The sequence below is a fragment of the Cervus elaphus genome, chromosome 26 (assembly GCF_910594005.1).
Source record: "Cervus elaphus chromosome 26, mCerEla1.1, whole genome shotgun sequence".
In the NCBI taxonomy this organism is placed as follows: domain Eukaryota; kingdom Metazoa; phylum Chordata; class Mammalia; order Artiodactyla; family Cervidae; genus Cervus; species Cervus elaphus.
In genome coordinates, this window is record NC_057840.1 from 15,681,028 (window position 1) to 15,965,900 (window position 284,873).

Genomic DNA, 284,873 nt, shown 5'->3' on the forward strand with positions numbered 1-284,873 from the left:
AGCTTCAGATTCAGCATCAGCCCACCCAATGAATATTCAGGTTGATTTCCTTTAGGACTGATTGGTTTGATCTCCTTGCTGTCCAAAGGACTCTCGGAAGTCTTCTCCAGCACCAGTTTGAAAGCATCAGTTCTTCGGTGCTCAGGCTTCTTTATGGTCCAACTCTCACATGCATATAAGACTACTGGAAAAACCATATGGAGCTTTGACTAGACAGATCTTTGTCAGCAAAATGATGTCTCTGCTTTTTATATGCCGTCTAGGTTTGTCATAGCTTTCCTCCCTTCAAAGGACCAAGAGTCTTAATTTCAGGGCTGCAGTCACTGTCCACAGTGATTTGGAGCCCAAGAAAATATAATCTGTCACTGACTCCACTTTTCCCCCATCTATTTGGCATGAAGTGATGGGACTGGATGCCATGATCTTAGTTTTAATGAAGAGTTTCAAGCTGTTGATTCTTGACCCGCACACAGGATTCTCAGGAGACAGGTAAGGTGGTCTGGTATTCCTATCTCTAGGAATTTTCCACAGTTTGTTGTGATCCACACAAAGGCTTTCACATAGTCAATGAAGCAGAAATAGATGCTTTTCTGAAATCTCCTTGCTTTCTCTATGATTCAATGAATGTTGGCAATTTGATCTCTGGTTCCTCTGACCTTTCTAAATCCAGCTTGTACACTGGGAAGTTCTCAGTTCATGTACTGCTGAAGCCTAGCTTGAAGGATTTTGAACATAATCTTGCTAGCATGTGAAATGAGCACAATAGTACAGTAGTTTGAACATTCTCTGGCATTGTCCTTCTTTGGGATTAGAGTGAAAACTGACTTTTCCAGTCCTGTGGCCACTGCTGAATTTTCCAAAGTTGCTGACATATTGAGTAAAGCACTTTAAGAACATCATCTTTTAGGATTTTAAATAGCTCAGCTGGAATTCCATCTCCTCCGCTAACTTTGTTCCTAATAATGCTTCCTAAGGCCTACTTGACTTCACACTCCAGGATGTCTGGCTCTAGATGAATGATCACATCATCGTGGTTATCTTTTTTGTATAGATCTTCTGTGTATTCTTCCCACCTCTTCTTAATCTCTTCTGCTTCTGTTAGGTCATTACTTTCTGTCCTTTATCATGTCCATCCTTGCATGAAATATTCCCTTGATAGCTCCAGTTTTCTGAAGAGATCTCTAGTTTTTCCCATTCCATTGTTTTCCTCTATTTCTTTGCACTGTTCATTTTAGAAGGCCTTCTTATTTCTCTTTGCTGCTCTCTGGAACTCTGTATTCAGTTGGGTACATCTTTCTCCCTTGCCTTTTGCTTCTCTCCTTTCCTCAGCTATTTGTAAACCCTCCTCAGACAACCACTTTTCCTTCTTGCATTTCTTTTTCTTGGGGATGGTTTTACTGCTTCCTATACAATGTTATATCCATAGTTCTTCAGGTAGTCTGTCTACCAGATCTAATCCCTTGAATCTATTCATCGGCTACACTGTATAATCATGTGGGATTTGATTTAGGTCATACCTGAATGGCTTATTGGTTTTCCCTCATCTTCAACTTAAGCCTGAATTTTGCAATAAGGAGCTCATGATCTGAGCCACAGCTCCCGGTCTTGTTTTTGCTGGCTGTATAGTTTCTCCATCTTTGGCTTCAAAAAATATAATCAATCTGATTTCAGTATTGACTATCTGGTGATGTCCATGTGTAGAATCATCTCTTGGGTTGTTGGAAAAGCATATTTGGTATGACCAGCATGTTCTCTTGAAAAAACTCTGTTAGCCATTGCCCTGCTTCATTTTGTACTCCAGGGCCAAACTTTCCTGTTATTCCAGCTATCTCTTGACTTCCTACTTTGCATTCCAGTTCCCTACAATGAAAAGGACATCTCCATAGAACTGGTCAACTTCAGTTTCTGCAGCATCAGTTGTTGGGGCATAGACTTGGATTACTGTGATGAATGGTTTACCTTGGAAATGAACCAAGATCATTCTTTCATTATTGAGGTTGTACGCAAATACTGCATTTTGGACTCTTTTGTTGGCTATGAGGGCTATTCCATTTCTTCTAAGGGATTCTTGTTTACGGTAGTTAATATAATGGGCATCTGAATTAAATTTGTCCATTCTCATACATTTTAGCTCACTGATTCCTAAGATGTTGATATTCAATCTTGCCATCTCCTGCTTGATGACATCCAATTTGCCTTGACTAATGGACCTAACTTTCCAGGTTTCTATGCAATATTGTTATTTAGAGTATCAGACTTTACTTTCACCACCAGACTCATCCACAACTGACTATTGTTTCTGCTTTGGCCCAGCTGCTTCATTCTTTCTGGAGTTATTAGTAATTGTCCTCTCAATTTTATATGTTAAGTTGTGGTCAGGTGAGTATAACAGAGTTGAATGGTATATACCTCCATACATATATGTAAATTACATGTTTGAGAGCAAAAATTGACTTTAAAAAATAACAATTAAGAAAGATGCAAAATCTGTTGTAATATATAAGGTAAAAATTGTAGATTTTCCATAAATGTTTGTATCATGGATGCAATTTTGGAGAAGTTGCAAGTTTTGCCATTTGGTCTGTAGTTGAAATGTTTAGTTCTTTTGCTGGAGGCCCGGAAGCAGCTGGCACTGACCGCACCGATGCACACAAGGTCCCAGCATTTGTAAATTCCAAGTTCATAGTGGCCAGTGAAGGAGACAGCGCTTGTCTTTGCAGAAGCATGATTTCAGAGCCTAGTGGAGATGAATTCCAAGCAAAGACTGTTGCAGAGAAGCAAGATCAGTTCTTGAGTTCTTCACTAGCCATTACAGGTAAATGTAATGTGGGCTCATAGGTGTGGGCTGGTAAGTGATATAATGAAGTATCTTTGTGTAGGAGGATGGTATTTTAAAAAATATTTGAAATTTTTTTCTTTTTCTTTTTAAAAATTTAATTGGAGGAAAATTGCTTTACAGTGTGATGTTGATTTCTGCCATATATCAACGCGAATCAGTCATAGGTATACATACGTCCCCTCCTTCTTGAATCTCCTTCCCACTCCCACCCCATCCCACCCCTCAGCTTGTCACAGAGCAGGATTTTTTTTTAAATCTTAACATTCTCAAGTAAATTTAAAGAAATGAAAGTCCTTAGTTACCTCCTTCATGTCTCCAAATAAGCTTCACAATTTTTTTCATACTTATTGATCAAATTTTGCTCATTATATGGTGCCCCATATCTCCCATTTTATCTTCACATATCGACTTAAATACCATCTTTTCCAGAAAGCCTCACAAGTTTCCCTTAAACTCAACCAAATTATTTTCCTTCCTATTCCCATAGCATTTTGTACTTTTTCTACCATATTTATTTTTGTACTTTTACCACCAATATTTTTCTAGTATACATTATGATGCAATATTATAATTACCCATTTACTGATAATATCCCCACTATATTTTACATCTTAAGGAACGTGATGATATGTATTTTATTCAGTGTGTTTTATTCTCAGACAGATATATAACCTAGTATACTGCCTGGCATGTATTAGATACTCGATATATATTTGTTGAAAAAATAGGACAAATTTAGCTGAAATATGGGCTCTGGGTATCTGGAAATTTTAATTGAAAAGTCCACAGGGTCCTAGCAACTATTTTAAGCAGCCCTATTTTCACATCACTTGTTTTACTGTTTCACATAAAATTTCTAGCAAGACAAATATACATAAGTATTTCTGGTATAGATATACTAGTGGTTTGATATAATTTAGAATGCTATTTTCTCTGCTGTTTTCTGTATTTTCCCTAGTGATATTAGTGCTATTTGCCTTATTGACCATCAATGACACCTTGGGCCTAAGAGGAAAAAAATGAATTTTCCAAGAAATAACAGGATAAATCATGTAAGAAAAGTACAGTCAGTACGCTGGTATAATACACACATCAATAGGCCAGTGAAAGCATGCTTTAGATGATGCTAAAATGAAATTATTTTTCTATCTTTTGATCAAAATGGATTTATTTTCCTTGGTTTCTAAACTACCATAGGTCAACCAAAGGAAGCGGAATCTCAAGAGGTGGGGTACCATCAGCATCTTTTAAATCTGAAAAGGCTTCTTGTGTGTCAACTTCCAAGAGGAAGGATCAAGGGAGGAGGAACACACGAGAGGCTGGAGCTCCAGGAAGCTTCTTCCCCTGCCACCTCCTCACTTTCCTGTAAGGCAAGGTCCTGTTCATTTTCCTTGAGAAAACTTCTCTAATCCTTTCATTCCAGTTAGAAGTTATTATTCCCTCTTCTGTGCACTCCTTTACTATCTTCTCACCTATATACATGCATTTTTGACTGATCTTGTGTATCTTCCGATAGAAAACGGGTTTCTTGGGGGTCCACCTTGGGTTGTCTCATGTCATCTACCATGATGATTCACATATGATGATGCTCTAAAGCTGTCAAATGCCTTAGTATCTCTGCAGTGACTTGCCCCTCTTGTCTATACAGACATGTGATGTAGAGAACAGGAGTATTCAGAAAAGACGGGAAAAAGAAGCTAGACTAACTCTTAAAAATATAGAAAAGTTTCTACAAGTATAAGAGGATTTAGATGAAGGAAATAAAAAAATCATTTCAAGAATACCATGACTTAGCTTAAACACTGGCCATAGGCCTAGTTCAAATCTTGATATTAACATTTAGAAGTGTGTCATCTTGACCAATGACTTACCTCTATAAACCATAGTTTATTCATCTCTCAAATGGGGATAAAGAGTAGCTATCTGTGTTAGCTGGCCCCCAAGGTTCCTCCGGGCTGGTGTGTACTGTTTAATCATCTCCCCTTGACTGAGGGATGAATGTGATGGGATTCTACTGTACTGATTAGATTATGTTATGTGACAAAAGAGAAGGGATTTTTTTTTAGATGTAATTAAGGTTTTAATCATCTGACTTTGAGTTAATCAAAAGGGTGATTATCCTGGGTCGACCTGAGTTAATCAGGTAAACCTTTTAAAGGAGGGTCCAGGGCCTCCCTAAAGGAGATGTTTCAAGTGAGAGAGACTTTTCTGCCGGGAATGAAGAAGCAAACTGTCATTTGTGAGAGGCCCATGGATGTGGCAGGAACTGTAGGGCCGTGTATGAGCTGCCAACTGGCAGACAATCTGCAAGAAAAAAGGGACTTCAATCCTGTGACCACAAGGAGCAGAGCTCTGCTAACAACGCACGCGCTCAGAAGAGACCTCCAAACCTCAGGTGAGACACTGGTCCTGGCTGACACCTTGACTCCACCTTGTGAGTCTCTGGGCCAAGGACCCAGTTTAGCTGGGCCTGGAGCCCTGACCTCTAGACAATGTGAGATCATAAATGTGTGTGGTTTTCAGCAGCTACATGTGTGGTAATTTGTTACACAGTAATAGAAACAAATATACTACCTTATAGGGAAGATTTGCAGGTTACCAACAACTGATTCTGGCTAAAATTAGACTGATTTCTTTTTTTAAAGCAGAAGTTATTGGAACAAAATTTAGTATGTCAAAAAGCTGAAGGAAAAGCTAAGTGACTAGGTCTTGGGGTAACAGACACCAGGGCTACTGTGAAGATATTATTTAGAAACTTGGGATGTTGTGAAGTAATTAGCCTCCAACTAATAAAAATAAATTAAAAAAAAAAAAAAGAAACTTGGGGAGTACACTCTGAAATAACCTATCTACAATCTTTCAAGTCACTCAGCCTATGAATCAGTTGATACTCCTGACAGTCAAAATGGCCTCACTTTCATCACCCACCCATTCCTTGATGATAGGAAACTGTGGACTTGGCAAGCCCCTAAGGCCACATGGAATGAGTCTGCAAGCTCCCTAAAGAGAAAATTGGTGCTATCAGTGAAAGAAGAGGAAAAGAATCTAGGGTAGTCACACACACACACACACACACACACACACACACACACACAAATCCACCTTGCTGTTTCATAGGATTGTCAAGAAGACATGAGATAATATAAGCAAAGTGCCTTGCACATTTCTTGGCACTCTGTAATCAGTTGTAAACTATTAGGCATAATTATTAAGCACCAGGTTGCCTAAGTCTCATCTAGAAAGCAAAAGAGAGGATTCTGCCCCTGAAGATGAAAAGAGAAATCCCATCTTGATGAAAGAAAGATTTTCCTAGCATTCAAGAAAATAGCCTTCAGTGTCCGAGGCTACCTGGATGACTTATAATTAAAAGCTTATCAGAAGATAGAACACTGTCGGTTCCTCAGTGCTCTTTGTCCTAATTATCACCATGTGCTCAAAAGAAACCAGCTGTCATTTGGACTCCACCAAACTCCAGTGGGTCAGGAAGGGAAACCAACAGTTAACGGCTATACATTTTCTCATAAAACTCTTTAACGGTTGGCTCACATTTCTGACAGTAAATATACCGGACGGTGCCTAAGCTCATCCATCTATGTTTGAATCATGGCTTTACATTTGAAATTTTAGAAAATCCATTCAGATGTGAGATGACAGCCCACTTACTGAGGATCACAAATGGAATCTAGAACAGCTATAAGTACCCAGTACTGAGTGATGCCGTTGTGTTAGAGAGGCAGGCTCTCCTTTGATCTTTGTGTTAGAGTATGTTACTGGCCTGTACGCCTCTCCTGAGGAAGGCCTGTCTATGAGGTGGTGTCATTTTTGGCCTGAAACATCACTGATGGCTGAATTTAACTTCCATTATGTTCTGTTCTACTCCACAAGTATTTATCGAGCCCCCCATTATGTGCAATGAACTGTATTAAGTGCTATGATAGATTAAAAAAATGAATAGATAAGATAGAGCTCCTGACCTCAGGGAATTTTATTATCTCAGAAGAGAGACAAACGTTTATGGGGACCAGATACAACAGAGAGCAGGATGTGACCAGCACGAAAACAGATGCAGAGACAGAAGAAAGCTTTCAATTTCAAGTGTAATGACCTGGAGTTTTTCGTGGTGGAGGTAGAGTTTGAGGCCTTCTCAATTATATGGCGCTCTGGGACAGGTGGCACTTTTATTCATCAGCTTGTTCATTGTATTCCCAGGGTCTAGCATAGTCCCTGGTATTTAATATATGTAAGTCGAATTAGGAAAAAAAATTTAATTGCAGTAAAATATACATACACAGTGGGACCTAATGTCCAAGTGAATGGGTGAATGAATGAGTAAAAGACACTTAACCTACTGTATAAAAGACTTTTTTTGCATCTAGATTTTGTCTTTGGTTCTAGTCATTAGTGGTGGTCTTGGGGTTATATACTCTGTTGGAATTTAATATGTGGAAGCACAAACTTTTAGGCCCCAAATTAGGATTAGGATAAAATTTTAACTTCCCATTAAAATTTACTGATATAAAGGTCAGAGTAGGATATACTGGAGGGCTCTAAGATGCCTTGGAGAAGGAAATGGCAACCCACTCCAGTATTCTTGCCCAGAGAATCCCATAAGCAGAGGAACCTGGCTAGCTAAAGTCCATGGGGTTGCAAGAGTTGGACATGACTTAATGACTAAACCACCACCATACATACATAAAATTGCCTATTTCAACCATTTTTTAAATGTTTGGTTATGTGGCATTAAGTATGTTTGCATTGTTGCCCAAAAACTATCACCACTGTCCAACTCCAAAACTTTTCCTTCTTACAAAACTGAAGCTCTGTACCCATTAAATGATGACTCCCAATTCCACGCCCCCCCCACCCCCCTACCCCAGATAAGTGTAATCCTAAAAGATCTGTCCTTTCATGACTGGTTAATTTCACTTAGCATAATGTTTTCAAGGTTCACTTAAAGCATGAGTCAGAATTTCCTTCCTTTTATAAGGCTAAATAATATTCCATGGTATGTATATACCACATTTTGTTTATTTACTCATCTGCTGATGGCTATTTGTGCTGTTTCCACCTTTGGGCTCCTGAGAATATACAGCCATACACATGGGTGTACAAATAACTCTGAGAGAGACAGAAATTTTGATAGGTCAGTGGGGGCAGAGAGAGGGTATTTCAAGCTTAGGAAATGGCAAGAACAAAAGCACAGACAGGTGGCGATGTGCTGGTTTACTTGGCATTGCTCACTCCTTGGTTTCTCTGGGTGTGCTGGCTGAAGATAGAAAGGTCCATGTGTTTCAGTGTTTGAAAGGCACTAAATACTAGACCAAGAAGATATATTTTTTCTAAAGCTTTGAGGAACTATTTAGGGATTTGGAGCAGGGGAGTAACATTACCAACTCTACACTCTGAAAGAGTGAATGTGATGGCAAAGATGTAGTTAGAAATGAAGGGTAATAAGCCTGGCAGGAGACCAGGCTGTTGAGTGGCAGATGAAACAGTAAAATGGAGGGAGGGATTATAAGACAGATATTACAGAGGAACAATCAATAGGATCTGGATGTGGGTAGCAGCAAGAGGAAGCTGGAGTTAAATCTGTGACTGAACGCCCTGGGACATTATAAACTGAGATGGAGAATGCAGAAGGAAGAAGTAGCAGACAGAAACAATAGTTAGTATTCATTAAACTCTTATGTGTTAGGCAACTTACACGAATTATCTCCTTTAATCTTGATAATGGCCAGTACAGGAGATATTATTAGACACTGGAGGAAATTCAGTTTAGGTAGATTAAGTTACTAATACCTAGTTAAGTAGTGGAAATGGGACTCCAACACAGGTTTAACCCTAAAGTTTTTGTTTCTTTTAAACCATCACATCATTCACAGTCTTCTAACACATAGAATATCCACATCGATTTATGGCTCAAGAAATTGGAAGTATAAGTCTGAAGCTCTGCAGAAAGAGAGAATATAAAACCAGAAGACCAGAACTTAACTCCAGAAGCAATCATATTTATCAGGTGGGAGGAGAAAGAAGGACTAGGTCTGGACCACAAGAGAACAACCAGGAAAGTAAATTGACAAAGACATTACGTGAGAAGACAGTTTCGAAGAAGGGATTAGTCAACACCATCAAATGCTTCTAGAATCTTAAATAGGAAGTGGACTGTAGCCACTAGATTTGACATTTAGGAAGTCACTGGAGACTTTAAAAGAAGAAAGCATATTCAGTTAAGTCCGTGGATTGAAGGATGAACCAGATGTATGGAAACGAAGAACATTGAGTGCAAACTACTTGTTCAAGAAGTTTGGCAACACAGGAGAAACTATGGCACAGTATTTGAAGGGACGTAGAACTGACAAAAAAAGGTTTTCTTTTCTAGGACTGGGAAGATATGAGCATATTTGGGGGCTGTAGAAAAGCCAGTGGAGAATAGCAAACTGTAAATATCAGGAGAATAATGAAAATTTATGGAGGAAGAGTGAGAGGGTGTGATCAAGAACACATTTAGAGAGACAGCCTGTGAAGAAGTAGGAATATTTCTCCCTGGAGATGGGAGAGAAAAAGAGAGAGATTTGGAAGTTGAAGGGAAGAAGGAGCTTACACTGGGACAGGAGAAAACTGGGGTGGAATTTGACCTTGAAATCAGTACACAGCTGGTTAGGTTATGTAGAAGAGGAAGTCAACTAAAGTCAAAGAAATAGATCATCCAGCTTTATTGAGAGCTCCTCTGAGTTAGGATTATTTTAATCTTTAGTGGAGCCAATCAGCTAGAATGGTAACCAAAACTCAGTCTCTCTTTTCGGTCCAATACATTTTCAGACTTTCCTGAAACTCCACAGAGACACCTGATTGCATTTGGGCATTTCCCAAGTCTCCTTAAACTAGATTACTCTTGACTGATTTCATCAACAGTGTACTGATTTTTACCCTTTCATTCTTCACTGTCTACAAATTCTAAGGGCAAACATATAGAAAACCTCTAAACAGTGACAGGAGGCAAGAACTACTTTCTTGGAGAGGTTTTCACAGAAAAAATTGGGAAATTATTAAGATATGGTGAAGTGTTTCAATACTGAATTTCAAAATTTTATTCCTTAAAGTCTTCAAACCCATTGAGAAACCTCAGTTTAAAAACCTTTCTATTGATTCTAGTTCCTGAAATAGAACCAAGTGAAAGGCAGAGCTAGTATAATTTAAAGTAACAGATTGTCTTCTTCTTGAACACTGACATTCCATTCGGCATTCTACATGAACAAAGTAATGTTCCAGATTTTTTTTAATATACAGTTACACTTACTGTATTTATGTGATGAATTTTCTTCCAGTTATAGGTATTAATGATTGGAACCATGCCTCAGTTACCTCCCTTATGAAAGATAACATAGGAATGTTATAACAAATATTTAGTTAAAAAACTGAAAAGGGCTTTGAAAATGTAAAAGTGTAATATAAATGCTAAATAAAGATAATATATTCTGAACAGCAGGCTCCTTTGAAATAGGGCCTATGAATTCCATTAGCACTCTCTGTTTACATGCTTTTAGGAACTTTTTGGAGGATGTTGTCCATGGGCATGCCTGTGACGTGACACCTCTGGCCTGGTCACCACCAAGAAAAGAGGCAAATAAAAGAGTGGCCATAATAATTCACATAATAATGTTTTCTTAAGTCATTCAATAAATATTTATCACATTTTTAACTGTGCAGGTACAAGTCTGGGTGCTAAGAATACTACCGGGAGCAACTCAAGCAAAAACCCTGACTCATAAAGCTAACATTTATTGATTAGCAACTACACACCAAGGTTTAGTCTTACATTATTCCATTAAATCCTCATATCAGGGACTTCCCTGGTGGACCTGTGGCTAAGACTCTGGGTTTCCAGTGCAGGGGGCCAGGGTTTGATCCCTGGTCAGGGAACTAGATCTGATATGCTGCAACTAAAGATTGAAGATCTGTGTGCTGTAACTAAGAGCTGGCACAGCCAAGTAAATAAATAACTAAAAAAAAAAAATCCTCATAGCAGCCTCGTGAGCTAGGTACTGTAAACATTCCCATTTTACAGATGTAGAATCTGAGGTAAGAGAGGTTCAGTAACTTGCCCAAGTGGTGAACTTGGGATTTGCTCCTCACCATCTGGCCCACATGTTCCAGTAACAGGCAGAAGGTTATCGGGTGTTGGGCTGACTCAACTGACTTTCAGAGTTGGTCCCCTTTAAATCTATAAAGATAAAAAGAACAGGCCATACAAATTGTTGGTGTTAGGGGTCTTTGGCTTATCTACTCAATTCAAAAAACGACTCAATTTTCCATAAGGGATGGGGATCCCTCGTGGTGATACTAGTGAAGATAGAAATTCTGGCCATGCAGGTGGTTTGCATGAGGCCCCAGAGTGGCCAGGCCTCTCTAAGACTAGAAGGACATTTGGGGAGTCAGGCGGCACCCTGGGCAGCTCTGGCCTTTATTTGTCTGGCTAGCTTTTGCTCCGCTGTATCTCATGACTTCTGTTAACACTCATACATAGTTCCAATGCCTAACAACTGAGGGATCTGCACTCTACTTGCTTCTCTCTGTGAATCATTTAGTTTTTGTAATGCCTATCAACTAATTTTATCTCCAGTACTTCCAGTTCATATGGGGAAGCCTAAGTATAGATGAGTCCATTTCATCACTTTTATTCATTTGGGGCAGCACTCCCTGCTGACTCACAGGCTACCCCTTACTTGATTTAGTCCTTGGATTAAATGCCCACTCCTGGACCAATCAGTTGTGGCCAGGAGTCATGTCATATGGAAAGAACATTCTAGAACCAGACTCCAAAGTTATCAGGGGATACAATCACAGATATGTTGTGAAGTCTGGCTTGTTCCTCTAATACTGTTTAGTTATAAGGCTTTGGATTTAGGCTTTAAGCAAGTAAATATGTTCTGGAAAGTTATTAACTTTTTAAATTTATAAGTCACTTTATAGTTCTATATTATTCCACTGTTTTAAATATGTCTGTCATATTTCCATCTTTACTTTTGCATCTAAATAAGATTATAATAAATAAGATGTTCTTTTATATTAATTTCCTTAACATGTTGAGAATTTAAGATTTACACCATAATCCTTTCCTTAAATACTAACAGATACTTCTTCTCTCATCCTTAGCGTATCAATCACATTTCACCATCACAAGCTCTGTGCTAAGAATGTATACAGCTGTGTCACAAGAAAAATAAGCAGGACTCAAATTAGAGTACCACATGAACATTTCAGTGTTATCTAGAATGCTAACAAGAAAATCAAACTCTGCTTGTATAAATAATTATCAATAATAAGAATCTTGGCCAAATCAATGTTAATGTCATTTTTATACTTGGAAAAACATGGAGCACACAATTATATAGACTAAAAAAAATCAATAACTTGACTCACACTTAAAAGTAAGATAATACATTGAAAGAATAACTTCAAGTATTGTTCATTTTAGAAAATTTCTATGGAAAGATTCAATTTTATCTGAAGACTTACAACCAATAGCACACATTACAACATGGGAAATGGGTTAGGAAAGCAGTTTGTGGCTATGAAACAGATCAAAACTAACTAGCCATTAGGGAATGGAACCCATGACCTTCATCTCATTAGTAACAGGCTTAAACCAACTGAGTGAGCTATAAACTGGTAACATTCTGATACCTAGCAGATGGATGGATTTTTCACTCCTTACTTAAAATTCATTTCTTGGTTCCATATTATTTGTACTAAAATGTGACAATGCTGCTGTTATGTGGAAGGATGGAAAGGGACGTGGCTTTCAATGAGATCTCAGAAATCAATTATTACTCTTTGTGTAACTAGTGAGAGAATTCAAACCCTGAAAGATGAGGTGACCTGCCTAACGGGTTCCCAGTGGGTGGTGGCAGGACTGTATTACAATAAAAATCTCTTGGACTTCACTCCTGGTCACTTTCAATTTGTGAGGGGCTGGCTGGTGGAGCAGGTTGTCCTTGAATTGTTCAAGAAAGGGGGAGTATGTCCTTTCAACCCAGAACAAACTTAGAGCTAGGAAAAGGGAGTGTAGGTTTCTAAATTGAATTCATGCCGAATGGAGGATACAGGATGGAATATAGTGAGAAAGGTTTTGAACGACCTTCATCTGGGAGGGGATGAGAAGCCTCAGAAAGTCTCCAGAGAGTGAGTACAGTGATGGAAAACATTTTCCATGTAAGATGGCTTTAGCTTCAGTCCATGGGGTCGCAAAGAGTCAGACACAACGGAGCACACACATACACACCAGGATATTTAGGAATAGTGTAACCTGAGTCACGGGGCTGGGGGCACAAGTTTGGGAATAAATGAATAAACATAAAGAAAAGTAAAGTAGTGGCTAATAATTTCACTTGGGAGGTCAGGGAAGTTACAGATCTGGTCTGAGGATGGGTTAGGTATGTAGGTGTGATAGAGTGGGGTAGAGTGGGGTGGAATGGGAACCGGGGAGAGTGGTGGAGACTGATGCCATGAAGGGATGCTGGAAAGAAGGGATTCATCATGGATTATTAACCAGTGACTGAACAGTGGAAGGGTGAAGGAGCAACAAAAAGCTTCTACTAGTATATTATCATTTCGGGAACAGGTGGAGACAGGTTCTGTAAATACTACCGATTTATATAAAGGTCCAGTGTTATTTAGATTCTGATATCGTAAACTGCCTCTGTCTCAGGGGGTCACACCAGTGGATTCTTTGTAGCAGTATCTTTAGATGTGAGTACCTTCAAAATATTTCCCATCAGGAACCACACCTTGGGAACAACTTACGTTAAGCCTTTGAGCTTTTACTGATGACCTCTGAAGGAGATTGACCATGTATTGGAGAGAGCCTCAACTCATCCTTATTTTTGTTATTGTACCTCAGTATGTGCACAGGTCCCAGGCAAGCCTTTCTCTCCTGACCCTTGGACCTTTACTCAGGCTTTCTCTGATTGGATCATCTTCCCACATACCCTGGACACTTGTCCTTCAAGAATCAGTTGTCACCTTTTCTAGAAAGCCTTTCCTTATTGCCACAGTAGCTCCTCAATTATAACTGCTCTGCATACTCCTAGTACAACATCTTTCACACCGTGGAGCATTGCCCAGTGCACTAGACTGTCTTTACAGACTGAATTCCTTGGGGTCTAGTTTTAATCATTTGTTTATCCCCAACATCTTGTAGTGTGATTTGCACAAGGTAGATCTTTAACATAAGTTTAAAGACTATGGAAATCTCTGAAAAAGCTTGTGAAATAGAAATATAGTCTAGAAATTATCTAGAGAGAACAAGTCTAGAATGGATTTTTAGAAAGAGGAATCTAAAATTAATGTTATTAGTTTCCTTGGGCATAAAGCCTTAGTTTTGCACATAGCTCTTGGCCTTGCTTCCCTTCTCCTCTTGTAGTCTGCCTTTGGCCATTTCACTGCTTATTATTCAAGGGCTAGGGAGAAAAGGAGAGAAGCTGAAATTCAGATCAGTTAATTAGGCTGTTTGGGAACAGCTCAGAAAAAGGCTGGATATTGTGGGTGAAATCAATATTATCTATAGCCTTCTCTAACCCAGGCTTCCTCATTTCACACTCCTAAACCAATGGTTGCCCGACACAGGAAGCATATTTTATAAACTCTTTTCACCTTCACAGAGTTTGTTCCCTTGTCTTCAGTACATGTCAAGCTGTAGGTCCTAGGTTTTGGTTTGGAGAATTCGGTCACTACACCAGCAGAAGACACTGTGGGATAGTCTGCCTCTCTAGGGTAATTTCATGGTCCTAAGGAAAGAATTTAGCAGTTTATTTTTCTGAAACTGGTTCAAGGAACATTCCCGAAGTGAAAAAATTCAATCGAGAATATTATTACTTACATTTTGGGGAAAGACTTTTAATACAGAATGTCCATCTGTGATATATTTAAATTCTAGGCCTCAGGCAGCAATTTCAGAAAAGGGTCTTCTTGACCATTTATTAGATGCAAACTAGTCCACTCTGAGGGGTAGGGGGCCTTACTTTATCTCCCCACCCCAGCAAAATGTGAAGACTTGCTTCCACTATTCCTGAAATTACCAGCGCTCCTTTTTTTTTTTTTCCTTGCACGGTGAACTCCGTTATTGACCTAAAAGTGTTGATCACAACTTCAATTTCTTGAATTCTTTTCTAAGTACTTGTATCCAGTAGAAAAGGAGAGTGGTAAGCTGCCCAAAAGGAGGCCTAACAGTCCATCAGTGGAAAGCGGTCAATACGGAAATGCAATACTCTCGCTTGCTCCGGTTTTGATGCCCTAACAAAGACAGGTTTCGCTGTTGAGGACCGCTCAGCCATCTTGACTGAGTACATTCAGAAGGTAGTCCTCGACCTGCTTACTGCCAGAGGACTTTAACACTGATTTCTAAGTTGACATATGTATCCCAACAGATTTCACAACAGAGGCCTAACACATTGAAGCTGTCAATAAAGACCAACACTTAAGAAACGCGAGGCACGCGGACACTTTACACACACACTTTATAATGCATTCTTCCAGTCCTCTAAGAGAGAGAGGTTGAGTGTGTGTGGGGGTGGGGGTGGGGGGCGGGGGGAGCTTAAAACTTTCTCCTTTTTCCTGACCTGTAGCATGCATTTAGCCTTCAGGGTGTGTTTTTGCAAGCCCAAGGCCCACTCTTTAATGGCTGAAAGCATACGTTTAACAGTACATGGTGGATCAGCTGCTCTGAGAAATGCCTTTTTTAAAAAAGTAAAGTGGAAAATAGACAAAGAAATCTATCACCTTAGCAGTCTTTCATATTTGTTTTGATTGTTCTGGAAGCAGCGCTGAGCTGGTGACAAGGGTATTGAAAAGATGCACCTGAAGCAGGATCTGCGGGCTGCTGCATTTGCCAGCCGGCTTTAGAGCTGCTTTCCAGCGGCGAAGGCGCAGCAGCGTGAACAGGGAAGCCGGCGCGAGCCTCCCCGGCAGCGGCGGCGGCGCCGCGGCACCGGCACCAGCGCAGTTTCCCCTCTCCCCAGCCCTGACTCCACGCGCACATGCGCACTGCGCCCGCAGCCCTGGACCATTTGTCAGGACTACTCGTGAGACGGAGAAAAAAAAAAAGAGAAAATTTGGGGGTAAGAAGCGGTTGATCGGATCTAATCTCTAATTAATCTGCAGATTTGTCCGTGCCAAAGCCCATTCATTTATTTTCCTAGGTGAGGATGAAAGTTAAGAGACCTCTACAGAGAAGGAAGCGCACCCTCGTCTTGTGAAACAGATCAGGGGAGGGGAAAGGACAGAAGGGGTTTCTCCCCCACTTCTCTGCGCCTCTGGGAAAGAGAAGAAAACTTAATCCTGGGGGAAAAAAGTGGGCAAGTGACTCGGAAACGGCTGGAGGGGGAGTCTCTGGGCATCTCACTCTGAAGTAGTGAGTGCGAGTGCGAAAGAGGAACAAAAGAGAGAGAAAAGAGAAAGGAAAAAATGGGGGGAGGAGAGACTTGTATTTTTTTCTTTGCGCGCACACGGGGAAGGGTGTGGGGGGCCGTGCGGAAGGCAGCCGGGGCGAGGCGGCCGCGTCGGGCTCTCGCCGGCGCGCAGGCGGCGGGATGCGTGTGGGCCCCCTCCCCCGCGCCCCCCGAGCTTGTCACTTTGGTCGCTTTCATGACACCGGGCGCGGGGTGGGGAGCGCGGCGGCGCCGGGCTCCGCCGGGGTGCGTGCCCGAGTGGGCGCCGCGGAGCCGCAGCCCGGGCGGCGAGCGCGGCGGCCGAGGCGGGGGGCGCCGGCGGCGGGGGCCGGGGGGGGCGCGCGGGGGTGGCCGGGGCCGCGTCTCGGTGCGGCGGGAGGCGCGAGCCCCGCGCGCCGCCCCTGCGGCCCCCTCCGCCCGTGTGGCCTTTGTGCCGGGCGCGCACCGGAGAGCGAGCGAGCGAGCGCGAGAAGAACTAGTACGGGAGACCGAGGCAGTGGGAAAAGAGGCCGGGCCACTTTCTCCCCGCTCGGGCTGCGGAGAATGGACTGGTTGAATGTGCAGGCGCGTCTCCCCGGCGTGTGCTGTGTGTGTGTGCGCGGCGGAAAGGCCTGCCCGACTCCCACCGCGCACACGCACACTCACACGCACGCACACACTCACGGACCCGCGGCGGGCTCGGCGGCCGAGAGTTTGCGTTTTCTTCCTCGCCGCCTCCCACTTCCCGACCGACTGTGTGAGAATTTCATATAGATCAGCTCCAATTTCCGCCATTTTGGGAAAGTTGCACAAAAATAAACCCTCCGGTTTATTTCTGCCCGAGGCAGGAAAGTGCTTCGGGAAGCGAGGCGGCGCGGGCCCGCGGCGGCCGTCCGCGCGGGGGAGGGCGCAGGGCGCGGGCCGGGCCGGGAGCCCGCGCCGTCGCGGCGTTCGCCCCGCGCCGTGCCGCGCCGCGCCGGGCCGGGTGCGGGCGCGGGCGTGTGTCGGGAGGCGGCGGCGGCGGCCGCGCCGGGGCGGCGGGCGCGGGTGGGGGGGCCGGGGGGGGGGCGGCGCGGGGCTGCTTTTCCTGCAACTTGTTTACGCCGTCCTTATATTGGGGAGGCAGAGAGGGTCCGAGGCGGGGCCGCCGCCCGCCTCGCGCGGCATGCGTGTGCTATTCCGGAATAATGGGTTTTGCACACTAGCGTCCTGGGCCCGGCCGGCCGTCCTCGCGCCGCGGCGGCCCGGCGGGGGGAAGTAGAGGCCGGCGGGGGTGGAGATCGGGGAAGCGCAGAAGCCGAGGCATCCGCCGCGCGCCCCGCGAGCTGGTGGCGGGGGCGGGGGGGGGGGAGAGGGAGGAAAACTTGGGAGCCCTGGAGGCGGGGGAGGGGGGCACGGTGGCACGGGCCGAGGGAGGGCGCAACTTTCGTGCTGGTGGTAAAACTTTAATTACCTTGGAAGAAAAAGGCCCTCCGGTCTCCCCCACCCTCTCTGGGCGAAGCCCGGCCCCAGCGCGACCGTGAGAGAAAGTTTAAAAGCGGGCACTTTGCTCCCCGCCTTCCCCGCGGACGGGTAGGGGTATCTGTTTGTCCGTCTGCGCTCGGAGAGACGTGGGGGTAACGAGCCGCCCTCCGGGGTCGCGAAGATCGCGGCTCTCACCCCACCCTTCCACGGGGAGACGAAGGTAAACGTCGCTTCAGTTTCCCTCCTGCCTCCTCCCCCCGCCCCCCCCGCTTCCTTTTCCTCCCCCTCCCCGCCGATTTTTTGAGGGGACCCAAAAAACGGAGTCTCTTTCCTTATGCAACTTCCTCGGGCGCTGCGAGCACGGCCCTTCCCCCCTCCCTGCATCCCTCGGCCGGCTCCTTGACCACCTCGGGTCTACCGCCCGAAAAAAAATGCGTTAGAGATCTTTCACAGTGCACCGAAGCAAAAATAGATTTTTGATTGTTCTAAGTTTAAGTTAAGGGAAACTGAGCTGAGAAATAAGAAGGGGGGTGGGGGGGGGGAGCGGCTGGAGCGAGTGCGTCGAATTTTAATTTTCCTAGAATGTTGTTTGTGATAGCTTTATTGCTGTGGGGAGCCCGAGAGTCTCGGTACTGGCTAGCTCGGTCGCGTGGATTTTTGCGCAAGTTTTTAGAAAAACACTGACTCGAGTAGAGCATTTCTCCGGAAAGTTTCAAGTGCAGCAAAATAGCGAACGTGCAAAACTGGCCAAGGGGAGACCTCTAGTGGTTAGACGCGTCTTTAAGTTCGGAAGGCCGAGAGCAAACTTTGGCCTTTACTTTTTAGCTACGTAGTCCGTTCAGACGTGGAAGTGATTAGACGACCTGAGCCAGGGGCCAGATGTTGTAGAGAGGATGCTGATCAGAAATAGAAAGTTTAGTAAATCGGAGAGCAAATGAAATCTAAGGACCCAGCCTTCCAATTGGGGTACTTCTATGGGAAAGTAGCACCTTCCAATCTTCAAGACTTCTATGGGAAAAACACTTTGCTTTTATTCTGGGATTTGAGATCGGTCACTCTTTGGATTAGAGGCAGTTGTTTGATTTTTTTAAAAAAAATATTTGTCATTGTCTATACATTTGATCAACCTTTAATCAGTAATAACAGTGGATAATATCATTTGAATGTTAATAAAAATACGAAGTGCAATACATGTTTAAAACTTTGAAAAATTGAAAAACACTTGTATTTGAAAAGGCTCATATAAAATGATTTTATATGAGCTAATTATTTTATTCTCTAGTAAATATAATTTAAGGCCTTATTTCATTTCTTAAACACATAGTCATATATAGTTTTAAAATAAATGACCCCATTTAGCTCTAAGAGTGTAATTTTGTTTCACTGGTTAAGACATTTCCGAATACTTTGTATAATTTTGGATTTAAACACTTAAATATATGGACAAAACTTGCTTACATAGTATCTATTCTTCTGCCGGTGTGTGTTTTGTATGGTAAATTTAAATGAGAAGCAGTGAGAGAAATTAAAATTGTATCAAATGATCCTGGTAACTTTCATTTGCTTGTCATACAATGGAAGAGACTTTAAGAGGGGAATTTAGGGTAGGGCAGTGATATAAATGTAAAATCAATTTCCTCTCATCCAAAGCTAGTTTATTTTTTGTGTGTGTGGTGTGTGTTGTAGCATATTAAGTGGTAGTGTACAAAATTATGCAATGTCAGTAATTCAGAATTTGAACTTGTTATTTATGAGTTTCAGGGCTTCTTTTTTTTTAATGACAATACTTTGATTTTATTTCTCTTCTCTTTAAATCGAAGCTAGACCTCCAGGAGAAGTCTTGAGGGTGAACCACAGTCTTAAAGACCATCAGATAATTATTTCTTCACTGCTACTAGGTAAGAGTTGTGTGTAGAAACAAATTGCTTGATACACTTGCAGATATTAAAAGCTGCATTTGGGGGTAAGGAAGGACATTGTGGAACAGGATTGGCAGAAAAACACCATTTTGAAAGGGATGCTTTGAATTCATGAAAGTCTTGACGCCAAAAAAAAAAAAAAAAAAGTAAGTCTTGACGCTGAATGTGACTGAAGCTCCAATTAAAGCATTATGAAAAATTAAGAGATTGTTCTGGATAATATTTGGACTGGCTTTTTACTGGATTCTTAGTTCACACTTCAGTTGTACCTGTTCTTTACTGAAAGTAAATAGTTTTATTCTTTGGAATTGAGAAAGTGGGAAATCTAGAACAAAGCAATTGTGAATTAATATAGCTGTTGTATAAGTACACTGTGATGTGGAAAGTTCTGGAACTTGGTAAAATTTTGTAGGTGATATTTCCAATAAGATGTTTGGGTACGTTTAAGTAACTTATCTTCTATGGCTCAAATCCTACGGTGGGCTGACATGTGCCAAATATCGTGTCATAGAGTTATAGTGAATTTCCAGTGTGTTAGCATAAACTTGTCAACTTTTAAGCGTATCACCACAAGCAATACAGCTGCTGCCCAATAAAGACCTCTTTGGTAATTCTGGAGGGTGCTGGTTAGTCTCTAATAATCCAGGGCCTACTCTCAGAACGAAGGCCATTCTCAGGCAAAAGGGAACCCTGTCTGGGCGGAACATGAAAGTACATCTGTGCGACCATAGTGCTTTTCTGCTGTTGATAATGATGATGTTTAGTCGATAAGTCATGTCTGACTCTCTTGTGACCTCAAGGACTGTAGCCCACCAGGCTCCTCTGTCCCTGGGATTTCCCAGGCAAGAATATTGGAGTGGAAGCCATTTCCTTCTCCAGGGGATATTCCCAAGCCAGGGATGGAACCCGAGTCACCTGCATTGGCAGGCAGATCCTTTACCACTGAGCCGCTAGGGAAGGAAGCCTCTTCTACTTTTTAAAACTATTTTTTTTTTAATCGTTTCTTTTCTTTTTCTGCTTCATTTCATTTTCCTTCTCTGTCTCAAGTATTAAAGGAGTTGCTAATTCTTGTTTGGCAAAACAGAACAAAAATTAGCAGGACTAATAATCCTTTTTAAAAAAAATTTTGAATTTTGTATGGGAGTGTAGTCGATTAACAATGTGAATAGTTTCAGTTTCACAGTCAGCGACTCAGCCATGCATATATATGTATCCATCCTCTCCCAGTGTCCGCTTCCATCCAGGCTGCTACATAATATCGAGCAGAGTTCCCTGTGCTATATAGTAGGCCCCTGTTGGTTATCCATTTTAAATATAGCAGTGTGTACATGTCCATCCCAAACTCCTTAACTATTATTTCCCACCACTCTTCCCCGCTGATAACATAAATTTGTGTAAGTTTGTTCTGTTAAGTCTATGAGGACTAACAGTTCTTACTGAGCCACGTTATAACCATCGTAGATGTGGTCTAGATGTCAAAACTGAATAAATACCACTATAAAAATGATTGTCAATAAGGAATTTATTGTCATTTTCTGCTAGTGGATCACCTTGAAAAGTATAAATAGCAAAATAAATAGATGTCCATGTAGGTGATGCAGCAGAAACCAGGGGGCAAGAACGGCTGACAAGATCACGCAGATGGAAGTAGAGTTCAGACAGAGTGAGTGTGTTTCCTAGGATGGTTAGTTTCATGTTTAGATATGCTGAGTGGAAGACTGATTATTTTTCTTCATTTGGGGAATCATTGTGATTGTAAGTAGAGTGCGAGAATAGGAATCAGAGGACAGTTTAGCCACTAATATACCACTTTGTGTAAATCACTTTAACTCTTTTAGCTTAGATTTCCCCTTCTGGAAAATGGGCGCGACAGTGCTTGCCTTGGTCTCTGTTGAAGGGATCAAAGAAGGTTTTGAGAACTATGAAGAATTATTCAAATGTTTGGTAGTCATATTATCATTTTACCTTAGCCAGGTTTTGTGAAAAGGGCAGAAGAGAAGGTAGGTTTTTTAAAGCTGAACAGAGTGATTTAATTCTTGGCTAAAATAATTGGTTTAGTTTTTGGTATACATATTATATGGACTTGCCACAATGCTTTCAGGGGATATTTCATTTCTTTAGGAAAATAGTAGTTTCTCTTTTATGGCTTTCTTGAGGGAAGAGACCATGTTTTAAAATGGTGCTGAATACGAATTGTGTTTTGTTTATCTCAAGGTAGTCATTTAATAGGTAGGAGTTGGTGAAATAAATACTTGAATATAAAATAATTCCAAATTGTGGAAATGGTAGGGTGGTGAAAGTAGAGGGGTTGGTGTGAGGGGAATTTATGTACCGTAATTAATACTTTAGTTGCAGGAGTCTGTTGGGAAATGAAGATAACAGAATAGGTAACTGGAGTAGTAAGAATTTAAACTATAGGGACCAGGAACTGGGTCCTGCAAATGACTGTGAATTTCAGGGGTGCTCCCTGTAGAGCTTTTTGCTCCCTACATTTTCTAGAACTCTTGGCTACTTTATTCTAATCCTAATCAACTACGTATTATCTAGATAGAAAAAAGAAAATCATAAATCATTGCTTTCAGTTTGATAATACTGAATTTGCCAAACTCTGACAAGTTTTAGCCTATCTCTTTTATCTTGTAAATTATCCAATCACTATTCTAAGAACCTAGAAACCCAGTAGTGGAGGAAAGAAGAAATATAGGTCCTGTTTAATTAGTCCCTGCATAATTGAAGGTTGGTTCTTGAATAATTCCATTGTTTTGTTTTGTTTGATAGTTTATTTCTAAGAAATATATATATCAACCAAGGCTATTTATACTAGATGCAGTTAGGACAGGAAATTTACAAAAGAAATTGTTGGGTTGGCCAAAAAGTTCTTTCAGATTTTTCCATAGGATGGTACAGAAAAGCCCGAATGGACTTTTTGGCCAACCCAATATTTTAGGCAGCGTGGACAAGGGTACCCTTGGTGTCCCAAAGTTGGGTAACCTGAATAATTCCTCTAGTGATATTTCTACTAGTTAACTGATTTCTATTGAACTCTTACAGTGCTGAACACGGAAAGACTAGGTCTTTGCTCTTGAGGAGTTCCCTACACCCTTGCCCTGGGAGTTTGGTTTCTGAAGTCAAACTGAAAAGCCTTTAAGTCCTTTTTTAGGAGACAGGGTGGTTTGCAGGAAAGAATAAGGACTTTTGAGAGGCACTTGTGTAAAGCTGACTGATTCTGGATGCACCTCCAGTTTCTTCCTGAGAAGTGGACTTACAGTTAATGACTTGGGTAGTGATTGAAAGAATTACATGTGTATTAGATTGAGTTGGCCAAAAAGTTCATTTGGGTTTTTCTGTACCGTCTTACGGATAAATTTGAATGAACTTTTTGGCCAACCCAATAATAAAGCTTCATTATTATTATTTACTATTCTTTCTGCAAGTCAGTGTTTTATGTCAGTCCATAGATATTTATCTATTGTGACTCGTTACAGTATCTTTGTAACTCTGTTAGCAGGTGCTTTACTTAATTAATGCGTAGGATAGGGTGAAATAAATGACTCTGTTGGGACTATGAAGAAAGCAACAATCTTTGGCCTCGGTGTGTTGAGGAGACAACCCATACACATACAATGATAATTACCAGAACAAAGCTGTGGTTCGGTGCCAGTAGTGAAAGGTAAAGGTAAATGCAGGGGGTACTATGGGGGTACTGCTGGCGGTGACGCTGTGTGTGTCCCTAAGTAGGCACCTGGAACATGGGGCGCCCTTTGCAAAATACTGTGAAGTGTAATGTAGTCAATGTAATTGTGTATTGAGTGCCTTCTGAATGTCAAGCATTAAGCTGGATATTTTTCATTCATTCATTCACTCATTCATCTAACAGAAACTTACTGAGTGCATTCTGTATGCCCAGGTACTGTTTTAACAGTAATACTTTCAGTAACCTTGAGTGTTTTGGTATTATTAATTCTCTTTTAGAGGAAACTGGTGCTCAGAGATACTTAGTAACTTGTGTAAGTTCCTATCATGCAGTTTGGAAGGGCTGGGACAAGGGAAAATGACACTGGCTTTTGTTTTGTTATGTCTTTAACTTTCTAATTTTTCAAAATAGTAATTCTTACAATATTTCCAAGAAAACACATTTCCAGATTTTGAGGAATATATTTGCTTTTATACATTGGTTCACTAAGATGAGCAATAGCACACAGCTGTAAGAAAAAAATGATGGGAAGAAAACAGTATTTATTCACTGTCCTCTTTCTTCCTCCCTTTTTAAAAGTTGGGAAAAGACTTAGTTGTACTGAAAAGAGCACCTTGGTCTAGTTCATGGCCTTGAAATGGTCACTAGCTGTTAACAGAACATTACTGAGATTAGGTTTGGTGTTACTGGGCTTATTTATAAAAAGGTTTCATCTGTTCTTTGTAGGAAGAGACCTGATAAGGCAGTAGGGTTTGTTATCAATTAATTTAAATTAACTGATAAATTAAGTTTAAATCAATTAATCATCAATCAAAAGAATGGGACCTAAACTTACCATTTTGTGAATTCAAAACATGATGGAATTTATTGATTATAAAAAAGGAAAATTAAAATGAGGGCTAGAGATAATAATGGTGAGAAGCTGGAGACAGGGAGGAATGTAGAGTGTGAGAATCGAAGTTTAAAAAAAGATACCAGGGAATGTGACTAAGAATATATTCACCAAAATGTGATAATTACTGATATTATGCTCTAACCAGAAGAGTAGGCCCATTTATAAAATAAAGTGAAGAGTCTTTGATTCATTAGGTGGTTCTGGTTTATAGTGGGAGTCATATGACATTTCTGTTATCTGAGTCATGGTCCATCAAGCAGAGCTTTAGTCTTAACTTCAAAGGATGCTGTTGCAGGCGTTGGTTGTAGGGTGATGGACTGTTTCTCCTTTGTTGAAGCTCTATCATCCAACAACATTTTTTAAGCACCTGCTGTATGTTGGAGCCTTTCAAGATTGGACCATGGCTTTATGTTACGTGTGCTTTTATAGTTAAACTAGTTCAGTTACTGGAACGCTTTGAGTAGGATGGTTGAGGCACCAAAATCAGTTGATTACTTTTCCCCCATCTGTTAAATGGACTGAACACTGAACTGTGAGTTGAAGTCGCTGGTCTGGTTGTTAAATGATCTAAATAATTTCACCCCATTGCTTTGTGGTCTTATTTGGAAGATTTGAGGCCTAGCTGTTCAATCTGTTGATAAGGAGTTTAGCTGCAAAGGGTTATCAAGATAAGCCTGTAGACATGACTTCTGTGACAGAAATAAAATCTGAACAAATCTAATTTATTATAGGCAAAAGAAATCAAGTGTAAATCTTTTAATTTTAGCTCTGTGTTCTACAAAAATATGAAGCAGAATAAGAAAAAAGAATGTACTACTTTTAGCATTTAAAAATTATGAAGTGAAGTAAGAAAAAAGAACAAGATACTACTTTTAGTTTTCTTTTAAAATTTAAACTCGTGCATATTTTGCATAAGCATGGAAATATCTCTGTGAGACGGGTTCTTGCTCTTTTCATGCCCTTGAATCCCTCTAATGGGTGTAAAATTTCTATTATTACCCTACTAGTGTAGTGTATGGATGACATTATAGCCCTTTTCAGGATATTTCTGCCTCAAATTGAGTATCTCATAGTCTGTACATTGAACATGAACTTCAAATAAAAGCATTCGAAGAGAGTGTGTTGAATATGCCACAAGACTGTTAATGTCAGTTTGTGATTTCATTTTCTATATACATTTTTTTTTTCTTGAAAGGCATTTTTCATTTTCTGTTCCTCCTTCAGAGGAAGTAAGTAGGTTAAGGCCACAGACTCTCAAACAATTCATCCTCCTTACAGTAACAAACGGAAGGGCAGGAAGTTGAGATTCTGTAAAGGTTGCCTTTGGTGACTACCCCTTTGCATGTAATCGTCATAGCAGAAAAGGTAGGAAATCAGATAAGCCATCGATATGTTATAAATAGAGTCATTTTCATTAAAACATGACTAGTGGTAGATTCAGGGGCGGGAGTTGTTTCTTGAAAAAATATCAACAAGAAGGAACCGTCCTAATAATCGATTTCATATATAAAGGAAACCTAGGTTAGCTGCCACTCAGGCATCTACTATATGAACATAGATAGGGATAGAAAACCCAGATTCTCAAGAATTTGTTCTTGATGCTATTGAGATTTCAGTTTTCACATTGAAGTCATCTATAGTTCTACCTGCCTAAAAAAATCTATGAACTTGCGCCCTCAGGGCAGAATTCACATCTCTCCACAACAGATCTCAATTCCAGTATGTGTGCGATTCAAGAGTTCTTATCAGTCAGGGTTACTGGAATATCAAAGCTGGTATCTGTCATGCTTGATTTGAAAGGAAAATTTTTCTTTGTAGCAAAATATTTGTTGAGAGATGCTTCAAGGGTGAGTTTAGATTTTTCTCTTATCCTTATTGAATAAGCCTGTTTAAGAGGCTTGAATTTAACTTCTTTTGATGTGTTCTTCACTGACACTTAAATAAGGAGGGTTTCTTGGAGCTAGAGAGTTATCCTCTTGCCAAAGAGGTAAATAAATACTTAGCAGCCTCCTTGTTAGAATTTTCGCTGGAGAACATGAGATAGATGGACAAGTGAAGATCTGTTTCTGATTTTCCCTCTCCCCAGTCCTTGCCCACAGCTAGTCTGTTACGTTTTCCTCTTCTCTTTTGTTCATTCATGTGATAAATTTTTATTGATGCCTACTGTGGATATTCACATGAGGGTAATGAAATGAATAAATCAAAGTCTTTTTCCTCCAAAACCTCCTGTAAGAAAGGATCATGATATGATGTATCGTAAGTACGATTATTGGGGTACAGAGTCTCCCTTCAGCCCCTGTTCTCCTGGCATCTTACACACCCACGTTCCAGTACTTGTGCAGAGAAAGACTCGCTGTAGTAGTCATTTGAGCCCCTTTGGAGAGGATCCATAGCTTTCATCTCTCCTTTCTCTGTAGGCCTCTTGCTGTGATCTCTCAACGGTGCTTTCTTTTTGCCTCTGTGTTAGCTCTCTTGAAAGCATGTCCTGGAACCAGAGTTGATACGTGAGGATGCTTTTATGCCTTCAAAGCAAAAACGTCACAGTAAGGTTGCCAATGGCTTAGTCTTAGGTCGTTGTTCAGAGATTCTGTCCCTCATACTTTTCTCATTGTTAGAATGTTCTTTTCTTTATAAGAGCTTGGAAAAACCAATACTTACTGACTTCTCATCAGTTTCCTAAATTCATTTTGAAATTGTACTTGTTTGTGAAATCCCAGAGTCCTACCATCGTTCTTAACTCCCACTTTTCTCCACCTTCACCTCTGGACTCTGGAGGAATCTATAGGACTTTGTGGTGCAAAGATATTAGCTTTTGTATAGTTATCATTCCACTGCCCTGAGATATTCAGACAGCTGGTAAACCCATGCTTGAAGGGAATGTGGACAGTGGAGAGTAACTTGTTTCTTTTCTTCAAAGTAACTGTAGCGGTTGTGGACTGAGTGGCCACAAAGTACAAAGCATGTTAACATACATAATTTTAAAAAGTTTAAATCCCTATGAAATAGATATTCCTATTCATTTTTTAGATGAAGGAGTTAATGCTCAAGAGAGGTTGGGTACCGTGCCCAAGATTATTCAGCTGGTAAGTCGTGAATTCAGCCCAGGCGCTCTGACTGTCATGCTCTTCATCTTTACGTTAGATTGGCTTCTTTATTGACTGAAATACATTGTGTTGGGCACTGTGGTATAGTCTGAGGGTCCCTGTTTTGGGAGGTAAAAGTCTGTTTATTGGTTTGGTGATCTTTTCTTATCTGTAAAATGAGGCCAGCAATTCTTGGCCCGCTTAAAAGGTAGCTGTCAGGGTCGAATAGGCTAGTATTGGTGAGATCCTTTAAAATGATAAAGTGTAGAAGAAACGCTCCAGTTCCACGATGTCTGTATCTCTGGCGTGGGTTAGACTTACTGACTTTGTCCGACTCCCCCTACGTGGCCGTGTATTTGTAAATATGTGAGTGCCCCCATTACAGCGGGTGTACCTCTCAGGTGTCATGAAAGTGCATAGGAAGGCATCAGAGAATAAATCAGAAAACCGTAGATAGACCTTAAGAGGCGGGACCGTGTCTTTCTCAGGATCACTTTCTTGGGCCTGGACTCAAGGTCCCCAGGACTTTCCCCCAGTGTTAGATCCTACAGGTTTCAACACATGGGTGCAGACTGGGAGCCCAACCAGAACATAGCATCTCTGTGGTTGATTTTCTAACCTGGAGATGAATGCATTCTATCCTGTAAAATACTGCCTGTTCTCATGTTATTTCTTGAATTTATTTTCCATAGCTCAGCATTTTCTGAAAAGGGGTTCCATGAGACTTGCTAGGCTATGATAACAGAGCTACAGGGCTAAGTGACCGTGGGAAACTTGGATTCAGCGCTTCACAGATAGTTGCCTTGTTGCTGATGCGTGCCATCCATCTCCCAAAGACCCAGAGGTCACATTTCTCCATCACCACAAAACTTGTGTCACAGGACACCCAGAAATGGTCTCCTGTAAGTTCTGAGGAGCGGGCTTCGGGACAGTGTGCCCTAGCCTTTCATCTTAGCCTTGTTTACCTGCTTCAGCCTGGCCCCCAGTGTGCTACCAGCCCGGCGTGATGGTGAAGAGAGCCCTGCCCTCGGGTCCAGCTCCCTCCCAATGTGGCAGATCCTCCTCCATTACTTCAGAGGAATTGTTCCGTGAAGAAAGCTAGTCATTTCTAGAGCCTTGTTAATATGAGGGATTATTGTTATTAACAACACAACATCTACTTCTACGTTGTAATGTTGACATCTTCTAATGGAGCTTTGAACACAGGTGGCTTAACCATAAGAGACACCACTGAAATAAAATGAAGGGAAAGGCGGGGGGAAATGCCAGTGACTAATTTTTTAAGGTCACTGAGCAATTTTCATGAACTCAAATAATTGTTAAACCAGGTAACTATAATAGTTAAGATTTTATTGACTGCCTAACTTTGGGGTAGGCACTTTGTTGAACTGTTACCTGACTCATCTCATTCAATCCTCACCATGCGCAATGAAGAAAAGTTCTGTTATCACCGACATTTTATAGATGGGGAAATTGAGGCTTCAAGGGGTTAGTTGGTCTGAAGTCACAGAACAGAGCATTGTCAAGCCTTGGAAAGTGAATTGAAGAGGAGGAAAGGAACGTCATGGCTTATTTAGGGAAGGGCAGAGGATGGAGCGAGGAACTTGAGAGCACGGCAAGTTTTGAGGATGATGCATGAAGTGTTTGAGTTGTGTCTGTGAAAGGATGACAGGAGCAGGGTGGGTGGGGAGCGGGAGGCTCAGCAGTTTTATTCACTGTTTTAATACGGGTTTACAGTGCGCAGAGGCCCTTTCGACGATATTACTGAAGGTGATGCTTAAGACTGACTTTTTGAGAGTGTCACGATGTGCCAGAGACCGCTTCTGGTGAGTGCGTGATGGTTTCTGCAAAGTGAAGCAGAAGCGGCTTCAGTCGATGGTACTCAGGCGAGCATCGGAGCAGCAGAGCCTTGACTCCCCGCCGTGGATGTTGGCTTCTCTTCTTATTGTCTCACTCTTCTGCAGAGCTGTCATTTTTATTTCTTCTCATGGTCATGATTTAAGGGTTAGCATTCCTGACTTACTCTTCACAAAAGACACATTGCCCTCTTGAACCAAAAACTGATGTGTTTGTTCATTGACACCAGGCACTGAGATCTAAGTCAGTCCCCTTATCTCTCTGAGTGATAGAATTAAATCTGATTCTCAGATGCTGCTTCTGGGGTAATGCCTACCCCCATTTTCCAGCTACTCCCAGCTCTCGGCCTTGTTATCTCTGTAACTTACTTTTGAAAAACTGTGCCTGTTAATGGTGTAAAATGGAATTCTAAAGAAAATAACTATTTTAAAATGTTAAAACTGTTTAACTGGCATTAGTGAACATTAGCTGTTCTTGTAAATACTCTGCTGTTTTGAAAACAATGGTTTGAGCAGGAATGGCCAGGCTGCAGTTCTACCCTTTCTTAGTAATCTTTAGTTCAGACCTTATCTGCAGATCCAGACTTTTGGTTTCTAGGCAAGGCCCACCCTCTCACTTTGTGTGGCAGCTACCAGACTGGGTTGCTTATCTTCCCAGGGACTGTTATCTTCTCTTCATCTCAGCCCCAGGCAGCCTCTTCACCTTGAATATGCTATACAAGTGCAGGCCTGGGGAGTCTCTGCCCCCACCTCTGAGCCACCATTTTATCCTCTCCTGGCAGATGTGAGCAAAGGCGTCATAAAGAGAGGATTATGAAGGACTCTGTTTATCTCTAGTCAAAATAAGATACAGTAGAGTCTTGACATTTATGATGGATATAGCCCACAACCATCACCAGTCCACAACCTGAAAAAAAATCATTGTACCACATAATTCCTCCCTTCAGATTGCCAAAGTATAACTGAGTAATGTAAACGATCTCTCTAGACCTTAACTACTTATCTTACTTGATGAGCAGTTTTTGTACTGTCTGGAGCACTTATTGAAACAGATTCACACACCTTCTCTGCTTGTTTCCTTTTGGAGCGTTCGGTAGTTTTGTTCACACAATGTGTCTGAGTCATCATTGCATTTGACATTTCAGCCTTTAATTTACCTGAAACTTCTGTTTTGTGGCTGGGACCTATCACTTTAATAAACATTTCCATGTTCTCCTTGTTCTGTCATCCACACTAGACTCCACTAGCAGCTCATGTTGTTTGTTTCATTTCTTCACCAGGAGCAGGGTTGTCACCGCTTTATTTCCAGTGGCTGTAGCGCTCAGACAAAGCAGGGTGACTCAGAGCACACCTGGACCTTGGCCGGGTCCCTCCGCGTATGGTGTGTGTGATTCAGAATCCTGTCTCTGCAAAATGGCAAATCACTAAATGTCATGGGCGCTTCAGCTGTCACTCAGGAACGGTAGAAATCAAGATCGTCTGCGAATGCCAGGGATCTACTGTGTGTTTGTGATACCCGAGTTGTGGAGAAGTGAACCCTCAATCAACCCTTTCTCTTTCCATCCATCTGTGGAGCTGACACGTTTGTGTATGCAGTTAAATACCTACTAGTTCAATTACACAAGAGCTTTGGGGAAGTCAGTTTTCCTTAGTGTCTTCCAGGCTATGGCTTCAATTGTTGGCATCAATAAGAAGCTAAATATTTTTGTAAGGAGAAGCACCTTTCATAACATAGCATATTTTAAAGAAATATGAAATAGAATTTTGAAATATATTTTTATGTAATTTTTTTCTTAAAAAAAAAACACACTTAAATTTTCAGCAGGTGCTAAAGTGGCCACAGAGAGTAGGTTCCCATCCTTTAGCTGGCTTTCAATTTACCATTGCCCCTTCCTGGAGGCAGGCAGTGTTAACCAGCTTTTGACAAATCCTTGTAAAGATAGTCTATGCATATATAAGCAATACTCATACTGATATACGCCCCATTTGTTTTACACGAATTGTGTCATACTGTTTCTGTAACTTATGTAAAATTAGTAGTACTGATTGTATCTGGGAGCTTCATCTGTATCAGAATGTGCAGTTTCCTCCTGATTCTCTGCAGTGGCGTTTTATACTGTTGTGTCGATGAACTCCAGTTTGCCTTTCCTGATGGACAGTCGGGTTGTTTTCAGTTTTTTGACCTTAACAAGTGGTGCTATAGTCCGTGAATCACCTTTTACATTTTTTATACATATGTGCAAGTATCTATGGGATAAATTTCTAGAGGTAGAAGGGCTGAATTGGAGGATATATTCTTGAAAATTGGTCTCTATAGAGTGGAGGTTGTTTCAATCAATGATGCCACCATAGTGTATGAGAGGGCCTGCATCTCCATATTCTTATAGGATTTTTTTAATACAAGATAATTAATTTCATGACCACGTAATGTTTCTAGATTCCTGGTGGTACATGGTAAGCCAGGGCTTCCAGGAATTTCTTTGCATGAGAGATTGGGGAAGTGTATCCCTTTGATACATGATTCCAAGGGAGAGTCAAGTTGCACAGCTTTGGTTTAGAGGCAGGGGTGGGGCAGGAGAGAAAGAGGAGGTAATTTTTTAAAAATTTATTTATTTATTTTAGTTGGAGGATAATTTCTTTGCAGTATTGTGGTGGTTTTTTTTGCCATACATTGACATGAATCACCCATGGGTGCACCTTGTCCCCTTGTACTGAAACCCCCTCCCACCTCCCTCCCCACCCCATCCCTCTGGGTTTCCCCAGAGCCGTGGCTTTGAGCACCCTGCTTCATGCATCAGACTAGCACTGGTCATCTGTTTTACATATGGCACTATACATGTTTCAGTGCCGTTCGGAGGAGGTAATTATAAGTGTCATTTAGTCTGTCAGCCAGCTCTTTTGTAGATTTTAATGCAAGGAAATTATCATAAAAAGAGTAAGAACTAAAGTGAACTGTCGCACACAGGAGGGACTTTGAGAGTATCATACATTTGCATCGGTGGCAGCAGTAACGGTCTCCACCAACAGCTTTGATGAGACATCCACTGTAGGCATTAGGGAACACACGGGGTGTCAGTACCCTTGACATCAGCCATCGTCAGGTAGGGTATGGGTGAGTGGAAATCAGAAGCTGCATTGGTGCCTTTCCTGGATATCTGATCTCCAAAGCTGTCCCTTTGAATATCAGCAATGGCTGGAATGGTAAAGAACCCACCTGCCAATGTGGGAAATGCAAGAGACATGGGTTTGATCCCTGGGTTGGGAAGATCCCCTGGAGGAGGGCATGGCAACCCACTCCAGTATCCTTGCCTGGGGAATCCTACGGACAGAGGGGTCTGGTGGGCTACAGTCCGTAGGATCGCAGAGAGTAGGATATGACTGAAGCGGCTTAACATGCATGCACTGGAGAAAAACGGTAGATCTTGGCTAATAGCACAGAGGACCCATCATGGTACACATTTAAGGTGCGGCCTTAGGAAATCTCAGCAGACTTAACGAGATTTGGAGTGTGCTTCTGCACAATGAGAAATACTGCTTGTGACTTATGTGGTGAGTGACTTAACCTACCTGATTTTTAGGCCTGTGGAATACAGGTTACACATGAGATGATGGGATAGTGCCAGATGATAATTAAAGAAAATATAAAGGATAGCATTTCTAGGTAAAAAAAATGTGCTTAACTCTTAGAAGCATAATTTGTTGGTGTGAAAAGACTGTGTATGTTTGTATACAAGATCACACACTTACAGAAGACAGAAAAAGAGGAAAAAGGTGTCGTAAAAACAGCTTCTGTTAAAATAATATTGGTTTCTGGTTATTCTTCCTGATTAGGAGATGGTGGAAAAAATGCCTAATCTATACTAGCTGTTCATAATTTATGTGATAGTGAAAGTAGCCAGTGACTTCAAAATTAGATAAAGGAAAGGAAGGTAGTGAATATTTTTATGCTATAATATTTTATACAAAATGTCCATAAACCTTAGAATGAGACAGTGGATGAAAACAATTTTTATAAATGTTAGATATGTGCTTATAGGCAGAATATACTATGTAACATTACCAGTATTTTGTATGCTATTTCCTAAAATATATAATAAACATTTAATGCAGCCTTTGTACAGTGATAGCTTTTAGATTTCTCTTATTTTTCTCTTCCTCCTCCTAGTCACAGACAGGATTTTGCTGGTGTAAATTTCATACATTTATGGTTTTTAGGTAGGAAAAGACCAGAAATCTGTGTGGATATGTGTCTCAGTGACATTTTGTTAATAAGCATATATTTGATGGCATTTTATTAAAAGGATACATGTACTAATCTATATACATCGAGAACTTCGGACCTAGTAAGCTGGTTTCTGGATTTTCTTGTTCCAGAAAGTAAAATAAGGAAAAATAGCCTTAGCCAGATTCTCAGAGGGGATAAGACTTTGAGACAGGAAAAGACAATGGTTGAAGAAAAACACCAGGGTTGGAAGCAGGATGATCTGGGTTCAATCCTGACTGTGTCACCAAATATGGTTCTGGGTAAATTACTGAACTCTGCAACTCCCTTTCTCCAACATCAACTAGAGGGACAATAGAACCCATCTTTCTGTGAGAAAGAAAGAAATGAAATAATTTTTGTAAATTATCTAATGCTTTTAATCCTTTTTTGGAAAAAGGTGAGATTGCATTAATAAATTTAAAATGTTTCTTTTTGAAAAATCAGGTTTTACCTCGTTTATCCACCAGGGGGAAAATTACACTATCACTCTATCAGGAAAAGGTTGCCACTCCTACATTATTTAATGGGGAAGTCAGGTTCATTGCTGTTGTTTATTTAGTGAGGTAGGAGTCATAGAGAACATCAGTATGAGTCTTAATTTATTTCTTATTTTTACTGCTTTTTAGATGGATTTTTCTCAGGCCTTTACAACTTGCATACGTGAATGCTAAGCCTTTATAGCTCACATTATAACTCAGAGAAATACAGGGTTTTTTCCTGTTGAGTGTTTAAGACGTATAGGATGAAGCACAGTAACTGCTCTGGACCCTTCACTCCTCTTGGCAGTTTCCCAGCATGCTGCCAGTCTTGTTTCACCACTTTACCGCTTAATTAATTTGTAGCAACTTCCTCACCTTGTGGCATTTCATCTCACAATTCTGATTTGTATCTCTAAAAATATATGGAAGCCCTCCTCTCTTTAAAGTATGTGTCATCGTCTCTCTAAAAAAAGCAACTGTATTTCCCTAATATCATCAAATAGTTGCTATTCATATTTCCCCTCCTACCTAATAATCTTTTTTAAAAAATAATTTAAATCAGGGTTGAAACCAGATCTCTGAAATGCAGAATATGGTTGGTTAATATGTCTCAATCTAAATTTCAAATTTCCTCTTTTGTTTGCTTATTTATCATTCCTTAAAAAATTTTTTGTGTGTATGTGCAGAAAACTCTTTAATCTTGTCTAGCAGTGGCTTTCAAACTTTTGGGTCTCAAGGCTTCTTTATGCTCTAAACATGAAAAACCCAAAGACCTATTGTTTGTTTGTGTTACACTTATCAATATTTACTGCATTAGAAATTAAAATATATTGGTTATTTATTACTTATAACAATGGTAAATTGATTACCTAAGTATATACAAGCGCACTTTTTATGAAATATAATGATAATTTCCAAAATTTAAAAGGCAAGAAAAGCAGCGCTGTATTCCGTTTTTGCAAATCTCTGTAATGTCTGCTTCATAGAAGACAGCTGAATCCTCCCATCAGTTTCTGCGTTGTCAGTTGCAATATATTGTTTTGATTGAAGCATGTGAAGAAAGTCTCCTTCACACTGGTATGGAATTGGAAAAGGGAGGAATATTTTAAGTTTTTCGTTTAATGATGGATATTCTTTAATATTATACCAAAACTTGACATGTGGTAGTTTCTTAAAGGTTAGTTGCAGCGTGCGATTTGAAATCTTATCCATGAGTTTTCTGTACTCTGTTACAGTAAAATCACATTGGGCTGTCCTACATTCTGAATGGACCCTTTAACCATGCATAATTTTGTAACTTTAAGCATTGGTTGTTTGGAAAATACTGCCTGAGTTATGCCATACTTCATTATTAAGTATCTTTAAAGGTCATATTCATGAATATCACCATCCATCTTCTTGGAAGAGTCTATAGCTCTTGGGAAGCTGTCAGGCTCATGGTGGTGCATACAGGTTTTCCGAAATGCTCAAATTGTATCATTAGTGACATGCTGTCAGTATTTTCCTTCACATGACAAACCCTTTTCATTTGTTTTTGACACTGTGTTTTCCAGATATCCAAACTTGACTAAACATAATTTTTAAAGTAAAAGTGGGATTCAAAAAACAAAAACACCAAAACCAGCTTGTTCAGCGTACATCTCCTCTCCCTGGAGATATTATAGCCACGGTACTCTGGCATGCCTAAGCTCTCTGTGCGTCCTCCTCTTCCATCAGACAGAATATTAAAAAGATGTATGTATCCAAATATCAAGACTTTATACAGTTTATTATTTTCCTCATCAGAGATGGTCTTTAGTGAGTCTTGCATGTGTTGACTGTGGGTGTGTGGTGGTGAAGAATGAAATGACTTCTGCTGCAGCAGGTTTATCCACTGTTGCTGTGGCCCATCAGCGTAAATATCCGCATAGTGAAAAAGGCAAATAATGTGCTAGTATTTTTATGAAAATAATTTTGACTTCCTGGACCTCTTGGAGTCCCCAGAACAACGCGTATCTTGCTTCTTATATCTCTTTGGTGTGATTTCACATGTTCTTTTGTCTATGGTATTTTCTGTGAATAGACTTGATCACATCAGATTTGATGTAATTTTTTTCCTGGCAAGACTGCTTCATAGATGGTGTTGGCTTGGTAGGTATTCTTAGAAGGCATTGATGGTCATTGTCTAGAGCCAGTATTTTAAAAGTTGCAAATGGTTATGTTTCAGTTTCATCATTCCCTCTTATTACCAAGAATTTTTTTCTAAAAGGAAGCTTTCTTTCACCAATGATTTGGTTTCATTGAGATATAGTTCTTACTGATCTCACGTGATAATAGGATAAATCCTTGTTTCTTTTTCCCAATAATGAATTAGTGGTTCCCTTTTATTCTGAAAAGGAGATCAATGGGGAGTTCTTGATTGGTAGGTTTTGAATATCGTTGTGAACTCATAATAATGATTTAAACTTACTTGATGTATTTCAAGTCACTGTAGCTAACATCCTTACTTCGGCTAACAGAAGCCTTTTCAGATTGGTCTCTGAGTCCTTTTGGTGTGAACTCTGCTGTCTTTGATAGCTTCCTTGCTTTTTAATTTGATAAGATGTTCCTGATTCATCTTGCACACTTCCGGCTGCCAGCTAGCTCCTCCTCTGGGAAGACCTGGAAGAAATGGCATTTAGAGACTACAGTCTGAACACTAGGCGATTGTCTGGGCAAAGCGAGAAAATATGCATGCTTCTGAAACAAAGTGCATCATGAAATCATAATAATACTTCCATTCAGATTTAGGACCCGTTGATCTTTGACCACTTGTCCGTGACACCAATGTAATTACTTACTTGTTTTATCTCATACCACACAGACCACAGCCTCAGAATCAATACTACTGATACAGAATCAATACTATTGATACTCAGTATCAATACTGCCACCAGTGGCCATATGATTATGGAAAAGTTTGTTCTTGAATTTTTTTAAAAAATGAAAGTTAAAAGTATTATCCCAGTGTAGCTACCCAAACTGGTTATCTTAACACAGTCCTGTTATGTTTGCTTTACATTTTGAGACTGTTTTCCTATTTCTAAGAACATCAGTTTGGCAGCTGTTTCAACTAAATTAAATAAATAAGTTTATTGAATCAATCATACTGTGTATTCGTTGTGTTGATAGAACAGACTTAATTGACAAATTTAGTGTAGATGGCATTCAATAATGGATTGAATTTTCTTGTTCTTTTCATCTTCTTTTTTTTAAATCTAAATGGCCTCTCTTTTCTTTTTCAACATTTTATATTGGGTACTCTCCTTTATGCACACCTACTCTCTTTTCAAAGTCTTAGAGGGGGAAGAAAAAACTTAAAGGGTGAAGAGTTCTATCCTTATGTGATCAAGATTTTTTGTTTTAAGTGAGTATGCTATGAAACAGTGAATTCCTTTTGTAGCAATTGCAAAGGTTTACCATGGTACTTTTTGTTTAAACTAGAACTTATTTTCTCCTGTAATATACTTTAGATTGCACTCAAAAAAATGTTTCTGAAGCAGTTATTTCTAAATCTCTGGATGTGGAACATTGTGACCAAGAAAATTATGTAGTTAAGGGAAACTGAAGAATGACCACTGAAATAAGAACTGATTTGTATGTAGACTATGTGGTACTATGCCCTTTTTTCCTTTTCCAGGTTAAAAAATAAATAATGACTGAATCTGCCTCTAGCACAAGTGGTCAAGAATTTGATGTATTCAGCGTTATGGATTGGAAGGATGGAGTAGGTACATTACCAGGAAGTGACTTAAAGGTAAGCTGTCTGTATTGCATACAGTTGTATATGTGTGTATATCTGTTTGTGTTTTTTATTAAAATGAATTTGAGCACATATGTGACATAAGGATTAAAAGCCTTAAGCATAGGTGTGTGTAGATTGCTCAGTTGCTTCACTGGTGCCTGAGTCTTTGTGACCCTATGGACCGTAGCCTTCTGGACTCCTCTGTCCATGGGATTTTCCCAGCAAGATTACTGGAGTGTCTTGCCTTCCTTTAGGGGATCTTCCTGACCCAGGGATTGAATCTGCATCTCTGATGTCTCCTGCATTGCAGGCGAATTCTTTACTGAAGCACAGTGGCTATGGTTTTATATATTTGTTCCTCTGCCTCTCAAGATGATACACTGCTGGTGGATTGGCAGACGCCTTTGTCATTTGGGGTGGGGGACTAAGACATCCTTCTGCAATCTGCACTCATTTTGTAGAAATTAATGTATAGTTTCAAGGAAGATCGTTTCAGGATTTCTATGGCTAATAAACTTGAAGAGTGGTAGAAGGCCTAGCTTGGTGTATGTTTTGTAGTGATGGGCTTTGTAACTGAAGTGAAAAGCTACACTCCTTGTGTCCTAGTTTTTTTATGTAAAAACTGGATAAAGCTAAAACACTGAATAAACAGGACTGTTCGCCTCCCTTAAATTATTTCTACTGTAAACTGTGAATATGGATTTTTGTATAATCACTTGTTCGGAAGCTGGTGCTTCCTGTAAAGGAGACTGCTTTTGTGAAAATGAGAACTCTGTTCAGAGAGCAGTGCTTCAGTCTGCTCCTTTGCTAGTTGTTCACCCTGCCCCCTCTCCCCAGCACCCCCTGCCCCCCCTGAGCCACTCCAGGACCACACCTGCTGCCCCATGGAACATGGTTGTGCAAGCACCCACCTCTCATTTCTAATTTGCTTTTGCTCTGATCCTATCTCTGGGACCTTGAACCTGTCTGTGGCCCTTTAGACTTTGCGTTTGTACTTGGTCACTTAGGTGTTTGAACTTCTGATCTCCCTGACTGTCTCTTGGCTTGCCTTGCTAATGCTTGTCTTTCTTGCCTGTCTTGACTAGAAATTCTTGCACCCTAATATTGACTTCTTGGAATCTGCTCCCTTTTAGTGGCTACTTGACAAGTATCTGAGCCAAAACTTTTCTAGTTGATCCTCAGTGGTGAGATTTGGACAGTCTGCTTGTTGTTGGAAAAATACTTAGATTTTAGTTGGTTTAGGTTTAATTAAGTGCTGTGTGCCAACATATCTATCTGAGTTTAGTTTAACAAAAATATTGCAGTGAGGCTTAGTGAAATCTGGAAAGAAGATCTGGTTTTTAGTGTTAGTTTTCTGTGACCTTGAACAAGTCAGTTAATCTCTTTGGGGCCAATTTCCTCTTTGGTAAAATAAGGACTTAAATGAATACCAAGGATTTTATCTGCCCTAACATTCTCCAAATGTTCATCTGGATTAGATATGGTGGAAAGAGAGTGCTGAAATTTTTTAGAAAGAACAACTGTTTGAGATTCTGATAGTGTCAACCACATATTAGCTAAATGTGCTTTGTTTAAATTGAACTTTAGAATCTTTATCTGTAAAATGGGGATGTAGGATATATGTCATAAGCTGGTTATAAGGATTTAAAAAAAAATACGTGTAAAAAAATTAACAAATTCTATCTTTTCTTGCTTTATGGTGTATTATGTCAACTACCTTTTTTATTGTTTCAGAGTCTTATTTTTCTTGTACATTTTTATCCTTTTTCTTCTGAATGGCTTTTTGTATGTGTGTGTCAGGTGGATGATGAAATTTATAATTTTTTTTTTTCAGTTAGATTTTGATAATAGAGTGACATCTCCATCCCTGAGAAATTTAGTTTGCCTGAAGGTTTTTTTAAGCAATGGATTTTAGGAATTAACCTATTACTTTTATAAAGGTAATCAGGTAATTAAGCCACTTAGTGGGTATTATAAACTAGGTTATTTGATTTGACTTTTAGACTCATCTAATTATCTGGGTAATTGCCATGTACCCAGTTTACTTTATGTGCTGTTGACAGTTTGATACCCCACTTAAAAAAAATAATTTAAAGAACATTTTCTACTTTAGAACTCCTTTTATCCAAAGAGAGTCAAAGACTCACCAGTTGGTTATATTGCTTAGGACTCACTTGCTCTTCATATTAAAGTTTGAGTTGCTTAGGAGATCTGATTGAGAAATTTATTTTTCACAATTAAGTTATTGGAAAGAACTTTAAATAAATCACGAAATTTACTCTCCCACATCATACTTTGCCTATTTGACCCTAGAAGCTTCCCTTTTTTTTAATGGACAAAGGCGTGTGGCTTTCCTAATGCACAATCACTAAGACAACCAGCTGAAGTTAATTCAGGAAATACATAGAAGTCGGTTTCTTTTCATGGGAACAGGTTTTTATATGCTTCAGTTTATTGCCGTTTTGAAAGAACTTTTCTCTGTAAAAGCCTCACGATTGCTGGCCAATCAAGTTACATCACTCTTCTGCTTAAAATCCTTAGCAGTTTCCTGTATCTTTCGTGATAAAGTTCAAACCCCTTAGGTTCACCACGAAGGTTTTTGGTGGCCTGACCATTGCTTCTCTCTCCAGCTGCATCTCATTTCACATCTCCATGCCACCCGGTTCCTTTCCAGCCCAGTCAACTCGTTCACACCTCGCTCCCTTTTTACTGGTCCCTGCTGCTGAAGTCCCCACTCCCCACTTCCCACTGGGCTAACCAACCCTTCTAGGAAGCAGAGTGCAAAAGCTCCTTTTTTGGGTGCAGTAGCAGAAAGAACAGAGAACTTATTCTCTGGGGAGCTCTTCATTTCTTGTGCGTAGTTGCTCCGTTGTGTCCGACTCTGTGACCCCATTGGCTGTGTAGCCTACTAGGCTCCTCTGTCCATGGGATTTTCCAGGCAAGAATACTGGACCGGGTTGCCCTTTCCTTCTCCAGAGGATCTTCCCGACCCAGAGGTGGAACCTGTGTCTCTTGTGTTTCCTGAATTGCAGGTGGATTCTTTACCCACTGAGCCATCGGGGATTGGCCCTCCGGCTTTTACTTTAAGTCACTTATTTAACCCGTTTGAGGCAGTTTCTGTCACTGATGTTAGTTTACAGGTGAGGTAAACAGAGGCCTGGGGTGGTTAATGTCACTTGCTCAAGGTCAAACAGGTAGTTATTAGTGGAACTGGGTCTTAAAACCAGGCTTTTCTGATTTTAAAATGGATTCTCTTACACTGTTATTCTACAGTCTAACAAGAGAAATGTTTTCATATCAAAAGAGATGAAAGGAAAATGTTAGCAGCGGTTTAGAGGTGGTATTATGTTAGCTGGAGGGATCAGGAGGGTTTTGGAAGCAGATGTCATGTGAGCTTTTAGGTGCCTGAAAATAGGTAGGAGTCTGTGAGGACTTTTGGGGACGGGGATGGGAGAAGGGAGAGAGAGGGAAAGGGGGTTCAGAAAGGGGGTCAGCGTCAGCAAGTCCAGTGTTCGGGGAGACCAGGAAGTGTCTGCTGGTCCTCTTGTAGTCATTAACAAGACATTTTCACTTAAACAAGCTTTGGAAACTTCACTGTTGTCTAATTTGTTCCTTTAAAATGCACCTCAGTGTTTGTAGATTAAATCTCAGGGCCAGCTATAAGAGCAGGCAGGCGACTTAAGTGGTGAGGCCAGTGGAAAGATGCACGGCAGGGCTTGCTGTCCCTAAGCAGTTCTCTATCTAAACTTCTTAGACGGTTTCCGAAATTGATCCACAGAGAATTATTCCTCTGTGTCATAAGGATTTAGTCTTCCAGCATCCCTCAGTAAAATGTCGGTACACTCCCAACAGTGATAGCATCTTATCTCGAAAGAATAGTTGCCACTTAACGGGGAGCAAGACCCAGCAGCAGTGATGCAGAAACCCAACTGGAAAATTCACTGCACTCTTTGTGCAGGTTTTGCCTTGTCTTGACTGGCGTTCAGAACAGTTTAGTTACTAAATATCTTTGCCCTTAAAGCAGATTGGTAAGTAGAACTCACATTTATTTCAATGTTGTAATAAAAAACAGTAATCTCAGCAGTGTCTTTTAATGATCTGTTATTAAAGACAGGCACAAATAGGCTGAAGATTCTTTGTCTCTATAAGCAAAAATAAAGAAGAGAATAAATCAAAGGTAGCTTAAGCCAAGACAAACAAGTAAAACCTTCTCAACCCCTTATATATCTCAGGCATAATTGTTTTCTGATTGACCTATATGTATCCAGTAACAGAAAAAGTTAGTGTCAACTGATATGCTTGATTTGCTTTATAAAGCCCTTTTATAAAGTTTGTAATTTTTACATTCTTGATTGTAGAATGAAGTCAGTTGCTAATTTTTTATACTGCTTTTAAGGTGTCTAGGTTAAAAGAACTAATAACCTGGAAAAATGATTTTATCAAGTTTCTATGGCTCCAGCATGATTCATAAAATGTTACCAATTTCAGACTTTGAGTATATCATAGGATACTTTAAAAATACTTTGAGGTTAATGTTTTATTATAAGTTACAGGTATACAATTTAGTGACTTGCAATTTTCAAAGGTTATAGTCTACTTATAATTATTAATGTTGGTTATATTTCCCCATGTTGTGTAATATATCCCTATAGCTTATATTGTACCTAATAGTTTATAACTCTTCATGCCCTACCCCCATGTTGCCTTGTCCCCTTCCCCTCTCCCCACTGGTGATAAATAGTTTGTTCTCTATATCTGTAAGTATGTTTGTTTTTGTTATATTCACTCCTTTGTTGTTTTTAGATTCGTCTATGAGTGATACCATGAAACATTTGCGTTTCTCTGTCTGACTTGTATCATTTATCATAATGTCCTCCAAGTCTATCCATGTTGCTGCATATGGCAAAATTTCATTCTTTCTGTGGCTGCATAGTATTCCATTGTGTGTGTGTGTATCACATTTTCTTTATCCATTCATCTGTTGATGGACTCTATCCATTCATCTGTTCATAGGTTGCATCCATATCTTGGCAGTTGTAAACAATGCTGCTATAATCATTGGGGTGCATATGTGTTTTAAAATTAGTGTTTTGGTTTTTTTTTTATATATTCTTAGGAATGAAATTGTTGGCTTATATGGTAGTCCTGTTTTTAGGTCTTTGAGAAACTTCCATAGTGTTCTCCACAATGAGTACACCAAGGTACAGTCCCACCAAAGTATAGGAGGGTTTCCTTTTCTCCACATCCTCGCCAACATTTGTTATTTGTATCCAGTTTTATGATGGCCATTCTGACAGTTGTGAGGTGATGATACATACAATGACAGGGAAATTTGCATTTCCCTGATGATTAGCAATGTTGAGCATCTTTTTATGTGTCTATTGGCCATTCTTATGTCTTTTCTGGAAAATGTCTATTATGTTCTTCTGCTCATTTTTTAATTGGGCTGTTTGTTTTTTGGTGTTGAGTTGTATGAGCTGTTTAGATACATGGATGTTAACCCCTATTGGTCATATCATTTGCAGATATTTTCTCCCATTCAGTAGGTTATCTTTTTCTTTTGTTGATGATTACTTTTGCTGTGTAAAGCTTTTACATTTAAATAGGTGCCCCCCTTTGGGCTTTTATTTCCTTTGTGTTAGGAGATAGATCCCCCCAAAATACTCCTATAATTTATGTCAGATAGTGTTCTGCCTGTTTTCCTTTAGGAGTTCTGTTTTGTTTTGTTTTTTCCCCAGCGTTATAGGATGCCTTTAAACTTAATGAACCCTACCCACAGATAAATCAGTGTCTGCCCTTAACCATAATTTTGCATTTATTTCATGTGATTTATCAAACTCTGAAGTCCATCCATGGGTCCCCGGCTTACAGGAGTTAACTGTTCCTAAGTGCATTGCATCTTTACTGTGTGGCTTAGACTGTAGGTCAGTTACTGGCAGTGACTATTAAAAGGAAAAGATAACTGTAATTAAATGTTGTTCTGTGGGAATATTATCTTTTAACTTTAAAAGTGAGTCTAAAACTCCCAGGCATCACGGGTGTGAATTTTGATTTGAAGATTCCATTCAGCTGCGCTCTCTTTCTCAGTGTTTGAAACGCCAGGGTGTAATTTAGCAGCAGTCTGGAAATTTGAACCACGGAAGACTTTCTGTGCAATGTAAATGTTTTGTACTGTTCCCCACATTTTGTATTAATATTTGTCAAAAAGCTTAAATTAACATCATCATGTAATAAAAGTAAACTTACTTACCTGGATGAATGCCAGCTTTAAAAAAATTCCATTCAGAATTGATTTTCTACCATCATTTTTAACGTCGTTAATTAATAATCATGATGGCTTGACTTTTCTACTCTTGCCCAGTAGATGGTACTATCAGCTTTCTTTTCAAATATTCTGGTTTCAGAGTTGATCATTTAAAACTTTATTTTTTCCCAACAAGTGAAGTTATTTTTAGCTCTTTCCTTCCCAATTGACTTTTTACCACCTCTTAAACTGACATTTTTAGGTGAATCCACAGGTTTAGTATATACATGCTACCTGGGAACTTGTATCTGAAATATATAATAGAAAAAACATTTTCACTTTCCATAACTATGTCACTTGTTCTGTTTAGAAGGCTTTTAATAATTGTGGACCACATGCAGAAAATTGTTTAAGGTGCTATTTTCACCTGGTGGAAAGAATAATTAGTTGTAAATATGGTTGAGGATTTTTCTGACTTGCAGCCTGAATCTAGTTTGGTAAAATTAATCATTCTGTTGGCATGTTGACCAAAATAGATTTTTAGATTGGAAAATAGAAAGCCTCATTTTAAATACTGCATATTTGCATGTTCATATATATTTCTGGGAGCAGTCTAAAAACTTTAAGCCAATGTTTTATGATCCTTTTGAATTTTGAGCTTTCTAGCTCTTTGTCCCCTGGTAAAATTAGTGAATCTCTTATGTCATTCTATTTTATGGGAAAACAGAAGGAATACAGAATAACTTTGACTCTCATGAATGTGACAGTCAACCAACTGTTTCAAAGAGGATGGGGCCCCTGCACACAGGTAGTGGTTAAAAGCCTTCAACACATTATGCCCAGTATGATTCAACATAGTATGCCCAGGAGATTGCAGAAGAATATTTGGTTTGAGGCTTGCCATGAGATGAGGTGAGAGGAAATTTTCAATATTTGGGGTCCAGAATACCCAGGAAATCAAAATGCCCTTACTTTTTAGTGGTAAACTTGGCCTGAGGCTAGTAGGCTTGTTCAGATCTCTCAGATATTACCAGTTGTTTGGGAGGACTGGAAGTGAATGACTATAGTGGAGAATTCTAAAGAGCAGTGAAAGAAAGGGGAAATATAGAGCCTGGGGTGGAGGGGGTGGGCCATGACTCATGCTTCAGCCTTCCTTCGTCACATCTTGGAATATGGAGATTGGATGTACAAGTCAGAATTTCTAAAATGGTAATTTTTCCTGCTCTTTGAACTAGGTGAACTTGGGTGAGACAAATTGATTCCTGGGAAAACAGTAATTCTGCTTTTATTAACTTTAATCATTAAATAAACAGTAATATGAAATGTGAAAAAAAACCTTAGCAAAAGAAAAAATAGTATTTGAAATTATGAGCCATATAAGTGAACTGACAACTCCACGGAACAGTGCAAAGGTGGTGGGTTGTGTTGTTAAGTGCTTTGCCACTTTGTTCTGTTCCCTCTTCCCGAAATTTCAGATTTGTTAGATGCAGAGGTTTTCATAGTGGTAGTGAGTTTATCTGGATATAATTGGGGCTTATCTGAATGTAACTGTTGAAATTAACTCTTTAAAATGTTTAGACTCTATGTGCCAGCCTTTTAAGTGGTGACAGTTCTGAGCACTTTTATAAATTTTGCCTCTTTCTTCTGTTGCTGCTAGTTCCGTGTAAATGAGTTTGGAGCCCTGGAAGTTATTACAGATGAGAGTGAGATGGAAAATGTTAAAAAAGCAACGGCAACTACAACTTGGATGGTACCAACTGCTCAAGAAGGTAAGAATGGGTCATCGGCATTGTCTTCTTTTTTTTTTTTTTTTTTTTGAGAGTTTTTAATGTAAGACTATCTAAGGTTTTATAATAGGCTGGAAGTTTGAAAATCCTGGGTGATCTTCATGTCACATATTCTTAGGTAAATTTCTGTGATGAAACTGATGTGGAACCAGCTTTAATATTTTTGAAATAACTGTAAAGTGTCTTCTTTCCTCAAGCCAGATCTGTCATAGCGCAAGGTTAATTGAAAATTACCAAGTAAATTCATGTTGAAATAGCCTACCCAGGTGATTTAGCCAAAAGCCTGCCACTTTTTTCTCATCTGCTCCGATGGTTGTAACTAACACCTATATGCTGATGACTCCTAAATCTATATCTCCAGCCCCGACCTCTCCCCCGAGCTCCAGGCCCGTATTTCCACCTGCCTACTGGACATCTCCACCTGGATGTCCCACAGGTACCTCAAACTCCACATGTCTAAAATGCGATTCATTTTCTATTTCTTTCTCCCCTCCCCCAACCTGCTTTTTCTTCTGTAGCCCGTAATATCAGTTGATGGTAGCACCATCCATCCAGTGGACAAGCAAGAAATCTAGGAGTCATCCTGAATTTGGTCTCTCCCAGCCCCATAGCCTATTACTGAATCCTCTTGGTTTTTGTTTCCTAAATATGTCTCAGATCTGGCCTTTTCTGCTTATTATCACTGCTGCTGTCTTAATTTAGGCCCTTATCGCCTCTCACCTGAACACTACAGATGCCTCTTAAAGAATCCCTTTGCTTCTGATCTCCCCCAGTTTACCCAGCACACTGAAGTCAGAGGAACTGATGTAGACCACTTATCTGACACTTCACCAACTTCTTGTTGTCTCTTTAGAAAAACATACAAAGATCTGGGTGACCTGCACCCACCTGCTTGCTTTTGTCTCTTTGCTCTCTGTTCTGTCTCTGTAGGCTGTGTTCTGGCAGGGCCAGCAGCACGGGTTACAGAGAATTCTCCCAGGACTGTGTGGTTTCATGCTTTCTTGCCTTTGCTCACACTGTTTCTTCTGGCCAGGATGCTGTTTCTCTCTTTGTCCAGTTGGTAAATTCCTCTTTGGCCTTCAAAACCCTATTGAGGCTTTCTATCATAAAATCTCTTCTCGAACTACCCACTGCCCCCCTTCCACCGCCCCCGCCCCCCACCACCCCGGGCTGGATGAGTCACTTCTTCCTCTGCACTGCTTCTGAAACTTGTTCATGCTTCAATTATTGCATGTATCACATTTTATTATAAACATTGGTTTTCTTGCCTGTCTTCTCTTCTAGACTGTGAGCTCTCTTGGGCAAGGTCTGTACTGTCATTATCAATGTCTAGCATAAATGGGTGCCTAATAAGTGTTTGCTGAATGAATGATTAGCCTAATGATTCAGACGAAAGGGAATGTGGACTCCTAGGCAATATGGATAATTATGATTCAGGAGATCTGCTACATTAAAAGTAAAATGGAAAGATGTTGATTCAGCCCATTAACTAAAAGAGTCACTCATCAAAAACATTATATAACATAGATAACTCTTTTTAAATTTTGTCAAAAAGGTAACAGCTGTAAAGGATTCTATGGATGGACAATTTCATCTTCTGAATTTAGTGACTAATGAAATTTTCTTCATTTTACTTTGAACTCTGTAGGAAAGGCATTAGACAAGCTTTTGCTTGTCTTTTCTACAGATGTTTTTGTTATGTAAATGATTTGAGTGATCCCGGTCAAGCCCATCCTCCTCTCCATCCCAAAGGAATGACCAATGGTCCTTCATTCATTCAGCAAACATTATCCTTTTTATTGTGTTGCTAACAAAATTATTAGAAGAAAAAGTTTAAATGTATTTCACCACTATTTCTATCATGGTTTTAAGTTTTTTCCCCTTCTTTTCATCTTCTAGTCTTTTCTGAGAAGACTGGAATGCCTTTCAGGTTGAAGGATCCAGTGAAAGTAGAAGGGCTTCAATTCTGTGAGAACTGTTGTCAGTACGGCAACGGAGATGAGTGTCTTTCTGGAGGAAACTACTGCAGCCAGAATTGTGCTCGACATATCAAAGACAAGTAGGTTTTTGCCCACATTCCATTTATAAAATGAGTTTTAGAGTCCAGCGGCCTGGTGCTTGGGAATAGAGACGTGTAGTGTTCTCTGACGTCTGTCATCCAAATGCCTCCCCCCCAACTCCATCCCACCCCTCAAGACTTCCCCTTTGGAGGCACATGGACCCTAATCCCACTACTGGACCAGGCAGTTTCGGTCTGAGTTCAGTTACGCTGCTCATGTCCTACCTGAAATACAATCTTGGCCTCTTTCTTTAGTCTTTTGTTTACGTTAGTTTGCTCCCCAGCCAAGAGTATTTAGATCTCTTTGGGCTACATACACATTTTAGTGATACTGATGCTTGTGAAAATGCACTTGGGTTTAAATTTTGGGAGTTCTTTGGTAATTCAGCTAAAACTCCATGAATGAAGTACAGCTGCCCCTGACTGAGCATCCACGGAATGGTGATAGTGAGGAGTCTCGTAATTGTGCCTCTGTGGTTCTAAGGACAGACTGAGGATTCTGAGACAGGGCCATCAGCTGTGACTGATGGTGGTGTGATTGCCTTGGGGGACCCTGATGAGGTCAGCTTATCACTAACAAGGTGTATTTCCTGCATATACTTGTGTACTGCAAATAAATGACTTGGTATTTATGTTCTAGTGGAGTTTCCCAAGTATTTAATCAGCACAGGCTGGGGAATTGTCTGTTTTTGTTGGCCATCTGGTATTTTACCAAATTGCATTTGGCCTTTTTTGATTGAACTTGGCATTCTCAATAATTGCTAGATAGTTGCTTTAAAATTGCCACCAAAGACTAGGATAGCTGCAAATAATCGATTCTTTTATTAGTATGGATGGTAGCTGTGAAAAACCAATAATTTTAAACTTGTTAGAACCTGTTTCACGTGTAGGACTGGTGCCCTTTTAAAGTTTTATCATTAATTACATAATTGTAATAAATAATCATATAAATTAATATGTAAGCTAATTTCCACTTTCTAACTTGACAGTGTCATGATTTTGGTCTGAAGTGTCTCTTATCTATGATATTCTAATACATACACATTTCTCCTCCTGGTTAAATATTTTTAAAAGGTTTTTGCCTTGCTAATCAACATGCAAATATTTGATGGGTATTGTTTCCTAGTCACTGTTTTGGGTTTATAAATTCAGCAGAGATCAGAAGGAAGAAAGGGACATGGGAGAAGACAACGAGGAAGAAGATTCTAAGTGTAGTAGGAAGAAGAAGCCAAAGTTATCTCTGAAAGCTGACTCCAAGGAGGAAGAAGAGCGAGATGACGAGATGGTCAGTACCCCCAGGGCTGCTCCTTCCGCAGAGTTTCAGTGCTGCTTCTGTGACCTTGTTTTGCCATCAGCAGCGTGCCCACCGACCCTCTGTGTGTGTCCCTGTCCTCATCTCAAGATGAGAACAATAAATGGCATAGTGCCCCTCCCTCAGGGTGAGGAAGCAGGAAGTCCTGAAATTTATTGCTGGAGTGACAGAGTCAATGGCAGCACCTTCAGTTATGCAAATTAACTTTAAATTCTTCTTGACAGCAAAATGCCAATCTTATTTTGGTAAATTGCAGACAGATCTTATAATACTATGCGAGTAGGTAGAAAATGGCAGATAAATGTCAGATATATCTAGGGAAAACTAATTCAAAATATGCTAATTAAAATATAAACATCTCATCTCTAAAGTATTTATTAGTAACTCTATATGAAAAGACAACTTTGAAGTCTCAAAGCGTTTTCCTTAAGATCAATATTGAGCAATGATTATTGGTTAGTTACTGTTTTAGGAGCTGGGAATGCAGGGATGCATAAGATAGCAGAAGGACAGGATCTTTTTTCTCAGGGACATATAGTAAACCACTAGGGGAAATATCAGCCTGTGATAAGCGCTATGATGAGAAGTACAATAGAGCATTGAGATAATCTGACTGCTTTAAGCTGGGTTATCAGGAGGCCTTCCAGGGAGGGTGGCTTGGACAGTATGATCTGAATAAGGAGGCTGATGTAAAGTTGGCAGTAAGGAGCTCTGCAGGGCAGTGGAATTGTTTGGGGAAAAGACCGTAAGGTAAAAACATGTGTAGCATGCTTTGTTTAAGGAAATAAAGAAGACAAGGTTGCTGAGCGTTGAAGGCTAGAGCAGAGTGGAGTAAGATGAGGCTGGTGAGATGTGCGCAGCCCAGGGCTTTATGGTAAACCAGGGTCATGGGTTGTCACTTTACTCTGGGTGTGCTGGGAAGCCATTGGAGAGCAGAGGGCAAGGGGATCCTTTGATATGATGAGTGTTTTTAAAATGATCACTCTAGCTTTGACATGTGAAAACAGAGTAGAATCAGGGAAACCAGCCGGAAGCTTATTGTAGTAGACTGACAGGGCTGTTTAAGACAGAAGGCAGTGGTTTTGAGAAAGATGCTAAAGGCAGAGTTGGCAGGCTATGTGAGGGAGAGAGAAGAATGAGAGAGAACTCCTCACTTTTTGGCTTGAACTGTTGACTGGGTAATCGTACCGTTTCTTGAGGATGGGAAGGCCAGAGTGGAGTATAGAACTTACAGTACTTTGGCCATCATGCGTTTGAGATGCTTATTAGATGTCCAAGCGGATTTAGATGGCAGGAGATGTCAGCAAAGGGACCAAGAAAGAGGGCGGTGAGGTATCAGGGGAACCAGACCAGAGCGGTCAAGGAACTGAAAGAAGAAAGCGTTTCAAGGAGGTGGGAACAGGATCTGTGCTATACCAGAGTGTGATTCTTGGAAATGTTCTCATTTTGTAAGGACCTCAGGCCAAGAGCAACAGAGTTCTCAAGTGACCTATATTCTTACTTTCTTTCAAAGTTATGAAGTGAAACTGAAGAACAGTGCAAAAAAATGCTTTCTGACAGCTCTCTAACTTTTCACTGATGCCAATTTCATGAACTTTTGAAAATCATAAACTTTTCTGCCTTATTATAGGAAAACAAACAAGATGGGAGAATCCTGAGGGGTTCGCAGAGAGCCCGAAGGAAAAGGCGAGGTGATTCGGCTGTGTTAAAGCAGGGTGAGTTGATGAAAGGAAGCTTTACTTGTAATTTTATGAAGTTGAAAATATTTCACAGGCAGACATTTTAGTCCTAATTGTAACACACACTATGGCAGTTAAAGGATCGTTTGGGGATTTTCTTTGATTAAATTGTGTCAATAAAAGTTGGAGTTTAGAAGAAGTAGAAAAGGGCGAGGGGAAAGTGGAAATTAGCAAGTTTCAAGCAGTGTCAGGGAAAACTTGAGATCATTTTCTGTTATTTATTTTTCTGTCAAATAGGTTTCTTTTACTTCTGTGCTTTGACTAAAACCTCTGGTCTTACTCATTTCATAAAATTTTATATATATATATTTTTTAATGTTTCTCTCAACCATAACTTCCTGACATGGTACCCTTTTCTCCTTTCTTTGTTTCTCGAGGAACACTTTATTCTCTGAGGAATCTAGCACTCAGGCCGTGCCCTTCAGTACTTGGTGGGTTAACTCGCGGCCTCATTCATCCCAGACCTTGGGCTGTCTCCCCAGAAGCGTCTGTGTGCCCCGCTAGGCTGTGTCGGAGGACCGGCCAGGTCTGCCCGCCTGTCTCCATGTTAGGTCTCTGCACTCTGCACAGTCCCGTCCTGACCTGCCGGTCACATTGTCCCGTGAATCAGGGCCTGAACCCAGTGCTTCTCCTCAGGGCTGAGCCACGCTCCTCCTTGTTTGTCGCTTAAAAACACTTTGAGATGTTTCTACCTGCATCAGGCACACAGCGTCACTTTTACATTTGGATGGCCTTCTGTATTTCCTCACTGACATTAAAGGAAGTAAATTCTCAGTTACTCTGCACTCTGCCTCAAAAATGTCTTTGTCCTTTCTGTCCCTTCCCCTTCATTTCCTCTCTCGGGGCTCTGGCCCTTCAGCGGCCTTGTTGGTTCAGTCATTTCCCTCTCTTATGTCTTCCGTTTTCTTCCTCTTCATGAACTTTGTCATTGCCTGTTCTAAGTTCATCTGCAAATATCTTTCCCTCAATTTTAAAGCCCATCAAGCCTAACATTATATATCCCTTCTTCATTTTCATTTTTTTGTTAAATTAACCCCAAATAAAATTGCTGTAGACTCCGTATCTTTATCATTTATGTGTTCTTTTGCAACTTAAAATTTGGCCTTGGGTGCATTGATTTTTTTTTTTTTCCCTCTTTCTCCAAGTTAGCAGCCAGTACCAAAGTTACTCTGTGCACTGACCTTTTCTCAGTTCTTAGCTTCTCGATTCATTAGGAAGAAACTTTGGAGCATCCTGCTTCTAGACACTCTCACTTGCTGAGCTTCCATGATTCTGGTCTATCTTGGATTCCTCCTCCGTCTCCATCATTTACTTTAAGTAAAGTACTTTAAGTTCTTAAAAGTACTTTAAGTTCTTCTGTTCCTTTCTTCTGCACTCATTCCTGGATATACGCATAGTTTACTTTTTAGCTCTCATTGCTTCGGAAGAGGAGTCAGGAAAAGAAACTGAGAAATCTCAGCCGTGGAAGTAAGAGAAGAGCCAGGCCCGGGGGTAGCTGGGGAAGCGAGAGTTCACAGTAGGTGTGCCGCTCTGATTTCCTAGCTTTGGAAGTTCTATCAGGTCTCGCTTGCCTTCCAGGTTTGCCTCCTAAAGGGAAGAAGGCGTGGTGCTGGGCCTCCTACCTGGAAGAGGAGAAGGCTGTGGCCGTGCCGGCAAAGCTGTTCAAGGAGGTACAGACCCTTCTAGAAGGCATTGTGCATGAGGGCAAAGGGGCTGCAATGCTGGTCTGGAATTAGTATTGCTGTTTCTACTACCTGTCTAGGAAATGTGACTTGGGATAATTTTTCAAACACACTGTTTTTCATGTGTGGAGGGGGACCTGTAAGGGTAACTGTCATCATATATGCATACCTAAGGGCCACATGCATGGGCACACAGCACACATACAAATACACGCATACACACAGATGCTGTTTTCTGTCAACATGTTAGGCTTTCATGCATTGGTCTGAAGAAGGATGCGTCTATTACTACTGAAAAACTAGTAGATAAAGGAAAACTAGCATAAAATGTTGTGACTTTGGGAGAATAAAAATGAGTTAGTAAGGTTTGCATGATAGAACAGAACATCAAAAACAGATTGTTATAGTAACTCTAGTAAAAGTATTTTATCAGAAGTGAGTTAAGATCAGTAAAAGTAGTTCTGAGTAGGAACTGCTGTCACTGGGCTAAACCAGGGATCAGCGAACTTTTTCCATAAAGGGCAGGAGAAAATCTTGTAGGCTTTATGGGTATATGGTCTCATTTGTAACAGCTTAACTCTGTTCTTGTAATGAAAGCAGCCACAGGCAATGTATAAATGAATGAACATGGCTGATATTCCAGTAAAATTTAATTGACAAAAACAGTGGTCGGCTGGTTGTGTCCCAGAGATCGTAGTTCACTGACCCTTGATTTAAATGATTTAATTATATGTCACATGGTATATAATAAATCTGCCATCAATACTTTGTTACATACATATTAACACACCATTTCTGAGAAGTGGTGAATATTCAATAACAATTTTTTTTGAAAAGTGGTGAATAGTAAATGTTGGGATGATTACATTTACATTAAGACTATTTAATTCAGATATAATAGCAATTGCATATGACTTGTTCTGTATAATTATTTTTCACAACTTTGGTCCTTTGCATAATACACTTTTTTGCACTTTAAACAGTTTAAATACAGTTAATTATTTGAATCAGCAGTACATTCATATGATTCATAATATGAAAGTGCTATAAGAAAATTACATGTACATATAAGCAATATATAGGCAAATCTTCCCCCTGCCTTAAACCACATGATGACATATGTCACATACTGTTTTGAACTTTGCTTTTTTGTCTGAGTTTGGAGATTATTCCATCTCAGCTCATTTACCCACTTCATCAGTCTTTTATACTCACACACAGTATTTCATCTTATGTTTGTTCCATAATAATATAAACTGGTCCATACTGTGGTTGACATAAATGTCATATATGTATGTCATATATATATCACATGAGTGTTACACACACACATGTGTCAGGCAGTAGAGACCAGCTTAAGTTATTATGAGACAGACATAAGATGAAATACTGTATGTATATGTGGGCTGCGAGCACGCTCAGTCGTGTCCGACTCTTTGCAACATCATAGCCTGTAGCCCGCCAGGCTCCTTTGTCCATGGAATTTTCCAGGCAAAAATATTGAAGTGGGTTGTCATTTCCTTGTTCACTATGTGGAATATATAATATATATACATGAGTCTTTTGCTAAGTAAATGCTTTAGTGAATAGCCTCATACATTGTTCATTTTGCATATATGTGGCTAACTCTGTTGGGTAATTTCCTAGGATTAAAATTGCTGAGTCAGAGAGAATGTTCTTTTTTATAGATCTCAGGAGATTGCTAGAGATTGTACAAACTTGTATCCCTATTAGCAATGTATTTATACATCTCTTTCCCTAGAGCTTTGCTAGTGTACTGTAACCAAACTTTTTGATCTTTATCAGTCTGATAGGTGGAATCTATTTTACTGTAATTTTACTTTGTATGACTCTTATGGGGGAGGTTGATCATCTTTTCGAATATGTAAAGCATTTGAATTTCCTTTTCTGTCACCTCTTTGCGCTGTCCGTTTTCACATGAGATGATTCAGTGATCCATTTTTTTTTTTCCTGCATTTTCAGGAGCTGTTTGTGATTTGGTTATATAGTCTTAAGAATGACTATCACTCACTAAAACTGCTGTCGTTTTACATTTTAGTATCAGTCTTTTCCATATAACAAAAATGGGTTTAAAGTTGGCATGAAACTAGAAGGCGTGGACCCTGAACATCAGTCTGTGTACTGCGTCCTCACTGTGGCGGAGGTAAGCTTTGCCTCATCTTTGTTTTTAAAATAAAATAGTGACTATAGGGTTTTAATAATGGGAAAAGATGCCATTTGTTGAACACTTCCTTTATGCCAGGCACAGTACTTAGTGTTTTGTAAACTCCCTCATTTAATCTTTGCAAGAGCCCTTTTTCTTCCCTGTTCTATAGATGAAGGGACTGAGGCTCAGAGAGGTTAAGTGAAGTATACAAGGTCACACAGCTTCAAAGCAGTGGAACCACGATTTGACCCTGGTTCATTTGACACCATAGCCTTTGCCATACCATGCTCCTTAACATAAGAGACAGACCAACAGATATTTGCATTATTTTTAGTATTTCAAGGTATCTCTGAAGTTTTTCAGGAAAAAATGTCCAAGTCAATTATGTGTATCTTAATATAATATATTACTGAGGACTCTTTAGAACTTTTTTTTCCCTTTATGTGCTTGACTCCTTGTTTTCTCCCTTGAGTTGGGGGAGGTATCTTTTAAAACTTTCCTCAAAGAATCAGATGATCTTGTGTATTAGTTTTGCTTATGGTTTTCCTTCAGTGACTTAGTGTTCTTATAAGAAGTTTGTCCTTTGTTTATAAGAAAGTTTATACATTCTTTGTTTATAAGAAAGTTTATAAGTTCTTTGTTTATAAGTGGTCTTATACCCATCTGCTGTGCTAATGGGAAGAAGATTGAGAGGCTGAACTTTTGCCAGCCTAGTGCCAAGCGTGACCTGGCAGAGGCTCCATAGACCCACGTGACTTTTTAACTTAGAACTCCCCCAAGTGCCGCCCTCATTTAAGCAGATGTGTGACCTCAGTGTTGGGCATGAGTTACATGGAGTGAGTCCTCACCACGTTCCAGGGATCCTGTTTCATCTAAGTATGAACTGGGGAGGCTCTTCTTTCTCCCGGCTCTGCTGCTGGTGGGAAGGAGACTGTTGCCTGCTCCCCGTGTCTGCACGTGTCTGGCCAGATATCGCTGTGTGGAGCTTTGTAAAGGACGAAGAGCCAGCCCTGAGCCAGTACACGATAGGGCACCCACGCTGGGCCCTGCGGGAGCTCTGCGCCCTGCGCGTGTACAACGCAGGGGATAAAGAGGGGGACTTGTCTACGTGGAGAATTATTCTTCACCCAGATCCCTGTGCTTCTAATGGAGCTAGGGATGAGGCCGGAACCCCTAGCTCAGCTCTTCCCAAAGAAATAACGTTTGCCTTTGGATTTTGTTATTTGTTCACTTGTTTTTGTGGCTGTTAACAATGGTGCTTTAATATAATCCATATCATACTTGAGGTCCATGTTAATTTATTTTTATACATGGGCACAAATATTCTGTTCTTTGCCTATTACAGGTTTGTGGATACAGGATAAAGCTGCACTTTGATGGGTACTCTGACTGTTACGACTTCTGGGTAAATGCCGATGCTCTGGATATCCACCCAGTTGGGTGGTGTGAGAAAACTGGCCATAAACTCCATCCTCCAAAAGGTATTGTCACTTTTTAATTTCATATTTTATATTCTGAAAACACTTACTTTCTTATATTGTAATTTAGATTTTTGAGAATTCTGACTTTGTGGTTATTCAGGTGGGCCGAAATTTAAGCTTATTGTTCATGATGAGAAATGTTTATTAATCAGGTGGGCCCAAGTTTAAGCTTATTGTTCATGATGAAAGATGTTTCCTAAAGTGAAAGAAATTTAAAAAATAGAACCCTACTTAAGAGAATAAACTATGTCCATGTACTTATTTGCATGTCACATAACATTTGTTTGATACCTTGACTATAGATTTTAGCTACAAATTTCTATCTCATACACACACACACACACACACACAACACATACAAGCATACTGTCTTGAAATAACTGATTGCAAAATTATTTATAATCTGTTTACATAACTAAGTGTGTTTACTGACATTTCAGTAAGTAAAAAACCTTGAGAAATTATGCTTTGAACTTATCTTAATATTTAAGAGATTGGAAAGGAGACTGTAACACTGAAAAGCAGTTTGGGTGAGGGCTGAACTGATAGTGGTTACTCTTTTATTATTAAATTTTTATATTGCAGTCTGCCAATGATTTTGCCTATTTCATGTTTACGAAAGAGCCAAGAATAACAGATTGTATCTTTTTCAGTTCATCCCTAGGGTATTTAATAATATCTTACTTCCTTTCTTTTCATGTTGCGTTCAGTATTGTTTGCTTGATATGAAAGAACCAGGTTACCAGTCTGATATTTTTGGTCTGTCTCAGAATTATTGGGGCTTCCCTGGTGGCTTAGATGGTAAAGTGTCTGCCTGAAATGCGGGAGACCTGGGTTTGATCCCTGGGTTGGGAAGATCCCCTGGAGAAGGAAATGGCAACCCACTCCAGCACTCTTGCCTGGAAAATTCCATGGATGGAGGAGCCTAGCAGGCTCCAGTCTATGGGATCGCAAAGAGTTGGATGCAGCTGAGCAACTTCACTGGCTACTACATCAGGACTATTGAGTTGTTTTTTTTTTTTAGCTGGGGGAAGGTGGGTTATTGGGTGTTAATGGACAAGCCATCTTTTGGTTTTAAGTGAAAAATTAATAGCAGAATGGTATTTTCAGATAACTGAAGGATTGAATAAAAACACCTAGAAAAGAGAAGGATGAAAAAGAAAATCTGTAAGCCTTTATATAAATTGGCCTCATATGTGAGGAATTGTTTTTGTTTTCACACCACCTTCTGGACTTTGATGGAAGTAGAAAAGAGAACCTGAGTAGATAAAATTAAATGCCCAATTTCCTTTTTAAAGGAAATGTTGGCTTTACCAGTGTTGAACATGAAATAGTGAAAACTAAGGAAAGGACATTTCCATTATTATAGCTGGCCAACATGCTCACTTCATGAATCTTGAATTGTCATTCTTCTGGTGACAGGCCAGAAAGATTTTATCTCTTGTAGTACCATTTTTTCCAGCTTCCCACTGTTCCTACAAGTTAGTCTCCTAAAACAGAATGAGTGAGGGAAAAACAGAGAACTCAACTACTGTAGCTCACTGCTAATGAATTCTACCTAAATACTGATAGAAATGGTCTGGTAATGAAAAGAAGTCCATCTGAGGACAATGTGTATTTGCTTCCTCATACCTTTTCCTTTCATCCATTATCATTCATTTGGAATTGAGAAAATAATACAATTAGTTGGAAATAAATACCCTGTGTATAAAAATCCTTAGATACTAATTATGAGTTAAATACTATCCATTTAAAAAAGTCACTGATGGCTTGATTTTGAACTTACAGATAAAAAGTAAGAATGGAAAGCTAAGTATGAAATATTTTGGTATTTTACTGTTTCTTTATATGTGTGGACCTAGGATATAAAGAAGAAGAATTTAATTGGCAGACCTATCTCAAGACATGCAAAGCTCAGGCTGCTCCCAAGTCATTGTTTGAAAATCAGAATATAGTAAGTACCTCCAAGATACTTTTTCTTTCACAGGGAGTGGCTTTTGAGTGTTCCCTTGGATAAATTACAAGTGATAACAAGAAACTATAATAAATGTTATTGCTTTGGTAAATAAGGTGCTCTTAAGCTTTAAAATTAACTAAAAATTATCATGAATAAATATCTGTTTTTAACTATATCATGGCTGTCATTTTTTAAAATTAAACAGTAAAAGGCAATATAGTATCAAACCTAGGTATACTTTACAGTTAAGGTGCCTAAGCAAATTAAATTGACGGACATTTTATGGTTATGGTCACTTGATTTTAGGAGTGCTGTTCAGATAGGATTCCCATAGATGAATGTAACCCTATTTGAATTTGCATGCTAGAGACTGTCATTTAAGCCTTCTCTCCAGCTTCTGTCTCTGTTTTGCAGTGTTAACGGAAGCACAGTCCAGATGTGTTTGTATTTTCTAGTTCTTAAGCTATGGGCATCTCTGAGGAGGCCTGCTATGTTACAATGTTCTATCCTGATCAACTTCTGATCTAATTGTAAAGAGTAGAGGACAAGCAAGTGGGAAGCCAGAATCCCGCCTTTACAGTTGATGAGAGCTCAGATGGAGTATATGCGTGGCCCATATCTGCTGACAAATGAGTCTCTTGATTCTGAGCCCTGGAGTTAAGAGATTTACTGGCCCTTCCAACCTCACCACTCTAGCCCATGGGCACTGGACCAGGGCAGACTACCATCTTGCAGGACAGAGCTTGCACCTAAGGAGCAGAGTGGAAACTGTATGCCCTGTAGGCCAGCATAATGGTGTGACCACTTCCTCCTTCCAGATTCCCCAGTTAGGCGACAGTGGGTGAGAGTCTGGAGAGAGGCCGTCATGTTACACTAGGGATTCCCTCCAGATATCAGGAAGAGAAACCCTTCTCACCTACCCCGCATGCTCTCTCCTTGGGAAATGACATCATCCAGGTGTTTTGAGGGCAACAGGTCTCATGGCTGAAACTTTCTCTAATCAAATTAAACATAGGCCAGCTTGAGTTAGAGAACTGGAGCGGGTGTGTGTGCATGTGCATGCATTTAGGTAATTAATAGAGATAATGAGCCAGATTATTATTTTTAAATATCTTAATTGAGAAGATAGCTTAATTGCTGAGATGTACATGCTGCATAGTCAGTCGGCATTCTCCTTCAAGATGAGGGAGGCCAGTCAGGTGGAAAACTCAGCGACCGGCTTGCTGTCACGGCTCCAAGTTTCCTAATCCTTGTCTGGTTCTCTGATGATGAGTTCAGGCAGGTATTTGAGCCACTGACCATCATCTTAAATTCTGTGCATTGCTAGCACAAAACTGAATCTTGGGCCATGTGTTTGGTATGTAATTAATTTTTGTATTTCTGGATTTCTCTACCTCAGAATACTCAAGTACTTATGGTCTGATACAGAAGTCCAGGGCTTAAATATATAGTAACAGTATCTGTGTAGCATTAGTGCCTGATCCTTCAACTCAGACAGGACTTCACTCTTGACGTATTCAGATACATGCCTGTCCGCATTTTTGTAATGATAGCTGTATAATTATAGTAAAAAGAGAGCATTTATTTTGCTTAAAGTAATGAGAAGAGTGTCTATATGTTCAATCTGGACAGAAAGATTTTTTTCTGAAGGGCAGAAATGACATGTAGTGTGTTGTGATTGATACTGCTGATATCCAAGTACTTCTCTGAGGTTAGGATATTTTTCTTCATGAAATATTGTGAGGAATGTTTACATCCACAGCATTTCAAGTACTGAGTCTGACTGAATTTTTATTGTTTTTCATTTCATGTCCCAGATGGCCAATAATCTGTGCATTTCCTTATATTACAAGCTATTTTGAATGGCTCTATGTATTAACAGCCAGCTCTTTGGGTGCTATGGTGAATAACATCTGTATTGTTGAATCAAAGTTGTAATAATTTCCAGCATTTCATATAGGAAGATGGCCTACTTTTAGTAGAGTATACCCTTTCAAAAGGTTTTTCAGAAGTGGGAGTGAATTTGTACTGACTTACACCCATTTTTAACTTGATTATGTGCATATTTTGTATGAAATAATTTTCATTGTTAAGTCTGTAATAAAGGAAGAGAGAAACTGAAAGTAAACTATACAGTAGATAACTCTTGCCTCACTAGCATAGTCATCTAAAGTACCAAGACACATATTAAGTAAACTTTTCAAGGTTGTGGGTGTGTTAGCTTTAAAGGTCCAGATAATTAATTGGATGTAGCAATGGGGCATCTTTCTTATTGCCGCTTCTTGGAAAGCAACTCTGCTGCAAAACTGGTCCATGATTTTTAAATTATGTGAATACAGCTGATGGATGCCAGGATTTCAAGTGGGGGTGCAGAGAGGGTACAGGTCCTTGCTGTTAAGTGTGTGCTTATCCCTAATTAAATCTGTATATTTCATAGACAGTGATCCCATCAGGCTTTCGAGTTGGAATGAAGCTTGAAGCTGTAGACAAAAAGAACCCTGCATTCATCTGTGTTGCTACGGTAACAGATATGGTGGACAATCGTTTCCTTGTACATTTTGACAACTGGGATGAGAGCTATGACTATTGGTGAGACATTTTTTCATTGCTCTGTGCATTTTCTAACTGATGTTTATTCAAGTACTTATTTAAAACCAGTAATAACACAAATAACAGTATTCTGTCCTGCTCTTTCTCATTTCAGATTTTTAACTTTTTATGTGTTCCATATGGCACGTGTTTTTAAATAACATCCTTTAGTTCTACTTCGTGATTTGTATTTTAGTTGACTACCTCCCATGTAAGCACAATTCGTACCACACTCCCAAGAGACACTCACACATGAGTGCACACACAGCCTCACACTTCCCCCCTCATCTGGAGTGTCTTCTCTCATTTCTTAGGAAAATATTTTAATCTTTCTTTCATATTTTCATGCACAGTAGCTAATTTTACTCTTTATAATGACAATACAAATTATTAATTGAGGAATATTTTTTTAACCCTTAAGGGTTTTGGCTATATTATACATAAAGTGGTAGGAACAACATAATTATAAAATTATATGATCATGAAAAGGTTATAGTAAAGCCATAAGATTTTGATTAGGCAGTTGAAATAATGATTTTTCATACCTAATTCATGTTCACTAATGAAACTGTAGTTTGCTGGTGAAAGGCATTTCTTCATGGTTTAGTTCCTTCTGGACAATACTTGCATTGAAAAGTGACAGTTATCTTTATAAAATATGGCTAATGTTGCAGTAGCAAATGGATGTTAATTTATATAAATGTAGCTCAGTTTTAGGAAAACTTGTTTCCTGACCTTTTTAGTGTGTGTATAGCTAAATATTCAGTAGAGCCATTAATAATTTCCATTACTTCTCGGATTGGATTCTTACACAGTCATCAGTTTTAACTTGCGTTGTTTTAAAACAGGAGAGGCATTGAAAGCCATTTGCTGTTTAGACTTTTAAAAGATGAATTATAAAAATCTGAATTCTATTTTACCTATGGTTTTCACAGAATTTTTTAAAGTAGTTCCATGATCACATTACATAGAATCAAGTACTTTTGAATATTATGGTAAGTTTTACCCAGCTTTTTTCTGCAAAGCATTATTTTCCTCATAGGATATCTTTTTATTCAGTTTGCAATCAAATTTATTACTGAAATACAAACCATTTCAGGTGTATACAAATTTAGAACAGTAGAGTGACCTCCTGCAGGCATTGCCTACTGCCAGCAGTTATCAACACACACCAGTCTTGTTTCCGGTGTTTTTCTGCTCTAAAATCCCAACTCTAGGACCGTTTTGAAGTAGATTTCCAGATTCCATAACATTTCATGTCTGAATATGTCTCTTCTAAAGGTAGAACTTCTTTTTCTTTTTTCAAATATATCTAAATAGCATCATGTCACTAACAGACTAAAACATTATCCCCCCAACTGTCTTGGTTTATTAGCTTTTGGTCCAAATAGGGTGCGCATTTTATGATTGCTTTGATGTTTCTCTTGATCTCTTTTAATTTATAGTTTCCTATTCCTTCATCCTTTTCTTCCCCCTCTAACTTTTGCTTAAGAAACCAGGTTGTTTGTCCTGTTGACTGTCCCACAGCCTGGATTTGCTGATTGAATGCTCATTGTATTACTTACCGTGTTCTTCTCTTTCTCATATTTTCTGCAAACTGGTGGTTTTTGTTTCATTTAAAATTATCCATACCTGTCTTGAATGAGTGAGTAGATGAGAAAACTGTGAATTTAGAGATATTGGAATCTGTCCTGGGTGGAACATATTTCTCTCCCTCCTGTTTGATGTGCTGTGTTGATGGCAGTACTAACATGACAATTGGGATCCAGTCTTTTTATTAATAATTATTTATAATTATTATAAATTTATAATTATTAATAATTAATAATTATTTATTAGAATCTGTTGAAATGAGAGCTTTTTGCTTTGAAAGTTCTGATTGCTTCAGGGAGAATTTTTTAAAAACAGCTTTTGCCTGATTTAAACACAGTGGGTGAATGTTTCAGTTATTTTTGTGATCCTATAAGTATAATAGCTTTTAAAAGTGTAGGTTCCTTATTTGACATAATATGTATTTCCTTTAAAAGCATTCATTCTTCTGGGGAAAAAAAAAGTAATGAGAAAGTCTAGCAGAATGTATTACATTTTTCTGTGATGCCAAATGCCTAGGAAATAGGAAGCATCCTGGTTTCTTATTAGAAAAAGCAGGGGGAAAAATTGATCTCTTTCAGCAATGATTTTGCTCTCTTATGAGCCCAACCAAATTATTTTTAGAATGGAATGTACTTTGAGGATAGACTTATACTTCTAACTATTGAAATTACATTTCGTTAATTGTCAGAAAAAGAATAACAGTGTGTTCTCTTCCTCGATATGCAATTAAGGCATATTGAAAATTACTTAAGTGCACTGGAATTTCTCCAACCTTATTAAATATTATGTTCTTTGATCTTTGAATTTTGGAATGGTCTTTATCTGCATAAATTAGTTACTTAGGTATGTAATTGAGGTTACAAATTGGATTGCTTTCCCAATTTAAAATAGTTTGAAAATGAGATTTTTTTTTTCCTTTGAATTGGGCAGTGATCTTATCTCTTTTTACCTTAGTGAGAATTTGAAATTGTGCTTAAATGCACATGTGCATGCATGCACTCTCACAAACACACATGTATTTGTGGTACTGCATGTTTAATTGCAGTAAAACATTTCTTCCTTTCAAAGAGAAATGCTGTGTGGGATTTAAATTTATGTAGGGTTGTAGTAGTTTTTAATGAGAGCAAATAGTATACGTATATTAGAATAAAAATTGGTTTACCTCTGGGTTTTCTCTCTGCTTTTGTTACTAGTAGTTGTATACTAATGTATACTAGTAGTATTCATTAAGAGGAATAGTAATTTTATGTGTCTCCCCAAATACTGTTGAAAAGTTTGCGTCATGTTGTCAGATTCTCAGAACAGTGTGTGTGTCATCAACCATTATATTTGAGAAACACCCCTTGATGGTGGTGGTGAGCCACAGAGATGACAGGACCTAGGGACCCCTGCACTTCAGTCTTGAGAGGCTCCGCGTCTGGGAACAGAGAGAAAGTTACCTCTGTCTTGGCTGCAGAGTGCGTGGTGGTTAGTACTTACTTATCAGAACTAGCTGCTTGCTGTCTGCATGGCCCGTGAAAGGAAGGACTGACTGACTCACTGGAGGTTTCTCAGAAGGATCTTCCTGGGGACATGGAATTTGAACTGGCTCATAAAGAATGATAGGAGCTAGTACTTAGAAGTTGGGATGAAATATTCCTGGCCAAGGAAAGCACTTACTTATGTTTAAGTCCATGGGGCAAACAGGGATATGTTTGGGGTGTGGCAGCCTTGGTATTCAGTAAGTGACTTAATCCTTCTAAGCTTTAGGTGCCCCATTTGCAAAAAGGGTTAATAGTCCCTATCTCGCAAGATGTTGTGAGGATTAAAGTCAGAATTTCAGGAACAGATACCCGTTTGCAAAATGTTTAAGAGATGGTCGTTATGCGTAGAACTGACTCTTTGGAAAAGACTGTGATGCTGGGAAAGATTGAAGGCAGGAGGAGAAGGGGATGACAGAGGATGAGATGGTTGGATGGCATCACCGAGTTGACAGACATGAGTTTGAGCAAACTCCGGGAGCTGGTGATGGACAGGGAAGCTGGGGTGCTGCAGTCCACGGGGTTGCAAAAAAGAGTTGGACACGACTGAGTGACTGAACTGAACTGACTGAAAGAGATGTCTGTAAGGCACGTCGGCAGAGAAGTTTAGCCCTGAAGGTGGAAGTGGGTTATTGTCTCAGAGGGAGTAAGCCCCTCAGGTGTTGAGCTGGATTTAGGCTGAAGGAAAGAAGCCGCTGTTGAGGGAGAGTGGAGACATGAGGCTGGATACTTGAGGACCCCGGTCCCGTAGGAGCAGGGCTAGCCTTGGGGTGAAACGAGCTTTCTTCTGTCTCAGTGTGGAGAGAATGAAGACAGGAAAGGAACACTGATGTTGGGGTGACGAGAGGGCCCCCCTTTGTCTCTTCCTGGTAGTCACCTTGTTAGTGAAAATCAGGTTTTATGCTTGAAGCGAATTGTGAATATTGAAAACAGCCTCTGTAGGGAATGGACTTGGAAATGAATTAAGGATGAAAAGGAGAACGAGATGACTTGGTGGGATGAGGTCTGGGGCTTGGTAAAACAGAGGGATGGAAGCCCTGAAGAGTTAGCGCAGAGTGGGAGCTGAGAAAGTAGGCACCAGGAAGGAAATTGGCAATCATCATGTGCTGGATTTAGGGAGTGGGAGAGACCAAGTGTGCTGCATTTCTTCAAGGAATCTAAACCATTATGGCTTGAAATGAAGACTTTGATGTGTTCCTTAAGTGAGCATCTTGAAATGTTCTTGTTTGACTCTGCTGAGATCTGGGGAGCCCAGTGTGTGCGCATTAGTTTTGTTTAGCTTTTGGCTGTGACATGAAATCAGGGCCCTTTTCCTTCAACCTGAAATCACCTAACCTCTCAGTGTTTCCATAAAATGAGGGTCTTAATGTTTGCTCACTTTATATGACAAGTGTGGGTTCTTCATGAATTCTTATTTCTATTATTATCTACCAATCTAGGTCTGATTTGGGTCTTAGCAGCCTTCGTAAATAATTTGTACTTACTTTTGAAATGGACTTAAAAATTGTTTTGAAATGGACTTTCTTAACAATACACATAAAAACCCTGAAAAGAGTAAGGAAAGGCACAGGGAGCAGCAATTGGCCAAACATTTCACCATTAGTTGTTCTTCATTGTATTTCTTCTTGGTTACATTTCTGCTTTTGAACACTAGATGGGACTAAGAGATGACTTGTGTTTCAATAGTAGCAAATAATTTCACAGCCTTCCCATTTCTGAAGGAAGTATTGTTTGTTTATAGAGGGGCTGTAAGTCAACTAGATAAAAATGAGGCTACGTTTATTTTCATAATTGAGACAGCTTCTTTGTTTATTTTAAATGGTGACTTTGACCAATATTTAAAGAATATTAAAACCTTATATGAGATTCTGGCTGCACAGGAACAAGTGGTCAAAATATGCTGCAGTGTTTTCTTTACTTGTAATTTATGGAGAAATCCAATAAACAGAATTGTGTCTGATGCTTTTACTTTAATCATCACGAATCTGACATAATTAGAACTTGACAGTTGCCTTAAGTTGAAAAAAAAATAAAAGAAGTATTACATACTTGTTATTTTTTCATTTTTAAGGAGCCATTAAGAGTCTTCCCTAGAATAACATAAAAATTTCCCTAAAATAAAGGCTGCATCGTTACTAATGATCCATAGCCAAATGATTGTCCAGGAAAGAATAGTATAACTGGACAATCAAGATCTGTAGTTTTGCTTATACAGTTTAAAACAATGCATCTGAGGGGACTGGGCATTAAAGTGTACTGAGATTTCCGTATATGCCTCACCCAGCATCCCCTAAATATTTCCCAGCTTAAAAAAAAAAAAAAAGCTTTCTTTTTTTCTATCTAACGTCTCATTGCTCTGCTTCTTTTTAAAACAGAACTCCTTTAATGTGTTTTCTGAGCTAGCTATGCTCATTTCCCAGCATTTTCTCCTAAACCCACTCTGTTCAGGCTTTTGCCCTTTCCCATGCCCAGCTCCACCGCAGCCGCTCTCGTCAAGTATGCCAGTGACCTTTACGTCGGTAAATCCAGTGATCAGCTCTTGCTTTTTCTCCTCTTTGACCGAGCAGCAGCATTTGACCCAGTTGATTTCATCTCTCTCTCTCTCTCTTACTTTACCATTGTTTCTTGGACTTCTTCGCCTTTTCCCTTTTCTGTCCTCTATACTCATTTTCTGGATGGTCACATCTCTGCTCGTGGCTTTAAACACCATCCTAGTTGCTGATGACTCCTAAATGTGGGTTTTTAGCCTTGATCTTGCCCTTAAATTCCAAATTTTTGTGCTCATGATCTACTTCTTTACCTGCTTGTTGAACATGTTAATATCAGATCTCTTCCTTCACTGTTTGGAATGTCAGGCTGTGCTTGCAGTCTTCCTGTCTCAAAAAATGGTAACATCCATCTTCTAGTGGCCGTGCCCAAAGCCTTGGAATGTTCTGGACTTCCCTTCACTCCCACTCTGCGTCAAATCTATCAGCTTATCCAGTGGATTCTTCCTTTAGAACATTGACCTAAATATACAATCACTTCCTATTATCTTCACCACCAGCACTCTGGTTCAGGTTACCCTCACCAACGCTGGCAAAAACCTGCCAGCAGCCTTTTGTCTCCTTCCCAAATGTGGTTTATTATCTGCAAAGCAGTCAGAATAATTACTTTAAAACATAAATCAGATTATGTCACTCTTCTGCCTAAAACCTTTCACAAAATGTTCTAGTAAACATCATTTTACTCTTAAGATTCTAAGACCTTACCATGGCCTAACAGCCCCTCTTGATTTCCTGTTCTCTGCTTTTCTCAGTCCATTGCTGACACAGTTCTGCTTGATATCTCCTCTTGATATGGCATCTGTACTTGCTATGCCCTCAGCATAGAAGGCTTTCCTTTATATGTTTGAGTGGCTCAGTCCTCTCTTCCCCCTTTTCAGATGTCATCTTATTTAAGAAGTCATCCTGACTAAGTGTTTTGAAGGAGTATCTTACCACTGTTATGCTCTACATTTTTATTCTAATTCTTTGCATAGCATTTTGCCCCCAGTATATACATTTTGTTTGTTAATTAATTTCCTCTTTTCCCACTATACTGTTAGCTCTAAGAGGCTGAAAGTTGGTATACCTTTCATTTGCTGCTGTATACTCGTGCCTTTCCCAGTGTCTGGCACATGATAGACACTCAACCTTTCAATAAATGGGTGAGTGAATGAATGAATGAAGCGTGTTGCATGTTGCTGCTGCTGCTAAGTCACTTCAGTCGTGTCTGACTCTGTGCGACCCCATAGATGGCAGCCCACCAGGCTCCCCCGTCCCTGGGATTCTCCAGGCAAGAACACTGGAGTGGGTTGCCATTTCCTTCTCCAATGCATGAAAGTGAAAAGTGAAAGCGAAGTCGCTCAGTCATGTCCGACTCTTAGCGACCCCATGGACTGCAGCCTACAAGGCTCCTCCATCCATGGGATTTTCCAGGCAAGAGTACTGGAGTGGGGTGCCATTTGGGATGAGGACTATATGGAACAAGTTTGATTAGGAGCAAGGAATCAGATGTGCATACTGGTAAAGGGCCTTGGCAAAGCATATACTTGACTGAAGTAAAAATGACAAAGAGAAGAGATGAGGAAAAGAAACACCCCATCTTAATACCTGGTCTCTCCCATTCTAATGGGAAATAGAGCGTGTTTGCTTTTTGAGGGTGATTGGTCTTCCTGCTGTTGTGTATTTGTCCTTGGAAATACTGAAATAATTTTAGCTTGCCTGTGTATGTGCTATTTATATACATGTTTATTTTTCCAAATGATTTTCCTAAATGGAAATTATGAATTTTAATGACATTATCTTTACATTTGCTGTATTTGCAGTTGTAGAATATAACACCAGTTGTGTGTGAACAAAAGCTATTTGCCTGGTGTCAGTTTTGTATGTTATGTATCTAATAGAAATCTCGTTGGTGCTAATATGTTGGAAGAGTGAAAAATTCTTTGGTTTAGCCCTGTTTTCCCGAATAAGATAGATTGTGAAAAGGTAGAACTTGGTGTAAAATGTTCACAATCACTGACTTTTTTTTTTTTTTAACTTTTACTGGTATTTGAGAATTTTTCCTAATTACCATTTTTAAATTTCTATACCTTACAGGTGTGAAGCCTCTAGTCCACACATTCATCCAGTTGGTTGGTGTAAAGAACATCGAAGAACCCTCATTACTCCTCCAGGTTTGTGTTGATTATGTGTCTGCTGTTTGTCATTTATGTCAATTTGAGTTTACTTTTGTGTGCTAAAGAACATTCTGTGACTTCATCATTAGACAGTGAATTTTTGAGCGTGTCACTATTTAACGTGCCGTGGCATGGCTGGTATGAAATGATAGGGTGGTCAGCTCACACAGAGCATCACTGCGGTGTATGTGGCTTTTTGTGGGTACGCCTGTGAGTAATGAAAACTGTCATTGTCATGGGGAAAGGATGCCTCCTTGGTATGTTAGGAGCTGTTGCGTGGATGTTGCCTTACAGCATGTAAGCAACAGAGACTCAGCTTGGAGCTTCAAATCCTTGTCTCATCCTGTTCTGCTGGCTAATGTTGTTTTCAGGCTTGTCCCTAGTTCCTTCCTACTGCTTCTCAGCGCCTGATCATTGACTCACTCGGGACCAGCCGTTCCTGTGATGGGCAAGGCCAGTCCCTTCTACCTCCTGCCTTTTCTTCTATGTTCAGGGATGAAAGCTCCTGTTCTTTACTGATTTACAGAGCTAAGCTGAAGAATATTTGCATAAACTACGTAGTGTTAAAGTGAGATATTAAATGGTTTGGTAGCTCAAATGTGCTGCTGCCTGGAAGACCCCACTCGGCTCTCCTAGGTTCTGGGATTTACATAATATTAGGAGCCAGCGAATCGTGACTGACACTGTCACCGTCTGAATTATATTATACAGATTCTTTTGGACGTTGCAATTTGATATTGATCTTTTTCTTTTTTTTCCTTATCATTCTTTTGGTCATCATTGGCAACCCACTCCAGTATTCTTGCCTGGAGAATTCCTTGGACAGAGGAGCCTGGTGGGCCACAGTCCATGGGGTTGCAAAGAGTTGGCCAAGACTGAAGTGACTTAGCATGCACGCAGGGATCTGTTAAATTAACAGGGCCAGTGAACAGCAGGTTCCTGGCTATGTCTTCACAGCCTGGGAAGGGGTGTGTGAGATATCATTACTGACTTCTGATGTGAGGCAGATTACCAAGTCTTCTGTCTCTTTTCATGGACTTGTATAATTCAGTAGCAGAGAAAGTATATAGCTTTTTGGCAAAATTAAAAAATACAAAATTGCATGTGAAAAACTACCAAACACACGGCAGGGTGAATATAATTGATACCACTAACTGTAACACATGAAAGATGGTTAAACGCGTAAATTTTGTGTGATACATATTTTATGACACCAATTAAAAAAGTTAAAAAAACAAAAGTAAAAACATTCCAGATAAAGACTGGTGTGCAAGGCCTATGCTGATGTTACTCTGCTCTTTGGATCCGTGGCAAACAAGATGCCCTTTCTTTGGACCCTTTTCTCTAAGGGCAGATTCCTGGCTTGTGTCTCACATCTTCTCTATGAAAAGAAAGGATGTTAGTCCCCTGTGTCCCCAGGCAGTTGTTCTTCTGTGTTGTAGATCAGTCTCGTAAGCAGCCCTGCCAGCTACTCCACATTCATGTTCCTTTTTAACCTTTGTACACCTACTGTTCTTTCTCCAAAATTAAAGTCTTCATGTCTTTTAAAATGATTTTTATTTTTGAATCACCAAATTATCCATTTAGATGTGCTTATTTTTAAGAGTTTAGAGTGAAATTAGAGATAACCACTGTTCTCTCTCTTAATGGCTTAAAAGGTGGTTATTATCTCTTTGCAGAGAAACCTTTTTTGCCTCTGTGTACACATACATGCAGGGCTTCCCAGGTGGCGCAGTGGTGAAGAACCCACCTGTCAATGCAGGAAATGTAAGAGACGCAGGTTCGATCCCTGGGTTGGGAAGATCCCCTGGAGGAGGAAATGGCAATCCACTCCAGTATTCTTGCCTGGGAAGTCCCATGGACAGAGGAGCCTGGTGGGTTGCAGTCCACGGGGTCACAAAGAGCTGGACACAACTGGGGGACTGAGCGCACATATACATGCGTGCATGCACAGTCAGCTTTAATGTAGTTTAAATTCTGCAAGGTATATACCTTAAAAATGCACTGTAAAATGTTGACTGCTTGGAAATGTTTGCATATTTACTCTTTCAAACTTTTATTTTGAAACATTTTCAAATGTACAGAGAAGTTGTAAGAACAGTAAATAGCTCATTTTTATAACCTTGAATCAGAGACCCATCCATGTTTTGTCAGTTGTATCAAGGATGTCATTTATAGCAAAATGATGGCATATTACTCAGTTGTCATATTTCTCTGGTCTCCTTCAATATGCTGTCCTTGACTTTTATAACTTCCGTATGTTTAAGAATTACAAATCGGTCATTTTGTAGAATGTTCCTTAGTTTGAACATGAGGGGTACTTTCCGGTAATTAGACCCACGGTGTGCATTTTGGCAGGAATATCACAGAAGCAGTGCTGTGTTCTCATTGGATCGTCTCCTGTGTCACTTGAGGTCCGTTTATCTCATCATTGGTTGGTATTTACCAGTGATTGATCAAGATGGTAGTTAGCGGGCTTATCCATGGATGTAGGGGGTTTTTTGTCTGTAATTATTAAGGATCTTGAGAAGACACTTTGACATTGTGTAAATATCCTGCACTTCGGTCCCGTGTCGCATCCTAGTTTCAGCATCTGTTGATATTTCTAGTGTGAATTAATATTCTGATAGTTGCTAAATGGTGATTTTTCTTATTCAGTCTTTTGTTGTACATAATTAGATGACATTCTTCTGCAAAAAATAGCTTTCTCGTCTTCCTATTTATGCATTCATTTTATTTATATCAACATGGACCCAAACAATACTATTATCATCAGTGGCTTATATTCCATTACTAACATTATTTATTTTCATGTTCAGATTTTCTCACATTTGGCCAGAGGGAAACCCTTTAGACTGGTTTCTGTGTCCTTTTGACATGTTTTTATTATTTTTTTGGAGAAATTTCCTATTTTCTGGCACAGCTGGGCTTATCTTGTGTTTTCCCTGACCTAACCTTGACGTCACCCATTTCTCCCAGACTCCGTGGTTTATTTTTGTAGAGAATGATTTGTAGACACTAAGATCTGGACACTCGATGTGCTCACTGCTGCTGAACTAATGCTGCTGTTGGCCTTTCAGGGGACATATGGTTAAGTAAATATATATAAAAGTTTGTTTATTTCTATGTCCATTTATAGATATTGAAAACCATGAATGTATACCGTTAGCTGCAGTTCATATCTAACACCACCAAATTCATTCTAGTTTTTCACTTTTCATATTTATAGTCAGTGAGAAATCTTGCTTCTCTTTTCTCCAGTATATTTACTTACTTTATCAGTAAGTAAGGACTACATAAAGTAGCCATAAAGAGCACTACATAAAGTAGCCAGCTTCCTCCCCTACTGAGCCAACCCTAATTCCTCCTCATGTCTCCCTAAGGGGCTTTGGACTCCGGAGGAAACAGGAGAGTGAGACGAAGGAAGGATGTTGTTTTTATACATTCTATTAATACTGTTCCATGATTTATTTTAATTTATTTGTTTGGCCTAATAATATGATTGTCTGGAATATTTCACATATTGGTGTATATATAAACCTGCCTCATTCTTTTTAATAAATGCTTTCTGTTTTACATTTACAATATTTATATGTGTGTGTGTATATTTGTACATTTCTTTATTGATGGTCATTTAACTGATTTTTACATTTTCACATTTACAAGTGATGCATTTTCTTTGTACACACATATGAGATTCTTCCTAAATTAATAGAAGTAAAATTTCTAGGTTAAAGGGTATATATATTTGTGTGTTTGTGTATATCTTGTGTTGTAAGACTATCTTAACTTGAGAATGCAAATTATATATATTCTCATTTAAAAGTTAATAGAGAAATCATGATCTAGATGAAAACTACTGCATTATTACATGTGGTTCCAAATGTGTAATCAGTTTAAAGGTGTTTTGTGTAATATGAGCATGGTTTTCTTCATTATAATGATAACAATATCTCATAATTTTATAGGCCTGCTTGTGGTTGTCACTATCATTTTGGTTAAACCTTACAGGATTTACTGTTTTCATTCTTAGGTTATCCAAATGTGAAACATTTTTCTTGGGATAAATACTTAGAAGAAACCAATTCTTTACCTGCTCCTGCAAGAGCTTTCAAAGTGGTGAGATATTATACTTTACAATATTTGATTCATTTATGTTCATAATAGTGTTCAGTCATTGAAATTTAAAAACAGAAAAAATATTGGTAAACAGGAACGAGAGAGAAGCAGAAGACCAAAGATGTTTTTGAATGTTTACAATTTTGAAAGGGAAAATGATTACTGTGGTGGGAAGGGGGAGGTTGTTGTTGCCAACTAAAGAATACTTCCATTTTGGACTTTAAAGTCTCCTTGGAAAATAATTATGTTTGAATTGGTTTGCAGTGAGTTAATTGTACAGTAGACTTCTGTTTTTCTAGCTAGATATTCTGAAAGACCAAATAGCACAAGATATCTGTTGTTTTATAGTGAAAATTGTATTTCTTTATTCCTTTGGGTTTGTTTATGGCAAGCTGAGATGTTGTTCTTTTTTTTTTTTAATGTTATTGCTATAAATCAGCATATTTGACAACCGCAATACAAGGTCATCTGTTTTGATTATAGTGTCTTTCTAACCCAGGTAATTGCTTCTTGCACATTAAGGTTCAGAGTTAACCTCATTTGTGTGCAAGGGAAGAATACAAAAATGAAATGTATTTAAAATTTTTTTAAATCTCAAACAACTTGCTTTATTTATTTATTTTGCAGTTTAGTATGTCTGCCTTTTTTTTTTTCCACATGTTTTTATTAGTTGGAGGCTAATTACTTTACAATATTGCAGTGGTTTTTTGCCATACATTGACATGAATCAGCCATGGATTTACATGTATTCCCCATCCTGATCCCCCCTCCCACCTCCCTCCCCATCCCATCCCTCTGGGTCTTCCCAGTGCACCAGCCCTGAGCACTTGTCTCATGCATCCAACCTGGGCTGGTGATCTGTTTCACACTTGATAATATACATGTCTCGATGCTGTTCTCTCAGATCATCCCACCCTCGCCTTCTCCCACAGAGTCCAAAAGTCTCTTCTGTACATCTGTGTCTCTTTTTCTATTTTGCATATAGGGTTATCATTACCATCATTTTAAATTCCATATATATGTATTAGTATACTGTATTGGTCTTTATCCTTCTGGCTTACATACTCTGTATAATGGGCTCCAGTTTCATCCATCTCATTAGAACTGATTCAAATGTATTCTTTTTAATGACTGAGTAATATTCCATTATGTATATGTACCATAGCTTTCTTATCCATTCATCTGCTGATGAGCATCTAGGTTGCTTCCATGTCCTGGCTATTATAAACAGTGCTGCGATGAACATTGGGGTACACGTGTCTCTTTCAGATCTGGTTTCCTCTGTGTGTATGCCAAGCAGTGGTATTGCTGGGTCATATGGCAGTTCTATTTCCAGTTTTTTAAGAAATCTCCACACTGTTCTCCATAGCGGCTATACTAGTTTGCATTCCCACCAACAGTGTAAGAGGGTTCCCTTTTCTCCACACCCTCTCCAGCATTTATTGCTTGTAGACTTTTGGATAGCAGCCATCCTGACTGGTGTCTAGTGGTACCTCATTGTAGTTTTGATTTGCATTTCTCTGATAATGAGTGATGTTGAGCATCATTTCATGTGTTTGTTAGCCATCTGTATGTCTTCTTTGGAGAAATGTTTGTTTAGATCTTTGGCCCATTTTTTGATTGGGTCATTTATTTTTCTGGAATTGAGCTGCAGGAGTTGCTTGTATATTTTTGAGATTAATCCTTTGTTTCTTCATTTGCTGTTATTTTCTCCTATTCTGAGGGCTGTCTTTTCACTTTGCTTATAGTTTCCTTTGTTGTGCAAAAGCTTTTAAGTTTCATTAGGTCCCATTTGTTTATTTTTGCTTTTATTTCCAATATTCTGGGAGGTGGATCATAGAGGATCTTGCTGTGATTTATGTCGGAGAGTGTATTGCGTATGTTCTCCTCTAGGAGTTTTATAGTTTCTGGTCTTACATTTAGATCTTTAATCCATTTTGAGTTTATTTTTGTGTATAGTGTTAGAAAGTGTTCTAGTTTCATTCTTTTACAAGTGGTTGACCAGTTTTCCCAGCACCACTTGTTAAAGAGGTTGTCTTTTTTCCATTGTATATTCTTGCCTCCTTTGTCGAAGATAAGGTGTCCATAGGTTCGTGGATTTATCTCTGGGCTTTCTGTTTTGTTCCATTGATCTATATTTCTGTCTTTGTGCCAGTACCATACTGTCTTGATGACTGTGGCTTTGTAGTAGAGCCTGAAGTCAGGCAGGTTGATTCTCCAGTTCCATTCTTCTTTCTCAAGATTGCTTTGGCTATTCGAGGTTTTTTGTATTTCCATACAAATTGTGAAATTATTTGTTCTAGTTCTGTGAAGAACTGTAGCTTGATAGGGATTGCATTGAATCTATAGATTGCTTTGGGTAGTATAGCCATTTTGACAATATTGATTCTTCCAATCCATGAACACAGTATGTTTCTCCATCTATTTGTGTCCTCTTTGATTTCTTTCATCAGTGTTTTATAGTTTTCTATGTATAGATCTTTTGTTTCTTTAGGTAGATATACTCCTAAGTATTTTATTCTTTTTGTTGCAATGGTGAATGGTATTGTTTCCTTAATTTCTCTTTCTGTTTTCTCATTGTTAGTGTATAGGAATGCAAGGGATTTCTGTGTGTTAATTTTATATTCTGCGACTAGTATTCTTTGATTAGCTCTAGTAATTTTCTGGTAGAGTCTTTAGGGTTTTCTGTGTAGAGGATCATGTCGTCTGCAAACAGTGAGAGTTCTACTTCTTCTTTTCCTATCTGGATTCCTTTTATTTCTTTTTCTGCTCTAATTGCTGTAGCCAACACTTCCAAAACTATGTTGAATAGTAGTGGTGAGAGTGGGCACCCTTGTTTTGTTCCTGACTTTAGGGGAAATGCTTTCAATTTTTCACCATTGAGGATAATGTTTGCTGTGGGTTTGTCATATATAGCTTTTATTATGTTGAGGTATGTTCCTTCTATTCCTGCTTTCTGGAGAGTTTTTTTTATCATAAATGGATGTTGAATTTTGTCAAAGGCTTTTTCTGCATCTATTGAGATAATCATATGGTTTTTATTTTTCAGTTTGTTAATATGGTGTATTACATTGATTTGCAGATATTAAAGAATCCTTGTATTCCTGGGATAAAGCCCAGTTGGTCATGATGTATGATCTTTTTAATATGTTGTTGGATTCTGTTTGCTAGAATTTTGTTAAGGATTTTTGTGTCTATGTTCATCAGTGATATTGGCCTGTAGTTTTCTTTTTTTGTGATATCTTTGTCTGGTTTTCGTATTAGGGTGATGGTGGCCTCATAAAATGAGTTTGGAAGTTTACCTTCCTCTGCAATTTTCTGGAAGAGTTTGAGTAAGATAGGTGTTAGCTCTTCTCTAAATTTTTGGTAGAATTCAGCTGTGAAGCCATCTGGTCCTGGGCTTTTGTTTGCTGGAAGATTTCTGATTACAGTTTCGATTTCCATGCTTGTGATGGGTCTGTTAAGATCTTCTATTTCTTCCTGGTTCAGTTTTGGAAAATTATACTTTTCTAAGAACTTGTCCCTTTCTTCCAAGTTGTCCATTTTATGGGCATAGAGCTGCTGGTAGTAGTCTCTTATGATCCTTTGTATTTCAGTGTTCTCTGTTGTGATCTCTCCATTTTCATTTCTAATTTTGTTAATTTGGTTCTTCTCCCTTTGTTTCTTGATGAGTCTGTCTAACGGTTTGTCAATTTTGTTTACCTTTTCAAAAAAACAGCTTTTAGCTTTGTTGATTTTTGCTATGGTCTCTTTAGTTTCTTTTGCATTTATTTCTGCCCTAATTTTTAATATTTCTTTCCTTCTACTAACCCTGGGGTTCTTCATTTCTTCCTTCTCTAATTGCTTTAGGTGTAGAGTTAGGTTATTTATTTGGTTTTTTTCTTGTTTCTTGATGTAAGCCTGTAATGCTGTGAACCTTCCCCTTAGCACTGCTTTTACAGTGTCCCATAAGTTTTGGGTTGTTGTGTTTTCATTTTCATTCATTTCTATGCATATTTTGATTTCTTCTATGATTTGTTGATTATTCAGAAGCATGTTACTAGACGTCCATATGTTGGAACTTTTAATAGTTTTTTTTCCTGTAATTGAGATCTAATCTTACTGCATTGTGGTCAGAAAAGATGACTGGAATGATTTCAATTTTTTTGAATTTACCAAGGCTAGATTTATGGCCCAAGATGTGATCTATTCTGGAGAAGGTTCCATGTGCACTTGAGAAAAAGGTGAAGTTGATTGTTTTGGGGTGAAATGTCCTATAGATATCAGTTAGGTCTAGCTGGTTCATTGTGTCATTTAAAGTTTGTGTTTCCTTGTTAATTTTCTGTTTAGTTGATCTATCCATAGGTGTGAGTGGGGTATTAAAGTCTCCCACTATTATTGCATTATTGTTAATTTCCCCTTTCATACTCGTTAGCATTTGTCTTACATATTGCAGTGCTCCTATGTTGGGTGCATATATATTTATAATTGTTGTATCTTCTTCTTGGATTGATCCTTTGATCATTATGTAGTGTCCTGCTTTGTCTCTTTTCACAGCCTTTATTTGAAAGTCTGTTTTATCTGATATGAGTATTGCGACTCCTGCTTTCTTTTGGTCTCCGTTTGCATGAAATATCTTTTTCCAGCCCTTCACTTTCAGTTTGTATGTGTCCCTGGTTTTGAGGTGGGTCTCTTGTAGAGAGCATATATAGGGGTCTTGCATTTGTATCCATTCAGCAAGTCTCTGTCTTTTGATTGGGGCATTCAACCTGCTTACATTTAAGGTAATTATTGATAGGTGTGGTCCTGTTGCCATTTGCTTTGTTGTTTTGGGTTCGTGTTCATACAACCTTTCTGTGTTTCCTGTCTAGAGAAGATCCTTTAGCATTTGTTGAAGACCTGGGTTGGTGGTGCTGAATTCTCTCAGCTTTTGCTTGTCTGTAAAGCCTTTGAATTCTCCTTCACATCTGAATGAGATCCTTGCTAGGCACAGTAATCTGGGTTGTAGGTTATTCTCTTTGATTACTTTAAGTATGTCCTGCCATTCCCTTCTGGCCTGAAGAGTTTCTATTGAAAGATCAGCTGTTATCCTTATAGGAATCCCCTTGTGTGTTATTTGTTGTTTCTCCCTTGCTGCTTTTAATATTTGTTCTTTATGTTTGATCTTTGTTAATTTGATTAATATGTGTCTTGGGGTGTTTCACCTTGGGTTTATCCTTTTTGGGACTCTCTGGGTTTCTTGGACTTGTGTGACTATTCAACGTGCTTTATAATTTGTATTTTAAAAGAAAAGATATATTAAGTACTTGATTAAAAAAAAGTGACAGTATTATAAGCAATGTTTTTAATAGATCCTTTTGTGTGTAAATTTATAGGATTTTTAATGATAAAATTAATTGATGGGTGTGGATTCAAATACGTCAGAAAAGAACACCAAAATATTTGAGAAAAAAATTGTTACATGAAGAAAAGCCATAAATTCAGGATTATACATGAGTAATGTTTAGAATCATGAAATTCTATGGATTTTTATCTGACCCTCTAACTTAGCCTCATACAGAAAAGAGCTGCTTTGCAGTTTTGCTTTGAAGTGGATAAAATCATGTTCAACTCAGTCTGCATATCTAGTATCACAGTGATATCAGAGAGAAAATCATAATTCCTCTATCTTGGCCTCTAGGTGCCTTGCATTAATTGTTCTGCATCCTTTGCATAATTTTCATGCTTGATTTTCACAGCAACACTTTTATAACACCTGTTAGCCATCACCTTTCCTTCTGCCCGTAAATTTTTCAGAGGCATGTGGGTCTCTGCTGAGTTTTGAGATGTAGGTAGCCCCATTCCTGTTCTTAGTAGAGCAGTTCCACCTTGTGTGTGTTGATTGCTAATTTTCTTCTTAGAAAGACTTCTGTTACTTTTTTGTGTCACGCTAATTTCTAGGAGGCCTGGCATGCTGCAATTCATGGGGTCGCAAAGAGTCGGACACAACTAAGCGACTGAACTAAACTGACTGAATTTCTGTGTCTCCTCTCTACAACTTGAATGTTCTTCCCTCTCTTTTAAAAATAACTTTCATGTTTGTTGACTTTTGCCGAGACAGCTAGCTCCAAGTAATGAGAAAAAATTCTTGTCTTCCCTGTGACTAATCAAAAAAACCACAGTATTCGGAGTTTCAGCTTAAGATCTTTGGCTTCCTGTTGGCTCCTGTGGCTAGTTGCTCAGGCTCTTTCTATCGCCTGCAGGCTTGGCTGTGTGATTTGTGATTTTTTTTTTTTTGGTAAGGAGAATGAAGTCCAAAGCCATTCTGAGGAACTTGAGTTTGAGAGACTGGTTCTCTTACAATAGTTCAATTAAAAAAAAAAAATTCTAGCTTTGTGACATAGAGCTCATCTTCCCTTCCTCTGTATCTCACTATAAAAAATTTTCTGTCACGGCAGAAGCCGCCACATGGATTCCAGAAAAAAATGAAGCTTGAGGTCATAGACAAAAGAAATCCCGTGTTTATTAGAGTAGCAACAGTTGCAGACACAGATGATCACCGAATAAAAGTAAGTATTCTCTGTTGTGGTTTTGTTTTCCTTTTTTTTTCTTAACAAAACGTCTTGGATGAAAACTTCAGCAGACGTTTAATTTGTGAAGTCCTAAAATTAGTAAAACCCTAGAAATATGGAAATTAAGTGATTCTGTATCTTTGTAAGTAAGTATTTTTCTACTTTTCTTAGTTTAATCTACATAAGTTTTTTCCTTATTTATGACTGACTTAATATTTTAAGTATGTATTTGGAAGAAAACGTAGATATAGTGTATAAGGTAATCTTCTGTTCAGAAGGTGATATAATACTTCATTTTCCAATAGGATGTATATATTTTTTTAATTAAGTTCAGTGTTTTTTTTTATGGGATGTTGATTTTTGAGACGTCCAAGGCCATTGGGTTCCTTCTCTCTCTGGAAACTCTCAAGATTATCTTTGTCCCTAATATTTTGATGTTTTGTGATAACGTACTTTCGTATGAGGGTTTTTCCCCATGATCTTGCATAAATCTCCATATTCAGACTTTGAGCCAGTCCTGTCAATTTCCAGACCTCCTAACATACTTGCTGCCTCCACACTGAGTCCTTCTGGGTTCTGCATGCTGAGCCCGCTCACCCTGGCCCTGCTGCCCCTCTCTTGGTGGCCGGGTTGCAGCCCACCCCCTCTCTTCCAGGGGGTCAGCTCTCCCTCACCCACTGTGCCCTCCGCCTCATCATTGCCACGTCTGTCAGCTGCTTCCTTCTCCGATTGTCCTGGGTTTATACATTGTCAAACATAACTTTCACTTCAGAAGAGAGTGGAAGTAAGCACCTAGGTCTAAAATGTGATTTATTGAGTTGCCTTTCACCTGAACATAAAATCCAACCAAATAAGTTTTTTTAAAAAAAAATGAAAGTGTGCTCTTAAAAACTATTATCTGTCTTAATCTTGTCAATAATGAATATTAAGTTTTTAAAAAGGGTCCAAATTATACTTCTAGGTAAAAAATGTATCTAATTTCCTAAACTGTGATTTAAAATATGTTAAATTATCTGTACTATGCTTTGATATCCAGTAGTATATTTTCTTGGAGAAGGCAATGGCGCCCCACCCCAGTACTCTTGCCTGGAAAATCCCATGGGCAGAGGAGCCTGGTGGGCTACAGTCCATGGGGTCGCTAAGAGTTGGACATGACTAAGTGACTTCACTTTCACTTTTTACTTTCATGCGCTGGAGAAGGAAATGGCAACCCACTCCTGTGTTCTTACCTGGAGAATCCCAGGGACGGCAGAGCCTGGTGGGCTGGCGTCTGTGGGGTCGCACAGAGTCAGACACGACTGAAGCGACTTAGCAGCAGCAGCAGTCTATTTTCTTTAGAATTTTCATTCGGCCTCATTGCTGAGTTGCTTTTATGTTAATTGTCTTTAGAGTGGAACATTTCTATTATAAATATTTTTGGATGTTTCTTAGGCTTCCCTTATGGCTCAGCTACTAAAGAATCTGCCTGCAGTATGGGAGACCTGGGTTCAGTCCCTGGGTTGGGAACATCCCCTGGAGAAGGGAAAGGCTACCCACTCCAGTATTCTGGCCTGGAGAATTCCATGGACTGTGTAGTCCCTGGGGTCGCAGAGTTGGACATGACTGAGCGATTTTCACTTTCACTTGTGTTTTGTACAGTGCTTAAATATTTTGTGTTATATATTTATGTATCTTTCTCTTACTCTTTGTTAGGTAATTTTATTTCATTTCAAAATAGGACCCAGCAAGAGAACAACTATCACTTAGCATTACAAGAAAGTCTGATTTTTTTTTTGTTCATGAAAACCTCTTAATGTGCCAGTGACTCAAGTAGTAAAGATGAAATGAAACTGTACAAACTATAATACATTTATTTCATTTGGGCTTCCATAGTAAGAGTATTAATTAGGTTTAATTTTTTTTATATATTATGTTTGCATAACTTCTGATAGCAATCTTTAATTGAAGTGTTGGTGGCTAAGCTGGTAAAGAATCTGCCTGCAATGCAGAAGACCCAGGTTCAATCCCTGGATTGGGAAGAGCCCCTGGAGAAGGGAATGGCAACCCAAGCCATTATTCTTGCCTGGAGAATCCCATGGACAGAGGAGTCTGGCGGGCTACAGCCCACGGGGTCTCAAGAGTCGGACACAATGAGCAACTGACGCACACGTATTTCTGACAGCAACTTTTAGTTAAAGTGTACTTGACCTACAATAGTTTATTAGTTTCAGATGTACAGTGTGATCCAGTATCTTTGCAGGTGACACTCTATTAAAAGTTATTACAAGATAACGGCTATAATTCCCTTTGCTGTACAGTATATCCTTGTTGCTGATCTGTTTGATACACAGTAGTTCTTATCTATTAATCCCACACTGCTAATGGGTTCTTTCTCCTCCTCTCTCCCCTTTGATAACCACTAGTTTGCTCTCTGTATCTGTGAATCTTTCTGTTTTGCATGTACATTCACTTGTATGATTTTTTTAGATTCCACATATAAGTGATTAAATAGCAGTTTTTAAGTGTATTTGCTCCTTATCAGATAATTGTATTGCTCTTGTGTTCATAATATTTAAATTAAATTTTAACTCTGAAATTTAACCTTAAACTGCTAAAATTCTCCCAGTTGCCAGCCAGCCTAGTTTGTAGAAGAGATTCAGCTTGTTTACAGTAACTAAAATTTTATCTTCTTTTTGTTGCATACTGTCATATATTGTCAATATATCTGTCATCTTTGATAGATGACTTTTCATTCCCAAACTGAGATATCAGTTTTATCCAGCCTAGTTTGTAGAAGAGTTTCAGCTTATTCACAGCAACTAAAGTATTGTCTTCTTTTTGTTGCATATTGTCATATATTGGCAATATATCTGTCATCTTTGATAGATGACTTTTCATTGCCAAACTGGGATATCAGTTTTAATGAAAACTAGGAAGGGGTTTATGGTATCATTAGATATATTATCTTCAACATATTCTTAAAGGTATTTGAGAGGAAATTATTAAAAGAACCCTTTTATTTATGATGATACCAAGATATTTGGAGTCTATATTGCAGTACAATAGTGTCCTTTTCAGTATCGTTGGAAATTCTCAGTACACGGTAGAATTACTTAGAAGTTAAGTAAATGACATGTTAGGTGCATGGAAGTTACACCTGTAAGTTATACCAAGTTATACCTCTAAGTTCAGAACCTTCTTGTTGGGCTCAGCCAGTTTTTTTCTTCTTATTTTCAATTATCACAAGTAATTCTAGTGTGTATTCCAGGTTGGAGAACCATTTACTTATTAGGATTGAGTTTGTTTGCTATAGGCAGATAGCTAAATTTTGTAAAATTTAACAAATGTCACATGAGTTACATGAACATTGTTTGCAGTGTAGAAGACATGAAATTTGGGAATAGAAATATCAGAAAACAAGAGTTTTTCATGTATCTAGTAAAGTAGAGCACTATCACTTGATGATTAATTGAGAATTAGAATGCTTAAAACTTAACTTTAGTGCTATGGATTATGTATAACTTCTTATTTATTGGTAGTATTGAGAGCATATGGAGAAGGAAATGGCAGCCCACTCCAGTGTTCTTGCCTGGAGAATCCCAGGGACGGGGGAGCCTGGTGGGCTGCCGTCTATGGGGTCGCACAGAGTCGGACACGACTGAAGCGACTTAGCAGCAGCAGCAGCAGCATTGACGACATAAGCTGATGTTCTTAATTTTCAGTGTTATTTGAACATTACTTTTGATCAGAGGAAGGAAAAGGGTTGTTTCAAGTTAACAGCTTTAAGTGTTGCTTTTATATGCAATGTATGTGGACTGAACAAGTTTATTTTGGATCTATGAATCTTAAGCTGGTTATTCCTCCTGACTGACTTTGTGATTTTTTTCTCCATTTTAAAATTTTATCCATGATTTCCTCCAGATGTGGAGTTCTGTGGGATTTAATTCTAGGATTAATTGATTTCTAAGCTTGAGAAAGCAGATTCATTGCAAAGAACATTATTTTGAACCCGTATATACATGCTTTAGTAACTCTGTACTTCTCCATTACATAAATATACCATAAGTTATATAACCAGTCTCGTGGATGGTAGGCATTCTGGTTTTTTTCTGGCACAACAATGAATTGAGTTATTTAGATTATCAAGTCAAAGATGATATGTTTTAAGTGTTAATCATTGTTGCCAAATACCTCTCTAGAAATCTCTCACCAGTCAAGACTCCTGTCAGTGGTCTATGAGAGCGTCCATTAATCTCATGTTCACTAGCTCTAGGAATCACCAAAATGGAACATTCTGGCAGATCGAAAGGAAAAGAATTGCATCTTGTGAAATTAGTTTGTAGCTTTTTAGTTATGTGAAATTGTCTTTTTGTATGTTTACCATTTATTTTTATTTTTCTATTAATGAGCTGCTTGTCACTTTTCCACCTTTTCTGTTAGGTTTTTCATCTTTTTATACTGATACATGATTTTTTTACGAATTGAGGAACAAAGTACATTGTCACACGTTAACAAATATGTTTTTCAGGTTTCTTTTGGTTTCTTTTTGGTTTCTTGCTGGCAGTAGTATTTGCCATTGTGAAGATTTGAACTTTGATGTAGTCGAATTGATCCATCTTTCATTTATGGCTTTTGAGTTTGGCATCTTGCTTACAAAGGCTACTGAACTCTTAAGATAAATACATTAATTCATGCTTTCTTCTGGAACTTTTATTGTTCAGTTTTCAATACTTGAATTTTTATCCATCTGACATCTGTTGTGTTTAATTTATTTGTATATTCAGTGTACTATTTATAAGTTAGAATGAAGATGGTTACCATTGGCAGAGTTTTTACTGTAGGGATTTTTGTGACCTGAATTAAACTGTTGATCTCTTTTTGTTTTCCAGGTTCACTTTGATGGCTGGAATAGTTGCTATGATTACTGGATAGATGCAGATTCTCCTGACATTCACCCTGTTGGTTGGTGTTCAAAAACTGGGCATCCTCTTCAACCTCCTTTGAGTAAGATACACCAGGATTACTTAAAGAAATGTTTCCACTATTGTGTAGTGTGCTTAATATTCTCTTTTCCATCTCATTCTACTTCTCTACTGTACAGTTTTTCTCTATGTAATTGTTTTTCTTCTTACTGTATTTTTAGTTAACCTGATAGTCAAAAGTACATAAAAGAAAAAATTTAATATCTGAGAAAGTAGTGTGTGCCTAGACTTTTCTTTTATTTAGCAGTGTTCATCATCTTTTAGAACTAGTACTAAATTTTGGTAGACAATTTGTCAGACTATCAAAATTTTAATGTATCAATGTTGATATCCTAGTAGTGACTTGATAACAATAGTTTTGCAAAGTAGTACCATCAGGAGAAACTAGGCAAAGTGTACAAGGGATCTCCCTCTGTGTTTACTTACAATTGCATGGGAATCTACCATCACCTCAATAAAAATTTTAGTTAAATTCAATTTTTTGAAAAAGGTACACCAAGAACTTAACATACGTGTGCTGTCACTTTAGTCATGTCTGACTCTCTGTGACCCCATGGACTGTAGCCCACCAGGCTGCTCTGTCCATGGGATCCTCCAGGCAAGAATACTAGAGTGGGTTGCCATGCCCTCCTCTAGGGAATCTTCCCCACCCAGGGATTGAACCCGTGTCTCCTTCAGCTCCTGCATTGCAGGCGGATTCTTTACCGCTAAGCCACCGGGGAAGCCTTGAGCTTAGCGTATTGGATTTCAATTGTGGAGGAAAGTAAATACATTGTAGAAAGAAAAATGTGGCAATACAATACATTATTGTGGGCTTTCTTAAAAATTTAGCATGCCCTCCCCAACTAGTGGCTTCATTCCTAGATGTCACCTAGAAACTGCAAAAGGCCACCAGAATGCACTGCATGATGTTGGTCACAGTATGTTTAAAATAATAAACCTTGGGAACAAATATTGCTTAAATAAATTTTGGTGCACTTATAGTACACCTACTGTGCAAATCATAAAAATATTACTATTCAGTTGAAGCTAAAGACCAAAGAAGACTGCTTCAAAATGGTGTATACCCATGTTGTCCCTAATTTATGTGGCCGAAGTAAACCAAAGATTTATTACATGTACATATGCAAACGTAGGTACATTTGGGAATGCTTGGAACATCTAGGAAGGTCATGTTAACATGGTCAGTCAGGACTAAGGAGGGTATGAAATGTGAAGAGAGTCGCTTAAAGGGGATCTGTAGCTGTTCTTCTGTATCCTGGTGTGTTGTTTGAAGTTTTCACAGCATGCGAGTGTGCATATGTTAATTATGTTATTTACTTGATCAAGCTGTTTAGAATCATTTCATTATTTCAGATTTAGGTATCTCTGGAATTTGTGACATTTTGAAAGAGGGCTGGATCAAAGTTTACCGTTTCCCTATTAAAGAGAGACAGTGTGAACAAAGTACTAGGGAAAACCTTCAGAAGCAGAGCCTATAAACATAGTTTTAATTTTGTAGGGCCTTCCTTTTCTGTGTGTAAGTGTTGATTGAAAAATTGTTGTTGTTGTTGTTTTTCTCATTCTGCTCCAAGGCATTTGCCTCTCATAGCCCTAACTTTTTGCTTTTTTCTTTTGGCTTTGTAATAGGCCCCTTAGAGCTGATGGAAGCCTCGGAACACGGGGGCTGCACAACCCCGGGATGCAGAGGGATTGGCCATTTTAAGAGAGCGAGACACTTGGGCCCTCACAGGTATTCGCTGCTTCCACTCACTTGGAGAGTCCTTCTGTGGTCGGATGGAGGTGCCTGTCCCTTGTAGGTGGGCGATAATGGTTTCCACGTACACTGAATAGATCGGAACCAATTCTGCATTCAGATCCATAGGAACTGAGGTTGTCATGGTGACCATGTAAAAATGAAGAGTGTATGTGTAGTTACATATTCCTGGGAGAGAATGCATTTGTGGTTTAAAATAGATTTACAGTAGCTTCTTGGCAACCTGACTAGTTTTATAGATACTTTACATCTTAAAGTCATTTGGGGTTGACCATTAATAGTGAGAAGAGGGCGGAACTTGTTCAAAGTATTTGTTTGGTAAAATATTCTGATTGGGTGACTCAAAAATTTGAATAGTGAGAGGTGAGATTATTGTAGATTAGCAGCAAAGGTCACAAAAAGCACAAATATAAATAGACACATTTCAGAATACATTGGTCAAACTTAAGTGGTTTTCAATATTTTTCTCTTACTTCTAAGTAACTTAAAAGAGAAACCAAAGTTATACATTTGAAATTTGATGTGTTACTCGGGCGATTGGGTTTTTGTAGACATATTCAAATATTGCTGGAATAGCAAGAAATTTCTGTGATTTTAACTGGGATTTTTAGAGAAAAGAGGCATCACCTATTCTGATATATATTAAAATAATAATTTGTCAGTGTAAAGTGTTCTAACTGCATGTTAATTGGATTGCCCAGTAAGAAAAATGATTCCTTGTTTATCTAGTTTATATAGGTTGTGAATCTTGGTCCTTAAAACATCTGAGATTGCCCTGCCTGTTTCTCTGAGAATTAATAGGAATTGTAAAATTGACATGGCTGTTTTATCTTCATATAGTTTTCTTCTTCCTTAAATTTCTGTAACCTCAAAGCCTTTTGCAGCACTACTGCCAAGTTTGTTTTATGGGATTCAGTGTGTTCCAGAGTAAAAATCTGCATGTAGACAGGATCATGATTCCATTTGCAAATATCCATTTAAAAATCCTTTTCGTGGCTTGTATGACTCCAAGCCAAAAGCAGTATGATTAAGGGGAGATAAAAATACTGTATCCTAGGAGTGACTCAGTATTGGCCAGTGAAGGCACCTGGATTACTTTCAGGCATTACCCTCCGCATCCCTGTGTGGGGATGTTCCAAGATCCGCAGTAGATGCCTGAAACCTGGGATAGTACTGAACCCTATATGTATTATGTTTTTTCCTATTCACGCATACCTGTGATAAAGTTTGACTTATAAATCAAGCACAGTAAGAGATTGGCAACAATAATATTAAAGTAGAACAGTTATAAATAATGTACTGTAATACAAGTTATGTGAACGTTGTCTCTCTAAAGTCGTATTGTACCCACTGAATGCCTTTTCCATTTTAACTATGCGTCTGTTACACACTGTGGTCCTCACTCTCGCAGTTTGAGGTGCGGTAGGAGAACTAGGACAAATTTCTTTTTCCTCTCAATTGGACAGATAGAAGATTCATTTTTACTGTGGAGATTGTTTCCCCATGAAGTTGAGAGTTGTCGCCTGTTCACCAAAGGAAGCACTTTATGGATTCTTTTTGGGGTACCTGAAGTGCCATCATCACTGCTGTTGTGCTTTGGGGCTATTATTGGCACATCAAGGATGACTTAACACAAGCACTGTGATACCTTGCTGGTGGATCTGGTAACGAAGGAGGCTACTAGGTCACTAACGGGCTGGATGCACTGGACTGAGGGGTGATTTTCTCCTCACAGGGCCAGAGGGGGACACCGTGAGATTTCATCATGCTGCTCAGGATGGTGCACGGTTTAAAATTTATTGTCTATTTCTGGAATTTTTCATTTAACATTTTCATACTTAGATTGACCTCAGATAAGTGAAATCATAGAAAGCAAAACCACGGATAAGGAGTGACTCTGGTATATAAATCCAAATAACTCATTAGTATGCCAGACTTCTTTATATGTCTGTAAATTCTTTCATTCAGTAAATATTTTTGAGCAGCAGGTTTTTTTTCCTAGTAGCATGTATTGGATAACCTTCTGGTGACCCTATAATACTGGACTATGACTTTCTTCATTTTTTTGGTGAAGCTGCAATGACACTAGGGGTCTCTCTAACCTGCTTGACTGACAGTGGGTGAGGAGGGAGCCAGGAATAGCACCCAGTCTAACTGTGCCCCTGACTACTCCCCTGTCTGAGAATCAGGTGTGGCTTCCCGAATAAGTCACAGATCTAGCCTTCAAAGAACTCAGGGACTAATGAAACGATAAAAACTCGATTTAATTGAAATATGAGATACAAAGTGATAACTAATATTGAAACTTTGTACCTTTCTGCTTTACAACCCTAAGGTGTTCACTGAACCAAAGGCAGTTTGCTCAACTTATGAAGGAAAAGATCAAAGAAATCTTTAAAATGGGTGAATACCGACATTACGTTGTATGTGTGGTACAATAAAAAATTTACAAAGAATTTTTCTCTCTGGTCTTCAGGAAGAAAATCCACCTTATAGCAATGTCTGTAATCTCTTTAGTAGTGCTGTAGGTCTGAGCAGAGAGGCTTGCCTGTCACAGCAAGGTCTGTGCCAGGAGTCTGTCCCCTGCTTGATGGCACCAGCCACTCATTAAGACCACCTTTCCCCAGATGAGTTGTGGACCTCAGAGGTGGTCCACCCCCATTGCATAAGGTTTCAGTGATCATCTTTGCAGTGTTTTTTCCAAGATGCAGTGTTGTATTTGCTAAGTGAAGGGAAAAATTATGAGGAGAATCATATAAGATGTTATGGAGAAATGTGGTTAAAAACAAAAAAAATCTTTCAGTATAATTGAAGCCATAGTGGAGAATGACGCGTTGTTCGGGGGAATGAAGGAGGAAGTAGACATCGCGGCTTACACGACATGCGTTGATACAGAAGTGTTCATTTCCTTGTCACCTGTCAGACGTGGCAGATCTGCGCATAGTTTGGGGCAGGAATGCAGTCCAGAGGACCAGTGGACAGTGTCAACTCCTGCCTGTGTTGTGGCTTCCCATTTTCTCAGCCCACTCTGCTGGCTTTTCTTGGTCTTCCTGAACATGCTGTTCTCTTCATAGCGCTTAATGCTCTTTATCTGGAGGAACATTAACCCTTAGTAGCCACAGTGTGTTTACCATTTCCTTACTAGACTTGTGGAAGAGCTGCTGCATCACGAATGTTCTTTGACAGGACTGGCGCTTATTTCTGTCCTTGCCAAGAATGCTGTGTTTAGGAAAACGTAATGAGAAAATTCTCTTCGGATTAATGTGAGAAACTGCATAAATCAAAACATGCATTCTTTGCTTAGATAACAAAGAAAGTTGCTCTTTTGGCAAGAATTATCAATTTTATGAACATGTAAGCACAAGCCTGTGTTTTGACTAGGATGTGCTGTTAGCATCTCCAAAAATTACAATAGTTGAATTTGATCTAAGAAGTGTTGGAAATAGAAATGTGTTCTCAACAATGAAATTTAAGAATGTGCTCTTTTTAAATGTGAAGATATAAACGATCAGTGAGCGAGTTGGATGTGGGTATGGTGTTCCCATTTCTGGAGATGCTCAGCAGTCAGATGACAACTCTGTCTCTAGCAAGGCAGTATTAGTATTGGCTGTGTCCTGGTGTGTCCCTTCCCTGACTCACTCATTTGGCTTACTGAGAGGTCATAATGACGAGAGATTAAAGGAGAACTAAAGTTATATAAAACAATATTTTGCATATCTGATGTCTTCAGAAGTGAAGTAAATCTTCCCTATGTAAGATTTTATCTCAGTAAAATTAAACAGGAAAAGAAAAAAAGAGAGAGAGTACTTCCTACAACCTCTAAAGGATATTTATAAAGTCCATGGAGAGTTTTTAAAAATTAATAACTCTGTTTTTAAAAATTAAAAACACCTGCAAACCACAGTCATCATTTTAATTCAAGATTCAGTCCACTCATGGAACAAACATTTATTGAGTGCCTGCTGTATGCAGATACGAGGCTAGGTGATGGGCTGTGCAGAGGAGAAGGCCTCACTTCTAAGGAGGCCAGCATGGTATAGACAGGGATTTGGAGACGCATGAATGAGTAGCGCTCAGAATCATCACCTTTTCCTGAGGGAAGCAGTGATGCCACCATAAGCAAGGCGTGTTACGGAGTTTTTAATGCTGTGTTTATTTTTGCTGATGGCCTTTTACCCAGTAGGGGTTAAGTGTTCCTCCTCTTCTCCTTTTAAAATAATAATCCTAGGCTGGCTTTTTGTGTGTGTGACTTCCTAGGAGCCAGGCTCTGTTTTAGGACTTAGATCTGTTATCTCATTTTATTCTCTCAGCAGCTTTATAAAGCTGGTACTGCTCTAATCTCTGTTTCACAGAAGTAGGAACAGAGATTTAGAATGCTTGAGAAAAGTACTCAAGATCAGAGAGTGGCAGACCCAGGATTCAGCCTAGGCTCTTAAGGCACTAAAGCCCCTACTCTTAACTGCTAGAGTCTCATGCAAACCACAGTAGCTGGACAGAACTTGTATTTTATAGATTCCTGTCTTGACAGAGTGAGAATGAGCATGTGAGCACTTAGGAAACGGAAGACATCATCCAGTTGTTTAAATAAATGTATTTACAACTAAAAAGGTTGTAAAAGTGGCAGTGGGAGGCAGTGAACAAGGCCGGTTTTCCGCCTTTCCTAATACACTGGACAGTCTTTCCAAGGAAAAACTGCCTCCTTACAGGGGCCAGTGGGACAAGAATTTATATATATAGCAGGTATGGAATGATTTGCTAACGGAACAGAGTGCACCCTAGTAAAGTCCCCATAGCAAAGAGCTGTGCAATCCTGTATGAATCTGTTCCCCTGAGGTCTGGGGAGCTGTGTAACAGCAGAGTTATGTGTACATGTGTAATTGCATGCGCCAATGACTGTTTCTAAGCGTACCTGTTGTGCCATGGGCCAAGCCTTACTTCTGCTTTGTTATTAGAAACTTAATAGACGAGAAAAATGAAAATGATTATAAGCCCAGTGAAACCCACTTTTCCCAGAGAAGTTTGTGATCAGCACTTCTGTGTTTATAAAGTCATTAAAACTGCATATGAATTTTATAAACTTAAAAATGAGGAAATTGGCCCAGAAAGGTTAAGTACTGCCTCAGTTCATATTTAACCTTTCTGAGCTTCCTTGGTAGCACAGTAATAAAGAATCTGCCTGCCGTTGCAAGAGATGCAAGAGATGCAGGTGCGATCCCCGGGTCTGGAGGATCCCCTGGAGGAGGAAATGGCAACCCATTCCAGTCTTCTTGCCTGGGAAATCCCATGGACAGAGGAGAGGAGCCTGGTGGGCTACAGTCCGTGGAGTCGCAGAGAGTTGGCCTGACTGAGCGTTCACACGCAGGTCCCAGCTACATGGCAGCATCATCTTGCTGAGAGGTGGTACTTTCAGGTCTCATTGCCATGGATCAGGGATAAAGAAATAATTCAGTACCGCAAGGTACTTTTTGCTCCTGTAGGAGACAGCTGGAGTTCACACGCTAATGGGATGATACTAAGCAAGTTCCCTTTTTTAAAGCCTGTCTCTGCATCTATAAAATGAGCATTAGAATAGGAATGATTTTCCAGGTTTGTGGGAGTTAGATGACATCATGCAAGTAAAGCAGCGTACCCTGGGTAACACACTCCATCTGTGTAATGTTTGTTGTCATTCTCTTCATTTTGCAAGTGTCGTGTAAAACAGAGTCTTCCAAGTTGTGTCTGCTCCTTGCGGACAGAGCTGCAAAACACATTTAGAGCCTGGTTCTTGGTTTCCGTCTGGGGCGTTGCCCATCCCTCTGTGCACACTTCATTTGCATGCTGTGCCTTTGTTGTTTTTTTTTTAAATCATCTCCCACCATGGGAACCAGCTGGCTTCCCTTTCTGTCCCAGAGTAGTTGTGAGAACTGGAGATGTTTAAACCCATTTGATTTTTCTCAGGGTTCAGAAGAGAAGGCTTAGCACAATATGTATAGCCGATCAGCACAGGATTGTGTTGGTTGATCATTCTGGCCCAGTAGTATATCTTTGCTCGGAAGGCTGTGATTGTTTCCCTGCTTCGAAATGAGAGTTTGAAATTTCCCTCTGGCCTAGCAACCGAGATAAGGGTGATATTTAGGTGCCAAGTCTCATTCTGCAGTCTTGCCTCTCTGAGCTACCCACATTTATGTATGGTGGTCTAGAGAGGCATCCTGTTCCTTCACTTAACAAACAGAGGAAGGGGCTGCCCTTGGGGGGCTTATAAACCTTCTAAACTACAACTATTCACTGTAGTGTGTAGGTGGAGACCCAGCCCATGTAAAAATCTGGGAATCTTCCATGTGTTAGAGTGGGGTTAAAATCAGCACCCTCATTTTCTTTTCTTTCTTCATATCTGATGAATTTCAAAATGAACATACAGTTATTCAGTAATTATAAAGCCAGGTGTTTAACAGTGAGTCAAGCATTTGATGGTTGTGATATTCTAGGAAGAGCAACATATTATGTCTCAAAAGAAATAATCAAAAAAATTTATATTTGTATTTTTTTCCTGCCACTTTTTCCCTGAGTGATAGTCACTCAATTGTGTTCAGTTCTTTGCAACCCATGGACTGTAGCCCATCAGGCTCCTCTGTCCATGAGAATACTGGCATGGGCAGCCATTTACTTCTCCAGGGATCTTCCCAACCCAGGGATCGAACCCAGGTCTCCTGCATGGCAGGCAAATCCTTTACCGACTGAGCCACCAAGTAGATAATTTGCAATAGGGTACATAGACAATATGAGGAAGAAAGAACAAACTCAAACTTGACTGTGATCTGAGAGTTGCTTAGTGTTTTTCCTTTATCAGAAAGAAAAAATCAAAAGCAAGAAGAGATAGTTGTGTTTATCCTTTTTTGTTTTCAGGGGAAGGGAGTTCATTAAAGATGAGTTTGGTTTTAACCATGTTTATTATAAGACATAACAGTATAAAATAACGTGTAAGTAAAGATAATAAAGATGTCCTTTTGCTTACAAGTTATCTGTGATAAATTTTGTAGACCATTACCAGAATTACTTTGGGAGCCTTTGCACACTCTTCTCTCCTCCCAGGAGGATGTGTCAGATTCTCTTGGTAGAGGGCAGAAAGGCAGTATTTAAAAAATTTCCCCAAATATTACCTGATCTGAGGAAAAGAATATGCAGGACACTAATATAATTTACCTGACTCCACATCATTTCCAGATTTCAGGAGGTTTCCTAAAAACCAAGGGCCAAGGTAGGGAGTTAGTTGGAATGGTTGATTCTGTGTGAAGATACAGAAGCTGCCGGCTGTTCTGGGGTCGGAAGGTTGAGGCCCAGGCACAGGAGTGTGCTGACGGCATGCTGAGTGAACAGTTAGTGACCCGGATTCCCTTTGCTTGGATGACAGGAGTGATCCCCAGGTGGAATCTGAGAGACCAACCCAGTGGTCGCCAGTGGCAGGGAAGGGAGCTAGATGGGTCATTATCCAAGTTGCCGTCTTGTCCTTTTTCGTATCAGGAACAGGATTCCCTACAGGATGATGTTTTTTTCTGGGCAGTCAGGAATGCGTATGGGCCTGGAGACAGGAAATGGGGGAACCTCCTTCCTTTAGAGGGCAGCAGCTGTTACAAAGGAAATTAAACAGTGATGGCCCAGGGCCTGGAGGTCACTGTAGGAAGCAGGTCTGCTCTGTCTCCCATCATCTTCTCTCTATCCCACCTCTGTCACCAACCCTCCCGTGTTACCCATTTCTCTCTTGGGCTGATTGTTCCCAGAGTTACACACAGGCCCTGCCCTTGGACCACACAAGAGGGAATCCTTTGTTGACCATTACTCACTTCCAGAGATTGTAGGAGATTGTATTTAAAAATTTAGGGCAAAGACATATTTTCTATCAGAATATACTTAAATTATGTTTTAAAGGTAAAAGATTTTATGCTGTGTGTTTAATCTATGTAAATATATATTCAGTTAAATTTTTGCATTTTACGTTTTGTAGCTCGTCATCTTAATTGGAAGAAGTAATTATGGTCTAATAGGAATCTTCTCTTCTTTCTTTTTTTGATTTGTAACGTTTTAGTGCTGCCAACTGTCCCTATTCAGAAATCAATTTGAATAAAGACCGGATTTTCCCAGATCGTTTAAGTGGTGAAATGCCTCCAGCTAGTCCATCATTTCCAAGAAGTAAAAGGGCAGACACAAATGAAATCTCTTCGTCTCCCGAAACCAGGTAATTAAGGTGGTAATATTAGTGTTATTCAGAGGTACTGTGGTTGAAAGACATTTTTTTCCTTAGGTGTTTTATGTTCTATGGTGATGTCTTCTAGTACATTGTTGAAAATGCCCCTGACTTAATGTGAAATAATGGTGGGGGTCAATACTTGGACTTAAAAAAATTTAGGCAAATGTTTTATACAAGTATATGCACATCAGGCAAGACTTCTCTTGTTCATCTTGTAACTGAACTTGCTTGATATTAGAAGTTTGGAAATTCAGTCATTTTATTTCCTGCTAATTCATATTTCCCAATGAGCTGATCCATATTTATATAAGATCATCCTCTGTAAAGAAGATGGTAGATACCCTGTGAAGAATGGACTTTCTTTTTAGTGCTCATTATACCCCACGTGCTTGTATCTACGTTGTTTCATTTAATTATTAGGGTATTCGTTGTACAGTATGCTCAGTCCTTTGGTTTTCATTTCCCTTGTAGAGTTAAGTTGGAACGTTTTAACCTCTGTGGATTATTAAGTAAAGAACCAAGTTTTGTTTGATGTATAAGTAAATGGCCTCTGTCCTTGCATTGAGTGAGGATACTACAAGAAGAGAGCAGAGTAACAGAAAGATGATCCTTCACATTTATGTTTGGGGACTTTTCTTTTATGGAGAGTTTTTAAAATCTAAGGCAATGTAGTTCTTTGATTATTTTAATATCTGGTAGCTTCTATTCTCACGAATGTACCAAATGAACATTTGAATTAATAAGTCTGATTCTCAGTTCACAGCAGTGTTGTTGAAGCAATGGCATTTAAAGTATCCGTATCCTCATAGAAAAGCGGTTTTGCCCTGTGGATGAAGGAGAGTTGTAACCTCTTTAATTAGAAACAACAGTGATGATTTATTCTTAACCCTTAAAACCATGACTAATGTAACCTAAACTCATTCACTTAACTCAGAACCCTGTAATGAGGGCATAATCACTTGAGGAAATTTACTTTAAGACAAATGAAGTAGGAATTCACATAGTAGTGATTATAGCCGCAGAGTTCATTGACTCACAGGGAGGTAAGGATCCCTAAAGTTTTGATTTCAAAAGCCAAGATATTGTGTAAAACTTTCAAAGAACACTCTGCAGTGCTGGCAGTTCGGCCTTACAGGCTTTTCACCAACTTTCTGGGCCCTGGGCTGGATACCTGGGCTCCGTTCCCTCACAGCAGAAAGGAAAATGTTAACAAATGAAAGGTTGTTAATAAAGAAGTCTCATCTTCTGGCTTGAGAATGGTTGCTTTAAGGTAGAATTAACAGAGTTGAAGTTAGCTGGCTCCTTTGCTGTAAGTGAATCTGTATGAATGTATGTAATATTTTTAAAAAATTTAATTTTAAAAGATTTTTATTAGAGTATAGTTGATTTAAAATGCTGTGTTAGTTTCAGGTGGACAGCAAAGTGACTCAGTTATACATTTGTCCACTCTTTTTTAAATTCTTTTCCCATATTGGCCATTACAGAGTGCTGAGCAGAGTTCCCCGAGTTATAGGAGATCCTTATTAGTTATTTGTTTTATACATAGTATAAACATGTTTGTTTATATACATAGTATATACATGTTTGCTACTATAGCAAACATGAAAGTTTTTGATCACTGATTCTTTTACCTGGTCTTAAGAATGGTGAGGTGTGCAAAGCTCTGAAAACAGTGAGTAGTAAGTCTTCAATAAATGTTAGTTTTTATTAGTTTTGTTGCAAGAGGACTAGTTTGCTTATTTGTTTCTTTTATTCCAGAGAAGCCAAGTAAGGCCAGCACATTTTAAAAATATATATGTATACCTAGGTTAAATTTCAAATAGAGCAAACAAGATGGTTCTCCTGATGGCAGATAATGTTCTCTCCTCTTTTCCCAGAATCGTTCCTCATAATCGTTACCAAGTCAGGTTTTAACACATTTTATTTGTGTCCTTCATAATAATTTGCAAAACACTGGTCCACCAGACTGTATTTTTTTTTTTTTTAAGGCGTTTGGCACAGCAAGAGACAGCTAGCACCCCTAGAAGCAGACCTTGAGACAAAGATTTGATTGCAGGTGGTTTATTTCAGAGGTGAGGAAAGCGCCAGTGGGGGAGTAAGGAGGTGAGGCCACGAAGGGAAGACAGCTGGTAAAAGCGTCACTGTGACACCAGCCACCGCTGCGGACGGCAGGAACACACTCCTGCTGGGCCTCTCTGGGAGACTGTGTAAAACACACATCTCAGGTTTTCCCGCTGTAGGGATGAACATGCTCAGCTATTTTAAACACTTGTAAAGCAATTATCCTTCAATTAAAAAAATAAATAAAGTGGAAAAAACAAAAAAAAGCAAACACCCAGAGTTCCCTTCGGTCACAGAGCGAGGCTGCCAGGGTGGAAGGATGAGCAGATGCCCCAGCACGTCCGCTGCCGCCCAGCAGGCAGAGCTGCCAGACCCTGGGTGATGCTCGGGAAGGCAGAGCAGGTGAGACAGGTGGGCACAGCGGGTGGCCAGGGGGCACGGGCCAGGCACGCTGACAGTGTCTGCCGCACCAGCCTAGTCTCCCATTTCAGGTGCCAGCCGGGCACCGGAATGAAGTATGCTGGCCTTGCTTTTGGTCCAGGAGCAGAGATAATAGGCCAGATAAATGAACAATTTGAGGAATACGTATGTCTTTTTCATACCAGAAAAGGTATTTTAAGGGCCACCTGCTCGGAATAGACCCACGGGCAACCGGTGTTCCTTATCTGTGCTTCCCAGGCCTGACTCCATATCTGACCCCCTGACATCACTAATATTCAGATTAGGGGCCCAGCCGGCCAGAATCTTTCAGTCTGGAGCCCAGGAGCCTACATTTTAAAAGTTCGTTTGGGAATATATCTCCCTGCTTAAAATTTTCAGTGATTTTCTCTTTACTCTTGGAATTAAAGGCCTAATTCTGAACATAGCCTGCAAAACCAGTGTTATCTGGCATCTGCTGAACTCTGCGGCTTTTTTCCTATCAGGTCGTTTTTAAACTTAATGCTTCAGCTGCCTTGGTCCTCAAACCTTTTCTCTCTGCCTTGAACCCCCATCTCTGCCTTGTCGTAGTGAGTCTCACCTCCTGGGCTTCAGGGTACCTCCTGTTTCCCCAGGGAAGCTTCATCCTTTCCTGCAGACCCTGGGTCAGGCTCCTCATTACCTCCTTTCGTGTTACACATCCCCAAACTGCAGGTGGTTGTCTGTAAATGCTGCCTCTGAGTCTGTGTGCTGGCTCGGTGGTGAGCTCCACAGGGCAGAGGCCACATCTTCTCTTGATTCTGAGACGCCCGCAGTGCCAAGTACGCTACCCGGGGCTCGGTGAGGCTGGAAGGCTGCCATGAGTCATCCACTAGCCTTCGGAGGAGACCTGCCAGTCATGTCACCCAAGAGGCCACCTCTGTGTAGCCTTTTTTTTTTTATTCCAGCAAAACTTCTTACTTTTTCAACTTTGTACAATCCGCACACCGGGTATCTAAGAGGTGATTATTAACTGATGAGATGAAGCCCCCACACACATCCCTGTGCTTTTATAAATTAGAGCAGTGTTTCCCAAACTGCTGTTTGCCTCCCTCCCTACATAGAAAACCATACCACACAAATGACATGCGTATGACGCAATGAGAAAGTGGTTGGGACTGCCTCTGGGTACTAGACAGGGGCCCTGCCTACTGACAGGGCCATTGGCAACAACATCTCAGAACACTTGGACCCGAGGGTCGGGGCATCCTGGCTGGGAAGCTCTGCTCCACGCTGAGTACTTTTGGAGGTGTGCTCAATGTTTGGGTCCATTTTCTCTACAGAGACTTGTCAAATGGGTGGCCAGCTAATGAATGAGTTGCCAGTGTGTGTATAGATAGAAACATGAGATTGTAATCCTTTCCCAGTTATCCATTCATCCATCACATGCATAAGGAGTGTCAGGATTGTGTCTAGAGCTTTCAGTGAGATGTTTTCCCTGGGAGATCAGTGGCTCATCTCTGCCCTCACTGCCCTCCTGGCAGCAGATGGTAAGGCTGATGGGCTCTGTGACAGTCCGTGGAGGTTTCTGGGGATCAATAACCTTACATCTCTCTATGTCTGCAGCTGAGTAAGAGAACGTGTTTCTTTATATATCTGAATAAAACCTTTGAAAGTTTAAAAATTTTTTTGCATAAGAGATATCAGATGGTTGTTAAAATGCAACCCTTAAGGTACCATCTCCAGAGATACTGACTCAGAAAATGTAAGCTGCATCCCAGTTCATTTTTAACAGGCACCCCCAGATGATGGAAGCAAGTGATCTATAACCCAGACCTTGAGAATCATTACTGAATATAAAGACCTTTCTCCGGAGTAATAGTTCATGATGTGTTACCAAACAAAGAACATCAGCATCTGTCCAACATAGTCGTATTCTCGTGAAGATATTCTGTAGCTGCTTGTCATTGTGTTTCTAAATTAGGTGCTGTCTCTGTTTAAAATCACATAATGTTTTAAGGTCCTGTGTTGTTTAAGCCTGCTTAGAGATAACCACAGAAACATAATAAAGCATTTTAAAAGTACCTGAAAATGCTTATATTAACTTGCAAGGCAAATGCCCATTACTAACCTATATCCACAGAAAAACTCCAAATCAATCTTATATAGGCCATTAAAACAGCTTTTCAAGTTGTAGATCCAGTGTGTCTACTCTGAGAATTATGTGGAGCAGTTACAGGAGTTGCAGCTTCAGTCTCATTTACATAGTTAGGATGAATCAGATTTGCCCATCTGTACCCAAAAGAAGGGCTTTATGAAACAGATGGGAATACAAACTAACATAAAATATGAAACTGTAAGCATATATACATCTCTTTACTTTGCAAAACTGTAAAATCAAGTAGAGTAAAATTAGAGCCAGGAGTTCTAAAAGATGGCACAAGTTAATTAGAAATCTTCAGAAGCTTTGTTTTGCTTCCTAAGGTGCTCTGATCAGGAGGACTTGGTATTGATGACTCAGAAAGTCCCTTTTAATCCGTGGGCATCCCCTGCCTGTCGTAAAGCCTCTCCTCCCACCCCCTTTAGTTGATACGCTGCCAGATATGGATTAGAAACTGTGAAACTTTTAAAATATTCCAGTTCTTGGGGATCTGCATCAAATCTATGCAGTTGTTTGGGCGTGCTAGGGAGGCCCTGGGTTATTAAAACACTTGGAATCCAAATGCCAACTGCTGTGACACCCATTCAGAGTGTAAGGAAAAGATGACTGTGTTACTGTTGATGCATGGGAAGTTGTTAGAACAATATTTTAACAGGGTCTTATTTTATCTCCTTGAATAGCATTTATTTTTGACTCAGGAGATGCTATTATATACATTAGAAAATGACATCTGTTCTTCTTTTCTATGACAGCAGCATGAAAGCAATGCAGTCCTGCTCTTCTTATGATGTGATCTTTACTTCCCAAATTTCACCTTATTGGTCAGGGCTTTTCATTTTATACAAGAATTGATAAATTAACTGAGGAATTCATTTTACTGGGAAGTTTCCTTGGCATCTTGATAATATCCACTATATTTATTACTCATTATATTCCTTTCTTCACTAACATGTTCCTTATGATGATTATAATTTAGTATATAATTTAGTTCCTTATGATGATTATTTTAGTATATAATTAGTAATTATAATTTATAAATTTATAATTTATAATACTAAATTATAATTTAGTATTAATCAGGGGTTCCCAGGTGGCGCTAGTGGTAAACACACGCCTGCCAATGCAGGAGGCAAGAAACATGGGTTCAAGCCCCGGGTTGGGCAGATCCCTTGGAAGAGGGCATGGCAACCCATTCCAGTATTCTTTCCTGGAGAAACGTGGACAGAGGAACCTGGCAGGCTACAGTCCATAGGGTTGCAAAGAGTTGGACACAACTGAAGTGACTTAGCATGCACACAGCCTTATTCATCAAAATTTTTTATTTGTAGCCATTAGGTAAATAGTACACTGTGTTTACCTTTCCTGAGCTGTGTTTAGGAAAAATGCTGTTAAAACTATTGTTCATGCATTGTCTCAAAAGGAATTTAATTTTTAAATATCTTTATTCAAATGATAACTGTAGGCATGAAAGTTTTATTTGCCATTGGTTTTACTTGCCATCTTTTTCAAATCCCTTTGAATGTGGCAACCCCCTTGTTTGGACACAATCAGCAGTTTTCTCTTCATTTGTAGGAGGCATTTTGGAGATGATTTCAGGTCCTCTAATTTTAAAGTTCCTCTAACGTATTACTCTAAGATTTCCATTTGATTTTTTTACCTGTTAGTGACCTCAGCCCAGAAACTTTTTTTCAAAGTGCTGGGGGTATGCAAAGAGACATCCTTTTAATATTCAAATTAGGAAACTACATTTTTTACAGTTGTCACAACATTCACTGTGTCCCCACTTGTTCCTGGCAGTACAGGTAGTTTACAGTTCTAACAAAGCCCCAATGAGGCGGGAGTAAGCTATCCTGGAAGGAGAAGGATGGAGTGGTTTTGCCAAGCCAAATTCATGCTGGAGTTAGAGAGCTGGCTGAAATCCCTGAATTGAAACAGAATAATTGTTTCATATTTTTTCAGTATTATTTATAACAGACTGATGACTAATTGAAACATAACTGGCTAGGGATTGTTTTTAAATGAAAAATAAACAAGCTTGAAGAAATCCAGCTGTTTGCATTCAAATGCTATCCGGTTGCTATGTATTTACTCTTCTAATGTTTGCTTCACTAATATTTACCACAAAGTCTAGCTTGAGTAAGATAGTAAGACATCGAAAGCATGACGCATAATTACAGAGGGAAAAAAAAAAGGATGCTGACTCAGAAAGAAAACATTTTTCCATTTGAGTGGATTCCACTGTCTTAATTAAAAGCCTGCAGAGTATTCTTCACCAAGATTTTGTGCTTAGTCACTCAGTCGTGTCCTACTCTTTGCAACCCCCATAGACAAGAGCCCGCCAGGCACCTCTGTCCATGGGTATTCTCCTGGCAAACATACGGAAGTGGGTGGCCACGCCCTCCTCCAGGGGATCTTCCTGATCCAGGGATCGAACCCAGGTCTCCCGCATTGTAGGTGGATTCTTTACTGAGCCACCAGGGAAGCCCTTGAGTAAGATATAAGTAGGAGCATGATAAATGGTAACTTAATATTTAAGAATTACTTACATTTTAGGATGAAATTGTTTACTGACATCTATTTTCTTTATGTAACCTGTTTTTCTCAGGTTTTAAAACAACCTTTAGAGAAATGGTTATGAACCAGACTACAATCAGACTTCCTAGGCTGCTACTTACTAGCTGTGTAAACATGTAACCAAGAGGGCTTTGTCTCTAGAATGGGAATGTAATAACAGCATCTGCCTCACATAGACATTATGAGGATTAAATGATCTAACACAGGTAAAAACACTTAGGAAAGTGCCTGGAATACAGTAGTCTCCCTTGGGATTTGAAAATTTTTAAGAACCAATTTATTTCAATATTTCTTTGGCCTGAATTGAAATATAATCATAGCTAAATATATATGATTATATAGCTAAATATAATATGATTATGTTTCAATTTAGGCTAAAGAAATGTTGAAGTAAATTGGCTCTTAAAAATTCTCGAATCCCAAGGGAAACATTTATCATGCTCCTACTTATGTGTCTGGCTGTGTGTTAAGCAATTCTTGTACATTATTTTGTGAGTCCTCCAAAATGCCTGTGAGTTAAAGGATTTATTATCCTTGTTTTACAGAAGATGCAACTGAGAGTTAGGGAAGTTCAGTAACTTGCTGAAGGTCATATAGGACTAGTAAGTAGCAGAGCTGAAAGTTGAACCAGGTCTATTCACCTTCAAAGACCATACATGTCTCCACTGCTGGGGTGCTTTCTCCACGTTATAATACACACCATGGGCCTAATCAGCTTGTACTCCCTTCCGAATAGAAATTGTTGGTAATGAAAAATGGTGATCCAGAGGAGAAGATAAGAATTTTAAAGTAGAGCAAAATCATAATATTAAAGTACAACATAAAAATATTTTTGGTTGTCATTTAAAAAAAATCTTCAATAAGCCTATCTTATATTATGTTCCAGAATGTGTAACAGTATTATCACAGAGTTTTGACATCCTGATATAAACATGTTTTGTTTATAATCAGAAGACGGTATAGCTAGAATAACTTTTTGCTTAGAAAGTTAATATCCTCGATAAAGCATTTCATTTTTGCAAAGAGAAAGAAATTCATAATAGTACCTATCAATCAGAATTAACAATGGAATGTCTAAACTTATGGGTGAGAGAAATGTTGGTTGTCCAATTCAGAAAGTGATTTTTAAGTAAAATATAAAACAAGAAAGAATATTAATGAGTCAGAATCTTCATCCCTAACCTTATCAATAAAAGACAGTTGAAAATTTTAGGATGATTATGATACAAGAAAGCAAGTGTCCTTTAAGTGTATATAATAGGGATGTGTACTGTATTCTAGAAAAACACAAGGGTAAAAAACATAATAATTAAATCTAAGTATAGATTTTCATGTGTTAAAACCTGGAGCTATACTAGCTCTGAAAATTTGGGATTAACCTCCAGGTTTCAGTGAATATAACAACAGAACTTCTTCCAGTGATTGCTATGAAATATCAGACATGTAAAGAACTCAGCCAATCTTTGGTGCATAGAATGTTCTTAAGTATATTAACTTTTCTTCTTATTATTTCTCATTAATACTATTTCCACATTTCTGTACATGCTTGATCAGGATCTGTTTCCTTCAGGGTCTCTGATCATCCATCTGTTTCATAATACCTGTTCTAATAGACTGTTCAGATAGACCCCACACCACCATCTCACTAAAGGGAACATCAGAACCCTAGGGGACTTTATCACTTTTAAGTTTAAGGAGTTAGCAGGCTCAATATATTGGAAGTAAAACATTCAGTATACCTTTCTTGTACTGTTTTGTTTTGGTGCAAATAAATATCCATATTTATATATTCCCAAGTTTATATGGGTTAAATTTAATGAAATATCATGAGTTTAAAGTAAGGAAAATGAGAACTGAACATGCTTCTATAATTAAGCAATATGAATAAGAACAGAAGGTTTCTTTTTTGCTTCTCTTTGGGGATAGATTATGGCAGATTCAGGCACAAAGAAACTTTTGGGGTCAAACATATTATTTTCCTTTTCTATTTCTGTTCCCTCCTAGAAAATGATTCTTTTCCTGCATTTCATAAATCATCAGTATTGTATTTGGGTATAAGAATACAAAAGAACTTTCCTCATACTTCAGTCTTACAGCTTTATTTTAACAAAGTTTACTTTAAAGGAATATATAATATACTTTACTGAAATCACAAAAATAAGCATTAATTATCAGTGGACAATTTCAGTCATGAAAACTGAAAATATATAGAAAAATCTAGGACTTAATTTTAGCCTTTGGACTCAGTTTGGGCTTTGGTTTTTGTTTTCTTTTGGGGGTGTTTTATTTGGGGTTTTCTAAACCATTCATTAAAGCTTTTAGGTAATTATTCTAATTAATTGGGAATTTATTTCCTTTGACTCAGAAAAATACCAGTTTTAAGATACATCACTCTAATGTGTGATTGTTTATAACAAGCATTAAGATTAGCTATCCGCAGACCACTTTTTTCAGTGGCCACAATACTTACTGGGATAAATTTGTGGACTCAAAAACTATTATTTCCAGTTTAACATGAAACAAGTACAGAAGAGCACATAAGCTATGTTTAACATAATGTGATTTTAACGTGTAATTATCAATTCTAACTTCAACACTATTTCTACACAGAAGACAGTTTTCTATTACCACTTAATGTCCTTTTTCCAGTTATCATTAATTTTCCTACTTGTTTTCACTGTATCTCCCCACTTTCCATGGAGTAAGAGCCTCCATAGTCATTAATTGATTTTTCTTAGAAAAAAAATTTTATTGCATAATAAAAGTGATTCTTTCCATTCTCAAGTAAGCAAGTATCCTTCAACAGTTGTAAAGATTGTTTTTAGTATAAATTAAACCAAGGAGCTCAGATTCCAATGAAATTTCACATATCTCTGGAAGTGATCTTTCTAAGAAAAGAAGTAGTGAATGTTTTATTCATCACATGCTTACTGTGTTGGTATCGTTATGTTAAATTACTGTTGTTACAAATAGGGAATAAATAAGTGCCTCAGTAATTAAGATTATAAAACTCTTTTATATTTTGTTGGGATATTTGGCTTCAAAGGGTAATTTGCCCTTTTCTTAATACTGAACAAAAGTGTGTCCTGAGTCTTCAGGAAACTAAGGATATATTTCTAAAGGTAGCAGCATATGAAACAACAGAACACAAGTACAGAGGATTATAAAATATTATGAAGTATTCATTTTGAACCCTGAGTATGTAATAGATTAAGTTAAAATTTTTAAATCCCTGAAATTTAGTTTTAAAGAAAATATACATATGTGGGCCTGGTTTCCCTTAAAGCCATTTTTGTCCCTGACTTCAGGGCAAAGCTCTGAATTAGGATTGTAATGGATCCATTCCATTTTAGAGCATTCTTGGCGCGGTTTGATTAGTGTTAGGTCATTCCTGGTCAGAAAGAGATGGAATCAGTTCAGTGTATGAATTTAACCTAATTAAGCCGGGAAAAGCTTCCTAGAATTGAGTTTGATTCTCCTGAGCAATATCAATCTCAAATCCCAGAGCTGAGTGGTATGTGGTGACTTGATTAAATGATGTGGACTTTAAAACCCTCTTCTTCCTTAAAATTGTAGTCTTACCAAACAGTGCAGGTAATATTCCTCATGAATATGTGTCCCAATTTGAAGTTGAACTATTCAGTAGCCACATTTTTTCAGAATAGTTAACCTTAATAAAACATTCTTAGCTTTCTGAACAGTGAATGAAAATTGATAATGAAGGAAATGAACATTTATAGGTGTTATTAGTATTAATTGCTTCTTAATAAAACTAACAATCCTTTCTAACATGTTAATGATACCATGGGTTTTTAAATTTTAAAAAAACAGTTTCTGAGGTGCAGTGTTGAACCATTTCTTTAAATGTTTCTATTTTTCTCAGAGACCAGCGTGCTGAGGATGTCAAAGAAGACTTTGAAGAGCGACCAGAGAGTGAGCTGAGGACACCACATGAAGCCCGAGGTACCCATAATATTCTCATGTTATTGATAGGTATTAATACTCTGCAGTGAAAACTGGGATGTGGCAGCGCCTTTCATATTAAAGACAAACGTCATTTGATTGGTTCCGTTACTGCAAGCAATAAAAGTTTATTGTTCAGGATACTTTTGGTATACAACTCATAATGATATGGATCCATCTGTGACCTGTATTTATAGTCTCTCTGACATATGTGTAGAATATTGTGTATAGAGTTACTGAATAAGGCCTCCGATTTGCTCCATGTAGTGTATTTTTTTTAACATTATTGATGTCTTTTGCTTCATATGTTTCAGACTCACTTCAGAACATGTTGACATACAAATAGAAGTAATATGGTCTTAATCTAATATCACAAAATGAAAATCACTTGAGCAAATGTTTTAAGTTGTACTGGAGAGAGTAACTTGTCTTATATCTTTGCTGAATAGATATTACAGTAGTTTGAGCAATGAAGTTGTAATGACTGTTGTTCATAGTATAACCTGTATTTATAATTTACACATGGCTTTATAATTACTATTTATTTTTATAAGAAAATGTTGGCTGGATTATGATTTTAATGATTGCCTCTGGGGACTTTGCTTGTCATGTGCTTTTTTGGGTTTAGATTATTTGTAAGATTATAGAATGGCACCTAAGGACTGCTTGCCTGTAATGACCTATTCTGTAAGTGATGCTTTGATTTCCATATCTGATTTTCATAAAGCAGTAATTTATGGTTAATTTAAAAGCTGTATCCTCTGCTGTCCTCAGCGTATTTTATAGTGTTTAATCTTGCCCCATATACAGACCCCTGCAGATGGCCAGGGTTTCATCTGTGATCGCCCACCTGTTCCCCGTGTAATCTTAGACATTTCACTGAAAACTTTTCAGTGCCTGTTTCCTTATCTGCCCAAGGGGATTGAGTACAGTAACATTTGTAGCTTGCTTAGAACAGCACCTGGTACATAATAAGTGCTGTGCAAGTGTTTGATTATTTAAAATGTTTCCAGTCACTTAGAAAGGAAAAGAAACACACTTAATTTACGAAGGTTTTGTCATCAAGGTATTGTGCGGCTGTGCTCACTTCTGTCTGACTCTTTGTGACCCCGTGGATTGTAGCCTGCCAAGCTCCTCTTGTCCATGGCATTTTCTGGGCAAGAAGCCTGGAGTGAGTTGCCATTTCCTACTCCAGGGGATCTTCCTGACCTAGGGATGGAATTCATGTCTCCTACATTGGCAGGTGAATTCTGTACCATTAGCGCCACTTGGCTTCTTAATCCAAAGCGTCAGCCTTTCTTTGTGAGTGGTGGTTAGGAGCACGGCCTTCATTCTCGTCCCAGCTCCACCAGTGCCGGCTGTGTGGCTGGCTCTGGGGAGAGCATTTAATGTCTCTGTGTCTCAGCGTCTCAGCAGTGCCCGCATCACTGGATTATTACGAGAAATGAATGCCTCAGTGGCTGCAGGCTTAGCCGTAGCAGGAGGGGTGGCATTGTGAAGTCAGTGTCTATTGTGTGCAATTATCTGATCACTGGGAGTTTAGATGGAGTCATAATAAAATCTGGGCTCTGAACTTTTTCAGGGAGTAGTGATTTTCAGCCTTTTCAGTTTCTTCCTAACTTGGTGATGTAATTCACTTTTCACTTGATTTGCTGCGCTGATTTTGATCCTTTTTTCCCCCCCTTGAAATAGTCTATTTAATGGAGAATTTTAGGTTTGTTAATGTGATATGCATGGTGTTCTTTCTTTTTCGTGGTAGTTTTGTCTGTTCGAACTTTGTATATTTTTATCCTATTTTTCTTGATTTGAATTATCTGAGTTTTTCTGTTTTATTATTCTTTCCAAACATTGCTAGGATTCATATATAACCCTTCAGTGTTTTTCTCACCTACAAAACCTGTAGTTTAGTATGCATATTATGCTGTCTTATTTTTCATTAGTGAAAGGGAGCCTTATAAAGACAAGCTGCCTTGAGAATTTTTGCACATATGTTCCTAAGTAAGATTTGCCTATTAATATCTCATCCAGTTTTAGCTTCCTAAAATGAGTTTGATAACTTCCCTTTATTTCCAGATTTTTGAAACATTTTATGTAAAACTTTCATGAAATTAATTTTTTTCTGTAGTAAAATCATGTTATCATTGTTAGCTTTTATTTAACTGCTTTCTTAGCTTTGGATTATAATTTTTTTGAAATTTTTTCCAGATTCATTCTGTATGGAAAAGATTTGAATTTCACCTGCTGGCCTTACCATATAAGAGTTTGTCCGTTGTCTTTCCCTGGACCCCATGAACCTTCAGTACAAAGTGAGCTCTTAGTGGTATTTGAGAGCTCCTATATCTTAGTGATGTTGGGGATATCTCAGATCCTAGCCAGTGTGTGGCTGTGTTTAGTTCTTTCTGTCCTTCTGCCTCTCAGGTATAGAGCCGTGACCTAGTGTCTCAGATGGGGCTCTCTGTTGGCAGACAGTGGGTGTTGTGTGCAGGAGTTTGTTGGCGGGAACCCACGAGCAATACCACTGGGGGAGTGAGAGAGCAACGTTGGGCACAGTGAGAAGCTGAGTTGTGATGCAGTTACAGCAGAAGCCTCAGGTGATCCCATAAGGAACTCTGGATGAATCTTCACAGAATTATCCCAAATTTAGGCAGGAGAATCTGACCTGTGTATCTTTGCATTGAACACTCCTTGGATATTGGCTGAGAGGGGCAGGAACCTCCCTTTGAGCAAGGGACCTCCCTTTGGCTCAGGGCAGTTCCTGGAGAGGGAGGTAGCTGTGAGGCATCAGCAGTCAGAAGGTAAGAAAAGGAAACGTCTCGGTTCTGAAGGGTGATTTGGGTGACGTACTACAGTGTCTGCTACACCTGGGTCATACTACACTTAGTCTCTGACTTTCCTATAAGAAAAATCAAACAAAAATGAACAACAGAATATCCCAGCCAAATTAAATCTAATCTTTTGGTTTTGAACAATAAATCTGACTCCTAAATTCAATCTTCTTTCATTATTCTGCCTGAGATGTCATGAGCTTTTTTTTTTTTTTTAAATCCAGAAAACTTCCTTCCCTTATCATTTTTATTATTTGGCATTGTTGTTGTTCAGTCACTAAGTCATGTCAGATCTTTGCAACCTCACCAACTGCAGCATGCCAGGCTCCCCTGTGCTTCACTATCTCCCAGAGTTTGCTCAAATTCATGTCCATTGAGTCAGTGATGCTCTCAAACCATCTCATCCTTTGCCACCCCCTTCTCCTTTTGCCTTCAATCTTTCCCTACATCAGGGTGTTTTCCAGTGAGTCGGCAGGTGGCAAAGTATTGGAGCTTTAGTTTTAGCATCAGTCCTTCCAACGAATATTCAGGGATGATGTCCTTTAGGATTGACTGCTTTGATCTCCTTGCAGTTCAAGGACTCTCAAAGGTCTTTCCAGCATCACCATTTGAAAGCATTAATTCTGTGGTGCTTAGCCTTCTTTATGGTCCAATTCTCATATCCATACATGACTACCTGAGAAGGCATAGCTTTGACTATATGGACCTTGTTTGGCACAGTGATGACTCTGCTTTTTGACTGGTAATACCTATTATTCTTGGGTTAGATCCAAAGGATGATATTCAAAATATTTAGCAGTTGGTTTGACAGCCAACATTGCACAGGACAGTTAGAACAAACACCAGCCTTAGTGCGGTAGCAGTTTGGAGGCTCCGTGGTGAATTTAGTTGCAGCATCTTAGGGAAGTCCCTCAAGTGCCTGACTTCTGAGGGTGGAGGGGCCTATTACCATCCAACATGGAAGCATTATAATATTTCAACAACTTACACATTTTTTGATATTCTAAACATATATCTCAAGTTGGAATATCTTACTCTTGCTCTGTCAAGTCTGCTATTTACTGCCTTTAACATGAATTTTAATAGTGGTTTTATTTTCCTTTAATTTCCTGCACTAGCTTGTTTTTTTTTTTCTTTTCATAGCCTGTTTTTGTCTTGTAGAGGTCACGTTCCCTTGTGCCTTACTAAAAATCATGAAACTCTTCTGTCGATAATTTAATGCTCCTTTCCTGATGTTTTGTGTAGCTTTTTATCAAAGGCCTCATAGTGATTTTTTTTTTAATCATTTTTGAGTGCAGAGAAGTTTCCCCAGGTTTTTTGTGAAGAAACTTATCTCTCAATGCTCCCATTGGGTATGGTAGAATTCCTCTTTCACACCTGAGTTTGGTGGTCAGGTAGATATGCTGAGCTTGGTAGGTGCTTCCTAGTGTTCGTTCACAATGCCCTTCCCCAGGTGGAAGCAGCCCTTCCCAGATCTAGCCTGGTGAGGGGTAGCATAGGATACAGGAGAGAAATCCTCTTGCAGTTTGTTCACTATTTAGCATAGAGGAGACTGAAAAGGTCCATCTAGTCACAGCTGTGGTTTCTCCAGTAGTCCTGTACGGATGTGAGAGTTGGACCGTAAAGAAGGCCGAGGGCTACAGAATTGATGCTTTCGACTTGTGGTGCTTGAGAAGACTTTTGAGAGTCCCTTAGACAGCAAAGAGATCAAACCAGTCATTCCTAAAGGAAATCAACTCTGAATATTCATTGAAAGGGCTGATGCTGAAGATGAAGCTCCAATATTTTGTCCCCCTGATGTGATGAGCCAACTCATTGGAAAAGACCCTGATGCTGGGAAAGATTGAAGGCAGAAGAAGGGGGTGACAAAGGATGAAAAGGTTGGATGCCATTACTGACTCAATAACATGAGTTTGAGCAAACTCTGAGAGATAGTGAAGGACAGGGAAGCCTGGCATGCTGCAGCCCATTGAGTCGCAAAGAGTTGGATATGATTTAGCGACTAAACAACATCAAGACTGAAAACAAGCCACCCTATATTCCTTATAGCCAGTAGGATTTAAGACTCAGTAAGCCCATGATTTAAGACTCAGTAAGTCCGACTCTTTGCAACCCCATGGACTGTAGCCTACCACGCTCCTCCGTCCATGAAATTTTCCAGGCAAGAGTACTAGAGTGGGTTGCCATTTCGTTCTCCAGGGGATCTTCCTGACCCAGGGATCGAACCTAGGTCTTCCGCATTGTAGGCAGACGCTTTACCATCTGAATCACCAGGGAAGTCCTAAGCCCATGAGAGCTATTTTATTTGGATTCTTAGAGCAAATTGATTTTTAAAAACACTTCCCCTAAGAAAAAGCTTCCTACCTTGTTTCTTCTGTTTAATTTCAGTTAATTAATTAACTGAGAAAATTAAATTTCAGTTTAATTCCATACAATATGTGTGACTATGAACCTTTTCAACTTTTTGATGATTCCCACTGTGTTACTGAATTTGACCTTTGGAGACCTTTACTAAATGCAATTCATTACATTTTTCTTCTTTCTCTATTTGCTGACTTCTATTTCCTTTACCTGAAAGATAAAATAACTCTTTTTCTCCATTGTAGGAAGGCCGATTAATAAAGAATCCTATAAATTGACCTTCAAATTTAAACTCTTGTATTCCTGGGAAAGGTGTAATTTTCTTTCCCTTCTGCAAACGTTCTTTCTCATGGATGCTGATGGGCAGAGAAGGTTGAATTTGATTTTGTAATGTGCTAGATTCTTACTTGAAAAATCAGGCTTGCTTTTTACTTCCATAGCAGTTGATTTTTATTTTGGTTGTTAACCTTGAAATGATCCTCAAATATTTTTAATGCTTGAGTGTAGGATCTTGGAGCTAAGTTTATCCACATTCCTCGATGTTGTGATCCATTTATTTTGCCCAATCACTGTTATTGTTCATCCTTCTTATATTTAGTCACCAGAGTGTAACTCCATTAAAAAAAATTGGTTGACAGATGTATCCCGTTTCTTCTGGCTTTTTTCCTTTCACATTAAGATCATTTTTTTATAGACTCATGGAATATTAACTTAGAAGGGCCATTGACTCCTTTTCATTTTTGCCTTTTTATATTCAATATACTCTCAGTTATATGCCTTTCTTTCAAAATAGGAATAATTTCTCCCTTTTGCTGAGCCTTTCCTATATGTCAGATAGTGGAATAAGCATTTTTAAAAATATCATGTAATCCTTGCAACAATTCAGTTACACTGATAGCCAAAATTTAGAGCTGATTAGTGGCAGAACAGGGATTTAAATCCAGGTTTGGGTGCATGCTAAGTCGCTTCAGTCATGTCCAACTCTTTGCGACTCCATGGACTGTAATGCACTAGGCTCCCCTGTCCATGGAATTCTCCAGGTAAGAATAATGGAGTGAGTTGCCATGCCCTCTACCAGGGCATCTTCCCAACCCAGGGATCAAACCTTTATCTCATGTCTCCTGCATTGACGGGCGAGTTCTTTACCACTAGCGCCACCTGGGAAGCCAGTTTTATCAGACTGTTAAACTCACCTCCTCGACCAAAACCCAGAAGATCCAGGGCCACTTTCTGATGCTTCCACTAGCTCACAAGGGAGGCTTTGGGCTTTGCCCTGACAGTGTGTTTTTCTTATCTTCAGGATAGCTACCTCCTAGTGCTGTTTTGAAAATAAAATGATGTATAGAACAGACTTTTGGACTCTGTGGGAGAAGGCGAGGGTGGGATGATCTGAGAGAATAGCATTGAAACATGTATATTATCAAGTGTGAAACAGATCACCAGCCCAGGTTGGATGCATGAGACAAGTGCTCAGGGCTGGTGCACTGGGAAGACCCAGAGGGATGGGATGGGGAGGGAGGCGGGAGGGGGGATCGGGATGGGGAACACATGTAAATCCATGGCTGATTCATGTCAATGTATGGCAAAAACCACTACAATATTGTAAAGTAATTAGCCTCCAACTAATAAAAATAAATTAAAAAAAGAAAAGAAAAAAAATTAAAAAAAAGAAAATGAAACAAAGCATTTGAAGATTCTAGTGTCACTTCTGTCACTGGCTTAAAGGGATGAGAATGAGTCAGGACAAGTGGCAAATCATGGTTGGCTTGCTGATTTAGCAGTATGCAGACTTGGAAATGGGAAGCAGAATGGAATCTGAGTCTGAAAGCAGTGGGGAGCGTGAAGAGTACTTTTCCTTTTCTTTGAGAGTTGGGCTGCCTGTGGTTCTGCTAGGGTTCTCCGGGCCCCTGACAGGAACAGTCCTGTAAAGGCAGGCTCTCATGTTCCGTGATAGTGATGACATCTCTTTCTACTAGGAGATTTCATGTTTGATTTAGATGGTGGTCTCTATTCTGAAGATTTATTGTCTTGATTCTACGTGAAACATTGGAGGATATATTTCTCTCAGGATCACATTTATCAGATCTGTCTTCTCACAAGAGTTAATCATCTACCTTACTTTTTCCTACCCTAAAATCAAATCAAGAATTTTAATATCTATATTTGCAGCCAGAATTTACAGACATTTGTATTTGCAAATTTCTACTTTGGATAACCACACTGTTTATCTATTAAACTTCATTTCAAGGAAGTCTACAAGGATATGCCTTCCAAATTGCATTGTAAGTGCTGAGTAAATTATTGCTCTGTGAATGATTTCCATGTAAGTAGTTGTAAATGATAGAGGCAGGCCTTTACTATCTATTCATGAAGCATCAACAAAAGAAAATAGCCCTCATTTGATTGTCTAGAGAGATGAAATAGTGGTAAAACCATGCAAAGAACCACAAAGTTATTTCTCTGACACTATTGCCATCTAATATTTTCTTGTTTCTAATATTAAGGAAGCCCAGCAATTGATGTTTTAATACTGTATTTCCAAAAATGCATTAAATTCTTTCCAAGTCATGAAAGTAAGATTTTCAGGTTTTTTGGTATGATTTTTGAGTAATAATAAATAGCTTATTGAATATCAGTCTTTGGTTTTATATAATTATTGTCAAGATATCATTTATTATAGAATAATTAGAAAATACAGGGAATCAAATAGCAGAAAATCAAAATTACCTGTGATTTTATCTTCTAACATACCATTTCCTAAATTTTGGGCAGCACTTTAGATTTTTTAATACCTGAAATATTGTACTAGCTATTTTGTAGCCTGTAGCATTTTAACTATGTAATATTACAACCATTTTCACAGACATATTTATACTAATTATAAAATAAATCAAATATTCCATCTGTGGATTGATGCAGCATTATTTAATGAACCAATCTCTGATGGATATATAAGCTAGTTATTCCCTGTCTCACTATCATAAATGCTATTGCAGTAAACCTTAGCAGTGATTAGGATTAGGGGTGTGTGAGTATGTGTGTGTGTGACATAAAATACATACAAATGGCTTACACAGCAGTTTATTTCTCTCTCACATGGAGGAAGTTCAAAGGTAGGTGCTCCGGGATTTAACGGTGCTCAGTAGGATCTAGTAATCAGGCTCCACCTATCTTGTTGCTCTGCTTTGCAGACTGTCTGTTCCCAAAGTCTTGTCTTGATCAGAGGTGTTCTGGAGGGCTGGTTACTCAATTAGTGTCCTTCCCCAGAAGGACGGTTAGGGTGAGAGAGTGGGCAGAAAAAGTTTGACCATATACCTTTAGTCAATTTTCATCTAGGGAAATGTCAAGAAATACAGAAGACTCCTTAAAAAGTACTATTTTTTCATGCAGGTAAATATTTTGAGAGGAAGGCGATGAGAAGTCTGACCCTTGTAAAATGATAGTGGCAGAAATGTTTTCCAGAATTACAGACTTTGTTCTCTGAAGCACGTTGTGCACATTCAGACCTGTTCTTTCCTACTGTTCTTACTGAGCCGCTACTTGAGCCAGAGTCTGCGCGCTGATCTGAGTGTGTATCACATGTTAGAATAGAAACCTGGAGTCATGCTTCTGTGCATTTCAAAGGGTCTGGCTCATAATAGATTTTCAGTAGAACAGGATGAGGAGCGGAAACCTTAAAACCAGTTATGTGAGATTTGCTGGATGAAATGTGGAAAGAGGGACCATGAAGGGTTTTTTATAAAATATTTGAAGAATTGAAATGTTTCATGGGGAAACAGTTTTCTATATGAGCTCACTCGGGTAGAACCAGGGCTAGTGGATGTTAGCTCCAGTAAGACAGATTTTTTTTTTTTTTTTTCCCCAAATTCAGCATAGTGACTTTTCTAGCATTCAGAGCAATTCAAATTTAGATTAGACTAGTTTAAGAGAAAAGTTATTCAAGATCAACAGTAGAACAGTAGGAAATAGGTTTTTTAAAAAACTGTACCACTAGGCTTCCCTGGTGGGTCAGTGGTAAAGAATCCGCCTGCCAATTCAGGAGACATGGGTTTGATCCCTGATCCAGGAAGATCCCCCACGCTGTGGAGCAGCTAAGCCTGTGTGGCACAACTACTGAGCCTATGCTTTGGAGCTCCTGAGCCACAACTACTGAACTCACGTGCTGTAGAGCCCAGGATCTGAAACAAGAGAAGCCACTGCAGTGAAGCCCGCACACTGCACCTACAGAGTTGCCCTGCTCCCCGCAACTAGAAAAAGCCTCTGCAGCAAAGAAAACCCAGTGCAGCCAGAAAAAAATAAATAAAAATAAAACTTCTAGGCAGGTTCAGTGGCTCAGATGGTAGAGAATCTGCCTGCAATGCAGGAGACCCTGGTTCGATGCCCGGGTTGGGAAGATCCCCTGGAGAAGGGAATGGCAGCCCACTCCAGTATTCTTGCCTGGAGAAACCCATGAGCGCACTGCAGTTGGAGAGCAGCCCTGTATACCGCGGCAAAGAAAACCCTGCACAGACCAAAAAGATAGACAAATAAAAATAAAAATTTAAATTGTACCACTTACAATAGCAACAGAAATCCTCAGATACATGAGAATAAATTTGACAAAAGAGATGCAAGACCTCTACATGAGAATGATAGAATACTGAAGAAGGATATTAAAGAAGATCTGGAGAAATGAAGAGATACTTTGTTCTTGGGTTGGAAGATTTGATATTGTGAAGATGTTGTCTCTCACCAAATTAATGTATATTCAGTGATAATTCTAGTCTAAATCCTAGCATTTTTTTTACAAGTCCATCCTAAAATTGGCAATGCAAAGGGGTAAGGATAGTCAAGGCAATCTTGAAGATCTAGATCACAGACATCAGTACCCTTATAAAGTGGGGGTTATTAAAATCTGTGGATTAGTATAAAGAGACCAGTGGAACAGAATCAGAAACCTTTAGTAGCACATTTATATTTATTTTTAAATTGAAACTGTGGTACAATGCAACAGAGAAGGGATTTCTTTTCATTCCGTCATGGTTGGGCAAGTAGAAATCCATGTAGAAGAAAGCCATGAATGTTGATCTTTACCATACACAGTAATGCCATTTGCAGCAGCATAGATGGGCCCAGAGATGCTGTGTGAAGGAAATCAGACAGGGAAAGAAAAATACCATACGACATTCCTTATATGCGTGATCTAAAAAGAAATGATACAAATGAATTTACTTAAAAAATGAAAATAGACTCACAGACTTAGAGAACAGCCTTATGTTAATCAGCGGGGAAGGAGGAAAGGAAAGGATAGTTAGGGAGTCTGAGATCAACATGTTCACACTGCCTTATTTAAAATGAATAACCAGTGAACCTGCTGGTTATAACCAGTATAACTTGGGGAACTCCACTCAGTGTCATGGGGCAGCTTGGATGGGAGGGAAATTGGGGGGAGAATGGATACATGGATAGGTAAAAAAAATTTTAATATATAAACTCATTTTATAATAACTAAAAAAAAGATTGTCAACTTTGTTATCAGACAATTATAGTTGTAACCACAGTGTACCGCAAGACACTCACTAAAATGAATACACATGTCGATGAGAGTATGGAACATGTGGAACACTTTTACACTATTAGTAGGTGTGTACTGTACAGCTGTTTTGGAAAACGCAGAATTTGCTGAGGCTTAAAGTACACGAATGCTATATCCACAAAGCCCCATTCTTCAGTATGTGTGCAACAGAAAGGTATGCATATATTCAAAAAAAGGTGCACACAAGAGTGCTCACAGCAGCACTGTCGGTCACAGCCAAAACTTAGAGACAACTCAAATGTTCATCAGCTCCACATTAATTGTGAAATAGTCATAACAGTGCAAAGCCACACGGCAAAGAGCAGGTCAGCTACAACTACACACAGCAACGTGGATGCATTGCACAAACTGTTGAGAGAAAAAAGCCAGATACCGAATGGAACTTTCATCAAACTGCAGTTCAGAACCAGGGCAAAAAGCAGTGGTGTCAGAAGTTGGGGAAGTGGTTTCTTTGTGGCATGGGGTATGGTTGCAGGGGATTCTCGCTGTGCTTCCCGCTTCTGTTCCTAGCTGAGCTGGTGGGTAGAGGGGAGAATTAAGTGTGAGGGAAGGTGCCTTTCTTCTGAAGGGCTTTGAGTTAAGTAGTTTCCAGGAAAGATTTCTTTTGTAAAGGATCTTAAGAGATAATGATTAATAGACTCTGTCAAGAGTCCCAAGGACAAATAATCATTTATTAAAAAGGCTGTTTTAGAAGAATAGGAGAAAACTAGGTTTGGATAAAGGCATTGGATTTCTGCTCTTTTATTTTTATTGCAATAATTTCATATCCATTTTCAAAAAAGATAAGGTGGCTGTTTAAAAAGTCAGTGTAATGAGTAAATAGAAATTGGAAGAACAAAGCAGAAATGAGGTAAAAGGAGAGAATGGGTATGGTATCTACAGGGTAATCTCAGAAAATGAACTTGAGCATACAGCTTTCCTCTTACTTCCAGGACATCCAGAGGCAAAAGAGAATCAACTATAATTTCCTAGGTTGAGAGTTATTTTCTTTGTCACTAAAGCTCAGGTGCACATTTCGTCCCTGAAGTATTAAAAAGGCAACGCTGAATGACGTAATGGTGCATGTCTTCAGTAATAACGATATGACAGATGTGTTAATTATTGAGTTTTAGGTTGTTTCTTATGATGACCTTCTGTGAAAATGAAGAGAGGGTAATTACTCAGGGAATGTAATGTTGAACCAATGCTTTTGCCTAGTACTCCTGCCACTTGTGGTTTGGGGGTGACATATAGCATTTGGGGATTTTTTTCCTTTTTTTTCTTTTTGGCTACTTTTCAGAGAGTGAGTTCACACTGTTTCTGTCACCCAGGTGCCCGGGAAGAAAGCAGCATGCAGCAGGCGCAGCGCCGGTCGGCCGTCTTTCTGTCCTTTAAGTCCCCGATCCCATGCCTGCCCCTGCGCTGGGAGCAGCAGAGCAAACTTCTCCCCACGGTGGCCGGCATTCCCGCCAGTAAAGTTTCTAAGTGGAGTACGGATGAGGTAGGTTTTACTTTCTTTGTCTGCCCAGGCACCTGACGTAGGAGTACCGGCTTAAGGAGTGGGCAACATGAATGCGTTCGGGGCTTAGTCTTTTTTTCTAAAAGAGAAGAAATTATTCTGAGAGAAACAATGAAAACACAGGTTGGATATTTGGAACCTGTACCAGTGAGACTCTGGCTTCTGTTTCAGAACTGGAATTTTGATCTTATTTTTTAACAGGTGTCAGAATTCATACAGAGCTTACCTGGATGTGAAGAACATGGAAAGGTATTTAAAGATGAAGTAAGTGTTGAGCTGAATTGCAGTATGTTTCTTAGTGGGGGACACAGCACTGAGACACAGTGAATAGTGAAATATTCTAAATTGGCAGAGGAGGGAAGAGATGGGTTATGTTGAAATTGACAAAGTGATTCTGAGTTGTCTAACAAGCAGCGTTAATCACTTGTATAAAAACATGTAAGATGAGGAATAAAGGAAATGTTTGTACCATTTTATGATGCCCCACAGCAGTAGCACTAAACTCATTTAAAAAAACAAACACAAAACTTACTCGTATACATTTATATAGTATACAGCACAGAGAGAAACCAAAGCAAGAAATAAGCAACATTTCATTTTTCATAAAGTAAAATTAGCTCCCACTGTTTAATTTTCAAGTGTCATTTTAACCCCAAGATTAACTCCATTTGATGCTTATAATTAATATTACCATTATTGCTAAAACAGCCCCTTAGATCTTATACATTTCTCAGTGTTGTTTATCCTAACTGACATGCATTGCATTTATTACCATCTGCCATTGGAAGATTATTTTATTGGTTGTTTTCATCTGCCCGTCCAAAACGTCAATGTAAGGTATGGTTAATAATGATACCACCTCTAGTGAGCATTAGGACAAAAAGGAATTCGACCTCTAACTACACTAGAAGCCGGAGACTCTTTTCATTAGAGATCTTTAAAAATAAGCCACTTGCCTGTCAGCTCCTCCAAGCAGAACAGTCCATTAGCGCGTGATCTTGGCTCCCAGAAGGTACAGTGAGGACTAAGTCATCTCAAAAGTCTTTGTCCCACATCTGCTGTCTGCAGTAATAAGTTATCTTGTTTGTACCTGTGTTTAGCCTCCACTGTTCAAAATGGCACATTTTCTGTTAAGAACATTGCAACAGAGTAAGCGTGTCGGGACTGCCAAGAACCCGGCCACCAGTTGCCAGTGTCAGTATGCTGTTAGCTATCGTTTATGCTCTATGTGGATGCCTGTGAAAATGCAGAAGGATCTGATTTTCATTAGCCTTTTTCTGACTTACGTTATTTCAGAAATGTTCTTTCTAGTGGATCTTTAATTTGCAGTTACTCAGATTTTGAGCTCCTTAAGGCCCAAGTCCTAAGTATCTTTGTCTTACTCTCAGTCGATTTTCCATCCCTAAGCAGACTTATATTCCTGCAGGGAGCCATTGTTCTTTCTTTGAAAGACCCTTTGAAAATGATGCAACAGTTTTAAAAATAAATTTCTAGTATATAAATTTTATAAACACTACTTTTGGTTCTGTTGATATCTAGACAGTTCGTATAGGTTGCTCTGTTATTTAGTTAAAGTAAGATTCAAATTCACATGATAAGTTATTTCTTTGAATAACTCCTTTCTTCATATTATCTTTGGAGACACTCCTTAAGCACCAATCAGATAGCCTCAGAGGCAGAGTCTTCTTTTGAAGAATGAGGCAGTGAATGTTCTCTGTCCACGTGTCATTCATACATTCATTCCACTCTTCATTCATCCTGTGAACTCTTGTTAAATGACTCCCATGTGTATGTTACTACATGTGATGCTCTGGTGAGAGGGGTTAATTCAGAAGTAATAGGACATGATCCTTGCTCTCAAATGTCTCACCAGGTCAGCAGGTTCGAGTCCTAGATGAAAACCAGAAAGCAAATCTAAAGTCTTATAATTCATCTCTGAAAGGCAATTAAATGCAGGTGTGGGCTTTTATCTGAAACCATCCTTAACTTCTGTTTCTCTTATACACTCCACATTTAATCAGTCAAAAAACCCTATTGGGTATATTTTAAAAGCATGAGGATTCCAGCTCTTTCTCCACCATGATCTCTGTGGTCAGAGTCACTGTCATCTGCCAGTTGGATTAAAGCAGTAACTTCTAGCCAGCCACCTTGCTTTTACTTCTGCCCTTCTATAATTTATTTCCAGCATAGCTGGGATGATTCTGCTAGAGCGTTAAGTCAGATCATGTCTCTCCTCAGTTCAGACCCTTCTGGTAGTTAAATCAGGGTAAAAGCCAAGCTCCTCACCCGGGCTACAGTCTAACACTCTATTGCCTCTCTCACCATCTGACCTCTTTGTCCTCTGCCCACTGCTGACACTGTTCCTCACACAGACCTCCTTGCCGTTCCTTGCATTCTCCAGACACACTCCTGCTTTCCTGTCTGTCTGGCATGCTCTTCCTCTAGGTGTTCACATGGCTCACTCCACTTCTCAGCGTCCCATCCTAACTGTCCTCCTTCAGACTGCCACCTCCCACCCCTGATCCCACTGCCCACTTACATCTTCAGCCAGCAGTTTTCTCATAGCACCAATCACCTTTTAGAATTAGTAATTCTTTTTGTTGCTGTTGTTGTTTTATTTTTTTTTCATTTATTTTTATTAGTTGGAGGCTAATTTACAATATTGTAGTGGTTTTTGCCATACATTGACATGAATCAGCCATGGATTTACATGTATTCCCCATCCCAATCCCATCTCTCACCTCTGTCTCCACCCGATCCCTCTGGGTCTTCCCAGTGCACCAGCCTTGAGCACTTGTCTCATGCATCCAGCCTGGGCTGGTGATCTGTTTCACTCTTGATAATATACATGATTCGATGCTGTTCTCTCTAAACATCCCACCCTCGCCTTCTCCCACAGAGTCCAAAAGTCTGTTCTGTACATCTGTGTCTCTTTTTCTATTTTGCATATAGGGTTATCGTTACCGTCTTTCTAAATTCCATATATATGCATTAGTATACTGTATTGGTCTTTATCTTTCTGGCTTACTTCACTCTGTATAGTGGGCTCCAGTTTCATCCATCTCATTAGAACTGATTCAAATGAATTCTTTTTAATGGCTGAGTAATATTCCATGGTGTATATGTACCACAGCTTCCTTATCCATTCATCTGCTGATGGACATCTAGGATGCTTCCATGTCCTGGCTATTATAAACAGTGCTGCGATGAACATTGGAACATTGGGGTGCACATGCCTCTTTCAGATCTGGTTTCCTTGGTGTGTATGCCCAGAAGTGGGATTGCTGGGTCATATGGCAGTTCTATTTCCAGTTTTTTAAGAAATCTCCCACACTGTTCTCCATAGCGGCTATACTAGTTTGCATTCCCACCAACAGTGTAAGAGGGTTCCCTTTTCTCCACACCCTCTCCAGCATTTTCCCCTAAAATCAGGAACAAGACAAGGGTGCCCACTCTTACCACTACTATTCAACATAGTTTTGGAAGTTTTGGCCACAGCAATCAGAGCAGAAAAAGAAGTAAAAGGAATCCAGGTAGGAAAAGAAGTGAAACTCTCTCTGTTTGCAGATGATATGATCCTCTACATAGAAAACCCTAAAGACTCTACCAGAAAATTACTAGAGCTAGTCAACGAATATAGTAAAGTTGCAGGATGTAAAATTAACACACAGAAATCCCTTGCATTCCTATACACTAACAATGAGAAAACAAAAAGAAAAATTAAGGAAACAATACCATTCACCATTGCAACAAAAAGAATAAAATACTTGGGAGTATATCTACCTAAAGAAACAAAAGACCTATATATAGAAAACTATAAAACACTGATGAAAAAAATCAAAGAGGACACAAACAGATGGAGAAATATACCGCGTTCATGGATTGGAAGAATCAATATTGTGAAAATGACTATACTACCCAAAGCAATCTATAGATTCAATGCAATCCCTATCAAGCTACTAACGGTATTTTTCACAGAACTAGAATTAGTTAATTCTAATTTGCTTATTATGGTCTTTCTTATAGTCTGCCTCCTACTCCTCAAATGTAAACTGTACAAGGAGTTTTTGTTTGCTTAGTTTTGTTTTTATCTGCTTTAGTCTCTGCTATATGCCCAGGCCCAAGAATAATACTTAGAATATGTGCTCAGTCATGTCCGACTATTTGTGACCACAGGGACTGTAGCCTGCCAGGCTCCTCTGTCCGTGGGGATTCTCCAGGCAAGAATACTGGAGTGGTTTGCCATTTCCTCCTCCAGGATCTTCCCAGCCCAGGGGTCAAACCCAGGTCTCTTGCGGCTGCTGAATTGGCAGGCAGGTTCTTTACCACTAGCACCACCTGGGAAGCCCATTTAAAATATAATGGGTACTTAATAAGTTTTTGTTGAATGAATATATTCATCCCTTTACGCCCTGAGAAAGACATTCAGAGAGCAGGTCGCTGTAATTTGTGGAGTTAAAACATTGGAAGAGAACCGTGAGTGCACTGTGAAAGAGTGATGAGACGGGAGGCGAGAGCCCCAAGTCCCAAGTCCTCCTTCAGAGTTTCCGGCCTTTAGTAAGGTACTTAACCTCTGGAGTTAGACCAGTTTATGTGTATTATGAAAGCATAAACAAAAAATAAACCCAGCCATAAATCACAGTAATTACTGTTTTTAGAAAGTCATTTCTTAATTTACTTCTTTCCAACTGAGTAGAAAAGATGGCTGCACATCAAAGCAGCTTGTGAGAAACCCACTTCCCTGTGAGTTGACTTTTAGATGAATAAATTTGACTCTGCTCATAGTCCCCATTTGGGGGTGTTATTGCATATAAGAAAGATCTGCTTATCAGGAAACGTTTGTACACCCGAATCCCTGTCTGTGGTGTTCTAGTGTTGCATGTAGAAAACAGCTGATAATTTAACCTTGAATATGTCCCACTACCCTGTGTCCAATCAACTCATAATCTTTTGTCTTTTTTCCTTCCTTTTAGCAAATTGATGGAGAGGCATTTCTGCTTATGACCCAAACAGACATTGTGAAAATTATGAGCATTAAGTTGGGCCCAGCACTCAAAATTTTCAATTCTATCTTGATGTTCAAAGCCGCAGAGAAGAACTCTCACAATGAACTTTGAAGGTGGTGAATTTTGAATACCATCAGCTTTCTGCTTTAAAGCTCATATTTTACTCAAAGCACAAAGACAGTTGTAACTTCTAAGTGAGAAGTCTCCAAAAATCTAAAGAGCAATGCTATCAGATTATTTATATTCCTCAAGAGACAATATATATGAATTCTTACAAAAGTGCTTGAGCTTTTAACCAGGTACTGTCTAACAACAGTCATCTTTCGGTTCTGTTCACTGAGCTAAATTTATCTTTGTAAATCTTTTTGAGGCTGGGGGTGGGTGGGGGGTGGGGGACTTCATTAATTATTTATGGAAAAAGTGGGGGGGCAGAGTAAGAACTTTTGGCATTTTGTAAACATTGTTGAATTCTCTTTCATGTACACTGTTTCTTTTTCAATACTTTCAGGAACCTTTTTTATATAATCAAACTTCAACTTAAACCAAATTAGTCAAAACCTGGCTAAGTTTAGCCAGTGGGACTGTTATCTGTATTGCTAATTCTGTGCCATATTTTGAATTGCAACATTATGCTAAGTATAACTTTGCAAGTCATGATATTGCCTAACTGCTTGTCCTGATTCATTGAGGCTGAATAGTTGTAAAAGTTACCTTCCTTTAAATCAGTGTTTTTACTTTTGCACGCAATTATGAAATGTTAAACAAATTACTTTCACCAGCATCTTGACTATAATTACCAAAAACATGTATATAAATAATGGAATTAAAAAATAAAATATATAAACATAAATAAGGTGATGTATTTGAATGGCATCAGACTCATACATTGTGGTGCCCTGTGTGTTTACAGGACTCCAGTGATATCAAAGGAATATACAGTTATATTTAAAGGGGGTGCTGTTTGTATGATCTTGAGCTGTTTATGAGATGATATTGAGCTTTTCTCTAATTGTCATTGAAATAACTGTGGTGCTTTGCAGAGGTGAAGGGATTGTTCTGTTGATGTAAACACTAATCCCGAAAGAGCTCTGTCTTAGACCTTGCAGTGTCCTCCAAACCCAAAGGTTTTCTTCAGTGTTGGCTAAAGAGAGAGTGTATAGATTTTACTGAAGAGGCAAAATTTGAGGGAGCAACCCCAGTTGAGGCAAACATTCTAAATGCTCACAGATCAGGGAAGTGACTTTCTAAAGCTCCATTTTGGAGAGACCCTTTTCTCCATAGAAGTGTTTGCCTCAGTATAGAAGCGTACAGATGCACTTTAATTGAAAGCCCTTGATTCCCTATAAACTGAGAGCTGGTAGTGTTTCTTTTGCAAGAATGCATTTCCAACGCAAAAGGTAAATTATTTTATCAGGCTATGTATGTAACTTCTATTTCCAGGATTGGATATTTATCCAAGGACTATTTTAAAAGTAGAAAGTAAGTCTGTAGCATGTTGTCTGAATTCTGGGGAAAGTTTCACCTTTCTCTGTAGTTGCTCATTTTTTCTCATGTAGGGTTCCCTTGATAATCTGCCCTGCCCCACACCCTGTTGGAAGTCTATAGTGGTCCTTTGCTTTTGTCGTAATTCAAGGTAAAACAGGGCCCATGACATCTGCCATGGCCCCTTCATTTCTTTGCATGAGTCTGCTTAAAAAAAAGTTTTTCGTTGTTAGTTTTTATTTTCTTTCTGTTTTGTTCAGAGTTTGTACATTCAAGTTGCACTTGTTATACCTGACATGAATAAAATAAACTCTTAATTGCAGATACCTTTTTTACATATGTATGATTCTTAAAAATAGAAGGGGTGAATGAGAGGAGGAGTAATATCAAACATACAGCATTAGATAGCTGTGTAATGGAGCTGTAGGGTTCAGAGCTGTTGGTCACGCTATGTCCCAGATGATGTGAAGAGTGACAAAAAGGAAGAAAAAAATTAAAAAATGTTATTTTTAGGTCAAGTAGAGTTCACATACATTGAAGACTTCTTTTTTAAAAAAAAGAGCCTTTAAATCTTACTGAAAACATCCATTCATTCTGAGAAGCATGTTGTTTGTGTTCGAGGCAAGATATTAAGCACCCCTGTTAGGATGGAACAGTCTACCAAAAGAAGTGGAAGCTTTCACCATTCCATCCCTAGGATATGCTCCAAGAATGGACTGAGTTTTAACAGAGGAAGTAGGGAGCCCATGGTGACAAGGAGGTCCCTGAAATGAGAGAAGCAGGTTTGAGGTAAGACAAAAGTGAGAGATGAGAAATGTGGAACTTGACAGGACCCTCCCATCAAAAGGCATTTAAAAAAACTTACAAATACTCTATGAGCCAAAGGAATCCTGCCTGGAGGTTAACATATTATCCCAGGCTGCCATTTTGCAACTTTTGGGTTCAGTGGATTCAACCTCCAACAAAAGTAGGGTTAGGTTGGCCAAGCAATATTGAATATTTGCCAAGTGGCATGGCCATGCTGGACATTGGAAATAGATACACCACTGAAAGAATGAATTTTATGGGACTCTGCCCTCATGGTCAGCTTATGTCTGTCATGTTCAAAGCCAAACTTTACTGCAGTTTACCTGCAGCTAGTTCCACCTCTCTCTCTCCACCTCCAGCCCAAAGGAGCAAAGAAAGGCTTTCATTCAAGGCTAACTCTTAAAAAAAAAAAAAGGTAATACACAGAATTGAAAGAGACACATGTACCCCAATGTTCATCACAGCACTGTTTACAATAGCTCAGACTAGCTATTGTAAATAGCTAGATGTCCATCAGCAGATGAATGGATAAGGAAGCTGTGGTACATATACACAATGGAATATTACTCAGCCATTAAAATGAATACATTTGAATCAGTTCTAACGAGGTAGATGAAACTGGAGCCTATTATACAGAGTGAAATAAGTCAGAAAGATAAACACCAATACAGTATATTAAAACATATATATGGAATTTAGAAAGATGGTAATGATGACCCTATATGCGAGATAGCAAAAGAGACACAGATGTAAAGAACAGACTTTTGGACTCTGTGGGAGAAGGCGAGGGTGGGAATGATTTAAGAGAATAGCATTGAAACATGTATATTACCATATGTGAAATAGATCGCCAGTCCAGGTTCGATGCATGAGACAGGTGCTCAGGGCTGGTGCACTGGGATGACCCAGAGGGATGGGATGGGGAGGGAGGTGGGAGGGGGGTTCAGGATGGGGAACACATGTACACCCATGGCTGATTCATGTCAATGTATGGCAAAAACCACTACAATATTGTAATTAGCCTCCAATTAAATAAATTAATTTTTTTAAAAAAAGGTAATACAAATGAAACATATTTACAAAACAAAGACTCATAGAGTTAGAAAGCAAATTTATGGTTACCAAAGGAGAAAGGGGAGGGGAGAGATAAATTGGGAGTTCGGGACTGACGTGTACACAGTGCTATATTTAAAATAGTTAACCAACAAGGTCCTCCTGTATAGGGCAGGGAACTCTGCTCAATATTCTATAACCTAAGTGGGAAAATAATCTGAAAACAAATAGATGCATGTGTATGTGTAACTGAATCACTTGGCCGTACACCTGAAACTAACATTAATCAACTATACTCCAATCCAAAGTAAAAGAATAAAAATTTAAAAGGCCAGCCATAGAGATTGTGAACCTCCAAGGGAAAGCACTCTTTTAGAACTTGGTAAGTTCATTCTGGAGAACAGGAATAAGATTGTGAAACTTAAAAAATTGGAGTGGGGAGGGAATAATCGGGAGAAATAAAAGAAACTTTATAAGGAACTAAAGGCACATTGCAGTGAAAGGGAAGAAATGGAAACTGCAGAACAGGGACTAGTTATGCAGAAATGTACCTTCTTGCCTGTCCATTCTCACATAAGCAGTGAATAATCATTGCAGAGGTGGGCAGCTGATCTCAAATTTTCTTTTTTCCCACTAACTTAAGCATTTTAATGAACAGTCAGAGATAAAGACACTAGTATTTTGCAGTATTTCTAGAGATGTGTTATAAAAATTTCTTCAATAAAATGAACCCTTCTTAAACTTAAATAATTGGATGCAATAACCCAGAAAATGTCCATTGCACTGTGATGCCATATTAGCACACTTAAATTCTTCAGTCTTTTAAACCAATTAGTTCTTTCAAAACTAAATAACGTCAAGATTGTGATAACAGCAAGGGGCACCTTAAAACCATCATGTTTGATAAATTACAATGTGGGATTCTGGGCTGGATGAGGCATAGAACTAGGGCTCCTGAGAGGGACTGGAGAGCTGATTTGGGAAGGCCCTAACTTGGAAACTGGGAGCTGGGGCCCTGGGAGTGAAAAGCCAGGTTCTTATTACAGATCCAAACTAGCCCATGGGGCAACCAAGGCATATGAGGACACTGGAGGTCAAAACGAGGGAAAACCAGAAACCTTGGGAGACAAGAACAAGCTGTATCACTGTTTCTCAAGGGAGGGAAGCAGAGGAAGAGGAACCTGGGTCCCCGATGATGAAAACCTGTGCCAGCGAGAGCGTCCAGCAGAGAGGAGACCTCAGAAACAGCCACAGTTCTCAACAGATGGGATGGAAGGAACCTGAACAGCGGCAGGGCAGGGCAGCAGGCGGAAAGAGGAACTGGGAGGCTGTGTGCGGAGCTAAGTCACTCAGTCGTGTCCCATTCTTTGCGACCCTGTGGACCGTAGCCCACCAGGCTCCTCTGTCCATGGGGATTCTCCAGGCAAGAATACTGGAGCGGGTTGCCATGCCCTTCTCCAGGGGATCTTCCTGACCTAGGAGTTGAACCTTTGTCTCTTAACTTTGTCTCCTGCATTAGCAGGGTAGGGCGGGGTTTACCACTAGCACCACCTGTACATCTTAAAATGCTCAAGTCCAAAATGTTTCCAAACAATGCTCAAACCAAAGAGACAGAACCACAGGCCACAAATGTGCAGCGCCTGGGCTTTCCGTTCAGTTGCTTAGTTGTGTTTGATTCTTTGTGACCCCATGGATGGCAGCATGCCAGGCCTCCCTGTCCATCACCAACTCCCAGAGTTTACTCAAACTCATGTCCATCGAGTCGGTGATGCCATCCAACCATCTCACCCTCTGTCGTCCCCCTCTCCTGTCCCCAATCCCTCCCAGCATCAGGGTCTTTTCCAATGAGTCAACTCTTCACATGAGGTGGCCAAAGTATTGGAGTTTCAGCTTCAGCATCAGTCCTTCCAGTGAACACCCAGGACTGATCGCCTTTAGGATGGACTGGTTGGATCTCCTTGCAGTCCAAGGGACTCTCAAGAGTCTTCTCCAGCCCCACAGTTCAAAAGCATCAATTCTTCAGCACTTCTAGGCATTAAGTTTTTCAAAAGTGGACATATTGCCTTAAGTGCAAGTCATATCCTAATTTGAAGGATTTTAAGAAAATGTGAAGCATAGTGTCTTTTAAAAACTAATGCCCCCTTGAAAGTGTTAACTTGGATTGGAATTTCTTAAAACTCGAAACAAACAGCTCTTTACGTCATATTTTATTACAGAATTTCAATAAAGAATTTGTGTCAAAGTGTAAAGGTAGAAGGCATTAATATTCATTTGAATCTCAGTGACAAGATGATTTTCTAATATTAATACCTACCTCTACTAAATCAAAACAATGGTTAATAGTTTCAGCTACCCCAGAGATCCATTCTGCTTAAATATTTGGCATGCTCTTAAGTGACTGGATGTTGAAATCCTACTTCCTTTTCCTTTTCTTTCATAGAAGGAGAATATGGACTGTGCGCATCAAAAATCAGTGTCTCTAGGAAGTTGAGGGTTTGAGACAGTCTTCTTGGACACTCGATCCCAAACACATGGAAGGAAGCTATGAGAGCAGCCAAGGCTGTGACACAGTCATCCACCTTGGTGAGTCTCTCTTTTTCTAAATACAAAGAAAATTCACAGACATCCATGTTGAAAGGGTTCTTAACTTCTAACACAGGCGTGGACACTTGCACCTGAATAAAAAAGATTAGAGTCACCACCCCGTGGTATGGAAAATAGCTAAATAATACAATGTGCCTCAATTTAACTATGATATTACAATAAACGCACTTGTTACAATTTAGCATATTTGTAAATATGACAAAACATAACTTTAAAATAGGCCACCATCCTGCTTCAATTTATCGTATTAAATATCAAACCAATGGTCATTGACATACTGCATACCTTGTCATTCACAACAACAAAAAGACTGGAATCCTCCCCAAAAGCCTCTGGTAGGAGTAAACAAGTGGCTGTCATCTTCATATCTGTCAAAGCAAACATACAGTCCAAGTAAATGTTGTAAGTAAAGCCAGTATTAAAATGTGTGGATTTTTTTGTTCTTCTAAAGAACAAATTAGCTTTCTTAAACCTTAGTTCCCCTAGCATTTTTTTTTTTAAACAACATCCCCTTGTAGTAAACATTCAAGATCTCCTGTTCTGCCCTCCATGTCACAGCCAAGAGGAGGTAAGATTTCTGTACTCTCTGTCCATCTGCCAGAATGATTTCAATGTACTTAACCTGTGGTCTGCAAATTACCTTCTATATGAAATTAACAGGTTACTAGTTTCCTAAATATAATATTATAATATCACATGTACTTTTAAAATCTATTCTTAAGCTCCTTCTACTTGAGAAATTATTTTTTCTTCCTCACGTATTTTTTCACTAAATTCTACAAAATATAGCTTTCCTAATTACCCTGAATTATACAGGTAACTGAGACCAGATCACCCTATCCCCCAAGTTCACTAACATTTCAACGTGTCTTCATCTGTATGGTGTTTCATCTTTTCTTGCAACGCAATATTGATTGGGTTGTCCACCAAAGAAAGAGAAGCCAGTATATTTTCTGAATAGGATTCCAAAATGTGCCTTGTTTTCTTATAAATATCTGTTCTTGTAAGAAGTTGGAATTCTCTGAAGAGCTGAAAAAAGAAAAAGATCACAAGAGAAGCTAACCTATGGACTATAAGGAATTAAATTACACTGTAGAAGTACATTAAGCTCTGACTGCTAGTTTATATACTAGATATTTGATTAGTTTTACTGGAGAAGTAGACTTAAGACAGAGGAGGGGGAAAGAGTGGAAGCCTGAAGTGAACAGAAAAAGATAAATAGTGGACATGACAAACATCCAAGCCTGCAGAACTAAATCTGGATACAGACTCAAGCAAATGAGGGTAACAAAGTAATTGGGGGAAAGAGCAAGCAAAAAAGAAATCCCTCCACAATGAATACAATGAATATTTTGGTTGGCTGTGTTACCCAGCTGAGATTCTAGGATCTTACACTTCTTTACTACATTGTTATTTTGGCACTCTCCAGGAAGAGGCACAAGAAGAAATCTATCTGATTTTAGGAAGCAAACCTTGAAAAAACTCCTAACCCTATTATCCTAAAGGGAAAAGAGCTTTAAAGACACTGTAACATCAGACAGAAATAAAGGATGAAAAACAATCTAAATGTACTAGATTCAACTATAAGGTGGAAGCAAAACCAGTTAACCTGTATGGAAACTCCTTTACTCAGAATCACTTTTTTCTGCTCCCACCTAAGTTCTTCTCTTGGGAGAATTCCACCACCACTCCCTCACTTTTTTTTTTTTTTTTTTTGACAGAGTGACATTATAAAACTCTTCATCACCCACACTAAAAGGAATTATGTAGTCATCACTTTCCCTAAAACTCTATAAAAAACAGTTATATACTACCCACTGGGTCTCATTGCTTCTTGAATGTTTTGGTGGATCATAAATTGCCCAAAGATTAGGTCTGAAAGTTATCAGAAAACTGGAATGCACATCCTCATAAAGGTATAGCAACTCTGCCATCAGGCAGCCCTCAGTGGGCACTAATCTGTATTAATACCCTAAAAAGAAACTCTCTCAGGGAGCAGGGAGATGTGAAGTGAAACACAAGGAAGCTAGAGAGTCCACTTTCTTGGGCGCAGAGGCTAGGAATTTCTTTAACTTTTTTTTAAAAAAAGAATTTCAGGTTGACATTAAAGTCGCAGAGAGAGTAAATAGAGGTCACAAATGGCCTTCATGCAACTTCGCCCAAGGCTAACATTTCTGACTGATTTGAAAGTAAGCTGTAGACAGGATGCCCTCCTAACCCTTAATTCTTCATTGCATATTATTATTCCTTGTACTTAAGAATTATCAGGACACTATCCTACATTAGCACCACATAACCATCAAAATCAGGGAAACCTAATCCACAGACCCTGTTTAAACTTTCCGGTTGTTGCAATCATACTCTTTACAAGTCTCGGATCTAATCCAGGAACACGTGAGATTTAGATGTTTCTTTGGTCTCTTTCAGTCTGAAACAGCATCTCGGTTTTCCTTAAATTCCTTAACATATTGTAAAAGCAGAAGCCAATTCCTTGGGGGAACACCCCCTCATTCCAGATTCATATGATGTTTCTTCATGATTTACAGACTTTTTACCAAGAATGCTGCCACTTCATCAGGAGGATGGTCGTTGGTCCCATTATTGAAGTTAGTAACTGATCTCTCGGTTAAAATGGAATCGTCCAGGTTAATTCCTATATATGTAATAATTATTAATTAAAATATAGCTGTATGTATTTTATGGGGCGATCCCTTGAGCTGATGTAAATATCTTGTTCCTACTATAATTTTCATCTGCAAGATTTAGCATTCACCAATGATTCTTGCCTGAATCAACCATCTACTGACTCATTTAGCATTTAAAAAGATCAGTATTTCACTTGTATTTCACACACAGTACTCTGCTAGGTACTTTGGGAACTACCACAATGTTTAGAACATGCTTAGCTTAGTTGGTAAAGAATCCGCCTGCAATGCAGGAGATCCCGGTTCAATTCCTGGGTCAGGAAGATCTGCCAGAGAAGGGATAAGCTACCCATTTTTGGGCTTCCCTTGTGGCTCAGCTGGTAAAGAATCTGCAATGCGGGAGACCTGGGAGACCTGGGTTCAATCCCTGGGTTGGGAAGATCCCCTGAAGAAGGGAAAGGCTATCCACTCCAGTATTCTGGCCTGGAGAATTCCATGTTCTGTATAGTCCATGAGATCATGAAGAGTCAGACACGACTGAGCGACTTCCACTTTCACTTTTTCACTTTTTAACATTTTAGACTGTTGGTTTAACAATTTTTGCTTTAACAGTATATTTTATGCATGTGTCAATCTGTCGTACTCTTCTAACAGAGGCTACCAGATATTGCTGTTCCTAGCAACTGAAAGAAAATCCAAGTGATAAATAGGGTAGGGTTGCTGAAAATGAATTAACTAAAATAATTCATGTAAAGCACTAAGAATATGCCTGCTATGTAATAAGCATTCAGATGTTCTCTATAGACATTATTATTAAAATAAAAAGTGCAGACAAATTCTTATTTCAGTTTTTTTTTGGGGGGGGTGGGAGAGAAGAAAAGCCTATGAAACTTTTCATTTCATTGGTTTCTTGCACCCATAGCATTCCTTCATGAAATGCATTCTCAGATAAAACTCTGAAGAATCTTTCAGCCAAAATTACAGTAAAATTATAATAGGACCTTTAATGGCCATCTTAAATAAACTAAATGGAAGGATGTTTGATTTACCCATGAAAACTTCACATATTTTAAGACCACTTAAAGAATCTATCTGCAATGTGGGAGAAGTGGGTTTAATCTCTGGATTGGGAAGACCCCCTGGAGAAGGGAAAGGCTACCCACTCCGGTATTCTTGCCTGGAGAATTTCATTGACAGAGGAACCTGGCAGGCTACAGTCTATGGGATTGCAAAGAGTCGGACAAAACTGAATGACTTTCACTTTCACTTTATGGAATAATTTGGGATGATAAAGGAAATAAGTTGTGAGTAATGCTGCAGGCTAACAGCACCCTAATAAACTATCTCAATTGTCTAAATGCGTGCAAAGGGAAAATGTTTCCCACTGTCAAAGTCCCCCGAAGCAGGGGGTGGTACTTTGGGGACCACTGGGGACTCTTCAGATCTGATGGCAGCCAAGGCGTGTTATCAGAATGAGTCCAGAAGTTCTTACCAAATGCCCCTCATCGTAGCCCCTTGCACCCCACACATTCTACCGAGATTCACACCCATCATCTTGCTATACAATCCTGTTATCTCTCCAAGAGGAAAGAGAGAAAGGTCCATTTGAACACAATGATCAGAGTATTATAGGTAAGTAAAGATACCTGATAAGGGCACTGCAGGAAAGGAAACATTTTAAGAATGTCCTTCAGAGGTGTTCTGCCGCCAATCAACTTTCTTCTTATTTCCAAAGTCTGGCTCATCCTCTTATCAATTTCTCTCCAGTCCTTTTCTGTTTTCACATATTCTTGCTGGAACCAGTTAATATGTTCATCTACCTCAGAATCTAAACAAACAGCTTCCTCCTGCAAAATATTTTCAAAATATCATATGTTCCATGTTTCAGGTGGCAGTTTAACACTCCATGAAGCCTTGAATTATGAGCTGTTGTTACATACTCAGTAATGCCCTCATATGTAGCATTATGTTTGGCCTTGACTAACAAATGCTGTGAATAAACCAAATAGTTAATTACCAACTATGGAGTTATAATCTGTTCTCTTGACAGATTTAAAAGCTATTCATTTCCTATACACCCTTTTACATGGATATCTAGATTATCCAGAAGTTTAACATGTAATAAGAATGTCATTTATTCCTGTGCATTTAAATTTTAGAAGGCAAAATATTAAAAAGAGATAAAAAGGTTTTTAATGAAGGTTTTGTTATTGTTTGTATTCTTCCTTTTTAAATGCCTATTTGGAGTTGTGGTACCATGCCATATAATCCAAATTCAAAACAAATACAGTGGGTATATTGTGATACTAAACCATGCAGTTGTCAATTATATTCCCTATACATTTGGGTACGTTGGATCAGGTGGAGTGGCTAAAAGGTACCCCACATATTCTCATTAAAAATCTAAGGCAAAAAAAAAAAAAAACACTAAGGCAGGCAGAACAAGATGGCAGAGGAGTAGGTGTCGTGGAGTACATCTCTCCACGGATACATCAGGAACACACCTTCAGACCCAGAAGTGGATGCAGAACACCAGCTGAGAGCTGGCAGGAGGACCTGACCAGCGGAGAAGGACATGTAGAACCACGCAAAACTCGGTAGGACAAAGGAACTAGGGGGAAAAACAGGAATGCTTCCAGAATGGACCTGCCCTTGGTGGGTGGGGGAACTGAAGCAGGGGTCCAATCCCCACATCCGGGCAACTGTCTGAGTCAGAGGAGGAACATTTAAGGCTGAGAGTGAAACAGCTGATCTGCCGCAGCCTAAATGGGATGAGAATCAGACCGTCCTTGCCGCAGCCATACACACCCCGGACAGGGAGGCAGTGAATTGGCCAATACTGGTTGCCATACCCTTCTAGAGCACGATATTTCCTGCTTCCCTAACCGCCAACTCCCCTGAGGACCTGGTGCTGCCAGAACCCATGCAACTCAAGCAGCGGCACCACCTCCGCACCTGGCCCTCACAGGGGCAGACCCAAGTCCTCCAGGGCAGCCTCAGGGGCAAACCCCAGTGGACGACCCACATGCAGAGGTGGGAATAAAACCACAGTTGAAACCCAGGGGCAGTGTGACTAAGGAAGAAGACCCAAACCCTTCCCACCAGTTATGCAAGCTGCAGATTAAATCCACACAATCAACTAGGCAGACTCTGTGTCTGTGGAATATATAAAAGGTCATTGAGAGCGCCCACAAAAGAAAACGCACTAGTTCTGACAGCGATGGACACTGGAGGTAAGGACACACAGGAATAGGACAAATTAGAATCTGAGCTGCCCCCGCAGCAGGGCCAGAGACCCGCACAGAGTTGGAAGGCTTCCTAGGGAGGGGAGGCGGACTGTGACTCCCAGCGAGGGAAAGCACTCTGACAGCAGTAACTCAAGAAAAACATTTATTATTCTTATGTTTTGACCTGTTCTGTAGACTCTTTTGGATTTTTTTTTACTTTTTTTCTTTTTTCCCCTTTGCCCCCTGCTCTGTTGTAATGTCGATGTTATTGGCACTATGAAATAATTAAGCTCTTGAGTTTTTTTTTTTTCTCAGTCACATTTTTTATTGTTATAAACCTCTATATTGGGCTTTTGTAGTTCTATGGAGTGTTCCTTTTTTTCTCTCTCTCTTTTTTTAATTTTAATTTTTAATTTTTTAAGCCTATTATTATTTTTTCTACATTTATTCCTTTGTTTGCTTTTCTGACTGTTCTTTTCCCCTTTGCAATTAATCTTTATATAAATCTTCTTCATCTACCTTTGTTTAACTTTGCATATCTATTCTTTCTTTCCTTTCCTCTCAATGTATTTGTTAGTTTTGTTTTCTTTGCTTTATTCCCCACTTGGCACCTTGCTTTAGTTTTGTTTTCCAGTTTGTGCTTTAGTTAGTGTTGTTCTTAACTGGTAGATATAATTTTTTATTTCCTTTGTTTGCTGGGTCAATCTACTGTACTTTATTGGACTGTTTGGATTTTGCTTATTTTACAGTTATCAAGACAGTGTGGTACTGGCACAAAAACAGAAATATAGATCAATGGAACAAGATAAAAAGCCCAGAAATAAACCCATGCACCTATGGGTACCTTATTTTTGACAAAAGAGGCAAGAATATACAATGGGGCAAAAACTGACTCTTCAATAAATGGTGCTATGAAAACTGGACAGCTACATGTAAAAGAATAAATTAGAATACTTCCTAACACCATACATAAAGATAAACTCAAAATTGATAAAACCCTAAATGTAAGATCAGAAACTATAAAACTCTTAGAGGAAAACATAGGCAGAACACTCAATGACATAACTCAAAAAGATCCTCTGTGACCCACCTCCTAGAGTAACGGAAACAGAAACAAAAGTAAACAAGTGGGACCTGATTAAACTTAAAGCTTTTGCACAGCACAGGAAACTATATGAAAGGTGAAAAGACAGCCCTCAGAATGGGAGAAAATAATTGCAAATGAAACAACTGACAAAGGATTAATCTCCAAAATATATAAGCAGCTCATACAACTCAATGCCAGAAAAACAAATAACCCAATCAAAAAGTGGGGAAAAGAACTAAACAGAGATTTCTCCAAAGAAGACAGACAGATGGCTAATAGACACATGAGAAGATACTCAACATCGCTCATTATTAGAGAAATGCAAATCAAAACTACAGTGAGGTATCACCTCACACCAGTCAGAATGGCCAGCATCAAAAAATCTACAAACAATAAATGCTGGAGAGGATGTGGAGAAAAGGGAACACTCTTGCACTGTTGGTGGGAATGTAAATTGATACAGCCACTGTGGAAGATGGTATGGAGATTCCTTAAGAAGCTAGGAATAAAACCACCATATGATCCAGCAATCCCACTCCTAGGCATATACCCTGAGGAAACCAAAATTGAAAAAGGCACATGTATCCCATTGTTCATTGCAGCACTATTTACAATAGCTAGAACATGGAAGCAATCTAGATGTCCACTGACAGATGATGAATGGATCAAGAAGTTGTGGTACATATATAAAATGGAATATTACACAGTCATAAAAAGGAATGCATTTGAGTCAGTTCAAATGAGGTGGATGAAACTAGAACCTATTATACAGAGTGAGGTAAGTCAGAAAGAGAAAGATAAATATTGTATTCTAACGCATATATACGGAATCAAGAAAAATGGTACTGAAGAATTTACTTACAGGGCAGTAATGGAGAGATAGATATAGAGAATAGACTTATAGACATGAGGAGAGGGGAGGAGAGGATGAGACCTATGGAAAGAGTAACATGGAAACTTACATTACCATATGTAAAATAGATAGCCAATGGGAATTTGCTGTATTGCTCAGGAAACTCAAACAAGGGCTCTGCATCTACCTAGACGGGTGGGATGGGGAGGGAGATGGGAGGGAGGTTCGAAAGGCAGGGGATATATGTATACCTATGGCTGATTCATGTTGAGATTTGACAGAAAACAACAAAATTCTGTAAAGCAATTATCCTTCAATTAAAAAATAAACAACAACAACAACAAAAATCTAAGGCAATCAGGGAATTCCCTGGTAGTCCAGTGGTGAGGACTCTTTCACTGTTGAGGCCCAAAGTTTAATCTCTGATTGGGGAAATATGATCCTGCAAGCCTCATAGCTCAACCAGAAAAACAAACAAACAAACAAATAACCTAAGGCAATCAACAGGCTTTGAGGAGGCAAGAAAAAACTCTTTCTCGAAAAATTAGTTGAGAGGACACTTGGCTGAACTACACTTGAATCAACAAGTTGACATACTGTCATCTGACCAGAATGTGAATAGATGTTACCTGTAAAAGATGGGAAAAATTAGGACTTTTGCAAGTATATTAGGAAAGTGTCAGGTAGATCTACTATATGTGAACATAAGATGATTAGCAAGACATATAACAAGTGAAGAAATTTCTAGAAAAAAATGTAACATACCAGCAGACTGAAAAGAAATTCCTATAACCTTACATAAATTTAGTTAGGAAATAGAAGTCTTTCCACAAAGAAAATACCAAGACCTGAAGGTTTCACAGTTAAATTTTGCTAAACTTTCAAAACAGAGTGTGTACCAAATTTACATAAATTCTTTCAAGGAGTCAAAGAGAAAAAAAAAAGAATTCTATGAGGTATCCCAGTCCATTCTACGAAGGCCTCTATGAAGCCTCTGTCTATGACATTGATTCCTAAACCTGAAATAACTGCATGAGAGATGATAATTACAGGTCAATCTCATTCCTGGACAAAGTTGCACATATTAGGAACAAGGAAAAACTAACTTGGATTTACCCCAGAAATGCAACAAGGGTTTGACATTAGTAACTGATCATGCTTCCTGCTAACTATGGTGTATACTGGAGAGTGTCATTTAACACTCTAATTCCTCTAAGGTAGTTGTGCACTCTAGAAGTCACTGGCCACATGTGGCTATAGAGAGCTTGAATTGTTGCTAGACCAAATTAATACATGTGCTGGAAACACTGGATTTCAAAGACTGAGTATGCAAAAAAAGAATGTAAAACATCTCATTAACAAATTTTCACCATGATTACATGCTGAAATGATAATGTTGGGTTAAGTAAAATATAATTTTAATATTATTATTCCACCTGCTTTGTTTCACTTTTCTTGAATGTGACTACTAGAAAATGTTACATTATATCTTTGGTGCATATTGTATTTTTATTGGAGAGTGCTATGTTAGATGGTAGGGTTTTCTTCATACCAAATTCCAATCATCCCTGTTTTTACTTCTATTGTCATCAAAGTGACTTTGAAAATGATGCTTCCTTGTGTAACTTGAGCAGTTTTTTCCTTAACATGCAGCCGTGTGTCTTAGTCAGCAGGCAAAGGGCTTTGACTTTGCCCCAGGTTTCCAAGTACACAGCTGACCTGAGAACCTTCGTGGTTCTCACACACAGCGAGTGTGCCGCCTCTGATGGCAGTGATTGCATCATATCCAGAAGGCAATCAACTGCCAACGTTTTTCTTCAGCTTTTGCTATCTTGTTCAGTTTTGCAGTGTGAGAGAAACAACTGTGGGAAAGGCTATAAAAATGATTAGAATATTGTACAATGAATTATCATGTGTCACGTGCAGTAAGAAGCAAGCAGTAAATGCCCTAAAAGAAATTCAAAGGAACCTAGTAGATGTCCTTAGCATTTGACTATCCAAGCAGTTTTTTCATGGCTTTCAAATCCATTTGATTTCTAAGCCAAAGAAAGCTAACACACAGAACTACTTCATGACTTTCAAAGTCATGGGGTACATATATTCCCAAATAAGTAGAAAAATAAAATGTTTTAAGAGAAATGAATTACAGTAGCCCCCTCCTTCTCTGCAGGGGATATGTTCAAAGAACCCCACGGGAAGCCTGAAACTGCAGATGGTACTGAACCCTACGTCCAGACTGTTTTTCCCTCAACATAGACCTATGATAAAATTTAATTTATAAATTGGGCACAGTTAGTAACTAACAACAATAGCTAAAAATAAAATAGAAAAATTATAATGATATACTGTAATAAAATTTATGTGACTGTGGTCTTTCTCTCTCAATTTAAAACTTATGAATTTTTTATTTCTAGAATTTCCCATTTGATATTTTCAGAACACAGTCCACCATGGGTAAGTGAAATCTCAGACAACTCAAACAATGAAACTGTATAAGTATAGTGCTAGTAATTTAACACCTGGCAGTTAGTTAGTTAGCTAACTAGCTTGTTTATCTATTTAACTAATGTTTGGAGGACTTTGTATGCAAGGACACCCCACAATCATTTATTAAATCCTTGTGTTGCTGTCCTAGATACAGCATGTTTTTTTAAAAAGCACAAATTAACCTTTCTATAGAAACTTTTGTCACATTCCCAGTATATTTTGATATTGCAATCAGAATTGGGCAAAATATTAGTTTTGTATTTTTCATACTCTGAGAAAAGTCCTTAGAACTCCACCACTTGATGAAGCTTGCCAGGAGCAGAAGAATCACTGAGATGTGGATCCAAAGCCTGACATGTCGAGCTTGGAGCTGCTGGTATTATTCAGGATAAGCAAGATGCTGCTGCTCTACCTAACAACCCCCAGATGTTAGAGCAACAGAAGTTTATCTCTCACGGGACAGAACCATCTCTTCATCCTCCTCACCCAAAAAAAACTGGCTTTACCATCTAGAAAGTCAGTCACCACTGCCAAAGAAAGGGAGAAGATGGAGCACCGCATACTGGATCATCAACGCCCTTGACACGCCTTCTTACATTTCACTGGTCAGAGTCAGTCTCATGGCCACATCTCACTTCAAGGGAGTGGAGAAGTACAGTCCGGCTGGTTGTCTGGAGGAGCCGAGCTGAGTAACTTGGTGAGCAGAAGTCATATCCACATTCATCTCCCTCTGGGTTTCTTATTATGTGACACCATAGCTCTCGTTATCATTTGAGCCAATTTCAGGCAGTGTTGTCTGTTATCTATGGTCAAAACCATGATAACTGAATGCTAGAACACCCAAATCTCAAACCAGAAAAAAAAAAATCCCCTAAATAAATTCTATATCCAGCAAAACATCCTTCAGGTATGAAGGAGAAATTTAAGACATTCTCAGATAAAAAGTGAGAGAATTGGTCACTAACAGATCTGTCCTATCAGAAATTCAAGCTAAAACGGTCTTTCAAGCTAAAATGAAAGAACATGGACTATAACTCAAATCAACATGAAAAAATAGAGCACTGGTAATGGTCACGACATAGGTAAATAAAAAAGACAGTTTAAATCCATTTTCTGGTTGTAACTCTCCCATCTTATTTTAAAAACAATTGCATGAAGCAATAGTTATAAATTCTGTGTTGAGGGACATACAATGTATAAAATTTAACTAACAGCACAAAAGGGAAGAAGGGTATTGTTATACAGGGGCAAAGCTTTTATATGCTATTACAATTAAAGAGGTATGAATCCAAACTAGATTATTATAAATCAAGGTATTAGTTGTAATCTCCAGGGCAACCACTAAGGAAATAACTAAAAATGTTTATTTACTAAGAGAAACAAAAAGGGAAATTACATTAATATACTAGAAAATATCTGCTTTAACACAACAGAAGGCAGTAATTGAGGGATAAGGGATAAAGTAAGAAGAGATGACATATATTATTAGAAAACAAATAGTAGACATAATTCCTACCTTATCAGTAATCATATTAGGTAATTAACAGAATGGATGTAAAAAAAAGTATCCAACTATATACTGTCTATTAGAGACATACTTTAGATTCAAAGTCATAAGTAGTCATAAGTCATAAAAAGATGGGAAAAGATATATTATGCTAGCAGTAACCAAAAGAGAGATAGAATAATTATACTAATATGAGACAAAATAAACAACACAAAAATTGTTCCTAGAGACAAAGGAGGATATTTTATAATGGGAAGAGAGCCAATCCGTTAAGAAGATATAACAATTCTCAACTTATACACACTTAACAGCAGCCCAAATGTCATGTGGCAAAAACTGACAGAAGGAAGCAAGAGACAGTAATAGTAGTTGGACGGTATTTTTCACAGAACTAGAACAAATAATTTCACAATTTGTATGGAAATACAAAAAACCTCGAATAGCCAAAGTAATCTTGAGAAAGAAGAATGGAACTGGAGGAATCAACCTGCCTGACTTCAGACTCTACTACAAAGCCACAGTCATCAAGACAGTATGGTACTGGCACAAAGACAGAAATATAGATCAATGGAACAGAATAGAAAGCCCAGAGATAAATCCACGAACTTATGGACACCTTATCTTTGACAAAGGAGGCAAGGATATACAATGGAAAAAAGACAACCTCTTTAACAAGTGGTGCTGGGAAAGCTGGTCAACCACTTGTAAAAGAATGAAACTAGAACACTTTCTAACACCATACACAAAAATAAACTCAAAATGGATTAAAGATCTAAATGTAAGACCAGAAACTATAAAACTCCTAGAGGAGAACATAGGCAAAACATTCTCCAACATAAATCACAGCAAGATCCTCTATGACCCACCTCCCAGAATATTGGAAATAAAAGCAAAACTAAACAAATGGGACCTAATTAAACTTAAAAGCTTTTGCACAACAAAGGAAACTATAAGTAAGGTGAAAAGACAGCCCTCAGATTGGGAGAAAATAATAGCAAATGAAGAAACAGACAAAGAATTAATCTCAAAAATATACAAGCAACTCTTGAAGCTCAATTCCAGAAAAATAAATGACCCAATCAAAAAATGGGCCAAAGATCTAAACAGACATTTCTCCAAAGAAGACATACAGATGGCTAACAAACACATGAAAAGATGCTCAACATCACTCATTATCAGAGAAATGCAAATCAAAACCACAATGAGGTACCATTACACGCCAGTCAGGATGGCTGCTATCCAAAAGTCTACAAGCAATAAATGCTGGAGAGGGTGTGGAGAAAAGGGAACCCTCTTACACTGTTGGTGGGAATGCAAACTAGTACAGCCGCTATGGAGAACAGTGTGGAGATTTCTTAAAAAACTGGAAATAGAACTGCCATATGACCCAGCAATCCCACTTCTGGGCATACACACTGAGGAAACCAGATCTGAAAGAGGCATGTGCACCCCAATGTTCATCGCAGCACTGTTTATAATAGCCAGGACATGGAAGCAACCTAGATGCCCATCAGCAGATGAATGGATAAGGAAGCTGTGGTACATATACACCATGGAATATTACTCAGCCATTAAAAAGAATTCATTTGAATCAGTTCTAATGAGATGGATGAAACTGGAGCCCATTATACAGAGTGAAGTAAGCCAGAAAGATAAAGAACATTACAGCATACTAACACATATATATGGAATTTAGAAAGATGGTAATGACAACCCTATATGCAAAACAGAAAAAGAGACACAGAAGTACAGAACAGACTTTTGAACTCTGTGGGAGAAGGTGAGGGTGGGATGTTGCGAAAGAACAGCATGTATATTATCTATGGTGAAACAGGTCACCAGCCCAGGTGGGATGCATGAGACAAGTGCTCGACCCAGAGCAATCGGGTGGAGAGGGAGGTGGGAGGGGGGATCGGGATGGGGAATACCTGTAAATCTATTGCTGATTCATGTCAATGTATGAGAAAACCCACTGGGAAAAAAAAAATAATCACATGTACCAATTAAAAAAAAATAATAATAGTAGTTGGAGATTTTAATGTCACTTTCAATAATGAATAGAACCACTAAACATGTTATAAGCAAGCAGTTGAAAGACTAGAGTGACTGCTATTCTTGGAGAAGACAACAGGGATTGCAGGAATTTGGAGCTGGATAAGGGCTTCTTGGGTGGCAATAGTGGTAAAGAATCTGCCTGACAACGCAGGAGACATAAGAGATGCAGGTTCAGTTCCTGGGTCAGAAGATCCCCTGGAGGAGGGAATGGCAACCCACTCCAGTACTCTCGCCTGGAAAATCCAACGGACAGAGGAGCCTGGCAGGCTACAGTCCGTAGGGTCATACAGAGTTGAACATGACTGAAGTGACTTAGCATGCACAGAAATCATGCATAAAATGAAAACCTCCAAGAAAATGTCATCAAAAGGACTTTTGAAGAAACAGATAGGATTAAGTTACTTAAAATTCTAAAAAAAAAAAAGTATAGATTAAATTATCTGATAAAGATAAAATAATCTGTGCATTTAAAGATCACATTAATAGCCTCCAAACTGAGAGAAGGTCATTGCAACTAGGGAAAAAAATAGAAAAGCAAAAGCCTTTGTGGGAAATTCAAAGTCCTTCCTGTACTGCTTCAAGAAACCAAAATAAATTTTCACCAAATATCCAATTCAGAGTTCATTTACTCCATAAAGACAGGAGAATCTTTGCAAAGTGGGTGAAAATGTCAGGTGCAGATATGAAGAACTGGACACATGAAAGATTCAAGCCAAGTTCTTTCAGAAAAACTTGAAGGAAGCAATGACTAATATCAAAGTCAGCTTATATCCCATGAGTAACAAGTTTATGGTAATAAGTTGAAGGCTTTACTGGCTGAAAGAAATCTCAATAATTTAAGAAAAGAAAAGGTGTACTTTAGCCAAAAAAGCATTTCAAAAGTATATTTAGGTCCTGATGTTTCAAATCAGGCATTTGGCAGAAACCCAAGAGGACCACCAATGAACCCTCTGGATGCAGAGACCCCCAGGAAAGGACGTGCATCAGGCTCTGTCAGTGTGAAATGCAGGGTCCCTCCATACACCACCTTCATCCCGTCACAGCAGGCTCTTCATGAGCGCAAGACCGAACTCATCCTGGTGCTCCTTGCTCTGGCAGATGCTCAGAACCTGCCTGTGGTCCTACATCCACCTGCCCTCCCACCTCAGTACCCCTAGTCCAGGCTCTAGTTCTCTGAAAGAAGTCAAGTGCTACAAAGGAGTCCCAGGGACAAGTTCTTGAGAAAAGGACCCACTGTCTTCCATATTTTAGAAAATGAGGGTGACCTGCAGAAATGTCTAGATGCTAAGTAATAAATAATAAGTAATCAAATGAATTATGGCAATGGCATTAAAAATAGACTGATAGACCAATGGAATAAGAGTGAGTGCCCAGAACACACTCAAGTCTTTTGGGGGGAAGTTAACATTCAATTAAATTGCCACCATAAGCCAGTGAAAAAAATTATTGATTGTAAGAGCAATAATTCTATGGAGATCCTTATCTAATGGCATATACAAAAATGGACTCCAGATGACTTAAAGATCTAATCATGAAAGTGCAAACTATAAACTTAATAAAAGAAGGAGTAGGAGAATATATTTGTGACTTAGAGTATGGGAAGGACTGCTTCCTACCAATTAAGAAGAAAAAGATGCCAACCCATTAAAAATGGGGCAATGGAACTAAAGAGGTAATTTTCTAAAAGAAGGAATTCAAAACTCTAACAAACACATGGAAAGATGCTCAGACTCATTAGTTATCCAGGGAAATGCAAATCACAAGACTGAGATTACAGTTTATACCTATTAGTCTTGGCAAAACTCACAAGGCTGGCTAACGCCAAGCACTGGCAGGAAGATAAAGATATGCAGTACTATGGGACTGAGACTAACAAAATCATTCTAGAAAGCAATTAGTCAAATTAAGTACACGCATTCCCGTCCCATCAGTTCCACTTCTGGGTGGACAAGCCAAAGAAATAACACACAGCTGCATCCATAAGCAGCCAGGTATAATGGTGTTCTCTTAGTACCACTCATTGTGGGAAGGAAGGGGCTTGAAGCAAGGACGTGTAAAAATTGCTACAAACATGGGGTAGAAATACACATGGTAACATAAACGAGACTTAAACAGTGTCAGTGAAAAAGTGAAATACAAATGAGGTATAGAATAGCATTTGTGTGTGTGCTCAGTCAGGTCTGATTCTCTGCGACCCCGTGGATTATAGCCCATCAGGCTCCTCTGTCCATGGAATTTTTCAGGCAAGAATACTGGAGTGGATTGCCATTTCCTCCTCCAGGGGGGTCTTCCCCATCCAGGGATCTCCTGCACTGGCAGGCAGGTTCTTTACCACTGGGTCTTGGGAAGCCCAGAATAACATTTACATTGAGTCAAATATATATAAACCCACAATTACAGTGCACATTTTAGAACACCTCACGAACAAAAAGATACAGATGAAACACATTCGAAGGGCTGCCCAAGAGCAGAGGTGGGGAAAAGGGCATAGAAGAACGAGCACATGGGAACTCCTTGGTGGTCCAGTGGTTAGGACTCCGTGTGCTCACTGCCGAGGGCCCAGGTTCAATCACTGGTTGGGGAACTAAGATCCCACAAGCCACGTAGCGTGGCAAAAAATAAAATTAAAATTAAAAGGACTCTCATACTTAAAATAAAGGAATGAGCACAAAAAGAAATGAATAGAACAAGAGGCCTGGCACAGAACAATGATGATAATATGCCATGAGGTGAGAGTATGAGTCACTCAACTTTAACACGTCAGGTTTTTCACAAGAAAATAATACAGCACAAAGATAATTCCACTACACTGCATACATACAATTCCTATAAGCTTTTACTACCAACGTGTCTTCATCATTTAAACAGGATAATACTGTCAGCAACTTAAATAAGTACTCAGTTAAAACACAGACAGAAATAGACTCGTAAACATAGAGAACAAACTCAAGGCTATCAAAGGGGCAAAGGGGTGAAGGAGGGATAAATGAGTTTAAGATTAACATATACATACTACTGTGTATAAAACGGACAACCATAAGGACCTACTATATACACAGGGAACTATATTCAATAGCTTGTAGCAACCTATAATGGAAAAGAATCTGAAAAAGAATATATATATATACACACACATATATATATATGTATATATGTATGTATGTATATGTATAACTGAATCACTGCTAAAACCTGAAACATTGTAAATCAACTATGAAAGCGAAAGTCGCTTAGTTGTGTCTAACCCTTTGTGACCCCATGGACTGTACAGTCCATGGAATTCTCCAGGCCAGAATACTGGAGTGAGTAGTCTTTCGCTTCTCCAGGGGATCTTACCAACCCAGGGATCAAACCCAGGTCTCCTGCATTGCAGGCAGATTCTTTATCAGCTGATCCACAAGGGAAGCCCAAGAATACTGGAGTGGGTAGCCTATCCCTTCTTCAGCGGATCTTCCCGACCCAGGAATTGAACCGGGGTCTCCTGCATTGCGGGTGGATTCTCTACCAACTGAGCTATCAAGGAAGCCCTAAATCAACTATCCCTCAATGAAAAAGAAGAAATGCTCAGTTAATTCTACTGTTTTGAGAATCTATTTGTGTCTCTGTTTATAAGTACTCTAAGAAGTATAGTAAAAGACAGTTAAGCAAATGAAACAGATTTATCAGTTCACAGGGCTACAAGTTGCTTGGACCTAAAGCTAAAACTCAGATGCCTAAGAAGCAATGTTGCTTATACTGCAGTTGACTGGATGTACAACCAACAGTGACATGGGGTCGTGAGGTTGGTAAAGGATTTTTAAACATCACATTTAAATCCAGTATTTTTGGAGGATTGATCTAGAAACACAGCCTGGGATTCTGACAGTATAGCTCTGCATACCATGGTTATAATTCCTTTTAGTAGCAGAATATAAGGAATCCAGGCATTTTTAAGACTCATGGGTAGACGCTTGATGCTGCTGAAGCTTTGTGTTTTATAGGGCCTTCCTCACTGGCTCATCTGGTAAAGACTCTGCCTGCCGATGCAGGAGATGCAAGAGATGTGTTGGATCTGTGGGTTGGGAGATTCCCTGGAGGAGGAACTGGAAATTCTTGTCTGGAGAATCCCATGGACAGAGGAGCCTGGCGGGCTACAGTTTGTGGAGTTGCAAAGAGTTGGACACCACAGTAGGTGTGCATGTGCACATGCATGCACACACACACACACACACACACACACACACACAGAGCATAGTTTAAGCAGCGCCACGCTGACCTCAGAGATTAAGGGAGGAGGAGGTTGCAGACAAAAGATCTGTGACCTCAGACTCACTCAAATTCTGCAGCTGCTTGGCCATCTTCAGAAGCCCATGTGACAGGACTAAGAAATGCACCGTCCTTCACTGAGGCATCTACCATCAATATTTTGGTAAATTCCCTCTAACCACCACAGATAAACAACAGAAACAAAACAAGTGAAAAACTCTTCTCCTTCCTTACCTATTCCCAAAACTTTTCTCCAGTTTAGCGAAACCCACTTCCCTGCCTTTGAGGGGATGGCCTGCCTCCTGGCTTGTTGCCTACATCAGCGTTTTCCATCTCTCCAGCACAAGGAATAACTTTTTTTCTATATTATGGAAATGCTGTGCCCAGTCAAGAAATTTTAAAAGATGGGAAAGTTGCCGAAGTATATCTTAATCCAACTATCTTTAGTTTTCAGAAATCATAAAGACATTTAAAAAGAGCTATAAGAAATTCAAAATGCACACTGGAAATAATTTAGGCAACTCATCTGAAGTCTAAAATCCCATGAGATAAGTGGTGTATTCAATGAACTTGTCTTCTTAGTGTTTTTCCATTTGCTTAGTCACTATGGAGGGTACAAAATACAGAAATACATTGTTTCTGTAATATTCTAGTGTAAAATTTTTTCCATCCTTTGAAGCATTTGGCTTTACAGAACATTAGGTCATAAACAGAGATGTTATAGTGTTTAAAGAACCAGCAATGTGTAGCTCCATTTGAAAGAGGGAGAAAAGTAAATCCTTACCAATTAGATTTGCTTGGCAGGAAAAATGTTGCCTCTTCAGGTGCTAACAATGACCTCTTTTTGCCCCAGCTGGCAGGAAGGTCAAAACTAAATTCTGTTGCAACTTAAATCATCTTGGGCCCTGATACATTCAATCCCTCTTCTTTTTGTAGCAAAGACCCCTGCATGGGCCTTAGTAGGATTCAATTTAAGATGCAGGCATGTCTAGGAGACTCCAAGGTAGGAACCACAAAGAGTGCAGTTACAAGATGAACTGAGGTGGTTCTGAGAAAGAACAGAAAGATGACCGCACAAACGGGGTCAGCGTTGATGGCTCAGCATAAGAGAGGAGCGGCCGTGTAGCCTGTGTCCGTCAGGGTGACCTCTGACCCTGTGGGCTTACCCTTGCTGGGGACAATGGCTGCTTTTCCAATTTTACCTTTCATCCCACTCCAGTGAATTTTGGTGGAAGACGCATCAAAGGGAAAGAAAGAAAACTGAATTTGTAAAATATTAATTCATTTATAAAGGAACTCCATTTGTAGTATGAGGAAAATCACATATTTTGAGAATACTTATGCACAATGTAATTATGTTCCCTTACAAAGTGGCTCTTTATTTTAAGAATATAAAATATTTTTAAACAAATCTAATTTTACCTTATGATTTTAGTTTAAAATTGGAATATTGCAGTTAAAGTTTCTATAAAACCACATCTCTTAATTTAGGTAACTTTCATCTGTCTCGTCTTTTCATCAAAGAGCAGATATAAAATTGTATTACCTTAACTGGACTGTCATTTTGAGAACACTTTGAAAGTTACATAATAAGATATTTAAAAATACATCTAGATCTAAAATTTTTCTTATGTATCATGCTAGAATGAATAGCTTACAAAATATATTTAAAAAATACTCCCATTCCCTGGCACTTATAAGTAGTGACAATAAAATTGAGATAATCTGATAGGCTGCTCTATTAATATTAAATAATCATACCAGCTGAAAAAGAAAACAGAATATTTACACCGGCACATTCACTAGCATAAATGTGCTTATAGTGAAAAGTTAGGTTTACAGATTCATGTTGTGCTGCGTGAGTGCTAGGTCACTTCAGTCATGTCCGACTCTTTGTGACCCTGTAGACGGTAGCCTGCCAGGCTTCTCTGTCCATGGGATTCTCCAGGCAAGAATACTGGAGTGGGTTGCCATGCCCTCCTCCAAGAGATCTGCCCGACCCAGGGATCAAACCTGCGGCTCGTGTAGCTCCTGCACTGTAGATGGATTCTTTACCACTGAGCTACCAGGGAAGCCCACTCATTCATATTGGATTGAGGGAACATAGTATTTTGGGGGACATGAGATTTAGCTTCTTGAACTTGATAGTTAGGACATCCTTCCTAAGGAGTTCAGTCTATTTTACTAGTAGGGAACATTTTTGTTTCTGAGAGCATCTGGGGGTCATGAAGTAGATGATATCTATAGAACTTCAGATAATTAGGACCTACATCAACATTATGGTATAGCAAACTCACTGTAGAGTGGGGAATCTCCAGACCCTGCCAGGGGCCCTTGGCCTGAAGTTCCTCACAGCCGCCTCTGTACCAAGTAGAGCACTGTGGAGTTTTATACCCATGTGTGTGGATTATCTTGAAACCAGAGGCTACTTGACCCCTACAATATGAGTATTAAAAACTTTCTGTAGTAATAAGAACAGCAAGAACATAGAGCACATTTTAGGGTGAGAGGTAAAGAAATTATTCAAAGACCCAGAACGTAAGAGTTTCTCTAGGTCTTTTGAAGATTGTGAAAGAATAAACTTGAGATATTCAATAAACCCTCTGCTCAGGTTTTTGGAAACCTTCTTCTGTAAATATTCTCATTCACAAAAGCAAAACAGATTTTTCCTGGTTTCTGATCCACATGTTAAATTTTCAAAAGGATATTTTGTTTTGCTTTAATTATTTTAAATGCTAGTATTTGTTATTCCTTAATCAGTCAACTAATAAGTTGTCAGAACAATTAAAGATTCAATCTTACTTTTATCTGGACAATTTTAATTTCATCAAATCTTATATCAGCAAGAGATTTCCTTGTCTGGCCTCTTCGGTGTCCAAATTTACACTTATTCCTCATCACTTGTTCATCATCTTCTATGGGTCTTCGAACATATTTAAAGCGATCTTTGAGGGCTCGTTTCCATAAAAACTGTGTAAAATTATAAAACAGAGCAGTTAATCTTCCAAGAGATTTGAATAAGCCTATATAAACAATAAAATTGTTGTCTATCACCTCTGGGCTTGAAAATATCTTCCCATCACAAATACTGGTCCGACTGAGAAACTTTGATCTGGTTAAAAGGTGTATGGGTGTTCACTGTAGCAGGCTTTCAACTTCTGTTGTAGATTTGAAAGTTTTTGAAACAAAAAATTGTGACTATCAAAATCCTGTAACAATCTATAATAGAAAATAATCTGAAAAGTTATGTATTTATATATATACAAACATATATATATAATCGATCATTTTGCTGTACACCTAAAACTAACACAGTATCGTAAATCAATTATACTTAAATATTAAAAAGTTAAGAAAATTAGTCCTAAAAACAACCAAATGCTTCCTCGCTTGTGTGCCCTCTCTCTCTCACATTAATATGCTAAGAAATTTCCTACATCTTCCACTGTTACGTGAGAAACACAGCCTCACATACACTTGTGGGGAGAATTTGCGTAAATACCTACAAGGCCCCAAAGTCCCCCTCTCACTGTGTGTGTACAAACCTGGACCACGATGTGCTAAGCGCTTTTGCAGCTCTCTTAACAGTGAGCCATCTCTAGTTAGCATCACTGGGAAAAGATGTGGGTAACATGCACACAAGATCAAAGCAAGCATTGTTCATAACTTTCTGTTTGTCTCATTTGATAACCACAAAACTAAAGGTCAAAATGTAATTAGATAGATATGTATTTGCTTATATATATGCAAAGGTTCTCTGGGAGGAAACTTTAATAATACTGGTTACTTCTGGGAAGGAAAATTGGATGACTGGAGGACAGAGATGGGCAGGAGATGTTTCCATTTATATCCTTTTATAGCTTTTGAACCCCATGAAAGTATAACTTATTGAAACAGCAAATTTAGATTATTTTTTAAAAACACAACTAAGTCTATAAACAGTAACACTAATTTTTGGAAATATTATATCTTAAGTATAGAAGGAATTCATGGCATGTGGGGTAATTATCAATACTAGGACCCCAGGTTTGTTTGTATTTTTTTTTTTTTTTGAGAAAATTTGGTTTACTTTATAGTGTGCTTTTGTACACAAGAGAATATTTTAGAAAGGATATCATACTGGAAGCAAGGGTAACTGAATACCAGTCTGACTTCAACGTTACTGGTTCTAGATATGTCTTTTCTGAGTCTGGATGGTGAAAAATAATCTTTAAGGCCCTCTCCCATTCAGAAAATTCTATGATTCTATCCATATATAATGAACTTTTTCCAAGAAAGAAAGAGAGAAAGAAAGAAAAACGCAAAGCAAGGAAGGGAAGAAAGAAAACAGAGGCTTAAATGTTATGCTCACAGACAGCAACATTTATTATTTGCTATTCAGATTGGAACTAATTGCTTAAATTCCACATTTTCAAGAAAGTACAGCAAAAAATTTTTCTCACAGATGTCTGCGAAAATAAAGTGCAAAGGACATGTATCTTATTTAGATACAACTACCAATATATGCATATATATCACCTAGAGATGTGAGAACTAATAGACATTATAGCTTTAGGTATAAAAGCTATAATTCTCCACAACTGTCCCTTAAATCATACAGTTCCAGTGTCACAATGCACTCAAATTTTTTTAACCGCCTTGAATTTTTTAAGTGTACACTTCGGTAGAGTTAAGTATGTTTATGTTGTTGGGCAATGGAGATCCCCGGCTTTTAAAGCCAAGGGACTCGCAGATCCAGAGAGCAAAGCTTACAGCGAAACCTCTAGAACCATGTTGCTCAACCCTGGTTGCACATTAGAATCATCTGGGGTACTTTTAAAGATGCAAAGCTTTCTTCTTCAGATCAAATAAATCAGCATCTCTGGGGATCTTGATGTGCAGCCAGAGTTGAGAAATGCTGCCTCAAACACCGCCAGGATCTTTTTGTGTCAGAACAGTAGAGCCATGAGTGAATCAGGTGAGGCTGCGGGTCAAGACCTCAAAACTACACAACTTCTTCATAGGTGTTAACAAAGGCAAGAACCACTCTAGTGATGAAAGCATGGATGTAGGTGCAGCCACAGCTTCTCTTTCTAGTATGGCATCTCTTGAAGATCCTTTCTAGAGACTCATGGTTAAACATGAGCTTCCAGATGCTCTGAGAAAGAGATTCTGATCATCTTTCTAGAGGATAACATAGAGAGAGAAAGAAGACCAAGGAGGAAGATGGGGAGGGATGAACAGGTGGAACACAGAGGATTTTTAGCACAGTGAAAATACTATATATGATACAATAATCATGGATACATCTGTCTAAACACACATAGAATGTACAATGCCAAGAGTGAACCTTAATGTAACTGATAGACTTTGGGTGATTATGATGCGTCAGTGTAGGTTCATCAGTTGTAATGAATTACCTTTCCGTGGGGGATGTTGATAATGAGGGATGTTAGGGATGTGTAGGGGCAAGGGCTATTTGGGAAATCTCTGTATCTTCCTCTCAATTTTGCTGTGAACTTAAAACTGCTCTAAAAAAAAATACAGTTGTTTTTGTTTTTTTTTTAAAGAAAACATAGGAACACATAGAAATCATCAAAAATAACAGAGCAGAGAGAGAAAGGCCAAAACTAAGAACAAGATGGGGACTGAGAGCAAGAGACAGAAGAGATGGTCAAAGGAATGGAATTAGAGAGACCAGACAGAAAATGACAGAGAAAGAGAAGCAAACAGACCTAGATAAACAGGGAGAGAGAGACTGAGGAAAAGGGAACGAGGCCTGAAATTAGTGGACAACACAAGGCGCTTATTTTAAGGAGGGTTGAGAGTAACCGAACAGTGCCATGTGGTCACTTACAAAGCCACAGCCGTCCTCATCCAGGAAAGGGTGGGCCTGCAGTAGGGCATTGACCACGTCGTTATATTGCTGGGTGGTGGGGTACCTGTTCAGCGTGACAGGGAGGACATTTTTCAGTTCAAGAAGCCCGTGTTCCTCCCTATGAGTCCAAATTACATTCACTTTTCTTCAGATCTTTCTATGTGATAATGTAGACCCTCAAATAAGGGCTCTCCTGTTGGCTCAGTGGTAAAGAATCCGTCTGTAATGCAGGAGACACAGGAGACCTGGGTTCGGTCCCTGGGTTGGGAAGATTCCCCTGGAGGAGGAAATGGCAACCCACTCCGGTATTCTCGCCTGCAGAATCCCACAGAAGACCCTGGTGGGCTACAGTTCATGGGGTAACAGAAGCGTCAGACACAAGTAAACATAGCACACACGTTCAAATATCGGGCAACGATGGACTTATTACCAATCTGTCATGCAAAATCTGAAGAGAATGGGTTCCAAATGATTTCAAGTCTTCTGAAAACACACCCTCTCCCAAGGCAGCAAGTCTGCCCTGTTGTTACTCACAGTGAGCCTTCCAGATACTTGGTCATGTCCACCTGGAGGAACTCAATGATTCTTATCCGCATGCTGTGATCAGGACACTTCTGTTCTGCTAGCATGCACTTGACATCATAAGGAAACTCTGGTAAGACATAGGACTTAGTCCATTGTAAGGCTTTATTCCTTGCTAGAATGTGTCTCACATTCCTCCTGTGAAATAAAAAACACAAAGAGCGAAATTCCATTTCAAATATATGCAACTTATTAATTCTCTATACCCTGTGAGAATGGCTGGATGGCATCACCAACTCAATGGACATGAGCTTGAGTAAACTCCAGGAGTTGGTGATGGACAGTGAGGCCTGGTGTGCTGCAGTCCATGGGATCACAAAGAGTCGGACACAACTGAACGACTGAACTGAACTGAACTGATAACCGTGAGAACTGTTGATAGAAAACACATTCTTGAGATCCAAATACATGGACGTCGTCAACCCATCTTCCATCCAGTCATCTATGTGCAAATGTTTGAAGGGTCATCAAGTACCTCTTGTTTTCTTTTCCTTTGCACACACACAAATACTTGTCATTCTGAAAAAAATATAACAGCATAGGCTATAGAAGACAGTCTGAAGTTGGGAAGAATGCTGATCCATGTATCTTGAGGAGGCAATAGGCAATGCATAGCTTAAAACTGAACAAGATATCTAACTAAAAGAGAGTAAATTGCAATTCAGCAAAACAAATGAGGCAGGTGATAAAGTCTTACTTAGCATCTGATTCAGAAAATTCTTCTAATGGACTTATTTGGCTGCAAATAAAATTAATTTACTAATTCTAATGAATATTTCACTATAATAAATAATATTGTACTGAAGTAGAAGAGTCACTTAAGCTGTTCTTGGCTATTTTAATAAGGTAAACTTGGTCTCTAAATTTAAAATAAGTATTAGATATTGTGATCCTCTCAAATGAAGTTTCTACAAAAGGCTACTGAAAATGATAGCTACAGAAAGCAGATCAGTGGCTGCCTGGGGCTTGGGGTGGGAGAGGAGACTGACTGATAAAAGGACACCAGGGGATTTTTTAGGGTGATGAAAGCGCTCCAAAATGGATTGTGACAATGGCTGCACACCACACAAATTTGCTAAAATTAACTGAGCTGTATACTTTAAATAGGTGAATTTTATGCTATGAAAGTTAAATCTCAGTAAGTTTGTTTATAAAATTAAATATCAGAACCACTTTAAAACCTTAAAATCAGTGATTGATCCAGTGTGTAAAAACTAAAATTTTCAAGCAAGTTACCAGAGGCAAGAGGTAGCGTTCAGTTCATTTCACTAATAGGATTGATTGGAAAGGAAGCAAAGTAACGGAAGCAAGTCAAGCCGAAGCCAAAAACAGAAAGATTTCCTAAATTAACCTAAGTAGATTTCCTAAATTAACCTAAATTAACCTGGTACAAGCATGGGCTCCTTAGTAGCCCAAACAAAATTCAAATGAGCTTTGAAAGACCAGCCTTTCTTTAGAATTTTAGGTCATATTTTGTAAGAATGCAAGAGATAGAAAAAAACATGAGGAATAAAGGAAATTGGAGAAAGAATTCTGCTCTCTTTTCATGATAAGATCTTTCTCCTTTTTTCCCCTTTGGCAATAACTATATTGGTGGTGAAAACACGTCCTGGCTAAAACAAGCACTGATAATTCAACACTTGATTCAATACAGCGACAGGCAATTCCCAGAAGAAATTTGTGCCTCAGCCCAAACTACTTTCCAATATGTTCTCCTCTTATTTCATTCATTCATTCATTCAAGCAATATTTATTGGGAAGGTATTAGGGGGCAATTACTCGTCTACAATCCCTATTTCCTTTCTTATTCTCTTATTTCTTTCTCCCACAATCTCTCATTTATCTACTTAGACCAAGATTCTGAAGTAATGGCAAGTTTCATTGGCTGTATTGTGTGCCTTCCCAAGATTTTTGAAAGGTGCTGTAACTGTGCAGGCATTAAATTTGGTTTCAGTCCAACATTTTAACATCTATCTCCTTTCCCTAAGAGTTTCAAGTCTATTTAACTGCATGACCGCTTTAGACTTTTGAGGTTGCTAGTCTTATTTAGTATCTCATCAATGAATAACTTCTACATTCCAATGCTATAAAATAGGTCTTGAGGCAATTTTTATCTTCTTGCTCTATATAGGTCTATTCTCTTCAACATCAGGGTAAAAACTATATATATAGCATGTTCTTATTTCTTTCAAACGCCTAGAATGTAACAGACACATATAGGCTCAATCAAAGCCAGACAGTCATCTTGCTCCTAATTAGACAAAATCAGAGGCAACAAATTTTCCTTTTCTTTACATTAAAACAACTTAACAAGATATTTTGGAAGTGAACAGAATACAAAGTATGCTAACACAAGTCAAAACTAATATTATACAGAATACTAGAGTCAGAAATTAAAAACACGCTCTAATTGAGTGCAGAAAACCACAGGTACAATCACCACCCATTCATAAAAATATTAAAATTCAGTATTTGCATTGGATTTTAAAAATCTTTACTGTGAGGTTGTGATTATTCATATCATTATTGAGGTAGAGTTGAGCAGAACACCATAGAAGTCAGCTCAAAGCAAGAACATGAAGCAGAAAACAATCCCAGACTAAGAGGATGCTGATCGCTCTGTTTGCACTTCAGAGTCAGTGCCCTTTAACAAGATAATATCAGAAAACAAAGGTCTTTAATTCAGTGGGTAGCAATCCTGGGTTCACAGTACAATCATCTGGGAAGCTTTTAAAACATGTTAATGACTAGGACTGATTCCCAGTATAACTGAATCAGAGTCTACTGCACTAAACACTCAGGGTCTATGTAGACTTTATATTGTAATAAAATAAAACTAACAATAAACTTAAGCTGACACATTTGATAATTATCAATATTATTATTGCAATATGTGCCAATTTAAAAATTATGAGGGACTTTCCTGTTGATCCAGTGGCTAAGACTCTGTGTTCCCAGTGTATGGGGCCAGGTTTGATCCCTGGACAAGAAACTAGATTCCACATGCCTCAATCAAGGGTTCACATGCTGCAAATAAAAGATACACACGACGTAAGGAAGGTCAAAGGTCCTGTGTACCTCAACTAAGACCTGATGCAGCCAAACAAATAAATGCTTTTTAAAAATTATGAGATAGAGGTTCTCATGAAGAAGCTCACTGACTGTAAAACTTTGTTTAACTTTAATAAGAATGAAAAATCATCTAATTATTTTTACTCCCAAGGAACAGACAATATGGGCCTCACCTAGGATAAGGGAGATAGCCCTATGCAGAAAAGGGCCAGTGGAGTTCCTGCTTGTTAAGGAAAAATCTCAACATATAGAAAACAGAAGTTGAGCCTTGGTAGGGAGCAGGAGAGACATACATTTGGGCAAGGACTACTTGTTTTATCACCAGAGTATATAACTTACTCAATAATTAGGACAGCTTATAATATAGTCCAATTTTGTGTGCCATTTTATTATCAGCTAGTATCCAATGTTTTTTCTCAGATCCAGCCAAGATTCAAGCCTTCTAAATCTCCAGGACACACTATGCATATGTCGACAGTTGTTCCTCTCACCCCAAATGCCCCAAGTTTCCTTCATTCTTCTAGGCTCACCTCCGGTCTTCTCCCCAGGTCGATGCTCTTCCCCTCTCTCCCGGCTCTCTGGGGTCTTCCTTGTCTAAAGCCCCCACACGGCCTGGTCCAGCACTGGCCCCATGGGTACTCAACTATGTCTTGCTTTCTTACCTGTTTTGATTTCCCTAATGTCATTGTAGAATGAAACAGTTGTTCTACAGTTCTGTAACAGTTCTTTAACAGTTCTAGAACTATAACTGCTATATAGTTATAGCTATTTAGGAACAGTTCTATAACAAAAATGTTATAGAAAGCTTCAGGAACATTTGAGAGAGATGTAAAAATATTAAATATAACATTCTAAGACAGAGAAACAAAGACAGTCATAAGTTCCCTAAACTTGTGTATTCACACATGAAATTGACATCTTCTGAAAAGGGGAATTATATTAAAAACAACCCACCCATGATAAAGGAACCATTGACTAGGAAGGCATCAAGCTGACATGCCAGCGGAAAGAAGCGTGACATCAAGTCCTCAAGTTTGAGATATGAAAATGTGTGGGACCCAAATGCAAGAGAGGCAGATCTGGGGATTGGAGTAGACTCCTCTGTATACACAAAGGATACCTAAGAATTAGCCTGTGACTATGAAGGTGAACGTGAAGTTGCTCAATCGTGTCTGACTCTTTGTGACCCCATGGACTGTAGCCCAGCAGGCTCCTCTGTCCATGGGATTTTCCAGGCAAGAGTACTGGAGTGGGTTGCCATTTCCTTCTCCAGGGAATCTCCCCAGTCCAGGGATCGAACCTGGGTCTCCCGCATTGTAGGCAGACGCTTTTGCCGTCTGAGCCACCGGGGAACTTCATAATAATCAACCACCACTGAGAAAACCTCCCAAAGAAGTTTTCTCACCAGGCTTTAGCTACATCCCATGTGGGTTCTTTACAGAACCAAAGGCAGAGTTCATGTCACACTCAACTGAATCCTGGTTGACTTTTGGCATCATAGTCATGAATCAGGTCTACTTTCCTAAGATTTGGGCCACAAATGACACCTTTGTCTAGGGGTCCCTAGCTTGGAGATAATCTGTTACCTTGAGGGACTGTGATGCTTTTCTAGTCCTGTAAAATGGTATTGCTTTCTGGTCCTTAAGGAAGAAGAGCATGAGACAAGTGGAAGTCTTGGCTGTGAAGAACAGCCGTTCTCACTACCAGGCCTGGTCTTCACATGTAAAGAACCACCTCAATCAGTAGTAGCGTTCCCAGCATCGAAAGGAAAAGCAGTGACAAATACTGTGCTCTCCAGGGACTTAATGGAAAGACTGTGTTCCACAAGCCTACATTCATTTTATTCTTCTCCACACAGAAACGTGCAGACTCTATACACTGAAAATGGTATATATCGGGGTGCCCAGTTTTCTAGTATCAACTCTGAAACAAAATGCCATGTAACCACATCTAAAACCTTCAGTGTTTTGGGAACATAGAAGGGAATGGAGTCAAGTAAGAGAAGGTTTAGACATCTGTTTAAAGAACTTGCTGTCATCTAACCGTAGCACACAAAAGGACGTTATAATACACATCTTTAAAACAGGGATCAAAATTCACCAAACTACAAAGTTCAACAGAAATGTTGCTTCTGTGTTACTATGCCAGTACTCTGTGAATTACCTGCTTTACTTTACATAGGCAAGACTTCCCACTGCTAAGAAAACAAAGTAAACAAGACGTTTTTGAAAAGCCCAACAGACAGATACATGTCAATGAGTTAGGTGAGATGCCATCTCTGAAAATATAGAATGATGTCACTGCAAGACATGCACGGACTATGAAGGAGATGCTGTTTTGTTGCTGAAGCCACGAGTAATTCAGAAAATGTTTGCACTGCAACCACCAGTAATTCAGAAAATGTTTTCTCCACATTCTCATCATTTGATGTGTGCTTTTACTTTATGTTTTATAGCTCCGGGCTATCACAGCCACCATTTAATCTATGAAATTTCCAGAGGAATTTAGTTTCTGAAAGGCATGTGTGAACATGTAATCAAGCAGAAAGTAGAGGTAGAGATGTGGCTGGCATCAGGCACTGTGCTGTAACACAGACAGACAGACATCTCTCAAATCCTCCCTGTCCTTGGTTGCCAGTGACAGATTCGAGGACCCAAGAACTTTTGGGGTCTTGACTAATCAAGAAAAGAAGCATAAAATAAATACATCTCTTATTTCTCCCTGTTCCCCAATTCTTCTTGGTATTGACAGAAGGACAAAGACCCAGAAACGTGACCTTACCCTCAATATTTACACTTACTAGCATGACAGTCGCAAAAACAGATCTCATAGAGACATCATGTCTGAGTCCCTCTTTTTCTTTTTTATTTCTTATTCATAAAAAAGAAAAAGTAATGAGACATTGCCTATGCAGTTGTTGTAATACAATTTTGTAGTTCATAATTATCCAAATCGGGTGGTTCAGGGCAGCTTTTTATTAATCCACCTGTATACGACTAGGTTTTTGAACCCTGATCTCATGTGAACAGTTTACATCCTCAGAGCATCTGCTAAATAGAGATGAGCCTGGAAAACTCACTTTTCAAATCTGGCCCACAGTGCTGGTTTTATGTGACTTTTGGGGCCAAAAAGAAAGACTGACTTAGTCTTGTCCCAACTGTGTGCCATCTAGGCTGTGACTTGCCAGTTCCTCAACCATGTAGCTTCATACAAATAAAAGTTTCCTATTTCTAAGGATTCAAGCAACTTGATTTATACCAAAGTACCATTAAACCGGGTGGCTTAAGGGGCTTCCCAGGTGGCACAGTGGTAAAGAATCCGCCTGCCAGTGCAGGAGATGTGGGAGATGCGGTTTCGATCTGTGGTTTGAGCAGATGCCCTGGAGTAGCAAATTGCAGCCCACTGCCGTAATCTTGCCTGGAAAATGTCATGGTCAGAGGAGCCTGTCCGTGGAAAATTTCAGGAAAATGTCCAGGAAAATTTCATGGACAGGCTACCGTCCAAGGGGTCACAAAGAGTCAAATACGTATCAGATACACAGTTGATCTGACTGAACAACTACACACACACACACACACACACAGGTGGCTTCAAGAACAAACACTAATTTCTCGTGATTACAGAGGTTGGATGTTGCAGCCAAGTTGGGCTCTTGGCAAATGTGCTCTTCCTGGTTTATAGAATACCGTCTTCCTGCTGTGTCCTTCCACGCCAGAAAGAAAGCAAGTTAGCTCTCTGGTCTCTTCCCTTTTTATAAAAAAATACTATTTTTTTTTTTTTGGCCGTGACCCACAGCAAGTAGGATCTTAGTTCCCTGACCAGGGATAGAACCTATGCCCCCTTGCAATGGAAGCATGCAGTCCTAAGCCCTGCACTACTAGGGAAGTCCTGTTGGCCTTTTAGCCTCTTATAAGGACACTAATTCCATCCATGAGGGGTCCATCCTCAGGGCTTAATTACTTCCCTCCAAATACCATCATATTGGGATTAGGGTTCCAACATATGAATTTTGGAGAGACACAAACATTTATTCTATTGTACACCCAGAAATGCCTTGCTGCTATTGCAAAGGATAGTCCCAAGACAACACTAGCATCACACAGGGCACCTGTTAGAAATGCTGGCTCTCAGGTCCCACTCCTGACTTACTAACTTAGAACTTGCATTTTAATAAGATTCCTGGGTGAATACTGGAGTCTGAGAAGCACTGATATAGGGCCCTGATATATTTCATTTAAGTCCTCCGGGAAATTCTGATGCACAGTCCCAGTCACAGAGCGCGGTCCTGTCCACTGGAACAGCACAGGGTCTTCTTGCCTCCCTAACAGCGCCCCTCCTCATTTCCAGCAAGTCCGTTTTCTCCACCTCTAGCTCTCACATTACAAAAGCATGCATTCCAAATAGCATGTCCTATCCCGTTTCAGGTGCCTGTACCTTTGCACAAGCTGTTTGCTTTTCTGGGAACGTTCTTTTCTCCTCTTGCTCCATTTTCCTTCAGATGAAATTCAGATTATGTTTCAACCCCCCCCCCCCCCGCCCACACACACACCCCTTCAGGTTTTGAGAAGACTTCCCTCAGGGGCCTTCTCTATACTTACTTCCCTAAAATCTCATTTATCTTTCTTCTGGGCTATTTCTGTACCCTGTGCATTTCTATTTCTGTTTCTCTTTCTCAATATTGCAGTTATTAACTTCTGTATCTTTCTTGTCAGAATCTGAGTTCCCCTAGGCAAGGACAAAATTGCCCCCACTTCACCCACTGTCTATATAATATCTAGTTCATGGTGTATATTCAGTAACTTTTGGACTGAACAAAAGGGAAAGAGAAACTAAAAATCAAGTGTACTTTGATCTCTCTGAAGACTTCCTATTAGTTAATAGGAATGAGCAGGAGTCAGAGAGTTATTTATCAGTCACAACAGCCTAGCTTTCCCTGCAAGTCCAGTTTGGCTGCGTCCAGATATCCTCCACTGAAGGAAATTTCTGTTCTAACTTGATGAGCCAATGTTCCTCATTTCATTTCATTTGGGTCTCTGCTCAAGCAACATCTGGTCAAAGTCGAAAGACTGCCTTGAAAGCCCTCCTGAAGCTAACACACATGAACTTACACACAACCATTTCCTCTGTTTCCCCCCTTTTTTCTTTGCCTTATTGACTCTCATAGCACTTAGACATATTTACAATGTAACATCATAGGTATCTATTTTCTCCTCACTATTAGAATGAGAACTCTGTGAGGTGGGAGGCTTGGTCTATTCTGCCCCCCAGTGTATCCTCCCAGGGCATGGCATCCAGGACGCACCAGGTAAATGTTTGCTATGGAATGAATGAATGGACCCTGACTCAGGTAAGAAATCATTAAGTCAGCAGTTCCTAAGGTGGGTCCTGTGATGTTAATAGATGGCACACAGAGAAAGAATTCTGGGCCAGACAGAGTGAAATGGGTTTTCTTACTGCGGGACGCTTTATAGCATTTCCTCGGTCACAGTACACTGGGAATCTCCAGTCAGGGACTAGACTTGGAAGGTAATACATCCCAAACACACAAAACTTAGGCATGGGTGCTCTATACCCCTGCAGGGTAGGAGATGTGGGATGTAGCACTGCACTCTTGTGTCACTGACCTGGGATTCAGCATCAAATGAGACCATGTATCACTTGGGTGGTCCTGGTGCACTTTGAACCTCCCCTTATTATGTGATGGACAAGATACACACACGAGGGTGCTGTTCCTCATTTTAGCCATGCACGTGCCATTGCCTACAAACAATATGTCAAGCGTGGACCTACTGACATTTGCCCTCCTGAGCATAGGCAGGTGGGTAAGATCATTCTACAGTATTTTATAGTAGTAGCCAGAACCAGGAAAAAAGTTTTCTTTAAAATAATTTTAAAACATGCGTGAAATTGTGACTAATTTATAATTACACCCAAAGGCTGAAGCAAAACATCTGCACACACATATATTTAAAGTTCAGGCCAAGTGTTTTTAAAGTGGCATTTAGGAGACCTCTACCTGTTTACGTGATTTCATGCCTTATTAGGTACCGAGAGGGAAACAAACAGTTTCAAACAGTATAGAGGAAAAATGAAGAATGTCATTACAAAAGAAAAAATATCTTTCTAAAGGATCACCAACACATGCTGAGGACAGGACCTTATAAGCTTTCCATCAAGAAAGGGCATTTGAACTATTCAGTAAACAGCATGGGATCACCTATCACCAAAGAAAGCTGCTTCATGTCACAGCAGCACGTGTTTCCTTGGGACTCGGAATTCATCCACTGGGACACACACATCGTTTCAAGAGTCAAAGTCATGTGAATGTCCTGCCTCTAGAGCCTTCTTTTATTTCTTGTCTGCAAATGATCTGGATGGAAAACACATGTTCCTTTTAGGGAACCTAGGAGAAATTATCACAAGAATAATGCTGGCCACCTTGTATGGGATTTTAGCAGCTGCCAGGGACCTTCACTGTTACTGCACCTGCAGGTGGGGGCTCCTATCACACGATATGCGGAGACCCACTGGACCACAAGTGACAGCCCGGATTCCCAACCCCGGTGTGAGAGATCCCAAAGCTAGCACTCCACCCATCATCCTTTCCCACCTCATTAAAGCACATGGCTTCGTGAAAGCCTTGTAGCCAAACATCAGCTTGCTAGCCTATCATGTATGAGTGGCCCATAAACTCCTGAGGTTTAATTCTGTTCAAAAAATGAGCATATTTAGCAGGAATTGTATCAAAAATGTCTGAAGAGAAATTGATACTATTCAAATATTTATCCTGTCTTGTAAAGGTGTATTCAGTCTTTCATTGGACCGTACATCCTCATTTCAAATAAAAACTCCTATTTAGCCTCTGTTTGCCAAGTACTATGCCAAATGCTTTGCTCACAAGGGAAAAAGGGTATGGCTTTTGCCCATGTAGCACTTCTATGGAGGGAATACAGACTTTAAAGTTCAGTTCCATTATCTAGTCTTATAAGAAAGGGGTATGTAGAGGATGCTACATGGTAGAAAAAGGGCTCCTTGCCTGAGCTGGAATATCAGTGGTGGAGGGGGGTGGTTTCCTTCAGAAAGAGGGATTTTTGAGCAGAATCTTCAATGATGAGCAGGTAGAGAAGGGAAGGGAAGAACACAGCCTGAAGCAGGAACTGTGCAATAGGCTCTTAAACCAACACCTGATGAATGAATAGCACTCTGGGCAGAAGGGCAGGAGATAGGCGATTTTTAAAAAATATTTGTTTATCTGGCTGGGCCAGGTCTTAGTTCTTAATTGTGGCATGCAGAATCCCTGATACTTGTTGCCACATGAGGATTTCTTTTTGTTGTGGTGGCATATGAACTCTGTTGCAGCATGTGGAATCCAGTTCCCCAACCAGGGATCAGATTTTAACTCACATGGCTGGATGATGGGGCCACTCTCTGAGATAGGATGTGAGAGGGGAGAAAATCTTCTATCCCCCCTCATTCCATAGCCCTGAATAAGTGGCAGAACCAGAGAAAAACTATCTGAAACAGGTACCTCTGCCGTGTCCTCATCTGCCCACACATAGCTGACTGCCCAGGAGGGGACATCTGACCTGCACTGGAACCCCCCCTAGTTCCTCTTCCCCAGATACTGAAAGACTGAGTCTGTTACCTGGGGTGATCTGAGCTCTTTTCACGGAGAATTTCCTAGAGGCAGTGCTGTGATGAGCCTGCCATAGGCCAGCCAGTCTGAATGGGACAGAGCGTACATGAATAGTAGGATAAATCCATCCTCAAAGGAAGAAGCAAGGGCATGAGGCAGATGAGGGAAGCAAAAGAGAGATGGAGATGGCCATCAAGTGGCCCCATGAGAGTGAGGGAGGGACCGCTTGGCCCCTGGCTTTACAGCATCAGTGTCTCTACCCCTGTCACTGGGTTCTAGCGAATTTGTATTTCTTACACTTAAATATACACTAAAGCAAGAAACGTGAGTTCAGTTTTTGGACACAGTTTGGACACAGTTTTTAACTGTGGTGCTTGTGATGAGCACCCAGTTGGCACATAGATTAGGAGACATTTTATGATTAGAAGAAAGATATGAGACTCTGGTTTCCAAACTCTCCTGTTTTTCTCCATTTCTAACACAATTCTGTTTGTTCCCCCCCCCCCTCCTCCATGCCAGACACTATAAAGAATGAGAAATATCCTGAAGCACTGGTTGTGCTTTTGGTCAGCCATGTGAAAAAATAGGCATAATAATCCGATTTGGCCAGCACTGCAGGACCATATAAGAATGGAATATCGTCAGAGGGCTTAGGAAAAAGAAAGGACCCAGAGAAACTGTAGAAAGGGCATCCTCATCTCCCACTGGCAGCAAGAAGGGAGAGGAAAGAGGTCCTTATAGCAAAGTGAGCTTACTACCTGGAGCCACGCTGAGCAGACTGTGGTACTGAATGCTTTCCAGGGCTTCCTGGCTTAGCACTGAGCAGGTGTTATCTATCTTTAGATAATGGTCCTCACAGGAGCCCTGTGACAGAAGTATTTGTGGTTATTATTCCCATTTTTCGGTTTGAATACTGATTCACAGTGGTTTCAGGGTTGGACCAGTGGGGCTAATCGTCGCTCTTCCTGTCTCTACTGAACAGTCAGAGAAGGGACTGGCAACTTTTGGCAGCTTCATGAAGGGGTAGTTGAAGACCCCCGCCTGACTCCACACACCTGGAACCACGTCAAAGGATGGCACTGGGAACCAACCAGCACCCGTGAACAGAAGGGCGGTGAATGAAGCCATCATTCAAACATATTTACATCTTCTGAACCGCAGTTCAGACCAGGAAGACCCCGGGGACCAAGCCCTACCCAGGATATTGCCTCTATCTCCTCGTTCATCACCCCCAAGTGGGAGCCAATGGTGTGAAGGAAGATGGATTCTACCACTTGAGCTGGAGCCTTTGAGCCCAGGGATGAGAGTGCAAGGTTGCAGGTGGTGGAGAGAGAAAGAGAGCAGAGAGGACGCCCAGAGCCGAAGCCCATCTGCAAGAGCACCTGATCAAAGGTGCCCAGTTCCCCTGCACTCACTCACGGGGCTGCTGGGGCTGGGCGGCCAGAGGCCGAGGCTGCTGCCTTTGGTCCCCTGAACTCCCACGCTGATGGCAGTATATCCAGTGCAGTGGTGAGAACAGCCCATTTGGGAAACTAGATAGAAGCCCCTTGACTTCTCTAAATCTCAGTTTAACTCATTCACAAGAAAGAGAGAATAATACCGGCCTGACAGGACTGCTGTGTGCACTAAATGAGATGATAATGGAAAGTGAAACTATAAAGGATGATGCTCTGGCTTGGCTATATCGCCTGATTATATGGTGCCAGCTGACATCTCTCCTTTTCATGACAGTACACTTAAAGAAAAGCATTTGCTCAGCAGCTGCTGAAAAGAATAGATATCGGGGTGATGCCTGAACTGCACAGGGCAGGTGGCTGGGAGATGCTAGCTTGACTACTGTGACTCTTGGACCATCTCTTACCGACAGTGCCCCTCAGGACTTTTAGTGCCACACTCCTGGGTCTGTTTCTCTAGATACATCGTTTTCCTCTGTTCCAGTGTAGCCCATATGTTGAAATACTACAGCTCATAAAATCCAGTGTAGGGATGGAAGGAAATGTTTAACAAAGCAGTGCCTCCCCCCCCCTCCAAAAAGCAGTGCCTCCATCAGGAATGGTCAAGACTGTTAATTCAAATTAAAAAAAAAAAAAAGACTCCTCAAAAAGTTAATTCTATAAGACACTATTTGCAGAACAAATTCCATCTTTGTGGCTACTGCCAATCACTCTGGACAGTTTATGACAGAAAAATCATCTTTTTCCTTAACAACATATCCTTGAAAGATGCATAATATCATCTCAAAACTTAACTTGTTCAATGCAAAGATAAAATAAATTGACCTTCATCTCTTACCAAATGTCTTCATCACTTGATTTACAAAAGTCCCTTCCAGAAAAACAAAGTTTCCACTTAGAAATGCATTTAAACATGAAACCTCATAAAAACAAAGACACATATTATCAGTTGGCTTTCAGATGTTTAGAAGTTGTCCATCCCACCTCTGTTTCAGTACTCGGTGGTCAATTAATCCGTTGTCAAGGTTGTCAGCTGGATAGAAAGATGGCATCCGCTCCCTTCCACTGGCCGGGCTGGAGCACTGTTCATCCCTGTCACCGAGAAAGAAAAGGTGGGTCTAGTGTATTCAACTGTTGCTGTCATAGTGACTCTGAAGGTATAAATCAGCCCAGAGTAAACCTATGATCTGTGTCCACTCCAAGCTCCACGTTAGAGTCATGACTAAGAGGACTGAAAGAAAAACCCTCTGGGGCCATCTCACTCACTACCGGTTTATACATGCTGGGAGGGAGATGATGCCAGTTTATTCTGCTGTTTTCACTCCTCTATCACATTTAAAAACGGTATTATTGATAATCCTTTCCTTTATGAAACAATGGTAAAAACAGAATATACCTTTGTTGATTAACATTATTATTTGGCAAAAAAATGAACTCTATTTCAGATCCTTTCTCTCTTCCCTGCCATCTAGGGGGACCTTTTATTATTTGTAGAATTTCATGATCTTTGAACCACTCTTCACTAACTCCCTCATCTTCTAAGTGATACAACTGAAAGGAAGGCAACTTGCTTCCCATCACAAGCTACTCAGTAACGGCAACCAATACCTCAGTTTTCCAACTTTCCGACTTCCTGTCTGGTGATTTTTCTACCGGCTTCAACAAGAGCAACACAAAAAGCAACTGGATATACTCCTTCCTGTTATACATTCCTGTCATTTGCCTAAGTCTGAGTTGGAGGCCAAGTATCCTGTCCATATGTGGCCTGTAAATTTTTTTTCAAAGTAACATACCAGGCAACTGTTAGCCATTGAATGAAGTTTATACTGAAGTTGGAACCCATCTGTAAACTCTGATCTAGGCTGCCACTTTATAAACTCTTCAGAGGGAGTCCTAAGCATCATTTATTCTACCCACTTCATTTCAGTTGAAACTAAGAAAAGTCAAGCAAATCTCCAAGGTTAGATGAGTAGCTAATATCAGAACAGAGATCCGTAATCCAGTTTTAATACCTAGCTTCAGGGCTCTTTTTACTACACTAAATTTCCTATCTTTATTAAGAACTTATTAAAGTTGTTTAAATAAATAGCATATTCTTATACCTTTTTTCTATTACTATGAGTCCCACATGACAATGTATTTGTCAAGCGCCTACGTATTTGACAATAAGCAAATATAGCCGATAAACATTTTAGCTAACTATAACCTATAAACCTACTTGAAATTGTGATTTTGCACCAGAATAATTGAATCTGAATGTAAAACAACACAAACCTTAGAGTCAACTATTTACTGGGTAGAATGAAGAGTCCCCACTCAGTCCCTGGAAAACCAATGTTCTAAGTCATGGTTACATTCCAAACTGTGGCTTTATAAAGCACATTAATAATGCTTAATATTTAACAAAAGACTATATTTTAGTGTGGGAGAAGGAGGAGATATTTTCTCAAAGATTATGATACTCTGAACATCAGTGTGATTAACATGGAATTAAGTATGTATTATTTTTCACAACCTAGAGATGAAGCAAAAGGAGTGTCAACATTTAATGCAATCAATCCAAGTCAGTGGTAGGACCAGGAATGATGCCCAGACTTCCTGGCAGTCCAGTTAGTTCTCATTTACTAGAGAACATTATAAACTGCTTTGCAGTGGGAAAAAAGGCTGTCAGTTTTCTTCCAAGCTGAGCCTAAGGCAACATCAAGATTCCAGTCAACTGAGGGGAACTTCCAGCTCAAGAGTCCAACTCATCCAAGAATGCTGGGAAATTACTTCGAGCTCTATATGAGGTTTACTCCCTCCCTGCACTGCAAAGGAGTAAGGCATACAATGAGAACTGCCTCAGAAGTCACATATCTTTTACACAGACGTGTCAAAACAACATTTAGAAGAAATCCCTCGAATAAATCAAACGGTAGGCTCTCCAGACCAAATGTGGGCCATTCCTTCAAGCTGACCTATCCCCCCCCGTCCCAAATATTCACATTCTCTAGAAATCAAATTACCTAACATTGCATTGCTTATAAAAAAGCAAGACAGAAACATAGAGTTTTACAGATATACTGGGGAAAAAAAACAAAAAACTAAAGTAAAAATATGGAATGGATTTCATCGAGCATCGTAGCCTTATTTTAAAAATTAATGAATAATCAGAATGCAGTAGTTATTTAAACTTAGAAATCTGGCAAAAATTTCAAATATCGAAAAGCCAAATCAGAATGTCTGAAATGATCCTGGGGCATAGATTATAAAGTGAAATTTTTAATTTCATAATTTTTGTTACCATTCCTTTTGATGGCAGAAGTCAATGATTTAAAAAAATAATAATAATAACATCAAAACCTCAAAACCATCACAAATTTTTCTACAAGACTTCTGTGGAAAGCTACCACAGCATTCAGTCCTCCAAGAACACTCTTGAAATCCAGTGCAGCAAAAATCTTTAGCAAATCATATTATGAAGGCCTCTAGAAGAGAGTATAAATTAGTTACTATAAGGAATCCTGGGCAAATAAGTAAATACACACATAAATAGCTTTGGGGAAAGCAAAGAAGCAGAAAAAGATGCCTTCCTCAAGTCTTAACTTTAAGACCTAAGCTGCAGGAGTTCATTTCTGCTTGTGTTATATTTTAACTGCTTATTACAGAGATTTCTATACAGGAACTTCAGGCTAATAGGTCTTCCCTAATAAATAGAGTTAGAGTTTAAAAACCTGGTGCATTAAAAGAAAAAGTATCTTGATTTATAAAACTTTGCAAAAACTGTTACTGTACACACAAGTTGAAAATGGTCACAATTTTCAACAAAGTTAAAACTCCATATGCCATGCTACAGCCATCTTAGGGAAAGCACAGAATCAAAAATCAGGCCATTCATGAACACTTACTCTGCTTGCATGACTGGGGCTGTTTCTCCAGGGGACTTCAGCTCTTGACTCTTCTGCTTATATTTCTTAATTAAATCCATTAGAACAGCCTGGTGCCCAATTTTCTTTACCAATTGCTGAACCATCCGATCATTAAGTGCTAGGAGAGCAGCCCCACTTACTTCTTCCTCTGGGAAAAAGAGAAAAAATTTCTACCTGTCTGCTAGGTAAAATACTGTAAAACACGGCACCCTGAGCAGGCAGAATTATTTCTCATGTTAAAAGGAGCATCTAAACTTGTGCTCTGCAGTTATAAAATTATCTGTGTTTTTGCAAAAATAGGACACTAAAATTGCATAATTCCAAATGCATGTCTGCTCCTAAGAAAGTACTGCAACATGGAGTCACAATAAAATTTTTTACATCCACATTAATGCCTCCCCTCTTCTGATTCTAACATTGTTTTCATAAGGAAAAAAAATCTTTTTGGAAAAGTATTCTTAATGTACCTCCCAAGCAATAATCAATACTTGTAAATCCAACACTATACAGAGCTGCCTAAAAATGCACATCCTGGACAAAAGCAATATTAAATGTATATATCAAATATGTATTTTAAGTAACTCAAGATTTATTTTGAGTTATTTTTTAAATAATTAGATTTTCTCATGGATACTAGGTCAAATGCAAACTCTGCTACAGTCGGTAAAGAAATGAAAGTTTCCTATTGTAGCAACTCCATATCAATGTTCACATGCATTAGGAAAAAAGAAATCAATGACAGAGGACACTCAATATCTCGACTGCTCAATTAACATTTTTGAAAGTATAAACAACTCACCTTGAAACCTATGTACTAGCTCTCCTAAGTTTTTCTCTACCAGCCAACCGCAGACCTGATCAACTGACCAAGTTTCCATGGCTGTGTCCCGTAAATACACCCGTAAATACACCTGTAGAATAAAAAGAGGAGTCTTCAGTTTTTCTTTCTGTTGTTCTTCTGTTTAATTTTAACAATCAGCAGTCTACGCCTTTCCTTTGCAGACTCTTTGAGACTCTCAATACTAAGCTTCTTTAAAATTATTGTTTTCCGAATACACATCTAAAAGTTGCTAATAAATACCCATTTTGAAAATGAGACCAGTTTGAACATATTTCTTAGTCTCATTTCTCAAATTTCTTCACCTTCCCCTACTTTTTTCCCACAGGCATCCCTCAGGTTTACTAACAGACAGCTAGAGACATACAATGGTACTCAATCCTGTACCATTAACACCCAGGTTTCTTCACAAAGAAAAGAAAGGTGTGAAATTCACCACCACTAGGCTTATCAGGAAGTGGTTGACATTTACAAAAGGGGTGGGCAGGGGAGGAAGGGAGGAAGGATGGAAGGATCAGATAAAAGCCTGACAGAGATACTTAGTAAACCCAGTCTGATTAACCCCTTGCAGCTCCCATCCAGGAGAGAGAGCTTGTAATTGCTTCTGATGGCTTTGTTTAGCAACAGGACCAAGTAGGAGCCAAGTTCTCAGGAGAGTATGAATGTTTCTTTCCTTTCAATAATATTCTTACATATTCCACTCAGTTCTAGAACATTATTGAAGACCATTATGATTCATAAAATAACTAGTACAAACTAGCACATTGATTGAAAACCTAAAAAAAATTAGTTGGTAGATTCAAAATGGGAAAATAATTCAATATGTCAATAATTCTAAATGAAGAGGTACATTGTTTGCAAGATATATTCTTTAACTATTCAGTTATACTGTGACTATTCTTTTCTGACCATTTGAAAATTTAAAACAAGTATGCCTACTGCAATAAATTTTCTTATTTCCCTTAGGCAGCCCATCCTGTTTTTTGTTTTTGCTTTTTAATAGTTCAGTCCAAATGACTTAATGGACTGGAGAGAAACTGAAAAAACTTAAAACATTTAAATCTTTTTTTTTAATTTATTTTTTTAAAAATCTTTTTAACATTACTTTCGATTTCATCTATCAAATCAGACAATATAGATTTCTTTGTACAGTAAGACACTGACTCTCCTATAAAAACAGAGGGAAAAGCTAATCTTACAGAAATGGAATCCCAAGGAAAGATAAAAAGAGTCATTAAGACATGTATTTAAATTTTATTGCTAGAAGTTCTCCAAATAAATATTATTGTATTTTTCATTTTTGTGTGTTTGAATAAGTTACAATTTCCAGCAGCTGGAATGGTGGCAAGGGAGAACCTGATTCCCTTTCATTCTAGACAATCTGAAAAGATAACAGACTTCAAAAATAATTTCCTAAAAAACAAGGACACTTCAAAGGAATAAACCACATTCCCATAAGTATTCATGAACACCAAGTTAGAAAATTGAAAACAAGGGTTAAATGTAGAAGAACATCTTTCCAAATTACAGCAGTGGATTTAATTTGCTACGACAACAGTAGCCACAGAACTCCTCCCCTAGGCTAAGCAGCAATAGCAGGGTGTGAAAAGTCGTTATTTGCGAGACTCTGGTGTAAATTAAAAATCACACCTTCCTGTCACACTTCTGGCTTCCTTGTGAAGAGTAGGACTTAGAAAAAAAATAGAAAAGAAAGAAAAAAGACAACAATTCTCTAAACTTCAAGATTAAAAGGTATGCAGAGCAGAAGATACTGCCCTGCAGCCATCAATGGATAAAAGGAAATCTGAGAATAGAATGAATCCTTGAAAACCCCCTCATATTTTTTAATTCCTAGAGTCTGCAAAATCTATTTCTGGGCAAAACAGAACAGTTATCAGATTATAACCTCATACAAAATAATAAGATTAAAATTAGTATAGTATAACTCATTTGTTTTTCTGAATGTTTCATAAAATATACTATCACTGCCTAGACAATGTAACATCTGTAAGTACCAACCTTACAACTTCCTCTAAAATAATGGATATATTATTTATGATTTTATGCATCATAAAGGAATAAAAGATATGTCAAAGGAGAAAAGACATATCCAGCTGCTTTATTGCATGTCCAGTATTTTTAGAAACATCTGAGTATTTTGAAACGTGAGGGCAAGTATGATCATTAATTACTATAAGACACAATAGTAAAAAAATAAAAATAATTAATAATAATATTCTGTTGGGATACTCCAGCCAAATAATTCTCATTATTTGATTATATTTTATTTCAATTAAACAAATTGGTATTAAATATTAAAGAATCTTATCTAACTAAAGCCAGGAAGAAGTAAGACTTTAGCTAAAGCAACCTAAATGTGGGCAAGTGTTATTTAATAAACTTGTTAAAACTCCAGAGGAAAATAATAATGCAAACCGTGGATGTGGTTTATAATCTTCAAGAGCAATGTAACATATAACAATATCAGCCACAAAAAACACTTTTTTAGAAAGTGCAAAACATTTGTCTTTTTCACTTCTGTTTGCATTTTTACTTTTATTTTCCCAGAGTTAAAAAACTGAGAAAACAGAAAGATTGTTAAAAGCTTTGATGGCAGCATCTGCCCTCTCTTGAATCAGGGCATCATCCTGCTCTGGGAAAGGACATCTCCTGCCATAGTTAGAGTTGAAAGAACCAACCATTTAGAAAAATTGGGTCCTGATAGTGAAAAAGAAGGAAAACCAAGAGACAAAAATAAGGATGTGGCTGTCATGTCCAGGCAGTTCTGTTGGGCAGCAGCCTTGCTTTGACACAAGCAATGATATCACTGAACTCCACTGGAGCATAATATCTCATCTGCTTTAACCTGCGATCTATTCCAATCATCACCAGACCAGGAGGAATGAAAACGGGAATAGTCAACTAGAAAACCCTGCATACCTTAGTAATCAAAATATTTACTGCCTAGATAGCTCAGAGCTGAGTAACTAAAGCTAGACCAAAGAAATTAGGTGCCCTACCAAGAAGATAAGACATGTACATAACCAGAACATAGAGTCAGTTATGATGGATACAATAAATAGAGGGCTTCCCAGGTGGCTCAGTGGTAAAGAATCCACCTGCTAATGCAGGAGATGCAGGTTCAACCCCTGGGTCAGGAAGGTTGCCTGGAGAAGGAAATGGCAACCCACTCCAATATTCTTGCCTGGAAAATTCCATGTACTGAGGACCCTAGCGGGCTACAGTCCATGGGGTCGCATAGAGTTGGACATGACTGAGCACATTCACACGGTATAAATAGCACTAGGGGCTGAATTTTTCTTATTCCCCTGGAAAAGAATGCATCTTGGTTTAGAATCTGAATGAAAGATACACTTTAGATAGTGAAGAAGCCTGAAGAAATGAGATCAGTCGAATGAACTAAAAGTAACATGGCAGAAATAAGCAAGTTATGTTTTGGGACCTGAACATGACCACTCTTCCTAGAATGGTGAGTATATTGTACGGAGTGACAGTGGAGAGAATCAGAAAGATGACTGGAGAATTAGAACGCTGAACTCCGAGTTTATAGACATAAGCTTTGGGAAAGAAGTCATTGTGTTTTAGAAAGACTGTTTGCATAGCTGAGCCAGATGAATTACAGGAAAAGGTGTTCTTTAAGTAAATTGCATATGAGAATGAATGCTTTAACTTTTACTAAATATTCATAAAGTCTTCCATGGTGGCTCAGATAAAGAACCCGCCTGCAATGTGGGAGACTTTGATTTGATCTCTGGGTTGGGAAGATCTCCTGGAGGAGGGCATGGCAACTCACTTCACTATTCTTGCCTGGAGAATCCCCATGGACTAATTTATCTTCATTTTAGAAGGACAGATGTTTATATTTGTCTTTCCAAAAATTGTGGAAATAAAACTTAATTTTTTTCATATGTCTTGAGCAAAAGAGGAATGAGATGTACAAAGCTAGCCAATACCAAGCAAGTGAAACACACCAAAAGGAACTGTCAGTACACATTAAGCTATTGCCTATAGAATCTGGAACTGCATCACCTTAGGTCAAACAATGAACAAGGAGAGAGCACAGCTGCACCCATCAGAAGACAATTGGATTAAAGATTTACTGAGCATGGCCTTGTCCACTAGAGCAAGATCCAGTTTTCCTACGTCCAGTCCCTCCCATCAATTGATGCTTTTGAACTGTGGTGTTGGAGAAGACTCTTGAGAGTCCCTTGGACTGTTAGGAGATGCAACCAGTCCATCCTAAAGGAGATCAGTCCTGGGTGTTCATTGGTAGGACTGAGGTTGAAGCTGCAACTCCAATACTTTGGCCACCTGATGCGAAGAGCTGACTCATTGGAAAAGACCCTGATGCTGGGAAAGATTGAAGGCAGAAGGAGAAGGGGACAACAAGAGGATGAGATGGTTGGATGGCAACACCAACTCAATGGACATGGGTTTGGGTGGACTCTGGGAGGTGGTAATGGACAGGGGGGCCTGGCGTGCTGCGGTTCACGGGGTCACAAAGAGTTGGACATAACTGAGCAACTGAACTGAACTGAAGTCCCTCCCATCAGGAAGCTTGCACAAGACTCTTATTCTCATCCATCACAGAGCAAACAGAAGAAGCAAGAACTACAATCCCACAGCCTCCAGAATGAAAACCATAATCACAGTATGCTAACCAAAATGATCACACGGATTACAGCCTTGTCATGACGAAGGGGCTTGCATAACTCAATGAAGCTATGAGCAATGCCATGCAGGGCCACTCAAGGTGGAGGGGGTCATGGTGGAGAGTTCTGACAAAACATGATCCACTGGAGAAGGGAATAGCAAACCACTCCAGTGTTCTTGTCTTGAGAACCCCAAACGTTAAGCTAAGCCAGATGAAATTGCCATTTCAAAAATATATATTTATTTGGCTGCACCAGGTCTAGTTGAAGCACCTGGGATCTTTAGTTGCAGCATGTGGAATCTAATTCCCTGGCCAGGGATCAAACCCAGGACCACAGCACTGGGAGCATGGAATCTTAGCCACTGGGCAACCAGAGAAGTCCCCAAAATGTCATTTTTGTACATACACGAATCTAAGGTCAATAATTCCTTATAGTGGAACTTATAGGTTGAATCTTGATTTTGTGAAAACTATTAGTAAGTGTTGGTTGATTCCTTTTGGACTTATCAGAGGTCTCTGTGATTCATATCACCTCCAAACTTTGAGGGAGAGAAGTGGTGAGCACAATAATAGTCACTTTAATTTTTTATTTTTACACTTATAAAGAAATTAAACAGCAATCTATCTGGGAGGTTTAATTAAATTAATGAACACAAATAGCAATGAGCCAGAGTTAGAGGTCTTCGGGGATGTCTGGGAGACAAACACCCAGTCTTCTGGCTTTTGAGTCAGACTTCTGGGGCATCCTTGCCTCTGGTTAGCTGACTGTCAAAGCTGACAGATCATCAACATGAACTACATTCTCTGGATTCTTGCCAGAGATGGTAGCTGTGAGCTGCATTGTCAACTTCTATCAAAATCTGAATTTGTAACTGAGATTTGACAGATGTCAACACTTCCCGAATTAATCTATAAACTCAAATTAATATTTAAATGTGTTTGTTTTTTTTTACTTACTATGGTTCTGGTACTGGATAAATACACAAAAGAACTAGAAATGCTTGGCAAAAGGACTTGTACTCCCAGATGTTCAAAAGTAGTTTTAAATTATAATAAGTATAAAAGCATGGTATTGGAGCAAAAGAGGACAGATCACTGAAACAGAATAGAAACCTGGAAACAGAAATATATGGAAGTATTAAAAAGATGGTTTTTTCAAATTAGTGGTGAGAGAAGTGACCATTCCACAAATTTTGTTAGGACACTACTCCTATCACCTACAAAATAAATTCCTCAGATGAGATAAATAATTATTTCAAGCATATTTTCTGATCACAATGTAGTAAGATTAGATGTCAACCATCTAATAGTTTTATAGTTTTTTAAAAAAAAACTATTAAAAATACGAACATGTGGAGGCTAAACAACACACTTCTGAATAACCAACAGACCACAGAAGAAATCAAAAAGGAAATCAAGATTTGCATAGAAACAAATGAAAATGAAAACACAAAACCCCAAATCCTATGGGATTCAGTAAAAGCAGTGCTAAGAGGGAGGTTCATAGCAATACAAGCCTACCTCAAGAAACAAGAGAAACATCAAATAAACAACCTAACTTTATACCTAAAGCATCTAGTAAAAGAAGAACCCCAAAGTTAGTAGAAAGAAAGACATCATAAAAATCAGAGCAGAAATAAATGAAAAATAAATGAAGGGGACTATAGCAAAAATCAACAAAACAAAAAGCTGGTTCTTTGAGATGATAAATAAAATAGACAAACCATTAGCCACTCATCAAGAAAAAAAGGAGAAGAAACAAATCAATAAAATTAGAAATGAAAATGGAGAAATCACAACAGACAACACAGAAATACCAAAGATCATAAGAGACTACTATGAGCACTTATATGCCAATAAAATGGACAACTTGGAAGAGAGGGACAAATTCTTAGAAAAGCATAACCTTCCAAAACTGAACCAGGAAGAAATAAAAAATCTTAACAGACCCATCACAAGCATGGAAATTGAAGCTGTAATCAAAAATCTTCCAACAAACAAAAACTCAGGACCAGATGGTTTCACAGGTGAATTCTACCAAAAATTTAGAGAAGAGCTAACACTAATCCCACTCAAACCCTTCCAGAAAATTGCAGAGGAAGGTAAACTCCCAAACTCATTCTATGAGGCCACCATCACCCTAATACCAAAACCAAAGATGCCACAAAAAAAGAAAACTACAAGCCAATATCACTGATGAACATAGAAGCAAAATCCTCAGCAAAATTCTAGTGAACAGAATTCAACAACATATTAAAAAGATCATACATCATGACCAAGTGGGTTTTATCCCAGGGATTCAAGGATTCTTCAATATTCACAAATCAATCTATGTGATACATCATATTAACAAATTGAAAGATAAAAAGCATATGATTGTCTCAATAGATACAGATAAAGCCTTTGACAAAATTCAACACCCATTTGTGATAAAAACTCTCCAGAAAGCAGGCATAGAAGGAACATACCTCAACATAATAAAAGCCATATAAGACAAACCCACAGCAAACATTTTCTTCAATGGTGAAAAATTAAAAGCATGTCCTCTAAAATCAGGAACAAGACAAGGGTGCCCACTCTCACCACTACTATTCAACATAGTTTTGGAAGTCCTAGCTACAGCAATCAGAGAAGAACAAGAAATAAAAGGGATCCAGGTTGGAAAAGGAGAAGTAAAACTCTCACTGTTTGCTGATGACATGATCCTATACATAGGAAACCGTGAAGACACCACCAGAAAATTACTAGAGTTAATTAATAAATACAGTAAAATTGCAGGATATACAATTAACACAGAAATCCATTTCATTACTATACAGTAACAATGAAAAAACAGAAAGATAAATTAAGGAAAAATCCCATTCACTATTGCAATGAAAAGAATAAAATATTTAGGAATAAATTTACCTAAAGAAATAGATGGAGAAATATACCATGTTCGTGGATTGGAAGAATCAATACAGTGAAAATGACTATACTACCCAAAGCAGTTTATAGATTCAAAGCAATCCCTATCAAGCAACCAATGGTATTTTTCACAGAACTAGAACAAATAATTTCACAATTTGTATGGAAACACAAAAACCTCTAATAGCCAAAGCAATCTTGAGAAAGAAGAATGGAACTGGAGGAATCAACCTGCCTGACTTCAAACCATACTACAAAGCTACAGTCCTCAGTACAGCATGGTACTGGCACAAAGGCAGACATATAGATCAATGGAACAAAATAGAAAGCCCAGAGATAAATCTACACACTTTATCTTTGACAAAGGAGACAAAAATATACAAAGGAGAAAAGACAATCTCTTTAAAGAGTGGTGCTGGGAAAACTGGTCAACCATTTGTAAAAGAATGAAACTAGAACACTTTCTAACATCATACACAAAAATAAACTCAAAATGGATTAAAGACCTAAATGTAATACCAGAGACTATAAAACTCTTAGAGGAAAACACAAGCAGAACACTCTGACATAGATCACAGCAAGATCCTCTATGACCCACCTCCCAGAATATTGGAAATAAAAGCAAAAAGAAACAAATGGGATCTAATTAAACTTAAAAGGAAACTATAAGCAAGGTGAAAAGGTAACCTTCAGAATGGGAGAAAATGATAGCAAATGAAACAATTGACAAAGAATTAATCTCCAAAATATACAAGCAGCATGCACCTCAACACCGGAAAAATAAACGACCCAATCAAAAAGTGGGCCAAAGAACTAAACAGACATTTCTCCAAAGAAGACATACAGATGGCTAACAAACACATGAAAAGATACTCAACAGCACTCATTATCAGAGAAATGCAAATCTAAACCACAATGAAGTACCATTTCACTCTGTTCAGAATAGCTGCCATCAAAAAGTCTATAAACAACAAATGCTGGAGAGAGTGTGGGAGAAAAGGGAACCCTCTTGCACTGTTGGTGGGAAGGCAAACTAGTATAGCCATTATGGAGAACAGTGTGAAGAGTTCTTAAAAACCTGGAAATAGAACTGCCACACGATCCAGCAATCCCACTGCTGGGCACACACACCAAGGAAACCAGAATTGAAAGAGACACGTGTACCCCAATGTTCACCGCAGCACTGTTCACAATAGCTAGGACATGGAAGCAACCTAGATGTCCATTGCCAGATGAGTGGATAAGAAAATTGTGGTACACATACCCAATGGAACATTACTCAACTATAAAAAGAACACATTTGAGTCAGTTCTAACGAGGTGGATGAAACTGGAACCTATTACACAGAATGAAGTAAGTTAGAAAGAGAAACACCAATACAGTATTTAATGCATATATATGGAATTTAGAAAGATGGTAACGATGACCCTATTTGCAAGACAGGAAAAGAAACTCAGATGTAAAGTACAGACTTTTGGACTCTGTGCAAGAAGGAGAGTGTGGGATGATTTGAGCGAATAGCACTGAAACATCTATATTACCATATGTTAAATCGATGACCAGTTCAAGCTCAATGCATGAAGCAGGGCACTCAAAGCTGTGCTCTGGGACAACCCAGAGGGATGGGGTGGGGAGATATCGGGAGGGGGTTTAGGATGAGAGGACACAAGTACACCCGTGGCTGATTCATGTCGATGTCTGGCAAAAACCACCACAATATTGTAAAGTGATTAGCCTCCAGTTAAAATAAATAAATATTCTTCAAAAAAATTAATTTAAAGTTAATAAAAAACTGAATCAAAAAATTAAATGAATTTAAAGTAAGATTGTACAATAAAAATAAAGAATGATGTCAGTTCAGTTCAGTTCAGTCACTCAGTTGTGTCCGACTCTTTGTGACCCCATGAACCACAGCATACCAGGCCTCCCTGTCCATCATCAACTCCCAGAGTCCACCCAAACCCATGTCCATTGAGTCGGTGATGCCATCCAACCATCTCATCCTCTGTCGTCCCCTTCTCCTCCTGCCCTCAATCTTTCCCAGCATCAGGGTCTTTTCCAATGAGTCAGCTCTTCGCATCAGGTGGCCAAAGTGTTGGAGTTTCAGCTTCGGCATCAGTCCTTCCAATGAACACCCAAGACTGATCTCCTTTAGAATGATCTATTTGACCACAAGAATTAAAAGATGTAGACATATATATGTTATATGTAGTTTTAAGTAATATAATAATTCTTTAAAACAATACAAAGATAAATACAGTTTAAATACAGATAAATATTACTAATATACATCAAAAATCTTCAAAATATTCTCATACTTTGGCCCCAAAATAACATTTCTAAGAATTAACCCTAAGAATATTCACAGAATGTGCACAAAGATGTTTACAAAGCAATAGCTAGAATTGTAAGGAAATCAGGCAAACAATTTCAGCAGTAGGAACTGACCAGTGAATTGTGATCTTTAAAGTTTAAAACAAAATACTATGTAGTGATTAACAACTGTGTTTTAGAGAAATAGTTGTGAAATACATATAAGTGAAAATAGGTTTAAAATAGTATGATTCAAGTTGTACAAAGAAAATAAAATCAGAACAGCACACAAAGGTAACATAAAGACATAACATATGGGGGAATATACTGAAGGTAAAAGTGAGTCTCTCAGTTTGGTGGAATCAGTGCTTTTTTTTTTTTTTTTGCTGCTCTCAAAATTGTTTCCATTAAAGAATGTTATTGTTATTTTCAGGAAAGTTAGAGTTTTAAAAATAAAAGGAAAAAAGTGGTTATTTATAGATCATTGCTGGAGCAGCCTCAGTCCATCTGTTTTCACACCAGAAAATTAAAAGAGAGAGCACTGGACCAGATCCAGCCTACTGAAGTAGTTTTAGTTCCTTTACTTTATTTTAAAAATGAATGATTTCACCTATAAATCTGGAATCTTAGTTTCTCTGAAAAATTGGGAGTTCTTGCAACACTGAATTCATATTCCTGAACAGTAACTATTCAGGTCGATGCTGCTCCCTTGAAAGAAAAGTAAAACAGGCTGAGATGTGTTGTAGAGAGTATAGGAAGCATAGAGCAAGTTTGAAACAAGCTGGATCTTGGATAGCTAATGTCTGTTAACTCTTGAAATAAGAAGATTTTGAGGAGTGATAAATGTCTATGTGTACATGTATATGTATATGGGCTTCCCCCACGGCTCGGTGGTAAAGAGATGCAGGAGACAGGGATTCCACCTCTGAGTGGAAAAGATCCCCTGGAGGAGGGCATGGCAACCATTCCAGTATTCTTACCTGGAAAATCCCGTGGACAGAAGAACCTGGTGGGCTATAGTCCACAGGGTCACAAAGAATTGGACACACAGAAGCAATTGAGCACGGCATACATGTATATACATATATATGTGTGTGTGCAATAATTATCTCTGAATACACTTAGTTCTTAACTAACTTTTTGTTATGTCCTAAAAGAAATAATATCTATCAGAAAAACTTTTGCCATGCTTAAGGCAGATATAATAATACATATATTAGAATTTAGGTCTTAAATCAAAGTCATGGACTCAAAGCTTTGTGAGTCAGAAAGCCCTAGTGTGTTGGGGCTTTCATTTTCCTGATGGCTCAGCAGTAAAGAATCTGCCTGCCATGCAGGAGCCACAGGAGATGCGGGTCCAGTCCTTGGGTTGGGAAGGGCCCTTGGAGGAGGAAATGGCAACCGACTCCAGTATTCTTGCCTGGAGAATCCCATGGCAGAGGATTCTGGCAGGCTACAGTCCATGAGGTCACAAAGAATTGGACATGACTGAAGTGACTTAGCACACACACCCTCATGAAGTAAAAGGCACATTTACTGATCATAGATGTGTGTGCAATAGCACAGGTGAGAATTGTTTATCTTATAGCTCTGACTGGTGGCAAGAGCTGATGCTATTAAAACATTACAGTCATTAAACTGTTTCTTCAGAACCACTCATCTGTTCGAGCACATGACAGTTGATTTCCAAAGCCTCCTATAAGGCTTAGGTGGTAGGGCCAAGCTAGGCTTTTTTGATCTGTTATACTAAGTGTTGGTCTGACTTTATAGGTCCCTTTTTGGAGGATCTTCTTAATGCGATGTCACTGAAACCACAGGAGGGAGATGTGGGGACAAAATAGGCACAGAACTCTAGTTCCCCTGTGAGATTTCTATTGAGTGACCAGTGGTCATGCTTCTGCCAGGTCTGAGTTTTTCCAAAGACAGGCTCTAATGTTCAAACTATTTGTTGATATCAAGCTACTCTTCCTAAAATATTGGCCAAAAAAGTAAACATGGTACCAAGTAGTAATCAGTGGCTGACTGGTTAGTCTGAGTGTATATGCTTGAGTTTGTGTGTGTGTATGTGTGTGAGAGAGAGAATGAAAGCAAGACTAAGCAAGGGAGCAAGCCAGCCTAGAGGAAGGAGGAGAAGTTTATCATTTGTTGTTCACCTGTTAAGTCGTGTCCAACTCTTTGCAACCCCATGGACTACACCACCCCAGGCTTCCCTGTCCTTCATTATCTTCCTGACTTTGCTCAAACTCATGTCCATTGAGTCTGTGATGCCATCCAACCATCTCATCCTCTGCCATCCACTTCTCCTGCCTTCAATCCTTCCCAGCATTAGGGTCTTTTCTAGTGATTTGGCTCTTCACATCAGGTGGCCAAAGTATTGGAGCTTGAGCATCAGTCCTTCCAATGAATATTCAGATTATCATGAATGATAATGAATAAATGTTGTTACTGAACCAAGCTTGGGTCCACTGGCTCACTCACAATAAAGCCAGTCTTCTGACACTGGGCACCACACAAGGAGTTCAGGGTAGATACTTAGTTCTCAAAAAGCCTGCACTCCCAATGGGTTTCAAGATAGCATTTTTTTAAAGGCCAAGTGAGAGAGGGGCGTCCCAGGATGTATACTCAGCTCATGCGCATTCTCTGATTGGCTGGTGGTATGGTAACAGGGCTGTGTAGCAGGGGTTAACATTATCAATCCTTAGGCTCCAGGAAGCCTGGGGGCTACATGCTCATGGTCATCAAGTAGTTAACGTCTTTCATTTGGGTTTTCACATCTCTAAAACAACTTGGGGAATGTGCATCAGATACTAATGTGGAGGTACTTCAGAGGTGAGCTAGGGCAGAGGCTATGGGGGAGGAGTTTGTACCAGGAAGGTCCCAGAGAGTCCTCCTCAGTAACAATAAGATAATTGTTCCAATACTGGAAATAAAGACTGTAGGAACATAATAAAACATTCGTGTTAGGCAGAGTTAAACAAATTTTTAAAATTTGTTTCATGGTAAATTTGTACAGCTCTCTACATTTCAATCTTAATTCTTATCCTAGTCAGGTCTACCATTCTTTGATTGCATTTGAGGACAAATGTGGCACACCAGGGTGAAGGTGAGAGTAGTTTGGAAGAAAAAAAAGAAAAAGAAATTGGATTCAGAAATTAGGTCTTCTCCAATAGATTAAAATATGAAAAAAGAGTTGGTATTCCTGAAGCCAGGCCTAAAACTAATTTGTCATTTCAGATTCCTTGGCACTTAGAATACAGCTTAAAAAATGCTTGCCTGAGCACTCATTCCTCATGAAACTGTAAGGAGAGATGCCTAAGTGAATTAAGCCATCACTCTGCTATTGGCTTAATCCTAGCTTCATTGACTACTGATCACATTACCCTTTTAATCCAATTGCCCAAATCCCCTGTTGAGTTATCCACTTCAGGTTGTTCTCTTTCTGGTACAATTTTCCATCCATTGCTGCAAACATATTTGCAGTAATTCAGCACAGCATCAACTTTCCGGGGAAAGGGTATTAGTGAAGTTGTCACTGGTGGGGCCTAACAGGTAAATCAGGTGTGGAGAGGGGTAAGAGGTGTTACTGAGGGATGTCTGACTGCTGCTGATTCCCTACCTCTCTCTCAATTGAACTCAGAATTCAGAATTTAACTCAAGAAGTGTATTTCCCAACTTATCCAATATAAGAGTCAACCGGGGGCCCTACATGAAGATATTGACTCCCAAACTTTTCCCCAAAGATTCTGGTTCAGGTGGCTTGGGGTGAATCCCAGAAATAAATATTTTGAATTATTTCCAGTGGTTCTTCTGATTAGCCAAGTTTGAGAAACAATTGAAATATTCATCAAGATTTATTTCCAATTTATACAGCCCCATTAAGTCAAAGTTTATAAACTTTGCTTATAAATGTTATCAACCTTTATGACATGTCATTAGGTTTCCCTGGCGGCTCAATGGTGAAGAATCTGCCTGCAACACAGGAGACATGGGTTTGATCCCTGGGTTGGGAAGATCCCCTGGAGAAGGAAATGGCTACCCACTCCAGTATTCTTGCTTGGAAATCCCATGGACAGGAGCCTGGTGGGGTAAGGTCCACTGGGTCACAACAGTGTTGGACACGACTGAGCAGCTAAACAACAACATGTCATCAGGCATAAATTACACTGTTGAGAAAAGTGAAGTCACTCAGTTGTGTCCGACTCTTTGCGACCCCATGGACTGTAGCCTACCAGGCTCCTCTGTACATGGGATTTTCCAGGCAAGAGTACTGGAGTGGGTTGCCATTTCCTTCTCAATTTTAGCAATTTATTAAAATAATCAGGTGAATATCACCGGAATTAACATAGTACTATTGTATTGAAAAGGATTTTTCATAAAACTTAAGTATGTAAAATAAATGTGGTAACTTGATTTTTTTCAACATTTTTATTGTGGTTAAATATATGTATATAGCATAAAAATTACCATCTTAACCCTTTTTGTGTAGACTTCAGTAGCAGTTAGGAAGTTCAGATTGAATGAAACCATCACTATGAACTGTTTTACCATCTGAAACTCTCTACCTGTTAAATAATAACTTTTATCCTTCACCCTGATAACCACTGTTCTACATTCTGTCTCTATGAATCTGACACTTGTACCTCATATATGTGGAATCAGAATATTCTTCCTCGTGTACCTGTCTTATTTCACTTAGTATAATGCTTTCCATGTTGTAGTATCCTTCCTTTTTAAGGCTAGATAATATTTCATTGTTTATATCACTATCTATTTATCCTTTCATCTATTGATCAATGTTTGGGTTGTTTCCCCTCATTTGATAGCATTTTGTGTATGATGCTGATTTGAACTTTGTTGTGCAAATACTGTTCAAGTCCCTGTTTCAGTTACCTGATTTTCATGGTTACAATCATTCAACATACCCTGACTTCTTCCTATACCATTAGCAGATGTGGAGACTTTACATGAATCTTCTAGATCTGGCAAAATCCCTCTCATATCCTAGATGGGGAAAAAGGGGTTTCAGAAATGCTAAGTGACTTGCCCAAGGATGCACAGCTGTTTGAATGAGAACGCACTTTTTATCAGGTCCAGTAAGGCAAATAAAATGAATTCTATTTAATGAGACCAACCTGTAAGTCACTTTCATCCTAATAAAGATAGGAAGCCCTTGTATGGTGATGACTGTCTTCATTTTTTTATTCCCTGTGCTGATCACTAACAATACATTGTAGGACCTCAAAGCTTTTCAAGAAAGATGCATAGATACAGTAATAACCATTGTGTAAATATGCTTTGAAGGAAAAGGCACGCAGTTTGTAAATACGGGGCAAATACCTATTTTAACCCAGAGTTACCCAACTGCAGTGTCTGAACACACTGGTTGCCTCCAGTCTATTGGCAGGTGGTTAGAACAGATCTCTCTTTGCCATAGATAGAACTTCTTCCAGGTGTATAGAGGTTTCAGATAGTTTCATGCATTTATCCCTTTGCTCACGAAAAAAAAAAAAATTTTTTTTTCTCCATATGCCATGATATGGAAAAGTTTGAAAAGCAGAGAGTCAGGCTAGCAGTATGGAGCTTGGAAGAAACAGGAGGAAATGTATATACAGTGTTTCAATCATTACCTTTGACTACATGTTAATCTCCAGGGGTCTATGCCCAGCTTCTACACCAGTCCAATTAAATAAGAATTTCTGGAGCAGGGATCATAGGCAGTAGCGTTTTTTAAAGCTTTTCTAAGAGATTCCCATGTGCATCAGAGCTAAGAACTGATGGTGTAAAGTGAGGCAGAGGGAATAAAATTCCAGAAACAAAAAAAGACTTTGACATGGAAACACTTCTCTCGCTTTTTTTTTTTTTTTTTTTGGCCATGTTGCATGGCATATGGGATCTTAGTTCCCTGACCAGGGATTGAACCTGCCCCTCTTCACACACTCCCATCCCCTCACAAGCCCCCACATTCCCTGGCCCACATGGGTAGCACAGAGTCTCAACCACTGGACCACCAGGTAAGTCCCATGTAAACACTTTTGTTGAGCCTTCTCTTGAATTGCAACCATCAACTCAAGCCTGTATATTGTCAACCTACTTATTTAACTTATATGCAGAATACATCATGTGAAATGCTGGGCTGGATGAAGCACAAGCTGGAATCAAGATTGCCAGGAGAAACATTAATAACCTCAGACATTACCTCAAGAAATAAGAAAGAAGTCAAATAAATAACTTAACTCTACACCTAAAGCAACTAGAGAAGGAAGAAATGAAGAACCCCAGGGTTAGTAGAAGGAAAGAAATCTAAAAAATTAGGCAGAAATAAATGCAAAAGAAACAAGAGACCATAGCAAAAATCAACAAAGCTAAAAGCTGGTTTTTTTTAAAGATAAACAAAATGGACAAACTGTTAGCAAGACTCACTAAGAAACAAAGGGAGAAGAACCAAATTAACAAAATTAGAAATGAAAATGGAGAGATCACAACAGATAACACTGAAATACAAAGGATCATAAGAGACTATTACCAACAGCTCTATGCCAATAAAATGGACAACTTGGAAGAAATGGACAAATTCTTAGAAAAGTATAACTTTCCAAAACTGAACCAGAAAGAAATAGAAGATCTTAACAGACCCATCACAAGCACAGAAATCGAAACTGTAATCAGAAATCTCACAGCAAACAAAAGCCCAGGACCAGATGGCTTCACAGCTGAATTCTACCAAAAATTTAGAGAAGAGCTAACACCTATCTTACTCAAACTCTTCCAGAAAATTGCAGAGGAAGGTAAACTTCCAAACTCATTTTATGAGGCCACCATCCCAAAACCAGACAAAGATGTCACAAAAAAAGAACATTACAGGCCAATATCACTGATGAACATAGATGCAAAAATCCTTAACAAAATTCTAGCAAACAGAATCCAACAACATATTAAAAAGATCATACATCATGACCAAGTGGGCTTTATCCCAGGAATGCAAGGATTCTTTAATATCCGCAAATCAATCAATGTAATACACCACATTAACAAATTGAAAGATAAAAACCATATGATTACCTCAATAGATGCAGAAAAAGCCTTTGACAAAATCCAACATCCATTTATGATAAAAACTCTCCAGAAAGTAGGAATAGAAGGAACATACCTCAACATAATAAAAGCTATATATGACAAACCCACAGCAAACATTATCCTCAATGGTGAAAAATTGAAAGCGTTTCCCCTAAAATCAGGAACAAGACAAGGGTGCCCACTCTCACCACTACTATTCAACATAGTTTTCGAAGTTTTGGCCACAGCAATCAGAGCAGAAAAAGAAGTAAAAGGAATCCAGATCGGAAAAGGAGAAGTGAAACTCTCGCTGTTTGCAGATGACATGATCCTCTACATAGAAAACTCTAAAGACTCTACCAGAAAATTGCTACAGCTAATCAATGAATAAAATAAAGTTTCAGGATATAATTAACACACAGAAATCCCTTGCATTCCTATACACTAGCAATGAGAAAACAGAAAGAGAAATGAAGGAAACAATACCATTCACCATTGCAACAAAAAGAATGAAATGCTTAGGAGTATATCTACCTAAAGAAACAAAAGATCTATGCATAGAAAACTATAAAACACTGATGAAAGAAATCAAAGGGGGCACAAATAGATGGAGAAATATACCGTGTTCATGGATTGGAAGAATCAATATTGTGAAAATGAGTATACTACCCAAAACAATCTATAGATTCAATGCAATCCTTACCAAGCTACAGTTCTTCACAGAACTAGAACAAATAATTTCACAATTTGTATGGAAATACAAAAAAACTCAAATAGCCAAAGCAGTCTTGAGAAAGAGGAATGGAACTGGAGGAATCAACCTGCCTGACTTCAGGCTCTACTACAAAGCCACAGTCATCAAGACAGTATGGTACTGGCACAAAGACAGAAATATAGATCAATGGAACAGAATAGAAGGCCCAGAGATAAATCCACGTACCTATGGACACCTTATCATCGACAAAGGAGGCAAGGATATACAATGGAAAAAAGACAACCTCTTTAACAAGTGGTGCTGGGAACCACTGGTCAACCACTTGTAAAAGAATGAAACTAGAACACTTTCTAACACCATACACAAAAATAAACTCAAAATGGATTAAAGATCTAAATGTAAGACCAGAAACTATAAAACCCTAGAGGAGAACATAGGCAAAACACTCTCCGACATAAATCACAGCAAGATCCTCTATGACCCACCTCCCAGAATATTGGAAATAAAAGCAAAAATAAACAAATATGACCTAGTTAAACTTAAAAGTTTTTGCACAACAAAGGAAACTATAACAAGGTGAAAAGACAGCCCTCAGAATGGGAGAAAATAATAGCAAATGAAGAAACAGACAAAGGATTCATCTCAAAATATATACAAACAACTCCTGGAGCTCAATTCCAGAAAAATAAATGACCCAATCAAAAAATGGGCCAAAGAACTAAACAGACATTTCTCCAAAGAAGACATACAGATGGCTAACAAACACATGAAGAGATGCTCATCACTCATCAGAGAAATGCAAATCAAAACCACAATGAGGTACCATTACATGCCAGTCAGAATGGCTGCTATCCAAAAGTCTACAAGCAATAAATGCTGGAGAGGGTGTGGAGAAAAGGGAACCCTTTTACACTGTTGGTGGGAATGCAAACTAGTACAGCCACTATGGAGAACAGTGTGGAGATTCCTTAAAAAACTGGAAATAGAACTGCCATATGACCCAGCAATCCCGCTCCTGGGTATACACACTGAGGAAACCAGAACTGAAAGAGACACATGTACCCCAATGTTCATCGCAGCACTGTTTATAATAGCCAGGACATGGAAGCAACCTAGATGCCCATCAGCAGATGAATGGATGAGAAAGCTATGGTACATATACACAATGGAATATTACTCAGTCATTAAAAAGAATACATTTGAATCAGTTCTAATGAGGTGGATGAAACTGGGGCCCTTTATACAGAGTGAAGTAAGCCAGAAAGATAAACACCAATACAGTATACTAACACATATATATGGAATTTAGAAAGATGGTAATGATAACCCTATATGCAAGACAGAAAAAGGGACACAGATGTATAGAACAGACTTTTGGACTCTATGGGAGAAGGCAAGGGTGGTATGATCTGAGAGAATAGCATTGAAACATGCATATTATCAAGTGTGAAACAGATCACCAGTCCAGGTTGGATGCATGAGACAAGTGTTCAGGGCTGGTGCACTGGGAAGACCCAGAGGGATGGGATGGGGAGGGATGTGGGAGGGGGGTTCAGGATGGGGAACACATGTAAATCCATGGCTGATTCATGTCAATGTATGGCAAAAACCACTACAATATTGTAAAGTAATTAGCCTCCAACTAATAAAAATAAATGAAAAAAAAGGAAAAAAAAATAAATAAAAAGCAGACAGCATATTAAAAAGCAGAGGCATTACTGAAAAAACAAAAAACAAAAAAAAAAAACAAAAACCAAAAGACTCAACATTCAGAAAGCTAAGATCACGGCATCTGGTCCCATCACTTCATGGCAAATAGATGGGGAAACAGTGACAGACTTAATTTTCTGGGCTCCAAAATCACTGCAGATTGTGACTGCAGCTGTGAAATTAAAAGACACTTGCTCCTTGGAAGAAAAGCTATGACAAACTGAGACAGCATATTAAAAATCAGAGACATTACTTTGCTGACAATGGTCTGTCTAGTCAAAGCTATGGTTTTTCCAGTAGTCATGTATGGATGTGAGAGTTGCACTATAAAGAAAGCTGAGCACCGAAGAATTGATGCTTTTGAACTGTGGTGTTGGAGAAGACTCTTGAGAGTCCCTTGCATTGCAAGGAGATCCAACCAGTCCATCCTGAAGGAAGTCAGTCCTGAATATTCATTGCAAGGACTGATGCTGAAGCTTAAACTCTAATACTTTGGCCACCTGATGCAAAGAACTGACTCATTGGAAAAGACCCAAGGTGGGAGGAGAAGGGGATGACAGAAGATGAAATGGTTGGATGGCATCACTGACTGGATGGACATGAGTTTGAGTAAGCTCTGAGAGTTGGTGATGGACAGGGAGGCCTGGCATGCTACAGTCCATGGGGTCACAAATATTCGGACATGATTGAGTGACTGAAATGAACTGAACTGATAATATCTTATTATGCTTTTATGCTGCTATTATGACACACATCACATAGAAATATTATTGTCTGATAATGGTCCATGAGGTCACAAAGAATTGGACATACCTTAGCCACCGAACAACAACAATGGACCTAGGTTTTCCCCATTGTATGTTTTTTTTTTTATGATAAGGACTATATCTTATTCAGCTTTGTAGTTCTAACACAGTACTATGCCTGGCACAGAGTAAGCCATCAAATAATGATGAGTAATAAACTTCATTGCTCCTTATGAGCAAATTCATAGCTAGCAAAGTGAGTAGCTAGTAAAAGACAGAGCTAGTAAAATGCAGAGATCCCTGTGTGTCAATGACCTGCATAGCTAGTGCAGGAGATACTCAAAGAAAAAGAGTCAGAAAACACCCCTATAGTGTCAACTTTAATGATTATTAAACAGATTTAACTGCAGACTCTGATATAGTCACATTTCATGGCTGGAAAAATTATTTTTCTCTAGTCATAATTCATAAGACAAGTATACATTCATACAGATGCTGTCAAATGTTTGATGATAAGTTGTGATCTGTTTAGGAACTGAAGTTTAAAGTAAAGAATGACTCCATTATATTATATCTTGTTCATGTAGTCAAAGCTGTGATGCAAAATAGTGTTAATTAATGAATAGTGTTAATTACTGAAGAGAGCAGATTTCTTTCAACCAAGTTCCCTAAAGACTTCCTAAGAACCTAAACCCTGAAGGTATTCTTTTCAACTTGTTAGAAGAATGGTGTAATATTGGAACTCTTTGCACTTAAAGCATTAATGTCAAACCCAAAGGACTTTTTGGTGGGAAGTTTGGGCAGACTGGGGCCAGGTAGAGACAGGAGGACAAAGGACTGTCTGAGTTGTTCCAGTTCACCCAGGACCAGTGGTCTGCTATGCTCATGTCAATGGTAGAGGTTTGTTCATCTCTTGTATGCACAACCGCGGAACCCTTCCTGTTCAGCTGGAGAATGCCTCCTCAACAAATGTTGGTTGAATAAGTTGAATGAACAAACAAATTTGGTCCTGGTTGCCTGCATGTTAAGTTCCGTCAGTCATGTCCAACTATGTGCCTGCCAGTCTCCTCTGTCCATGGGATTCTCCAGGGCAGAACCCACTGGAGTGGGTTGCTGTGCCTTCCTCCAGGGGATCTTCCTGACCCAGGGATCAAACCCTCATCTCTTACACCCCCCACATTTGCAGGCAGGTTCTTTACCACTAGTGCCACCTGGGAAACCCAGTCCTGGTTAAAGAAGTCTTATTAACATCTTGTGATCAAAATGTAGAAATATGGGTTGCGTGCCAAGATAGTAAGAAATTTTTAAACTGTGTGAATAATCATATCTGAAAAGTTCTGATAAGGCAAAATCAAATCTGGGAGGAAGATCTTCAGTGTCTGTTGCCTCAGTTCAGCCTATAGTCACATTCTATTTAAGAGCATTATCAATGCTTTAGAAAAGAAAACAAAGATTTTGAAGACCTTGACAATTGTGTGTATATGTGTACCTTTTTTTTATTTATGACTATAAAGATAGCATTATCATTATAAAGATATATAGTATAATATATGTATATGTTTAATATAGCATAATGTATACAATTATAGTATAATGTATATGTTTTAATATAGTAAAGACTATAGTACACAGTTAGTTTTAGTTTTTATTATTTTTATTTCTCCTGATATTAAAAAGGTTTTGCACATTTTTCAATTACAATAGAAGAAGAAATAGACAGTAACCTCTTTAACATTGATCTAAGAAATATTTTTCACGTATGTCTCTATGGGCTATAGAAACAGCAGCAAAAGTAAATGGGACTATATCAAATTAGAAAGCTTTTGCACACAAAAGGCAGCCACCAACAAAATGAAATGGTAATCTACTACTGAGTGGGAAAAGGTATTTATAAATAATATATCTGATAAGGGACTGATATCCAAAATATATAGAGAATTAGTACAACTCAATATGGCATGAGTAAATGGGAAGAAAGCCTGAATAAACTTTTTTCCAAAGAAAACAAGCAGATGACCAACAGACACATGAAAACATGCTTAGTATCACTAATCATCAGAGAAATGCAAGTCAAAACCATAATGAGACACCACATCACACCAGTCAGGATTGCTGTTATCAAAAACACAACAAATAACAAGTGCTGGAGAGGAAGTGGCTAAAAGGGCACTGTTGGTGGAAATATAAATTGTCATTTGAAAAGACCCTGATGCTGGGAAAGATTGCAGGTGGGAGAAGGGGATGACATAGGATGAGATGGTTGGATGGCATCACCAACTCAATGGACACGAGTTTGAGTAAACTTTGGGAGTTGGTGATGGACAGAGAGGCCTGGCGTACTGCAGTCCATGGGGTTGCAAAGAGTCGGACACGACTGAACGACTGAACTGAACTATGGAAAACAGTATGAAGTTTCCTCAGAAAACTAAAACTAGAACTACCATACCATCCAGGAATTCCACTTCTGGATATTTATCCAAAGAAAAGCAAAGCACTAATTCTAAGAGATAGATGTACCCTTATGTTCATTACAGTATTATTTACAATAGCCAAGACATGGAAGTAACCTATGTGTCCATAGATAGATGAAAGGCTATAAACAAGAAGTGGTGTGTGTGTGTGTGTGTGTGTGTGTGTGTGTGTGTGTGTGTGTGTGTGTGTATATATATGGACTGCAGCCCATCAGGCTCCACTGTCCATGGGATTCTCCAGGCAAGAATACTGGAGTGGGTTGCCATGCCCTTCTCCAGGGGATCTTCCTCACCCAGGGACAGAACCTGGGTCTTCTGAATCACAGGCAGATTCTTTACCTTCTGAGCTACTAGGAAAGTCCATATACATAAATACACACACAATAGAATATTGCTCAGTCACAAAAAGAAGGAAATCTTGTCATTAACAGTAACACTGTTGGACCTGAAGGGCATTATACTAGGTGAAATAAGTCAGAAAGAGAAAAACAAATACTGTGTGTCTTCCCTTATACATGGAATTAAAACAAAACAAAACAAACTAACAAACAAAACAAACAGCTTATAGGTAAAGAGAACAAACTGATGGTTGCTGGAAGAGGCGGATCAGGGGACAGACAAAATAGGTGAAGGGGATTAAGAGGTACAAATTTCCAGCTATAAAAGAAATAAATCACATGGATGTAATGTACACATTACATCATGCAAAACAGTACATCATGAGAAATGCCAAGCTGGATGATTCACAAGCTGGAATCAAGATTTCTGAGACAAGTATTAATAACCTCTGATGTGCAGATTATATTACCTTAATGGCGGAGAGCGAAGAGGAACTAAAGAACCTCTTGATGAAGGTGAAAGAGGACAGTGAAAAAGCTGGCTTAAAACCCAACATTCAAAAACTAAGATCACAGCATCTGGCCCCATCACTTCATTGCAAATAGATGGGGAAACAGTGGAAACAGTGGCAGATTATTTTCTTGGGCTCCTAAATCACTGCAGATAGTGACCGCAGCCATGAATTTAAAAGATGCTTGCTTCATGGAAGAAAAGCTATGACAAACCTAGACAGTGTATTAAAAAGCAGCGACATCACTTTGCTGACAAAGGCTCATATAGTCAAGACTATGTTTTTCCAGTAGTCATGTACAGATTTGAGAACTGGACTATAAAGAAGGCTGAGTAATGAAGAATTGAGGCTTTTGAACTGTGGTGTTGGAAAAGACTTTTGAGAGTCCCTTGGACTGCAAGGAGATCAAACCAGTCCATCCTAAAGGAAAGCAGTCCTGAATATTCATTGGAAGTGCTGATGCTGAAGCTGAAGCTCCAATACTTTGGCCACCTGATGCAAAGAGCCAACTCATTGGAAAAGACCCTGATGATGGGAAAGACTGAAGGCCAGAGGATAAGGGGATAACAGGATGAGATGGTTGGATGACATCACTGACTCAATGGCATGAGTTTGAACAAACTCAGGGAGATGGTGAAGGACAGGGAAGCCTAGCATGCTGCAGTCCATGAGGTTGCAAAGAGACAGACATGACTTAGCAACTGAACAACAATGATGTACACATAGGAATATTTAACAACTTTTTGTGGTGGCTAACAGTAACATTTTATAAGGCATAAAACTATCAAATCAATTATGGAAAATTGACACACAGCATTACCTGTGATTTTGACAGTGGTGTGGAGTAGCTATTTGCTAAGTAGGCCAACTTTGTGTATGAAAAACTGGGATATCTTCCAAGCTATTTAACAGAAGAATTAGCCAGTGGGGAGATAGAGCATTTCCACCAGGGTGGCACTGGTCTTGGTCATTCACTGTGACACAAACTGAACTTGTACTGTTTCTGATAAGCAAAGACAGGCCTGGCTGAAGGTTCAGAAGAACAGTCCAATGAGTTTGTTAGACCACAAGGGGTGAGGGCACAGTCCTTCATAAGTCTGATCTCACTTAAGAACCAGCTATAAGTTCAGGGGTTCCCAGGGCCATCCCCACTCGTGACCAACTAGCTGCAAATTTTTAAGTTTCCACAACCACTTTAGGTTCCATAATTCACTAGAAAGATTCACAGAACTCACTGAAGGTGTTCTATCTATGGTTACAGTTTTATTAAGGCAGAGGGATTCACATTAGAAGCAGCCCAAAGAAGAGACACATAGGGCACAGTCTCTGTGTATGTGCTCAGTCGCTCATTTATGTCCAGCTCTTTGCCACCATGGACCGTAGCCTGCCAAGCTCTCCTCAACATGGGATTCTCCAGGCAAGCATACTGGAGTGGTGCCTCTATTGGAGTGCCATTTCCTTCTCCAGAGAATCTTCCCAATTCAGGGTTTGAACCCGGGTCTTTTGCATCCCTTTCATTGGCAGGCAGATTCTTTACCACTGAGGCACCTAGGAATCCCAGGCACAGCCTGGGAGAGCTCCAGATGCACAGCTTCCATCATCCTCAGAACCTAGTCCCTACCCAGTATTGAAGTGTGACAATACTCAGAGCATTCCTGACCGGGGAAGTTCACTGGATCTTTGTTGTCCAGAGTTTTATTGAGGGTTCATCATATAGGCAAGCTTGATCGAGTCCCAACAAAGACACTCCTATCACTTGGCAGATTCCAAGGGTTAGAAGTTAACTTCCAGGGGCAAAGCCAGCCAAGTTCTTTACAACACTGACAATAATTCAACTGATGTTCAGTGAGTCCGGGGGTCCATAATCACTGGAAGATAGAGCATAATGTGTGGACCCAGGGCCCACCTCCCTGCTCACTCTGAAAGCTTTCCGTTTCAAAGACTAAAGTGGAAATAACAGGAGAAGAACTCTATCACAGTTCACAGAGGGCCACACCTACAGGACCCTTCATAAACTCCTGAAAACGACCTAAGCTTGCCACATTGCATGGCTGAGCTGACCCAGACACAGGACTGAGGAGATGTTGAGAACCTTCTTTATATTCTACAACCTAATTTACCCTGAAGTTCCCTGAATCCAAGTGAGAAAGCAGGCAAGTGAGGAACAGAAGAGACAGGAGGCAAAATAGACACCTCTATTTCCTCTGACTTATTTCAAAGAAACAAACACTATCAAAAACACTAGCAACCAAACTCTGTCTATTGATTTCTAAACTCGATTGGAGGTATTAGCTGAGTTCTTAGGGCAATTTACCTCCATATGTCTCCTAGGGATCACCCTTCCTATTTGGGGCCAGGAGCCATGTCAGCGCACAAATTATTTTTAGTCAGTTTTGGCCCAGCATGGGGATGGCCCAGGCTGGTTAGGAGTTTGGATCCGCACAGTGAAAACTGGTAGGAAAAAAAAGTTGTCACCAAATGGATTTGTCATCTTGTATGAAGTCCCTTGTTATTCAACAGCCTTAACTCTCTGATTTGTTAATGATCACTCACACTATAAATTTCAAGCTCAAAATGGGAAGGATTTGATTTAAATTTTGGATTAACGAAGCCTCTCACTGTCCTCCCAGCCATTTAGCGAAGTGAATGAAGAGCAAATGAGGTCAGCAAGGATTCCAAGTTGAATGGAAAAATAAAAGTCAAACATTTGCTTGAGTTTCTATTCAACTGATTTCTTTGGATCAAATCACTTTAAAAAGCAAGATTGGCTGAAGGTGACATTTGGCCTTGGATGAAGGTTTTTCCTTTTTAATCAAAATCCTGAAGTAAAATCGCTTGATTTCTATTACAACGAAAGCTGACTTGCTGAAGATTATTCTAGTGCTTGAAAAGTAAAAATCAACTGTATTTTATTTTTAAAAATTTATTCATTTTTTGGCTGTGCCAGATCTTAGTTGTGGCACATGGGATCTTTAGCTGCAGCATATGAACTCCAAGTTGTGGTTTGTGAGACCTATTATAGTTCCCTGACCAGGGATCGAGCCAAGCCCTCTGTATTGGGAGCAGTCTTAGCCACTGGACCACCGTGAAAGTCCTCAACTTTACTTTAAAAATTAACTTTATAGGACATTCAGTTCAGTTCAGTTCAGTCACTCAGTCATGTCCAACTTTTTGCGACCCCATGAATTGCAGCACGCCAGGTCTCCCTGTCCATCACCAACTCCCGGAGTTTACTCAAACTCATGCCCATCGAGTCGGTGATGCCATCCAGCCAACTCATCCTCTGTCATCCCCTTCTCCTCCTGCCCCCAATCCCTCCCAGCACCAGGGTCTTTTCCAATGAGTCAGCTCTTCACATGAGGTGGCCAAAGTACTGGAGTTTCAGCTTCAGCATCAGTCCTTCCAATGAACACCCAGGACTGATCTTCTTTAGTATGGACTGGTTGGATCTCCTTGCAGTTCAAGGGACTCTCAAGAGTCTTCTCCAACACCACAGTTCAAAAGCATCAATTTTTCGGTGTTCAGCTTTCTTCACAGTCCAAATCTCACATCCATACATGACCATTGGAAAAACCATAGCCTTGACTAGATGGACCTTTGTTGGCAAAGTAATGTCTCTGCTCTTTAATATGCTAGGTTGGTCTAGGTTGATCATAACCTTCCTTCCAAGGAGTAAGTGTCTTTTTATTTCATGGCTGCAATCACCATCTGCAGTGATTTTGGAGCCCAAAAAAATAAAACCTGACACTGTTTCCACTGTCTCCCCATCTATTTCCCATGAGATGATGGGACCAGATGCTATGATCTTAGTTTTCTGAATGTTGAGCTTTAAGCCAACTTTTTCACTCTCCTCTTTCACTTTTATCAAGAGGCTTTTTAGTTTCTCTTCACTTTCTGCCATAAGGGTGGTGTCATCTGCATATCTGAGGTTATTGATATTTCTCCCGGCAATCTTGATTCCAGCTTGAACATTACTCTCTAATATATGCTAGTTACTTTTGCAATTGAGACCAAGGTGAAGCGAAAAAGTGAAGTGAAAGTGAAAGTCTCAACCAACTTTTTGCCATCCCATGAACTATACAGTCCATGGAATTCTCCAGGCCAGAATACCTGAGTGGGTTGCCTTTCCCTTCTTCAGGAGATCTTCCCAACCCAGAAATCAAACCCAGGTCTACCATATTGCAGGCGAATTCTTTACCAGCTGAGGCCAAGGGAAGCCCAAGAATACTGGAGTGGGTACCTATCCCTTCTCCAGTGGATCTTCCTGACCCAGGAATCAAACCAAGGTCTCCTGCATTCTAGGCAGATTCTTTACCAACTGAGCTATGAGGGAAGCCCTTAGACCAATTGCTTCCTTTTAAAAAGTGGTATTGGCAAGTAAACTTTTCATGCTTTTCTATAACATGACTACAAACCCTTTCATATTGTCATTCTAGGATAATTCTATAGGTTTTTGAAACAAAGTTTTGTTGTTTAATTCCATTTAGATAAACACACTGGTATGCCCCTCAAAATGCCTAAATTCTTAGGGTCTCTTTGGGAAAGAAATCTTTCATTAGGGATTATAATTACATGAATTCTGAATCACAGTTAATCAAATAATGTTTCCTGAATACTAACAAATCTATATAATAAGCACTTGACATAAAATGACCCTTTTTTGTTTTTAATTAAAAATATAACAATATTTTTGATATAGAAATATGTTTGTGTCCATGCTTATTCACTCAATTGTGTCTGATTCTTTGCAACCCAATGAACTGTAGCCTACTAGGCTCTGCTGTCCATAGAATTTTTCCAGGCAAAACATACTGGGGTGGGTTGCCATTTCCCACTCCAGGGTGTATATACTTACTTATTTTAAAGGTAAATATTATAATACATATAAATAAATCTATTTCCCCTTTCCTGGTCCCATCTACCAAATTCCTCTTCCTTACAAATATCTTGTTTATTCTATTCTATTCCTTTTTATTATTTCTATATACAAATATAAGGTAAAGAAAATATATCTTATGTTTCTCTGTAGTTTCAGAGCGTTTTCCTATCAGATGTAGCTTTGCTTCATCACCAGTGTTTCAGGGGTTCATCTGGGTTGTCTCCAGACTCCTGTGAATAGAAACAATGGTGCACATTGGCGTATGCCACTTACTCTGAGTACCGCAATCTGTTGACTGCATTCCCTAGAGAATGCTTGCTGGATCAAAATTAAATGCACTTGTCATTTTGGTAGACACTGCCAAGTGCCCTTCATAGGATTTTATCATGTTTTTTCATTCCTCTTAGCAATGTGGGAGAATGTTCCTCATTCCTTTCCTTGCCATTGTGAGTTGCCAAACTATAGTGTTTCTGCCGTTTTTATGTAGTGAGCTAAGGTTTAGTTTTTATTTCTCTTAAGTGTAAAGTTAATCATTTCTTCTGTTCAAGACCTATCTATATTTTTTATGGGAAGTTCATATGTTTTTATTAGTTGTTTGACTATTTACTCCCAATGTCAAAGACTTTTTTTAAAAGTAACTTTAATGAGTAATTTATCATTTATTAAATTAATTGCTGTATTTGAAAGTTTAATTGATATGCTGCACATACTTAAAGGGCACAGTCTGATAAATCTTCTTACACACACAAACACACATATATACCCACCAGTGTATGCCACAATAAGGATATGAATATATATCAATCATATACATACCTATGAAACCATCACTACAATCAAGGTAACAAGCATTTCCATCACCCCCAAAATTTCATATCCTACCAAATCTGCATAACAAACTTGATCTCAGAAGTAAGGTATCTGTCCTCGAACATACAGGAGAACAGTGTTTGGAGTCCACGCTACCATTGCTTCTTCTACCCTTAGATGGAAATGGGTGGTCTGAGTCCCATATCCATTTGTTATTCCTGAAATTGAAAGCTCGTTGTCCTTATATATTTTCTAAATAGTTTTAAATTTTATTAAGATTTTAAAGGAAATGGAGAAATTGTAGATCTTTTCCCCCAGTTTTGAGATATAATTGACATACAACAGTGTGTAAATTTAAGGTGTACAGCCTAATGATTTAACTTACATACATCATAAAATAATTACCATGATATGTAGTTACATTTATCATTGTATAGAGATACAGAGTTTTACTAAAAGAAAAGGAATCTTTCTTTGTAATGAGAATTCTTAGGATTTACTCCCTTAGCAACTTTCATATGTAACTTATATCAGTGTTAATTATATTTATCATATTGTACATTACATCCCTAATATGTATTTTGTAGTTGGAAGATTGTACTTTTGACCACTTCTTCTAATTCCCTTTCCCTTCACTCCCACCTCTCTGATCTTATTTTCTATGAGTATGTTTAGTTTTGAATTACAATTGACCTCTAATACTGTATTAGTTTCTGGTACACAACATAGTGATTTAATGTTTCTAAACATTACAAATTATAGTTCTATAAGTTTTAGTTCTACAAATTAATAAGTTGAATTTATATTTTTACTTTACTATAATAAAGATGGAAGCAAATATGTATCTATGTTTTCTCTAATGAGTTAAATAAACTACTGAGGGGAAAATTATATCTGTATCTATACATACCTAGCAACAATGTATATGATGCCATGAAATGCAATTTTTATGAAAGCAATATAACTTACCTTTATGTAATCATATTGTTCCCTGACGAAACTAAATCATATTGCATGTAGAACTCTTATTATTCAACTCTGATATCAGGTTGTTATTTTTACAAGTATGAAAAACTCCAAACCAATTTCAAGTGTTTGCACTGAGTTTGAAAACAATAATTTGGTTTCCTGTTGAGCTTGAACATTGTGGTGAGTTTTGAATTTAATAATGGCTTTCTTATTGATGTAATTTTTCTCTTAAATTTCTATGCATTGATTGTTAACCTAGATTTTTAAGAACAAGCTCACTGTTAGGTTGAAGACAAAACATCAGTAGTCAAAAAAATTGAAAAGAAGTTTTTTTACCTGGGCCATATCTTGAGATTTGCAAAACATACAGCTAAAACTATATACTTTTATACTCCCAAACAGGAGAAAGACATTTGAACCTCTGTGTTATGGAGCATATTTCCTTTCTCTTATTTCATTCATCCTTGATGAGCTGTCTATCAAGCTGCTCTAGTACTTTCTCGCTGGGGGAAGGCCAGAGGATTCCTTCTGGGCCAGTTAGATTCTTTTCACTTGAAATTTGAGTACTGATGAGGGTTACACGAGGTTAGAAGCAAGACTATTCTGTTGACTCCTTGAAGAATCTGTTCTGCTACTTAATATCCCCTTTGATTCTACTTGCACTCCAAATCTTTCTAATACATTTCCTTTTCACTTAATAGCCCGTGTTTCTCTAGCTTGTAACCAAGGAGCACTTACTACACAGTAATATCTTTTATGTTAAATTAAAAATCAAAGTAGAAAAATTTCCATATTAATATAAAACAACTTTAGAAAACGTCTGTGTTTGGAATAAAGATTGAGAAGGAGAGAATTGATGTTCTTGTCGTCTGTCCCTGAGAAATGGGGTGGAGGTTCCTTTTTCCTCTCCTACATTTTCAATAATGAACATTTATTATGTTTTAAAATAATTTTAATTATTCAGTTCAGTTCAGTCGCTCGGTCGTGTCCAACTCTTTGCAACTGCATGAATCGCAGCACGCCAGGCCTCTCTGTCCATCACCAACTCCTGGAGTTTACTCAAACTCATGTCCATTGAGTCGGTGATGCCATCCAGCCATCTCATCCTCTGTCATCCCCTTCTCTCCTGCCCTCAATCCCTCCCAGCATCAGGGTCTTTTCCAATGAGTCGACTCTTCACATGAGGTGGCCAGAGTATTAGAGGAAAATAATTATAACAATTTAGAAACCTATTATATTCCTGGATTATATCGTTACTTTAATATAACTCTGAAAATATGATAGGAACTCTAGTCTTGATTCTTATCAAATATCCCACCACAACCAACAACTACAAAAAAATAGTGAAAGAAGCCTTAAAAATAAATGTAAATATTATGCATTATGATTCTTCAGCTACTCATGGTAATATAACCTTTCAGGGCAGCAGCATCTGAAGAATGTTGCTGTTCAGTCACCAAGTCATGCCTGACTCTTCATGACCACATGGACTGCAGCATGCCAGGCTTCCCTGTTCCTCACCATCTCCCAGAGTTTGCCCAAGTTCATGTCCATTGAATTGGTGATGTCATCCAACCATCTCATCCTCTGTCGCCCCCTTCTCCTCCTTCCCTCAATCTTTCCCAGCATCAGGATCTTTCCCAATGATACAGTTTTTGGCATCAGGTGGCCAAAATATTGGAGTTTCAGCTTCAGCATCAGCCCTTCCGAAGAGTACTTAGGGTTGATTTCGTTTAAGATTGACTGTTTTGATCTCCTTGCTTTTCAAGGGACACTCAAGAATCTAAAGCCCATGAAGGAAGAAATTTTCCCTGGAGCAGGGGGCCTCAGTTCTCTCTCTAGTGCTTATTTGTTTATTCATCAAATATTATTTAAAGTTTTTTACATACCAAGTACTGTTCTGCTAGAACAATGAATTAGACCACAGGTCTGCAAACTAAAAGGGCCAGATAATAAATGTTTTAAGCTTTGTGGATCAGAGGGCTATGTCTCAGCCACTCAGCTCCACTGTAGTACCACGGATCTCCCATAGAAGATATGTCAGTGTGTGTGTGTAGCTGTTTTCCAATAAAACTTTTTTCATATAAACAGGCGAAGTCTCTGTTCTGCTAGAGCTAGCTCTTCAGTGAGGGAAAGAACACTCATAAAGAAGAAAACAAGTAAAATAAGATATTTTGAATAGCAATAAGTGCTATAAAGGAAATCAAGCAGGCAAGATGGCAGACAGACGATGACAGGAAAATGTAGGCTACAATTCATCTAGGTTCGCAGGGACGGCCTCTCTGCATAGCAAGAAGGAGGTAGCCGAAGAAAGATTTGGGAAGAGGAGGCTCCAAACTGAGTTTCCAGGCATGACTTGTAGAGAGATGCTGAATCCACTAAAAAAGTACTTCCTCTGCCCAAATCAGGAAGTTGAGACATCCTAAGGACAGCTCTGTGAGGATAAAATATGGGGACACGTGGTTGGAATGGCGTGCCTTCACCTTAGGAGGTATGGTTAGCTCTGGTGCTAAGCTCACACCTCTTTAGTAGCTGGAGTCAGACACCAGTGAGGGTGGGGGCAAGTCTGAGGTCAGCAAGACCGTCAGGAGAGCACCAGCTCGTCTCCCTAACTGCCTGGGGTCTTCCGGGATTCTGCCGCAGGAAGCCAGTCTGTTAGTCTTAGTCTCATGTCACAGAAGTAAAGAATGACCGTCTCCTCCCTGATTGCTCCTTCCCCACAATTCCAGGGACCTCATCTTTACACAGAGCCCCTACATGTGAAAGGGCATGTAACTAAAAAGGGTCTAACGCCTGCTCCTTAGGTCTCCACTTGAATCCCTACTACTTTCTGTCCTTGTGAGCTGGATTGGATATGCAGAAAGAAATTTTAAGCTGCTCTTTACTTCTCTTTCTGAAAATTTAGAATCTGCATGTTCTCCTCTCTTCTTCCCTTTCTTGGGAACCCCCAGGTGTGGCTGAATCTTTCTAAGACAGAGGTTTCCCCTAAGCAGGATGCCCCTCTGCTTCCAAACTGTACCTCCCATGTCTTAACAACCCCTTCTAAGAGAGGAGAGAAAACAAGACAAAGAGGAAGAAAGAGTTGGAACTGACATTTATAGTGCTAGATGCTGTGGATTTTACATCCACTTAATTTTAACAACCTCCTTACAAGATAGTGTTCTAATTTTTTCAGGTTAAGAAGTTTAGATTCATCGAGGTTTAATAACTTGCACAAAGTCACGTAACTATTAAGTACAGAACCAAAATTTGAACCAAGTTCATACTAAATTCTGGGCTCCTCAACCATGGATATGGGCACTGTGTGGTAGACATTATATGTTTATAATCTCACTTTATTCTTTTAAAAACCTCGAGGCTTAATGAAGCTTAATAATTTTCCCCAAGGCCAATAGTTGGGTAAAAAGGTGTCTCCTCTCTGTGTTACACACACATATACATCATTAACTGTACAATAAAATTTTTTTTAAATTCATCTACTGCTACTTGTATGTTCTTTCTTCCTCATGAACATATATTATCTGCAACTTGATTTTGGATTCTTTATGTCCCTATGTAAAAAGAGTAGGTAACCACTAAATCTCATCAGATAAATGACTAGCCACATTTTAATCAGCTTGCAAATACAAAATAGAAGGTAGATTTCAAATAATGGTTCTTTTTCTACACAAGTTTTTGTCGTTGTTCAGTCGCTAAGTTGTGTCTGACTCTTTGCAACTCCATGGACTTCAGCATGCCAGGCTTCCCTGTACTTCACTATCTCCCAGAGTTTGCTCAAACTCAGGTCCATTGAGTCAGTGATGCCATCTAACCATCTCATCCTCTGTTTCCCTCTTCTCCTCTTGCCCTCAACCCTCAATCTTTCCCATTATCAGGATCTTTTCCAATGAGTTGGCTCTTTGCATCAGGTGGCCAAAGTACTGGAGCTTCAGCTTCAGCATCAGTCCTTCCAATGAATATTCAGGACTGATTTCCTTTGGGATGGACTGATTTGATCTCCCTGCAGTCCAAGGGACTCTTGAAAGTCTTCTCCAACACCACAGTTCAAAAGCATCTAATTCTTCGGCGCTCAGCCTTCTTTATGGTCCAACTCTCACATCCGTAAATGACTACTGGAAAAAACATAGATTTGACTCTACGGATCTTTTTCGGCAAAGATCTTTTTCTCTGCTTTTTAATCACTGTCTAGGTTTGTCATAGTTTTTCTTTCAAGGAGCAAACATCTTTTAATTTCATGGCTTCAGTCACCATCCGCAGTGATTTTGGAACTCAAGAAAATAAAGTCTGTCACTGTTTGCACTTTTTCCCCATCTATTTGTCATGAAGTGATAGGACCAGAAGTAAGACTGTTAAATTTGTTCCTAGTAAAATGAAAGTATATTTTAATTGAGTTGCAAATTTAGTTTTATCGGGTGATTTTATCTAGAGGATAATATTGATATTTCATGCCTTGGACAAAGAATAAAATTTCTATATGCTGGACAATTTGAAGCCTCACTAACCTTATGAGATGTGTCATTAAAAACATATGTATGACTGAGATACTTCTCGGGTAGGAATTTTCATTAGAAGGAAGCAAGTATACTAGTTCAGTTCAGAATAGACTCAAAAGTCAGAATGTCTAGGTTTGATTCCTGGCTCCTTCATTTACTGTATAATATATGTTTAGCTGAGTACTCTTGCATAAACATTTAATATCTCTGTGCCTCAATTTTCTCCACCCATAAAATAGCACAGAGGCACATCAACTCTGTAGGACTGTGTGATTAACCGGATGACACTACAGGAGTGTGCAGAACTAAACTACGGAACTGCGCCCTCAGTAAGTATTCAGCTTTTACTTCCAAGTCAAGTTCAAGGGGAACACAGATATGAAGAATACTAGCACCCATGCTTGGCGAGTAGCATTGGGACTGAAGCGCTCTGCATTCTAACAGGGTTACATGAATGCCTCTACAGGCTGAACTCTCTGTAGAAGTTCCCAAATTCATTTGAATTGAGATTATTTTTGGTACATGCCTACGAATGCCCCCAGGAAAATGTTCCACCGAACACTGGAAAATTACAACCTGAGGCATATCCTCTTCTATAAAAAAAGCAAGATTGTGTGGAATGTGCTAGTCTAATTTGAAAAGACATTAAATGGTGTTTCTGCTGCCAAAGAACAAGAAGGAAATTTATACAACATGACCAGAAATGTCTAGAAACTTTTAAGACTCTTGAATGGAAAAGGAGCAAGTGATGGTATTTTGATATGACATCTTTATATTTCACCACCAGATCCAATTCATAGAGTTCAAATCCCTCACTTTCCTCAGGGCACTGCGTGTGCTAAAGTGTAGTTGAGAGGAAATGTTCCTTCTCTCAAATTCTCTGTGATAACATCGCAATTCAGACTGACTCACTCTGAACTCAAAGAGAGGAAGTGATACTCCATTTAGATCAGAGGTGACTGCCAGGAGGATGGGCGCCACTGTACTGTGTTTTATAATATACTAAAGGGAATCAAGAGCACATTGGAAGTCACAATATAGCACATGGAGACTCACGCTGATAACCCTCTCAGTCTCCTTTGGAGCAGAGTCATGAATGGGCCTCAGAAAACATAACAGACCTCTGGAAATGTGTGTAAAACTGCATCACAGAGTAAGGCAGAAATGATACAAGTGCCCACTGAGGTGGATATCTAAGATTTATACCAGATTCCCCAATGTCTAGAAGTGGAGTTCAAGTGTTATCCTGGAATATTTTTTGTATTTTGTGGCAAATCACTTGAGTGGTGTCCCTTAGTTACATGAGTACTAAGACAAGGTGATAAAAGTATAATAGACAGTCTAATGGCTTTCAGATTGACACAATGAGATTTTGTTCAAGCAAAGCTAGTCTCAGGGAAGTGTAGATCAATCTGCAAATTGAGTTGGTGGCGCATCCAACAGCTCTTTCTCCCATATCAGTTAAGGTTCTTAGTTGCAAGCAACTGAAGCCAATTTTAGTAGACTAAACAAATTAAAAAAAGAAAAAGTTTACTAAAAAAACATTCAGTAGCCCACACAACCACTGAGAATCCTGGAAAACCAAGATCAAAAGCAAGCTGGACCACTGGTAGTCTAGTGGTTAAGAATCCACCTGCTAATGCAGGGGACACAGGTTTAATCCCCGGTCTGGAAAAATCCCACATGCTGTGGGGCTCCAGGCCCGCGTGCCACAGTGACTGAGCCCATGCACCTTAGAGCCTGTCCTCTGCAGCAAGAGAAGCCAGTGCAAGGCCTGCCCGCTGCAACTAGAGAAAGCCCACGCAGAACAATGAAGACCCAGTGCAGCCAAAAGTAAAATAAAATAAACAAAAGAAAAAAGTAAGCTTCTAGAAAATATATAAGAAATCATGACACCCTAAAAATTTAATATATATGTATACCACATTTTGTATATTCAACTGTGAAACTATGTAAATATGTTATAGGTATTTATATATGTACGCTACATATGTTACATATGTATGTTATACATGCAATTATAAAACAGAACAAAAATTTAAAAAGCCATTACTACAAACCAAAAACAAAGCAAAATGTGGAGTTTGCTCAGCGTTCAACTGTTCTTTCGATGAATTTGTAGGGGAGATAGTGGTCTCCCCGTCCTATTCCTCCGCCATCTTAGCCCCTCCCCCCAACAAAGCAAAATGAAACAAAGGAACACAGCAGTATATCAAGTTGGCAAACCACACAGAAGAGAAATTATCTCAAATGTCTCTAAAATAACTTAATTTGGCTATATATCATCAGTGGGTGGACTGGAAGGACAAACAGAACCAGAAAAAATATAAACAATTTTCAGTGATCATATCTTTGTGGTACTGTTGGTATTATTGTATTGAGACTGCCATGTGTATAGTAAATGGATAATTATGTTGACTCCAAAAAATAGAAATTTGGGTGCAGGGAAAAGCAGATAAAATATGAGACTGAAAATGCTAAGTAAAGTCCTTCTATCTGTAAATTCAAACTTGAAATTCCAATTTGAACTCATGATTCATTTTAAGTATATATGATTATATTGTGTGCGCTTAGTCGCTCATTTGTGTCTGACTCTTTGTGACTCCCCATGGACTGGAGCCTACCAGGCTCCTCTGTCTATGGGTATTCTCCAGGCAAGAATACTGTAGTGAGTTTTCATGCCCTCTTCCACGGTATCTTCCCAACCCAGGGATTGAAACCAGGTCTCCTGCATTACAGGCGGGTTCTTTACTGTCTGAGGCACCAGGGAAGCTTTTATATATTATATTTACATAAATGTCATATTTAGATGTAATTTTGACCACTAGAAAGGCCTAGAAATATTGATTATCCCTAGAAGGCAGATTTTATCTCTAAAATCTATTTCCAAAAGAATCAGTTCTCCTTGGTGAAATGACTGAGTCCCAGCCTAGGATGAGAGGTAATTCAATAAGCCCAAGTCACCTTGTCATATCAGAAATTGAAAGAGAGAATAAAGATTCTTGTCATGTTGAAAGGATTCAGGAATCAACTTGAAAATACTCCCAGTGAACAAAGATGGAGCAATTGGAGCATCAGTGTGAATAATACATTTACTGGATTGAATATGAAATACATCAAGTATATTAAAACCATGAATTCATAATAGAATAAAACAAAATCATGGGGCCAGTCACCTCTGGAAGATGCTTGATGAACAACTCATTATTTTGCAAGCTGGTAAATCAGAGAACAGCCATGAAGTCAGGAGTCTCTCCTGTCTTTCTGGTATGACATGTATCTCAGGATAAGCACATAGTTAATGAGAAGTCCCATGTTATAAAAGTATTTGGATCTAACAAGAAGAAACTACTAGGTTATTTAGCATTTCTAGCTCTCTACTCCTTTTTCAACCATCAATCTATCATAGCCTGAGTGAGGTGCATTGCAATTATCTATCGCTAGTGTTTCTGGATATTTCTGTTTGTATCTTGCCTCTTTTAAGATTGTTGGCTCATAAATATTTATAATACCTTTAATGTGAAGTACATCATGTAGCATTATAAACTTTCCTTCATTTTGTTTAATATTTTGTGCCATATTTTCACCTTGCTGTTATTAAGAGTCACAGATAACCTTTCTGTGTTAATATTCATCTGGTATACTTTTGTTTCCCCCTGTTATTTTGAACTGTTGTGAATCATTTTGTTTCAGGGGTCTGTAGTGTTCCAATCTGAAAATTTGGATTTGTGTGCCCCTTTGCCTTTATTAACGTAACGTCACATCACGGCATCTCAAAATGTATTCAAATACTGTGGTCAGTGACTCCAGCAAGGGACCACCTACTGTCAGGATCAAAGCCGTAGTGCAGGGAGCTGGGTCCTCTCCAGTCTGCCTCCTGAGCATCTTCATCTCTTCTTTTATCTAATATGCCTGATAGAAAATGTGCAGGAACAAAAATCCCAGTGGAGGAGCTGGGGGCCCACGTTGTTAACAAGGGGAAAGGCTAGATGTCTGAGGCGCAAACAGGAAAAGCACTGCTTGTCAGCCAGGGTGCCAGGCTCCCCACCGCAGCTGGCTGCCACATGCTCAGCCTGTCCATCCCTTTGGTCCCAGCAGGGACTCAGCACAGAAGAAGAAGCAAGGAAGATTCTACACACCTGGCCATACTCCACACTGAAGAAACGAATGCTAACTCAACCAAGGGGCAGGACTTCTCAGTAAGAAGCCAGCCTCTCCTCCAGGGCTGAGGGGTAGGAAGAGAAGGCTTTAGACAAAGGATTGGGGCTTCATTTATCAGCAGCTTGGCTAAGATACCTTCTAGAAATCTTAATGATGAATCCTGCTCTTATTCTTGGGGCACTGGGAAATTTGAAATTAATATTAGATGGCTATCAGGATAAAACTTGATTAAAACCATCTCTCAAGGGCAAAAATATCATCATGTCTGTCTCACAGAGCATCTGATATAGGGTTCAGTACCCGGTTTTTAAAATAAGACTATACAGAGGACTTCTGAAAAGACAAACAAAAGAAAATGTATCAATGAGCTAATTGTTCTGATGTGTGATTTTCCAGACTTTCTTTTCCTTTCCTGGAAAACTTGGTAATACAATTTGTGTGTGTGTGTGTGTGTTGCTTCAATCATTTCCAACTCTATGTGACCAAAAGGACTGTAGCCTGCCAGGCATCTCTGTCCATGGGATTCTCCAAGCACAAATACTGGAGTGGGTTGCCATTTCCTTCTCCAGAAGATTCTTCTGACCCAGGGATGATCGAACCTGGGTCTCCTGCACTGAAGGCAGATTATGTACCATCTGAGCCACCATACCATACTGTTACAATAAAGTAAACTTGAAAAAAGAAAATGTTATTGAGAAAATCATAACAAAGAGAGAATATATTTACACTATGTATTTGTATCTACTGAAAAAAAAAAATCCATGTATAAGTGAATCCTTGCAGTTCGAAACTGTTGTTCAAGGGTCAACTGTATTCAAGACAGTCACAGAAATAACATCATTTTTGGACACAGCTACATAATACATTTGATATCTTCCAAAAGTTTTCCCCTTCCTACTCTAAGCTGTCAACAGGTCTACCACATGCCCTTACTTTGGTCCAGCACAAAAGGAGTAGGGGTAAGGAAAGGTTGAAGAAGCAGCCTTTATTTAGCCTTTACTAAATAAAAACCTCCCACTGACTGCATCTTTATTGAGACAGACCTCACAGAACATGAAATTTACCCATTTAAATGTATAGCACAGTTGTTCGGGGTATATTCACAGAGGTGTGCAAGCATCACAATTTAATTTTCGAATATTTACCTCACTGCAAAAAGAAATTGCACACATATTAGCTGTCATTCCCCAGTTCCTCCCTCCCTGCTGCTCCAGCTGGAGACAAGCGTTAATCTGCCTGTTATCTGTTTGTGTTTGCCAATTCTGGACATTTCATATAAATAGAATCATATAGCACATGGCCTTTTGTGGCTGACTTTTTTTTTCCATATCAGAGCGTAGCTGATTAACAGTGTTCTAATAGCTACAGGTGCACAACAAAACAACTCAGCCATACATATACAAGTATCCATTCTCCCCAAAGTCTCCTTCCATCCAGGCTGCCATGTAACACTGAACAGCGTTCCCTGTGCTATACGGTAGGACCTTGCTGGTTATTGACTTTAAATATAGCAGTGTGTACATGTTGATCCCAAACTCGCGAATTTTCCCTTCCCCCTGTTCTTCCCCCTTCTGCCCACAACCATAAGTTTGTTCTCTAAGTGTGAGTCTGTCTTTGTTTTGTAAATAAGTTTATTTATATCATTTCTTTTTAGATTCCACATATAAGGGATATCACATATTTCTTTTTCTCAGTCTTACTATACTCAGTCTGACAATCTCTAGGCCCACCCATTTTGCTGCAAATGGCATAATTTCACTCTTTTTAATGGTGCCTTTGCACCACAAACTAGCCCCTGCTCTCCAAAACAACTAGAGAAAGCCAACTAGAGAAAGCACAGTCAAAAATAAATATATAAATATAGCAGTGTGTACATAGCAAAAAAATTTTTTAAATGAACTTTTTTCTTAGGCGTACCCATTAAAAATATTTATTTATTTTTTTGGTGTGCTGGGCCTTCTTTACTGTACTGGCTTTTCTCTAGTTGTGGCAAGCGGGGGCCACTCTCGAGTTATAGTGTGTAGGCTTCCCACTGCCGTGGCTTCTCCTGTGGCAGAGCACGCGCTCTAGGGTGAGTGGACTTCAGCAGCTGTGGCATGCGGGCTCAGTAGTTGCGGCTCGGTGGTTCCAGAGCACAAACTCAATAGTTGGGGCACATGGGCTTAGTTGCTCCACAGCATGTGGATCTTCCTAGAACAGGGATCAAACCCATGTCCTCTACATTGTAAGGCAGATTCTTGGACCCCTGAAACACTAGGGACTTTGCCAACAAAGGTCTATCTAGTCAAGGCTATGGTTATTCCAGTGGTCATGTATGGATGTGAGAGTTGGACTATAAAGAAAGCTGAGCACCGAAGAATTGATGCTTTTGAACTGTGATGTTGGAGAAGACTCTTGAGAGTCCCTTGGACTGTGAGGGGATCCAACCAGTCCATCCTAAAGAAAATCAGTCCTGTATATTCATTGGAAGGACTGATGTTGAAGCTGAAACTCCAATACTTTGGCCATCTGATGCAAAGAACTGACTCACTGGAAAAGACCCTGATGTTGGGAAAGATTGAAAGCAGGAGGAGGAGGGGACAACAGAGATTGAGATGGTTGGATGGCATCATCGCCTCAATGGACATGAGTTTGAGTAAACTCCAGGAGTTGGTGATGGACAGGGAGGCCTGTCATGCAGCCGTCCATAGGGTCACAAAGAGTCGGACATGACTGAGAGACTGAACTGAACTAAACTGAACTGGGACACCAGGGAATCCCTTCAGTACTTTTTAAAACTGCTTTATTGAGGTATGATCTACATGCACATGGCAATACATAATGTATACAACTTGATGATGGGTTTAGAGATAAGCATACATCTATGAGACCATCATCATAATCAAGGCCTTAAACTGATCACCTCCAAAAGTTTCCTTTTTCGCCTTTTGTTTATAACATTTTAATTTTCCAGTAGTCATGTATGGATGTGGGAATTGGACCATAAAGAAAGCTGAGCACCAAAGAATTGAGCTTTTGAACTGTGGTGTTGGAGAAGACTCTTGAGAGTCCTTGGACAGCAAGGAGATCAAACCAGTCAATCCTAAAGGAAATCAGTCCAGAATATTCATTGGAAAGACTGATGCTAAGGCTGAAGCTCCAATACTTTGGCCACCTGATGGGAAGAGCTGACTCATTGGTAAAGACCCTGATACTGGGAAAGATTGAAGGCGGGAAGAGAAGGAGATGACAGAGGATGAGATGGTTGGATGGCATCACCCATCAATGGACATGAGTTTTAGAAAGCTCTGGGAGTTCACGATGGACAGGAAACCTGGCGTGCTCCAGTCCGTGGGGTTGCAAAGAATCAGACACTACTGAGCTACTGAACTGAACTGAATTTTTTTTACTGTAAGAGCATTTAACATGACATATATCCTCTTAGTAAATTTTAATTATGCAGTGCATTATTGCTTACTGCATAATCCTACTCTTATGAAAAATTTAGAGTAGTCAGTTGTGCAAAACCAGAGAGTAGGATAGAGGTTCCTAGGACTGGGAGGATGAGAAAATTTAGAGGCATCAGTCAAAGGAGACAAATGCAAGATGAATCTGTTCTGGAGATCTACTGTACACTATTACCACTCTCTGTAGAGTATTCCCTTGCCTGCTATGATTCTTCTTGATAGAAAATCTTGCTCAGAGATCCCTCTAGTTTTTACTGCCTCACATCATTCCCTTTTTAAAGCAGAAAGATCTTTGTCCCCTGACTCGTCTGTTTATGATTATATGTTTTGTCTATATGCCCTCTACTCCAGTTTTCATGGAAACAGCTGTTGTTGCCTAAGCTCGTTCCCCAATATAACAAATGAAATAGGAGTGGAATAAAAAACAAAACATTTTTTGGTTTCAAATTTATTTTAAACATCCAACCCAGATGTTTCAGCTTATTCAGATGTCATTAAATGGATGAGTTCATTTTTCTATTACTCTATGAGATGCTTAATTCGGCTTTATGAAATTGCATGAAACAAAGGTATTTTACAGGCACTCAAAAATCATTATTTAGCTAGCTCACGTCCTGAAAATAGCTGCTCTGCTAATAATTCTCTAAAAATCTTTTTTTTTTTTCTCCTGGCATACAAGTCTTTTGGCTTCAACATTGCATTGACATGATCTGAAGTATTTTAAAAATAATGGAAAAATTGAGTTCATAAAGTATTTGTAATTCATTTAATGTATTTTTCAATAAATTAAAAAAAATAGTTTAACTGTTGATAGATTAAGGAAATCAGTAAGTCAAATGTCATTGATTTGCCATCCCTTAACCCAGGGGTCTTCAACCTCCAGGCTGTGGACTGGTACCTCCTGTCGGATGAGCAGTGGCATTAGATTAGAAATAAAGTATACACAGTAAGGATAGTATGCTTGAATCATCCTGAAACCATTTTCCCCTTCCAGGTCTATGTAAAAGTTGTCTTCCACAAAACAGGTCCCTGGTGCCAAAAAAGGTTGGGGACCACTGCCTTAGACACTGTTTCCACCAACTTTCTTCATCAACTCTCCCCTCAAGTAGAATCAAACTTTCTAGCAATGATTTTTATCTAATTTACTCAAAAGGTTATATAGCATCATTGACTTTTTAATTTATAAAATTCAAATCACTTCTTAAATATTTTCATTAAAGTTATAACTTATACATAGCAAGATTTATGCATTTTAAGTGTACACCTTGATGATTTTTAACATAAGTATCTATACCAGCAAGCTATAGAACAAGATATAGATAAAGAACATATAGAACAAGATCAAGATATAGAACATTTTCAGTTACCAGGCAGACTCCTGTGTTACCAGGCAGACTTCCTGCTAATATCCTTGAGGTAATCATTATTCTGACTTGTATTACCATAGTTTTGCCTTTTCTTGGACATCACATAAATGGAATCATACAATCAACGTTATTGTCAGTAAGAATGCATGTTATTTCTTGCTCATGTTCATACAATATATGTTTTTGCATTGCAGTAGCTTATTCTCTTTTATTATTGCTAGTATTCTATTGAATGAATATGTTAGTATTCTACTGAATGCAATTAATTCTTTTCATGCTGCTAATGGTCATGTGGCCTTTCTAGTTTTTTTCCTATTGTGAATACAGCTGTTTTGAACATTTTTGCGTATTTCATTTGATCTACTGTGTCTGATACTAATACAGTAGTGCCAGCTGCCTTATTTTCATTGTTTTCATGATATATTTTTTCCCATCCCCTTACCTTTCATCTACCTCCCTAAATATTTGAAGTTTCCATCTACTCCTTACTCATTAAGAGATTTATTGCCAATGGATGCTTTATATTATCAAATATTTTTTTGTGTCGGGTGATTTGATTATGTAATTTTTCTTCTCTAGCCTGTTGATACAGTGGATCACATTGATTTATTTTCAAATGTTGAACCAGCCTTGCATACCTGGAATAACCCCCACTTGATAATGCCATGTTATTGTTTTTATTAATTATTGGATTCAATATGCTAACATTTTATTGATAATCTTTACATCTAAGTTTATGAAAAATATTGGTCTTTAGTTTTATTATACTGTCTTTGTATAGTTTTGATAGCAGGGTAATATTTGCCTCTTAAAATGAGTTTGGAAATGTCCCTCTTCTTCCATTTCCTGGAAGAGATTATGTAAAATTGGTGCTAACTCTTCAAATGTTTGGTAGAATTCTCCATCTGGATATGGAAATTCCTTTCCCAAGAGCTTTTAAAAATATGACTTTGATTTCTTTTGTTGTTAAAGAAAATTTCAGATTATCTGTTTCATCTTGGTTGAGTTTGGTAGTTTATGATCTTTAAGGACTTGGTCCATTTCCCCTAAGTTGTTTAATTTATAAAGTTGTTTTTAGCATTGCCTTACTATCCTTTAGGTGGCAGTGGACTGTAGTTATATCCCTGGTTTCAGTCCTGATGTTGATGATTTATGTCTTCTCTCTTTTTATTTTGTCTTCTTGCTAGCGTTTTATCAAGTCATTGATTTTTTTTCTCCCAAAGAACCAGCATATTTGTTTAATTTTCTCTATTGTCTTGTTTTCAATTTAAATAACTTCTGCTCTTAACTTTAGCATATTTTGTTTGCTTTGGGTTTATTTTGCTCTTTTTCTTTATTGAGGTAGTAACTCTCATTGTTTGAGACATTTCTTCCATTCTAAAATAAGCCATTAATTCTGTAAACTTCCTTCTTGGTTTTGTTTTACCTGCACCCTACACATTTTAAAATTTCCATCGTGATTTCTTCTTTATCAGTGGACTATTTACAAGTGTGTTGCTTAACCATAAAATATTTTATGGGTATGTTTCTGTTACCAAGTTTTATTTTAATTTCATTGTGGTATGAAAATAAGCTCTCTATGATATCAGCCCTTTGAAATCATAATGAAAAAATTTTTAAGGTCAAGAAAATACTTTAAAATAATTTTGTGCAGCCCCTTATTCTAAAATTGAGGTAACCCATTTTTATAACTAAAATAAGAGAACATAATGGCCTTAATAATGAGGTTTAAGTGATTTTCTGAAAGTCTCACTAACTGAATAAAGTTGTAATCAGAACTAGAATGCAAGTCTTCTCAATATTTAGCCATTTTCTACAATCCCATGCTTCCTCTTCTTCCTAGTTAAGTTCATTCATTGACTTCTCAGCTAGTCCTACTTTGCCATTAAAAGGTATGTGACTAATTCAGCCTTTCTTACTATACTTTCCCTCTGATATCCTATTGTGGACTTTCAATTACCATGTGGGTTAGCTCTTATTGCTATTTTAAAATGTAACCTTGTCTGTCCTATACTTCTTAGAAGGACTGGCCTGAAGCATTTTAACTCTTCTGTTTCTCCTATCATATTGAGTTTAGTGCTGGGCAGATAGTACTTGGTATATTGGTGGTGGTGGTTCAGTCACTGAGTTGTGCTCTTGTGACCCCATAGACTGTAGCCCACCAGGCTCCTCTATCCAGGGAATTCTGCAGGCAAGAATATTGGAGTGGGTTGCCGTTTCCTTCTCCAGAGGATCTTCCTGACCCAGGGATCAAATTGGCATCTCCTGCATCAGCAGGCTAATCCTTTATCACTGAGCCAATAAGTTGGTATATTTAACTAATTAAATCTCCATGTTACTTTTTCATTTTTCAAACAAACAACTTAATTCTAAGTTTTTTTCATAGTCAAAAATTTACTTAAATTTTTTGCTAAAAATTTGAATTAGAAAGTAACTTCCTCAAAATCCTTAACTTCAATGTAGATGAGCAGAATTTGTTTATTTTCCCCAGGATACAAAAGAATACAGTAAGAAACTAAATATTAAAAAAATATACATACATTGATACATTTAAAAATATATCAAAAAACCTATATTGAACCTAGGACACTAAATTAAAATCATCTTAAGTAAATCATACTAATATAATAAAAAGTACCTTGTACTACTATTAGTACTAAGAGCTAACATATTTACTGGCTGCTTTCCACGTAAATAACTGTTTTAAAATTCCATCAACCCTATTGGAATGTTGTGAGATATCACAAGCCTTGTAATTTGGGCATCACTATATTTATTCTGTGTCTGATGGGGATTTCGCTTTAAGCATAGGCTGTCTACAGTCATGTTGGAATATAGAGCAGAGTGATTATATGAGTCAACACAATTTTATTTTCATGGAGGCTGAAGTGTGTTCTGGGAGAAACAATTTATTAAGCATAAGAAGAGCCAAGCCTATTGAGGAGAACAAGTAACAAATAGCTAGAAGAAGGAAAGTAATTCTGAATAGAATATGAGATTCATTACTTGCCACTAACTTCTAGAACAGCCTTTACTGAAGGCTTAGTTCTACAGGAAGCAGGTGATCTATAAATTCAAGGAAGGAAAGAAAGGAGAAAAAGAGAGAATGAGATGCAGACAGGGAGGGAGGGAGGAGAGGAGGGAGAAAGAGAGAGAGAAGAAAAAGGAAGCAAAGAAAGAAGAAGAAAATGGAAGAGCTCTGTCACTGGCACACAAAAGCACCATGTTTTTGGAACTCTAACAGAAAAAGCACTGCCCAGAGGAGGGGCACCTCTTCTCTACAAGTCACTAAGGAACTTTGAGCCCCGGAGAGCTGTTGTTTGGGATGACACCTAGAGGAGCAGCAGAGGCCACTGCCAGGGCTAGAGGCCGAGTGGCAGCAGGTAGAGTTAATGCCGGGGACTTGCTGCCCCATGTGGAGTAACAGCGTTGCTGAGGAACCCACTGCAGACAGAAGCAGGACTGGCACCCAGGGGAGCCCGAGGGCACGGTAGAGAACGGCAGTGCCCCTGGGGCAAGCCTGTGCCCAGAAGAAGCGAGCTTGAAGCCCTTAGGGAGAGGTCTGCGGGAAGCTGAGCTTATGAAACTTGCATGTGGGGAAAATGAGCTGGTAAAACTTGCATGATTCTTATTAATGAGGCTTCAAGTGCACCCACAATGGCCCTGAAAATGTTGGCAAAGCCTGGTGGGAGGGGATATAGTTTTTCCCTTGATGAGAACATTGACTTGCTCTAAGTCACCACAGCTAGTGAGTAGAAGAACCAGGGTTGGAATCCAGTCTGTCTCATTCTGAGGACCATGTTCTTGGACCAGTTGTTCTCTTCCAATAATTAATTCTAATATTTACTGAGCAACTATTAGGTACAAGACTATGCATTAAACTCTGTAAGGAAAGTTCTCAGTCTTAAGGAACAAACAATCTACCTTGTGGTTTTGAAGGTTTATTTGTGGTCCTACATGCACACAGATAGTTAGACTAGAATGAATAACTTCTAGAAGTGCCTTGAGAGCATAGGTTTCTATATTTATAGATATCTTGGTGATCTTGAGATTCTACTTTATCACGGTATGCATAAAAGAAATTTCTTTAACTACCAAAGCAACTTGGTCAGTGTACGAAAAACATTGTCATTTTGTTCAGAATAACCAGCAATTACAAGTAACAAATCTCTGATCATTTAAACAGCTCTCCTTCAAAGTATTAATATCATTTCAGGGCAAAAAGCAAATCATTCCATGAATTATACATGTGGTACTGACTTCAGGGTCAAATTAAAATTGCTTTAAAATATATATCTTTGAAAATTTGTTAAGACTATCTATTATGCAAATAAGCATCAATTATTCTTGGTTCTATAAATATTCTTGGCCCTCCAGTTCTATGTCTGTAAAGCCTGGAGGTACAGCTGGATATCCTAATAGTTCCCGTGAAACTATGACTCAAACAGGGGTTAGCTCCTGATCTCATGATTTTTTCTGGGGCTTTTTTGGCCTGAAGCAATCTCTTCTTTCTGTTTCAACTTCAACATCCCTCCCAGGGATTTTAGGTAAAAGGATTAAACAAGTGAGAATTTGCCTATGTAGTTACACTTAAATCAAGATGTGATCATTTATAAATGTAAACCATGGATGGTCAAAAAGATCACTTTTTCAGAAATTCTCTCTCCAAAATAATTTCATATGGTTCTCATCTGATATTGCAGATACTTTAATACATAGACTTATTCATTTTAATAGTTATATAATGTTTCTTTGTATGAATAAATAATTTATTTGGCATTTTACTAATAGGTTTTAAGATATTCTCAGGGGTAGGAATACAGCCAAAATTTATAATGACTTTAAATGAAAAATAATCTATAAAAATATTGAACCACTATATTGTACAACTGAAATTAATATAACACTGTAATATACTTTAATATACTTTAATAAACTTATTTTAATAAATAAAAATATTCTCAGAGTTTTGTTATTATAAATAATACCGTAGGACATATTCATGTACCTAGCCCTTGGAATATGAAAAAATTTGTCAAAAGTTCCTAGAAGTAGAATTTCTGGGTCAAAGGATATAAGTATTTTAAGTATTGTGAAATACTGCCAAATTTCCTTCCAAAGTATTTGTACTCATGCTTGTCAATGGTCTATGAGAATTCCTGTTTCCTCTCAACCTCACCAACACTTATACTGTCAAAGACAAATTTGTGATGTTTACAAATTTGATTGGGTAAAAATGTTTCCCCTTTGTGATTTTAATTAGGATTTTAAAGTTCATGAATGAGCATCTTATGTTTTTAAGATTTTTTAATGGTTATTTTCCCCCTCATTTTCTATTGAATTGTTTGTTTTCTACTTGGTTTGTAAATGTTTTTATATATTTAAAAAATGACTTATAGCCTGTCATAAAAGTGAAAGTCTCTCAGTCATGTCTGACTCTTTGTGACCCCATGGTATAGTCCAGGGAATTCTCTAGACCAAAATACTGGAGCCTTTCCCTTCTCCAGGGGATCTTCCCAATCCAGGGATCAAACCCAGGTCTCCCACATTGCAGACAGATTCTTTACCAGCTGAGCCACAAGGGAAGCCCAAGAATACTGGAGTGGGTAGCCTATCCCTTCTCTGGTGGATCTTCCAGACCCAGGAATTGAACCAGGGTCTCCTGCATTGCAGGCGGATTCTTTACCAACTGAGCCATCATAGTCATTGGTGTCACAAATATTTTTGAGGTTTTTCATTTATGTTTGACTTTGTTTATGTTTCCCCTCAAACAAAATTTTAAAATTTTACATAGACAAATTTATTTATATTTTTCTTCATGCTTTGTTGAACTTTTGCATTTGGCCTTAAAAGGTCTTATCTTTTCCCAGATAGTAAGTAATTCTCTCATATGGATACATTTTAAAACTTTCACCCCTGTAATTTTGTTTTTGTTTTCTCTTATCTTCTTCAGTGACAGAAAGGTCCAGTTATATTTATTTTCCAAATGGCTGACCATTATCTCATTTCTGTTTACTAAATAATCCACCTTTCCTCTATTTTGAAATACTTTCTTAATCATATACCTTTATCCATGTCTATTAATAAAACTTTTATTTAGTGGATTAATTTGAGGATGGCTAAAATCAATCCATTTTCTTGGATTCTATTAGTGCCAATGCTCAGATTGGAATAGTCACTTTTTAAAATCATTTCCTTATTTATCTACTCATATTTAAAATTATTTCACATCTAAGAGAAATCCTCCAAGCTAGGTTTCAACAGTACATGAACTTAGAACTTCCAGATGTACAAGCTAGATTTAGAAAAGGCAGAGGAACCGGAGATCAAATTGGCAACATCCACTGGATCATAGAAAAAGCAAGAGAATTCCAGAAAAGCACCTACTTCTGCCTCATTGACTATGCTAAAGCCTTTAACTGTGTGGATCATAACTGTAGAAAATTCTTAAAGAGATAGGAATACTAGACCACCTTACCTGCCTCCTGAGAAGCCTGTATGCAGATCAAGAAGCAACAGTTAGAACCAAACATTGGAACAACAGACTGGTTCAAAATTGGTAAAGGAGTGCATTAAGGCTGTATATTTTCCCCCTGCTTGTTTAACTTATATGCAGAGTACATCATGGGGAATGCTAGGCTGGACTGAAGCACCAGCTGGAATCAAGACTGCTGGGAGAAATATCAGTAACTTCAGATATACAGATAATACCACCCTTAGACTTTCACTCTCACTTATGGCAGAAAGCAAACAGGAACTAAAGATACTCTATGAAGGTGAAAGAGGAGAGTGAAAAAGCTGGCTTAAAACTCAACATTCAAAATCTAAGATCATGGTAATCCATCCCATCACTTCATGGCAATTAGATGAGGAAACAATAGAAACAGTGATAGACTTTATTTTCTTGGGCTCCAAAATCACTGCAGATGATGAGTGCAGGCATGAAATTAAAAGATACTTGCTCCTTGGAAGAAAAGCTATGACCAACCTAGACACCATATTAAAAAGCAGAGACATTACTTTGGCAACAAACCAAAGCTATGGTTTTTTCAGTAGTCACGTATGGATGTGAGAGTCGGACCATAAAGAAGACTGAGTGCCAAAGAATTGGTGTTTTTGAACTGTGGTGTTGGAGAAGACTCTTGAGAGTCTCTTGGACTGCAAGGAGATCATATTCATTGGAAGCACTGACGCTGAAGCTCCAATACTTTGGCCACCTGATGCGAAGTGCCGACTCATTGGAAAAGACCCTGATGCTGGGAAAGATTGAAGGCAGAAGGAGAAGGGGATGACAGAGGATGAGATGGTTGGATGGAATCGTTGACTCAATGGACATGAGCTTCAGCAACCTCCAGAAGATGGTGAAGGACAGGAAAGCCTGGGGTGCTGCCGTCAATGGGATCAAAAATAGTTGGGCAAGACTGACTGACTGAACAAAAACAAGAACACACCTAAGTTTGTAGTTTTACAGCATCCTAGAAAAATCTAAGAGAAAGAGCTCTAATACTTTACGTTTTTATAAACAGTGAAGAATAACTAGAGAACCACTGTTCATGGTGTTCTTTTTATTCTTTTCCTCTCTGCTCCACTCCAATATGGTTGTGTTCTTATTTTAGGATTCCGCGCACCCCGCCCCCCTTCATCTCTGCTAATGATCTTGCTCATAATTCCTTTAAGTGCTAGCCTGAATAATGTTCCTTCAAAGATGTACAATCTTAATCTCCAGCACCTGTGACAATGCTACCTTAGTTGGTAAAAGGGACTTTGCAAATGAGATTAAATTAAGGATTTTAAAAGTGGAGAGTCAAAGCTGGATTATCTGGGTGGGCTCCATGGAATCACAAGGATCCTACTAAGAGGAAAGCAGGAAGGTATGAATTAGAGAAGACGGGAACAGGGGCTGTACCGATATGCTCTGAAGAGGGAAGAGGGACCCACAAGACAAGGCTGTAGGTGGCCTCTAGACATTGGAAAAGATGAGAAGACAGAGTTTTTCCTTGGAGCCTTTAGAATGAATTCAGGCCTTTAGAATGAATTCAAATGCCTCCTTGATTTTAGCTCAATGAGACTGATTATAAATTTCTAATATTCAGAATGGTGAAATAACAAATTCAGGGTTTTTTCAAAATAATTTTGTTCATCTGCTTATTTGTTTATTTAAGGTTGTGCTGGGTCTTTGCTGCTGCGTGGGCTGGTCTCTCGCTGTGGCGGGGGCCTGCTCTCTGGCTGTGCAACGGGCTGCTCATTGCAGGGCTCGCCCTGATGCAGACCACAGGCTCTAGGTGTGTGGGCTTCAGGGGGTGAGGCACGTGGACTCAGCAGCTGTAGCCTGAGGGCTCTAGGACTCGCGGGCTTGGCAGCTGCGGTACATGGGCTTAGTTGCTCCATGGCATGTAGGATCTTCCTGGACAAGGGATTGAACCTGCGGTCCCCAGGACTGCCAGGCAGATTCCAGTCCACTGTACCACCAGGAAAGTCCTCATGTTTGTTAAAGTCACTAACTTCTTGGTAATTTGTTACAGCAGGAATCGAAAACAAATACAAGTATGAGGCTTTTTTTTTTTTAAACAGAGCAAAACAAAAATTTATTTTAGCTTCTAAAGTTTCTAAGTCTAACTAAATAAAGAGTGAATGGAATAATGAGAGAATATCTCATAACAGATATGAAATGTACCATAAAGCTATAATAATGAAAGAAGGGTGTAATTTAAACAAAACCTGGACACACATATCAAGGAAATGAAATCAATAACAGAAAATGAGAACCTATTTGAGTATACACAAATACTTTGTGATAAAGGCAATGTTCACTGACACTATGACCTGTCTCATTTCTCTTTGAGTACACTGTCTTGTTCCTTCTCTAAACATTCATACATGGTGAACCCTCTGCTGGTTCAATATGTTCTTATTTTTGCCTACCTAACTTCAGTTCATCCTTGGGAATAACTCAGTTCTTACCTGTTCCAAGAATTATTTACTGGATATGCTTCCTCAGTTCTGCTATAGTTTAGGCTTGGTAACAACCAATCCCCAAATATTAGTGGCTTTACACATTGCAAGGATATTTCTTGCTCATACAAGTCTGCTGAAGGTCCTGGCCATCTCTGGAGAGCTGCATTCTTTTTATGGTGAGTGATCTAGTCCATCTTACTCCTTTGGCCCTGCCACCCTCATCCAAGATCTTCCTCCACAACTGGGGGAGGAAGGAGGAGCTGGAGGAATCAGGCTTTTTATTACCTCAGCCCCCAAATGGCATGCGACTTTTGCTTGCATTTCAACCCCTTGAACTTTTCACCCAGCAAAGAGCTGTGATGCACATTCCTGCATGTGCCTGGAAAGGAAGGTGAACTGGTTAGTGGTGACCTGCAGTAATGCCTACAACACAGGCTGAGCCTGGCACGGGCTTTTCACTTACTACAGGGATTAGGCAGAAGGCGGGAAAACACAGATAGTATCACATTCTTTGCAATACTCCTTTGTCAGGTTCAGTTCAGTATAGGAGTTGGAGAATAAGACTAGGAGTCAAATTAGGTCTGAATTTAAATCCCAGCCCCACCACCACCGGTGATGTGGGTTTGATCCCCAGGCTGGGAAAATCCCCTGGAGGAAGAAATGGCAACACTCCAGTAATCTTGCCTGGAAAACCCTATGGACAAAGAAGCCTGGAAAACTATAGTTCATAGGGTTGCAAAGAGTCAGACATGACAGAGTGGCTAAGCATGTAAGCATGCCCACCACTGAACTTGCTACATGGCCTTGGAAAATTACTTCATGATTCTGAGTCTCAGTTTCCCAAATTATAAAAAGAGCTTAATGATAATTATCTAATAGTGTTGTTGCAAAGACCACATTATTTCGGTTCAGTTCAGTTCAGTCACTCGGTCGTGTCCGCCTCTTTTCAACCCCATGAACTGCAGCACGCCAGCCCTCCCTGTCCATCACCAACTCCCAGAGTCCACCCAAACTCATGTCCATTGTGTTGATGATGCCATCCAGCCATCTCATCCTCTGTCGTCCCCTTCTCCTCCTACCCTCAATCTTTCCCAGGATCAGGGTCTTTTCAAATGAGTCAGCTCTCCACATCAGGTGGCCAAAGTATTGGAGTTTCAGCTTCAACATCAGTACCTCCAATGAACACCCAGGATTGATCGCCTTTAGGATGGACTGGTTGGATCTCCTTGCGGTCCAAGGGACTCTCAAGAGTCTTCTCCAACACCACAGTTCAAAAGCATCAATTCTTCGGTGCTCAGCTTTTTTTTATAGTACAACTCTCACATCCATACATGACTACTGGAAAAACCATAGCTTTGACTAGATGGACCTTTGTTGGCAAAGTAATGTCTCTGCTTTTTAATGTGCTGTCTAGGTTGGTCATAACTTTCCTTCCAAGCAGCAAGCATCTTTTAATTTCATGGCTGCAATCACTACCTGCTGAGAATTTGGAGCCCAGAAAAATAAAATCAGCCACTGTTTCCACTGTTTCCCCATCTATTTGCCATGAAGTGATGGGACCAGATGCCATGATCTTAGTTTTCTGAATGTTGAGCCTTAAGCCAACTTTTCCACCCTCCTCTTTCACTTTCATCATGAGGTTCTTTAGTTCTTCTTCACTTTCTGCCTTAAGGGTGGTGTCATCTGCATATCTGAGGTTATTGATATTTCTCCCGGCAATCTTGATTCCTGCTTGTGCTTCTTTCAGCCCAGCGTTTCTCATGATGTACTTTGCATATAAGTTAAATAAGCAGGGTGACAATATACAGCCTTGATGTACTCCTTTTCCTATTTGGAACCAGTCTGTTGTTCCATGTCCAGTTCTAACTGTTGCTTCCTGACCTGCATACAGGTTTCTCAAGAGGCAGATCAGGTGATCTGGTATTCCCAACTCTTTCAGAATTTTCCAACAGTTTATTGTGATCCACACAGTCAAAGGATTTAATGGATATAAAATTCTTAGCACTCTACTTGCCGTGCAGTAAGCACTAAATGAGGAAATATGTGTGTTTTAGTGCTAAGTTGCTTTAGTTGTGTTGATGCTTTGCAACCCCATGGACTGTAGCCCACCAGGTTCCTCTGTCCATGGAATTCTCCAGTCCAGATTACTGGAGTGGGTTGCCATGCCCTTCTCCAAGGGATCTTCCTGACCCAGGGATTGAACACCTGTCGCTTATGTCTCTTGCATTGGCAGGCTCTGTTCCTTACCACTAATGCCACCTGGGAAGCCCATAAATGAAGAAACAGCCTTTGTTGTTGTCTGAGTTTTGCACTGCCATCCTTCAAAGATTGTATGTAATTCTCCCTTTACTTCTCAAATTTAAATGTTGCTTTCTCTTTTATGACTCATTTTCAGTGGTAAACCATAATTATCTTTCCTAAATTAAAAATCAAATCAAATCAGTCCAAACAAATTCAAAAGCCTTGGCCCCAAACTCCCTGCCCCATTAGGCTATTTTTTACATTTCCCACTTATCACCAAATTTCTCATGTGTTCTGTTTCGTGTGGTTCTGTTTTTCACAACTGCTTCTACTTTCTAGATTCCCATTGGATCCTGAGTCAATTCATCATAATTTCCCTCTTCCCTTCCTGTTTACTGGAGCCATTCTCTTGAAGATTATAACCAGCCTCATTATGATTAAGTTATTAAACTTCACACTGCAGGTCTCCCCTCTAGCTTGACTTTTCATTCCCTTTGCCTTTGATAACGGCCTACAGTCTCACGCCTCTTTCCCTTCTCACCATTCCCAAATGGCCTTTTCTGACTTGGTTCCTCTTCCTTTTAGGCCTTCTGCCCAGTTTTTAATTGAGTTTCTTTTTCTGGTATTGAGCTGCATGTGCTGCTTGTATATATAGATCAGTTCAGTCCAGTTCAGGCTCTCAGTCATGTCTGACTCTTTGCAACCCCACAGACTGCAACAGGCCAGGCTTCCCTGTCCATCACCAACTCCCAAAGCCTACCCAAACTCATGTCCATCGAGTCGATGATGCCATCCAACCAACTCATCCTCTGTCTTCCCTTTCTCCTCCTGCCTTCAATCTTTCCCAGCATCAGGGGCTTTTCAAATGAGTCAGTTCTTCGCAACAGGTGGCCAAAGTATTGGAGCTTCAACTTCAGCATCAGTCCTTCCAATGAGTATTCAGGACTGATTTCCTATAGGATTGACTGGTTTGATCTCCTTGCTGTCCAAGGGACTCTTAAGAGTCTTCTCTAAGACCACAGTTCAAAGGCATCAGTTCTTCAGCACTCAGCTTTCTTTATGGTCCAAATCTCACATACATACATTACTACTGGAAAAACCATGGCTTTGACTAGATGGACCTTTGTTGGCAAGGTAATGTCTCTGCTCATCTCTATGACCATTAAGCATCTATTTGATAATGTGTGCAATAAAATACTGGGATATAATTTCACATTAAAAATGTGGTCTCACACAACTGAGCACAGGAGGAATCATCACAGTACAAAATGATAGAAAAGTGGAAAGTCTCTTGTTTATTGATTTTACAGTATAAAGTTATTATTTCCCCTTTATTTACATTTCAGGGCTATCAGACATGCACCGCAGTAGATACTATTTAATTAGAGCTAGAGGTACACTGCTGCCAAGATGGAGAAGACACAGCTTGCATTTCCCAAAAGAAGATAAAAACTAGACAACAGCAGCCACGTCCCTGGAGCATCACCAGTCAGAGCTCATCATCTGGTATAAAGTGGGTTTTGTTTTAAATTTGGAAAATCACATCGTCATGCTGTTTCTCTCCTGTTGGAGTAGGAATTGAGTGATAAGCACCTGCCAGATTCAAGATGTTTGCCAGGTTCCTCTTTACAGAGAAAATGGGAAATCGAGAGAGCCCAGGTTGCTTCTTCTGGCAGCAAAGCTTCCACCTTGCCCACTGTGATATTTCTATCTCTGTACCCATTGAGATGCAGCTGTAACTACATTAAAGAATTATCAGGGAATTCCTTGGTGGTTGGTCCAGTGGTTAAGACTCCACACTCCCAATGCAGGGAGCATGGGTCCTATCCCTGGTTGGGAAACTAAGATCCTAAGATCCTACATGCCGCACAGCATGGCCTAAAATAAATATATAAATGAAAGAATTATTTCTTTCTAGTCAAAGAAATGTAAAGCATTAATTACACAGCATTATGTTTATTCATCCTTTTTATTGTTGATTTTGAGGATGAATTTTAATGATGCTGTTGGGTCAGGGACCCCATTGGAAAGATAGTAGCAGGAAATAGGGGAACACAAGCATCTGTCATGTGAATGAGTGAAAATAGACATATCTAAATGCATTACCATTATTAACCACAATATATCATAACTCATATCACCAAACTTTTATTCCTGTTGTCACCATTTCTTTACCTTTGCCTGCATCTTTCTGACCTAAATTTCTTGGCACTTTAACCAAAAGTGGCCCTGATCCAGTTTTGGCAACCTCTTGATTCCTCTTCTGGCTCTCCCAGACTTGGGACATTTGCCCAGCTTTCTACCTGATCCTTCTTTTGGCTTTTGAGTCCTTGGTGTTGGGTACCTGTCCCTGGCACTCTTTCTCTGCATTTCTCCTTTCCTCAACATACCTGCTGCCAAATGGCCCTTTATAGCGTGGAGAAAACCATGTGGGTTAGAGCCAGAATCTCCTGTCATTCTCCATCTGTTCTTCATGTTGGCTCTCCACAGAGGAAATCTAATCATGTCACTCTTCTGCTTGAAATCCTTCAAGAGCATTCAGCTGTCTTTAGGACAAAAATCTAAGCTTCTTAGCAAGGAATTAAAGTGGATTTATGGCATGCAGTCCTAGGCTTTGACCATTTCCGAAGGTTAGGCTTATGCTTCTGTTCAATGGACCTATTTACAGATTGCCAAATAATCCGTGTTCCCTTAAGGCTTTGAGGACTTACAAATGCTCTGTCCACTTCCTGGAACAGGCTTCCTGTGCCTCTTTGGCTAGTTTTTCTTCATCCAGTTCCTCAGAAAAAGTCTTCCCTGGTGCAGGCTTATTTTCACACACCTATTGCATTTACATAGCCATACTTGTATGTACTTGTACACACACAAGCACACACACATGCACGGGCTTGACCTTGCTCTGTGCCCTAGTGTTGGCTTCTATACCTGGGAAAGTGGCCTTGTTTTATAGCCTCACAGAGATTACAGCTGCTCTAAATAGCTATGGCAAATGGAGAACAAAGAAAAGGAGAAATTCTCCTACTATCAACACTTATTAAATGCTGGATATATATCGTAAAGAAAAAGTTTTAAATGCATCACTGAGCTTAAAGCAAGAACAGACTACTCTGGCTGCAGGGTCAAGTGTCTGAGACCACAAGCTACTGGGACTGCCCTGAGTATTCTTGGTCTCCATAATGCAGAGTCTCAGAGTTTAACATCTCTCAGAGGGACAGTAACGGAAGTTTTGTATTCAAAAGATGAAGGGGGTTGCAACTGAGACCTTTGAATAAATAAGAGGACCCTCAAAGTATTACTAAATCTCAGAAAAATGCTCAGAGAAAGAGCATTCTTTTTAAAAAAGATCCACCCATTGGTCTAGAAGGAAAATAAGAAGCTGAAACAAAAAAGAATTTTCTGTGCCTCCAAACCCTAAATTTGTATTTCATGCAGGGTTAAGGTTCAAAATAATATTTCTGACAAAGCCAGGGAACTTTCATAGGAAAGAAGTTTGAATAAAATTTAGAGCCAGCAGGGTGGTACCCTTGCGGCACCTGAAAGAAAGAAGCAAATGCAGAACTCCCCCAGAGACAACCCTCAACCCATGCTGTAGAGAAACAACTCTTGAGCAAAGACAGCAGATACCACAACAATAAGCATTGAAATCCCAAGAATTTCAGCTCCTGGAACACTCAAGTAGAACTTATAAAATAAATTTGTTAGAAAAGAATAAAGCAAAATCTTTGGAATATAAATCACAAGAAAACAACTGGACACCATGAAAAAGACTGCATGTTTGAAAAAGAAGAAATAGAATTTCTAGAAATTAGAAGTCAATAGGTACACAAGACAGAAAATAAAATGCAACTCTCCTGCAACACAGGAGACCCGGGTTCAGTACTTGGGTCAGGATGATCCCCTGGAGAAGGCAATGACAACCCACTGCAGTATTCTTGCCTGGAGAATTCCATGAACAGAGGAGCCTGGGGGGCTATAGTCCATGGGATCACAAAGAGTCGGACACAACTGAGCGACTAACACTTTCACTTTTTGAAAAGAGGATAAGTCTAACAGAGAGTTAGATTGGAGATCATTACACAGAGTATATAATACTGAGAAAATGGAAAGGAAAAAATTAGGAGATACAAAGGTTGGGATGAGAACATCAGATGGTAGGAGTTGTAAGAGGTGATGGAGAGAAAGACAGGAGCCGTATATGTTGAGGTAACGATTGCTAGTTTTCCAGAACTGGTGAAAGATATGAATCCTTAGATTAAAGAAACAGTATGAGTCATGAGCAGGTTAAATAAATGCAAATCACACCTAAAACCTTATTGTAAAACTAGAAAGTCAAAGAGGCAATCACAGAGAAAGGATACATTATCTAAAAGGAAACAAAAATTATTCTGACACAAACTTTCAAGAGCAAGAATAAAAGCTAAAAGACAAAGGTATTTTTATTGTTTCTCTTCAAAATCCTAAGAGAAAGTAACTGCCAATATAGCATAAATTAAGTCAGCAGTCATTTGGAAACAAGCACTAAAAAATACATTTTAGACAAAATTCAGAGGAATGGCCACTTTCAGATTCACTGTGAATAAAAATCTTAGGAAAGAAGTAAGTTAAGGAAAGATCCAGAAAAAACAATGGATTTTAAGTAGTGTGGTAAGCAAAGAAATTAGTAAACATGTAGGTTAAAAGAAGCATTTCTTATGTAGAATAATAGCAATATTGTCACAGTGGTTATTAATTTGGGTAATTAAGAAAAATAAGAGAATAAAACTCAAGAGCTCTTATCACAAGGAAAAAAAAAATTTTTCTTTCTCTTTTATTTTGTATCTATGGCATGCTGTGGTTCATGGGGTCACCAAGAGTTGGACACAACTGAGTGAACTGAACTGAACTGAACTGAACTGAGCTGATATGAGATGATACTTCCTGGGTCGGGATGATGCACTGGAGAAGGGGTAGGCTACCCATTCTAGCATTCTCGGGCTTCCCTTGTGGCTCAGCTGGTGAAGAATCTGCCTGCAATGCGGGAGACCTAGGTCTGATTTCTGGGTTGGGAAGATCCCCTGGAGAAGGGAAAGGCTATCCACTCCAGTATTCTGGCCTGGAGAATTCCCTGGACTGTATAGTCCCTGGGGTCACAAAGAGTTGGACACGACTGAGCGACTTTGAGTTGATAAATATTCACTAAACTTATTGTGGCAATCTTTTCTTGATATGTGTAAGTCAAATCATTATGCTGTATACTTTAACCTTATACAGAGCTATATGTAAATTTTATCTCAATAAAACTGGAAGGAAAAAAACCCCACTGAGATCTAATAAAACTCCAAACATCTACAACATTTAATAAAGAAAGTGGGTAATTATTGTCTAGAAGAAGGTGAGAATTATTTCTTTTATTATTTGTTATTAAAGTATACTTGATTTACAATATTGCATTATTTTCAGGTGTACATAAAAGTGATTTGGTTTTATTTATACACACACGCACATGTTTTGTTTCTAAAAAGAAACAAACAAACAAAAAAATATATATTCTTTTTTCTGATTCTTTTCCATTATACATTATTACAAGATATTAAATATAGTTTTCTGTGCTTTGGAATTATTAATATTATCCCCTGTTTAATCAAGTACATATGTTAACAATTTCAACATAATTAAGTAAAAATTGATTGTATAATAATATCTAAATACTTAGAGGATAAAAAGGAGTAAAGATACCTTGGTCAATATTATTGAAGGCAGAGAAAGATAAAAGCATTTTAAAGAGAAAGAAAAAAATGAGAAGGTAGAGATAACCCACCCAAAATTTTATTAATCACAAGAAATGTCAAAATTCTCCAGGTAAAGGACAGAGGCTGTAAATTGGGTTTTAAATACACAATAAAGTTATCTTTATAAGGGAACATAAATATATTGATACATAATAATTCAACGTAAAAGGATGAAAAAAAGGAGACCAGGTAAATAATAATCACAAATAAGTTAGTATTGTTATGTTAATATAACAAAATGCACTTTGAGGGGGAAAGTATTATGAGGGGTAAAGATGGTTACTACCCACTGATGTGTTTCAAGTCACAGTAAATAATAGTATTTCAAAGTGTAGTACATGCCTCCACAACGTGTACAGGGAACATTTTATATAACTAGAAGGAGAAATTGCAAACCTACAATTATATTGAGAAGTAAATGCTCCATATTCTGTAATAGCAGACCAAGTAGGCATATGAAAATTCTTACTTGGTACTCCGTAACAAAAATGTAGGAACAGCTGTCCCAAGTCAGGGAGACAAATAGCCAACTTGTGGTTTATTTCCACATTAGGTAAGCTTTCAGTGGTTGAAAATGGACTAGCTCTCATGGATAACATATAGATAATTCTCTAAAACTGGATTCAAGATGACAAAAGAAAGTTGAAAAATATCACATGTAGTATGATGCCAAGTGAAGTTTTGAATTGGTTATGTACACAATGGAGCTTGGAGATGAGATTTGGATCGGAATATAAAGTTGGCAGTTGTCAGCATTTATCTCTTCAAAGTACAAGAAAGCGTAAAGTTGCCAAGGAGAGTTAAGTAGAGAAGTTCCCTAGAGCCAGGCTTCCCAACTTTCACAGAACAAATTGACAGGAGGAGACTCCAGCAAATGAAATCCAGAAAAGCAGCCTCTCTTGAAACGTAAAGAGAGAAACAAATAAGGAAAGCTCTCTTATTGCTTGTCCTCATGGCTTCCCTCTTTGAAAGTGGTTCTGAAAGTGGATGCCCAAAGCCACAGTAGCAATTTAGAATTGTGCAGGAGAAAAGCTTGAGGATGAAAAGTCAGCATGCTAAGAATGGTGGATTAGGAGAGAAAGAACTTGACAATTACAGAGTCACTTGACTCATCTGGAAACTTACCACCTCTAGAATTTTGTTATATGATATAAGCATCTATTTTGTAAAGTCTCTGCTGGTAGTATTTTCTGTGACTTGAGGCCAAAAGCATCTTATTCTATCCTAGTGGCAATGTAACAATTCCATCTATTTCCTAGATAAAGAAAGTTTGTGTTGAATAAATATATTAAAGCTACTCACTAAGGTTACAAGGATGACTAAGACAGGTCCAAGAGAGACTTAATATAGGATAGAGAAATTTACATTGAAAGTAGTAAGGAATAGTAGGGACTTAAAGGCTTTTGGTCATGGCTGTAGAATAATAAACAGTATTCTAGGACCATTAACTTAGTATCATAATAAAAATGGTTGCACACCTAATGTGCATAGAGAAGAAGGGAAAGTAGCTCAGTCATGTCCAATTCTTTGCGACCTCATGGACTGTAGCCTACCAGGCTTCTCTGTCCATGAAATTCTCTAGGTAAGAATACTGGAGTGGATTGCCATTTCCTCCTCCAGGGGATCTTCCCAACCCAGGCATCGAACCTGGGTCTCCCGCGTTACAGGCAGATTCTTACGGTTGAGTACCTAGTGTGAGGACAGATAACTATATTACAGATTTTATTTCATTCGAACCTTCAAACAAACCAAGAAGGAAGTCTTGTTTGTGTTTGAGGGATAAAGAAGCTGAGGGCCATGGAATTTAAATAATTGGCTCAAGATGAGATAACAATAAGATTAAAGCCTGTCATCTTCACCTCCAGAGGCTGTGTTCTTACCTGGCTTCTTTCATGTGACAATGTCCCTCTTGTGGCATCTGCTGCCTTTATCCTCCTCATTTCATCATCCACACAGGACGCCTGGAGGGAGGAGAAATGGGAGTCAGGGCGACAGATCAAAGCAGGACAGAGGCAGGTATAGGAAGGGAAAGGAAGGAAAGATCAGGACGGATGACATCTGTAGGAGGAATAATGAGACTTAGTGACAGAGAGACGTGGGATGGCGGGAACGAGGCACCCTAGGGACCTCAGAGATCCTGCTTAGTTCCTTTCCTCCTTGAAAGCAAAATCTAGTATTCACTGCGTCTGTTTTTTCACACATTTCTTAACACATGAGAATCTAGCTTCTGCTGCAACTATTTTTGGGGAAAGTCTTCTCTATGTATTTACCATTTGCCTAAAAATTGAAGACAGATACAAACAGTTTTTTCTCAGTACTTCTTCACTTTCTTTAAGTATTCTTCATAGGTCTCTCCACAAAACTGAGGTTATCCTTAGAGAAACTCATTGTCTCTTTTAAAATGCCTCTATCCTCCACCTTTTGTCTTCTTCTAGAATTATTGGGGGTTGCTTTGTATCCATCTTCTTACTTGACCCCAATTTTTCTCTGTTGTCCTCTGAATGAACTCCTGGTAATATGTCCTTTACACTAACAGTCTTTATCTATGTTTTGTCTCCTCCAGGATATCTTCTGAACAATTTTAACTTTTTGAAGTCCCATCTCCATACCTTCTCGCCTATGACTATCATATGGCTTTATATATGTATATATTTATTAATTACTCCTTAAACAAGATGACATGTCTTGTTTAAGGAGTAGTTTTTAATATATTTTCAGTAGTCTTCATCTAGAAGACTCTCCATTCAGTCATTTCTTCACTCATTGAACAAGTATGTGAGTTGGAGGCACAAAAAAGGAGAAAAAAGAATAAGTGGCTACAAAAAGCATGACGAAGAGAAGAGAAATGAGGGGGCAATATGAAAATGCTGTGGAAATTCATATTCTATTGTTTAAACCTGATAGATTACACAATAAAAGCCAAAGAGAAGTACAACATACAAAGGAGAGAAGTAAATAAAGAGGTAGGTAGGCAGGGTCTCCCTCAATGGGGGAACCTCAGTCTTTTTTCTTAAGGCCTTCAGCTTCAGTTATGTAAGGCTCACTGTAACATGGAAGGTAATCTGTTTTTACTCAATGTCTACTGATTTAAATGCTAATCACTTCTAAAACATGCTTTTACAGCAACATGAAGACTGATGTTTGACCAAAAACTGGGTACCATAGACTTGCCAAGATATATGAAGTTCACTATCATGGGATGGAAGCCAAGGACCCAGGGGAAGTGTTCCTCTGGATAGGAGAAGGGTCGGTTCCTTCACTGCAAATGGGAAATGAGGATGGGTACTGATATGCGGGGTTAGGGAGTTCCTGTGAAACAGCTTCTGGCTCTCTTTGAAGAAGATAGATCTTCTGGGATTGGAGGAACGGATTAAAGATTTGATGATAGTAGATCAGGTTTGCAAAATTCAGTGACTAGAGTAGGAGAGTGAGTTGTAAGTGAAATAGTCAGATTGCTGAGGAGAACAAAGGGCTGCTAATCAGAATCTTATGTGTAGTACAATCTCCTTAATAAATACTGATGGCATAGCTATTTCACATAAAATGGCATCTTTATAAATGTTTGCACAGTGTTGCTCTTTACTTTCTTCTAGCAAACATCGCTCTTCAGTTAAGTGCCTTGCACCCTACTAAAATCTCTTGTTCCATCTATCAGACCTAGGTAGTGTCACTTGTGGTCTGCTTGTTTGAAGACATTAATGTTTGCCTTGTAGCACTGTGCACATAATAAATATTAAACTTTAATTTTAAAACAAGTGACAAGGTGAATCAGCTTAAGGAGAAGGATATGACTATAAATGCTATTGAATGCAGAGTTCCAAAGAATAGCAAGGAGAGATAAGAAAGACTTCCTCAGCAATCAATGCAAAGAAATAGAGGAAAACAACAGAATGGGAAAGACTAGAGATCTCTTCAAGACAATTAGAGATATCAAGGGAACATTTTAGGCAAAGATGGGTTCGATAAAGGACAGAAATGGTATGGACCTAACAGAAGCAGAAGATACTAAGAAGAGGTGGCAAGAATACACAGAAGAACTGTACAAAAAAGATCTGCATGAGCCAGATAATCACAATGGTGTGATCACTCACCTAGAGCCAGACATCCTGGAATGTGAAGTCAAGTGGGCCTTAGAAAGCATCACTACGAACAAAGCTAGTGGAGGTGATGGAATTCCAGTTGAGCTATTTCAAATCCTGAAAGATGATGCTGTGAAAGTGCTGCACTCAATATGCCAGCAAATTTGGAAAACTCAGCAGTGGCCACAGGACTGGAAAAGGTCAGTTTTCATTCCAATCCCTAAGAAAGGCAATCCCAAAGAATGCTCAAACTACCAACAATTGCACTCATCTCATATGCTAGTAAAGTAATGCTGAAAATTCTCCAAGCCAGGCTTCAGCAATACGTGAACCGAAAACTTCCAGATGTTCAAGCTGGTTTTAGAAAAGGCAGAGGAACCAGAGATCAAGTTGCCAATATCCGCTGAATCATCAAAAAAGCAAGAGAGTTCCAGAAAAACATCTATTTCTGCTTTATGGACTACGCCAAAGTCTTCGACTGTGTGGATCACAATAAACTGTGGAAAATTCTGAAAGAGATGGGAACACCAGACCACCTGACCTGCCTCTTGAGAAACCTGTATGTGGGTCAGGAAGCAACAGTTAGAACTGGACATGAAACAACAGACTGGTTCCAAATAGGAAAAGGAGTACGTCAAGGCTGTATATTGTCACCCTGCTTATTTAACTTATATGCAGAGTACATCATGAGAAACTCTGGGCTGGAAGAAGCACAAGCTGGAATCAAGATTTCTGGGCTCAATATCAATAACCTCAGATATGCAAATGACACCACCTTTATGGCAGAGTGAAGAGGAACTGAAAAGTCTCTTGATGAAAGTGAAAGAGGAGAGTGAAAAAGTTGGCTTAAAGCTTAACATTCAGAAAATGAAGATCATGGCCTCTGGTCCCATCACCTCATGGGAAATAGATGGGGAGACAGTGGAAACAGTGTCAGATTTTATTTTTGAGGGCTCCAAAAATTAAAAGGGCTCCATGAAATAAAAAGACACTTACTTCTTGGAAGGAAAGTTACGACCAACCTAGATAGCATATTCAAAAGCAGAGACATTGCTTTGCCAACAAAGGTCCGTCTGGTCAAGGCTATGACCATATTTCCAGTGGTCATGTATGGATGTGAGAGTTGGACTGTGAAGAAAGCTGAGCACCAAAAAATTGATGCTTTTGAACTGTGGTGTTGGAGAAGACTCTTGAGAGTCCCTTGGACTGCAAGGACATCCAACCAGCCCATCCTAAAGGAGATCAGTCCTGGGTGTTCATTGGAAGGACTGATGCTGAAGCTGAAATTCCAATACTTTGGCCACCTCATGTGAAGAGTTGACTCATTGGAAAAGACCCTGATGCTGGGAGGGGTTGGGGGCAGGAGGAGAAGGGGACGACAGAGGATGAGATGGCTGGATGGCATCATGGACTCAATGGACATGAGTTTGAGTAGTCTCCAGGTGTTGGTGATGGACAGGGAGGCCTGGCGTGCTGCGATTCATGGGGTCACAAAGAGTCGGACACGACTGAGCGACTGAACTGAACTGAACTGAATAAATGCTAGAAGTATTTTATAGGCTTTTAGCATAGACCCACTGTTTCTGTAACTCAATGGTGACACACTTCTCTTGCCATCTTTCAAAGGACAAGCTTACATACTGTGTAATAGGCACTTCATATGTATTTAAATGAACTCATGAAGATGGATTCTATTTTCTACATCTTTGTCTATTTGCATATCATGTTTTAGAAAATGGCTTGGAGGCAAAGAATATCTAAAGCTTCTGATTCGGTGTTCTCATATTCCTATGTTTATTTGAATTATCTGGTTAGTGGTACTTGTTTATTTGTGAGGTAATGTGAGGTAGAGAAAATATTTTTAAACCATGGAGTAGGAAGACCTAGGTAGGTGGTGGAAAACTCAGATCCCTACAGAAACATAGTACATCTGCTGGCAGATCTTGTAATCTTTGGCTCACATTTTAGTTCAGGCTTTATTATTTGCTAGTACTATGATTTAGAGAAGCAATTCACTCTCTACTGGCTTCATTTTCTTTATCTGTAAGATGTTAATATTGTTTGTTTTGCCTACAGCATGATGTTTTAGCAACGGTTAAATAAAATTTTATAACAGAACTTTCAGGTTATACCAATATACATCTATTAGTTCAAAACAGAGAGGGAGATTGGTTTTGAGGAATTGGCTCATGTACTTATGAGGCTGGCAAGACTGCAGTCTGGAGATCAGCCTGGCAGCATGGAAACTTGGAGCTGGTGTTGCAATCCTGAGTCTCATATCTTCCACTGGAAACTCACACATGCTTTCCACACTGCAGTCTCAAGGCAAAATTCCTTTTTCTTCAGGAAACTTCTGTCTTTGCTCTTCAGACCTTCAACTGATTAGATGAGACCCACCCATGTTATGGGTGATAATCTGCTTTACTTAAAGTGTACTGCTTTAATGTTGGTTACATCCAAAAAATACCTTCACAACAACATCTAGACTGAACAAGTGTCTGAACAAATGACTGTGTACAATAGCCCAGTCATGTTGACACTCATCATCACCAAAGAGCATTATAATTAATACTTGATTCTTGAGTTGAGCCACTTAGATTTAATTCTAGCATCACCTTTTGGGGGCTAAGTTCCCTTGAGCAGATACTGTACTCTATCTGTAATTCACTCTCCTTTCTATGAAAGATTTTATAGAGTTGTTATGAGATTAGATGATACATGTAATATGTTCAGAATAGGGTCAGTTCAGTTCAGTTCAGTCGCTCAGTCATGTCTGACTCTTTGCGATCCTATGAATTGCAGAACGCCAGGCCTCCCTGTCCATCACCAACCCCTGGAGTTTACTCAAACTCATGTCCATCGAGTCGGCGATGCCATCCAGCCATCTCATCCTCTGTCATCCTCTTCTCCTCCTGCCCCCAATCCCTCCCAGCATCAGGGTCTTTTCCAATGAGTCAGCTCTTCACATCAGGTGGCCAAAGTATTGGAGTTTCAGCTTCAGCATCAGTCCTTCCAATGAACACCCAGGACTGATTTCCTTTAGGATGGACTGGTTGGATGTCCTTGCAGTCCAAGGGACTCTCAAGAGTCTTCTCCAACACCACAGTTCAAAAGCATCAATTCTTCAGTGCTCAGCTTTCTTTATAGTCCAACTCTCACATCCATACTTGGCTACTAGAAAAACCATAGCTTTGACTAGATAGACCTTTGTTGACAAAGTGATGTCTCTGCTTTTTAATGTGCTGTCTAGATTAGTCATAACTTTCCTTCCAAGGAGCAAGCATCTTTTAATTTCATGGCTGCAATCACCATTTGCAGTAATTTTGGAGACCCAAAAAATAAAGTCTGACACTGTTTCTACTGTTTCCCCACCTATTTCCCATGAAGTGATGGGACCAGATGCCATGATCTTAGTTTTCTGAATGTTGAGCTTTAGAATAGGGTAGCACAGAGTAAATGTGCAGGAAATTATGGTTATTATTATTAAATATATATCACTATCATCTGGAAATATACCAGTACAAAACTCTGAAATGGAAAATAAATTTTTGTGCTTATTAACCCTGTTGCCACACCCCTCCCCCAACTCTGGGGTTCTGATACAAAAATAGTAACTATTCATTCTCATTTTATTGTAACAATCACAATTTCAGTATTCTGCCCTAAGGAAATGGCAACCCGCTCCAGTATTCTTGCCTGGAAAAATCCCATGGACAGAGGAGCTTGGCAGTCCATGGGATTGTAAGAGTCAGACATGACTTACAACTAAGCCACTACCACAATATCTTCTTCAGCACAGTCTATTTTTCAGAACTTTTATTCTGATATTTGAATAAACATCAGAATAAAATATTTGTGCTATAAAATATCACACACATATATAAATATGTATTATAAAATATTTATGCCATAAGTGTCAAAAATAATTGACCTTTACAAGATAGTAGTTAAGCCTGGCTACTCAGACTCATAGTTTATTCTATAGTTTTCTAGAGAACCAGCAAATTAGTTAGCCATCTGCCAGCTAAGAAGCCTCACCACCTTGCAGGCAGTATCTTGGTAATGGATTCTTAATTTCATGCAAAGCTATTCATTAATTTTTGTCATAATCTCAGAGGGTTATAGTTTATTTATTTCTCTGCATCTGAACTCATCAGCATCATAAAACAATTTGTTGATATGTGGTTTTCTTTGCTAATACTCATGTGGATTTACCATCTCCAACTCTTATTTGTTTTTCAGAGTTACTTAATTAACTGTGAGATTCCCTTCTGTCACATAACTGTATATTTAATAAGTGACTCATTCCATTAAAGTAACTGTGTGTGGGCCTATCTATGGGTTCTTAATGTGTCACTGAGCTGGTTCTGTTTGGATGAAAAATAAGTTAGCTTAGGAAAAGAAAATAGAAATTTAAAAAGGAATTCAAAATTTAAAAAGATCAGTTAAATGAGCTTTATTATTAGAACTAATCTAATACTTGTTTTTGAGACAAATTGTTAACATGGATTTACTAAATTGTGAATGAATAGAAAGTCATTTTTGTTATACTTACAGAGTTGAAATCAAGAATTCTCCACCAAGGAAGGCTTCCACAGGTTGACAGTAAGCTCTCAGGCCCACTGTCACCCAGGGCCTGGATCCTGGATTTTCACATTTAGAACCTCAATTTCATTAGGTCCTCAGTCGTCTTGATCTCATGAACAACTCTGAAAAATCAAACTCATAAATGACTCTTTTTTAAACATAATTTACAATGTTGGTTTATCTATTTCACTAGAGGCTATTTCCATCCAAAGATTAATCTAGGGTACTGCCCCTAGATTAATCCCCTCCTGGTATCAAAGTCCCTGGAAACTTGAATCAACATTTAAAGTTGTGTTTAGAAAATCCACAGTTAGGGTAAAATGATGTGTACCGTCGCAGAAAAGGCTAGAGGAGCAATTTTGTTTTATATTATGTCCCATCTCTATTTCCTTGGAGTGTCAAGTTGAAAAGGATCTTGAGATGTATATTTGATGCCAGTGAAAAGAGAATGCTATGCTTGAATGACAGGACCTTACATCTGCCCAAGATTTCTGGTGTGAGCTGAGCATGCCATGTATCTGTCATTTTTGACCTAAGCTATTGAAAAAAGGCTTACCATTGTCCTGTACCCATAATATAAGCCTCGTTCTACTCATTTAGAATGTAGATGTCTTCCAGATGTGCTTGTGTTAATTCATTCCAGTCATGTCTGACTGTTTGTGACCCGATGGACTGTAGGCCGCCAGGCTCCTCTGTACACGGGATTCTCCAGGCAAGAAAACTGGAGTGGGCTGCCATTTCCTTCTCCAGGGGATCTTCCTGACCCAGGGATCAAACTTGCTTCTCTTATGTCTCCTTCACTGGCAGATGGGTTCTTTTCCATTAGTGCCACCTGCGAAGTCTTCTAGATACATAACCTGTTTCCCTTCAGTTCAGTTCAGTCACTCAGTCGTGACCCACTCTGTAACCCCATGGACTGCAGCACACCAGGCCTCCCTGTTCATCATGAACTCCTGGAGCTTGCTCAAACTCATGTCCATCGAGTTGGTGATGCCATCTAATCATCTCATCCTCTGTTGTCCCCTTCTCCTCCCGCCTTCAGTCTTTCCCAACATCAGGGTCTTTTCAAATGAGTCGGCTCTTTGCATCAGGTGGCCAGGGTATTGGCACTTCAGCTTCAGCATCAGTCCATCCAATGAATATTCAGGACTGATTTCCTTTAAGATTGACAGGTTGGATCTCCTTGCAGTCCAAGGGACTCTCAAGAGTCTTCTCTAACACCACAGTTCAAAAGCATCAATTCTTTGGCACTCAGCTTTCTTTATAGTCCAACTCACATGTCCATACTGGAAAAACCATAGCTTTGACTAGATGGGCCTTTTTTGCCAAAGTAATGTCTCTGCTTTTTAATATGCTGTCTAGGTTGGTCATAACTTTTCTTCCAAGGAGCAAGCGTCTTTTAATTTCATGGCTGCAGTCACCATCTGCAATGATTTCAGAGCCCCAAAAAATAAAGTTGAGCTATTTCAAATCCTAAAAGATGATGCTGTGAAAGTGCTGCACTCAATATGCCAGCAAATTTGGAATATTCAGCAGTGGCCACAGGACTGGAAAAGGTCAGTTTTCATTCCAATCCCAAAGAAAGGCAATGCCAGAGAACACTCAAACTACCAACAATTGAACTCATCTCACACACTAGCAAAGTAATGCTGAAAATTCTCCAAGCCAGGCTTCAACAGTATGTGAATCGTGAACGTCCAGATGTTCAAGCTGGATTTAGAAAAGGCAGAGGAACCAGAGATCAAATTGCCAACATCTGTTGGATTATCGAAAAAGCAAGAGAGTTCCAGAAAAACATCTATTTCTGCTTTATTGACTACGCCAAAGCCTTTGACTGTGTGGATCACAACAAACTGTGGAGAATTCTTCAAAAGATGGGAATACCAGACCACCTGACCTGCCTCTTGAGAAATCTGTATGCAGGTCAAGAAGCAGCAGTTAGAACTGGACATGAAACATCAGACTGGTTCCATTTCCCTTAGGCAAATATAAAATATATATATATATATATATATATATATATATATATATATATATCTGATTATCAGACTAAGCTCTCTTTTTCACAGAAAGCCATCTGACTACATTTTCAGGTGACAATATCCTTGAGTAAGATATGATTTTCCTTAGTCATATTATGGTCATAAGAATAGCCAGAATTATGGTGTTTCTGTGGTCTCCATAAGCAACACTTTAAATATCATATTCTTTAAAGATTAATATATGATGTAGACATGTTATTAACTCAATGAGGACTGACTTGCATCAGAAGTGAGTTTTCTCTATCTTTGGGTTTAAGGATACTCCATGCCACGTTATGCTGATGGTTTTTAGAGCTTCATACTAAAAAGACTTCACAGTTTGTCTCTTACGTCTCCCAACTTTCCTGGATAAAGATTGAATTTGTTTTCCCAAAGTTTTAGGCTATCTGGGCAAGGAGAGAAGCTCATAGCCTTGGCTTTGAGTTTGACTGAGGGTGGGTTGTCTTCAAGACTGAACAAGAGAAGGCAGACCACCTCTTGGGTTGCCTTAATTTAAAGGGTCTTTCATATTCTATGAGGAACACAGACTTCACATCTAAGATTTTTTTTTTTTTTTTTGGGTGGGTAAGCAGACATTAAGAGATATGGATTTGAAGAGCTGGTGAGTAAGGGCAAGTTATTAATTTTAAAAATGCAGTTTCATATATTTTTTTTAAGAAACTGGTAACTTAAGAGAATACCTTTTCTGTATTTCAGTTGAGATTAGTCTAAAGTTGTCATATAATATATACACTAGACTTCAAAAGGCTTTACACATACTGCATGACTCTGAAAATTACTTCAGAGAGTTGTGAATAGACTTTTCTTCAGGGTATTTCAGACTAATCTAAGAAAATCTTTGCCTGAACAGTTCTTTATGTGTATTTATTTTAGAAAGAATTCTACTCAGTCTCTGGTTATTAATGTTTATCTCATTTGTGAAGCTCTTTAGACTCTTCAGAAAAAAGGATTAATAATTAAGTACCAAGGTAAAATGTTATTATTCTTTTTTTATTTGTGTATTTCATTTACTAATAACATTTAAATCATTATTGTAACATATCTACTAATGTCTCCACTTCCAAGGATTTATTTTTATTTTCCCATTGACTTATTTTTCAATATGACTGTGAGGATGGTCTCAAAATTTCATAACTCCCTGATTTTTGATCCTTCAGAAAATTGTACACTTTTGAGATTCCTAAATGCCCCAAACATCCCCAAGTCCTTCATCTCAGAGGTCAATTTTCTTTTCAATATCTAACAACCTCAGTCCAATCATTCATCTAGACTTTCTTGCAGGCAATTCATCTCTTGTTATTGGATTTTCTTGGTTTCATATTTTTGAACTCTAGGAGTGTTTAATTTTCCCATGAATCCTTCTGATTATTGTGTTCTAATATTTGATATCATTGTTCAGGGGCTAAATTGTGTCCAATTGTCTGCAACCCCATGGACCACCGCATATCAGACTCCTCTGTCCATGGGGATTTCCAGGCAAGAATATTGGAATGGATTGCCATTTCCTTCTCCAGGGAGTCTTCCTGGACTGGAGATCAAACCCATATCTCTTGCATTGGTAGATGAATTCTTTACCACTGAGCCACCAGGGAAGACCATTCTAACATTAGTTTCAGTTAACATGTTTTAGTTTCAGCCAGCATGAAATCCAACCCAAACTGGTGTAAAAAATGTTAGGGATATATTTACTTAAATCATTAAGTCTCAAGGAGCAAGGCATGCCTCAGAGCTGGTGGTCTGATGAGGAGGACTGTGTTCTTGCTGTCTTTCCCTACTACAACCTCTAAATCAATTTCATACCAAATTTTTCTGGGCCCACAGGATGCGGGTCAGTAACAGTTGAAAATATAGAGTTTCATTTTCAACTCTAGGAAGAAGAAGATTGATTTTTATAGCTTTCTCTTAAAAGGCAAGACACTTCTTTCCTAGAAGCCTATTAAACAACAACAACTCTCCTCACTTCTCACTGATGTAAACTGACTCAGGCACTTCTACCAATAACCCCCAGCAGAGAAGATGAAATAAATGTAATTGACCCATAGGAATCAATGAGTCTTGCTTCCTCTCCCAGGCCATGCCTCAGATAGAAAATGAATACTGAGTAGTCAATTATTACCTAGCATGCTGTTATGGACCAATGTTCTGGGCTTTTTCACTGGTTTCCCCTTACTAAGTTATAATTTTAATACATCACAACTTTCTCTCTTCCAGATCACAATCATGACGAAGCAAAAGAGGTACACTTACTTTGAATATGGCCGTTGACCTCTAAAATAATATTTTAGGTTTGATCTCTCTGTTGAATTCTGATTTAAAGCCACCAATGTCTACTTTAATGGAGTCATTATCCCCATTTAGATATCTAATGGGTAATTCAAACTTAACATGACCAAAAGAGAACTCTTGATTCCTCCTCAACCCTACACTTTTCCTCCCTCAGACATCTCCATAAATAGAAAGAAATATTCTTATTTATAGAACCTCATTTATTCAGTTGATCAAGCCCCAAATCAATTTATAATCATATCAGCTTTTTTCTTTTCCTTCCAAAGTGAAAATTGCTCAGTCATGTCTGACTCTTTGGGACCCCATGAAGTATATGGTTCATGGAATTCTCCGGCCAGAATACTGGAGTCGGTAGCCTTTCCCTTCTCCAGGAGATCTTCCCAACCAGGAATCGAACCCAGGTCTCCCACATTGCAGGTGGATTCTTTACCAACTGAGCCGCAAGGGAAGCCCTTTCCTTCCAAACACACATACAATTTGTCAGCAACATCTATTGGCCATGTAGGCAAAAATATATCTTGAAACTGTCTACTTCTCTTTTCTCCACAGCTACTATCCCAGTCTAAAAATCCCATCATTATTCACCTAACTTGCCTCTTGGCCAGTTACTGTATGGTTTTCGCTTTTGCACGTATACAATTAATTGAATAAATGATGGCCTAGTGAGCTTTGAAAACTGTTTATAAAACCCTGTCAGGTGGCTCAGATGATAAAGAATCTGCTTCAGTGTAGCAGACCCAGGTTCAATCCCTGGGTCAGGAAGATCCCCTGGAGAAGGAAATGCCAACCCACTCCAGTATTCTTGCCTGAAGAATCCCATGTACAGAGGGCCCTGGTGGGCTATAGTCCATGGGGTCACAGAGTCGACATGACTGAGCAACTCTATATTTTAATTCTTACCTTTGATATGTGTTTTTCAATTTATGACAATGTTTTGATTAACATAAAGCTTTAATTTTAAAATGGTCTAATATATGTCTTTTCCTTTAAAGTTTGTCATCTCTATCTTTCTTTTTAATGAATTCAAACTTGAGCATTTTAGTATATTTTGTCATATTTTCTGCTGAACATTTTAATGTTTTCCCTTTCAAATTTAAATGTTTAAACCTTCTGAGATGGATTTTTGTGTCACATGTGAGGTTCAGTTCAGTTCAGTCACTCAGTCGTGTCCGACTCTTTGCGACCCCATTAATCGCACCATGCCAGGCCTCCCTGTCCATCACCAGTTCCCGGAGATCACTCAAACTCATGTCCATCGAGTCAGTGATGCCATCCAGCCATCTCATCCTCTGTCGTCCCCTTCTCCTCCTGCCCCCAACCCCTCCCAGCATCAGGGTCTTTTCCAATGAGTCAACTCTTCACATCAGGTGGCCAAAGTATTGGAGTTTCAGTTTCAGCATCAGGCCGTCCAATGAACACCCAGGACTGATCTCCTTTAGGATGGACTGGTTGGATGTCCTTGCAGTCCAAGGGACTCTCAAGAGTCTTCTCCAACACCACAGTTCAAAAGCATCAATTTTTTGGTGCTCAGCTTTCTTCACAGTCCAACTCTCACATCCATACATGACCACTGGAAAAACCATAGCCTTGATCAGACAGACCTTTGATGGCAAAGCAATGTCTCTGCTTTTTAATATGCTGTCTAGGTTGGTCATAACTTTCTTTCCAAGAAGTAAGTGTCTTTTCATTTCATGGCTGCAGTCACCATCTGCAGTGATTCTGGAGCCCAAAAAAATAAAGTCTGACACTGTTTCCACTGTCTCCCCATCTATTTCCCATGAGGTGATGGGACCAGATGCCCTGATCTTAGTTTTCTGAATGTTAAGCTTTAAGCCAACTTTTTCACTCTCCTCTTTCACTTTCATCAAGAGACTTTTCAGTTCCTCTTCACTCTCTGCCATAAGGGTGGTGTCATCTGCATATCTGAGGTTATTGATATTGAGCCCAGAAATCTTGATTCCAGCTTGTGCTTCTTCCAGCCCAGAGTTTCTCATGATGTACTCTGCATATAAGTTAAATAAGCAGGGTGACAATATACAGCCTTGACGTACTCCTTTTCCTATTGGGAACCAGTCTGTTGTTTCATGTCCAGTTCTAACTGTTGCTTTCTGACCTGCAGACAGGTTTCTCAAGAGGCAGGTCAGGTGGTCTGGTGTTCCCATCTCTTTCAGAATTTTCCACAGTTTATTGTGATCCACACAGTCAAAGGCTTTGGCGTAGTCAATAAAGCAGAAATAGATTCTTCTGGAACTCTCTTGCTTTTTTGATGATCCAGCGGATATTGGCAACTTGATCTCTGGTTCCTCTGCCTTTTCTAAAGCCAGCTTGAACATCTGGAAGTTTTCGGTTCACGTATTGCTGAAGCCTGGCTTGGAGAATTTTCAGCATTACTTTACTAGCATATGAGATGAGTGCAATTGTGTGATAGTTCGAGCATTCTTTGGGATTGCCTTTCTTAGGGATTGGAATGAAAACTGACCTTTTCCAGTCCTGTGGCCACTGCTGAGTTTTCCAAATTTGCTGGCATATTGAGTGCAGCACTTTCACAGCATCATCTTTCAGGATTTGAAATAGCTCAACTGAAATTCTATCACCTCTACAAGCTTTGTTCGTAGTGATGCTTTCTAAGGCCCACTTGACTTCACATTCCAGGATGTCTGGCTCTAGGTGAGTGATCACACCATTGTGATTATCTGGGTCATGCAGATCTTTTTTGCACAGTTCTTCTGTGTATTCTTGCCACCTCTTTCTTAATATCTTCTGCTTCTGTTAGGTCCATACCATTTCTGTCCTTTATCGAACCCATCTTTGCATGAAATGTTCCCTTGGTATCTCTAATTTTCTTGAAGAGATTTCTAGCCTTTCCCATTCTGTTGTTTTCCTCTGTTTCTTTGCATTGATCGCTGAGGAAGGTTTTCTTATCTCTCCTGGCTATTCTTTGGAACTCTGCATTCAAATGGGAATAGCTTTCCTTTTCTCCTTTGCTTTTCACTTTTTTTCACAGCTGTTTGAAAGGCCTCCTCAGACAACCATTTTGCCTTTTTGCATTTCTTTTCCATGGAAATGGTCTTGATCCCTGTCTCCTGTACAATGTCATGAACCTCCGAGCATAGCTCATCAGGCTCTCTATCAGATCTAGTCCCTTAAATCTATTTCTCACTTCCACGGTATAGTCATAAGGGATTTGATTTAGGTCATACCTGAATGGTCTAGTGGTTTTCCCTACTTTCTTCAATTTAGGTCTGAATTTGGCAATAAGGAGTTCATGATCTGAGCCACAGTCAGCTCCCAGTCTTGTTTTTGCTGACTGTATAAAGCTTCTCCATCTTTGGCTGCAAAGAATATAATCCACCCCAGGTCAGGGGCGGTGGCCGAGAGGAGCAACCCCACATCCAAGGTCAGGAGGGGCGGCCATGAGGAGATCCCTCGTCCAAGCTAAGGAGCACACACTGAGCTTTGCTGGAGCAGCCATGAATAGATACCCCATGTCCAAGGTAAGAGAAACCCAAGTAAGACGGTAGGTGTTGTGAGGGGGCATCAGAGGGCAGACACACCGAAACCATAATCACAGAAAACAAGCCAATCTAATCACAGGACCACAGCCTTGTCTAACTCAGTGAAGTTAAGCCATGCCATGTGGGGCCACCCAAGATGGTCGGGTCATGGTGGAGAGGTCTGACAGAATGTGGTCCACTGGAGAAGGGAATGGCAAACCACTTCAGTATTCTTGCCTTGAGAACCCCATGAACAGTATGAAAAGGCAAAATGATAGGATACTAAAAGAGAAACTCCCCAGGTTGGTAGGTGCCCAATATGCTACTGGAGATCGGTAGAGAAATAACTCCAGAAAGAATGAAGGGATGGAGCCAAAGCAAAAACAATACCCAGCTGTGCATGTGACTGGTGATAGAAGCAAGGTCTGATGCTGTAAAGAGCAATATTGCGTAGGAACCTGGAATGTTAGGTCCATGAATAAAGGCAAATTGGAAGTGGTCAAACAGGAGATGGCAAGAGTGAATGTCGACATTCTAGGAATCAGCGAACTAAAATGGACTGGAATGGGTGAATTTAACTCAGATGACCATTATATCTACTACTGTGGGCAGGAATCCCTTAAAAGAAATGGAGTAGCCATCATGATCAACAAAAGAGTCTGAAATGTGGTACTTGGATGCAATCTCAAAAACGACAGAATGATCTCTGTTCATTTCCAAGGCAAACCATTCAATATCACGGTAATCCAAGCCTATGCCCCAACCAGTAATGCTGAAGAAGCTGAAGTTGAATGGTTCTATGAAGACCTACAAGACCTTTTAGAACTAATACCCCAAAAAGATGTCCTTTTCGTTATAGTGAACTGGAATGCAAAAGTAGGAAGTCAAGAAACACCTGGAGTAACAGGCAAATTTGGCCTTGGAGTATGGAATGAAACAGGGCAAAGGCTAATAGAGTGTTGCCAAGAGAACACACTGGACATAACAAACACCCTCTTCCAACAACACAAGAGAAGACACTACACATGGACATCACCAGCTGGTCAACACTGAAATCATGTGAGGTACTACATATCAATTTTCTTTCTTCCCATGTGACTAGATAATTGTCCTGAAAACACTTTTGAGTATTTCCTCATTGCCTTTCTGATCTGAAATGAAAAATTTGTTTATAAATCAAATTTCCACAAATGCATAGACTAGTGGTGGGGGGCTCTCTTTTTAGTTTCTCAGCCAAATTCTCTGTCTCTGTGCTAATATCACTTTTGAATCTTAATTAATAGACTTTTATATCTTTTTACTGAAGTTAAAGCAAATCTGCCCAATTTATTCTTTTGCCTCCGAAGAATCTTGGCTCTTCTCAGGACTCTTTGATCTTCAGTGCATAGAACCACCTTGCCAAGTTCCATATATACAAAAAATCATGCTGAACTTTTAATTAGAATTCTATTCAGAGGTTGCAGTGGGGAAAGACAATTTTGCTGTCACTGTCTTGAAATTCTTACTTTTTAAAGATGGGACCCCACATTTTCATTTTGCATTAGGCTTTGCAAATTGCATAGCTGGTCCTGTGATGATTATTGGAGATTAGGTTTGAAGTTAAGCGTTTTTTTTTTTTTTTTTTTTGCTTTTTTTAGGTAATTCTTAAAAAGTATTCATTAACCTTGAAAATAAGTATTCTTTTAAGGCCTTATTAAAAATATTATTCAAATATTCTTTAAGGGAGGAATTAGAGTATTAATTTAAGAAAACCAAATCTAAAACTTAATAAAGGAGAAATAACTTAATATTTAGTTGAATTGTTCCACAAATAGTGGGATAAACAGAGAATTTACTTTTAAAAATTGAAGAACTGTGATCTTCAATGCATTTTGTAAGATTTTATTACAGAGTTAATTTAGGTCAGTTGACTTTTCATGATTAGTCCACAAGTTAGAATAAGTTTTAAATAACTTTAGTTATAAAATGAAGTAGGTCAATACTTTATTTTTAATTTGATCACTCTAATCAGCGGTTTGAAAATATGAATAGATAGGGCCTGAAAGGGCTTCAGTTCAATCACTCAGTTATGTCCGACTCTTTGCGACTCCATGAATCGCAGCATGCCAGGCCTCCCTGTCCATCACCAACTCCCAGAGTTTACTCAAACTCATGACCATTGAGTCGGTGATGCCATCCAGCCATCTCATCCTCTGTCGTCCCCTTCTCCTCCTGCCCCCAATTCCCCCCAGCATCCGGGTCTTTTCCAACGAGTCAACTCTTCACATGAGGTGGCCAAAGGGTTTAGTATCTATCAAATATGAGCCAGTTTTTCAGAACTGAAGATTTGTAAAAAATCTATTTCCACATTTCCAGTTGAGACCTGTACTTTCTTGTCTTTGAACACTGACATAGGTGGCTGACCATGAGGGAGATGAGTTCTACCACATCGGGGGCCAAAGGCTTCCAATCCAATATTTTATATTTAAATTTGTAGGGAACATAAAGAACTTGTTGAGTTATATGTGATAAATTCCTAGGAGTCTTCTCTCACATTCTGCTCCACCTTAGTACTCTCCAGTCAAACAAGATTTTGTCCTGTTTTAATGTTATTTGTTTGGGTTTGCTTGGTTTAGCTCTGTGTTAATCTTGACCCAGCCAAGAACTGAAGTGCATGACCAACAAATTCCTGGAGTAGTCTCTCTCAGAAAGTGAAGCTAAAGTCCCAGATGAGTTTGAGCTGTCTATAAATTCTGAATATTCATTGGAAGGACTGATGCCGAAGCTCCAATACTTTGGCCACCTGATGTGAAGAGCTGACTCATTAGAAAAGACCCTGATGCTGGAAAAGATTGAAGGCAGGAGGAGAAGAGGGCAATAGAGGACTAGGAGGTTGGGTGGCACCACTGACTCAATGAAAGTGAGTTTGAGTGAGCTCTGGGAGATAGTGAAGGACAGGAAGCCTGGTGTGCTGCAGGCCCTGGGGTCACAGAGTCACACGACGAAGCAACTGAACAGCAACAACTCTGGAGACGGCCAAGAGGCCTTTTTGTCATCTCAACCTCCCAGATTTGGCAGGTTCAAAGATCCATGCTACTATCTATCTGTTTATACAGTAGGAAAGCTCTTGGGAGAGAAATTTCATCAGTAAACAGACCTAAAAAGATTCCAAGATCCCAATTTTGATGGTGTCACATCATATCTTGTAAAGATAAAGGTAGAATAAATTTCTGGTGTCTGAATAACTAGATTAAGACTCTGGGACTTCCCTGGGGGTCCAGTGGTAAAGAATCTGCCTGCCAGTGCAGGGGACATGGGTTCGATACCTGGTCCAGGAAGAGTCCACATGCCTTAGGGTAATGAAGCCCATGAGCCACAGTTACTGAGCCCGAGAGCCTAGAGCCTGTGCTCTGCAACAAGAAAGCCACTGCAATGAGAGCCTACGCACCACGATTAGGGAGCAGTCCTCCTCACCACAGCGAGAGAAAGACAGCAATGGAGACTAAGCGCAGCCCAAAAAAGGCTCTGGACAAGGGGATGACGGTGTCTGCTTCAGATAAAGGCAGAAGTTCCTTTTCAAAGAAGCAGAGTTACTCTGATGTAGAAGCAACTCAAGGTGCTGAAAATTCTTCCTAGGTTCTGATTCAATGGCCCTTTGACCTAGCTCCAAATAAACATGCCCCAGTGTATTTGGAAGGGATCCATCAAAGTGGCTCAGACAGTAAAGAATCTCCTGGTAATGCAGGAAAACCGGTTCAATCCCTGGGTCAGGAAGATCCCCTGGAGAAGGGAATGGCAACCCACTCCAGTATGCTTGCCTCAAGAATTCCATGGACAGAGGAGCCTGGTGGGCTACGGTCCATGGGGTCACAACGTCAGACACGACTGAGCGACTACACTTTTACTTTCAATGTAATTGGAAGAGAAATTTGTGAGGCCATGTTTCAGGTGAAAAGTACCAACATTAATATTAGAGTAGTCAACACTTACTGAGAAATTAAAATGAGTACACTCTCTTTACTTGTTATAATTCTTAATTCTCTTAGTAACTCATGAAGCAGATATAACGATTCCCTTTTTTTTTTAAAGATGAAGAGTCATAGGCTTAGAGAGTTTAAATGACTTTACAAAAATTAGTAAGTGGCAAAATCAAGTCATATTTTAATCTCTGGTGGTAAAACTTGACAGCTACTTCCGCAATCTTTTATTATAATTTTGACCTCAGTGGGAAGAGAGTCTTCTCCAAGTTCACTGAAGGAGGGTCAGGGTGTTTTAAGCACTGTGGTCACAAATAGGATGATCAGTTGGAGTGTTATGATATCCTGGCTGGCATTTTGTAAACCGTCAAAAAAACTTTGTTTCTTATGATACAGGAAACTAGAATCTAAGGGATGAGAGTGTGAGAGTCTAAACTCTGGGTTTGTAAGCCGTGTGACTGTCGGAAAGTTTCACTTCTCTTACTTGCAAAATAGGGGCAGTAACACTCCCTGCTTTGTAGGGCTGTCATGATCACCCGCTAAGTTGGCCCTGGTGTTGGCACTTTGCCTGGCACACACACACAAATGCTCAAGAAGTGGTAACTACTGTTGTTGAATGTCTTCCTGTTGTTGCTTTTAATATTATAGCCACAGAGTCAGTGTCAGCGGCTTTAGGATCATTGACAGCAGAAGCTACAGTCAATAAATCTGACTGAGAGGCACAGGTGAAGTCCTCCGAAGTGGGTAAGCCAGACTCACACAGCCACCAAGCAGTGGAACTGAGACAGAGGCGCAGCAAGTCTGAAAGTCCCCAGGAGGTGTGAGCTTCCTAGCATCTTGCCAGAGGAAGGAGGAGCCTTGAGGAATTATGCATCATGGTGCTGGATGGGAAGTCAGAATCCATACCAGTGTCACGGCAATTGAGTGTGTTAACAATGTCCTTGGTCATGGTCCTATTCTAAGCTCTGGTACCTTTGGGAAGTAAAAACTTCATACCAGACTCCTGTTTAATTGTATCCTTCAGTCTGCCCAGTTTTCTCCTTCCAGCTCAGAAAACAATCACCTAATAATATCACATGAAGGAGAAAAAACCTTTCTGCAATTTACAAAATTGCAGGTAATTCTGTTATTCAATTAAGATAATACTGTTTCTGAGCTTAACCTCCTGTCGCAAACTGAAACCCTAAATAGGCTGCAGACATGCAGAAAGATGAGAGAGTAGTGTACCCATGATTTCTCTCTTCTTATATTAGGAAATCTCCCAGAGTTTTCTGGCAGGTCTCTCCATTTGAGTCACAGAGTCAGTTTCAATGTGTTTCAATTGTTTCCAAGAATGTAAAATATCATCACCATAATTACCTCTCCATCTTTATAAATATTGCAGTGGCTATAATAAGAATGCAATCTTAGTAAAACCTATATTGTCCTTTGAGAAGTCTTCATTTCATGTGTAATGCACTTTACAATCCTTCATGGGTAGAATTTGTATTAATAGAAATATTTCATATATTGTATTTCATTATTAGCTAAAGGAATGATTTGTTTTACAAGGTTAGTTATCTTTGTCTTCTAAAAATATTTACTTGTTAATAAAAATATTTAAATTCTTTTTGTTTAAAAATCAAGGCACAATCTACTACTTTGTAACAAAGTTTCTGTACATTGTACATATACAGAGTTCTCTTTATAAGCTAGAAGACAAAATTTCTTTGAATGTTAGAGCTTTTCAATTCTATTTTAGTACTATAATTTTTCTTGGCAATAAAAAAATGTACTTCTATTGAATTCAAAATTGCAATAAATGTGCTCTGTGCAGATAATGTAATACCTATAAATTTCCAAGCCCTACAATTGTAGATTGCATATCTCAAAGGATTAAGGATCTGAATTCTGTTTTAAAAATAATGAGCTGAAGACTGATTGCAAATGGATTATTGTTAACACAGGCAACTAAGCTTTTCCACTGTTTTGTCTAGATCTGAGCATGAGGCATTCAAAAGTCAAGCAGTATGTTGTATTTAGCAGGGTTAGATCTTTAAAACACAAACTAAAATCATAACTAATACTCTTCTCCTAGGGGTTGAGAAGAGAGAATCTGTAGGTACAAGCCAGGAGTACCTTAGATATATGATCCCACACCCAGCAGTGCTTGGGTATTAAAAGCTGAAGCAGAGCTAGGGAGCCCTGACAAAGAGCCACACATTCTGTATTCCATCTCACCTCCCCTGCCAAATCACACAGCTACGAGGAGGAGCTATAATGAAAAATGAAAACCAATAAAGTAAGCAAACAGAATCAACCTCCTACCATTTTTTCCATTTTTCATACTTTCAGAAGCAATGCTAAATTATTTGAATTGAATATTTTCTTGTAATTGAATTTTTTTCTACTGTGAGTACTGATTTTATTCATCTAGCTACCCAAGTAGTATTTTATTTTACGGTCAAAATCATAACATATTAGGGCTGAAAGTTTATTTAGAAATCATTTACATTTTATTAAAGATGCATTTTGAGGCTTCCCTGAAGGCTCAGATGGTAAAGAATCTGCCTATAATTCAGGAGACCCGGGTTTGATCCCTGGGTTGATAAGATCCCCTGGAGAAGGGAGTGACTACCCACTTCAGTATTTCTGCCTGAAGAATTCCATGGATAAAAGAGCCTGGTGGGCTACAATCCATGGGGTCGCAAAGAGTCAGACATGGCTGAGTGACTAATACTTTCACTTTCCATAAGATAGGAGGAAATTGGGTCTTGGAGGAGCTATGTGCCCAGCCAAAGGCCAGAGGCAAGGACAAGCCCTCCATCCCAGCCCAGCACCCCCTTGGGACTTGGGTGCGGCAGCTTTCATGTTACTGGGTGCCCGCCCAGCAGTGTTCTGAATTTTCCTACAAAAGAGAGAACTATCTTCATGGGGGCCAGTCATTCTATACTTTTAAAAAGTCAGCTGAAACTTAGAGCAGGGGGAACACCTGAAGTGTTAAAAATAAAATTCATGAAGACATCTGAGGGACTACCGCTTTCTGTTAGGCTTTTTCCTGATTCATCTCCCAGGTTCTAGTCTGGAAACATCCCATTGAGAAGGATCAAACATACATAAAAGGAAATACTTTGCTGAATGTGAATTTCCTATCCTAAGATCTGGGTTCAGTCAGTCACACAGTGGTGGCCTGACCCAGTTTATGGGGCTTCCAGTCCTAGCTTCGTTTTCTCCCCTGACCATGACTGAATTTTAAAATAACAGACTATTTAGTGTTTAGCCAAGGATAGTGTGGGTAGTTACAACCCAGAGTTGGAGGAGGGTATAATTTTATTTATTTTGCGGGGTCTGACTTACCACACATTTCCTTATGGACTCTCTCACGTTCCTCCCTGTGTATAATTGCGTAAGTCAGTAAGAGGACGATTTGGTCTGTCTCATTTTCAACTGAGGCATCAGTACAGTAGGTATCAGATATAAAATGACTTAGGCAAATTCTCACACACAGAACTTGTGTGGAAAATATTTGAGAACTGATTCCATATTTTTTTACCTCTTTGCCAACTTGAAGTGTAAAAGGGTTGAGCGCAGGAAGAAGGAGGGGCATCTCTGAGAAGTTCTTAGAGAGAGTTGTTACACTACAAGTCTCTTCATTCCCTGCCCCCCGTCCCCCAACCACAGGGGCAGTCACTGACCTCCAAATCCACACTTAGGGAGGGGAATGCTCAGAGAGCTTGGTTTGGTGCCTGAATCAACTTGAGGAAGTTTAAGCAGAATGGAGGTGGCGGCATTGATTAGTTCTGCATGCACGAGATTATTAAGGCTGTGGAAGGGCTTTCTGTGGCCGATCTCAGCCATGCTGAAGAGAGGAGGATTAAGAGCCAAAGGGAGCTGGTCTGTAGCAGCTTAAAGTTCTGCCCTAAACCCTCTTGCACTGTTGGTAGGAATGCAATTTGATATAGCCACTGTGGAGAACAGTATGGAGATTCTTAAAAAAAAAAACAAGTAGGAATAAAATACCATGTGACCCAGCAATCCTGCTACTGGGCGTATACTCTCAGGAAACCATAACTGAAATAGACACATGTACTCCAGTGTTCATTGCAGGACTATGTACAGTGGCTAGGGCATGGAAGCAACCTAGATGTCCATCGACAGAAGAATAGATAAAGAAGCCGTGGTACATATACACAGTGGAATATTACTCATTCACAAAAAGGAACTCGTTTGAGTCAGTTCTGATGAGGTAGATGAACCTGGAGCCTATTATACAAAGTGAAGTAAATCAGAAAGAGACAGATGAACATCATATATCAATGCATATATCTGGATTCTAGAAAGATGGTACTGATTAAACTATCTACAGGAAGCAAAGGAGATGCACACATAGAGAACAAACTTTTGGACACAATGTAGGACAGAGAAGGTGGGATGATTTGAAAGAGTAGTGTTGAAACATATACATTACCATATATAGAGGAGATGGCCAGTGGAAATTTGCTGTGTGATGCAGGAAACCCAAAGTCAGTGCTCTATGACAACCTGGGTTGGGGGAGATGGGGAGGGAGGTTTAAGAGGGAGGGGACATATGTATACCTTTGGCTGATCCATGCTGTTGTATGGCAGAAACCATTATGATACTATAAAGTAATTATCCTCCAATTAAAAATAAAATTTTTTGAAAAAGTCCTGCCCTAGAGGAACTCCTGTCTCTATTTGATTGGACCACCAGAGGACCAGGAACCAGGGGTGGAGAGGTCACTAGAGGAGTGGATTCTATCTCCCATGAGGAGAGGGACCTCTGATGAACTCAAGAAAGTACCAGGTAAGGAACAAGCCTGTCTGAAACCTCCATCAAGCCCAGAGTGTTTCTTCCCCTCTTCCTCCTCACTTCCCAGACCCAAGGTGCTAAACGACTGTTAGCAACCCTGGCAGAAGCAGAACAAGAGAGAGGAAGCGACTGCTAACAAACACCTCTTCCTAACGAACAGCTTCTTGCCTTTGTGGCTTGTAGCTGAAAGAGAGGGAGGAGAATAAGTTTAGAACAAATAAATATGGAAGTGATGATTGATATACTGGGCTGGATATTTCTCAGGCGTAAACTGAGACTGTGTTTTGTGACTCTAAGTGATGACAGAAAGTTTTGTTAGTTTAAGAATGAGAAGTCAAGAAACTGCCAAATGTTTTATTCAAGAATAGGAGAAGACTACTTTCACTGAACACATTTGAAAACCAGTGGGAAACAGAAAATAAAGTAGTGCGTTGCTTCCCGAGTCATATGGATTCTAGATGCACGTATGAAGTGCTCTTTTCTGGTCTCTCAGTTGCAGCGCCCCCTCAGCCAGAGCTAGTCTCATCGTTTGAATCACCTATGTGTTTGAAACCAATTCAGTCCTTAGAAGACAATAAAGCCATTTTATTCTGTTCACTCTGGGTTTCAGCATCAAGTTGCTCTTGTTATAGTTTGAGCCCAAATTTTGAGAGCCCTTGTTTTGATTCTGTGCCTTGTTTTTGAACCTCACCTTATTTATTGAAATTCATATATTAATTTACAGTCATACGTCATGTTTTCGCCCTTCACAGTTACTGTGATTTTTTACAAATTGAAAGTTTGTGGCAGCCCTGCATCAAGGAAGCCTATCACCACCGCTCTTCAATCACCATTTGTTCACTTCATGTCACACTTTGGTCATTTTTATAGCATTTCAAATGTTTCCATTGTTTTTATAATGATTTGTGATCAGTGATCATTGGTGCTATTATTATGACTTGCTGAGGGCTTGGATGATGGTTAGCATGTTTCAGCAAAAAAGTATTTTTTAATTAACATATGCATACTGTTTTTTAAGCCATAACACTATTGCACACTCCATAGACAATATAGTGCAAGCCTAACTTTTATATGCACTGGGAAGCCAAAAAAATCATGTGACTCACTTTTCTGTGATATTTGCTTTATTGTGGTGGTCGAGAACCAAACCAAACCAAATATTCTGAGTTATGTCTGTGTAGGATTTCACTGTGTGTGTTTACACAGTTGACCCTTGAATAATATGATATACACCCACAAGTATACCTTTTGTTTGTTTTGGTCCCTGATGTTCTCAATAATCTTGTGATTTATCTGGATGGTTTGTTCTTTTAAAGAGTAAAGCACGAACAATCCGATGGTTCTCATAGGGTAGGAATGGGTTTTGCATGCGATAAGAATTTGGAGGCAGTGACAGAATTTTGCTTGGAGAATTACCAGCTCTCAGGGTCTGTTGGATATTTCTTGGGTTGCCATTTCCTTAGAGCACAGCAGTTGTCAAACTATAATTGTGTCAGAATTACTTTGAGGGTCTGTTAAAACAGAAGGCTGAGCTTCACCTCTTTCACCCCCTCCGCCCCCACTGTCTGCCACACTCCCCTCAAGGTTTGTGATTCAGTAGAGCCACAGAGATGTCTGGGAGAATTTGCATTTCTATCAAGTCCCCAGTTGGTGAAGATGCTGTTGATCTGGGGACCACACTGTGAAAGTCATTGCCTTGGTGCAGTTTCTCAAACTCAGCACTGTGGACATTTTATGCCATTAATTCTTTGTTGTGTGGGGCCAGTCTGTGAATTTTTAAGATGCTTAGCAGCATCCCTACCCTTAGTGACTGAGATGCCAGTACCAAATACTTCTCCAGACATTGCCAAAAGTCCCTGAAGGGGCATGCCACCATGGACTGAGAGCCACTGCCCCCTATGTCTTCTGTCCCCTGCTTGGAAAAGAAAAGCCCAGTGATAAGCAATCTGGGAGACAAGGGCCTTGCGGGTCTTGGCATTCAGGCAGGACATTCTGTTTAATTCCCTTATTTTTGTTTTTGCCTTTCATAAGTACTACTGCACTCTCCCTTTTCAACTCTAAGTCTCTCCAAAGAGAAATCTCTTCAAGAGGTGGAAACGGGTCAGACTCTTGGTGAGGGAACCTGCGGTCTAACTGACCCTCACACAAACTTTCAACTTATCCTCCAGTTTGCAGTTTTATTCTCAGGTTCAGTTTTCTGAAATCTCTACCATCTCTAGAATTTGAATCTTTCTCAGGTTCAGCAGAGGTAAGCAACTTTCTTTCCTGCAAGCTCACTGTTCCATTTTCTCTGATCTGCTAAATCAATTATGGTTCATCCATCTGCTTTCCGGGTCCGAAGTTTTGTTGACATCTTTCATCTGCTGTTATCTGTTCTCCTGTTCTCTTTGTTTTCATAGATTCATGCCCTTTTATGCACTTATTTTCATTTTGCAATATTACAAAGAATCACAGTAAACTTATGTGTTTTATTCATTCTGTTTAACCAGAATTCCCAGCTACTTTTTTTTTTCTTTTAAACTGTAAAATTCTTTTTTTTTTTTTATTATTATTATTTTTTTCCAGTGGGTTTTGTCATACATTGATATGAATCAGCCATGGATTTACATGTATTCCCAATCCCGATCCCCCCTCCCACCTCCCTCTCCACCCGATTCCTCTGGGTCTTCCCAGTGCACCAGGCCGGAGCACTTGTCTCATGCATCCCACCTGGGCTGGTGATCTGTTTCACCATAGATAGTATACATGCTGTTCTTTTGAAATATCCCACCCTCACATTCTCCCACAGAGTTCAAAAGTCTGTTCTGTACATCTGTGTCTCTTTTTCTGTTTTGCGTATAGGGTTATCGTTATCACCTTTCTAAATTCCATATATATGTGTTAGTATGCTGTAATGTTCTTTATCTTTCTGGCTTACTTCACTCTGTATAATGGGCTCCAGCTTCATCCATCTCATTAGGACTGGTTCAAATGAATTCTTTTTAATGGCTGAGTAATATTCCATGGTGTATATGTACCACAGCTTCCTTATCCATTCATCTGCTGATGGGCATCTAGGTTGCTTCCATGTCCTGGCTATTATAAACAGTGCTGCGATGAACATTGGGGTGCACGTGTCTCTTTCAGATCTGGTTTCCTCAGTGTGTATGCCCAGAAGTGGGATTGCTGGGTCATATGGCAGTTCTATTTCCAGTTTTTTAAGAAATCTCCACACTGTTTTCCATAGCGGCTGTACTAGTTTGCATTCCCACCAACAGTGTAAGAGGGTTCCCTTTTCTCTGCACCCTCTCCAGCATTTATTGCTTGTAGACTTTTGGATAGCAGCCATCCTGACTGGCGTGTAATGGTACCTCATTGTGGTTTTGATTTGCATTTCTCTGATAATGAGTGATGTTGAGCATCTTTTCATGTGTTTGTTAGCCATCTGTATGTCTTCTTTGGAGAAATGTCTGTTTAGTTCTTTGGCCCATTTTTTGATTGGGTCGTTTATTTTTCTGGAATTGAGCTCCAGGAGTTGCTTGTATATTTTTGAGATTAATCCTTTGTCTGTTTCTTCATTTGTTATTATTTTCTCCCAATCTGAGGGCTGTCTTTTCACCTTACTTATAGTTTCCTTTGTAGTGCAAAAGCTTTTAAGTTTCATTAGGTCCCATTTGTTTAGTTTTGCTTTTATTTCCAATATTCTGGGAGGTGGGTCATAGAGGATCTTGCTGTGATTTATGTCGGAGAGTGTTTTGCCTATGTTCTCCTCTAGGAGTTTTATAGTTTCTGGTCTTCCATTTAGATCTTTAATCCATTTTGAGTTTATTTTTGTGTATGGTGTTAGAAAGTGTTCTAGTTTCATTCTTTTACAAGTGGTTGACCAGTTTTCCCAGCACCACTTGTTAAAGAGGTTGTCTTTTTTCCATTGTATATCCTTGCCTCCTTTGTCAAAGATAAGGTGTCCATAGGTTCGTGGATTTATCTCTGGGCTTTCTATTCTGTTCCATTGATCTATATTTCTGTCTTTGTGCCAGTACCATACTGTCTTGATGACTGTGGCTTTGTAGTAGAGTCTGAAGTCAGGCAGGTTGATTCCTCCAGTTCCATTCTTCTTTCTCAAGATTACTTTGGCTATTCGAGGTTTTTTGTATTTCCATACAAATTGTGAAATTCTTTGGTCTAGTTCTGTGAAAAATACCGTTGGTAGCTTGATAGGGATTGCATTGAATCTATAGACTGCTTTGGGTAGAATAGCCATTTTGACAATATTGATTCTTCCAATCCATGAACACGGTATGTTTCTCCATCTGTTTGTGTCCTCTTTGATTTCTTTCATCAGTGTTTTATAGTTTTCTATGTATAGGTCCTTTGTTTCTTTAGGTAGATATACTCCTAAGTATTTTATTCTTTTTGTTGCAATGGTGAATGGTATTATTTCCTTAATTTCTCTTTCTGTTTTTTCATTGTTAGTATATAGGAATGCAAGGGATTTCTGTGTGTTAATTTTATATCCTGCAACTTTACTATATTCATTGATTAGCTCTAGTAATTTTCTGGTAGAGTCTTTAGGGTTTTCTATATAGAGGATCATGTCATCTGCAAACAGTGAGAGTTTTACTTCTTCTTTTCCTATCTGGATTCCTTTTACTTCTTTTTCCGCTCTGATTGCTGTGGCCAGAACTTCCAACACTATGTTGAATAGTAGTGGTGAGAGTGGGCACCCTTGTCTTGTTCCTGATTTCAGGGGAAATGCCTTCAATTTTTCACCATTGAGGGTGATGCTTGCTGTGGGTTTGTCATATATAGCTTTTATTATGTTGAGGTATGTTCCTTCTATTCCTGCTTTTTGGAGAGTTTTAATCATAAATGAGTGTTGAATTTTGTCAAAGGCTTTCTCTGCATCTATTGAGATAATCATATGGTTTTTATCTTTCAATTTGTTAATGTGGTGTATTACATTGATTGATTTGCGGATATTAAAGAATCCTTGCATTCCTGGGATAAAGCCCACTTGGTCATGGTGTATGATTTTTTTAATATGTTGTTGGATTCTGTTTGCTAGAATTTTGTTAAGGATTTTTGCATCTATGTTCATCAGTGATATTGGCCTGTAGTTTTCTTTTTTTGTGGCATCTTTGTCTGGTTTTGGAATTAGGGTGATGGTGGCCTCATAGAATGAGTTTGGAAGCTTACCTTCATCTGCAATTTTCTGGAAGAGTTTGAGTAAGATAGGTGTTAGCTCTTCTCTAAATTTTTGGTAGAATTCAGCTGTGAAGCCATCTGGTCCTGGGCTTTTGTTTGCTGGAAGATTTTTGATGACAGCTTCGATTTCCTTGCTTGTGATGGGTCTGTTAAGATCTTCTATTTCTTCCTGGTTCAGTTTTGGAAAGTTATACTTTTCTAAGAATTTGTCCATTTCATCCAAGTTGTCCATTTTATTGGCATAGAGCTGCTGGTAGTAGTCTCTTATGATCCTTTGTATTTCAGTGTTGTCTGTTGTGATCTCTCCATTTTCATTTCTAATTTTGTTAATTTGGTTTTTCTCTCTTTGTTTCTTAATGAGTCTTGCTAATGGTTTGTCAATTTTGTTTATTTTTTCAAAAAACCAGCTTTTAGCTTTGTTGATTTTTGCTATGGTCTCTTTAGTTTCTTTTGCATTTATTTCTGCCCTGATTTTTAAGATTTCTTTCCTTCTGCTAACCCTGGGGTTCTTCATTTCTTCCTTCTCTAATTGCTTTAGGTGTAGAGTTAGGTTATTTATTTGGTTTTTTCCTTGTTTCTTGATGTAAGCCTGTAATGCTATGAACCTTCCCCTTAGCACTGCTTTTACAGTGTCCCATAGGTTTTGGGTTGTTGTGTTTTCATTTTCATTCATTTCTATACATATTTTGATTTCTTTTTTGATTTCTTCTATGATTTGTTGGTTATTCAGAAGCGTGTTATTTAGCCTCCATATGTTTGAAGTTTTAACAATTTTTTTCCTGTAATTGAGATCTAATCTTACTGCACTGTGGTCAGAAAAGATGACTGGAATGATTTCAATTTTTTTGAATTTTCCAAGACCAGATTTATGGCCCAGGATGTGATCTATTCTGGAGAATGTTCCGTGTGCACTTGAGAAAAAGGTGAAGTTGATTGTTTTGGGGTGAAATGTCCTATAGATATCAATTAGGTCTAGCTGATCCATTGTGTCATTTAAGGTTTGTGTTTCCTTGTTAATTTTCTGTTTAGTTGACCTATCCATAGTTGTGAGTGGGGTATTAAAGTCTCCCACTATTATTGTGTTACTATTAATTTCCTCTTTCATACTCGTTAGCGTTTGCCGTACATATTGCGGTGCTCCTATGTTGGGTGCATATATATTTATAATTGTTATGTCTTCTTCTTTGATTGATCCTTTGATCATTATGTAGTGTCCTTCTTTGTCTCTTTTCACATCCTTTATTTGAAAGTCTATTTTATCTGATATGAGTATTGCGACTCCTGCTTTCTTTTGGTCTCCGTTTGCATGAAATATTTTTTTCCAGCCCTTCACTTTTAGTCTGTTGTGTCTCTTGTTTTGAGGTGGGTCTCTTGTAGACAGCATATATAGGGGTCTTGTTTTTGTATCCATTCAGCCAATCTTTGTCTTTTGGTTGGGGCATTCAACCCATTTACATTTAGGGTAATTATTGATAGGTGTGGTCCCGTTGCCATTTACTTTGTTGTTTTGGGTTCACGTTTATACAACCTTTCTGTATTTCCTGTCTAGAGAAGATCCTTTAGCATTTGTTGAAGAGCTGGTTTGGTGGTGCTGAATTCTCTCAGCTTTTGCTTATCTGTAAAGCTTTTGAATTCTCCTTCATATCTGAATGAGATCCTTGCTGGATACAGTAATCTAGGCTGTAGGTTATTCTCTTTCATTACTTTAAGTATATCCTGCCATTCCCTTCTGGCCTGGAGGGTTTCTATTGATAGATCAGCTGTTATCCTTATGGGAATCCCTTTGTGTGTTATTTGTTGTTTTTCCCTTGCTGCTTTTAATATTTGTTCTTTGTGTTTGATTTTTGTTAATTTGATTAATATGTGTCTTGGGGTGTTTCGCCTTGGGTTTATCCTGTTTGGGACTCTCTGGGTTTCTTGGATTTGGGTGGCTATTTCCTTCCCCATTTTAGGGAAGTTTTCAGCTATTATCTCCTCGAGTATTTTCTCATGGCCTTTCTTTTTGTCTTCTTCTTCTGGAACTCCTATGATTCAAATGTTGGGGCGTTTCACATTGTCCCAGAGGTCCCTGAGGTTGTCCTCATTTCTTTTGATCCTTTTTTCTTTTTTCCTCTCTGCTTCATTTATTTCCACCATTTTATCTTCTACCTCACTTATCCTATCTTCTGCCTCCGTTATTCTACTCTTGGTTCCCTCCAAAGTGTTTTTGATCTCATTCATTGCATTATTCATTTTTAATTGACTCTTTTTTATTTCTTCTAGGTCTTTATTAAACAGTTCTTGAATCTTTTCAATCTTTGTTTCCAGGCTATTTATCTGTAACTCCATTTTGTTTTCAAGATTTTGGATCATTTTTATTATCATTATTCTAAATTCTTTTTCAGGTAGATTCCCTATCTCCTCCTCTTTTGTTTGACTTGGTGGGCATTTTTCATGTTCCTTTCCCTGTTGGGTATTTCTTTGCCTTTTCATCTTGTTTAGATTGCTGTATCTGGAGTGGGCTTTCTGTATTCTGGAGGTCTGTGGTTCCTTTTTATTGTGGAGGATTAACCCAGTGGGTGGGGTTAGACGATTGGCTTGTCAAGATTTCCTGGTTAGGGGAGCTTGCGTCAGTGTTCTGGTGCGTGGAACTTGATTTCTTCTCTTTGGAGAGCAATGGACTGCCCAGTAATGAGTTTTGAGATGGGTCTATGTGTTAGGTGTGTCCTTGGGCAGCCTGTATGTTGATGTTCAGGGCTATGTTCCTGCGTTGCTGGAGAATTTGCGTGGTATGTCTTGCTCTAAAACTTATTGGCTCTTGGGTGGTGGTTGGTTTCAGTGTAGGTATGGAGGCTTTTGGACGGTCACTTATTACTTAAAGTTCCATGTAGTCAGGAGTTTTCTGGTGTTCTCAGGTTTTGGGCTTAAGTCTCCTGCCTCTGGACTTCAGTTTTATTCTTCCTGTAGTCTCAGGACTTCTCCAACTATACAGCCCTGATAAGAAAACTTCTAGGTTAATGGCTAAAAGATTCTCCCCCGTTAGGGACACCCAGAGAGGTTCACAGAGTTACATGAAGAAGAGGAGAGGGAGGAGGGAGATAGAGATGAGCAGGAGGAGAAAAAGGGGGACTCAAGAGGAGAGAGACAGATCTACGCAGCTGTCTGTTCCCAGAGTGTTCTCCGTAGCCCAGTCACCTACAAGGATTCACAGAATTGGATTGGGAAGAGAAGGGGAAAGGAGGAAATAGAGGTGTTCTGAGGTAGAAAACAGAGAGTCAAGATTGGGAGAGAATAATCTTCGGTTTAAAAATAGGGCTTCTCTTCTTTTTTTTTTTTTTTGTAAGGTTATAGTGTATTGAAAATGAAAATTAAGGAGTAGTAGAGGAGTACTAAAGGACTTTAAAAGAAATAAGAGAAAAAGAAAAATAGAAAATAGAAGAGAAAAAGGAAAGAAAAAGAAGAAAAAAAAAGAAAGAAAAAGAAAAAAAAAAAAAAGAAAAAAAATTTTTTTTTTCCCCCCTAATTAAAAAATCGTAAAAGTCTCCTTTTGAAGACAATGGGCTGCTTTTCTGGGCGCCTGATGACCTCAGCTAGCGATCCGAAGTTGTTTTGCGAAGTTTGCTCTGCGTTCAGTTATTCTTTTGATGAATTTGTAGGAGAGAAAGTGGTCTCCCCGTCCTACTCCTCCGCCATCTTGGCTCCTCCTCCCCAGCTACTTTTTTGATATTAGGTTTTTGTGAGAGGGAGGGTGGAAAGGGTATAAAAATACGTGAGTTAGGGAAGTATTATTAATGAGTGTGATTAAAGATGAAGAAAAAATATTAAAGGTACAAAATACATTCCTTTCACATTTTTTGACCTAAAGCCTTATTGTTATACTTTGTTATCATATGTTCAATAAAAACAGCATCTGAAGTGGAAAATATCAGCCTTATGAGATTCTGAAATGATGGAAACCAAAAAGCAGATAACTTTGAGCAAGACAATATTTAGTGAAACCTTTTATAAATTTCAAATATATGCCTATGTTACATTATAATTCTTCATTTAAGAATATAAAGATTGCAGGTCTTAATTTTACCCATAAAATCAAAGCCCTATATTCTTACAGTAGACGTGTTCTCTACTTTGAAAATAACACTGGCAGTAACCCAAATAGCTTAAAAGTGAGTTTGAAAACCCCAGAAGAATTTAGAGATTTTTAAAATTTATTGTTTTTACTACAATTCTAGTCAGAGGAACCACCTGGCTGCTTCCCCCCAGATATTAACTAACAATCTGAAATCTGAACACAAGCTGAACACGTTATTTAGGTATTAGTCATACTTGCTCATGTGTAATTCCTCCTATTGTTGAGAAAGCCCAGCTTGTGACTTTTGTTGATCAGGTGGGATTGAGCCATAAATAACCAAAGAGGATATTGAATTTAAATTCAATAATTAACAAAATGACAAGTAGAAATTCTTTATATATACATACCTAGCTCTGGGAAAATTACTGGATCCCTCAGGAATAAGTCTCTCAGGAAGGGAATCATAAAAACATCAGGGCTGAAATAGACTAAATGTCTCATGAATAAAACTGGGACCTGGCATTTAACTTCTTTTGAGCTTTCTGCAGGTAGAGCTGTAAGTGACAAAATGCCCTCCAGCTAAGTCTAGGAATGGTCAGCGCTTTTTGAACACCTGCACTTTAAAAAAATTTGGTTAGCACACAGTCATTAGATATGGACGAGTACCTCCAGGGAATTATGACGTATTTAAATCCCAATATATGGACAGACCAGAGAGCTCTGTTAAAAATATATAGCGTATTGTTGGGAATCGGGAATTACCTGGCAGCCTACTGGTTAGGACTGTGCACTTTCACTGCCAGTTTCCATCTCTGGTAGGGAAACTCAGAACCCATCAGTCGCTTGACACAGCCAGAAAGCCATAATAAATAAATAAGTAAATAGTGTGTATAGTATATCATGCTTTCAAGCTAACACGCATTGATAAATAATACGGTGTTCTGGTCTTTATTTTCACAGCATCTGTTGACTTACAATGCATGTTGTATAACTTCAATGTTCTAGGATGGAAGGTCAATAGAAAGTATAGGAGGAGAGAGGTCACAGTCTTCCTATAGTACATCAGAAATACATATGGAACATTTGTACATTCTCTCTATATATATACCTATAGAAATAAATACAAACAAGTATAATTATATGCATATCAGAAAGAAGTCAAATGCAGAGATAGTTTAGAATGTGAGTGAAAACTTGGAATGGAGAAGACAGATATGGGGATAATTGTCTTAAGAGCCACTGGTACATGGTATATTCACTGGATTGGACATTTGATGATCCCTTATGTGACCTTAGATACGAGTCATATCTGGTTTCTCTGAAATTTCATTTTTTCATCTGTAAAATGAAGATAATATAAAATATTTGTCTTTCCTGGGTCTCAAGAGGTTTGTGAGGTTCTATTGAGACAACAGATGTGAAATCACTTTATAAACTATACACATTGTATGAATGTACATTCTTGGCAAGAACAGAATCACAGAGAAAAGCAGAACTTCTAGTATTCATAAGAGGTAGTTTGGTTTCTTCATCTGCCTAAGTCATCCAGGAAATAAACATATCTGTATATTCCTTTTATTCTGATATTTCAAATTTCTCCAAACATGTAACAACCGTATCTATTAAAATTGAGCATAGTATTTCTTTTAGTATGAAATAGTGTCAAAATTAATTTTAAATTATTTAAAAAAATAATAATCCATCATGTGAATAGGATTTTTCTTACACATATATTACTTTCATAAAGATGAGTTCCCAAAGCAGGATCCCTTGATAGACTTTGGGGAATTCTGTGGCTTTCCACACACATGTGAAAGAATGTGTGTGTGCACGCGTGCATGCTGAGAAGTGATTTCCTGGGAAGAAGAGCCATATCTTTCATCACATTCTGAAAGAGATGAAAAAAAGGGAGGAAGAAAGGAGAAGAAAATACAAGAAAAAGAGAAAGAGAAGAGAAAGGGAATAGAAAATGTGAGCACATTGCTGGGAAGAGTGCTATTGGTTGTTTGTGGTCATCCAGGACTGAGAAAATGTCTTTTTTTTAAAATAATGAAAATTTAAAAATAATAATATCTTTATAGAGGGCTTAATATATCCAGGTACTGTGATAAAAGCTTTCGTTCATGCTACTATTACACCTTGCAACAATCCCATGAGATATGCAAAAATCAACAGTAGCTTTTTAGGAAATGCTTGAGCTCAAGTGTCTGCTATGTTAAGGTGTGTACACTGGAGCTAGATTTTAGAATTCATAATTTTTGAGTTTTTAGAAAGATATATTAATGCCTTTACCATCCATTAAACAAAGAGTATAAATTAGACATGAAGAGTATAAATAAAAGTTTCAAAGAGTCTCAGATTAGTTCATCCCATACGGGTTGACTTTTGATACCAATTGAACCCTGAAAAAGCATTTGTTTTTCATAGCTTTAAAATTTTTGGAATTGCAGATGAGGGATTGTAATCTGTATTATTATCATCCTTATTTAATAAATGAGAAAATGGTTTCAGGGAGTTAGTTAATTGCCCTGGTTTGCACAGCCATCAGGGGACATAGCCTGGGATCAGTGACTCCTGGTCTATAATCATTTAAGAATTCAACACAAGCGAACTAATGAGAAATCAGAAGAGACACGATTTGGTTTTACCTCACAGCTGCTGTCTGCCTTGCTGTTTCTATGGGTTGTCATTTTCCCTAGCAACGGGAAGCAACCAGTCGACAAGGGAGTGGGAGAAAAGAAGACAGCGGCAGAGCCCAGCCTCTTCCTAGAATCTTAAAACGTTGATAGGAAGGCGGTGGTCCAGATTTAGATGAATTGGTGGCCAGGCCAATTTCCGAGAGGAAGAATCTTCCCAAGCAGGATTGAAACTTACTGAACATTCATGCAAGTATTTCTTGAAGACCTTCTATGGCGCTGGTGAGGCAATAAAGTACATACAGGTCTCTAATGTAGCGATACATGAGTAATCAATTAATTAGAAAACACTTTAATCCCATAGAATTCAAACAAAAGTCCAGATTGGAAGGCAGTGTCTCAGCTGATGGTCCCATAGATCTATACACAGATCACAATCCAGAGGGAGAGGCTTTCACAGGCAATCAGGAGAATGAGAAATAGCTTAAGCAACTGTGTTCATTTCTCTGTAGGATAAGGCAACCAAGGTGTTAATTCGTTATGCGGAAAGATATTTGGGAAAGAGGAATAGGTAGGAAAGAAAAGTACTCCTTTGGTCAAGAGGAGTGAAAAAGGCAAGCGGAGGTCACTGAGAGGCACTCGTCGGGGAGATTCAGTTGAGCCATCAGCGCCGCAAGGCTGGGGGAGTGGAGTGGGCCAGGGTGGGTAGGCGTGCAGGAGAGTCACCCCCGGCGGGCCCCGGGCCGGGGGCGAGGGACAGAGGCTGGGCCAGCCGGCCGAGCCCCGGCACCAGGAACCGGCAGCAGCAGGAGAGAGGAAGTTTGTCCTACCTGCCCCCCCACCTCCCAGTGAGGGCCGTTTTCTGCCCAAGGACAGGTGATGACAACAGGCGGGCGTGGAAGGCTGGGGGTCAGGTACTTTTCTCCTGGACCATCACAACAGTAAAAGCAGAAGGAACAGGCGTGATGACACAAGACGCCGTGAACCTGCGACCGCCTGGGGCAGCTGGGAAGTGTTCATTCGAAGTACATTATGGGGTGAATGCTTTTGTGAACAAGCTGGAAATCTAACGACCACTCATGATATCGCTTCTATATTCAAACGAATTTTGTTTTCCGAGCAAGCAGTGTATAAACAGAAATGATAAAGAACTGCGGGCTTGGGATACTTGAATTACCATCTGTCAATCACGGAGGCTGCCGCCAAGACCCGCTAGGTGGCAGTGTGGTCGTGATTTGCGGGTAAACAGCAAACCGAGCGACTCGAGTTGAACCTCAAGCTACTAGCTCTTTCTGACATTTAGGAGTTTGCAATAGAGAATGTTCTTGGAATAATAGACGGAAAGTCAAACAATGACTATCTTGCCAACAGCCACTGACATATGAAATAAAACTGTTTTACAAGTAGTTAACAATGGAGCATTTTATAAAAGTCAAAACCGCGAAGGATGTTGCCCGCTATGTTCTCTAGTGATTCTTCTGATAGAAGAATGTTGATTCTTTTGATAGACGAAAATACAGACAGGTGAGAGAATAGCATGATGGGTATCTCTTTGCCAGCTCTTACAAAAGCCAGGCTGCCTAGCTGTGCATAGCAGGCTTCAAGGACTTTCTGTCCCCAGGTCACACTTCCTCTTTAAATCCTGTTTCCCTGTTTCCTTTTGAGATGCTATTGGAGACAAATCCTGGACAACTCACTTCATCTATCTGACTTCATTCTCTCCATTTGTATTTCTCCAAGAGTCTGTACAAAGACACAATAACATTTTGCACAGTAAAATTTCCCTGTTCCTTTCTTTTTCTGAGACCATCAGTTACTAGCTAGCTGTGTGACCTTGGACAAGTTACTTGATCCCTCTGTGCCTCATTTTCTTTATCTGTAAAATAGGATAATAGTACTAACCTCATAGGGTTACTGCAGGGCTCACATGAGTTGATAGAAGAGTGCTTACACTGGTGAATCACAGGGTGAACACCCCAGAATAGTCTGCTCCCCAACTGTTATCAAACCAAACTTGGGTCTGCTTGCCTGACGGACAGTACAGTAAAGACGGTCTACCGGCCCCAGGGTGTGTTGAAGCAAAGTACAGTGTACGCTGCATGGCTGACAAGGAGAACGGACAGCTCATTTTTCAGAACACCGTAACTCACCGACAGTTTTCAGGGAAGGGTTTTTAAAGGCAGGATGGAGTTCCGCCGCAGGGGCTGTAGATAATTTACTGAGCCATATCCTTTCATTGCTTTGCAGATACTGAAACCTCCACCAAGTGGAAGAAGTTAGCTGCAGGCTTACCACTAGCACACAGGCCCCAGACTGGTTGGAACCAGAAAGTTGATGATATTGATTCCAGAAATACCACCTTGTTACCTCACCACCAGCCAATCAGAAGAATGTCCACTAGCTGATCACAAGCCTTGCAGGGTTCTGCTCAGTTTCACAACCAAAATATAAGGGAAAAAGAAAAAAAAAAAAACAAACAAACTGCATTCTCGATCTATTTTAATAGTGTCTTCTAAGTGCTAGCTAAGCAACGTATGCTCAATAAATACTTAAATCAATGAATGAGTAAATGAATGGCTAAAATATGATGGTGCACATGAGATACACAAGGGAATGTCTGGCATTTAACATTCGGAACCTTTTAATGAATATATTATTTTTGCATGATTAAAAGTTAGAACATTTTAAGTATAAGGAAGGCTTCAAATTTGTTTTCATTTTAGATAGATCAAATGTTTTAAACATTAGGATAATAGCTAAGAAAGATTAGTTGACTCTCAAAATATTGATTTAGCAAACATTTTTAGTTAGAAGTTAATCTTGAGATAATTAGATTAGCTCTTATTTTCAGATTCAAAACCAGGCCTTTTTTTCTTTTTAAGCCATATTGCTGCCCCAGTTTGGCAAAAGCCACTACATTAGTATGATGAATGTAAGTATGATTTATTTTATTGCTAAAAATATATGTGAGGAATACTCTCATCATTATATGTTTTTGTGTGGTTTTATCAGTTTATGGAGTATCAAAACAATTTTGGAAATGGTTTCTTTATCATAAAAAAATAAAATTTTATTCTTAGATCTGTCTTAGACTGTTGCAAATTATGACGCACTTTCTGGACGTTATCAATTTACTATGTGCTTTTGTCTTCCTTGAAACTATTTATCTTTCCCTTAAGGAAACTAGGTTAAAAACTCTGCTTATCAAGAAAATTAGGTTCAGAGGAAGACAAATGATCTTTGAATATATCAAGTAAATTCCTAAATTCAAAAGATTTGAACATTATTCTTGAAAATAACCAGAACTAAGATAACAAAAGTTACATTCTGGAGAAAATTTCTTGGAACAGAAAAATGTTAATTCATGCATAAAGCTTGCCCAGACGCCATCACCTAATCTGGTCTAGGTGCAGCCTTCACACAAAAACTAGTCCTTTCCTTGTCTCACACTAGGACACAACCAGGCCAGCTTGCCAAGCAGTTAGGATGTCTTGAGGGTTTTTTGTATTTTTTTTTTTTACCATTTAAAATGATAATCTCGCCATTTTTAAGTATCTTTTTATTGCCATAAATATCAGTGAGCTTTAAATGAAATTCTGCAGGTGCAATTTGGCCTTGGAGAATTGTATCCACTTGCAAACAAAAGCTGTACAAAGCAGGTTTTTAGTTTAGCAGAAATCTTGTGGCTGTTCATTTAGAATTTACATATTTCTTTGTATTCTCTGCGCATTTCATACTGAGATTATTCTTTAAATGTCATGGTTGAAGTGCCTCAAATTCAATGTGTCCTTTACAGAACTTGTCCTTCTCCTTCTCCTTTTCAGCGTTACTGACTTCAGGGAATGCACCTGAAATCAATCTAGTTGCCCATCCAGAAATCCAGAAGCTGGGCTGCATCACTTTTATTTGCTCCTTTCCACTTATCTGACATATCTCAGACACCTGAACCTCATGTTTGTCTCGTGTGTGTCTCCCCTGGGTGACTGCAGTGGCCAAGTGAGCAGGAAGGGGCTTGGTCTATGAACTCAGAGAAGCTACCACAGTCTCTGCTGCTCAATAAATATTTGAGGAAGGCGTGAATGATCCACATGTATCCAATCTACATTTATCTATTTCCTCTTCTCCATTCTGCATGTTGATTCTAGTTCCAACAATTCACCATAGTCTTATCTGGGTCATTGTGACAATCTTAATTTGGACTCTCTGACTCTATTCACATCTCATTGCATCTGCCTTAAGTCCAGCCTCATTTTTCTTCTCTCCTGACCATATATATTTTTAACATAAATAGTATTGAGCTGGTTATAACACCTATACTACCCTTGTACTTCTTGCCTTCGTGACTTTACCCAAGATGTTTCTCTCTTTAGAAATGTCTGGTTATTTTATTTTATTTTTGCAAGCTTGGTATACACATTACTCAGTCCATGTGACAAATATCTTAGCATTATTTTCTGCAGCCCCAGGTTATACTAAATGCCTCTTTTCTTTTGTCCCTTTGCAGTTTGTGCATTTCCCTAACAGAATGCCTGTACTATTGTTTATTTTTCTGTTTATCTGTCTGGCTTTTCTTCTATGCTCCTTTTGGGTAGGAATTCTTTCTTTGGCATTACAATAAGTTCAATGGTACACAGAAGTATTAAAAATTTGTTAACTTGAAATGTAGGTATTTTTTGTTTTGTGGAATGAATAAACAGGAATTTAATATTGCTACTAATTTTAAATGAGTACCATATCTAAGGGCTTCCCAGGTGGCGCAGTGGTAAAGAATATGCCTCCATTGTAGGAGATGCAAGAGATGTGGTTTTGATCCCTGGGTTGGGAAGATTTCCTGGAGTGAGAAATGGTCACCCACTCCAGCATTTTTGCTTGGAAAATTCCATGGACAGAGGAGCCTAGAGGGCCTAGAGGGCTATAGTCCAGGCCAATGGATGTGTATGTTTTGTGCACTGCACAATTCAAGGAATGGGTGAGTGAGTGAGTGAGTGAAGTCTCCCAGTCATGTCTGACTCTTTGAGACCCCATGGACTGTAGCCTACCAGGCTCCTCCGTCCATGGAATTTTCCAGGCAAGAGTAATGGATATTAGTGCTATAGGTTGCAATGTGAATGTCTACTCTACCCCTTGGCTTGTAAATTATACAAGTTATCCAACTACAGGCAGTAGCTTTGGTGGAGACAGGAAACAATGTAGCAACTATAACGAGCTAAGAGACCATTATATTATAAATTTACTTTGCTGTTGTATAGCGCATGGAATTCCCTTCAATGTTATGTGCCTGCATGGATGGAAGGAAGTTTTAGGGGAGAAAGGATACACGGATATATATGGTTGAATTCCTTTGCTGTTTACCTGAAACTATCACAACATTGTTAATTAGCTATACCCCAATACAAAATTAAAGTTTGGAAAAAAAAGAATTCATTCATTTACAAGTTAAAAAATAATTTACTTTTGGTTTTTAAAACTCAGATCAATGGTCACTAAACAAATAATTCAGTGATAATTTATCTGATACTGTTGCTTTTTACAGGAAAACATTTGTCTTAGCATGATGTATTTTCCTCCCAGTCTGTACTCCATAAATTGTGAAATGTTTTACCTTTCTTTCCTGGATCGTAGTCTCATTTCCTTGATTGAATTTGCAACTCCTGGAGCATAAAGTTCATATAAAGGCATAGATATAAGCTAATTGAGTTCACTATGAAAAGTAAACATTGGCTTATAAAATAGTTATTTCCATCAAACAAAATCAGTCAAAATTAGAACTTCTTTTATAATCAGAAAATAAAGAGTTTATTCTAAAAAAACTGCTGGTAAAAAGATACTACCTTCTTGTAGATTCTAGGATTAGACTTAGTAATTCAATTTATCATTTAATTTCAAATTTATAGCTTTAAGAAAGACATCAATTTTCTCTATGAAATAGAAAAGCTTAATTCAGAGAATTTAGGAATAAGAAACATGAAGCTCCATGTTTAGTAGCTAGCAAATTATAAATTATAATAAACAATAAACCAGATAATTATTTCAAGAAAATGAATTTAATAAAAATAGCCATTAAACTTGTGCATCAAAGAAGACTCAGAATAAAGGCTAGATAAATTGTCAACTTGACCTAAGGCTTAGTACAGGTTTATTAAATTAGCTGGTGTTTACATCTGTATGGAACAGTTGTTGTTCAGTCACTAAGTTGTGTCTGACTCTTTGCAACCCTATGGACTGCAGCATGCCAGGCTTTCCTATCCTTCACTATCTCTCAGCATTTGCTCAAACTCATGTCCATTGTGTCAATGATGTCACCCAGCCATCTCATCCTCTATCTCCCCTTTCTCTTCCTGCCTTCAGTCTTTCCCAGCACCGGGGTCTTTTCCAATGAATCAGCTCTTCCCATCAGGTGGCCAAAGTATTGGAGCTTCAGCATCAATCCTTCCAACAAACATTCAAGGTTGATTTTCTTTAGGATTGACTGGCTTGATCTCCTTGCAGTTCAAGGGACTCTGAAGAGCCTTCTCCAGCACCACAATTTGAAGGCCTCAGTTCTTTGGCACTCAGCCTTCTTTATGATCCAACTCTCACATCTGTACATGAAAAAACACAGATATTAAATATTTATAGTAACCACCATATCGAAGGCTATGTAACAAGTATTGGTCAAGAGTAGATCACAGAAGCTTGATGTGATCTACTTGTGGTATGACTTATTTTTTAAAGTATCTTTGACTGTTATGTGGAGGGTGGTTTATGGGGATGTCAAAGTGGAAAGAAGAAACCAGTTAGGAGACCACTGCAGTAGCCCAGACAAAATATGATGATGATCAGACGAAGATGGTAGTGGTAGAAATGGAGCAAAGTTACTGATCTGGGGGTATTTTTTAGGAGGTGGAATTGGCAGAGAGGGGCTTCCCTGGTGGCTCAGATGGTAAATAGTCTGCCTGCAATGCAGGAGACCCAGGATCGATCCCCAGGTAGGGAAGATCCCCTGGAAAAGGAAATGGCAACCCACTCCAGTACTCTTGCCTGGAAAATTCCGTGGATGGAGGAGCCTGGTGGGCTACAGTCCATGGGGTCACAAAGAGTCGGACACGACTGAGCGACTTCACTTTCACTTTATTGACAGACAGTATGTGAGAATTCAGATATGGAAGGGGAAGGAGAGGACAATGAAATATGGGTCCTAATTTTGTTTTTGTTTATAGTGACCAATGCTGTAGAAGGTGGTGCTACTTACTGAGAAGAAAAAGACTAAGTAAAGAAGAGTTTGGGGGGAAAAGCAAGATTTACATTTGGACGAGTTAAGTTTGAGAGATACATTACATATTCAAATGAAGATGTCAATCCCTGGATCTTGGTAGAGGTTTTCAGCATTAAAAAGATTTTAATGTATATTTGATACATGCAAAAAAGTATTTATTATGCACTTGCAAGTTATAAAATATACATAATAAAGGAAAGCCTTGTGCTCTTACCACCCACTTGAAATCTAGACTTAAGAAGTTGATCACAACTACTCACACGCCTATGTGTTCTTCACTGATCCTATTGGACTGCTTTGTCTCCAGAAGTAGCCAAGATTCTGAAATGTGTGTTGTAGCCAAAGTTTGAATTAGTGCTGCATCTTGACCCCTTCCAGCGTGATAGTTTCATGAGTGACTATTAGCATTTATATTGTTAAATAGACTTAGATCTATTAGCAATTCTAATGGAAGCTCAATTTAATTTAGTATAGAATTTTGAGTAGCTCATATTTAATTCTTTTAAAATTACACTGAGAAAAGGGGACCTTATGACTGATTATAAACAACAGGAAGATAAGTTTGAATAAAGCTTCCATATGCACTTGACTCATGTTTGAGTCACATCCAATACTGCAGAGCAGGTGTGATTCAGCCTACAAACTCTGGTGGCAGGAAATATCACCTTATTTATTCTTCTAAATTCATATAAAATCTATTCTAAGCTCCTATACAGACAAGGGCGAAATTCAGTCTTAGTCACTGAGATTCAAGGAAGCGTATGTGGTAATGACAAATGGAGGGAAGACTGTTTCATCCCAGTTCACCGTGGTCATCTTATCCTCAGGCTTTTCACCCATGTGCTCTGTTTCCAGACTTTTCTGGGGCTCTGTCCTGGATCTCTGCTCAGGTTCCTGCATACAGATCTCTCTTCTTTTCCGTTTCTGTTGAAATCTTTCCACCTCCCTCCGTTAACCTCAAAGGCCCTCCTTTCTCTTTCATCTATCCTTGGAGCACTTATCATTAGAAGTTTAGGCATCTACAAAAACTAGGAAAACTCTCTGATTTCAAGGGGTTTCTGCTTTCCAACCTGCCACACATATCTTCTGAGTGGAAAGAGCATAGCCCTGCCACTGCTTGAAACAGGCAGTAGGAGAAGAAGGGGGAAGGGAAACACATTTAAACAAATTACAATCTCAGTGTATAATCCTGCAGCACTTCTATATAAGGCATGGGCATGTCATTAAAGAAAATGTTTTTAAAAGAAAAGGAAGAGAAAGAAAAATAAGAAAGACTATGGCCTTCTTAGCATTGGATTTTGATCTCTTGTGGTTCTCTCCTGAGAAAATATAGATGCCCCATCTAGTCCATATCTTCAGCTTTATGGATGAGATGAATTAAGTTCCAGAGGCCGCGTGGTATGGAAGAAACTGCAGAGGCTTTACAAGGAGCAGAATTAAGTTAGCGTTCTAATTCTGTTGCTTATTAATTCAAGGGTCTTGGGCAAGTTACACAGACTCTCTGAGCGTCAACTTCTTCATCCATAGAATGGCAATGATTATACCCATCTTACAGAGTTGTTGGGAGATTTAAAGGATTTACAGGCCCACGTGGTATTTTACCCAGGAAGCGGCACACAGAAGACATTCAACAATGCTAGCTTCTCCCCCTTACTCAAAGCAGTGTATGCAGTGTGTGACAGGCCCAGAATGAGCGCCCAGTGCCTACTCCCAGGGCGCACCGCACGTCGGGGTGGCCACTGGGGACACACGGCAGCTTGCTGACCACACTGGTTACCAGCAGACAGACTCTTACCAGCAGACTCACAGCAGGGATGCTCAGTTGTAAGAAGGACATGCCACTTATCAATCAACCCTCTTTACTTAAAAGATGTACCTTTTCCAAAACATGTGGAAACACCAGTCACCTTCATCTCTGGGCGGTAGGGGATAAGCCAAGACCCAACAGTAGCAAAGGGTCAGATCTCCAGCTGCTGTTTTTCTCAAGTTGGTTTTCCTGTTCTCACAGGCAAGCCAAATGGTCAGCCAGCAGCTAATTAGCAGCACTTGTCACGTTCCGGGGGCGGGGAGAGGGGAGTGGAAATGAAGCCAAGGCTGTGAGTTCTCTCCACTCGTGGGCAGGTACACTCCAGAGAGGGAGAACAACGTGCCGAGGTTAATAATACTGAGCAATGATGAGTCCAGCCCTGACTGAGCAACGCTCTGATGTGTATGACCTGTCACCAGGACAAACACCTCAGGGATGGGATGGCTCAGCCACGTCCATCCCTCCCAGGGAGTCAAGCCCATTGATGAAACTTCTCGAGAGAGGACCCTCGCCTGCATTCTGCTCCGGAAGAACAGTGCGCTCACTACATGTTAGGCACACATGTGTGCTGAGTCACGTCAGTCACGTCCGACTCTTTGCGACCCCGTATTATAGACTTAAGTAAACCAGACAAACAATCATGAATTCTTTTATTCACTCAAACATTGTCAAACCTGGGACTTTGTAACCAACGTTATCGACAAATACCTCATGTTAGTAGATATCTACACTTTGGCTATGAAACTGAAAGCTAACATTTATTTACATAACTTATTGAGGACTTTCCATGAACTATCTCTTTAATAATTAAAAAATAAAAGAAAACCCTTTGAAATATTTTGTAGCATCCCTGCTTCACAGAGGATGAAAGTGAGGTTCAGATTGCTAGGGTCACACACAATGGTAAGAGCCAGGATTGGAATCTTGATTTGTCTGTATTTAATCACTGAATCATACTGCCTTCAAGAGCTATAGCCCAGAACGTGGGACTATCTCTAGAAAACTTCATTCTTCAAAAGAGAGGAAGAATACTAATTACAATTATAGAGGATATACCAGGTGAGTTGAAGTAACATTTTTAATACCTGATTTGTATTTCTGCATTTCCCATAAGTAAAACAGTTATCTCATAATGATTTCTGTTCAAAGATGTTCAGAGGAAAAATTCACTGTATTCTCCTACATGCTGCAACGTAGTGGTCTTACATTGAGCACTTATTATAATCTGTATTATTAAACATATATTGTTTGACCAGCTCTGCATTAAAGATTGGGTACATACTGAGGTATAAATCATGGTCTTACACCCTCAATTGCTGCTGTAATGAATCACCACACACTTAGTGATTTAAACAACATAAATTTATTACAATTTTGGAGACCAGAAGTCCAAAATGAATCTGACTGGGCTAAAGTGTTAATAGGGCTGCTTCCTTCTGGAGATTGTTGAGGAAAATCAATGTCTCCCCTTTTCCAACATTTCTTGGCTTATAGCCCCTTTCATCTTGATAGCCAGAGCCTTAGCATCTTCAGATTTCTCTCTAACTCTGATGCTCCTATCCACTGTTTTACCTACAAGGACTCCGTGATTACATTGGGCTACCTGGATAAGGCAGGATAAACTCCTCCTATCAAGGCCAGCTAATTAGTAAACTTAAGTCCACCACAACCTGAATTCTTCATTGCTATATAATATATTCACAGTTTCTAGGGCACTGGGGCACAGATATTTTAAGGAGTCATTATTCTGCTAAGCATAAACATTAATCATTTTAGTAGAAAGAAGATTTAAGGTGAAATCAGGATGGATTCTCCAAACCTCATCTTGTAATTCTACAAAAATTCCCAGGATCTCTTAAAAAAAAAAAAGAAGAAGAAGAAAACACTACATACAATTAAATTTGATGTTCTGATCATATTTATTACGTATTTACATCATTTTGACATTTTTTCACAAATACCTTGGTTTCTTGCCGTTGTAGCCAGCCATCTGGCATCATATGATTAAGTTCAAGGTTATGTTGCTTCAAATTGTGTTAAATTGCTTCTTAAACCTTTTTTTTTTTTTTTTTCCTGAGGATGTTTAATTTCCCTGATGAAATCAAGCCTCCAGACAAGGTGTGTCATCTTTGAGTGGAATCTGTCCGGAAGCAAAAACTGATGCCAGAAGCATTGAAAGGTTTCCAACGCATTTGTACCACACAAAGGTTTAAGTGCCTCTAATGACTGAACCTTACTGACCTTAGATACCACAAACTCCCAGTTAAGATTTGTTTGTGTACTGTTTGACAGTTTTCAAGAAAGAAAGGAAAGCTAAGTGGTAATAACTAACGTGGTCTATCACTCCCCCTTCAACACAGCATGTGACATCAGCCTTCATCAGCTGATTAACAACTTAGACTGTTCTATGGACAATGCAAAATGGTCAAACATTAATGACGTTTAGAATAAAGATGTAACAGGTAGGCCGAATTCTTGCTTTCAGTTCAGATTTTAGTTTTATTTGCTTGTATTTTTTTCTCACCTAAGAACCTACTGAGATTTGTTGGATAAGAAATGGAACAAGACCAGGCTTCACTTGCCTCCAAGACAAATGAAGCCCACTCTAGTTAGTTGAAGCCCACTCTGGCTTACAAATTCCAAAGACATTTAGATTATACATATGGGCGAACGAAGATATTCTAGGGCTGTAGATTGATCCCATGGCACAGACTAGGGTGGGGGTGTGTTTGCAGTCAGAGCTTTGTGTCAGATGGAGTGACTTTTGTCTGTCCGTGAGCGAGGACCTGGCTTGGTCTTGGAATTGGTGCGCTTCACCTGGTGTGGACGGAAGCATGTGTGAGTGGAAAGTTGTTGGTATCATTGATGTTGTGTTCACTCGGTTGTGTCTGGTTCTTTGCGACCCCTTGGACTGTAGCCCACCAGTTTCCTTTGTTCATCAGATTCTCCAGGCAAGAATACTGGAGCCAGTTGCCATTTTCTTCTCCAGAGGATATTCCCTACCCAGGGGTCGAACCTGCATCTCTTGCATCCCCAGCATTGGCAGGATGATTCTTTACCACTGTGCCATCCTAGCACATTGTTAAACTCATTGAAACATGATCTTTTGGAACCTTTTCAGGAAATAAATGGCGAAAAGATGGCATTTCACTATGTCATCTCTACTTTCTCTAACCTTCTGACTGTCTGAAATATTAAAATATGTAATTATGTGCTTTCCACACACAAACACCTTCAGAAATGTAGCTCAATAAATATTAAATATTCATAAACTATTCCTGTTATTCTACCGATGGATTAAACTTGGCATGGAAGTAGTTCCTACAAAGCAAAGACACAGACATGCCTTTTGATCCTACATAAAACCTTGACCTGACTCTTGGACAAGGTTCTTAACCTCCAGGGTTTATGGATAATTGAATGATCCTGAAGGATATCAGGCTGACAGTGAATTCTCTCTAAGCATAGGAAAAAACTGCTGATATGATTGCATGTGTATTTTTCTGGAATGAGAAGTCAGAGCTTTCATTTGATTCTGTGTCTAATAGATAATAATGAAGAAAATAAAATGCTAAGAACCAGACATTTAGAATCTTTTTTTGTAACAAGATGTTGCTTACAAACTCAGAAAAAAATTGGTTTGGAATCTAATGAGCTGTTTTTGGCTATCATGCATAAACTGAGCAGCCACTTTGGAAAATTAATATGAAAACATAAAAATGTAATTGCTAAGCAACCTGTGCATTAAGCATCATTTTCAATTAATTTTAGCTAAGAATTGGGCTATTAATTTTAATATCTTACAATCACATTCATGGTTAATTAAAGTTAATCTCTTTAAAACTCACTTTAGAGGCTCTGCAAACCATAGCATGTTTTGATTTTTGCAAGGATTTCTTTCTTTTTAAAGATATGAAATGCCATATCATCTTGGTAGAGTCCCATAATGCTGCAAATGTACAGGTCTTTTTCCTTAATGTTAGCTTAAAATCTGAGATTCTATTGTTAAAAAAATCAAAAAAGAAAATTATTTAACCCAATTATTAATTGTATAGTAAGTTTCACATGTAACTCAATATTTTAGTTAATTTTTAACTCTTCTTGACTTACTCTAAGAAGCTAACTTGCTTTCTTGCAAGGTAGCAATAACAAAATTATTAAAATTTTATAAAGTTAAAAGAAATTTTCAGCTCTAGAGTGTAAAAGAAAAGTAAATATTGACCATGCTTTGATAAGCAGTGTAGCTGGTGAATCTAGAAACTTCAGACCATGTTGAGAGAGGGTCTTGACTCAAAACTACTAGGAACAAACCCTGACTCTTCTAGAGTAAAATCAAATAAGAAAGTTTAGAAAGCTTTTGGAAGAAGACTTAACTTTTTGGAAGTGATGATGGAATTTAATTACTTTGGGATTATTGCTATTGATTTTATGCACTTTGGGTTTCTTTGTGAAATTTTATATTGAATCTGACATAAAAGGTAATTTCAAAGCATTATCAGCAGCTCTCAGAATTTTGCCAAATAACCTTTTTAACTTAGAAAAGATTTCATTGCACTGAAGATTTGTTCTCCTAGACACCCCTTGAGTCAGCCCCAAATCTCCACAATGTGTAGTCTTAAGTGAATTACCTGTATTATAAGTCATGACCGAGGGACAAAGAGATGCTTTCTAGTCACAGAGGACTTTGTTGGAAACTTCTGACCAGCCCCAAAATAACATGCCAATGTATGGGTGGGGAAATAATTAATAAAGGGCTCATCTCAGCAGTATCGCCACAAAGCCAAATGTATCCTATAGCCCTAATTCTCCGGTACTGTTAGGTTCAAAGTGTGTCCACATATTCTCCTCCTAAGGGTCAGAGGATGAATGCTGATTCACTATGAGAGTTCAGTGTCGAGGGCAAAGGACAGCTGGCTCAGTAGGAGCTGAGCAAGTTAGAGGCTAGGAGTTTCTGCGGGAAATGGCAGGAGACAAAAGCCAGCCCGAGGAGAAATCACCAAGAAAGAGCCATGGCACCTCTTCACCCCAGTAAATCCCCTGAGAGAGGAGCTTGCTGGACTTCCCATGACAGCAGGCAACTCTCAGGGAGGAAGCTATTTCTGGTTTTGTTTTCCTTGTCTTATTAATGATTTACTTTTCTTGTTATAGAGGAACAAGTGTTCATTGCAGAAAATTTGGTTTTATATATATTGGTTTTATATTTACTCCTAACCAGTAAGAAAAACTTCTGATGTTCTGTTACTTTTGCTCCCAGGGGTTTTCTACATATCTATTGCTGTCCGTCCATATGCTGGAACACTGATGAAATCCCGGAATCTAATTGGTAATCCGACTTTATTCTTTTAATGTATTATGTGTCAATATTTCTCGCTTCTGACTTTCTCTGGTTCTGATAGATATTCCCTCCCTACTGACACTTCACCCCGAATACATACACATTTGGAAGGAAGGGGAAAAACAAGGAGGTAGGGAGGGAGGGGCTGAAGGAAGGAAGGAATGTAGGAAGGGAGAAATGAAAAGGGGAAAGGAAAGAAAGAGAGATAGACTGTGTCAGTTTTACTTTGGCCTAGGAAATTTTCCTTCTGCCATTTTAGGACATCTTGCCCCCACTATGCCCAGCTCACCCCTTCCAGTTCCTCTATCAATATTTCTGCACACTTTCTTTGAGCCCAAACACAGACTAATACACAAATGAAGAAAAGGGGGACTCTTTATTGACCTAAAATTGTGCTGTGAATACATTTCTGTCAAATTAATCAATCTCCTTAAAATCCCTTAAAGTTAGGCCATGATCAAGTGGCCCAATAGTTAGTAAGCACTTAATGAATGAGTGGTGAACTAAGGTGAATTCTTTGAGTAGGGAGAAGGCAGGGAAAGATGGAAGAAGCCTGAAGGGGATAGGAAGGCATTATGGAGGTGGTAGGGGCCCCTCTCCAGAGAGAGAGGTGCTGTGAAAAGGGGCCTCGGGATGAAGGGATGAAAAAGATAAGGTTTCAAATACTCACCATCTCTTTCCATCAATCGGAAATGAGTACATGCTGCCATCCACTGAGGCATTTCCTGTCTGACAGTCGTGCAAACAGCTTCTCCAACCTGGGAGGGTGTCCTCATCCTGAAAGGAGTGCTTGGGACAAAACAGGAAGAGCTGTGTTGGGTTGATCAACTGTATTCACCTTGGTGACTAAGAACCCCTTAGGCTGAGACGAGCCTTAGGCGGAATCCTGAGTGGTTTTGAAGAGGTGGGGCTAGGCAGAGAATCCAAGTATCCAGCACCCCCCTCAGAGACAGCAACATTCAGAGTGCTTTCCAGTCCTTGAACCTGGCTCATGGCAGGCTCTTGGCACATGTTCCTTGAAAGAGTAAACACAGAAATTGAACTTTAGGCTCCCTTCCAGAAGGAATGTGAGAATTCATCAGTTGTCCCCAAATAACAAAAAAGAAGTTGCGCTGCTTGATTTCACATATGAACACAGGGAGCTCAAAAATAAAAAGGACAGAGAATAGATGATCATAACAGGGACTAGAAAATTCTCAGTATCTGTCCTGGGTCACAGATCATGCCCTGTTGTTCCAAGCTGAATGTTAGGACAACAAGTAAGGCAGTTCTATTAGTGCCCTGGGTAACAGAGAAATCTAGAAAGGTCAAAAACACACTAGGTTGTTATGACAAGCTGAATATTTTGTAGCTTATCTTGTTGTAATAGGCAGCCATAGAAGTTTTTAGACAAGAAAATGACCTGATTAAAAATTAATATGGTCATTTTAGGAAAGAAAAGGGAGGGGGGTCAACTCCAGTCAAGGAGCTATGTTAATGAATAAAGATATTAGGTCTTTATGAGTAAAAGTCCATTAAAATTATTTCAGCACACAGTTTTTCTTATTGTATTTTAAAACCCAAGTGTGACTCACAACTTGAGAAGTTTTGAATTGAAACCTCTTACTTTATGACTTTTCTTACTATACATAGAACCCCCACCCTTGCCACAGATAACCACCAGTTCTCATGTTTATGATAACAAATTATTTCCAATGAGAAGGGCCCCAAGTGCCTGTTCTCTCAACACCAATGCTAATATAAAGTCAGGGATAAGGTGATACAGCTATGCTTAAAGGTCATTGAAGAAAATGAAAATCTCTCCTCAGAATTTACCATTGCAAGATGTCTGGGATCTTCATGTTCACCGAGTTGGAAATTAAGCATTTTGAGGAGTAGACCTTTTATTTTGCGTGGAATTCATGGTTTCTGTGAGCAGCAAAGAATGGGAGATGTACCTGCATCAGTATGTCTTCATTCTGAGATTCTTAAGAGTTTTCATATCAATGGGCCTCAGCTAAAAGGATCAATTGTGATATAGCTTACATATTTAGGACTTCCCTGGTGGCTCAGATGGTAAAGAATCTCCCTGCAATGCAGGAGGCCAGGGTTCAGTCCCTGAGTCTGGAAGATCCCCTGAAGAAGGGACTGGCTACCCACTCCAGTATTCTTGCCTGGAGAATTCCAAGGACAGAGGAGCCTGGTGGGCTACAGTACCGTCCATGGGGTTCCTGAGACAGACATGACTGTGGGACTAACGCTTTACATACCTTGGGTTTGGGATTGTTGAAAAACTGTAGTGTTGGAGGTGGTTAAAATGTTAATTTTCCATTTTCCTCGTGTTTCTCTGGGCAAAAGCATAGTAAGGTTGTTGAAGTACCTGCTTCTTACCTCTTGACTCTCTCTGGGGTCTCTCTGATGGACAGGAAACTTGTTCTAGGCCTCACATTTATTAGATGTCAGAATCTGGGCTAGTTAAACTCTTTGAGCTCCAGCATTCTAATATGTATCTTCTCTCTCAAGGTTAAAAAAGCAATTTCAAATTCTCTATTGGGTAATTAATCAATCTGTGAAGGAAAACCTTCTGTCACACTATACACTTTATAAAACACTGTAAAAGAGCATTGTTCATGATTATATTTGGTAAACTTTGTGAAAGCACTGTTCTCAATTTTTTGTTGGCACCTGTCAACTTTTGCTTAATTAATGAGAAAGCTTACAGGAAGACAAAAGAGCTGATTTGACAAACACTTGAAGAATGGGGGTTTATCTTGTTAATAGGAAAAGAAATGCTAAATTAAGGATAAGGCTAGTTAATAGGATTTATTTCTCTAAAAGCAATAGCAAATCACTTTCTGTCTTTTTTAAAAAAATCATATGATGGTTGCTATTCAAATATACTATAGCAAAAAGTTCTGTTCTCCC

At 39.1% G+C, this 284,873-nt stretch overlaps 2 protein-coding genes across 11 annotated transcripts; one reads left to right on the forward strand and one right to left on the reverse strand.

Annotated features, from left to right (window-relative positions):
- The first annotated feature begins 15,881 nt into the window (after window positions 1-15,881).
- L3MBTL3 (L3MBTL histone methyl-lysine binding protein 3) lies at window positions 15,882-124,327 on the forward strand. 9 transcript variants are annotated; one of them, XM_043888232.1, is made up of 23 exons: window positions 15,882-15,954; window positions 19,548-19,625; window positions 37,576-37,692; window positions 45,582-45,693; window positions 46,073-46,147; window positions 47,611-47,770; window positions 48,923-49,055; window positions 50,713-50,797; window positions 52,400-52,491; window positions 54,563-54,667; window positions 56,016-56,151; window positions 58,014-58,105; window positions 60,546-60,697; window positions 68,433-68,509; window positions 72,546-72,631; window positions 79,048-79,158; window positions 84,030-84,144; window positions 85,752-85,854; window positions 93,938-94,087; window positions 105,175-105,254; window positions 117,326-117,495; window positions 117,715-117,777; window positions 122,487-124,327. In XM_043888232.1, the coding sequence occupies exons 3-23, from the start codon at window positions 37,591-37,593 to the stop codon at window positions 122,628-122,630; spliced, it is 2,343 nt and encodes a 780-aa protein (XP_043744167.1). In that variant the 5' UTR covers window positions 15,882-15,954; window positions 19,548-19,625; window positions 37,576-37,590; the 3' UTR covers window positions 122,631-124,327. The 9 variants fall into 9 exon arrangements, with proteins under 9 accessions (XP_043744167.1, XP_043744169.1, XP_043744171.1 ...); XM_043888234.1 differs by having other exon boundaries at window positions 15,904-15,954; window positions 19,552-19,625; XM_043888235.1 differs by lacking the exon at window positions 15,882-15,954 and adding an exon at window positions 16,990-17,020.
- Window positions 124,328-128,061: 3,734 nt separating this feature from the next.
- Window positions 128,062-170,289, reverse strand: SAMD3 (sterile alpha motif domain containing 3). Of its 2 annotated transcripts, XM_043888242.1 has the most exons (11): window positions 170,268-170,289; window positions 169,880-169,991; window positions 169,060-169,228; window positions 166,157-166,264; window positions 152,963-153,148; window positions 152,408-152,492; window positions 149,374-149,541; window positions 132,757-132,957; window positions 129,323-129,494; window positions 128,751-128,833; window positions 128,062-128,536 (listed from the first exon to the last, which is right to left on the reverse strand). In XM_043888242.1, exons 2-11 carry the CDS (start codon window positions 169,956-169,958, stop codon window positions 128,252-128,254), a joined length of 1,536 nt encoding a protein of 511 aa, XP_043744177.1. In that variant the 5' UTR covers window positions 169,959-169,991; window positions 170,268-170,289; the 3' UTR covers window positions 128,062-128,251. The 2 variants fall into 2 exon arrangements, with proteins under 2 accessions (XP_043744177.1, XP_043744176.1); XM_043888241.1 differs by lacking the exon at window positions 170,268-170,289 and having other exon boundaries at window positions 169,880-170,254.
- Window positions 170,290-284,873: the final 114,584 nt, after the last annotated feature.

What these genes read in the sequence shown, in the direction of transcription:
- L3MBTL3 (XM_043888232.1), top strand. Translation starts at nt 37,591, where the DNA reads ATGACTGAATCTGCCTCTAGCACAAGTGGTCAAGAATTTGATGTATTC. An exon ending in TCCACCTGGATGTCCCACAG is followed by an intron (nt 46,148 to 47,610) that starts GTACCTCAAACT and finishes TTCATCTTCTAG; the next exon opens with TCTTTTCTGAGAAGACTGGA. An exon ending in AGACACTTGGGCCCTCACAG is followed by an intron (nt 85,855 to 93,937) that starts GTATTCGCTGCT and finishes GTAACGTTTTAG; the next exon opens with TGCTGCCAACTGTCCCTATT.
- SAMD3 (XM_043888242.1), bottom strand. Translation starts at nt 169,958, where the DNA reads ATGGAAACTTGGTCAGTTGATCAGGTCTGCGGTTGGCTGGTAGAGAAA. An exon ending in GCTAGTACATAGGTTTCAAG is followed by an intron (nt 169,229 to 169,879) that starts GTGAGTTGTTTA and finishes TCTTTTTCCCAG; the next exon opens with AGGAAGAAGTAAGTGGGGCT. An exon ending in AAGTATCTGGAAGGCTCACT is followed by an intron (nt 152,493 to 152,962) that starts GTGAGTAACAAC and finishes CACGCTGAACAG; the next exon opens with GTACCCCACCACCCAGCAAT.